Raw genomic sequence first — 288358 nt, 5'->3', positions numbered from 1 at the left:
CATCTGTGATCGTCAGATCGCGTTGGGCTCATATGAACATATGAGCTAGTAGGCTAATCCCATATATATATATATATATATATATATATATATATATATATATATATATATATATATATATATATATATATATATATATATATATATATATGTATATGTGTGTGCAGTTTGCATACATATGCATCCATAGGTGTAGTGGTGAGGTGCACCTTCATATTTTATTATGGTATATAATTTTGATGTAAAATGTTCTTAGGATTATCACAAAATCTATTTTTATATTTAATTATAAAATTTTAAATTTCAAAAATAGTTAAAATCAAGTAAATCCATAAACATATGAAAATCTTGAAAATTGACGGTATGGATAATATGTTGAAAAATGCAGTATTTCTGAAACTTAAAATCTTTTTATATTTCATGGTCATACATCTCCATGTCAAGATGATCAATCAAAGGGTTTTTCAACATTAAAACTACCTTTTCCGATTTATTTTTTAGGGGTATCTGTAGTTCTACATTATAAGGTACCATCCTTATATAAACATTTTCTTATATATATATACACACACACACACACACACGAGGCTCTAAACAATCAAAGTAAAGCGCACGTTCAAATAGTGTTGAGAAATGTGATTTTAATACTGAAAATCTTGGTGATAGCTTTAAAATTATAAAATTTAAAGCTTAAAAAATAGTGTAGATCAAATAGATCTATGAAAACTTGAAAATTGACGATCCAAAAATGCATTACAAGATGCACTATTTTCAAAACTTGAAATCTGTTTTTTTTTCTCTTGTCCATGCATCTTGACGACAAGATGATCAATTTGAGAATATTTCGGCATCAAAACAACCCCTTCTAGTGAAATTTTTGAGGTGCATCCTAATTTGATTATTTAGGAGCCTCACACTTATATGAAGTTTTTTCACATAGGTTAGCCCACTAGCTCACAAATGAAGTTTTTTCACATAGGTTAGCCCACTAGCTCACAAATAGATATGAACTCAATGGATCTGGGCTAATCTGATGGTCACGACCTCATTTCGTATTTTAATTTTAATTTTTTTCTATAAATCCAAATTACTAGAAAATTTGAGTGTATATTCGTTAAAAATATGTATAGAAGATATATACTCCTCTCCCTACCCCCACCCCAATCATATATATATATAAACTCCTCCCAACGCCTATAGACAAAAATGAACATTGATTTTTCCTACCTTCATCACCATCCAAACTTCATCGCATGGTCACAATTATCCGGTAGTGTTTCAATTTTCATTTTTTTGCTTACAAATCCAAATTACTTGAAATTTGGAGTGTGTGTATATCTTAATGAGAAGCACCTAATAAAAATATGTAAAAAATATTTCGTAAAATATAAATTGACCAAAGTACTTCCAAAATATAGGAAGATACTACAAAACACCTATAGGCAAAAATGAACAGTGATTTCGCTTACCCTCATCACCATCCAAACTTCATTGTACGGTCACAGTTGTCTGATAGTCTTTCAACTTTCATATTTTTTTTACTAATCAGAATGATCTGAAATATGGTGCATGTTTACATCTTAGTGAGGCTCACCTAATAAAAATATGAAAAAAATAATTATCGAAATATAAATAACTAAAATGCTCATATAAATTTTTAGGGTATTTTGATCAATTTATATTTTACGAATTATTTTTTTTATATTTTTATTAGGTGCGTCCCACTAAGATATACACACACTCCAAATTTCAAGTAATTTGGATTTGTAGAAAAAAAAATGAAAATTGAAATACTACGAGACAATTATGACCGTGCGATGAAGTTTGGATGGTGATGAGGGTAGGTAAAATCACTGTTTATTTTCGCCTATTGGCGTTGGGAAGAGTTTTCCATATATATATATATATATATATATATCCCCCACCAACTTCAGCTGTCCAATTTAGATTAAACGAGCTACTCACTATTTGATCTAGATCAGACGCCTCAAAGTATTCTATGTGAAATTATTTACTTTTGATACAAGGAGGTCACAATCATTGTTGACCGTTAGATTTAAAATCAGGTGGTTGAGGATGTGTTATTTTTTTGGCACAACATCCAAAATAAAATTTCTCGAATGTTGTGACATACTTTCATTTATTGGATTTCACATCTAATGACTTGATTATGACATCCTTGTACAAAAAATAAAATTATCGTTGAGGTGCACCTTAATTCTAGATTTTAAGATTGCAACCATGTATAAACTTTTTCCTTTTCTAAAACATTGCAATTTTCAAAAAATTTGTAAAATATGTGAATTAATAATTGATTCAAATTACACAACTTCCTAAATATTAAAATTTCAAAATTTTCGTAGGTAATTATTCGTGTGTTATCACATCTTTAAATATTTAAACTTTAATAAGAAACTTATAAACATTTCAAATTAGCATACACCTGTTTATATTCACAATTTTGATTCATAATTTTAATCTAAAGACTGTTTTTGTCTAAATTTTAATTTTTTATTATGCTTTTCAAATGTTTGAAAAGAATACTATTGTCATTGCCAACCAAAAAGGAAACTTGCATTATTTTTTGTAATAATTTATTATTTGAACTACAAAGTTTTATGCTTTGAAAAACACTTTGACTAATTTCCAAATTAAATTGCCACTTTCCAAATGTTTTAAAAAAATAATGTTGGTTTTTAGGTGATAAGATGAGAAAAAGTAGGCTTAAGTGGGCTAATTATGTGCACCACAGACCCAATATAACACGTGTTAAGAAGTGCAAGTTGGTTCAAGTAGAATGCTAAAAATGGACAAAAAAGAAAGCTCAAACGGACATAGTTGGAAGTGGTGAGAAAAAATATTAGGACTTATGGCTTCATTGAAGGTATGCTTCTATCGCAGGCGGACAAGGATTTGTATAGTCGTCCCCAGTAGTTAGGGAAAGGTTATATGATGATGTAATTTTTTAATTTTTTTTCTTAAATACCAAATCATTTAAGGGTTTTGAAATTACCTTCGTGATTGACTTAAAGTTTTTCAAATGTTATATATACTAAATGTTGCATGTTACAATGTATACGAAACTTCATTCGATTCGCATTATTCCATAGTTTGTCTCGTATAGTCCTGCCATATCTGACGTTTAAACTATAGTTTATACTTTTTAAGAAATTTATCCCTATTTTTTTTTGTCGTTATCCAAATTTTAAGCTTCCATTTTCAATTGGTTTTAAATAGAAAAATGAATTCAAAATGTTTTATATTTTACCTTCGAAATTCTTAGTATTTCGAAATTTCATTGATGACTCACTTCCATGCACTTTTAATAATAATGATATTTTTTTATTTTTTTGAAAGAGGTCATTTTTCAACATTATTTTCATGCTTTAGAAATAGTTTATGATTACTTTTAACTTTTAACAAATTTAAATTTTTTTAAAAAACAGATTTTTCTACAAATAGTTATTATGAAATTATCTTTCCCCTTTGCTTTTTTTTTTATTACTGACTGACTTTATTGTTTTTTATCTTTTTTTAATGCCCTTAACAAGTACTTACAACTAAAAATTTTCATTTAAAGCCTTAATGTAAACATGTTCTATTTACCATTTGAATTTGCACCAAAAACTAAATTATTTAGATTTTTCTCAAATTATCAATGTTAATGTTCTATTTATAATCATAAATTTCAAATTTAATTAGAAAAACCATTTGAAATATTTTTAATATTTTTTATTAAGTAAATAATAAATATTTTTAATATTTTTTATTAAGTAAATAATAAATATTTGGAACTACCCTACTACAATTTTTTATCTTCTCATTCTTTTTACTTATAATTTTTTGTACTTTAAAAATTAATATATCTAATTGACAATTTATTATTGTAAATTTTCAAATGTTTGAAGGCAATTATATTGTCCTTGCAACTAAAAAGGAATACTAGTTTTGTTTCATTTTTTTATTTTTGAAATATTTATAATTTTAAGTGCAAAATTTATGCTTTACAGCAGCTAGCTTTCAAATTAAATTATTAATTTTTCAAATATTGGTTTTAAGTTACATTTACGGTTTAAGTAAGAGGTTTTCATGCAATAAAAGCTTAGTGTGACATGCTACTAATGTATGCCATATTTTTACTCATGATGGCATTATCCAATGGTCACTACCAGATACTGCTTTTCAAGATTAGAACTTTTAATGTATCTAAAGTGAATTATGTTGTCTATGCTATAAAAAATAGAAAACTGGTTTAGATCTATCAAATATTTAAATTCAAAAATTTTATTGATTTAAACTTTCATTTGCGACTCATTTTCATCATCTTTTTTTTTGGGAAACAAAAAATTTATGAATTTTGATATTTTATTCATCAAATTTTATAGTACTCAAAAATAGTTTATGAGCAATTTTCAAATGTCAAACATCGAATACTTTGAATGCTTCACAACTCTGAAACTTTAACATTAACTTTTTTCTGATGTAAAAAGGGAAATAGATATTTTGATTTCTACCTAACATTAGACAAATACATTAAAATGTAGCATTGATTTCTTTGGTCTTAAAATATTTTGTTATCAGTTAGTTTGTCTTTATATTTGTGCGTGCAAAGCACATAAATCGACTATTACTAATGGAATTTGAAATTTACCAAAAAGTGAAACAGCCCAATGACTACTGGTCATATTACAAAATATCCATATCGGCAAAGGTGATATGAGAGAGAGAGAGAGAGAGAGAGAGAGAGAGAGAGAGAGAGAGAGAGAGAGAGAGAGAGAGAGAGAGAGAGAGAGAGGAACAATTATCAATGTTGCCTGGAATTTTCATAGTATTTTGCCACATTATAGTCCAAAAATAATATGACTTGAAGTTGAAGTAGGGTCCACAAAATGTTCCAATTAGGATTGCATGGATGATTTGTGGAATAATCAATAAGAAAATGTGTATAGGGAAAATGCTTTTATGCTAGCACTTGGCTTTTTTACAATTTCATGGCACCACACTAGTCCTAGCTGTATAATCTTTCAAAAAAAAGTTGACCAGTATATGTCTATCAGAAAAGATCGACAGGTTTTTTTTTTTCTTTTTTTGGTAGATAAGCAGGGAAGGGTACTACACATAGTAAGAATGGAACTTAAGATGTCATATTGTGGTAAGTTTTACTTTGGCCACCTATATCATGTGTTCAATTTTTTTTTGGTAGATATGTAGGGAAGGGTCCCTACACATAGTAAGAATAAAACTCAAGACGTCGGTATGCTCCACCTTGACCTCAAGACGTTTTTATGCTTTACCTTGACCACCTATACCATGAGTCCATTCCTAAGATCAACAGACCTTGAGCGAAGCAATGATGCACCCCAACCATCTGAATTGACACTGGGATACTAACCAACTGTAGGAAACTTAAGTGCCAGCCTCTTATACACACCCATGAGAATGTTTGGGACATTCACAACTTGGGTATGTATACTGATGTAGAAGGGATATCAGTTAGATGGGTAGTCTGGCTGATTGAGAAAAACTTCATAGTGGGTTCCCTTAAGCGTATTATACACATCAAGCCAGTTTTCCACTTGCTTTGAAATGGGCCTGGTGTGAATCTTAACTTGACGGCTTTGCAAATCCCTAAGAGGCACCCAAAGGAACTCCTGTACCTCCATCAACTTCTGCAAAACAGCCACAGGGTTAGCATGAGCCAGTTTGGGGTTGGCCTCTCTCTCCCTCACGCACACGCACACGCACACAGATCAATTAAACACGATGACAGTGTACCTTTTGGTTGTTAATGAGATCTTCGTAGTAGAGAATTATATGGCGAGTGCTATTGAAGTATTCCATGGCATCCACAGTCATGTCTTCAGCATCCTTCAGACTAGCAAGTAAGGATGCATGGTTTATAGTTGGCTTGTATTTCGCCAGAACCTCTGCCTAGAATTCAATACAAAATAAAATAAACAACTAATCCAAATGAGAGAGAGAGATTATTGCTCTAAAGAGTATGAGAGAGAATAGACGCTATTTTTAAAGAGTTGAGCCCCACCGGGTGAGTGGAGTGGGGGAGAGATAGATAGATAGACAGATAGAGTAACCTCTTCTATTGAATGCACGTGAGACCTGTGCTTGCCATTGAGTTGCTTTGCCTTGTGATCATAGGCATTTGCAAGTAAAGAAATCAACCGATGGAGGAGATTTCGCCGAAAGAGAAATATCACAGAAACACCTTTCTGGTTGAAGTACTTAACAATTTCTTCGTGATATTCCAGAAGACCCTATATTGCACACTCATTGTCAACATTGATCTTTGCTTACAGATACATCAAATTTAATCAAATGGCAACATAGTGGAAATCCAAAGCTGCAACCAAAATTTGCAGCAACAAGTGTTTATATTAAAAGGCTCTCATTAGAAAAACTAGTGATAGAGATTGATAGAATATAAATTATCATGCATACTACGAAATGTTCCAATACAGTCAAACCAACTTCATTAATAATATGATTATTGGTTATTTGGACAAGGGTCTCATGTAATGAACATAGGAGCTTTGCCCTCAGCACAAGCGCAAACTTTCGTCGTCACATGCCCAACCCCCAAGCTAATGTCTTTTCTTTTTTCTTTTGATAGTTCTACATTTTGTTCATTGATGCTTCTTTGCAGCAATCCACTACCCCTCATTAAAACCCTTCCAGTAATACTAAGTGATGCCTATCTATTTCTTTTGATAGTTCTACATTTTGTTCATTGATGCTTCTTTGCAGCAATCCACTACCCCTCATTAAAACCCTTCCAGTAATACTAAGTGATGCCTATCTATTTTCCACTAAATATGACACAGATACAAATTTATTGTCATGAAACTTGAGAATAAGATGGCCAAGCTCCCTAAGAATCAGTGCAAGAAAGGCACAATGCTGACAAGAGAAAACTTCAAAGGAAAAAAAGAAACGTTTAGGAGGAGTTTGCTGGCACAACTGGATTGTATGCTGTGTATGGAGAACAAGGCATCTGAAAGGTGAAAGGTTCCAAGATTTGAGACAATTATAAGGCAGAGGGAGGATGTTCAGATTCATTGCTTACTAAAAAATCACCTAGATTGTGCACTCGAAGATCAGCACTTCCATAGGCACAGTTCAGAATTTGGTGAGAAAGACATCAGTGCAGAACATACAAGGGACTGACATGGAAGTTAAGATAGTAAAAGCAGTTTCCAATTGTGACACTATTTATATTTAGCACTATAATTGCTGCGGGCAAATGTAAAATTTTGATGTCCAGAATAGCCCAAGTGTTTGGAAAGGGAAGAAGCACTCATAATTATGCTCTTTAAGTCGAAAATATTAATGCTAACATCAGAACAAAAACTCATAGGACAACATGAACAGAGCCTCAAACCCCAAAAAGAAAAAAAAGAAAGAAATATCATCTAAAAAAAATTAACTCAATGTTGAAACAGTATGTTTCTATTTTTTTTCTTGTTTTTGAGCATAAAAAAGAGCCTTTTTAATTTGCAACTAGAGAAAAGAATGACTTCTGCTAATTCAAATCAAAGCAAACATAGACAAGACTTGTACAATTGTTGTCTAGGCCAGCTAAGTGTATGTGACCAATTGACAATTGGATTTGAGATCTTGTGGTTTGAGGATGTGTCATTGTTTGGCCACAAATCCGATATAAAATGACATTTCTCTCTCTTCTCTCTCTGTCTGGCATGGCGGGGTACACGACATTTCTCTCTCTTTATCTGGCATAGCGGGGTATACCGTCATGCACGACATTTCTCTCTCTTCTCTCTCTCTATCTGGCATGGAGGGTACACCGTTGTGCACGTAATTTCTTTCTCTTATCTCTCTCTGTCTGGCATGGCAGGGTACACTGCTGTGCACGTCATGTATCTCTCATCTCTTCTCTCTTCTTTCTCTCTCCTGTTTGGCACAACAGGGTCACTGCCGTGCACAAACATTTCTCCCCTCTCTTTTCTCTTGTCTCCTTTCTCTTCTTCTTTTCATCTCTTCCCTTTCAAATGTTATGATACACTTTTATCTATTGGATTTCACATCCAATGGCTAAAAATAATTGTGTCATCCTTGTAACCAAAAGAAATGGTTTCATATTATACAATCCCTTACAATATAGCCAAACAAGTACAAGGCATTAAGTCATACAAATGAGGTAATTAAAGCAACCAGAATATGATAATGCCTAGAGATTATCATATTGTATCACACTATCACCCACCACACCAGAATGTCAACTACCTAATAAAGATCATGCCCATAAAAACGATCATCCATGTTGACAAGAACTTTCAAAAACTAAGATCTTGCAATCTCTGCCCTATTCATCAGAATTATGGAATCTCACAAAGAGTCAATCTGTAATGCAATAAATATAAATGCCCTCTCATTAATGAAGATCTTCTAGAAATCTTTAAGACAGTGGGATACATATAATTGAATGGATTAGACCACTATTTAATAGCAAATGGTGTGGTTCCAAGTCATAAAAATTGAAGACAATGTCATGAGCCCATAAAAATGTGATCAAATAGACCAGATTACACCTAATTATACAAGTGGCAACAGTGTTGCCACCAAATAGCATGACAAATGCATATGACAGTGCACCAAAAAATTATTTGCAGTTCATGATAAACTATGTCAGGTATAAGACGCAGAGCAGTGCAGTCACTACATTCCATAGTTCATAGATACACTTTGATTAAATTCTAGCAGGATAAGATTCAGATACTGACTATGATATAAAGTACCTGATTAAGCATCCACTTTAAGCCAACTGCACCTGTGCATTCATTTTTGGCAGCACTACTAGTCCATTCTAGATTGTAAATCTTATCTAATGTCTTGGAAATAGATGAAACATTATGCCGTCTCTCTTTAACAGAAAAAATTTCTCCATTTGAGCTAATGTTGGGGTGGCTATTGAGCAATGTTTCCAACCACCCACTGCCAGACCTTTGCATGGACACAATTGCGAAAAAACGAACGGGAGTACACTTGCATTCAGCCCTGAAGATTTGAGAGTCAGTAAATAGACAAAATAGGAAAGAGTACTGTGACGTGCAAAGTGAAATGATGAAAACCATACCTGCCATATGTTGTAGGTTGTGGGTAATGTACATATAAACTATCTTCAGGTTCAATACCATAAGCTTCACAAGGCTTTTCAATTGGAAGAATCTTTCGTCCCACATACTTGGGCGTCACATCTGTGCTCATTTGATTTAAGCATACAACACACATAGAAACTCCATACATCACAATAAAGCACAGCAAAAGAATCTTGAATACGAGGAGTGACTTCTTGGATTTCTCTATTGCAAACATGTCCTGCAAACAAAAGTAACATGTCCTTAAAACATGATAAGAACAACTTGAAAGATAGATCCACCAAAGAAATTATGAAACAATATGTTGCAGTACATGCTAGAAGTAACGCTTAACATGAGCAAGAAAATGGATGTGTCATTATGTGTAAGTGAAGTTCCTCCGGATGCATAAAACAAGCACCAAAATATTTTAATGAAAATGGATACATCAATATACATGGTTTTATCAAGTTTGTTTTGAATATGCTGACACCACTACTTCAAGACCAAAACTGGTTTTACTAATATCTTTGTCAGTGAGTAGATGCCAACAGCTCAATAAATGTGTATAATAAGCCAAAAGGATTGTATTGTGTATAAAACCATTTACTTCAGGCTTAAGGAGGTCACAATCCCCCTTAGCCATCAAATGTAGAATCAAACAGCTAGGGCATGTTGCAAAGTTCAAAAACTTCTTTTGGGCTTTGAGCCCGATCAATGGCACATCCCCTGCTGCCCGATTTCACAGCCAATGGCGAAGGTGATTGATTATGACCTCCTTGTACCAAAGATAATGGTCTTGTTGTGTACTTTGCCTAAACAAAAAGCAGGATCTAGGCAGTTGTATACTTTGTCTAAATAAAAAGCGAGATCTAGGCAATAATAGAAAGAAGTTTATGCCACTATTTTCAACTCCATTCCGAAGGACTTCGAAAAAGTACCTGACAAAGGATGCCAATTTGCAAGGTAAATACAATCACATTAGGAAAGATTTGTGTTCATAAATGAAAGACCACCATGTCAATGTGATAGGCATTATTATACTGCTAAGAAACAGTCTTCCATAAATTGCCTGATCAAATAATTCCAGTTGTCCACATGGTTTTCTTACCCATGCCTTGGGTCATACAAATTTTCTGAATTTGAAATTGAGGAAGTCACCTCCAAAGATTACAAATAAAATATCTTCCAAGCATAGTGAAGAAGAATGCAAGTCTTCATATTCATGGTTAGAATGTTAAAATAAGATTTGAATCAAAGCATTGATATTAACAATCAGTGGGCTAATTCCTCGAAATTCACGATATAATCCTGAAACCTGTGTGTCAAACCAAACTCATGCAATCCCAACACATCTCATGGTTTTGCTTATCAATTCATATGAGTAGCAGGCTTTTGTGGTGTGGATAAATAATAAATTTATCCATGTATGATTTATGTAAGAAAAATATGTTGCATATCAGGTCACAGTTTTTATGTAGGCTTAATCTCCACTATCCAAACAAGTTGGACGTTGGAGATTTTATGCGGGCTAGGGGGTTAGCCTGCAAAAAACAATTTGCCTTCATATTGAGGACTTCCAGAAGCTTGTTTCTATTCCAATTCATTTTAAAGTGCCTTAAGGAACCCTACATTTTGATGATACATCAAACCAATGGAGTGGTTGTTCCTAAAAATTATTCCTTATTCTCTTCAAGGCAACAGTCAATTTGGTGAGTCACCTTGAAGAACATAAGGCAACCTTCAAATGGTTGTATTTGTGAGTTTGTTTAAGCATGTGACCTAAAGCCCATAGCCAAGTAAGTCTTTTGGAGCTCTTAGTCACATACACACCTCATGGTATTGGGAAATCTAATAATTATTACATATAATATTCATTAATACATCATCTATAGCTTACCAAAGAAGAAATTCTCTATGAGTTTTTGTCAAAATAAATTATGTGTACTAAACCAACTAGTTCCTGCAATTATCTACATTCAAAAACAAAATACCCAAAAATAGTTGATAAATAAGAGAAAAACCTAACAATATAGTCCAAAGTCAAAAATAAAATACCTATAACATAACAAAAAATAAGAGAAAAGATTAAAGGAACGGTAAAAAAATTATAAAAATATATTAAATTATTATTCAAGACACCTTTTTTTTTTTGTCAGAATCAAATTTGAGATGTAGCATTGTCACTGTGTAGACCTTTACCATTCAAGGCCAAGCCCATATCCCACTTAACAAACTTTTTAAAATACCTACTTTGCAGTTTGGACCAATGGGCAAAAACTCTCTCTAACTGGTGTGCATCCAAGTGGGCACCCCTGAGTAATGTACGAGCCCAAAAAGGTTCAAGATTTACAAAATAAAATACAAAATTTTTTTTTTTAAATAAAAAAAAAGGAACGACAAAAAATAGGTAATAAACAACATTAAGTCTTCAAAAGACAGAAAAAACATATACATGATAGAATAGTGAAAATTTGTTATAGCTTGAAAGAATTCATAAAAATCTAAAAAACAAAAAAAGGAAATATAGCATATAACAAAAAAAAAATCCCAAATCACCATTAAAAATTTGAAATTATCAAAAAATATATTTATACATAATTTATTACTAACTAATAACAATATATATATATATATATATATATATATATATATATATATATATATATATATATATATATATATATATATATATATATACAGCATACCTTAGAATTTGTTAATGAGTTTCGTTTTTTTTGTTAATATATATATATATATATATATATATATATATATATATATATATATATATATATATATATATATATATTGCATACCTTAAAATTTGTTAATGAGTTTCGTTTTTTTTGTTAATATATATATATATATATATATATTGCATACCCTAGTAACGCGGCCGAGTCGAGTCCGAGTGGCCAAGTCTTCCCACACTAATTTGGATGCCACATTAAAATATTGAAGAAAGAAATAGTTACAAGGCAAAAAAAAGAAAAAGACATAGGAGCCATCTTCATTCATGAAATCAGTCTCAAAAACACCAGTTGGGAAGAATAGACACACAATCAAATATTCAAACATATAAGTAAAACAGACAAATAAGTGTACCTGCTTGAAACCAAGCTCCATGAATGGATCAAAATTAGTCCACATGTCACCATACCATCTATACAAAGAAAGTTTAATATAAACTGGATTTGGCAGAGAGAATCAACAGTAGGTTCTGGTTTTCTTGTTTAAACATAGGCTAAACAGATGATTAAAAAAAAAAAAGAGAGAGAATGGATAGGTTTTGGCTGCAAATACTGAGAGAGATCAAAAGCGTACATGAATTTTAAAGTGAAGAACTTGAGAGGGGATCCATGTGTTACAAAGGCATTGAATGATTTCAATTACAAAAAAAAATCCATGAGAATTAGGAGATAAGTTCTTCGTTTTTTTGGGTAAGTGATATGTTCTTAGTTGATAATCCACGAGAATTAGGATAAGTTGTTAAGTTTTTTTTCGGTAAGTGATAAAGCTTTTAGTTGGATTAGGATTGTCCCAGATAATCCGTTAGATTTAAATTTGAATGTCGGGTAGTAAACCCCTCAGAAAATCCAAATTCTTACTGGCTAAATGATTTGATGCTCGCGCGGGGGAATACTATGCATTTGCTTCCTCGGGTTAAAGCTCATACTAAGAATATTTTTCTTGGACCCAAAATTTGAGGATGCAACTCCAAATTAATAATAATAATAATAATAATAGATAAGTAATAATAATAAGGGAAAATGACCTCTACCCCTCTCCCCAAAACTTCCATCCTTATTAGCCCTTTGAGTTCACCAAATCTCTTATATTTGATTATTTGATTTTTTTGTTTGACAAAATACTATCTGCCCTTTTCCTTCGGTTGCCTAAAACTATGGATCTCACTCCATAAATTTAGGCATGAAAAGAAAATTATTATTTTTTAATATTATAACCTATTTTACAATTTCATCAATATAGTTTGAACTTGAAAAATGATTAATCAAGATCTTTGTTACTATTGTTAATGGATTATTATTATTTATTTATTCATTTATTAAAAAAAAAAAATAGCAACATACCTATAAGAGATGAATTATTTAACAATTAATCTATTATAGTTGTTATTATAATTATTAGTTAATAATAATAATAATAATAATTATTATTATTATTATCATCAATAAAATTTGTATATCAAGTCACAATAAAAAATAGGGAAAGGTTTCTATGCTTCCCTTACAGTATAGAAGTTCTATACTCCTCCTACCATCCAGCTGTCCAATTTTGATCAAGAAAGCCACTCACCTTTTGATCTTAGATCCGATGTCTCAAAGTATTTTAGTTTTAGTTTTTTTTATACAAATTGTATGAATATGAAATTTGGTACGTGCCATCTGCTAATTGGGGCACACCTATAAAAAATATTTAAAAATAATTTTTTGATAAAATATAATGACCAAAATACCCCTTGAATCTTTCAGGGGTATTTTGATCATTTTACTATTGAAAATATTTTTTAAAATATTTTTCACTAGTGCGAGTTTAATAGAGAAATGGACATCCAAAATTTGGTCTCAAAATAGTTTATAGAAAAAAAAATTAAAAATAAAATAGTGTAAAGACGTGACATTGTGATTGGGGCAATCTTAGCCCTCCATTCATAATGGAGGGTTGAATAGGAAGAGGATAGAAGTTGTATGTTGTAGGAGAAGTATAAAAAGCTTGCCCTAAAAAATATAAGTGACTAATGTATGGGTTTGTCATTTTGTAAAACCAAAAGATCAAATTTGTAAAAAGAACAATAAAAAACATAATTAGGGGCTAATGATTCCAAAGTTCTAAACTTTAAGAGGTGCAAGGGATTTTGGTGAACCCAAAGAGCTAATAAGGATGAAAATTCCAGGAAAAGAGATAGAGGTCATTTTCGCTAATAATAAAATAGAGGTCTTCGCTTTTAAAAAAAAAAAAAACCTCCATGACTGAACAAGAACCATAAAATTTCAATGCATGGGTGTTTAAGAACTCAAAGTCCAAAATTTTCTCATGGCCATAATCATATGATCATACTCATACAAATCCCAAATTTTCGATTAAAAAATTCTGTCAAGTAGGCCGATGGCTTGAAGAAGTAAAGGTACAGTTTACTCCTAGGGTAACTTGTATATATGCTCTTTTTATAAAATCGCTCCCAAACCAAGGTCAAACCAAATTCTAATTTTCCTTAATTTATAAATTCTTTCTCAACCCAAGGTCAAACCAAATCCAAATTTTCCTTAATAAATGTTTGATATGGTTTCTCTATAAAATTTTAATGGACTTTCTCTCCAAAAACATCAAATTTAAATTTGTTTCTCTAAAATTTTTGAGATAGTTTCTCTCTTTAAAATTTTCAGGTGAGTAAAGTTTCTCTCTTTAAAATTTTCAGGTGCTTTCTTACTCAAAAAAATTCAGATGCTCTCTCTCAAATTTAATGTAGTTTCTATCTCTAAAATTCGAAGATACTCTCTCTCTCAAATTTAAAACTTAAGATAGTTTCCTTCTTTAATAATTTTGAGATAGTTTCTTTATTTAAAATTGCCTAGGTAGTTTCTCTATTTAAAAATATAATATAGTTTTTTTCTCTAAAATTTTAAAATATTTCTCTCTCTAAAACTTAAAACTTGAGATAATTTCTCTTTAAAATTTTTGAGATAATTTCTCTCTAGAAATTTTTATTTACTTTCTCTCTCCAAAATTTGATGTAGTTACTATATCTTACATTTTTAAGATTCTTTTTCGCTCTAAAACTTAAAATTGGAGATAGTTTCTCTCTATGAAACTTTGAGATATTTATCTCTCTAAAATCTTTGGATAGTTTCTCTCTAAAATTTGATATGGTTTCTCTCTTTAAAATTTTACGATACTTTCTCTCTCTAAAACATAAAATTTGCGATAGTTTCTATCTAACAATTTTGAGATAGTTTCTCTCTCTGAAAAATAGGAAGTTTATCTCTCTAAAATTAGAGATAATTTCTATCTTTAAAATTTTAATATATTTTTCTCTAAAACTTAAAATTTGAGATAGTTTTTCTATTTGAAAACTTTGAGATATTTATCTATCTAAAATCTTCAGATAGTTTCTCTCTAAAATTTGATATAGTTTCCATCTTTTAAATTTTAATATATTTTCTCTATCTAAACCTTAAGATTTGAAATAGTTTTTCTCTCTAAAAAATTTGAGATAATTATTATCTCTAAAAAACATTTAGGAAGTTTCTCTCGAAAATTTGATATAGTTCCTATCTTTAAATTTTGAATATAGTTTTCTCTTTAAAACTTAAAATTTGAGATAGTTTTTCACTCTAAAATGATTGAGATAGTTTCTATCTCTACAAATTTTAGGTATTCTCTCTAAAATTTGATATAGTTTCTCTCTCTAAATTTTAAGATGCTCTATCTCACAAACTTTACATTTGAAATAGTCTCTCTCTTAAAATTTGAGATAGTTTCTCTCTCTAAAAAATTTCAAGTACTTTATCTCTCTAAAATTTTATAGTTTGATATAGTTTCTCTCTTTAAAATTTTATCATACTTTCTCTATCTGAAAGCTAAAATTTGAGATCATTTTTCCTTAAAAATTTTTGACAAAGTTTCTCTCTTTAATAATTTTTAACTATTTTCTCTCTCTAAAATTTTCATACTTACCAAATGTGCCCTATGTTTTGGGTCGAGGGGCCAACTAGCAGAATCGATAAAGCTTGGAAATTAAAAGAAAACCGCTTTTGGTGTAGAAATGAAATTGTGGTGATTTCCAAGATTTTTAATTTTCATGGTGCCCCAAAATTCATTGGCCCTTAATTTAATGTTAATCCAACAAAAATAGAGCCCAAAAAATATAAGGAAAAACAGGATGCACATTTGTTCGCAAATCACCCAAATCCCAGTTAACAAGATAAATTTTCCTCTCTCACCCCACAAATCCTGAATCCTAAACATATGTTTATAATATGTGAAGAAAACAAAAAAAAAAAGCAACTTGAGAAAGGTAAAGCATGGAAGAACCATTTTAATATGTAATTAGCACCCCTAATATATGTAACCACTATAATCATCACCCCGAAAAAAGACTACAAACTATTTAACAAAGATATGTGAGTAAGAGAAATCTTACCTCAATAGAAGAACTTTTAGAAAACCTCCCACCGAGCCCTCTCTCCTGTTGCTCTCGATGCTTAGAAGTTCACGTATAGATAAAAAGGTTTAAAAAAAACAATATTTATGGATTTAATGGAAGAAATAAAGATTTGCCACCTAAAACGTTGGGTAGAATGCCATAATTTAAAAGTAGTCTTCATCTTCCAAATCTACAAGCGGAATGGATACATGTGGCGAAAATAAAAAAAAATACCCTAATTCTATAGATACATTGCTGCTGCCAACTTTGATAACGGGAACAAGTTCATGAACTTTAAGTTGGACGTTCCTGAAAAATTGTAAATTAGAAGTTACTTAAGAAGTTTATAAGTTCATGAACTAGAATTTGGACGTTCTTGAAAAACTGTAAATTAGAAGTTACTTAAGAAGTTCATGGTTTCTATGTTTGATAACTTCCCTGGGAAGTTAAAAAGTTCATATTTTCTTTGTTTAATAACTCCTGGGATATATGGTAAATATCTTATATTTATATTTACATTGATAATAATTTAAATATAAATATGTAACATTTATAACATATTATGATATACTGTATTTTCATATTTATTTTTAATATATATATATATATATATATATATATGAAAATATCTTCTATTACATAAATATATAATATATAAATATATTTTTATATAATATATATAACATAGTATAATATATAATATAGTGTATTTTATATTTATTTTATTATGTATTATATAATAAAATATATTATATTACATAAATTTATAATATATATAACATAATATTGTACTTTTTATTTATTTTATTATTATATATTTACATAAAATAATATAGTATATTGTACATTGTATTTTATATTTATTCTATTGATATATTTTTTTATTATATAATATTATAAATATCTATTATATTTTATAATATTTATAACATACTATAATATATATATATATATATATATATATACATAAAGTATCTTATATTACATAAATATATAATATATAAATATATATATTAGATTATATATATAACATAGTATAATATATAATATTTTATACTTATTTTATTATATATTATATAATGAAATATATTATATTACATAAATCTATAATATATATATATAACATAATAATGTATTTTTTATTTATCTTATTATATAATATATATTTATATAAAATAATATAGTATATTATGCATTGTATTTTATATTTATTCTATTAATATATATTTTTATTATATAATATTATAAATATCTATTATATAAATAAAATATGATATATAATAAAATACATTATATATTATACAAAAAATTATATTATATATTATACAATAAAATATATACATATATCATATATAACGTAATGTAAAATATAATATAGTGTATTTTATATTTATTTTATTGATATTTTATTTGTATTATATAAGATATATTATATAGTGAATTATTTTATTAACATTTATTTTATTATATATATACATAAAATAACATTATTATATATATATATAACAAAATATTGTACTTTTTTTATTTATTTTATTGTATAATATATCTGTATAAATATATATTTATATAAAATAATACAATATATTTTACATCGTATATATTTTTATTATATATTATTATAAATATCTATTATATAAATAAAATATAAAATATATACATTTTATATAAAAGGGGGTTCATAAAAAAAAAGTTTCAAGTTTAAGTTGCGACCCATGGAACTATTTTTTTAAAGCAAGATTAGAATCAGTACTTTGAAGTATTGTTTGAAATTCAATTTTTTTATCAAACACGAAACTTCAACTGTATTAAGAAGTTCTAAACTTCCACGAAGACATCTACTGTTATCAAACCCGCCCTTAGATTTCTCTCTCTTGAATCCTTCATTCCGGAGGTTTCTCTCTCTTGGTCGAATTTATAACTGATCTCTCTATTGATAAGTCCCCATGACTATATTTATAATAATCTTATGAGAAATTATACCCTCCCACTTCTCAATCCCATGAACCTTATTTAACTTGGATTATTTTCTACCCCAAACCCTTATTATAACATGGGTGCGGTTTGTATATGTAGCTGCACAGTTAAAGTTGAAGCAATCGTCAGTGTTCAAGCATTTGAACGGTGCACTAAGACCAAGGGGAAGACTGACACTTACTTGTGCCCTGGTTTCTTTCCTTGTACCCAAGATGGTAGAATGGAACAAGAGGAAGAGGTAACTATAGAGAGAGAGGGGAAAGCAGTGGTTCAGTAGAGAGAGAAAATACATTTGCCTAAGGTGAGGTAACTGGCTGGAGCCACCGAAGAAGATGTGATCAAAGAGACGAGGAACTTATGTGAGTAGAGAGAGAAGAGGTGGAAAAGATCCCAATTTAGACTTTGGATGAGCTTGGGGTGCCATTCTTCTTCAAAACCATGCTATATTGGGCTGGTTATGAAACCATGTCCTTATGGTTTTCGCTAGAATTTTGTTTGGATGGTTTTCTCTGCTGCTATTTCTGTCTCAATCAATATTCTATGTTTTATGAATGGAAATAGGGCAAAATCTCATCTAGGATTTCATTCTTGAATTTCTAGAGAGAGAAAGTGATGATTGATCTCATCTTAGCTCTAAATCCATGACTCAGTGAAGTGAATTGAGGGTTTGTTTCATCTTGAATTGCATGTTATTTGCAATTGAAATCAGGGCAAATTTGAGTTGTTCAAATGCTTGCTTGATTTAATCTTGGGGTTTGGTTCTTTAATTCTAGAGAGAGAGAGAGAGAGAGAGAGATAAGTCATTTGATCTCAAATTCAGATGCAATGAACAAAAGGGAGGGTTTGGTTCATCTCGAGTTGCATATATCTACGGTTAAATTTAGGGAACTTTTGAGCTCTTCAACTGTGTATTTTTCAATATAAGGTTTTGGTTCATCAATTTTAGAGTGAGAAAGAGATAATCGATATGATTTCAACTTCAAATCCAGGTGTTAATGAAGCAAAAGTAGGGTTTGATGTTTTTAAAGTTGCATACTTGCAGAGGTGAAGTCTTCGTTCACTTCCAATTGGGTGGAGTAGGGAAAGTTACATACTTGCAGAGCTGAAGTCTTCGCTCTCATCCCAATTGAACGGAGCAGGAAAAGAAGTGTCAGATTTTGAATACAGAGGGAGAAGTATAGCACATATGCAAGCCCTAGCCACCACTTCTTAGGCAAGAACGCAGGCTGCTACCATACTCGGAGACAAAGGCCTCTGAGTATCGAATGGAAGTTGCAAGAATCAGAAATATTGTGAAGTGTTGGTTTGGCTCATGAAAATTTACCACAAACTGCTGTCACTTCCGCCCAAGTTGTTGCAAATGTTACAAATATGTTAAATAGAAGGGATACAGAATTGAGTACTTCTCTTTTGGCAATGGCTGATGTTTCTATGAAGTGGAGAAGTGGGAGAGAGAAAAAGAGAGAGGAGAGAGACACAGATACATCCAAGAAGACACAGTTTGAGCCCTCATAACAATATGTTTGTATGGGTGTCTTTTCCCATTTCTTTCATATTTCCCAAATTTCAAAGTAATTGTACACACAAAATTTGAGAGTTTTCATAATTGTTTATTACAATAAAATTTTAATACCAATTTTAAATTCTTTAGGAAAAAATCAATTTTTTATTTTTCCAAACAAAATATTTAAAGAACTAACTATAATTATTTGATATAATTTCAAAAGTTTAAAATTTTGTAATTGTAAGTAAAACAATTTTTTATTACCAACTTTAAATTCGTTTAACAAAATTCAAATTTTTACTTTTCAAAAAATATTGCTATATTCCTAATTAGATTTTAAAATTTGTGTTCGTATTTCATGCATTTTCAATTGATTTGTTAATTTTGTATTTTTTGATAAAATTTATACACATTTCAAAATAGCAAACTGGTTTTAAAAGATTTTGGACTATTTTTTAGTTTTTTATTACTTGGTTTCTTGAAACTCGATCGTACTCAAGCTCTTAGCACATATGTACTTTCTGCTGCCTGAATATGTATTTAGAATTATCCCTCTCATGAATCCAACCATTGTTTTGTGTATGATCATGTCCTCGGTAGCATAATACATGCAATCGCAATGCTTGTTTATCAGATACATGCACAATGTCTTTGACATTGTCCATTGGGTTGGGTTGGGTTCAGCGATGATGAGGCCCATCAGACTGAGAGAGAGGGGGGTACATTTATTTGCAAGGTTTGTGAGAGAAAAAAAAATAGATCTTTTGTTTAGTAAGTGCGTCCATTGGGTTGGGTTGGGTTCAGCGATGATGGGGCCTATTAGATAGAGAGAGAGAGGGGTACATTTATTTGCAAGGTTTGTGAGAGAAAAAAAAGAGATCTTTTGTTTAGTAAGTGCTGTATATGGTTTGTGGTACTTCTGATTATATATATATATATATATATATAGTATGATCTAAACTTCACAACCTTTCAAATTACAAAGGTTGATAGAGAGAGTTGTGAAGGGTGGATTTATTAATTTTGTAGTCTAATTTTTAAAAAAGTTGCTTTTGTTTGACAATTTTGTAAATATTCCTATAAGACAAAATATATTTTTGTCATCTACATAACGAGTAAAGTTGAAATTTTAACTAAGGCACTCTACAAATAAAGTTTCATGACACTAATTTTTAAAATGTCTTGTGAAAATTTCAAAATTACCCTTGTTTGATGGTAAAGTTACCTATTTAAATAGTTTTTAATAAAAAAGTAATAATTGTTTTGATAAATACATTCCATCACAATCCCTTCTAATTGTTTCGACAAACCATATATATATATATATATATATATATATATATATATATATATATATATATATATATATATATGAAGATGTTTCGGTGCGCTGATTTGTGTACTGCTGCAGTAAACGCCGAACGGCCCTCTGATCGAATATGGACCGATCTGATGATCACAGATATCTGATAGTGTTTTATTTTTCATTTGTTTTTTATCAATCGGAATGATCTGAAATTTGGAGCATGTATTCATAAAAAATTGACGAATCTATGAAAAATATCAAAACAATATTTTACATAAAATAGATTGATCATAATGCCCTCAAAAAGTTTTAAGGGTATTTTAATCAATATTGTTTTGTAAATTATTTTTATTTTTATTTTTATTAAGTGTGTCTCACTACGATTTATACATGCTCCAAATTTCAGATCATTCCGATTTGTTAAAAAAAAATTAAAATTCAAACACACTCGGACAACCGTGACTGTCAGATCGGCCCATATTTGATATGAGCTGTTGAGCATATACTGTACCGTACATGGGTGTACATGAACTTTATATATATATATATATATATATATATATATATATATATATATATATATATATATATATATATATATTCTAAACTTCACAACCTTTCAAATTACAAAGGTTCAAGATAAAAGAGAGTTGTGAAAAGTAGATTTATTAATTTTATTGTATATTTTTTAAAAAAAGTTACTTTTGTAAGGCAATTTCTAAATATTACTACAAGACAAAAAATACTTTTGTCATCTCCATAAAGGGTAAAATTGAAGTTTTAGTTAAAGGACAATAACACTTTACAAATAAAGTTCTAAGATACTAACTTCCAAAATGCCATTGTACTTTTGTGAAAATTTCAAATTTATCATTGCTTAATGGTAAAGCTACATATTAAATAATTTTTTAATAAAAAAATAATTATTGTTTTGATAAATACACACATCACAACCCCTTCTAACTTGAACCTTCGTATTTTGAGGGGTTGTTAACTCTAGACAAATATATATATATATATATATATATATATATATATATATATATGAAAAATCTTTCCAACGCCTATAGGTGAAAATGAATAGTGATTTTGCCTACCATCATCACCGTCCAAAGTTCATCACGTGGTTGCGATTGTCCGATAGTGTTTCATTTTTCATTTTTTTTTCTACAAGTCGGAATGACCTGAAATTTGGAGGGTATATACATTTTACTGAGGCGCATTTAATAAAAATAAAAAAAAAATTATCCACGAAAATATTTTGGTCAAATTTTTTTCATGTAAAATATTTTTTTTTTAATTTTCAAAGATTCCTCTATTTTTTATGAATACATGCTCCAAATTTCAGATCATTCCGATTTGTAGAAAAAAAATGAAAAATGAAATACTACCAGACAATCGTGACCGCACGATGAACTTTGGACGGTGATGAAGATAGGAGAAATCACTGTTTATTTTCGCTTATAAGCGTTGCGTAGTGTTTTCCATATATATATATATATATATATATATATATATATATATATATATATATATATATATATATATATATATATATATATGCTCATGTTTGTTGGATTTACGAGAGAGAGAGAGAGAAGCGCCTTTGTTGAACGCTGTTAGAAGTAGAGTGTGATCATGATTTTGAATACCATTATAAAAAAATTGGTCTCCAATTTTATCCATAGAGTGTGATCATGAATATTTAGTTATTCATGAATTTGATAATTCTTTTAAATTATCAAATTTTATCCATACGTATTATAAGTGTCCTTTTAATGGATGTTTTATGTTTGAAAAAAAGAAGGCAAGTTTTGTCGACGGTAGTTTAATTGTACTTTTGTTGTGTGTGAGAGAGAAGTATTTATATTTGTAGGGTTTGGAAGATTTATTTCATTATTTATGTGAATCGTCATTGTATTTCTATATACTCTCTATTGTAAATTTACATGATTATTTATACGATCGTTTATTTTATTCCTACGTTGCACGTAATCCACCTAGTATTATTAAAAATAATAGAAGATAGGTATTACGCACATCTCTCTTTTCTCTCTCTCCCCCCCTCTCTCTCTCTAAAGATGGAGGAATGTGTCTTACAATCTCATAGCATTAGAGTCTTTTTTTTATTTTCGTGACACGTGCCCACCCCTTAACTTTAGCTTAATAATGTAGTATAGATATGCTTCCTCCCATCGAGTTGTCTAATTTAGATTAAGTCAGCCACTGACCGTTTGATCTAAATCTAACGTCTCAGAGTATATTATTTTTAGTTTTCTATATAAATTATATGAATATGAAATTTGTTATGTGTCATCCTCTCATTAGGATGCACTTAACTTTAGCTTAATAATGTAGTATAGATATGCTTCCTCCCATCGAGTTGTCTAATTTAGATTAAGTCAGCCACTGACCGTTTGATCTAAATCTAATGTCTCAGAGTATATTATTTTTAGTTTTCTATATAAATTATATGAATATGAAATTTGTTATGTGTCATCCTCTCATTAGGATGCACTTAAAAAAGTATTAAAAAGATTTTTTAATAAAAAATAATGACTAAAATACCCCTTAAATATTTCAGGAGTATTTTGGTTATTATATTTATAAGAAAATATATAATGAGACTATTTATCTTTTATACAAGGTGGTCACAATAATCTTGACCATTGAATGTAAAGTTGGGCTGCTGCCATTATTTTATTAACCAAGCTCAAATTTCAAGAGAAATTTTCTCAAACTTTGTGAGACATCCAAGCTATCAAATTTCACATCACATGGTTGTAGGGAATTGTGACCATTTTATATTAAAGGTAAATACTCTCATTGTATACAATCCCTATATTTATTGAGAATATTTTTCTTACATTTTTTACAAGTGTGCCTTTAAGAGAGGAGTGAATGCTCAACATTTGGTGTCAAAATAATTTGTAAAAAAGATTAAAAATAAAATAGCATAGAGTCGTGACATTGTAATTGGAGTCCATTCAGAATGAACAGTTAGATAGCGGAAAACATATAATTTTACGCAATAGGGGAAGCATAAAAAATGTGCCCATAAATAAAATCTTTTAATGTCTTATTCCTATCGGATTGAGAGAGAGAGGGAGTGGGGTACATTTATTTGCAAGGTTTGTGAGAGAAAAAAAGATATCTTTTGTTTAGTAAGTGCTACAAATGGTTTGTGGTACTTCTGTTGAGAGAGAGAGAGGTGGTCATGTTTGTTGGATTTGCGAGAGAAGCGGTTTTGTTGAATGGTGTTACGAGTAGAGTGTGGTGCTTTTGTTCAATGAGAAAGAGAGAGAGAGATGGTTTTGCACGGAGAGAATCTGAGAAATTTGTTTAATGGATGTTTTATTTTTGAAATAAAGAAGGCAGTTTTTGTTGATGCTTGTTTAATTGTACTTTTGTTGTGTTCGTGTGTGAGAGAGAAGTGCTTATGTTTGTAGGGTTTGCAAGATTTATTTGATTATTTACGTGAATCCTCATTGGATTTCTATGTACTCTCCATTGCAAATTTACATTATTATTTTACGCAATCGTTTATTTTATTCCTACGTGCAACGCAATCCACCTAATATTACTAAAATCAATAGAAGATAGGTAGTATGCACATCTGTGTCTCCCTTCTCTCTCTAAAGATGGAGGAATGTGTCTTACAATCTCATAGCATTAGGGTTTTTTTTTTTTTTTCTCTACTTCTTAACTTTGGCTTAATAATGAAGTATAGATATGTTTTTCCCTATCGAGCCGTCTAATTTAGATTAAGTGAGCCATTGATTGTTTGATCTAGATTCGATACCTCATAGTGCATTATTTTTAGTTTTTTAAAATAAATTATATGAATATAAAATTTGTTATGTATCATCCTTTTACTAGGATGCACCTAAAAAACATATTAAAAATAATTTTTAATAACATATAATGACCAAAATACCCCCATAATATTTTGATTATTACATTTATTGAAAATACGTTTTTTACATTTTTTATAGGTGCGCCTTTAAGAGAGGAGTGAATGCTCAAAATGTGGTGTCCAAATAGTTTGTAAAAAATATTAAAAATAAAATACTATAAAAACGTGGCATTGTGATTAGGATCCATTCAGAATGGACAGTTGGATAGGGGTATACATATAATTTTATGCCATAAATGAAGCCTAAACCTCCCCCGTAAAATATTCAACGTCTCATTCCTTAAAAGAAAGTTCTTATAAGGCTTTTTTTTTAAACACACACCCGCCCCCCCTTCTTTTTTTTCAATGTTGATAAAAGCAAAACAAATCCAGAAAGAGAAATAGACAAATATAAAAAATGTGAAAGAGAAACAAAAACATGAGGAAAATAAAAACAATGAGGTATGGGAATAAGGACCTAGCTGTGTAGATATAGAGAAATGCAGTCGATGAAAACAGGAAGGAAGTTATATAAAAGGTCAATAGATCAGCAAAAGAGCTTGAAATACAAAATGGGGGAAAAGACTCGGAAAAATGATGAACATGACCACTAGAGTAAAGCCAACCCAATTCGTCCCAAGTTAGAGAAAGAAAGATGAAATACCTTATGAACCAAACATCTAAAAAATCAGAGAGAGAAGAAATGCCTTAGAAACTAAAAGAGCGAGAGAGTGGTTGTTCCTAGGATATATGCATTAGCCAAAAGCAAGCCTCCATCTCTGTTTGTTGACGGGTGTATCTGAAGTAAGAATAGGGCATCAGCAAAGCATTGATATTTAGGGTTTCAAGATCTCCCCAAAAGAGGCTTTTCCTTTTCTAAATCTGCCATGGTGTCATTCTTGATGACTGAAAGAGAGCTTCTTCCTTGCATTTTGGGTGGGGCAGAGTTACTGTGTAAGGAGAGGTTACGATTGGGGTAGAGAGACAAAGGGCAAACAGAAAACGTGTTCCCCTAATTAAAGGATTTCACACTTATCATGATGGACTGTTTAAAACTCACGCACACACTAACACTTAGTATCTAAAACATGCACGATCATTCTCAAGTAATTCTACCAAAATATTCTCACAGAGAGAATAAATACCTCAAATCCTCAGTTTTAGAGAAATAAAGTATCTTAAAATTCAGAAAGTCATACTGTATCAAATTTTATAGAGAGAGACTATTAAAAAATTTTAGAGATAAACTATCTCAAATTTTTAGAGAGAGAAGCTATACCAAGTTTCAAGGTTTAGAGAGAGGAAGTATATTAAAATTTTAGAGAGAGAAACTATATCAAATTTTGGAGAGAGAAATTAGTTGAAATTTTTTAGAGAGAGAAACATTCTCAAAAATTTAGAGAGAGGTTATATCAAATCTTAAGTTTTAAATAAATAAAGTATCTTAAAATTTTTGAGAGAAAAACTATATTAAATTTTAGAGAGAGAAACTACCTCAATAATTTTAGAGAGTGGAACTATTTCAAATTTCAAGTTTTAGAGAGGAATCGTAACTTAATATTTTATAGAGAGAAATATATGAAATTTTAGAGAGAGAAACTATTTCAAATTTCAAGTTTTAGAGAGGAACCGTAACTTAATATTTTATAAAGAAAAATATATCAAATTTTAGAGAGAAAAACTATCTCAAAATTTTTAGAGAGAGAAAGTATCTCAAATTTTAAATTTTAGATAGAGAAAGTATCTCAAATTTTAAATTTTAGATAGAAAAAGTATCTCAAATTTTAAATTTTAGATAGAGAAAGTAGCACTAATTTTAAATTTTAGATAAAAAAAGTATCTTAAAATTTTGCAATAAGAAACTATTCAAATTTTAGATAGAGAAATTTTTCAAAATTTTTAGAGAGATAAACTATCCCAAAATTTTTAGAGAGAGAGACTCTCAAATTTTCAAAGTGTTAAAGAGAAAGCGTATCTTAAAATTTTAGAAAGGAAAACTATATTAAATTTTAGATTAGAGAAAGTGACATCCTCATTATGGACAAAACATCCCACTTATAGATGTATAATATAGAAGATAGATAAAAATGACTCTCAAACCCATGATTGAAGGGATGAGATAACAACAAATAGTTGTAACTATAACAGGATCCCATTATGAATGGATCTTCTAACTTTGAATTTGAATCATATTCAACCTAGTGGGGTGGGAATCAAAACTTGAATTCGAAATCATCAATACTTTCCCTCAAGCTGGTACGTGAAGACACATACGGCCTAGCTTGGACAACAACAAGTGAAATTGCGCACATCCAATGGGCTTAGTGAATAAATCTGCAAGTTAATTGTGATGGCACATAAGAAGTGGAGATGAGGCCCGATTGTATCTATCCCCCGATAAGATAGTAGTCCAATTCAATGTGTTTCGTAAATTCATAGAAGAAAAGATTGGCCGCAATGTGAAGAGCAGTTTGGTTATCACAATAGAGATGCATAGGCCAAGAGTGAAAAACTCTAAGATCAACAAGGAGAAACTTAAATAAAGTCAATTCACAAGAAGAAGTGGCCATAGACCGATACTCAACCTCAGTTGAAGAACATGTCATAGTGTTTTTCTTCTTAGTACGCCAAGAAATTGGACTTGCGCCCAAAAAGTAATATACCTAGTATTAGAACGACGAGTCATGGGACAACTTGACCAATCTTAGTCAGAGTAAGCTGTGATATTTAAGTTTCTTGCATATGGAAGCAGAATTCCATGCCTTGGATTGGCCTTCAAATATCGTAGAACTCGTTGAGTTGCATCAAGATGAGGCTTGCGAGGTGTCTGCATGAATTGGCTGAGCATATGTACTGAGTAAGTGATATCAGGGCGGGTAATCGTCAAATAGATAAGTCTACCCCAAGACGTTTATAAGAACCATGGTCGTCTAAAACAACACCATCATCCACCTTTAACCAAAGATTTTGATCCATTGGGAATCGGATTGGTTTGGTTCCAAGAAAACCATTTTCTTTAAAAATGTCCAAGATATAATTTCATTAACCAATGAAGATGCCCTTGACTGAGTGGACAACCTCGATATCAATAAAATATTTGAACCACCCCAAATCCTTGATGTGAAATTTCGTATCTAGGTACGATTTTAAATGATTTATTGAGTGGGTGTCTATGCCAGTACCAATCACATCATTCACATCAACAAGTACTGCGATAAAGTAGTAACCATTTGAGCGTGTAAACAGAGAATAATAAGCAATGGATTGCTTGAAACCAGATGCCTTGAGAGTGATGGAGAACTTGTCAAACCATTGACGAGAGGCATGTTTGAGCCCATATAAAGATTTGTGAATTCGACAAACAAGTTTTTCCCCATTTTGGGAATAACTAGGTGAAGGAGTCATGTAGACTTCCTCATGTAATCTCCATGCAGGAAAGCGTTGTTGACATCAAATTGGTGTAAAAGCCAATTCCTTGCAGAGGCAATGGCAAACATCGTACGATAACTAGCTTGGCGATGGGTGCAAAAGTCTCGTGATAATCGAGTTCTGGGTTTGTGTATACCTTTTGGCAACCAAACGTGCTCATATCGTTCTATTGATCCATCAGTACAAAACTTAATTTTATAAACCTATTTGCAACCAATGGGGTGCTTACTAGGTGGTAAGGGCTATAGGGTCCAGGTTTTGATCTATTCAAGAGCTTGAAGTTCTGCGGCCATGGCATCTCTCCAATGAAGATGTTGGATGACCTATTTAAAATTGGAAGGTTCATTATGATACGAGATAGTAGTAAAAAAAAAGCTTAATGAGGAGTAAAATAAACATCATCGAAAAGGTAGGGGCAATAGAGTAGGGTTTATCTAAGGTAGCAAGCCTTGGAGAAGACTGTTTGGAAAGTGTGAGACGGAATAGTAGGCATGTTGTCCCGGGCTAAACTACAGACACTGTCATTAACATATATTGGTTTGTGAGAGGCCCATTCGGAGCATCATATGGAAGGCGGAGAGCTATTAGGTGATGATGGTGAGGGGGTAGGTAAGGAAACACCATATCGGTTGATTGTTGGTCATCAGAGGGAGAGGGGTTAGAGTGTATAGGGAGTGTAGTTTGTGTTGATGGAGATGGTTGTTGTTTAGGTAGAACGAGATCATCAATAGTTCCATCATATTGGGTTTCAGGAATAAAGGAGGGAGCGGTAGTGGTAGATGGCAAAGTGGTTTGAAAAGAGAAAGTACTTTCATGAAAGATCACCTTCCTACTACTGAATATTTTCTTAGAATTAAGATCATACACACAATAGCCTCATTGTCCAAGTGTATAACCAACAAAAATACAACGTTTTACTCGAGGGTCAAACTTGTGTCTTTGAATGTCATTGTTATGGGGATAACATAGACATCCGAAAATGCCAAGGTGGTCATATTTGGGTTTGCATCGAATGAGCATTTCATACGTAGTTTTTCCATAAAGAACATAGGCATTCAGTTTGTTAAGTATGCAGCTGTTAGAATACATTCTCCTTAAAAAGCAATTGATTAATTAGTTTGGAAACGTAATGCACGTGCTACCTCCAAAAGATGGCGGTGCTTACATTCCACAACACCATTTTGTTGTGAGGTGTGCACACAAGTCCGTTGGTGTAATATGCCTTGCTCATGAAAAAGAGTTTGCATGGAATTAGATAAGAATTAAGTGCCATTATCTATTCTAACTTGTTTGACATGGCAATGGAATTGAGTTCTTACCAAGGTAAGAAAATTCCTCATAAAAAAATATGTTTCATATTTGAATTTGATTAAGTATATCCAAGTACATTTAGAGAACTCATCCACAATGGTAAGAAAATAATGAACACATGATTGAGAAGGGGTCACAATGCATAAGTTAGAAAGAGAAGAACATTTATTCAAACTAGAAGTAAATGGGAAATGAGTCTGTTTAGCCAAAATGCATACATCACAAGGTGCAACAGAACATGAAAAAAATATCTAAATGAGATGAAGGTAAACTAGCCAAACTATGTCGAGATGGATGTCCTCATTTGTGATTCCAAAGTTCAGAATTGGAACCACGATATGTGGAAAGAGCAACTCGTTTATTTCTCGGTGACTAAACATAGTAATACAACCCATCTCTCATCTCACCCAATCCAATTAGCTTCTTCGTTTTCAAGTCCTAAAAGATACAAAATGTTAGAAAAAAATGGCAGTATGGTTCAATGAATCAGTTAACTTACTTATGGAAATAATATTAAAATTGAATGGCACACAAAGAACACCATCCAACATAATAATGGAAGAAAGGATGGACTTTTCAGTATGGGTAACATGCATGCTAGTAACATTTGCATTTTCACTAGCATAAGTAAGCAAGGATAAGTTGGGGTTAAAGTAGTTGGAAGCACCTAAATTAGTGACCCAAGAGGTAAGTGGAGAGTGGACTATAGAGTTATAGTGTTGTATACTTACAAAGTTTGTTGTAGAGAGTTGTCCATCGGTGTTCAAAAATGATAAAAGTTGCTGATATTGACTGGTGGCTAGTTGTGGAAGTGAAGGCACAGCCCCACTTGAAGAAGATGGAGCAAAATCAACAAAAGGTGTTATAACAATAGCTACTTTAGAGGCTCCAACACATGAAGCAATGACCATACAAGATTTTGGGTGTCATGCTGGGTACCCATTCAACTCAAAATATTTATCGTGGTCATGGCCTATTCCACCACAGCGAGTACAAGTACATGAGTTTTGAGGTGGACGAGTATGCGAAGCTGCTAGAGCAACAACTTCTCCAGTAGAAGTACTAGTAACTTGGAGGTTTCTTTGCTTTTCTTCTTGTTGGACTAAAGAATAAATCTTATTGATGTTTGGCATAGTTTCCATGGTCATGATCTGGGTTTTAGAGTTCCAAAAGTCTCATTTAGCCCCATGAGAAACTTATATACACGTTCAGATTGTAGATGGGCCTACACTTCTTCGCTTGCTCCACATGAACAAGATGACATCTTTGTATAAAAAGCCAACTCATCCTACAACGCATTTAAGGATGTACAGTAAGCACACACCAACAATTGTTCTTACCGAAATGTGGCTATATACCTCTTCAATTCATATATTCTCAGACCATTTCCTTGAGAGAACCTATCTTCAATGTCTAACCACATCTCACAAGCAGAATCAACGCAACTCATGTTGTTGCCAATGTTGATGGAAACACTGTTGAGCAGCCATAAAATCATCATGTCGCTATAACATTCCCAAGTCATAACTGTAGAAGGTGGAGAATCTGTTTTTTCCAAACTTCTATCAACGAAATATAGTTTATTCAATGTCTAACCACATCTCACAAGCAGAATCAATGCAACTCATGTTGTTGCCAATGTTGATGGAAACACTGTTGAGCAGCCATAAAATCATCATGTCGCTATAACATTCCCAAGTCATAACTGTAGAAGGTGGAGAATCTGTTTTTTCCAAACTTCTATCAACGAAATATAGTTTATTCAACGAAATATAGTTTATTCTTGGCTACAAGTGTCACTTTAATGGCATACTTCCAAGTGGGATAATTATCACCAGTAAGTCGTTGAGAGACTAAGACCATATCTAGATTATCAAAAGGATGCAGGTAGTATTGTGAGGAGTAATCGATGGCAAAGCTTCCTCCAATTCGTCTATTGTCAAGCCATTGTTCCTAGTAGAGATGGAGTTGTTGGGCGCCATGAGAGAAGTTCGAGCCTATGTTTCTTGTGCTGAAATTTGGGTTTGAGTCTGCTACTCTTCCTCACTCTAACTTTATACTACTATTTTTTTGTGGGCAAATTCCATTAGCCAAAGAGATAAGCAACCGGGTATGAGACCAGGTGGGATAGCTCTTCGGTTTAGAGAGAGATAAAGAGCTTTTGGATACATCATTTGTTGGAAAAAGTGGTTGGAATCTCTTAGTTTCTACTTAAATTGAACGAGAACAACTAAAGAAGTGGCCAAGAGGTGTTAAATTTAACTGCACAGTAATCATGACTGATCCTGCTATCTACACCCAAGATGGAACTATGGATTATAAAGGGAATCATGCAGTCAAGGCGAAAATGGGAAACCAGAAGGCTTGGCCATTCATTCTTGGCAATGAATATTGCGAAAGACTGGCTTATTATAGAATGGGTACCAATTTGGTGAATTACATGAAGTATTGTCTAAATCAACCAAGTGCTCTAGCTGCCTCTCTCTCTCTCTGACACCCAAAAGAATAAATAGAGTTCACAATAATGCACATAAGATGTTGGAGTGCTTATTTGTATGTGTTTTGGGATATGTTTTGAGAATAAAAAACATACGGATAGAAAGTCATTCATGGTCAATGGTGGGAATTCCTAGAGAGAGAGATAAGTGGATTGCAACATGAAGGGTGAGAGAGATGAGTGGGGCGCAACATGAAGGGCGAGAGAGATAAGTGGACTGCAACATGAAGGGCATTAGGTGAAATAGTAGTCATTTTGGAGGAGAGAGAATGTTGGCCAATGGTGAGAATTCTATCACATGTCAAGGAAGAGAAAGAGTAGAGAAGGGCAAAGGTTTGAAGTGGGAAAAATAAGTGTGACCCGACTCTCTCATTAACTTTGCTATGATACCATGGTAAACTGTGAAAGTCACATCTTTATTATGGACAAAACATCTCACTTATAGATGTACAAGATAGAAGATAAATATAAATAACTCTCAAACCCATAATTGAAGGGATGGGATAACAACAAATAGTTATAACAATAATAGGATCTCATTTTAAATGGGTCTTCTAAGTTTGAATTTGAATCACATCCAAGCTGATGTGGGTGCGATTCAAAACTTGAATTCGAAATCATCAATAGAAAGTATATCAAATTTTAGAGATAGAAACTAGCAAAATTTTTTTAGAGAGAAAATGTCTCAAAATTTTTAGAAAGAGAAACTCTTAAAATTTCAAGTTTTAGAGAGAAAGTATCCTAAAATTTCAGAGAGAGAAACTACATCAAATTTAAAAGAGAGACAATTTAAAATATTTTAGATAGAGAAACTATCTCGAATTTCAAGTTACAGAGAGAAAGTATCTTAAAATTTTAGAGAGACAAAATACTTGAATTTTAGAGAAAGAAACTATCTCAAAATTTTTGATGAGAGAAATTATCTCAAATTTTAAGCTTTAGAGGGATAAATTATCTTAAAATTTTAGAAAGATAAATTGTATCAAATTTTAGAGAGCTAAACTATATCAAATTTTAGAGAGAGAAATTACCTAAAATTTTTTAGAGAGAAACTATCTCAACTTTTTTAGAAAGAGAAACTATATCGAATTTTAATTTTTAAAGAGAAACAACCTGAAACTTTTAAAGAGAAAACTATCTCAAATTTTTAGAGAAAGAAATTATATCAAATTTCAAGTTATAGAAAGAGAAAGTATCTAAACATTTTAGATAGTGAAACGATATCAAATTTAGATAGAGAAATTACCTAAAAATTTTTAGAGAGAGAAACTATATCCAATTCTAAGTTTTCGAAAGAGAAAGTATCTTAAAATTTTAGTGAGATAAAATATATCAAATTTTAGAAAGAGAAACTATCTGAAATTTTTTTGAGATAAAAACTATCTCAAAAGTTTTGAAGAGAGAAATTGTTAACTTTTGAAATTTCAAATTTTTAGAGAGAGAAATTGTCTCCAAAATTTTTGGAGAGAGAAACTATATCAAATTTTAAATTTTTAGATAGAGAAACTATCTCAAAATCAAGTTTGATATGTTCTCTCTCACTGTGCAATAACAAACAAGGTTATTAAAAAAATGATCCCAACATGAGATTCGTATAACATTGGTACCATTCAAAGCCATCAAACAAGTCTTGTTTGACTAACCAGGTTTTAACATAACCAAGGTTTGACATAACAAGGTTTTGATTCATGGGTTTGTTGATCCATGGAGCCAAACGGGCCTTCTCTCTCTCTCTCTCTCTCTCTCTCTCTCTCTCGTTGAAAAAATGTGATTCGACATAAAAGTGTGCCGGTCTGACCTCTGGCTTCTGGAAACCTAGAAGCCTTGTGACCGATCACTAAAGCAAAAAAAAAAAAAAACGGTCTAGCACAAATCATATTGACTTTTGGCTTCTAGACGTCCAAAAACATCGCCGTCCGATACAGTTTTTTGTCGGACCAAATTTTTTTTGCTTTGGATTGGTATTAAAGTGTGTTAGACCCACAAGGCTTTGGAATTCAAGAAGCCAATTCGACACACTTTTGCGTTGGATCACCTCTTTTTTTGCTTCGGTCCGACACAAAAGTGTTCCAAACCGGTCATAAGGCTTCTCGATTTCCATAAGCCGGTTTGGCACACTTTTGTGTTAGACTGAATTTTTTGAACATGAGAGAGAGTGTGTGTGAGAGAGAGAGACTGATATTGGGTGGAGAGGGCGCGTCGAGGGAGAGAGGTTATGGGTCGTTTGGATTCTAGGGTATCCAAAACTATGTTTTTTATACCCTGGGTTTCTTGCATAAAAACATGTTTGGCAACGTTTTAGGATACATAACCATATTTTTTGTAACCAAGAAAGATGGCTAAAACGCGAGTACACAAAATCAAGAACAAAATTGGGTTATCCAAAATATGGTTTTGTGTAAGCATGAAAGAAGGAATACAATATAATACAATTGATGATAATATTATGTTTACCATCCCCACAAATTAGAGAGAGAAACTACCTTAAATTTTAAGTTTTAGAGAGAGAAAGTATTTTAAACTTTAAAAAAGAAAAACTATATCAAATCTTAGAGAGAGAAACAACTGAAATTTTTTAGAGAGATATTATCTCAAAGATTTTAGAGAGAAGAACAATATCAAATTTCAAGTTTTAGATAGAGAAAGTAACCTAAAATTTTTAGAGAGAGAAACTATATCAAATTTTAGAGACATAAATTACTTGAAAATTTTTAGATAGAAAAACCTTCTCAAAATTTTTAAAGAGAGAAACTATATCAAATGTTAAATTTTAGATAGATAAAATATCTTAAAATTTTAGAGAGAAAAATTACTAGACAATTTTTAGAGAGAGAAACCCATTCAATTTTTTTAGAGATTATTATTTCTAGTTTTACATAGAAAATGTATCTTAACGTTTTAGAGAGATAAATTATATCAAATTGGAGAGAGAAATTACTTGAAAAATTTTAGAGAGAGAAACTATCTGAAAGTTTTTAGAGTGAAAGTATCTCAAATTTTAAGTTTTAGACAGAGAAAGTAACTTAAACTTTTAGAGAAAAAACTATATCAAATTTTAGAGAGAGAAATTATCTCAAATTTCAAAATTTTATGGAGAAAACATATCTTAAAATTTATAGAGAGAAGTTGCATAAAAGTTTTTAGAGAAAGAAACTATCTCAAATTTCAAGTTTTAGAGTGTATTATAAAATTTTAGAAAGTTAAAGTATATCAAATTTTAGAGAGAGAAAACTGCTTAAATTTTTTTAGAAATACAATAACTCAAAATTTTTAGAGAGAGAAATTATTTCAAATTTTAGCAAAGAAAGTAACTTAAAATTTTAGAGAGAGACTATCCAAAAAAATTTAGAGAGAGAAACCATCTCAAAATTTTTAGAGAGTGAAACTATTTCAACTTTCAAGTTTTAAATAGAGAAAGTACTTTAAAGTTTTAGAGAGAAAATACCTTATTTTAGAGAGAGAAGCTATCTCAAAATTTTAGAGAGAGAAATTATCTCAAATTTTATGCTTTAGAGAGATAGATTATCTTAAATTTTTAGAGAGAGAAACTATATTAGATTTTAGAGAGAGAAACTACTTCAACTTTTTTAGCTATATCAAATTTTAAGTTTTAATGACATAAACTATATCAAAGTTTAGAGAGAGAAATAACTTGAAACTTTTTAGAGAGAGAACTAGATCAAAAAATTTAGAGAGATAAACTTTATAACATTTTATATTTTAGAGAGAGAGTTGACAATTTTAGAGAGTAAAACTATTCAAAATTTAGAGAGAAATTACCTAAAAAAATTTAAAGAGATAAATTGACTAAAAATTTCTAGAGAAACCATCTCAAATTTAAAGTTTTAGAGATTGTATATAAAAATTTTAGTGATATAAACTATATCAAAATTTCATAAAGAGAAACTACCAAAAAAAATTTAGAGATAGAAACTAGAGAAAATTACGCTAATATCCGTTATAATGTGTTATTACCGATCTACTTTTTAGTTTCCGTTATTACCAGGATGTCCATTTTTTCCCTTCCATAACGATTTTTTTTTAAAAAGACGACTTTACCTTTTTTCAGGTGTTGAACAAACGAATTCAAGAACATTTTGGTTGTTCAAAATTAGAGTTTTCGGGTGTTGAAAAACCAAAAACCTAATTTAGGTTGTTGAACATCCGAAATCGTAGATTTTCGATTTTGCAACACCCTAAAACGGGAGTTGCTCTCCAGCTATGGTTTCAGTTGTTCGACAACAGAAATTAGATTTTTCGGTTGTTCAAAAACCGAAAATTTGATTTCGGTTTTTCAACACTCGAAATTTTGTGGATTTCAGTTTTTTATTAACCGAAAATATGCGTGCCAATATTTTCCGCGTTTTAGCGTAAGAAATTTTTATATATATATAAAGTGGGGGGAAAACAAGCCAAATACAGTATCATACATGGATCATACCTTTTTTACTTTCCCCCAATAAAGTATCTCACGAGATTGGCTCACGATCGTAATTGGTACCGTTCTTACTCTTGCCTTATGTTGTTGATTATTTTTTGTTAATTTTGTTACAATTAATAGAATATTATATTTTTATATTCGTAATTTTTATGTATTGTTGATTAATAAATAATATTTGTTAAAATATTGTTGAAGTTGTTTGTTTGTATAGTTATTTGTTGTGTGTATAAATATTTGTTGTTTGTATTATGTTGATACATTGTATTTATTGTTTTGGCTAAATATTATTCAACTTGTTGGTTTGTGTTAATATTTGTTGTTTATTTGGTGTTTGTTTGAGTATTTGTTATTTTTTATCGATTATTTATCTTTTTATAGTAGTACACTATTTTAATTTGTTATGTAATACTCACATTTTATGAACCCTAAAGTAGTTAGAAATATCCAATTTTTTTGTATTAGTTATTGTATCAATTTATTGTAACACAAATGTTATTCATTTAATATAGTAGCACTGACGATGGTTACTGAGGGAATGCAATTGGTATTCCGATATGGGAGGTCATTTGAGACGAATGCAGATGACGGTTGTATCTTTTACAAAGGGGAATTGAAGGTTACAAAGTATAATGGAAATAGTTCTTTAAAGGAACTAAAAAGTCATTTTGGTAATTTAACAATGTGTGATCTAAACAAATTAGCTAATATGTATCATAACACAAGTCTTTCTAGTGGGCTTGATTTGATTGATGTAAGTGATGATGCAGATGTATCTTTTATGTTGGGAAGGGAATCTTTGAAAATTGTTGTATATATTGCCTCTATAATGAAGCCAAAACGGGAATCTATTGGTGATAGTCCATCTTCAAGAAATAGGTATATCTACAATTTACTTTTTCAGCTGTAATTTGCTTTATTTTATTCTTTTATGTATAGAAATTGTTGCTTCATCTTACACTCTATCTTTTGTCAAGAGTTGGTGTAACACTTTTCCTGATGAAGATCAAAACATTCAAGTGGCATTTGACCCTAAGCTTGTACCAGAGCGTGATATGGAGGATATTGAACCACTAGAGAGTCCATGTATAGGAGTTGGTAAAGAGGTTCAATTGAATATAAGGCAATATTTTGCAAGTGTTAATGAATGTCAACATCATCTTGTTGATTTTGCAATCCACAATAATTTTATTCTGAAGTTTGGCAAAAGTTAATTGGGATGGGTGTGGGCAAGTTGTAAGGCAGAGGGATGCATATGGCAAGTGCGGTGCTTACGAGTTGGCAGTACGTTATACTTCAAAGTGAAATCTATAGTTAAAGAGCACACATGTAGTGGTCCAATGGGGAGGGTCCATCAGCTACTAGCTCATAGTGATTGGGTGACAAAAAAAATTAAAACTAAAGACAACATAATGAATGTCCAACGTGATCACGGTGTCACGGGGAAAAGAGGCTGCTAGAGAGATGATAGATGGATCACATGAACAACAATACCATGACCTCCCCTTGTATGCGGAGAAGCTCTGAAGAACCAACATAGGAACCGAAATTCGCATTGACAAAGATGAAGGCAGGTTCAAACGACTATTCATTGTTTATCGTCCATGCATCATGGGTTTTGTTAATGGATACAGGCTACTAATTGGTATTGATGAGACATTTTTAAAAGAAAAGTATCAAGGCATATTATTATGCATTATTTCTATAGATGCAAATAATGGGCTCTTTTTATTGGCATTTGTGGTGGTTGAGAAGGAGCAATACCAGAGTTGGTATTGGTTCTTAACTATACTAAGTGAGTTATTAAATGAGTTTTCTAATCTGCCTACCATAACAATTATATCAGATCGATAGAAAAACCTGCCAGAAGCAATAGAAAAATGTTTTCCCATGTGTTTTCCAGCATTCTGCATGCGACATATGAGAGAGAACTTCAAGGGCTTTATGAAGAAGTCAGCAAACACTGACGTATTGCTGATGTTGTTTTGGAAGGCTGCCCGTAAAGCGACCATTAGTGGGTTTGAAAAAATTATGTTTGACATACAGTGTGCCGACCCCGAAGCATATGAGTGGATTAGGAATATCCCTCTCAAATATTGGGTAGATGCTTATTTTCCAAGGATAAGATACAATCATCTTACATAATGTCGACTCGAGAGAAGTCGATCATTACAATGTGTGAAGAAATAAGGAGACAGTTGATGACTAGATTTGAAGAGAAGAGGGAGTTAGGTAATAGTTGGAGCAGCCTGCTAATACCAAAAGCCTAAGAATTACTAGACTTGCCAAAGATGAAGGCTAGATTTTTGCACACAGTTATATCCTTCATGGATACACTACTTGATATCCACTATCTTGGGAAGAAGTACGCTGTCGATTTAACTCATTGGACATGCAGTTGTAGAAAATGGCAACTCAGTGGCATACCGTATACTTATGCAATTGCGGCTATTAACCATGCATTTGGATCCCACTGCGTACTGCCTTCAGTATTTCACAGTGGAGACATTTAAAAGAGCCTTTCAAACTCCCTTTGGGCCTGTCCCGGATTATATTGAGTTGACATGTATGTTCAACCGGACAGTGTTGCCATCAAGGACGACACGCCTTCCCATTGACCGAAAAAGCAACGAAAAAGATCCGAGACTGAACAACCCATCACCAGGCCTATGAAGTGCAAAGGATGCCGTGTCGTGGGTCATAATAGGATGATATGCAGAGAACAGATAGAGTAAATTATTTATTATCAATCATGTGTTTTTGTATGGAATTAACAATTTGAAGAATAAATAAAATGAGTGATTTAGGTGTCGTCAATCTTGTGTTGTACTTGGTGTTAGTATGAATTGAGTGATTTATCATGTGTTTTTGTATGGAATTAACAATTTTAAGAATAAATAAAATGAGTGATTTAGGTGTCGTCAATCTTGTGTTGTACTTGGTGTTAGTATGAATTGAGTGATTTAGGTGTTGATATGAATCTGATGTATAAAACTTAGTAGGAGATTCAATTTGCACTACACATTGTAGAGCATGGAAACACAAGCTATTATTCGACCTTTAATATGAAGGAAATCTCACTAGTATGATATTTAAAACTCATTAGAATGCTCTGAAAATTCAAGCAATTAACAACCGAAACTATCACTATTTCGGTTGTTCAACAACCGAAATAGTCTCTGGAACAACAGAAGGTCCCTGGATATTCACAGAGACCATTCGTCTCTGCCCTGGATTTTTGCAAAGACCATTTCGATTGTTCAACAACCGAAATGGTGAATGGTGACTTTTTCGGTTGTTCAATAACCGAAATCACAATTTCGGTTGTTCAATAACCGAAATCACAATTTCGGTTGTTCAATAACTGAAAATGTATAAGTTCGGTTGCTCAACAACCGAAATTGTTACGATTTCATTTGTGCTCAAGTAAAAGGCTTTCCATGATTTTTTTTTGAATCATACATGATTGCATTGTATTTCATCTCATTTTTGTATCTTTTGAGATCTAGTTTAAATTTTTTTGTTCTTCTTGTGGTTACTACGTCATGCACTTATTGGTTGCATTCAATACGTTAATTGGGTTGGTCATTACCAGCCATGTGCATAGGGCTGAAGCAGTTCATGGGCTTCTGAATGTTGTCTTCGTCGCATTCAGCTTGGCTGTAAATTTATTGATTTAGATTGTTCACGCAACATATGTAGAATGCTAAAATGTCAAAACCTATAAATGTCTTGGCTTTAGTTGGGGCACCCAAGTAATGAACTACATAAATTAATTTCAGCACAAGATGAAAGTCACATTGGAATGGAATTTTGAAGTATATTTAGCAATGCTGGTGCAAACTCATTCAATTACTTATGAATCTGATCATAAGGAACGATGAAGCAGTCCAAAGTGGATTACCAAATGTATTCAATGACCAATACATTATCCATTCATAACATTACAAATGTATTCAATGACCATTACATTGTCAAATAAAACATTTACACTGGTCGCCTTCTCTTCGGCTGATACTGCTTCTTTCGAGTGTTATGTCTTCTGAGCTCCTCAACTGCAGGTTGTGTGGATGGAGCCAAGTCTTCTACATGCCGACTACTTTCACCCACTACATCTCCTTTTTCTTGTACAGCTTCGTCATTAACTCAACGTTGTAAAATTTCTATCATGGCTTCTATATCAACCATGTTGACAGGCACAAACTTAGACAGCATTTCAAACGCATTGTTAACACGATTATAAACTTCAAGATACCATTTCTGTCTAAGTGTAAGTTCCTCTGCTAACATGGTTGTACTCGCCTGAACTGCACTAACCTGCAAAAACAATTTGTAGGTTAATATAAACATATCAACTGATAGGCAAGTACAAAACGAAAACAATTTCTAGGTTAATATAAACATACCAACTGATCCTCATATCCTCGAAGTCTCATTATATACTGTGGTTCATGTGCAGGAACCACCTCTTCTTCTTCCTGATCCTGAGGTTGCAATATGTCTTTTTGTGGATTAGAGACATTATGTATTATAGGATGGGACACTCGGTTGCACCGAGCCTTGTACTCCTCAAAGGGCAACCCATTGGCAGTATCAACTTCAATGTCTACTATCATGTGATCATGGCGAGAACCAATTATGGATTTTGTCTGAATTGGCATTTCACCAATCTCACTGCCCAACATGTCTGCTAGACCTCTTACAAACAGAAGTGAGATTTCTTGGAACGCACTGTTTAGCTCCAAATTGTTGGCAAACATGATCTGGCACATACAAATTGGCAATATCGTCAAAGATAAGCATCGTGATGCACATTGCAGTTTCGAACGCCTGATGTCTAATTTTTGAAATGGCCTCATCAGGCTTGAAATAGAGATTCCATATTACCTATTATATTATATGCAATCACACATACGGCAATCAGTCAACAATAAAAACCACAAATACTTTAACACAATTGAAAGTAATTAATATCAAAGTAGACACTAACCTTATTAAGTTGGAGGTTATTCAATTCTTGTCTAATGGGAGGCATCAGGTTATGTGGATTGCCATAATAGTTCTTTGGTGGCTCCCATCTTTTTGCCCTAGACATATTTGGAGAGATACTATGCGGTATGGACCTCATATGCATAGTATGCTCATAAGACCACCACTGTATTATATCAAGATATGATAAGTAGTAAATATTATTTCTAAGTAATCTAAACTATTATGCTTATGTCTAAACAAAAATTAAATTTACTTGCATAAGAGTGGCGGAACCACTAAAACGCCTTCGCTTGAATGTACAAGCTTTTCCAAGGAATCGCTAAAGAAATGCAAGGGCTGCAGCACCCCAATCATATCTCCCAGCTTCCTCAATATATTCAAAGAATTGCAAGTATCTCATTGGCACTGTTGCAACTGACACATCAGCGAAAATGGAAACGCTGATAAGAAAGAGCAGATAGGCTAGAGTATATCTGAGTACTTCCACAAGGGTTACATCAGGTGGCAATTGCCTAAAATTTTCCTTCAGCCATGAATGCTTAATGGTTGTCAGGTTGCCTCCAGTGGAGACTATACCCAAATTATTTTCTATGAACTCCCAGAGGTCACTAATAGGACGACATGTAACAAGCTCGCCATCCACAGCAAGTCCTAAAATCTCGTACACATCAAATAAAGTTGGTGTCATCTCACCAATTCGAATGTTGTAATAAAATGAATTTGTCTCGGAGTCTGCATTGGTTGCGACCAAAGGATGATTAATTCGACCTGGTGATAAATAAAGCACCCAACCCAGACGCGTTTACTAATTGAACTTGGTCATCGGTTAGATGTCAATCGTTCAATTGAAAAGTTTTCTCATCGATTCTAATTTACTGTTTTTCCTGGAGTACAACAAATAGAAAATATATAAGTCACAATAAATATACACATATTTTTTCCATATGATGTGAAACAAACTACAATTTATTAAAAAATAACAAACTAATGGAAAGAGCAGATGAATATATACATATACATGTCCTTTCCATATGAAATGTGATGAATGTTCTGGGTGAAGCTGTAGCAAACTAGGGTCCTGAGGACCTCCTGGGTATCTCCCCTCTAGATGGACACGACTCATATTCACTGAAATCGAGACAAAAATAACTCATCATGCATTTTAAAATTGCATCATGCATTTGCATATAGAATACTACTTTAACAAAAGAATATGATAAGAACTTTACATAGCAAATATGACTCATATTTACATATAGTATGCACAAAGTATTTATTACCTATGTACTCCTAAACCCACATGAATTTGCAAAATGTTCAAGGCAAATAGAAAGCCAAACTATAAATGGAGTAACTAATACATTTGTAACTCGTATGTAATCCATATATCAGTAAATCATATATCACTAACAATGGAATGGGCATGAAGTAATGACTACAAAAAATTTGTTCTTATATGATAACCAAAACAATGTTCTATACCATCTTTGTACCTATTCATCTCTGTACCATCTATGTACCTATTTAAAATATATGCTATAAGAAATTTCAACTTACAAAACCCGCACCCATTCATTATAAGCCCATACAACTATGAGAAATCAAAGAAATCAGCAACTAAGGCACCGTTTCAGACAACTAATATATTGGTTCAAAGGGGAAGAATCAAAGACAACTATTGTTTTTTGCATTTATTATAACCAAAATGTTAATTACAACAAAATACAGACAACAACATTCAACAACACAGAATAACATCGAACACGCTGTATTAAGCTACTCATTTCAAATTACAAGTCCAACATAGCATAACTCATACATTTCAAAGACAAATGCAACATCCAATATTGTAAGGCTAAAGATTTCAAAGTACAGATGGATTCATTTATATATAGTCACAAAACACAAATCCATTCAACTACAGATAAGCCCCAAAATTTTCAGTTATATACTAATCATTTCAAATTGCAAACCCAATATAGCATAAGTTATACATTTTCAAATACAAAGGCAACATACAACAACTCATTTAGCTATCTTAAGCTATTGATTTCAAATTGCAGGTTAATTCATTTCGAGTTATAATAAAACCCCCAAATTTGTAGTTCTCAGTAACCCCAAATTTAGAAATTCTTAAATAATAAATAAAAAATAAAGATAACTCAATAACTCATATATAACATTCAAGAACTAAAAATAACCACAAATTTACAGTTATTACAAACCCCAAATAATTGCACTTCTTAAAAATCCCAACTATCACTCAAACAAATTGTCATTAAAAAATATGTAAAATCCATCAAATAAACCCTAAATCGACCGCTTCTACTCAAGTATGAAACCCTAACTTCTAAAAATCGAACAAGAAATCAGATTATACATACCTTCACTACAAATTAGAAATCCATCAAATGCCCTCAAAATGAATCAAATGCAGTTATGATTCGTCCAAATACTTGTATCTAGATCTAAATATGTTGTTTTGATTGTCAGAAAGGTAAGAGACAATAAAAAATGGGGGGAATGAGAAATACCTGGACCGGTGACGCAAAAGAAACAGATCCAGGAATTTTAAACGAGCCCCGCACAATTTCTGTGGTTGAATAACTGAAAATTGTAAATTCTTTTGTTCAACAACCGAAAATTGAATTTCAGTTGTTGCATTCAAATATCTTTCGGTAAAACTATAGCGGGAAGTTTAAACGAGCTAATCCCTTTTTCGGTTGTTGAACAACCAAAATGTTTTTGAATTCGGTTGTTCAATACCTGAAAAAGGTTAAAATCGTTTTGTTAAAAAAATTATGCTATGAGATGAAAAAAAACGGAAAGGGATGTAATCACGGAAACTATTTGGTGTAACCGTAATAACGGAAACTGTAACGGATATTAGCGTAATTTTCTCTAGAAACTATCTCAAAATATTTGGAGAGAGAAATTATCAACTATTTGAAATTTCAAATTTTTAGAGAGAGAAATTGTTTCAAATTTTTTTTGGAGAGAAACTATATCAAATTTTAGTTTTTTAGATAGAGAAACTATTTCAACTTTTTTAGAGAGAGAAACTATCTCAAATTTCAAGTTTGATATATTCTCTCTATGTGCAATAGCAAACTATGTTACACAAAACATGATCCAAATATGAGATTTGCATAACGTGGGTATCATTCAAAACCATCCAAACAAGTTCTGTTTGAGTGACCAGGTTTTAACATAACCAAGTTTTGACATAATAAGATTTTGAGTGAAAACCTAGGTTTGCTAACCTATGGAGCCAAACAAGCCTTTAATGGGTATGGCACGGGAGATGAATCGTAGTTTAGTCTTTAAAACATTTAGGATTGAATATTATGAGCTTACTTTTGGTACACGGAGGTCAATTTACTTATAATCATCTGATGTGAAATTTGATGGTTTGGGTATATCAGAAAGTTCGAAAAAATTACTTTTAAACTTTGAGCTTGGTCGATGAAATAAAAGCAACCACCCAATTTCTTATATAATTATCAAAATTAATTGTGACCACATTGTATCAAAGGTAAATAGTTTCATGATATACTTTCTTTAAACATTTTATTTTTTGACTTGAGGTTAAAAGCAAGGAAAAATAGTAATCGGGTTATGAGTGTCATACTAAAAGTATCGAGAGTAGAATGCCTACAAAGTTCATTTTGGATATTCATTATTTTTTCAAAACTATACATTAAAAAAACAAAGTGAAGAAAATTTGGATACTCGTTATAAAGATATCTAAAATTGGTCATAAATTATTTTTAATGCACACCGGTTTTAGCAATAAAAATTACTTTAATCTTTACAATTTCAAATCTCTTAAAAACAACCGAATGAGTCCGGAATGAAATTGCAAGGCGATTCTTTTAGTATTATTAAGTGGTGCAACAAAAAGCAGGGGGCAGCATGGGAGTTGAGATCTTTTTGGTTACAAATATTTTCGCTTTCAGAAAATTTGACGATTATGTTCGAGCACGGAAGCAAATGTCGAGGCTGATTCTCTTGCCACTCTCCCTGTAAATTTTTTTAAAATCAATAAATCTCATAATATTTGCATAAAAAAAGAACAAGTGAGAAGTCATTTTTTTGAGGTAGAACTGTTTGTTTAGAGAGAGAAATAGGGGAGAGAGAGGGATGGCAGTTGGCCTGCCACGCGCAAACGGTTGACCAAGCTACGACTACCGATAATTTGTTTCTCATGAAACTGGGAGACCGGCTTCTTCGTCTTTCACCTGAAAAATAAGGGTGTGTCTGAGGCTTTAATCCAACAGTATTAAAATAATTGTTTTATTAAAGAAGAGGAAGTTTCAGTCATGTCAGAAAAGTTTGAGCACCTTGAGGTGGTCCTCGCCTCCAGAAAATTTAAGTAAATTTCAGATGAAAGTTAAGGGCCATTATTGTCATTTTCATCCTTCTGGTAGGCAGGAATTCCCAATTTGCAAGCCATCTCTCTCTCTCTCTCTAAAATTGGTGCAGAGGAATATGCCGTGTGAGCTTCTCTTCAAATTCTCAGATGCTATGTCGGCTTTAAAAGCCATTCATTTCTTGTTCTTTCTTCTTCACCCGGTAATGCTCTCTCCCTCTCTTCCTCTCTCTCTATACACCTCTTTCAGGTAACGAGAGTCCTCTGCCTTTTCCCATTTTGTTTGTCTTTTTCTTTTCTTTTTGTCCCATTGTCCATGTTTCCTTCTTTATAGGCTTCAATCCGTTCCTTCTGCTGGTTTATATGGAAAGCATCTGCATGCAAATGGGAAAGCTTGTTCTTTGTGCATCAGTTTGGTTCTACTGAAATGGGTTCTTGTACAATAACTCTGCTGCTAAAAATCTTTACTTTAGTGATTCTTTTGACGTGCTTGGTCCCATTTTTTTCAGTCCTGTTAATATCTGTTAAATATTCATTATCCAATTTGTTTCGAGTGAATAAAATTATTGAAGAAAATTCTCTGTTAAATATTTCTGAAAATTTGGGTCTGCAGGATTGTTGTTTTCCCTGTTTAGTTGCGATTGGAAATATTTCCGTGTGTTTTTATTCTTTTTTATTTTTCTGTTGTTTTCCTCATCTGTCAATCTTCTGTGAGAAGTGTTTGCAATTTTATCGCACATCATCTTTAGGCCGAATTCTTTTGTCTCTCGTTTTGTGAACTGTAATTTTTTATTACTTAATTCTCAAGGATTGAATGGACTCTGAGAGGAACGATGTAGTATTCGTTCAGGCTGATTTGTTTTTACCATGATCGTTGATGGCCGTGGCTATGTAGTTTCACTGGCTGTTCCCTTAGTTCATCACATCAAGGATTCACATGAACTCTTTATTTTTTGCCCATGTTATCGGTTTTAATGGGTGCTTTTTATGTATTGGTTGAATTAATTAATCATTGTTATAATCAGCGGATGAGGGATGTTAGTGTTTACACAACTTAAAATTTCCTTTTTGATAAGTTATTTGCATGACTTTGATTAGAGTTAATGACCTGATTTCTACTCGTCTTTTGGTTAACCAGATTATTTCTCCATAAATTATAGAGATAAAGCTTGTATGCATGCTTGAGTGTGCTTCAACTGCCGATGAACTTTGCTAGTGTCTTTATACTTTTTGGTTGCAATTTTTGTACCATGAGGATGATACATTGATTTTTTGTTTTGGTAGTCAGAAAGTTACATTTTATTGGGTCAAATGTCAATGTCTTGTTTGGAGACATATACTCGTTGTTGAGATTTGGAGCCAAACCTCGAAGTCCATATAATTGCATCTTGCTTTTCAATACTGAACTGATGACAATAATCATGAAGTCTGAAAATGTGGGTGCTCGCAATTCGTGCTTTTATCTAATCTGGAAGATACAAGGATTTCAACTCTTTTGAATTTCACTGCTAATTCGTAGGTTAATCTGAAACCTGGAAAATAGAATAAGCCTTTGTTTATTGGTATGAATAACTGGTAAGAACTAGAAGACATTATGTTTTGCCAACTCTAGTCATAGCTGAACCCGGAACTTACTTATGTTGAAAAGGTTGGTTCTTTTTTAAAATGTTTGTCAGCTCCAGCGAACTGCTGTTGGTTTATAAGGTAAATGGCAACACTTTTTGAAAAGCCACGTCGAAGCTTTATGCACGTTAACTTGTGTTTTGTTTACCATTTTCTAATCAAAATTAACTTATAAACATCGTTAAGTGTCTTTTTTTTTTCTCTGAGATACATTGTTAAGTCTGCACCTTAGAAAGTATGTTTTAGTGGAGGCATTATCAAGTATGTTTATATGCTAGTTAGTCATGGACATAATATTAGATTCTATCTTTCCATATAAATTTCTGGGGTGATATTTTATTTGTAGGTCTATTGGCTTGACAGAAACTGTATGACTTGTTTCATTTCTTTGGTCGTCTAAATATTTAACGTTTGATACTGTAATATTGCAGATTTGCAGTTTCTAAAAGTAGCCAAGTAGCAAGCTTTCTATCAACTGGACATTTTTGCTAGAAAGAGGCTTAGGATCATTAAAACCTTTTTAGGAGATCATCTTTGAGATTGCTATGCAAACTCACTAAGGATGCTTCTTAGTTTATCACTTTTGGAGCATTCAGCTAGCCTATGAAAAGGTGAGTAACCTAATTAGTTTCCATATCTCCAAACATATTATTTATCGAGATGGGAAAGTGCACCAGTAATCAATGGATTATGGAATACCATAGTCCATGAGGGCTGCAACTAAAATGAAGTATGGTGATGAAGAGAGAATAGGGCTTACCAGAACAGGAGACAATCCAATGATGGTCCATCCTTATCTCCTTCACTGTCCAGGTGATTAGGCCAATGGATGATGGAAACCATGTCCCTTTGGATTATAGTATACTTATCCTATTTAGATTCAAGCTTTGATGTTTTAGAGCTTTGTTTAGTGCTGGTACATTGCACCTTAATTACGTTTTTGTTCAGGACATCACTTGTGGCTTGAGTTACATAAGCCAAGGTGGAGGTAAAATGCTTACAAGGAAGAATTCCCGGGGTCCCTTATTAGAGAACCTCGGAATGGAGAGGGTCAGAACTATTTTGACATACAAATATCCTTACCCACATGAACACTCTCGACATGCCATGACTGCAGTGATTGTCGCTTGTCTTTTCTTCATCTCATCCGATAATCTGCACACACTCATACAAAAGTTAGACAGCAATGTCAAGTGGTGGTCGATGTATATCGGCTTGGTGGGCTTCTTCTATTTCTTCTCGTCACCTTTTATTCGGAAGACTATTAAGCCAAGCTATTCGAACTTCAGTCGTTGGTATGCACATTCTCTCTTGCCGTCTTAAAGCAGTACCAACTACCTGTTAATTTAGCAAATTCCTATACTGATCCAGATAATTTGGTTTCTGAAGTAAATCAAATTGGTCTAAGGAAATGGTTCCATGTTTCTATAGAAATTTTATTGAAATTCCAATAAATCAGATTATATTAGTTAACTGGGATGATTGTTGGCCGGAAATGATGCTTAAGTTATAGATCATTTCTTTTTGGATGGGCCAAATTGACCTATACAATCTGATTGTGGCAGCATTCCTCATAATATGTTCTCATGTGTATTCCATTTTTACATTGGCCAAGATAGAGACAGTTTACAATTTGCTTATCTTTTTTTTTTTTTTGTTTCAAATTTTGCAGGTATATTGCATGGATTTTTATTGCTGCATTATATCATCTCCCAAGTTTTCAGTCAATGGGAGTGGACATGAGGATGAACCTTTCTTTATTTCTTACGCTATACCTCTCATCTGTACTCTTTCTCATTGTTTTCCATGTCATATTTCTTGGCCTTTGGTATGTGGGGTTGGTAGCTCGTGTGGCTGGTAAAAGACCTGAGATTTTGACCATCATTCAGAACTGTGCTGTAAGTGCTGTCAACGCATTTAAGCTTTCAAATTCAAATTTCAGTGTTGGGGAACATATAAATAAATAAACAAATTAATGTTTGTGTGTGTATGTATATATGCTCTTAGATTGATTCCAAGTTTATTTGTTCCTATCAATGCAGGTTCTGAGTATCGCATGCTGTGTATTCTATAGTCATTGTGGAAATCGTGCTGTCTCAAAAGAGAAATTACTAGAAAGGAGAAATTCTGGCTTGTTCTCTTTCCCATTTTGGAAGAAGGAAGAGAGAAGCAAATGGTTATCACATTTCATTCATGTGCACGAGTTGAAGGAACAAGTGTGTTCATCTTGGTTTGCCCCTGTTGGGTCAGCCAGTGATTATCCCCTTTTCTCAAAGTGGGTTATTTATGGAGAGGTGTGGTTGCCCTGAAACTTGTAGTAGGGAGCATAGTGTGCATTTATTCTGTAGTTTTTTGGAGTGTTATCCTTTTTCCTACGTTCATTCATAATTCTATCATTATCTATTTCAGATAGCTTGTAGTGGATCATGTGCTGGCCAATCAGATGAAATATCCCCCATTTATTCATTGTGGGCCACATTTATAGGACTTTACATGGCCAATTATGTCGTGGAGCGCTCCACTGGGTAAGTCTTGGTCTTATTTGATATTTAGTACTTGGGAGAATGCCCTATGCTAATATATTAAAAAATTCATGTATATTTATCACGTGGAGTGGATGTGCAATTGCACTAGAGAGCCATCTTTGCTGTTGTTTTTAAATTCATGCAATCTATTGTATGCTCTTCCTTTTATTCATTGCGAGAACTCAGTTTTCTCAATGAGATGAATAAAATTTTGCTGAATTTCTTCAATGGAAGGCTTTCTAAGATTCAACTCATTCTATCAAATGAAAAGAAGGTAACCATAGGACAACTCATGTGCTCCTTTTGATGATAAATCAACAGATGGGCATTAACTCACCCACTCTCACTCTCAGAATGTGAGAAGCTGAAGAAACAAATGAAGCCCGATTTCTTGGATATGGTTCCCTGGTATTCAGGGTACGTGTGTGGTCTTTTTTGGTTTTGGAAATTGCAGAAATCTGGATTGGATTCTTATCTTACTGAATGAATGGTGCAGGACATCTGCTGACCTGTTTAAGACAGTTTTTGATCTTCTTGTCTCTGTAACTCTTTTTGTTGGTCGGTTTGACATGCGCATGATGCAGGTATACCTCCATAATCCTATAATGGTTGTATGGTGCTTTGCTAATTCTTCTTGGATTGTTATATAAACCAGTGTGAATAATGTGTTCAGAATTATCATTTGGTGCTTACATCCTTTGCCATTCTTTGACCAATACCTGATATTGTATTAATTCCAAAAGTGAGCTCCCTATACTGTTTAGTCTTCGTAAATGTATATGTGGCAGTTTCATATATCCACATGCTTGTATATGTAAGTTTATGTATAACTCATCTAGCTAAATTTAGCTTGTTATTTCCTTTTTGATTTGTATTTTTGGCTTGTTGACTAAAGGATCATAATCAACATTATTGGAATGAATGAGAAAAATCTTTCTAACGATGCACCTTTCTCTTAAAATTTCCCAATCTTTATACACTTGCTCAATTTATCATATCAATGTTTATATATATTTTGCTATATGTTCCCTATGTTCAGGCTGCAATGAGCAGGACCCCAGATGAAGCTCATAGCCATGATCTTTTCTATGATCATTTAAGTGAAAGAGAAGAACTATGGTTTGACTTCATGGCAGATACTGGGGATGGTGGAAACTCTTCCTATGCTGTGGCTCGATTGCTTGCTCAGCCTTCCATTCAACTTAAAGATGGGAGTTCCTTGTGCAGCTTACCACGTGGAGACTTGTTTCTTATTGGTGGTGATCTTGCGTAAGTTGTTTGTCTTATTCTGAGCTTCATAATTTGATTGATAGTGGAATAAGAAGCATGTTAGGGAAGATGGGCTGACATTTGGGTCACATATCTTAATGTTTATTGTGAGGCATTAGACGTAATCTACCTCTTAATCCAAAATTTTACACTTGTTGCTCCAATTAAGGTGGACTATTATCAGACGGTCAGGCAGAAATAGTGTTATGCAGAACACACACTGAGTTATTTTTACAAATCTGCTAGGAAGCCTCCTGAGTTAATCTTTATAGGACCTCCCTTATGGTAGACTTACTGTTTCTTGATATGACAAAGCATTTTAAACCGGCCTATACTTGCACTGTGCTGTTTGTGTCATTTAATGGGTATACATCCTTGATATGCAACAGGCAACATGGCTGTCGCCTTTCTGAGAGCATCAGGTGGGATTGGCATCAATTGTTTCCTTGGAAGTCACTTGGTGATCAAATTATTTGCGTCTTTGGATCTGATCACTGTACTTTTTCTTTTCTTCTTTCATTGTCAAAGAAATAAATCTAGCCGTAAAGTTGCATCTGGAATTTGATAGAGGGGTTGGCACCTCAGAAAATAGATTTAGTGAATCGCTTTCAGAAATAAAATGGCCTCAGAATAAATGGAAGAAACCTTTGGAACCTACTGGACACTGGATAGGTAATCTATCAAACTGGTAATGATTTGTTACCATCAAACCGGTAATGATTTGTTACAGTGCTTGTTTTTATGAACAAGTGGCACGCAACAAGTCCACAGTCGAGGATATCAGGATGACATGATAATTCAACTGGATGTATTGTGAGTGAGCGAAACTCTTAAGAAATGATAGATACTACCTTAATTGAGCAGACAGCTGTGGGAGGATTCCAGTCTAGCGGCCACGACCGTCTCGTCTCCCACCTTCAGAATGCAGAGGACACACTTGACTTCTACGATTCCTCGCCGAGACATGTGGATACTCTTTGGACCTTTCTTAAATGCTTCGAAATGGCTATTGGGTTTAAAGCTAGACAAATCCAAAACGATGGGGGTTTGCAGCAGTCCATCTTTGATCCAACTGCTTGCCAATTCATGGGGTTACTCAGTGGATCACTTACCTTCTAGCTACCTAGGCCTCCCTCTCTCCTCCAAAATGATGGGGGTTCGCACCAGCCCATCTTTGGTCCAACTGCTTGCCAATTCATGGGGTTGCTCAGTGGATCACTTGCCTTCTAGCTACTTAGGCCTCCCTCTCTCCTCGGATTACCTAGAATTTCTCATTGGAGTAATGTACTAGATAAGTTTAATAGGAGGTTTTCAGGTTGGAAGGGCAGGTTCTTGTCCAAGGCTGGCAGGCTTACGCTGATCAAAGCCACCCTTGCGAATACTCCGGTATTTCAGATGTCCCTTTTCCCCATCCCAGCCTCTGTGGCTGACCCTCTAGAGTGGTTGATGAGGAATTTCTGTTGGGCTGGGGAGCAAGGACACAAGTTTCATCTCATCGCTTGGGACAAGCTGCCTTCCTAAAACTTTGGGGGGCTTGGGCATATGCAGCCTTAAAAACCATAACATGCCCTTCTTGGCCAAATGGTGGTGGAGGTTTGCCACCCAACTGGATCACCGTTGGAGGGAGGTTATCAAGCACAAATACTGTTTTAGTGTCGACCCTTGGACGCCCTAATGCAAATCCAGTGGCAACATCTCTGGCTTCCGGAGGTCAATCCTTCGAAGCCATGACTTTTTCCTTCAAAATGTTCGGCTCCAACCAAGGGAGGGGACCAAGGTGAAATTTTGGACGGATATTTGGTGTGGGCCTCTTCTCTTAGGGAGCAATACCCCATCCTTGTCCTTTTAGCATGTAATCCTCTTTTCTCGGTTGCGGATAACTTTAGTGCTTCTGGATCAGCGAGAACTTCGACGCCAAATTTTAGGAGACCTCTCTTCGACCATGAGGTCGAGGAAATCAGTTCTGTGGCTGGAAGAATTGACTCTGTTTTACTACCGCCCTCTAGAGCCAATAGGATTGTCTGGGCCCCTTCTCCCTCAGGTCTATTGTTGGTCTCCTCCTATTTTTGAACCTTCACCTCCTCCTCCAACCCCACTGCCCCCTTTTATACCATAGCTTCTAAAGCTTGGAACCCCCTCATACGTCCTAGGATCCAGGTGTTTTGTTGGATAGCACTGCATGAGAGACTGTTAACAATTGACCGGCTTCAAAGGAAAGGCGTGCAAACCCCCAACAAATGCCCATTGTGTATGGAGGATGAAGAATCAAGTGAACATCTCCTCCTTCACTGCGACTGCTCGAGAGCAGTTTGCAGTTGCATTCTGACTTTGTTTGATTGGGCTTGGGTCACCCCGAGATCAATTTCCCACCTTTTTCGATTTCTGCCACTGTTTGGGTTCTACGGAGTGAAAGACATCATAGGATTTTTAGGGGAGAGAGATCCACTGCCAAGCAATTGGCAGAGAAAGTCAGGAACCTTGTGGTTTTTGGGCCACCAACCAACCGATTTTCAAGAACTTATCCTTCACTGATTTCCACAGTGACTGGTCCAATTTACTGTGCCTTACCTCTCCTAATATTTCGAGGGCCTCCCTATGGAGCCACCGGAAAGTGGAGCTTTTAGGCTCAACTTCGATGGCTGTTCCCTTGGCAACCCGGGACCGCCAGGCATAGGGAGGCTCCTACGAGCTAGTGATGGAAGTATTTTGATGTCTTTCTCTTGCCCTATTGGTATCACAGACTCCACCCTTTCTGGGGCCCTTGCCCTCTTCGTGGGCCTTCGCGAGTGTGACTTATCATGGAGTCACAACCTGATAGTGGAAGGAGATGCCAAGAATATTATCACCTGGGTCTCTAATTGTTCAGCTTTGGTCATGGCATCTTGATGAAATTTTTGAAGAAATTTTGTATATCACCAGAGATTTCAGCACCGCTTGGCAACACGTGTATAGAAAAGCTAACTCAGATGTTGATAGCCTGGCTAAGGAGGGGGCATCCAGTTCCACCTTGGGGACCTAAAGCCCCTCTCCTTGTCTCTCTTTCTAATGAAATACAGTGAACTTTACTCAAAAAAGATGATAGATACTTAAATGGTCAAGTAATAGTGGAGAGGTCCTTCTTGATCTCCAACTGATTCCCATGAAATTGGTTTGCTAAATAGCAAGGGTTCACCAGTGAAGATAATGTGATCTAGGTATATGTATATGAGAAGAATAGGTCCCCAAATGGATGAGCACTTTTTAGTCAGGGGAATAAGATTTCCTTATAGTTGTGCTTGAATGGGGGGCATGCCAGCTTGGCATACCACTATTCAGGGGCACAATTTCAGGAATGTAGCTGGCAGACCACACTTAGATGGCACAAATTCAAGGAGTGTACCCTGCTTACAGCAAAATGCTGCAAATAGTAGGGCTTTGCCACTAGGCACATAAGGAAAACAAATCTTTTCCTTCTGTTTCTCTGTCTGCCAAAACTTGTATTTTCTTACATGTCATTATGACCATTTGAGAATTCCTATTTTCACGGCTGCCCATAAAGGGAGGTAATGATAAGGCTCTGCTATGGTGACCAAGACATCCAAATGAGGCCAAGTGTATGAGTTGCCGATTGCTGATCAAGCATAGGAGGATCAACCACCATTTGTGCAGAGTGTTATTCATACGTCTCTAACCATTCAATAGACATTTGTAGCTTAGGAAGAAAAGACAGATGGCATGGATACTAAGATGGCTCGTGAACATTGGTTATTAGGTGACAACCATAAAGGTTACTCTGATGAGGAACCGCTCCCACATTGCACGAAGTCAGCATGGAAGGGTTAAAAGAGGCATCACTTGGTATAAATGGTGGTAAAACTAGAGCTGAGGCAGTGGCTGGTGCCTCAGTCTGAAAGATGTCTTCAGTATCATGTTGATACTGTTGAGGCTGAACTGTTTTGAGTTGAATGGAAGTGGCCAGGTAAGGTGCAATATTAATAAATTGGACTGCAAGGGCCTCCACTAAGTGGGGGTGCTGATTGTAGTTAGGTAAAATTAGCATAATCAAATTTTCATTGTGTGGGATATGAGCATGTCCTGGGGGAGTGATCTAGTTAGTGATAACCACGTATGCATTATATCTCATAATGCATTGATATAACCACCTATCTTCATAGAAAACTTGTTGGCTGAATTGATATTGAGGTAATGCTTATACTCAAACATTTGTTGCAAACTATAAACCAACTTTTCACCGAATAAAATGTAATAAGGGCAGCATGGTCTAGTTCTGGTTGGATGGCTGTTTTCTTCATTTGAATATTGTGGTCAAGGGCTTGAGAGTTGAAACTTTCTCTGTGAGTTGATTATAGTTGTTTTTAAAAGCCCTGTTTTCCATTGCTTTTGGTTTACAAAATAATCAAACAGAAATTATGTTTGTATGATCAAATGACCTCGAGTGTTCTCATCACATTTGTAGTTGCTGATGGTTTTTTGTGTCTTTATTTATATATTTATTTTTATTAATTGAAACTCTTTTCTGTTGTATAAAGTAAAGTTGTACAAGGTATCGAAAAATAGTCTGCCCAAAGTCGGGAGCTTTATACAAAAACCACCAAGGGGGTGGTAAGGGTGAAAAGATTTTGTACATCTATGTGATTACAAAACATAAAGACCAACAACCCAAAAACCGGAGATCTCTACGCTCTTGTCATAGCTGTTCCTCCCCTAGTGAGAGCGTCAATCGTGTGGTTTGCCTCTCGCCAAGTATGTGTCCATGAGGTGGGAATAAGCCTGCAAATGTCAAAGATTTCATCAAATACATGAGTGAGTCTCCAAGGGGGTGTGGCCTCCCCCCGAGGCCGAAAGGATGAAATTTATAGTTACCCGAATCGCCTATGACGGTAGCGATTCCGTTTCGAAATCTTGATTCGGCATGTCCTCTGGCGAAAGTCGATTCTAAAAGAAAGTAATCACGTATCCATTTTTTGCGAAACGTGATTCCACCTAGTTTAGGAATCCCGATTACTGGATTGCCGGAATCAAGATTCCATATCGAGGACTTTATGATTCTTAGCTACACAATAATGCGATTCTGCTTGTGAGAAACGTTTATTCCAAATTTTTTGGAATTGCGAATCCATGTTGTTTGGAATCAAGTTTCTATATTGCAGATATCGTGATTCCTTGCTACACAACGATGCGATTCTACTTATGCTAAACACTGATTCAAAGTACTAAAGAATTGCGAATCCATGTTGTCAGGAAGCAATGTGAGCATAGGGAGAGCAGAAACCCTTTGATGTGTTCTCAATCATGAGTGAGCGCGACATGTATGAGAGCGTGAGATGTATGAGCGCGTGAGAGAATTTGAAGTTGTTGCACACGGCAATAAAATCAAAATTTAAAATATGAGTAATATGTGAGCATAGGGAGAGCAGAAACCCTTCGATGTGTGCTCAATCATGAGTGAGCGCGGCATGTATGAGAGCGAGAGTGAATTTGAAGTTGTTGCACACGGCAATAAAATCAAAATTTAAAATATAAGTAATATGTTAAATTTTTTATTTTCTTATTTACTAATTTCCATCCTCATTCCATGTTACTTTTTAAGAACTCTCACCAAGAATAAATAATACTAAAAAAATATGTTACTTCAAATTTAATAATGTTTGGTAAATGGGGTGGGTACTAAAATACTAATGTAATAATGTTTAATATGTGATCGGCACCGTCATTTCTTCAAATTGAATAAGAGGATAAAAATGTTTTTCTTTTAGTAAAATAAGAAGATAATAAGGATATGAGTGAAGTGCCCTGTGTGGTGTTTTAAATTAAATTGATCTTTAAATATTAGAGAAAGTAACTAAAAATTGAATAACTCAATTTTCAAATGTCAAAAGACTCAAAATTACATTTAACAAAGAAGAATTACTATGTCATGTGCTTATTTTATAATTCAAGGAAAGGAGATAGAGGGAGCTTGCCCTTGTTCTCACTCCTTGTATTCTGTAGACTAGCTTCAGACCTTGTAGGCATAATAGGGTTATCGGTAGACCAAGTCCATTGTATGGGATTGTCCAAAAAGATATCATAAAGGTTGACATTAGTACTTGGAGTCTTGGACTGCGTATATAGATCAAAATTCAATCTTATAGTAATGGGTAAATTTATATATTTTCTTAATACTTCTCTCATATACCGGAGGGAATTATTTCACAATTCTAGTAAGGGGAGAATCTCAATTCCAATATGGGGAGAATCACGATTCCAAAATGGTGAAAATGTTGATTCCAAGTTGATGGGGACAACGATTCTAGAATTTTAAGAATCATGATTCCTTATTTTTAAGAATCATGATTCTATATTTTTAGGAAACACGATTCCAGCAACCACCGAAATAAGTGGGGTCATGTGTGATTCCATATAGGTATGAAACGCGATTCCAACATGAAGGGACATTGATTCTTGCAAATAGGAAACACGATTCCTAATTTTTTGAATCGCGATTCTGAAATAGTGAGAATCATTTTTCTCAAATCCGAATCGTACAGACAACGATTCCTAGATTCTGAAACTTTTGATACACGCGATTCCGTGATTCCGATTCCAGAAACGATTCGGAATCACAGACGTTTCCAACAACTATAATGAAATTTCTAGAGTCTGCTTCCACAACCAGTTCAGTGCTCCAAAGAGGATTGAAGTTTTTGAGACCTTCGAAGAGGGCAAGTGCTTCTGCCATTGTGGAATAGGCTTGACCAATAGGTTTGGCGAAGGAGAATAGGGAGATCGACGTGGTTTTTGAAGATTACCCCAATGCCAGCTGGTTCTGGGTTGCCAAGCAAGCAACTGTCGAAATTAAGTTTGGTTTTTCCTGTTTCTGGACGTCGCCAAAGGGACACTCGAGGGATGCCGTTTGGCCTAAGAGGGAAGTGCCTGCCAGTTAAGATGGAAGTCCGAGGCTGCTAAGTGTTTGAAGCAACTATGGTTTAACCCCCAAAAAATAACCGTGGATTTGATGTTGTCCCTCAGGGCATGAAGAGGGGTAATTCGACCTCGAAAGATGCCGTTGTTGTGCTCTATCCATATAGCCCACAAAGAAGCTGCTACTGAGGCTTTCTAGAGCAGAATGCATGATTTGGCCCATGGCAGCAACTTCATATATTCAAACAAGTGGGGTACTGACTTGGAGGTAACCCGAGGCCAATTGAATAGTAGTAGGTCTTCCCACGGTTTGCTGGCTAAGCTGCAGTGGATGAAGCTGTAAATTTGTTTTCTCATCAGCAGTGCATATCATGCAGTGGTTGGGAATGATCAGTCCCCTTCTTTGCAATTGATCGATTGTCAAGACCTGCTCCGACAAGGCAATCCAGTTGAAATCTTGGATTTTTATCAGATGAAAGAAAGCGAAGCTTTCACAACAATGAAAGGGGGGAGGTGGGGGAAGTATGGAGAGCATGGAGTTTGCGATAAAAGGAGACTGAGAATGTGCCAGATGCAGTTAAGTTCCGTATGAATTTTTCCTTGCTATAGGGAGAGAGGTAGACAGAGTGGAGAAGGGGAGTTCAAGGAATGCTTAGGTGTCTTCTGAAATTTGGATTCTACGAGCGAGCAGAGCTCATCGCTTGGAATAGATCTGCAATTGAGGCATTGTTGTCTTTGGCTAGGCAGAAGAGATTAGGAAAGCGGTTTCTCAGGGGGGTAAGGCCAATCCAAAGGTCGGAACAAAAGTTAATTTTGTTGCCCACCCTTGCGTGGAAGAAGATGTTGGCTCGGAAGGGATGTACGCAATGCTATATTGATCTGCAAGCTCCTGAGGTCAGTTGTGGGCAGTTGTGGTCAGTCGGGTGTAATCAATGCTATATTTGTGGCGGATCACAAGTTGCCCCAGTTGCCCTCCTGAGTGGTCAGATTCCACCACCATTTGCCCAACAAGGCCAAATTGTTCTTTTTGAGTGTGTGAATCCCCAAGCTTCCTTGGGATAGGGCTTGCATACTGTGGTCCATGAGATAAGGTGGTACTTTCTGGATTCCCCATCTCCAGACTACAAAAAGTTGCCCGTGAGCTGCTCTAAGCGTGCGGCTACTGAGGTGGGCATATGGAAGAGGACATTTGGAAGATGGGGACGTTGGAGAGGGTGGGCTTAATAAGGGTGACTACCTGCTGGGGATAGGAATCCCCTTTCCTATTTGCCAATTTGTGATCAAATTTGTCAATAATGTTCCCCCATTGCTTGTATTTAGGCTTGCCGAGGTAGATGACATGTGTCCACAGCACAGCCCCGCATATCGGCCGGGTTCCAGGTGGCCTGCGAATCAAGGGCAATGCCAATCATTTTGGATGTGGCCATGTTCACCCTAAAGCCAGTGGCTAACTCAAAGCACTTGTGGAAAAGGAGTGAGTCGATCTGCTGCTCCGAGGCCCCAAAAAGAGTAGAGTGTTGTCTGTGTATTGCAGGTGTGAGATCACGGAGCCTCCATTTCTGATCTTGAATTTCTCCAAGAGTCTATGGTGGCACATTCTAGCCACTGATTTGCTGAAAACCTCGGCCACGATGGCGAAGAGGAAGGGAAACAGGGGATCCCCTTGGTGGAGGCCTCTATTGGAAGGGAAGAAGCCCTTGGGAGTTCCATTAATGAGGATGGAAAAGAAACAACTGGGAATTCAATTTTGCTAGTGATTACCATAGGCGATGCGGTAAAGGGTTTCATCCAAGACTGCCCAATCGATGTGGTCATAGGCCTTCTCCCATCCCAATCTTATTAGTAGGCCCAGGATTTTGAAGTTGGTTCTAGGGCGTATACACTCATGTGCAACAAGGGCTTCGTCGAGTATTTGGCCATCTTTAACAAAGGCGTTGATGCAGTGAAATCACCCCACCTTAGCACCTCCTTGAGTCTAGAGGCCAGGACCTTGGCCAGTAGTTTATAAGAATTGTTAATCAGACTTATAGGTTTAAAGTCCTTGATCCCTTCCACTTTGGGGATGAGGGTGATGAAGGTGGCGTTCATGCCTTTGTTGATTACTCCTCTCTCATTGAACTCCTCAAAGAAGGAGAGTATGTCGGAGCGAAGGGGTTCCCAAAAGTTTATGAAAAGTGCTATGGGGAAACCGTTAGGTTCTAAGGCTTGGTCTTGTTCGAGCTCAGAGAGCTTTGAGGATTTCTTTTTCGGAAAATGGGCACTCCAGCCAGAGGGCTTTGTCTGGAGGGATGGAGTAGAAGGAGAGATCAACCGTCTTGGGGCTGGGTTAAGTTGGGGACTTGAAAACCTATGTAAAGAAGTCGGTGAGCTTTTTCCACCTTGGGAGGTCGGTCAAGGACTACACCTTCAACTGCCATCTACGTGATGGTATTGTGTCTACTCCTGCAAGTGGCCATTTTATGAAAGAAGCCCATGTTGAGAACACCACATTTGAGCCACTTAACCCTCGAATGTTGAGCTCAGTTAATTACTTCCTTCTTGAGGGTATTATGGTAGTCCAATTTGAGCTGAGTCCTGAGAATCATTCGGGTTGAGGGGCTGGGACTCTTCGATATGATCCTGATTGTTGATAGTCATAATAAGGGATTCTTTTTAAGACTGGAAGTTTCCTGATAGCTGCCTATTCCAAGATCTTAGGAAACTCAAGGAGCTGACGTTTCCTTTGTAGCCGATAGCTGGCCCACCCATCACATAGTTACACGAGGATATTAGAGAGGGTGGGCCTTTCTCTTCTGGCCATGCCATCTCGAGACGGAAGGGTCTAGGCCCTCCCCAGGCCGGCTAGGTACTAAGGACTATGGGCTTGTGATTTGAGGTAGGTTTGAGGAGGGCGGTGGAGTGGGTTCCAGGAAAGGAAGCGTCCCAATCGAAGCTAATAAGGTAACAGTCCAGTTTGGAGAGGGAGGGAGAGGATGAGTGGTTGGACAAGGTGAAAATTGCTTCTTGGAATGTTAACGAGTTCATGTCTGGAAATGAAGTAACAAAAGTCGAGCATGGATTGAGTGATTCTTGAGCTCGAATTCCTTTCAAATGACCACGTCGTTACATTAAAGTGTCTGCTTACACAGCAGCGAGTGGGAGGATTAGAGGCGACCGTATCAAGCTCATTTCCAGAGAAGACATTTGGAAGAGTCAGAGTTCGGGCCGTGAAGTTCCTAACGAACTTACCCAGAGTGGGGAGAGGTTGTTTAGTTTCTAGAAGAGTGAGAACTGAAGGAGAATGCTTTGAACAGAAGGCATGCGGTTGAGGGGCTCTCCCGATACCCTGATATTTCATGTTAATAATTTCATGGGGAGGCTTGGACGCGTCTTGATGAGCATCGGGCGGTTTTTTGGCCCAAGAAGGCCATTGATGAAGAAGGAGCACAAGATGATGAAGGAGCCCCAATGTAGTAGTTTACATCGAATTGAAAATTGGAAACCTCTGATTTAACTTTCTTTCTTTGAATCTGGTTTGAGCGACATTTGAGAATGGCTTCAATGTCCTCTTGCGAGCTGTTGAGTTTGAAGCCCATGACCCTTAGGTTCTCTTGGATGTTGCCCTGAGTTGTATCCATTTTGTTGACGAAGTTGGAGTTGACAATAAGGAGGGGAGGTCGAGTGGGACGCAGTTGTTGAACTGGCTGGATGGGAGGGGAGTGAGGGTAGGGCAGGGCAGCATCAGTATTGGGAGAAGAGAGTTTTGTTGTGAGAAGGGGTGGGCAGATGGGAGAAGAGGAAAAGGCTTGGGACATGGCACCTGCGTTGGGGGAGGCAGTGTAAGAGATATAGTGGGTGTGGGCTGAGGTGGGGGGGAGAAATGGGGGGATCGGGATGGCAGCCAAGGTGGTTGCGTGGTAGAAGCGAGGCAAGGGTTGTGAATGAAGGCTACCGGGGGAAGGATACTGAGTGTGAGGGGTTGTGGGGGGTAGGAGTATGATCTAGAGGACAGGTGGGTGCTGTACCAAGGGAGAAGGGGTTTGGGATGGTTGGGGCGGGGGGTGCGCGACGTGCCATGGGTGATGGGTGAGAGGGGGTGGGAGGTTTAGAGGGAGGTGGGTGGTGAAGGGCGAGATAGAGGCAGATGAGGGGGGAGAGAAGGTGCAGGGCGAAGTGGATGTTGTGGAGACCACTGGCCAAGGTGGTGGCAAGGGAGTCTTCAGGGGATGGGTTATCGAGAAGGAAATGGGAGGGGCTGTAATGCTGCCTGGAAGAAGGAGAAAAGGTGAGCCATGAGAGAGTGGTCAGCCGTGGCTGACAAAAGGGGCGGGGAGGGGCATTGGACGGATGGTGGGCTGTGATGGTTGGGTTGCCATTGGGGGGTGGAATCATCGGGATCCCCTAAATTGGGGGCTGGGGGAGGGGCCTTGGGATGGAGGAGGGGCGAAGTTGGGTCGTCGATTATTGATAAGAGGTTGAGTGGGGTGCCGCGAGGCAGGTCAGCGTGCAGGGATTGTAGTTGGAAGGGGGAAACTGGTGATGCTATCACGTGGGGCAAAGGTGGGAGGGAGATAGGTGTCTCATCTATGAGGGAGAATCCTAGTGGGGGTGTCAACAGATGAGAGCTCGAGGTGAGGGGTGGCTGGGAGCAGTGTTTTAGAATGCGGGATGCGATTCTAATGCGGTCGGGGGGGCCATGCGACAATGTGGCTCTATGCGGTCTACATGCGAGCGCATCACCTGCATGTCATCAATAAATACAAGTTTTTTTAAAAAATCTCAAAAAATAGTTAATGCCTGAAAAAATATGTAGGTGATTTATGTGATAATAGGTATTTAATTTATTCATTAACTCTATTATTATCAGTTGTTCGGAGACTCTGAATCCCTTGTTAGAAGACATTAGAAACTAGAAACTTGAAAGTAACTTTATAGAAGATAATAGAATACATCATATTATCATAATTCATAAACATCCAAAAATCATAATCACAATTGCAAACTCAGCCCTTGAAACTCGATATGTTGACGAATCTATGCTCAAACGTCTTCAAAACAAAGCCCAAGCTATAAAAAAAATCCGCCTAATTCTTTCTCTTTGTATGAGCCAAAAAGGGGCACAAATGTGGTTGTTTTCGTATTTGGAAGGGGTTTAAACCCTTCCGCCCTCCTTCAAGGGGGGAAATGACCAAAATACCCATGCCGGGGGCACTATTATTTTTGCCCATGAGCTCTGCGATGCATATGCGCCACGCACTACGCGGCCGAATATGCGGTGGGACGCAGTGTGGTGGGATGCGCCGCCGCATCCCACCAAGGTGCATATATGCCTCTATCCGATGCGCTCTGGGGCGCATAGCGATGCATTATGCGGCTGAATATGTGGCGATGCGGCCGCATTTTAAAACAATGGCTGGGAGCGTGCAGAGTATGGGGGTACATGTAGGCTAGGGGAGAGTAAGGGCGACAGGAACTGGCAAGGGGAAGAGGTGAGGGCAGAGCACACAGCTGGGGGAGGGACGGGTGGTGAATGGTCATCGGGAAAGAGGGAGGGGGAAGACTGAGGGGTTGAGTTGCTGACATCAGCCGGAGAGAGACTGTGGGTATTGCTGCCACAGCCGTATGATGGTAGGGGGAGGTCTCGTGATGAGGATTAGCGTGGGCTCTCAGATGGTGGGATCTGCACTTGTGCTTGGCATTTCTTGGATGACACCTAGAGACTGTGGTCCACCCATTGTGGAACGCAGGAGGTTCAGGGCAGCCCTTTGGCTGGACATGGTGGTCGGAGGGAGGAGAGGCGGCCATCCAGGAGATGTGGACACAGTATTACTCCCATTTGATGTGTAGCCACAGTTTGGAAGGGATTGAATGAGGGTCTAAGACATCAATCAGCAATGAATGGAGTCCATGGGGAGGAATTCACAAGATCCCCAATGGATCGAAACGAAATCACTACAGAGGTTGCCAGTGAGCTTGAAGGTGATGGGGTTGACGTGGCCCACCAAGCATGAGAGAAGTTTCTTCTTTTGGAGCGAGATGTGTTGTTCTACCAAAGGGATAAGGTCTTGAGAGATGTTGTCCTTGAAGAGACGGTGGATGCAGAAATGGGTCTGTGTGCTTGAGGGAGGGGCGGGGAGCAGAGGAGACTGGGGATTGAGGGAGGAGGACTTAGGCAAATGGATGTTGTTCTGATAGAGAGAGGGGAGAGGGAGGGAGGGGCCTCCGTTAGACGGGGCCATTGGTCACCTTGGTTCGTACTCAATCTCTCACTAAGTTTCCCTGAAGGCTATGACTAATTAACCATGACGCATCTAATAAGTTATAATTTGGGCCCACTGTGCTACAAAAGAGGATTAGGTCTACAAAACACAATGCAAAAAGTCTGAAATCCGATGAACAGTTTGCTGCTCAACTAATTACAGCTGAAGAGTGTCGGCGTAAATGGATAGATTTCATCTTTCAACTCATCCATAGCTGTGCCATTCCACTTGAATTGCCAGTTAGATTTCCTTCTTCTATGGCCATTATCATATAAAGAGAGCTCAACTCTGCTGTTATTAACTCGAGTAGCATACGAGAATGACAATGTGGGATGATCGACTCATTATCAGCTCGAGATTGAAATCTCCTATTGATAGGCACTCCGATAGCTTTCTTCCACCACTCATCCTTTTGTCGCTACGTTTTGTTTCTTATGCTGTTATGATGATTGAAGTATACGGTCTGGCTCATCAAAATGAAAGCTGAAATATGGCAACCGCTTTTACCCTTCTACTCTTGACATTATTAAGGTATTGTTGTTATCGCATCTCAAACGAGTATTTGTCCTTGTTTACCTTGTGATGAACGATGGATAAGTATTTTTTGATAAAGTTAACCTTGAATTAATGAAAGGAGAAGTGGGCTATCCACAGGGTGGATGCTCCAAAAAAAAAGAAATAAAAACGAAGAAGTTGTCTTACGAAGAGGTTACAACCAAGCAACCCAAATAAGCCAACACAACCAAAAGGAGCTAAGAACCAGCCATGTGCATTAGCCAGGGTATCAGCATCCTGATTGCCTTCCCTCCAACTGTGCAACCAAGAGATGCTCTTATCCCTACATAAGTGTTTTATTCCGCAAAGATGTTAGCCAAATACCATGGGGGAGGGGTGGGGGTGGATGCCCGTAAGATCACATTCTTGGAGTCACTTTCTATCGTAAGCGTCCCAAGAGGCTGGATTAGTTTTAGGCCTTCCAATAAGGCAATGGATTCTACTGCTGTAGGGTCGGTATGGCCAAGAGACTTAGAGAGAGAGGTGATAGTAATGCTGAGGTGGTCTCTGAGGAGCCCACCAGCTCTCGAAGGACCTGGGTTGCCCAGGGAGCAACCATCGAAGTTGAGCTTGGAAGTTACCTGGGCAGGAGGCCTCCACAACACTGCCTTCGAATGACGCTTGCGGTTGTGTTGGAGGGAAGCCTCCCAATTCTTTGCAAAGTCAGTGGCAGAGAGTCCTTTGAAGCTCTTGTGGGTAGTTGCCCAAAAAACCACGACTTATTTAAGTTTGATGAAAGTATTGTACCACGAAGAGTACTCCCCCCAGAAAATCCGGTTGTTTTGTTCAATCCTAATGGCCCACAATGTGGCTGCCACCGCAGACTTCCATAGCAGAATGCCTGCCTTTGCCCAAGGGAAGGGTTGGACAGCATTGGCAATGTGAGTTACTGAGGCCCGTAGCACCCACTGGACATTAAAGAGGCGTAGCAGCTCTCCCCACAGATTGAAGGTGTAGGGACAGTGCAAAAACAGATGAGGGTTGGATTCCTCGTTGGCCAAGCACATAACACAGCGGTTAGGTAAAGAAATACCTCTTCTTTGTAGCTGGTCCATTGTGAGAACTCTCTGAGAGAGCAATCCACATGAAAATCTTGATCTTAGGAGGAGCAAAAGATGACCAGGCTTGTGCAATTACCGAAGTGGGAGGGGGAGGGATTATACCAATCTCCGATACACAAAATTGACTGAGAAAATTCCAGAGGCTGCCGGAGTCCAAATAATGTGGTCCTCTCCAAGAGTGGCCAAGAAGCACAATTGAACCTCCACCGTTAGCTCAGCAAAAAGGCTGAATTCATCGTCGTTTATGGCTCATCTGAAATTGGGGTTCTAAGAGCGCCTCAAGCCAGTGGCTGTCATGTCGTTGACCACGGTATAGCCAAAGAGAATAGGGCTGGAAATCACTCTGAGATAGGGGAAAGACCAAGCCAAAGGTCTTTCCAAAAGAGAATGCGAGTACCTCGTTTAGGAAGGTATCTGATGAACTGTTTAACGAAAGAGAGTTGTGCAAATGGATCTTCATATCCCCGAAGATCTGGAGTTTGTGGTGCAGTTGGGTAACCAAGGGGTTAAAGGCGACGATATTTATGCCTTAAAATGTCGATCCACTGATGACCGCTGAGAGTCACCAGCCTCCAACACTACTTTCCCAAAAGGGCAAGATTGTGCAGCCTCAGGTTTCTAATACCTAGCCCTCCCCACTTCTTCGGTTGGAAAGGATGTCCTAAGAAAGGAGGTGAAACTTCTGGTTCACAGTCTCTCCTGACCAAAAGAACCTACGCATCAACCATGTGATGCGAGAACGGATGGCAACAAGCATGAGGAAGATGGACATTTGAAACGCAGGGATGTTGGCCAAAGTGGCCTTGATTAAAGTAAGTTTGCCTCCCGGAGACAGGAAACGTCCCTTCCAACTTGCGAGCTTCCTGTCCACCTTGTCAATGATGTGGGACCAGTCTCGCTTCTTAGGTTTGCCAATGCAGAGGGGTAGACCGAGGTACTTGGAGGGGAACTTCTCAGCCCCACAACCCCAACTGTCTGCAAAGGACTTGAGAGTTTCAAAGTCCGAGGCCACTCCCATCATTTTAGTTTTTTCAAAGTTAACTTTGAACCCAGTGACAAATTCAAAGTATCGAAGGAACAGGAAAAGATTTGCACTCTCTTCTTCGGTGGCATTGTAGAAAACTAGGGTGTCGTCCCATATTGAAGGTGGGTTGACTGTGGGGCCCTGGTTGGCAAGAGAGAAGCCATTTAAAAGACCAGCAGAAAACACCCTACAAATCGACTGGCTAAACGCCTCTGCGGATATGGCGAAAAGGAAGGAGGAGAGGGGGTGACCTTGTCTCAACACCCTGGTGGAGGGAAAGTAGCCTTTCGAGGTTCCATTAATGAGGATGGAGAAGAAAGGTTGGGAGTAGCAAGCCTTCATCCAGCTGCTCCACCTCGACCCTAATCCCATTCAAAGTTGGGTTTCTTCCAAAAAATCCCAATCCACATGGTCGTAGGCTTTTTCCCAGTCCAATTTGACAATGAGACCCGGTGCTTTAGTGAGATGTCTAGAGTGGACAACTTCATGCGCAACCAAAGCTCCATCGTGAATTTGTCTATCAGTGATGAAAGCACTTTGGTTGGGGGAGATAACTAGAGGTTGGACAGCTTTGAGACGGGTTGCAAGCACTTTGGATAAAATTTTGTAAGAGTTAACCAGACTAATGGGTCGGTAATCCTTGAGCACTTTGGCGCCCTCAATCTTAGGAATAAGAGTGATAAAGGAGGCATTCATGGCCTTGTGTCTGACTCCCTTAGAGTGAATTTCTTCAAAAAGAGAAAGGAAATCATCTCGAAAGGATTCCCAGAAGACTTTAAAAGGGGCCAGGGGGTTACCTGTCTGGGCCAGGGTGCCCTATCGGAGCCCAATTGAGAGATGGCCTCGAGGATCTCCGCCTCGTCAAAAGGTCTCTCCAGCCAGATCGCTTGATCACTAAGGACAGAGAGGAAAGAGAGGTCCCCTATAACCTGCCTAAGACCTTGGGGGGCTGAAAACATATTTATGAAATAGGAGAGGATAGCCTGTTCTATGCCCTGGGGTTCATCTAGAAGGTTGTCTCCCATCAAAAGATGAGAGATGGTGTTGTCTCTTCGCCTGCAATTTACTTATTTGTGGAGAAAACCAGTGTTCAAGTCACATGCCTTTAGTCACTTGATTCTAGACCTTTGGTACCAAAAAATCTCTTTCTTGAGAATAGAATGGTAGTTGAATTCCAATTGCTCTCTGGACTGGGTTTCCGAGACCGACAGAGGTCATGATTCTTCAAGAGTGTCGAGGGACTTGATGGCCTGAAGCATAGAAAGTTTCTATGGTCTAAAAGAGCGAGGTAGTTGATGACTCCAGGCTTTGAGATTACTTTTCAAAAGCTGCAGTCTCCGTTGGATTCTGAAGCCATCCCAACCCTGAACAGAGTAAACCAAGATTGCCACCAAGTGGGAAAGAGATCCAAAGAGTAGGCTCTTCCAACCATGTGAGCTCAAATCTGAAAGGTTTGGCTCCCCTTGCTATAGGATTAGTGTTGAGCAAAATGGGACAGGGGTCTGATGTCGGTTTAGGAAGGGCAACTACATGGGTTCCCAAAAAATACGAATCCCACTTCGTACTAACAAGGAAGCGGTCAAGTTTGGAGAGAGAGGGGGAGGAGGAATAGTTGGACCAGGTGAACTAGGTTTCCTAAATAGGTAAGTCGAGCAGGTTATTGAGGGCTACGAAATCAGAGAAGAGTTCCATAGCAGGAGTAATTCTGTTGGAGTTGTTTCTTTCGAAAGACCATCTGGTTACATTGAAATATCCCCCTATGCAGCAAATGGAATGAGGTAGGGAAGCTACAGAGTTAAGATCTTCCCAAAGCAATGGTCTAAGATTGTCTTGATTGGGCCCATAAATAGCAGAAAATTTCTAGTTCAAACCATCGGGAATCCTTGTGAGAAGTAGGGAGACAGAGTACCTTGCCACAAGGGAAGAGGAGAGCGAGTGCATTGTGGGATCCCAGATTACCCAAATACCACCTGAGGCCCCCTCCGAAGGGGGAGCCAGCCACTGGCAACGACGTCTACCCCATACTTGCCTAATCTGAGCCAAAGTTGGTGAGGGGAGTTTGGTCTCTGTAAGAGCTAGAATGGTGGGTCGATGCTTAAAACAAAAATCCTTTACCGCTTGCTTTTTTTGGGGCAAGCTTAGCCCATGAATGTTTCATGAGAGGATTTACATCAGACACAGTTGGGGGGAAGGGGAATCCTGGGGGACCGTTTCAGAGAAGTCCCATAAGAGGTCACAGGAAGAGGTAGAGGAGTGAGGGAACTGCTAGCAAGGTTGGAGACCTCACAACTGATCTGCTTGCTGACCCGTGGTCTAGGTAAAATACCTGCTTTGAAAAATTCAAGGAAAGGCCCATCAGGCCCAGTAAGAGGGAAGCCCATGACGTTCATCACGTTGAGGATGTTCCCTTGCTTAGTAACCACTCCGTCTGCATAATTGGAGCTTACAGACGGAGGAGAAAGAGGGTCGCCGAAGGAGTTGACCTCTACTGAGGAAACTTGATCTTTAGACGATGAGGCTACAACGGCAACCGTAAAAGGCGTTGGAGTGGTCGAGGACGAGAGCGTCAGAGAAGGTAGTGCCGACGAGGCCACAGGAGGCAGGCCATCCGCTGAAGAGGGTCGTAGAAGGGCCGAAACAAAACCGAAAGGGTCATTAGAGACCGCAAAACTAGATACTTGAAGCCGAGGCGAAAAAGGCCCTTCAACCCCAGCAGGGGAAGCGATAGGGGTATCAAAAGTTGGGAGAGGGGGGGGGCGGAGCAAGTAAGGAGATAGGGCTCAAGGAAATAGAGCTTGAGCCATGGTCAAGAAGGCGGAGAGGGGCAGGATTAGGTTCAGGGGAGGGTCGGGGAGAAGAAGGGAGAACAAGAAAAACAGTCAGCCCGAGCAAGGATCCGAGAGGAGGGGGAGGAGAGAGGACCGGAAGAGGGGGATCCAAATCGATGAGAGGCGGAGGCAAGCAGAGCACAGTCAGTGGGATGGGAGACAGGAAAGGTGAGGAAGGTGGGGTGAGGGGTAAAGGTGAGAGAGCTTGGTGGGTTGGACGAAAGGTGGGAGGAGAAGGGATAGAAAGAGTTTGGAGGCCGTCTACTGACAACGACAAAGGTGAAGGAGACACGTTGCGAGGGAGTATCAAGGGAGAGGGGTTAGGTGAGGGCAGGGACGTGGCAATCGAGGATGACTGGGGAGGAGGTGTTGGCATCGCCGCAATCGGGGGAGGCTAGGAGCCCTGACTGAGAAAGAAGGAAAGGGAAACAGAAGAGACTCGAAAAAGAAAAGGCTGGCAGAGGGATGAGAAGACACCGGGGCATGAGGTGGGCACACATTCTTAGTAAGGGGGGCAAAAGGAAGGTAGGAGAGAATAGGGGTGTTAGTACAGTGAGCAGCCGAAAAGGAGCCCTCCGAACGAGGTAGAGACGATGCTGCAGTCAAGGAGGGTACGAAGGTCGACGCGTCAGCAGGGGTAATAAAGGAAGGTGGCTGCGTGGTGCCAACAGCTAGAGAGGGTAAGGCTAGGGCAAGAGTGCTCGAGTGACGCGTGTCCTCAATGGATTGACTGGACAGTGCCACGATCTCAGTCGACGAATGAGGGTGGCAATCGTGAGCAACAGGAACACGGGGACGTGTGTCCGAGGATGACGAACCATGAATCGTGGTCAAACCAGAAAGGTGACGGGAAGTTGTGAGCAGAGGTGGCGCAAGTGTTGGAGGCGGTGGAGGAGGTGGAATAGGTAGAGGAGGATGGGCCCGATGCGTCAGTGATGATGGAGCGAAGGGCTGAGGCCACTGACGGTGCTGGACAGACGGATTGCGGCATTTTCGGGATACCAAGTCCACTGATTGGAAGCGTCGAGGTCCAGATGGGAACCGATAGCGGGAGGAGGAACAAGGGTGTGGTGGCCACCTGAAACGGACCCACCCGGAGAAACGAAGCGAGGTGAAGGGGGAGAAGCCATGGACCAAGATTGGTAGAAGGCCCCTGCAACCTCTACCCATATGAAAGCAAGGATAGTATGAGGTTCCAAGAACTCAACGTCATGAGTAGTGACCCAAGGGGGAGACTCTCCAGAGATTTCAAGTGCACAGCTACAAAGGTGTCGGATGCGTCACCAGTGGCCTTGAAGGTGTCAGCGCACCATGAGTGTAAAGGAATGGCGGAGGCCGTGAGCCAGACTTTCTGGCGGCGAAAAGCACCCACGTTCTTGGACCATCTGGAGAGGTGGAGAGAAGCCCTGCGGAAAGAAGATTTGGAAGAAGACTTGAGGGTTCTAGAGGCGCTCTCTGCCGATGAGAAGGAGAAGAGATAAGAGCCACATGATAGTTTCCTACAAACCAGACCAGGTTCCTGCCAGCAACTCTTTGCCCATTTTTCAATGCCGAAGGAATCATCTCTTTGAGGCTGGAACAACGAGAGAGGACCGAAACTGTTGAGCGAGAATGGAAGAAGGTGGTGGAGGGATGGAAATGAGGCGAAGAGGAACAAGGGAAGGGGGAGACAATGGAGAGATGGAGGATTCCATTTTGAATGGTTCTTTATTTAATCTATTAGTAGCTTTTTGTTTCTTTTTCCTTTCTACCTTTGCCTGTGTTAAACATATTTTTCGATTTTAATAAGAATTTGAAGTTCCTATTGTTGAAAGTCCCTGAAAAGAAAAGAGAAAGCCATATGATGGATAAGTTTCAGGCAAAAAAATTATTCCTGTCCTTAAACATGTGTTCCTGTAATTGTAAGGTGAAAGAATGCTACTGCATTGTATCATCTGCATATTGTTGGCATACTGTGTGGTCCTATTATGTGTTGATTATTTTATTGCATTCAGGTACCCAAATCCTTCTCCATTTACATATGAGAGGCGTCTCTTTTGCCCTTTTGAATATGCTTTACAACCGCCATCTTGGTATAGGCCCGAGCATATAGCAGTGAATAAACCAGAGCTTCCCTTGGAGATATCAACGCTAAAGCAATATAAGGGACCTCAATGCTTTATAATTCCTGGCAATCATGGTAATGTGGTCATAAACCAAGCTAAGTAGCGGTTATTTTTGCCCTTATCAAACTTTTTCTAATAGTATAATATGCTTTTGATGTACTTACACAGTATTTCATACTGTCCAGCATGATTATTAAATATTATTTTATCATAAGTTCCAGGGATTTCCCTTTAGACACTAAGTTGCATGATTAGACTCTTCAGTTTCAAACGTGGCTGAAAGTTTCATACTTCATACTTCATAGCAGATGAATGCATACTGTACTATTCATTTTTTACTATTCTATTATGGTCTAAGGATGTTTGTGATACTTGGTAGTTGTGCAATTGTCAAGATGATTGTGCGTTTGCTGCAGATTGGTTTGATGGGCTTCATACTTTCATGAGGTATATATGTCATAAAAGTTGGTTGGGTGGGTGGTTTCTACCTCAGAAAAAGAGTTATTTTGCATTGCAACTTCCTCAAGGATGGTGGATATTTGGTCTTGATCAAGCACTCCACGGGGATATTGATGTCTATCAATTTAAATTTTTTGCAGAATTGACAAAAAACAAGGTCTGGCATGGAATTCCTACCCCCACATGTAATGCTTCTCATTTTTATTTTTCTTTAATTAATTTTTGGTTGGATTTTGTTTGATTTATGGAAACTAAGCTGATCAGCATATGTTAAAGATGCTTCTCAGTTCCAAGAGTACTCATTGCCACTTCAAGTTGGCCTTGCACTGAAACCATAACACTGCAGATACTTACGCAATGAAAATGTGTGAAAACACCTTGTTCTTAACATACTAAAATCTTCTTAGTCTACTTTTTGCTTATGCTGGTGATTTTGAATGCCTTGGGATACACTGTGAATTGGAACATATGGAGGTGTGGTTATTTGATATTTTGAGATACTGATTCCTCTGGTATATACTATATGGGCTAGTTGCATTCACAAATATGCTATCTTACTGTTACTTTTTCCCATGGGTGAAAATATTAGAAATTATTCTTGAACATGTGGACTTTCAATACGTATATGGAATTTGTGCTCAAGTATTTACAGAAGCTAATTTTTCTTACCAAGAAGTTCATGATAAAGCAATAGGAAATATAACATGATCATCATCAATGAACAATTTTGTGGAACCAGTGATACTTAAGGAGGCAAAAGTTGGTGTTGTTTAATCAGTTGTATTCTTTGCATGAAAAATGGATATGGAGGGTTTTCTTATTGTTGGGCTCATCAGGTGGTTTAACTTTAAACATAATCTACAAATACAAACAATCTTGTGGTGTGCACGAGAAATTTTCTATGTTGGTATCTATCTCATCTATTGAGAGGGTGTTGCAACTGTTAACCTTGCCGGTGTATGGCTTGAAAGTCTATGTGGTTATTAAGGGAACTTCAATGCTAACTGGTTTTCCATTGAGATGCAAGGTGAGTCAAACAACCATGAGTATGAGCGGAGATTTTCTCAATGTACGAATTGGAAAGGGCATATTGATCTATCCCTTTGTGTGGCTTCTTAAACTTGATTTCATAGCCAATTGGTCTAGTACTTTAGTTATCACCATGTTGTATATGTTTCCTTTTTCTATCCCAGGACATCTTGAGTTGCACTTTCCAGAGATATCATAAAGACTTCTCTTGAGGCTGGTGCTGTCCATTTCTTGTTGGACAGACAATTTGCAGTGGGAAGGCATAAACCTTTTAGATTTGAGATTTGTAATTCGAATTTCAGGCTTAAAGGCTATTGTGACCAGTTGGTGATAGATTTTCAGGTGGGTGGATGGGTGGTATATGAAAAATTGACTTGGGTATAGGTACAAAGCCCATGCTCATTACTCGTCTCGTTGTCTTTGCTCTGGGCCCATCCACATGTACTTGGTATATGTCACACTTGCATGTAAAAAGACTCCCATTCTTTCAAAGATGTGCTTGAGTCCCCAAGTTTCGCTCAAGTCTCTGACAGTGTCATACATTCTTTTACCTTTTTTATTAGGAAACTTTTGAGCAATATAACCGGGGATAGATATGAGAAAATTTTCAGAGATACCCTCTAGAGAGGAAAGGCCTGGAAGATTAACTATCCGCAAGAGCATCTACTGAGGCAAATGAACCAAGTCAAGCTGCTGAATAAATAATGGATCAAAATATTTCATTGTCTTCCAAGAGATGATTTACATGATCGTAAGAGAGGTCCATGTTGCAGGTGATTAAATGTTATTCTTCTTGAACATCAAAATGTGGGTGGTGTTGGGATCTTCAAAGCAGAAAACCATGGTACCAAACAAAGGTGTCTAAGAAGAGTACTGCATCAGACACAGACGACATTGAGAATCCCTGTAACATTCCCATGGCCAAATCCGACTAATTTAATCTATAAAGTTCCTCTACCCAAAACAGAAGACATTTCTCTCTGGCTTTTGTCATCTCTTAAATCCCTTCTGAATATTGGGGACCGCATCTTATCCCTGGCTTTCTCAAAGGAACCACAATCTCTAATGTGGGGATGAACAATCATCTTAGTGACTCATGAGCCTTGAAGTTAACATAATGTTCCATTCTTCTTGTTCCAGGACCCAACTTTCTAACCACCCCCAAGCAAAACCTAATGCCTTCCTTAAAATCACCCACTCCTTGCCAGATCTACTCACATATACCTACACTTTCCACCAACTTAATCCAAAGCCCTTTCTGATCCTCCCCAAATCATCAATACCTCTTTCGGAGTTTTTAATTTGTCCAACATGTTCGTAGAGAACCAACCAATGAAGACACTTCATCCCACAGTGAATTGGAGACTTCCCACCTTGGTGTGATTCAATTCAAAAAAATATACTCCATAATCATTGAAAGTTGCTTATCATAACAATAATAATAAATAATTCTGGTGGTGACTATCATTTAAGGATCAATTCTGATTGCGTATTGCTTAATATTGTCTAACAATGATTCTACTGATTCATGGAAGCATGAGATCTTTGTTTTCAATTGGTAAAACTGCTATTGATATTGATGGCCTGGTTCAACTTTGTGACACCCCAAGCTTTATGTCAAATTTGCAGGTCGGAGAAAATGACTCTGTGATTGTTATGACACATGAGCCCAATTGGCTCCTCGATTGGTACTGGAGTGACACCAGTGGCAAGAACGTGTCCCACTTGATATGCGATTACCTGAAGGGAAGATGTAAGCTTCGTATGGCAGGGGATTTGCACCATTATATGCGTCATTCTGCTGTTCCATCGAATAATAAACCAGTTTATGTGGAGCATTTACTTGTTAATGGTTGCGGTGGGGCATTTTTGCATCCTACTCATGTCTTTTCCAACTTCAAGAAATTTTGTGGAAATGTTTATGAGAACAAGGTGGCGTATCCTTCATATGAAGACTCAAGTAGGGTATGTAGTGAAACTCTGCTGCATATGTGGACATTCTGTTCTTTCTTAATCAGCTCAAGTCAAGAGCATGTATAACTTAATGATGAGGGGATACCTTAACACAATGGGCTGAGGTATATGCTATTCCCAACTCTCAACTCAACACTCACCATTTGTTCCTGCCTGACGGTTGAAGATTATCTTAACTGTCAAGAGGGGCATTCACCAAATACAGTTGATCTCCAACCATCCGGCTAATATTGATGGTGGATCTTTCTTTTGACTCCAACTTGTCCCTAAACACAAATGTTATAACATGTGCTCAAAAACATAATTGATGGTAGATCTCGGTTGGAGTGGATATACCATCATACATTGTACTGTGGTGTTTGTTCCCTATATATTCTGCTGTGGTGGTGGGATTCTGACATTGAGGAGCGTTTCATTTGTTAAAAGAGATTTCAAATTATTCTCCTAACTGGGTTTGTGATTTTGCTTGTTGATACCCAGATTTGCTTTGTGTTGCCTATGAGCAAGATAGACACATTGTACAATCTTATTCAGGCTTATTGTTTTATTCCAGATTGCCTTGGGGAATATTTTAAAGTTTCGAAAGAAGAATTGGCAATTTGACTTCATCGGAGGCATCATATACTTTATACTGGTGGTTTCCATGTTTCCACAGGTGATATGTTCTTATGATTATTATTTCTTTTGTAGTTTCTCATGTTCAACTTGATAAACCCAGTTGACCTATGTTAGGAATATTGTAAAAAAAGCTTCCTTAAGCATTTCATATGCTTGTTAGAGACAGCTCTTTTTAAGGGGCAGCAACTTGCATTTCTTTGATTTTTGTGGAGTGATAAACATCTAAAATGGGAAAATACAAAAGTAAGCAAAAAAACCCTCTATTAGAAAGGGGACATGCATGGCAGTTCTAAGGGACAAAATTTTATGTTTGGGTCCCTGGGAAAAACACCTTCGAAAGGGGAATTTATGACCAAAAATGTTTCAAATCATCTGTGACTCATCTTGTGGTCAATTTCGAAGGGGAAGAAAGAGTTGTTGAAACTAGATTGGATTGTCCATGAAAGGACATGGAAACATTCTAAAAACAACTCTAACATCGGAACCGAAATTGATTTAAAGCCGCCTTTGAGCTCCAGTTCACATTTTTCTTTTCTAAAATTTCATCTTAGAGATGAACAAAGATAATTTGAGAGTTTTCTGGTCGAACAGATCCCCCTAACGTGGTGCTTTGGCTGCAAGCCTCAGGGTGCAATTTGGTCCTATTAGACCACCTAAACAAAAAGCACTGGTTACAATTAAAATGTTTGCGCTGTATCTCTGATAGTGTCTTACCCAGCAGTCTGGATATACTCCAGTGTCAACTGGATCATATATTGCAGGATGATACATGGTCGGGTCACCTGAAAAGTTTCTTCCTTATAATGTGGCGTGCATTTACATCCATGTTGGAACATTCCTACGTGTCTTTTTGGGGGATCATAGGTCTGTTGGTGGCTTCTTTTCTTTTTGTTCCTTCCAAAGTTTCTAGAAAGAGAAGGGCCATCATAGGCATCCTTCACGTTTCTGCCCATATGACTGCAGCCATCATACTCATGATGCTTTTGGAACTTGGCATTGAGACATGTATTCGCCACAAGCTACTAGCAACTTCAGGTATGCACTTTCAATAAGTTTGTTTTCTCTCATTTTAATTTGCGGTGTTGGATAAAAAAGCTAAGTTCCAACCAAAGACCACGGCTAATTGACTTTAGCCCTAAAAGACTTTGGATTCTGTGTATATGTGTGTGTGTGTGTGCACGTGCATGTGCATGTGTGTGTGCACGTGTCTGTGTGCATGCATGTGTGGGCACGTGTCTGTATCTGTGTGTGAGCGTGCATGTGCGCGTGTGTGGATGCATGTGCATATATGTGCGTTTGTGTGCGTGCGTGCGTGTGTGCGCGTGTGTGTATCTGTGTCTGTGTGATTTCAACTTTCAATGGCACAAATTTTACCACTTTCATACTTTTTTGGCTCATTCACTCGTGTACTTCTGAGCTTATGATCATCTAGAAATAGTTAGATAAGAAGCTAAGTTCCAACCAAAGACCACGGCAGATCGACTTTAGCGCTAAAAGACTTTGGATTCTGTGTGTGTGTGTGTGCGTGTGTGGCATGTGTGGATGTGTGCATGTCTGTGTGTCCGTGCGCGTGCATGTGCGCATGCATGTGTGCGCTTGTTTGCGTTTGTCTGTGTGTGTGTGCACACGTGTGTGGATGCGTGTGCGTGCACGTGTGTAGATGCTTGTGCGTATGCATCCGTGTGTGTGTCTGTGTCATTTCAACTTTCAATAGCATAAATTTTACCACTTCATTCTTTTTTGGCTCGGTCACTCATGAACTATTGAGTATATGCTCATCTAGAAATTGAACAGTGTAGACTTTTATATAACATATCCCTGCTTGGGTTTATCAATGGGAAGAAAACTGGAAACTTAATTTCTCATGCAATGAATTGTATTTTAGGCTATCATACTCTATATGAATGGTACCGCTCGGTGGAAAGTGAGCATTTTCCGGACCCCACAGAACTACGAGCTCGGCTAGAACAGTGGACCTTTGGTCTTTATCCGGCCTGCATAAAGTATCTAATGTCTGCCTTCGATGTTCCAGAGGTAATAGACTTGATTGGAATCTCTTGTATCATGAATATTCCAACCTTTTCTGGGAGATTTAGATAAAGATTGGTTATGCCTGTTTTGAATCTCAGAAGTTACAAAAATATGAATCTGATTCCACAATTTGTTCTAGAATCATTTAAGAATTCTTATGACAGTTTTGCCCTTCCATTTTTCTGAGAGATTAGAAACATGGTAATAAGCACGTTAATTTCTATGCAATTACTTGTCCCATTTTAAATTTTCAGTTTTGGGGAGTTAGGTTCGGTTTCATCAGATATTTAACAAAGAATATGATCTTCTCTACATTTTAAAAAAGGATTATGATCTATTCTGGTTTTCCCCCTCAATTAACAAATTTGCATTGTTTTTCAGGTCATGGCTGTAACCAGAAGTAACATATGCAAGAGAGGGTTGGAATCTCTTTCTCGTGGGCATGCAATCATCTATTATGCTTCAGTCTTTTTGTACTTTTGGGTCTTTTCCACCCCAGTGGTCTCACTGGTCTTTGGATGCTACTTGTATCTATGCATCAACTGGCTCCACGTCCACTTTGATGAAGCCTTCTCGTCCCTGCGTATTGCAAACTACAAGTCCTTCACCAGATTCCATATCAGTCCCAAGGGTGACCTTGAAGTCTATACCCTTGCCGTTGATAAGGTAATTCACAATTATTCAATTAAATGAAGACCAAAAGATCCACAAATGCAATCATGCGTCTGCACACACGTGGAATCTCTTATATTGCATATTTCTTGTGGTAAACATTGAAAATGATGTTCCACATTTCTTGAACAGTGGCCTTATGCAAATTGTTTTTGGGTTAAGATATTTACCATTATTTGTTTGGCGCGAAGTGATGAAATGATCATATATGGTGACTGTTGATAATTAGAAGCAAAATCCATGGCTTCTTACACATGGTACTTCATCTTGACTTGCTAAAAGTACCATGAAGTGTTATGCAGTATTTGACGAAGATCATTTCTTTAACAGACATACAACACCCTTCTTTAGAACTACATACTCTTTTTTTATTGAAATTTTGGATTGCAATAATTTTAGATATGTGTTTACAGCTACATTTAATTGTCCATCATACTTGATGGATGGAGACTAAACATGCCTAACTTGGATTTACGTATCCAACAAGTACAAGAGAATGGTTAGTGGCTGATGCACACCTTGTGCATATGTTTTCTTGAAATACCGTACGGTTTCTTAATCATTTTAAATTTTGCAGGCTTTTGTTGTCCCCTAGTTGGGGTGAGGACCCTTATCAATATCAATATTAATATCATCATCATCATCTTTATTATTATCTAGAGTTCCACTTTCTAAAGTATGAATTCCCTATTTGAATTCTGTTGTTTTTATCTGTTGACCATTGGATGTATTGACATGGGGATATCAGAATGGTCACTCATAGTTGGTTTTGAGGTTAATTTCAATTTGTGATGAACAGGTTCCGAAAGATTGGAAGTTAGATCCAGATTGGGACGGTGAGCTCAAGCAGCAGCAAAAGTTCAGCCATCTGAGGAGATACCCAAGTAAGTGGAGTGCAGCCGTGTCTAATCACGACCCATTAAGCACTGTCCGGATTGTGGACCAATTTGTCATTCATCGGACCTATTCTTGTACTGACAATACAAAAGATTAATGTAGCATCATCAGTCACGCACCTTTCTGTGGATGTAAATATGTATAACCAACACGATTCAGGGGAGAGAGAGAGAGAGAGAGAGTTTGTGTGTTCTAGGTCCGGTCGAGTCGTAACTCATCTCATTGCAGTTTAATCTAACATCACGCCGAGAAAGCAATTCCCATTTTCTAGAGAGTTGCGAAAGCCATGCCATATAGTCTCAGATTTAACATATTGCAACCAAAACACAACCCATGAATATTAATTTTGGCTCTTCTGAGAACGGTGTTGGAAAACACAAATGGGGTCAACCACTAATCGTGGTCGAACCAGCCATGTCAGATGCCAAAGTTATAAAAATAACACAGAAAAGATAAAGAGTGGCACAAAAAGAAAGAACGACCATAAAGAATCGAATTTTTTTTTTTGATTTATATTAGTTTAAAATTTTAGGAATTAAAACTATTCAAAAAAAAAAGGGGGATCGATTCAAAACGCCTCAAATCCAAGGTTTTGGAGAGAACTGAGAAATAAAAACAGATTAAAACTATTTGGTTTATTAAAAAAAGTTATTCAATTTATTAAAAAATTGGGTGCTTCGGTCGAAAATTTTTAATATGGATCCTGTAGATAAGTAAGAGAAAATCAAGAAGTAAGACCAATAAGAACAAAAGGAGACAAATTTTCAAAGACTTCTGATTGAAAACTAGAGAGGAATCTCGAAATAAGCAACTTGCGTCTCAAAAACAGCCAAAAAAAGAAATCCTAATTTGATATTAAAAAATCTAGATTTTTGGTATTCGTTGGAAAATTTTCTTTTGAATATCAATGGAAAAAGAACAAATTTGTTCCAAATAGCTGAAAAAAGAAATCCAAGTTTGATCTTAAAAAAATCTACATTTCGGGTATTGATTGGAAAGTTCTCTTTTGAATATCAATGGAAAAGGAACAAATTTGAGAGATCTTAATCGAGAACTAACCTCAGATTTCATTGAAATCTTGCAACATATTACAACCATAAGGCAGCCTGCTAGTGATTTAACTTAGGCTTCAGTGAGAGCAAAAACACGTGATGCTGGTGCATTAGTCAAAATTCTCATGTGCATCAGACAAATTACAGATGAGGTGGGGTAAGCGGTCTGATGGTCCCTCGGGTTAAGAATAAAGAATGAGAACGGGCATATTTACAACATCCAGAGCTTTAACTTGTGTTTCCTATGAAGAAACATATCAATTAGATGCGTAGTCTGATTGATTGAGAAAGATTTCATACTGGGTGCCCTTCAGTGTATTGTAGACATCATCCCAATTCTCCACTTGCTCCGAAATGGGCCTGGTGTGAATCTTAACTTGATGGCTCTGCAAATCCCTACGAGGCACTCTAAGGAACTCTTGAACATCCATTAACTTCTGCAAAACAATGACAGCCAGAAGTTCAGCATCTCTCTCTCTCTCTTCTCTCTCTCTCTCTCTCTCTAACAGGTTACCTTTTGGTTGTTGATGAGATCTTCATAGTAGAGTATTATAAGGCGAGTGCTCTTGAAAAATTTCAGGGCATCAGCAGTAATGTCTTCTATGTGTTTTAGGTTTGTTATTAATAATGTGCTATCAATCGTTGGCTTGTATTTTGCTAGCACCTCTGCCTGAAATCCAGGATACAAACTAAATTCTGAATAATGTAAAATGGAGAGAGAGAGAGAGAGAGAGAGAGAGAGAATGAGAGAGAGAGACCTCTTGCTTTGAGTGTACATGGGATTTGTGTGTGCCATTTAATTGCTTTGCATCACGATCATAGGCATTTGCAAGTACTGAAACCAACCGGTGGAGGAGATTCCGTCGAAATAGAAATATTGCAGAAATACCCCTCCGGTTGAAGTAATCAACAATGTCCTTGTGATATTCCATAAGACCCTGAATTGCAGATTCGTTCAAATAATCAAATGAATCAGGAATACTGTCATCATTTCGATTTATTATTTATAGCTACATTTCACCAACCAAAGACCGTGAAAACATGATTTGGGCAGAGTTTTGCAATGGTATGAATTTCTTGGAAGGTTATCAATAAAGAACAAGTATCAGAACTCAACTGCTACAATAATCATACAGCAAAAGAAAAGCTTCCAATATAGTTGAGACCACTTCACCAATAATCTGATCAAGGTTTCAGCCTTTGTTCCACCTGATGGACCAGTCGCTGGAAGATTTTCCCTAGAAACACAAATGCAAAATATTGTAGTTGCATACTGACCTCATGCTAATTTCTTTCTTATTTGTTTTGATATACCTATTTGTAGCAAACGAGCTTTCACATAAATCCCCATTCCATTTGTATTTGTTAATTTTATTAATGCTCATTGTCGTCGAACTTGTCAAACTCTTCTATCAACACTCAATGAGTGCAAGATGCTGGCTCACATGTAATGAGTGCAAAAAGGCATGGTACTGATACGAGAGATGTTCATAAGAACTAAAAAGTTCAATAGTAATTTTCTTGAGGGAAAAAAAATAAATGACTGGTGCAAGAACTAAAAAGTTGAAAGCAGTTGAAAGATGGAGAGTTGCAAGAACTAAAAAAAAATGAGTGCAAGAACTAAAAAGTTCAATAGTCATTGCTGGTGCACCTAGATGAAGTGCAGTCCAGAGGAGAAGGCAGTTGAAAGATGGAGAGTTGCAATGTTTAGAACAGCTCCAATGCATAATGACTGAAGGAGCTACTCATCAGTGGAAGTATATAATTATAAATTTGATGAATAATTTAGGTAGAAAACTCGAAGATTTTCATTAAGAACTTAGTTTGGAAGTACTTACCCAAAAAAACTTAGTTTGGAAGTGATCAGACGTTTGGCTACACACATAATGTAACAATGAGAGTTAACAAGATGTCATGATTCATTTTTTCACTAGCAAGAAGACAAAATCAGATGATTTGTTACACTCAGTGACTAGCATTTGGTAGCATATATATATATATATAGAGAGAGAGAGAGGGAGGGAGGGAAGGAGGGAGGGAGAGAGGGACATTCACAATTCATAAATTGCTCCAATTTATGGTGAATCACACGCATCAGGAAAATTTGGTCTATAAAATTGTAATAGGCTTCCATTTAGAGGTAAAGAGTACTGACAACACATGGAAATGAGCAAGGATTAGGTTTAGATCTATCAGCACATGTGCAAATACGATCAAGAACATTCCAATGCAGGAGTCAAAAGTCACATAGACAAACACATGAGCTGCTTGAGCAGGCAAGTGGTTGATTCAAATTTGTGGTAAGAAAGGCTGCAAGGTACATAGAGACATAGAAGTTAAGATACTAGGAGGGATTTCCACGTTTTGATAATTTATTAAACTTCCAACTTTGTTGATGTAACCCATAAAGCTAACTCCTTCCCAACCTACCTTCAATTGTATTCATTTCATTTCAGATTTGTTCTGCACTACCACTTCATGTATGCTAAGCTTTTTCACTGAGTCTTTACTTGTCAAGTATACAATGGTTAAAGATCCCATAAGGGGGAATGGGGTTGCGGTTGTTGTGGTAGCACCCCTGAGTCTCAGCTACCTGTCTAGGTTTTCATTCCCACTAGTCTAAAAATGGGTAGGGGCCTGTATTCCCCATTGATCTACCCAAAAAAAAGCACTTCTAAGGACCCAAGAGCCAGGCTGACTGTCTTGTGCAAGTAATACCACCACTAAAAGGGCATAAAAGCATCCATAGAAGGCATTCTTTTTCCATGACTCACAGGAATTTATGAGAACATGATTGATTCAGATGGTATAATATACGAATACAAAATATCAAGAAAATCAAGGAGAATCCTTCAATGGCATCTTCAGACAGACATCCTCTCCCTGCTTTCCCTCCTCTCTACCACAACTATGCTCATCTCTTCAAGCCTCCGAGACCTCTAGCTCAAAACTCCTCATCTCTTCCTTTCTCATCTCCCTTGGTAGCCCATGCCTTGTCCCAGCTCCCCAACCCTTTGGCTTCACCTGAACTGTGCTCCACCTCCTACTCAACAGGTCTCTGCCAATTCACCCATTCCAAAGTCTTCATCGTCTAACTTCATCCCCCTCCAGGGCAATCACATACCTATTCTCAAAGGAAGGTTGGAGTCGTCCTTGGTGGGCCAGTGTCATCCTCGGAGGGATGACATGAGAGGGATTGAAAGATGAGTTCAGAGCTTATGGAATGAACCTAACCTGGTGGAAGGTTTTCTTTTCACATTCTCATCAGCTTCCAGCACCCAAAAAGCTCTCCAGGGCAGCAAACCTACTTTTAAAGGTGCTTCTCTTACCTTGACTACTTGGATCCAAAGCCTGGGAGCCACACCCAAACGGAATATTTGGCTGCGTGCCTTCGGCATCCTCTTCACGCTTGGCACACAGAAACCTTCAAGACGATAAGAGAGGCCTACAGCTCCTTTATTTCAGTGCACTAGAAATCATCTGAGTTCTTGCCTCTGGGAGCCATTCAGATGCTCATTGAGTCCATCAAACCTCACTTCATATCCCCAATTATGGTTAGAAGCTGTGGGCCTTCTTTCTGCATATGGACAGCCTGGTTCAATGCTACCGTCCAACCCTCCTCTGGCCATGCTCATGACCACCGTCGAGAGTGCATGGAGTACAATCCAAAGACCACAGTAAGGCCCCCTTTGTAGACCAAGATGATTGGACTACCGTGGTCCGTAAGAAGGGGGATCATACCTGTCATCGCCATCATTGTAGGGGACAGCGCCACCCTCCTGGGACTGGATGCACAAACGAGATGGCTAGCCCGCCCAAGTTTGGCCCACAATCCATAACCCCCTATCTTGACCATAGAAAATCAACCCAGCCCCAATACCCCAACTGTCCAGTCTACACCTTTGGTCTCCCCTACCCTCTTGCCCCCAACTCCCTCTCTTTCCCACCCAGCTGACTCAACTTCCACATGCCCGACATGTCAATCCCCTTCACATGCCTACTCGAGATTACCCTTTCTCCTCTGCTCGACACATACCTTCAGATAAACCCAGCCCGTGCACACACGAGAAAAGCTTCCCACCCTTGAGCTTTTCACACGAGCCTGAACTGCTGACCGATCCCCCCACAATATTGACACCTGGCAAGAACAGTCGCCCTATCAAACACAAGCGGGATCTTGAGGCATCCCCGAGCCTATCAAGGGCTCACCGATTACCCTTCCATCTTCCACTTCCCAAGACTTGTCGGCGGCCTCTACTGCCCTCTGCCGACCCCCTCCAGAGCTCCATTCCACCTTTGGATAGCCCATCCCTTTCTTCCTGACCTCCCCCTTTCTGAGCTTCATCCCACGAAGAAGGTCGGCCCCTCCCTTATCCCAAAGCTTCAGCATTCCCACGCTCCCACGGACATTCTTAACTTATCCTCCTTGTCTCCATGGCATCCTAAGGACGCCTCAACAGCAGATAACCTACCTCCCACCTCCTCTTTGGCTAAAGGATAAGCCCCCACTTTCCCCTCGTTTGCTAGCCCGTCTAGCAACCCTCCTACAACAACTTCCTCCCACCTGCCCCCTCGACTTTCGGCCTCTCTTCTCCCTCTTTCTCCTCCCCAAAACGGAGCAACCCTGGCACCCGCAAACCCTGACCACCATCTCCTTATCACTACCCTTATCTTTCCCTACTCCTTTTCATAGTCCTAACTCTACAAAGCCGATGGAACCAACCCCTTCCCTGCCTCAGAATAGCCCTCCCCTCTCTTTGGAATCCCCTTGCAATCCCACCTTGGACCCTTGCTTCACCAACGTTTGTCCGCCCTTCCCTCACCCCACTCCCCTTCCAACTCCCTCCCTCTGCTTCTTTGTCCCACTCTTTCAGCCCTACCCCTCCTTCCATTTCTGATCACCCTTCGGGCCTCTCGAATAGCAGCTTACCACATCCTCCCCCTAATCCCGGTCCTCCTCTTCCCAACCCTACCATTCACCTTCTCCTACCCAAGCATTCGGCACTATTACCTACACTCTCTTGGTGGACTCCCTCTCATACCCCCACTCGATTTGTCACCTGCCTTTCCCACATCTTATCCCAACCCAACCCTCTCTATCCTCGTCCATTAGCTTCTATCCCACTCGAGCCTTCTCCTCATCTAGAATGCCAACTGCCTTGGAATGAGGAGCAGCCCAATGTCTTTAGCCCTCTCCCCCTGGCCACCATCCCCATCCCCATGCCCCCCCTTCTACTCTCTCGGCCCACTCTCATCTCCCACCACCTAGCATGCCCCCATTACCCTATGTGAGGACCTCATCATGGCAGGACGGAAATGCATATTCCCCCTCCCACAGTTTCACCAGTGACCCGGCCACTCCAGCAAGTTCCCAATCTTCTTCACTCCTCTTAGTTGACTCTAACATTGTGGAAGGGATGGACAACTCACAGGGAGACATCCAAGAACTTCTCAAGGTCATGGGCTTCAAGTATGACAGGTCAGACAAGGAAGTCCGAGATTTCTTTAACTCCAATACACAGACTAGGTTTAGAAAAAGTGGGAAGGGCTCTAGAGAACTCTCAAACCTCCAATCCAGTATTTCCTATGACAGAGCAGGACCTACAATTCCTCCCTTGTTGGGATCGTCGTACCCATCTCAACGGTCCACAAGGCGCTTCCCCAGAAGAGCACCCTCCTCAAACCCCACTCTCTCCAATGAAAATCCTAGTGTGAAATATCCAGGGCCTTGGCCAACCCCTTAAACACAACTCGGTCAAAGCCTTCAGCCTTCAATTCTTGCCCCCTCGGTGCTGGCCATCATTGAGCCAACAACTTCCAAGCAATTTTAGGGCCCAAAAAACAGAGCTACTCCAAGCGATCCAAAATTGGGATCAAGTCGAGGAAAGTACTTTCCACAATGGAAAGCTTCCTCAGATCTCAAGCCGTGATTGAATTCCAAACTATCCTCCAAAACGAAGAGGTTTTTTTGTTCCAGTACTCAAGAGTAACATGGCTCAGATGCGGCAACAACAATCCCGCATTTTTTCATAAGATTGCTAACTATTACAAAAGGGATAATGCTATCTCCCATGTCAAAGTAGGAGACCACATCTTCGACAACCCACCTCTCATTCAAAATGAGATATTAGACCTTTTTAGATCATTGTTCTGAGCCCCTTCTGGCGTAAAGCCTAGAATGGATGATTGGTCAAACAACACTAGCCCCCCGGATGCAGTAGTTGATGCCTGGAACACCCTTTCTCAGAGGACGAAATTCTTAGGGCCATCAAATCCCTTGCTCAGGATAGGGCTCTAGGACCTAATGGCTTCCTGGTGGCTCTCTTCAACAATTTTTGGGATACACTTAAACCTAACATCCTGGCTTTCTTCGAAGAGTTCCATGAGAGGGGCATCATTCACAAGGAAACGAAAGCGACATTTGTTGCCCTGATTCCCAAAGTGGAAGGAACCAAAGAGCTTAAAGATTTCCGCCCTATCAACCTTATCAACAGCTCATACAAGATACCATCCAAGGGTCTTGCCCTTCGTTTGCTTGAGGTTTTGAGCTGGTCATCTCTTAAAACCAGGATTTTGTAAAGATCGACAGATCCTCGACGGTGCCCTAATTGCTCACGAGGGTGTACACTCTAGACACCTGATCAGAGACCCAGTATGGTCATCAAACTCGATTGGAAGAAGGCCTTTGACCATGTGGACTGGGCCATCCTCGATGAAACCCTCCTTAGAATGGGTGGCACAAGGTGGAGGAAATGGTTTGGTAATTGCATACCCAATCCTATGTTTTCTGCCTTATCAATGAATCCCATGCCGGCTTTTGCAACTCTTCCAAAGGCCTCAGGAAGGGCAACCCCCTGTCCCCCTTCTTGTTTGCCATAGTGGCAGAAGTATTTAGCGGGTCCATCGCTAGGCTGTACGAGGCGGGAAAGCAATCGGGTTTCAAGTATAGTAGACATGGACTTGTAGTGTCCCACCTTCAGTATGCCGACGATACTCTGTTGTTCTATGATGCCCAAGTACAACATACAAACACTCTCCTACTCTTCCTCAAAACTATTCAAGATGGCTATTGGTTTTCAAATACATATGGCCAAATCAAAGATGATGGGAGTTTGCATTGAGTCTCACAGTATCCGGTATCTGGCCGACAGGTGGGGATGTCAGGTCAATGTCCTCCCATCCACCTACTCGAGCTTACCATTATGCATTGGCAAGCCCAAAAAGCGCCTCTGAAGTCACATTGTCGACAAGTTTGACAGAAGGCTTGCAAGCTGGAAAGCAAGATTTCACTCATCAAGAGGGAGAGTTAAGTTGATCAAAGCCACCTCTAAAATATCCCAATTTTCCAGATGTCACTCTTCCACACGTCGTCCTTAGTACTGCTCAACTCGAACAACTTATGAGGAATTTCCTCTAGACAAGTGAGCAAGGGGTGGTTGGGGGGGGAGGGGGCAAGAAGTTTCATCTGGTTTCTTGGGATAGAGTCTCCTGTCCCAAACATGTGGGTGGTCTTGGAATTCACAGCCTCAAGCCAAACAACCTTGCTCTTCTTGGCACGTGGCGGTGGAGATTTGCCACTTTGAACAACCATCTCTGATAGACAATTCTTTGCACAAGTACCGGTGCGATATTTCAGTTGGATTCCTAGATTCCCAACCCCTAGCAAACCTTCGGGTACTTGGAGATCCATTACACGAAGTTATGACGATTTCACTGCCAATATTAGATTTCAACCTACGGATGGGAATTGAATCCTATTTTGGTCCGACTGCTAGATAGGTGACACCCCCTTAATGGACCTCTACTCCAGGCTGTAACTTTTAACTAGGGATTCTTAGACCATAGTGGCCGAGCAGTTGGAGACCATGGGTTCCTCCAAAGCTTGGAACCCCAATTTCAGAAGGTCCTCACAGATGATGAGATAGAAGACTTTTTAGCCCTATCTGCACTTGTCCACTCTTCTCCCTTCTCTTGTACCAGCAGTGAAACCATCATCTGGTCTCCCAACCTTTCCGACCTTTTTTTGGTCTCTTCTTTCTACCGTATTCTCCTATCGCGAATCAATCCCTCTTGAGAGAGCCCATGCTATTTGCTCCAAAGAGTGTCTTACCTTTATCCCACCTAAGATTCAGGTCTTTACCTGGATAGCCTTGCCCCGAAGGGCACTCACTATCGACCGACTTCCGAGGAAGGGCATCCCATAACCCAACAGATGCGTCATGTGTTTAGAAGAGAAAGAAACCAATGACTATCTCTTCCTCCACTGCTATAGCTCATGCCCTACGAGGTGCCTTGCTTACACGTTCTAAGTGGGCATGGGTAACTCCACAATCAACACCACAGATTTTCGCATCCCTCTACCACGACTCTAGTCGAAGTTGGGGATCCTCCTATGGAAACCTTCAGTGGCAGTAACTTTGCGGGGAATACGGGCTGAGAAACAATCAAATCTTCGAGAAACCAAATTCACCTTAGCAAAACATGAATGAAAGGGTCCTATCCATGTTCATATTCTGGGCCTCCAATCATAGTTATTTCAAACACTTCTCCTCTGTTGATTTCCTCCAAAAGTGGCTTGCTATGCTTAACTTACGGCCCACAAGGTCGCAAGGGCTTCACTATGGAGACCACACAAGTTAGGGCAATCCAAACTCAATTTTGACAGTAGTTCCTTGGGCAAACCAGGCCCAACCGGAATAGGAGGCATCTTCAGAGACCACAACGGCAACATTTTTTTCTCTTTCTCCCAATCAATTGGACAGGCAGACCCTACAATGACCGAAGCTCTAGCTCTCCACGATGGACTCAAGAACTACAACCCGGATTGGGGCTCTCTCTTGGTCATAGAAGGGAACTCTAAGAATGTCTCTCCCCATATCCACGAAGACTGCACCACATTTTTTATTAAATCCCCCATTCTTTCTGGGACATACATGTCTCTTGGAGAGCGGAAGGAAAACATGGAAACTGACCATCTCGCTAGAGAAGGAGCCTATATGAATGGAATGACGGGAATCACGTAAGCGCAAATCTGATCCTATGTGATCTCCAACCTTTTGCTACCTGATATTCATACATGTATAGTATTTCTTGAATAGCCTTCTCCCCCCCTCTTTTTTTTTCTACGTTAGGTGGCTTGATTGTTTATTATGTATCAAGTGTTGTAGATATCTCAGGAAATGTTGCACAGGTTCTCATTCTAAATTCAAATGTAATATTTTGGTATTTAAAGGAACCCTGGAAGGAAATGTTCGACAAATGGGAAACTACTCAAATCTTTTTGTAACAAAGGAAACCATGTGTACCATGAATAATAATCAATGCAAAATATAAAGGAAAAAGTTTACACAAAGTTACAACCTTATACTATAAAAGTAAGGTGCACCTCAAACATCCAGTATAAAAGAGTGTTCTTGAAGTTGGAAAAAGGGCACGGTTAGAGTGAAAGGCCATGGTTAGAATGAAAGGACTTACAGAGAGAAAGGGAACATTCAAATAGAGAATGGAGTCAAGAGAGATACAGCACAATTAGTGAGAGAGCTTAGAGAGAGAAGCCATGGTTAGAGAGACATCAGTTAGAGAGAGAAAGGGCACTGTTTGATAAAGCAGTTAGTGACAGAAAAGGAATGACTAGAGAGAATTTAGTGGAGAAGGCGCATGGGTAGAGAGAGAAAGGGAATGATTAGCAAGAGTGAGATTGAGAAAGGGCATGGCTAGAGGGTGGGCAAGAAGTTAGAGAGAGAAAGGCATTAGACAAAGAAAGGGTGATATTTAGGAAATGAGCTAGAAAGAGACATGGCACAGTTAGAGAGAGAGAGAGAGAGAGAGGTTAAGAGATAGGGAACGCATGGTTAGAGAGAAGATTTAGAGAGAGGACATGGTTACAGAAAGAAAGGAGTTAAAGAGAGTTGGAGAAAAAGAGAAAGGACAGGTTAAGTGAAAAAGAAGGTGAGAGGCAAACTTCCTGCAAACAGGATAAACAAATTTTCAAGGTGGGTATGGCAGCTGCAGGTTCTCATTTTTGAGAACCCAGAACTTCCTAAGGCCTGATTCCTGCAGCACTTCCTGTTATCAAACAAGAAAACTCTACAGTAAACTGGAACTTCAAGACTCTTCAGCTGTTACTTCCAGTTATCCTACGTGCCCTTAAAGACCTAGGTAAAAGATACAAGACAAAGCATTCACTAATGATGTTGACACTTCTTGTTTTTATTTTTGAACAGTGAAGCAATAGATTTCTGCTGAGCCGCTAGAGCAAACATGAGATGATTTCTATTCATTCTAATCAAAGATGATTTTGATAAGACTTACGCACTAATTTTGTAAGTAAGCCAAGCGTATGCTCCATGAGCACAAGAAATCTTTAATAATGAATGCGCTGGATTCAAAACCGCTGACCAGTGGTTTAAAAAAAGAATCGGGCACCTCAAAAACACATCCGGATCGGTGAATCGGCGATCCGGATCGGGAATCGAACGAATCGGTCCTATCAAGCCATAAAAAAAATCCAAAACAATAAGGAAAATTCATTATAAATGTTAATTTTTAAGAATCCAATAAAAAATACGGGTATTACACTATTATCTTTCATTTTTAATCAATTTGATAATGATTAAGACGTTTTTTTTTTGTATGAACTTATGTTAACCATTAAATTTGCATCACATAAAACAAAAACATAGAATTACCATGGATAAAGTATATAATCATACATAGACTACAATAAATAATTGATTAAATCGATAAAAAATGACCATTAAAATCTCCAATAGGCGGAAAAACCTAATCCACCAAAAAAAAAAAAAAACCATATTATTACAACCTAACTAACTATAATCCAAAATTATTACAACCTATCTAACTATAATACTATATATTGCAACGAAAATTGTTGGTTTATATTTTATTATATAAATAATAGCAAATTTAAAATATTTTATAATATCATTTAATTTAAAATCTATTATTGACAACTGTAAGAAAAATAATACATTACAAGATTTATAATGCAAATAAATACATAAATAAAATACTATTATCAATATATAAATTATTCGAATGCGCATCAATTTTCGAAATAACACTTCAAATTTTTAAAAATATAATTTTTTAGAATTCTAGAATAAATTTAATGGAAGAGATTGTTAGAGACAGAGAAATATTTCAAATGTGTATGAATCATATCTTAAAATTAATATTCCTAATTTATGTTAAAGCTTACCATATTATAGAAATAAAAATTATAATTAGATCAGTTATTCCTAGTTTGTATTAAAAAATATTTGTCGTATTAAGAAATATCTTTTATTTTTTTTGACAAGAAATACTTGTATTTTTTTTTTACGAGAAAATATGATATTTGTTGTATTACTTTTTTTTTTTTTTTGACAAGAAAAAAAAGAAGATGTTATATTACCTTTTTTTTTTGGCTTATTGTACTACTTTTTATTTTTTTTATTTCTTTTATCATATTATTTTCTTCATTTTAGGTTTTTTTTAAAGACAAAAGTAAAAACCTATTTTTTTTTTTTAGAAGACAAATTTTAGTTTTTTTTTTTAAGACAAAAGTGAAAAGCTATCTTCTTCTTTTTTTTATGATATTATTTTTTTGATATTATTTTTTTATCTTCTTTTTTTATGATATTATTTTTTAAAAAAAAAAATTTATGAAGACAAAAAAAAAAATTTTGCACTATAGCGTCCCAACTTGGGACGTCACGCATAAAACCTCTGCTGCTAACCACGACAGCCCTTCGCGCGCTGCTGAAGAGTTTTGTACAATATTTAACTATATTGTATGAATTTGCAATATACTATCGCTTAGCGCAAATCCCACATCGAATAATTGGAGAAAGTCTATAAGATATAAATACCTTTACAAAAGCCTTTATGCCAGCGCGATAAAGAGAAAAAGTAACCTGAATTGATATTTAGAAAAAAATTACCAAAATGTCCTCAAGTAAGTACTTGCTTTGTGACATCACTAAGCGGCCCAGTGAAGTCACTAAGAGGCTGGAATCGCGATTTATGACGTAATAGGGGCGATTCACGATTCAAAATCACCGATTCTCCTCTAGGATCGGGCGATTCTCGGTTTTGCAGAAGAATCGACACGAGGTGCCAGATTCCCGTGTCGACTCGGGCGAGTCCGTTGCGACTCGCCGATTTTTAAAACCCTGCTGCTGACAATCTCAAAATCACGGCACTTTTCAACAAGAAACTTCAATTAATGTAGGACCTTTAATTTCTGAACCTCCAACAGAAAGTGTGAATTTTGCAGGCAGAATTGCAACAATAATTAAAGAATGTATTTTGGTGTCTTATTCAAATTGATAAGGTCATGAATGGAGTCATGGATCTCTAGAGTACAACTTTTGTACATGGTGCAACTGGATATGTACTACAGAAAAACTTTGCTACTCATGAATGAAGATATTCTAAAAATCCTTTTGGTCACTCATGAATACATATTCTACAAATATTTTTATTTTTAATATTTCAATAATCTTTTTATTTTTAAATTTTCAATTTAAATATTTTTACCTTTAATTTCTCATTACTCTTCTACAAATCTTTGAGACAATAAAATTTACAAAATTCAATTGCTTAGATTACTCTATAACTATAGATTTCTTGGTTTAGAATCATTAGTTAATTGTGATCAAACAAGCCTCCATGTAACTATTTGCTACTATCAATAGTGTAGTCATTAAATAGCATGAAACATGCATATGATAATGCAAGAAAAAGAAACCATATAACCTAAAAAAAGATAATGCAACAAAAAGCTGCCTACAGATAATGATGGAAAAAACACAGGCATAAAATACAGAGAAGCAGGGTGCATAAAGGCTGGGACTCTCACACATGCGAACTAAATTCTAGAAGATCAGATTCAGAAATTAAATATGATGTCACACCTGGTTAAGCATCCACTTAAAACCAACTGCAGCTGTGCATTCATTTTTGGCAGCACTACTAGTCCATTCTAAATTGTAAACCTTATCCAAAGTCCTCAAAACAGATGAAATGTTACTTCGTCTCTCTTTAACAGAAAAAATTTCTCCGTTGGAGCTAATGTTGGGGTGGCTGTTGAGTAATGTTTCAAACCACCCACTTCCAGACCTTTGCATGGACAAGATTGAAAAATGACGAACAGGAGTACACCTGCATTCACCCCTGCAGATTAAAAAGTCAGTAAATTACATTGAAAGAAAAAAGAAGAAAAAGTAATGCATGCTACATAAACTGCAACTATGAATCTAGTATACCTTCCATAAGTCGTAGGTTGCGGGTAGTGCAAATACAAACTATCTGCTGGTTCAATACTATTATCAGGACAAGGAGTTCCGACCATAATAATGTTTGGCACAACGTACATGGGCTGCACATGTGTGCTTATCTGCTTTAAACAGACAAAGCAAATGAAAACTCCACAGATCATCGCAAAGATCAACAGAAGCATCTGCAATAAAAGAGGTGACTTCTTAGATGCCTTTATGGAAAATATATCCTGCAAACAAGAGCTAGCTTCCACTAATAAAACATGATATCATAGGGGACTTCAGATCGTCCGAAACATTTGACAAATTATGATGCAATATATATAACAAATATAAGTAAGATGAGCAATAAAAAGATATGATGTTTACTAATCATTTGTTTGTAAGTGGACTAGTCGAGCTGCCCAGAATCCATTAAGGAGCACCAAAAATATTTGAATGGAAATCGACATATGCATATATTTACGATGTTTGGTTCAGAGGTTTATTATAAAACATAGACCCTATGTTTCTGCCAGTTTGAGATAGTGTTGTTATCAACCTTTCAAGATCTTGCATTTGGATGGCACGTTATGCATAGTTGTAACTATCAGACTTACAAGGAGGGTGCCACATAGCAGCAGGTAACACAGAAGATATACATGTCACTCATAAACAAAAGACTGGAGCAAGGTAGATCTGATACGAGTCCTGTGCTCTTTCTTTTGACTTGTGAAGCATGCCACAGAGACTGATCATTTTAGAGCTAAATCTAGCTTATAAAAATGACGTAAATGGATAGGCTGTTTTTTTTTGGAAATATACTTGGATAGGTTTATTCAAAAGCTATTACTTTGTTTTATTGATAAACGAAAGTGTATTACATCAATACAATAGGTATTAGAAAACTCTTGAAAGAAATCGTCTTTCATAACTAGCCTTATTGAACAATAACGAAAACAGCACCAATTTCTTATGCTACCTGGTTTATGCCCATAGGTGATAAGATACAACATACCTGTATTTGAATTGAAAATTAGCTAAAAAAGATCTCCAGAAATACGGTAATGAAGAATGCAAAGATTTCACTCGTCCAAGGCTGAATAAGCTAATCTATGCAGTGATGTATAACACTGCCCAGCACAATATGCATCATTCTGCAATTTCCTGAAGACTTACCATGTATATAGGTAAGCCTGGAATCTACATGTATCAGCCAAGTTTTGCTCTATTATAACATATTTCATGGCTTTGCTATTCAATTCAAATGAGCTTCAATTATCTGCATGAATGACTCACAACTTCCATCAGTATTCATTCATATATTATGTAACAGAAAACACATTGCACAAAGAGATGGACTTCTAATTCTACCAATGCAGAGATTTTATTGGTAGTTTTGGAATATGTATAAATATTTGAGGGTAGTTTGGGCATGATATTATAAGTCATTAATTATGTATGGAAAAGTAGTGTGAACTTGTTGAAATTGGTGTCAATGTTCTAGTAAGCTCGTCACAATTTCTTGGGGCCTAAGTAAGGACAACGAAACTCACTAGAATGTACTAGATTTGGTCTAGAAGTTACCCCATGGTCCTATATATACACGTGTACTTGTAAATTTTGAAGCAAGACAGAAGAAAGAGCTCATTAGCGTTGATTTCTCTACACTCTTAGTTGTTGTTGTTCTGCATTCTACTTTCTTGACTCCATTCCATTTTTCGTCCTTCTCAAATTTCTATTTGCCAATTTGTTCTCCAAAAATTGAAGTCGAGCCTAATAACCCCAAGTTAAATGTTATCGACATGGAAAGATGGTGGATATAAAGAAAAATTGTAGAGTTAAACTAAAAGAAAGCAATGACGGGTGAAGTAAAAATGACTCGAGAGATCGGAATGTTTCACTTGTATCAGGATCAAAGAATTCATCCAATGTTCAAGCTTTGACTTCAATTGATTATAAGAAAGATTGGATTGATGAGTCTAGTTGTTCACATCATCTAACCAGGGACAAATCAAAGTTCTCGGATCTTCATAATCATGAATGAAATGATACTATTCATTATGGCGGATAATACCATACACCCGGTGGAAAGTGAAGGAATCATGAAGATTCAAACGAGTGGAGAAAAAGGTGGGGTGCTCCTCAAAAATGTTTACGATGTTCTTGGAATGACAAAGAACCTTGTATGCATCTCAAAAATTTCAGAACAGGAAGGTATGTTCTTTTTGGCCCAAATGATGTGAAAGTTTAGAAAATATGAAATCTTTTGATGCAGATGTTATCTTCCAAGGGAAGAAGGTAAAGTCACTTTATACACTTTCTGCAAGTGATTCATATGTCAGTAAAACAAGTCGAAATGATAATGCTAGTCTATGGCATGCACTAGGACATGTTGGCTATGATAAATTGAAGCAAATTCTATCAAAAAATTTACTAAGACGAATTCCTTGTTCAGTGAAATCTGATGTTAATGGTCTTTGTGAAGGATGTCACTATGGGAAGTCACATCAACTACCATTTGATAATTCCTTAATTAAAATTACCAGACGAATACAGTTGAGTCATTCAGATGTGCTAGGTTCATGTCCAACGCCTAGCATTTCGGGCTCAAAATATATGCTTGCTCTTGTTAATGATTTTTCTCGATATTAATGGGTATACTTTCAAAAGGAGAAATCTGAAGTGTGAGCTAAATTCAAAATGTTTAAAATCATGGTGGAAGGGGACTTTCAAAACAAGATATAGTGTTTAAGATTAGATAATGGGGGAGAGTATGTGTCCAAGGAATTCCATGATTTTTGTCACGAAAATAAAATTAAGAGACAATTAACTTGTGCCTACACACCACAACAAAATGGTGGTGTAGAAGTTGGACCATCATCATCATCATCATCATCATTATAGCCTTTTCCCAATTAATTGGGGTTGGCTACATGAATCCTGGTTCTCCATTCTACTCTATTAAAGGTCATATCCTTAGTGAGGCCACAAGTCCCCATATCTTTTCGGACTACATTCAACCACGTTTTTTTGGGCCTACCCCTTGCCCTTTTCAGTTCTTCCACTTGAAATAACTCGTACCTCTTAAGGTATTGTGCTTGGTCGGTTCCACACATGACCAGCCCACCCTAATCTACTCTCTCATTTTATCTCCTATTGGTGCCACGCCTAAATTCTCTTGAATAAATTCATTTTGAATTCTATCCCTTTTTGTCTTGCCACTTATCCATCACAACATCCTCATCTCCGCTACACTCATTCTATGGGTATATTGTCTTTTGTCTGCCCAACATTCCACTCCATAGAGCAAAGTTGATCTCACTGTTGTCCTATAAAACTTACCTTTCAGCCTCATTGGTATGCGACGATCACATAAAATTCCAATTGCACATCTCCATTTTGCCCACCCAACTTTAATTATGTGTGCGACATCTTCCTCGATCTCTCCATTTTCCTAGATTATAGACCCAAGATATCAAAAATGCGGTCTTTTTTTTACTTCTTGGCCATCAATCTTAACTACTTCCTTGTCTCTACTCTTATTATTACTAAACTTGCACTCCATATACTTTGTCTTAGTCCGGCTAGTTTTTAAACCTTTGGATTCTAGAGCATCCCTCCAAAGTTCTAACTTTGTGTTGACGTCGCTTCAAGTCTTATCAATCAAAACTATGTCATCTGCAGATGCTTAGTTAAGTCGTCCATAACTAAGACAAACAGATACCGGATCAATGCTGACCCTTGATGTAGACCTATTATCATTGAAAACTCACTCGTACACTAGTTATCGCTCCATCGTACATATCTCTCACCGAGTTGATGTAGTGTCTAGAGACGCCTTTCTTCCTAACACTTGTGTAGACCTATTGTCATTGAAAACTCACTCGTTTCTCCACTTGTTGTTCGTACACTAGTTATCGTCCCATCATACATATCTCTCACCAAGTCGATGTAGTGTCTAGAGACGTCTTTCTTTTCTAACACCTGCCAAATCAAATCTCAAGGTACTATATCATAAGCTTTCTATAGATCAATAAAGACCATGTGGAGGACTTTTCTCTTCGCCCTAAACTTTTCAATCAGTTGCCTAAGTAGGAAAATAACCTCAGTTATTGACCTTCCTGACATAAAACCAAATTGATTTTAAATATGCTCGTTTCATTCCTTAGTCATTGCTCAATGACTCTCTCCCAGAGCTTCATAGTATGACTCATAAGCTTGATCCCTCGATAGTTTGCACAATTTTGTATGTCTCATTTGTTCTTGTAAATAGGCACGACAATACCTTTCCTCCATTCATCTGCCATTTTCATTGTTCTCAACACCTTGTTGAACAGCTTCGTCAGCCAGTTAATACCAATTTCCCCCATGCACTTCCAAACCTCTATCGGGACACCATCTAGTCCTAGAGCCTTTCTTATCTTCATCCTTTTCAAGGCCTCTTTCACTTCTGACATCTTAATCCTATGAATGTATCTATGACCTCCGCCGTCACTTGTATCAACAGTCCCTTCTACCACTATGTTCCCATTTTGTTTGTCATTTAATAATTTTTTAAAATAGGCTCTCTACCTTTTATTGACCTCATCATCCTTCACCAAGGTCCTTTGATCCTCACTCTTAATGCATTTCCTATGGTATTGATCCCTACACTTTTTCTCTCCTATCTTTGCTAATTTGAAGATATCTTTTTCACCTTCTCTTGTTCCCAATTTATTGCATAGAGTATAATATGTCTTAAGTTTAGCTAAAAATTTACCTAAAGAGTGGAATATATGCTAAAAATTTACTAAGGAGTTCTGAGCAGAAGCCATGAGTTGTGAAGCTATGTTTTGAACAGACTTCCATCAAGTAGTGTGTCTATGAAATCCCCATATGAGAAATTGTATGGAGTTAACCTTCGGTTTCTAATTTTAGAATATTTGGTTCTACTTGTTATATTCATGTGCCAAAAGTCCAAAGAACTAAGTTGGATAAGAAAGCTATCATATGTGTATTTGTTGGGTATGATCCGCAAAGAAAAGGTTGGAGGTATTTTGATCCAAAAATACAAAGATGTACAACTTCTAAAGATGTTTTTGATGAAATTTTTTCCTATTATATACATCCATCTCTAATCCCAAATGCAGGATATTCAAACTTTAAAAATGAAGAGGAAGCTGAAATCCAGTTTCATCTGTGACTATGTCTTCTAATGCACCAAGTGACTTGGAGTGTTCATCAGTTTGAGACTTGACTCCAAGGGAAAGTACCCAAAGTATGGAATCAACAACTCAAAATGATGTCTCAAGAAGTGCAAATAAATAAAAATTCAACCTACTTTGAGAAGACCATGAGTCCATGAGTGAAATGACGTTACTGGCAAGATATAGAGAAGTTGATTACTCTAATCTTGTAGATGTTGTATCATGTTTCCTTTGCAGGTCCTTTTAATGATGATAAGCCAACTTGATATGAAGATGCAAAAGCGAACACACAATGGGAAACTGTCATGAAAGACGAGAGTGATGCCCCTAATAGACATGAAACTTGGGACTTAGTCCCAAAACCAAAATGGGTGGAACCTGTTGCTTGTAAATGGATATTCAAGTCGAAGAGCAAGGCAGATGGATCCATTGAAAGGTATAAAGTGCGACTTATTGCACGTGGTTTAGTCAAAAGAGGGGAATGGATTTTGACGAAACCTTCAGTCCTTTCACAAAAATGACTTCAGTTCGGGCCATTATCTCACTAGCTCCTAATACATGCTAGAGGTTGTGGCGGCTTGACTTAAAGAATGCACTCTTATATAGAGAGATTGTCCAAGAAATTTACATGAAGCAGCTACCCAAATTTATCTCAAAGAAGTTCAAAGACCATGTATGTCGCCTAAAGAAGGCTTTATATGGTCTTTAAGCAAGCCACGGGCTTGGTATGGTAAGATTTTTTTAATACCTTTTGTTTTGTGGTTATGTTGTCTCAAGTTCGAATTCTAGTTTAGGGCCAATTTGGATGTCAAATAAAAAAACCTTCACATTAAAAAAATCATAAGTTGCTTCATCCTTAATTAATAAACATTGCCATCTTTGATTATTATTATGCTGGACTGTTTGGATGGAGTTCACATACTAAAAGCAAAGTTGCATTCTACCCTTCCAAAATTCTCTTGCCAATCCAAAAGATTTTCCTGTATCTCTCGCAACAGTAAACAGTTTGCTTCTATACAATAAGCAAACCAGCAACCCGAGCTTCTCCTTAGTCATGAAGAGAAGGGGTTTCCTATGGGTGTGGTATGAGAGAAAAGGCTCGCCTTTTGTAGAGAGAGAAAGGGCCTTGGCCTTACAAAAATGCCGCCATGGATGGGGCTTGAGCTTCTTTGGTTTTTTGCAACCCGAGCTTCTCGTTATTCATGAAGAGAAGGGGCTTCCCATGGGTGTGGTATGAGAGAAAAAACTTGCTTTTTGTAGAGAGAGAAAGGGCCTTGACTTTACAAAGACGCCGCCTAGGGCTGCCATGGATGGTGCTTTTGAGCTTCTTTGGTTTTTTTTCAACCCGAGACCATGGGTGTGATATGAGAGAAAAGGCTTGCCTTTTGTAGAGAGAGAAAGGGCCTTGGCCTTACAAAGACACCGCCTAGGGCTGCCATAGATGGGGCTTGAACTTCTTTGGTTTTTTGCAACCCGAGCTTCTCCTTATTCATGAAGAGAAGGGGCTTCCCATGGGTGTCGTATGAGAGAAAAGGCTCGCCTTTTGTAGAGAGAGAGAAAGGGACTTGCCTTTACAATGATGCCACCTAGGGCTACCATGGATGGGGCTTGGGCTTCTTTGGTTTTTTTAGAGAGAGAAAATTAAAATGCTATGTTTATTCAGAGAGAGAGAGAGAAGATTTGGGGTTTCTAAGCTTTCACGAAATTGTTGGGTCATGGGTTGAGGTTTGCACGGGGGTGAAAGAACTGCACTTTTATCAAAAACAATTCAAGTCTGACTTGAATTTTTTTTTACGACAACTTTTGCCTTGACACTGCAGTATTTTTTATTTCAATCTAAAAATCTAACAAAATCTTGAGGTTGTCCAAACGGTTCAAATCTGTTCCACAAGATTTTTGAATTACAATCCAAAAATATTGCAATTTCGGGTACATCCAAACTAGCACTTATTTGTCAAAAGACATGGAGACTTGATTTCCATAGTATTACTATATGTTAATGATATGATTTTAACCGGGAACAATGAGATTGAAATAACAAGACCTGCAAGACTGAGAGAGGAATTGGCCATTAGATATGAAATGAAGAATTTGGGTGAGCTAAGCCATTTCTTGGATTGGAGGTTGAAGAATGTAATAATGGAATATTTCTTTTTCCAAAGACAATATGCAAGAAAGCTGGTTACTGAGTTTGGAGTCAGGGAGAGTACACATATTTCAACTCCTATGGAAAGGATGACGGCAATGATTTAGAAGATGTTAATTTTTATTGGATTCTACTTGGAAGTCTTTTGTACTTAACCATCACCAAACCCAATATATGTTATGTTGTTAGTGTCGTCAGTCGGTTCATGCAAACTCCTAGAAAGCCACATCTTGATGCAACTAAAAGAATTATGAAGTATGTGAATTCTGATCTTGATTTTGGATTATTGTATAAAGCATAATGGAAATTTCAGTTTCATGGTTTCCTAACACAAGACAATCTACTTCTGGTTTTTGTTTTAACACCAATTCGACAGCTATTAGTTGGTGCAGTAAGAAACAATCAAGAGTGGCTCTTTCATCTACTAAGGTGGAAGACATGGCAGCCCTCTAGCTACAAAAGAATGTTTATGGCTGAAGAGGCTTATTGGAGAGATATCTTCAAGGAAGACCAAAATCCAGTACATATATTTGTGACAATAAAAAGACCATTAGGTTGGCATCTAATCCAGTTTTTCATGCTTGAACCAAGCATATAGAAAGCCAATATCATTTCATTCGAGAGAAGGTTGAGATCAAGTTGGGGAAAGATGAATGCCCATCACCAAGTAGCAGATATCTCTACAAAGGCATTGCCAAAAACCAAGTTCGAAGCCTTCCAAGCAAATCTTGGATTGTTTGATCTCAAGCACACCCTAAGGTTGGATGTTAAAATATTAGTATGTGCTTGAGTGAGTTTTGTAATTTTACTAGTGTAAAGATTTTATAGGTAGTATTGGAATATGTATAAATATTTGAAGGTAGTATAAACATGATGTTAATAGTCATTAATTATGTATAGAAAATTAGTGTGAACTTGTTGAAATTGCTGTGAGTGTTCTAGTAAATTCGTCACAATTTCTTGGGGCTTAAGCAAGGACCATGAAACTCACTAGAATGTGCTAAATTCGGTCTAGAAGTTACCACATGGTTCTATAAATACATATGTTCTTGTAAATTTTGAAGTATGAGTAAAGAAGGAGCTCATTAGAGTTGATTTCCCTATACTCTTAATTATTGTTGTTTTGCATTCTACTTTCTTGACTCCATTCCATTTCATTTTTTATTCTTCTTGAATTTATATTTGCCAATTCATTCTCCAAAAATTGAAGACGGGCCTCATTCTTCTTAGAGAAGAGCTTTTCAAGAGTATCCCATACTTCCTTCGGGGGTTCAAGATCTTTTATATGATCCATAAGCTCCTTTGAAACAAAAGCACGCAAGGCAAATAATGCCCCCCCACATCTAGTCTTCCACTATCTTCTGAACTCAGTATTTTCTAGTGTATCTGTTGGCTCATCTCCGCCAAAAAGTTCCCATACATCTAGCCCTTGGAGAAATGCCTTCATGCATAACCTCCAATATTGATAATTCAAGTTAGTCAACTTCTCAATTTCAAATTGATTTGCTCCACCATTTGTCTCCAATGAAGAAAATAAGGAGTGAACCCACTCTATTGACTCCTCAAGGGATATCTACAGTGAATAGACTCTAACTCCCTTATAGCTCTGATACCATGTAAAAATTCAAGAAGAATGAAAAATGGAATGAAATGGAGTCAAGAAAATAAAACGTAAAAAAAAAACAACTAAGAGTGTAGAAAAATCAACTTTAAGGAGCTCTTTCTTCTCTTTTACTTCAAAATTTACAAGTACACATATATTTATAGGACCATGGGGTAACTTCTAGACCAAATTTGGCATATATTAGCGAGTTTCATGGTCTTTAATTAAGACTCAAAAAATTCTGACGAATTTACTAGAACATTCACACCAATTGCAACAAATTCACACTACTTTTCTATACATAATCAATGACCATAACATCATCCCTAAACTACCCTCAAATATTTATACATATTTCAAAACCACCCATAAAATCTATGCACTCGTAAAACTACGAAACTCACTCAAGCACACACTAATATTTAACATTCCTCTAAAAAAATTCACATAACTAAAAAACCTTCGAAAAAATCCTTCAAATATGGCATTGATGATGCCCATCATATAACAATATAGGTTGCGGATTAGGGCGTAAAGAAAAGTCTAAAACACCCTCATACCCTTAAAGCAAGGTTAAGGTCTACCAGAAACTGAAAATGGGCTTCTTGGCTTCTCTTGTACCAAACTCCCAGAATACCAACATGACGAGTCTTCAACAAGAACCAGAAACTCAACCAAGTCTTATCTGCTTTTCCTACCTTTCCAGCCAATGAAACTCAGGTCATGGCCAAATCGAGTTGACTTGGGCAAGTCCCACATCACTGCAGTGAGTATTTAAAGTCTCAAACTTTGGTTTACATGAATAATAATGGGTACACTTGGAATTCAAGTAATTCCTCTTCAATATGCCTCCTCAAACCCAAACATGCAGTTCAAAGTTCAAACAGACCGAACTCAAGGCATTAAAACTTCTCCAGGAAGATTCAAAGCACAAACTTCTCCATGAAGATTCAAAGCACAAATATTTTCTCCATGAACCCAATGAAGCTAAAACTAGATGCTTAACAATCAATTGAATGGAGCTTTTTTGGTTCCAGATTACATCCTTATTTCTGAATCTTGCATGAATCACATAATCAGTTTGCTACTAAGCTCGAATATTAATTAGACAATCCTCCTTGAAAATAATTATACACACACACACACACACACATACACACATGCATATGAGCAAGAGAACTGTGGGAAGGATGGTGAAGAAATAGGGAAGAGGAGGGAAAGGGATGCAAGCAAACTCTATGCAACGTAGCAGTTACATGTGCCAACTATGCAGGTGGCGATGGTTGGATTCACAATCATAAGCCTGGAATATTACTACAGGTTAAATCCTCCTAACCCACTTTGAATGATTAAAACATTGTTGCATATGTTTACTTAATATCAGGCAAAGTTCAAATACCATGGACTTGAGTTTGGACTCCCAAGGATCCTGACCCGAGCCACCTGCTTCAACTCAGATTTTGATCCGGATCAGTCATTTTTCATCGTAAACATTAGGATCAGGGGGGAGACTCTAGGACGATTCCAATTTTTTTACCTCAGGAATTGACAGCCAACTAAGGTGAGTCCCAACCTCGCCGTCACTTTTTTAAACACTGCTTAGTGCTTGTTACATGCAACAGAATGATTACATCATATATGAGTCCTCAAGTCACGGTTCTAATTTATCTTTTGGCAATGCCACTGGATCATCTGTAATCAAGAACACATCAAAAGTATTCTAAATCCACCTACCTTGCAACATCTAAACACCAAATTACTCACAAATGATCGACAATAACACAGTTTACTCATATAATATAGAATTGAGACTGGAAATTAAAACATTAATGGAAGATATCAAATCAAGAGTAAGGAACCAATCTCAGCTATCAAATCACATGAAGAAAAGTGAAGGATCAAATGATAACGGCAAATGCTGATTTTTATCATTCAAAACAAAAAACAGGTGAGGGATAAAAGCATTAACAGATTACAGTAGCAAAGAGGAATCTAAACCAGAAGGAATTCATATTAAACACCCAAAAAAAGGGATTAGCAATTGCACGTTCCTGTTCAAACATGAAAATCTTTATCCTAATACTTTCATGCAAGAGAAGAACTAGAACAAACAGAAGGTAACCCTAACCAGAAACATCAGAGGAGAAACAAAGAAAATAAAAAAGGAGAAATGCAGAAACGAGAGAGAGAGAGAGAGGGGGTAGAGGGAATGAGACCTTATTAAGGATCCAGCAATCGTCAGCCATTTCAGCAACTCCTTAGAGCTACTGAACAGCTCCAGAGATTAAAGCTTCTTCGTGCATTGCATAGAAAAACAAAGACAAAGGAACAGAAAAAAGCAAAGTAGAGAGAGAAAATGAGGAGAGAAATATAGAGACACAAAAGAAAGAAAAAGAGAGAGAGAGAGAGAAGCGATGATGGCGGAGAATTGAACAGGCAAGGTAGGAGGGATAGGGAGAGAGAAGCGATAATGGCGGAGAATTGAACAGGCAAAGAGGGGGCTTATGATTTTGTTGGTTTTTTTGGATATCCCCCCTTTTGTTGAAATTTTCATTATTGTAGTTGTAATTTTGTTCGAGAGAGAGAGATTTTTTTGATTTTATAAGAGAGAAAGGGGAGGGAGGGTGTGTTTTATTCTCGTGCCTTCCTTCGCTAGAGAGAGAGATTTTGTTTGAGATTTTATGAAAGAGAAAGAGGAGAGAGAGATTTTGTTTGAGATTTTATGAAAGAGAAAGAGGAGAGAGAGATTTTGTTTGAGATTTTATGAAAGAGAAAGAGGAGAGAGAGATTTTGTTTAGGACTTCACGAGAGAGAAAGAGGGAAGAGAGAGAGGGTGTTTTTTTTCTCGTGCTCCGACCGCTTCGCTCCAAACATCCTTCTTCTCGACAGATTTTTCTAAATCTACGCGCATGCCTTTCATTATTGGAAAATTATTCATGCGGGCTGGACCGCATGACTACATACGTGGTCAAACAGTGTAAAGCCTTCCATCTTAAAAATGGATGCAAGTAGGTGTTCCATCTCAAAACAATGGAAACTAACGGTCTTAATGTTCTTTTAGTTTTTAAAATTTAGTTATTTTTTTATATTCATGATCTCCATGTTAGAGATTACATGTCCCCAAAAATTAAATCTTAAAATCTATCTCACTAATAAATTTATTAAGAGCCCCCCATTTCTTCATATGAGGGGATTTGCTGCTTAGAAACCAGGCCCTTCATTTTATAGTTTATTGTTTCAACAAACTACTACCTAAACCTACTTGGTTTTTAAAATATCAAAATTACCATTTAGATGCCAAGGTCAAATTTTTATGCGATGGGGCTCTACCCGTTGTATGAATGGAACTCAAGGCCTCATGTTATAGTGAACCACCATCCTGACTGGTTAGCCTTGAGTCTATTTCTAAGCTACAGTATTTTTTAATAGTATTGTTGATTTCATCGTCAAAAATACATCTCACATTTTAGTATTTTCTAAGACAAATAGCCCATAATATTAAATGAAATGTTATTCTCGATATAGTTTTGGTGATGTAATTTTTTCAACATATTTTTGAAAGTTTGGATTTTAGAAACTAAATAAAAGGAAAAAAAACCAAATAATTCTAAACACTGAATGAAAAAAAAAAAAAAAGAGTAATTATTCTAACTTCTTTCTAACAAACAATACCATACAACACTCATATTCTTAATTAATATCTATTTAATGAATTTTGACAGCTTTTATTTATATTGGAGAATCCTATTTGGCATAAAAGAGAACCAATATTGCAAACCGTTTTCTGGGTTAAAAATAAATAAATAAAAAAGAATTGGGTGGACTAGAAACCAGGGTTAGTCCCTTAAAAAATGGAAAAATTCTTTTACCAGATAAAAATGGGGATGAACAGAAAATAGATAGAAGCTTGAAGTGTAACCAAATGTGGGAATTGCTACAAAGTTTAATTACTTTTTAAGCATTTCCTCTATTTATTTTCATTAATGATCAAAATAGCAAATGAGTTGCAATAATCATTACACCCCTTTGGAAAATCTAGATATCACTTTCATAAAAATAAGCAACTATTAATTCCTAGTTGTTAAAAAATAAATATTATAATTTCTGGAAAGCAAATGGTGCAGCCCCAGCCTCACCAAAACCCCATGCCACCGCACCCCTTTCCCTTCTCAAAAGTCTGAACCCATGTCTTTGGTAGGTAGGTCTGTGTTTCAGCTCTTCATTTTGAGCTCTTCAAATGGTGCAAATCTGATGGACCTAGTATCCATTGAAATAGACGGTTCATATCCTCTGTCGGGATGGCAATACAGTAAAGGGGCACCGGTGACGATGCTGCTCTCGGCCCAAACCAGACCCATTTTATATGGTCCAATCTAGTAATATAAGAAAAACTTTACATGTGACCGCACCCATATATAAAATATATTGATGTAACTCTAGAGGTGTATAAGATTTTGTTTCAAAGTGCTCTTAGAAATGAGAATTTACTTGGATTTTCAATCATAGTGTCATTGAAAATATGGGATTTCCTAGTTAAATGCCCTTTCTTAATGATCTCAATAATTACAGGTTAGACACATAAATGTATATGACGTTTAAATGTTCAATTTTTTTGAAAATTACGTACCACTCAAATTTCTTGAATTTATGCCAAGTATTTTATTTACAAATGGAAAGTAAAACATGTGATTGGGTCTGGGAGGTCATATTGGTAATTAGTCTCCTATCCCCTTGCGCCGAATATTTGAATTTCTTAGAAGATCGAGAGAAATTGTTTGGGAATTTGCCTCGTTTTCTTCACCCAATTTATATACTTTTCAATTACTTTATTTATTATACATTCCTCAATGATCCGGAACGTGAGCCTCTTATATAAGAATGAGAACAAGTATAAAATCTTAGGAACAACAAAAAACAAATAACAAATACTACTAAAAAAAACGGCAAAATGTTACGATTCAAATAAATATGGAAAAAGTTTATATAAGGTTGCAATCTAAAAATGTCACCTTAAAAATTTATTAGAAAATATTGTTTTAATGTTGAAAAACCCTCTAATTGATCATCTCAGCATCGAGATGTTTGAATATGAAAAATAAAAACATAAATTAAGTCCCATAAATAGTCCATTTTGCAACACATTATCTAGACCATTTATTTTCAAGATTTTCATATGTATATAGATCTATTTGATTTTAACTATTTTTGGAATTTAAAATTTTATATTTGGATATGAAAATAGATTTTTAGATAATCGTAAGAATTTTTTACATGAAAATTACATGTTACAGTAAAATGTGGAGGTGGGCCTTAAACCAATAAATAAATAAATAAATATATATATATATATATATATATATATATATATATATTCTTCGTGGACTTAGGGGCTAGTAGCCTAGCAATGGCCCGCACCCCAAAAAACATAGGGTTTGGGCTACAAACCGTGCCCTGAGGGTGGCTAGGGCCAGTGTCGGCCCAGCCCATACCACTTTGTTTTTCTTGTGTCCTTTTTTTTTTTTGTCTTCATTTATTTTTGGCCCAGCCAAGCCCGCCCCGCCCCTGCCCCTATGAGGGCTGGCCAAGCTAGGCCCGGCCATTTGCCACCCGTAACCACCTAATTCTAGATTTAACGCTTGGGATAGCATGTATCATGCTCCTTCGGGAGCATGGTATGGCAATACTCCATATGGCAATAGGCCATGGTGTGTTCTTGAATATGAAAAAAAAAAAAGGACAAAAATTGAATTTTTTTGCACAGTTTATTTGGGTGCCCTCGTCTTAACTTCCACTTTAAAGATGGACATGCGGTACAGGGGACGCATGCATCTCCTGACTTCAGATCACACTCCCCTAAATTAAAATTTGACAAGTCATTTTGTGCAGGATTGCAAAAAAGAGGCATCTGCTTAATTAATGTGAATTTCCACTTAAGCTCCTATAATTTGGTTTATTTTGTACTCGTGTGAACTTTTTTTTTCATCTAATTGTTCATTTTATTGGTGAATTTCAGTTTTAAATTCCGCGATTCAAATGTGAGAGTATCAATTGTCTTGGTCCAAATGAGAAAAGTGTTCCCCACTTTTGTTTGCCTTGGGAATATGTAGGGGCTAAATCCCTTTCTATTACCACAAAACCCCATATGCCACAGCTCAAGGTACTCCCATTTAGGGCTGACAGTGGGCAGGGCGGCCCATTCAAGCCCGGTTGGCCCATTCTGGCCTGGTCGGACTATTCTCGCCTAGTCGGCTGGGTCCTAAAAAAATAACGCCTGGAGCACAAATTGTGGCTCGAGAGCTGGGCTATGGCCAGTGCGGCCTGGTTCAGCCCTCTTTTTTTCTTTTTCTCTTCTATTGTTTTTTCATTTGTCTTTAACCGCCGAGGCTGGCCTGCCCCGTTGCCACACCCTTACTCCCATCGTATGGTGGCCCATTAACCATCCCCACCGTCTCAGAAGAAAGCATTTAAACCGAAAAGGAAATTGTTTATATAGAGCCATGGCTCTAAACAATCAAATTAAAGCCAAGGCTCTAAACAATCAAATTAAAGCCCACCTCAAAAATTGCACAAGAAGAGATTGTTTTGACGCCCAAATATCCTCAAATTAATTACCTCAACATCAAGATGCATGGACATCAGAAAAAATGGATTTCAAGTTTTGGAAATAGTACAACTTGTATTGCATTTTTGGACCGTCAATTTTCAAGATTTTCAAGCTTTCATAGATCTTCTTGATCTACACTATTTTTTAAGCTTAAATTTTATAATTAAAGATGAAAATATATTTTAAGTCTATCACAAAGATTTCTGGTATTTAAAATTACATTTCTTGACAATATTTGAGGGTGCGCTTTACTTTGATTGTTTAGGGCTTTAGCTCTATACAAACCACATTCTTTTAAAAGAAAGAAAGAAAAGTAGGCCACATATTTTCTATTATGGTAATAGGGGCATTACCCATCAAATATCGCTAGAAGAATTTTGAATTAATAGCCGAAGTGCGGACCAAGGCCTCCAAGTAAGGATGGAATATGGGAAGAGATTAGCATTTTAAGAGCAAACCCCTTAATTGCTTGAGGTATGTTTAATCATGGTAAACACTTCATATTATCCCTAAAAATACTTTTGGCATAGAGCTATGTTTGGAGAGGTTTACTACGAAGTATAATAGGGTTGAAAAAAGCAGAAGAAGGAAAAGTCGCAAAAGGATAACTTTTGGAAGATTGGATGGCCCCTCGGGAATTAATGGCTCGGATTGCCTTTGGAGTGTTAAAAAGCGGGAGGGATTTCTATGTGACCCCACCAACATATATGATATATGTGACTTTTGGTCTCAGCCCTGATCCCACCTACATATATGGTATATGTGACCTTTAGTCTCAGTCTTTAGATCTGAGTAGATGGTTGAGATGGTTTGAGTCACAATGTCAAAATCTAGTTTTTAACCATCAAATCTTGATTAGACAACTTATATTTTTTATTTTTTATTTTTATTCTATAAATAATTTTGAAGCAAAATTTAGGGCATACATAGATCTGACAAAAGCGCACATGGTAAAAATAATTAAAAAAAATTTCGGTGATAACAAATTATCAGAATACCCCTAAAAATTGTAGTTTGGTCATTTATATTTATATAAAATATTTTTACTTTATTTTTTCTAGGTTTGCCCTAATTTTATTATGGTACAACCCAAAATTTCATCAAAAAATGTTTTGTAGAAAACCATGAAAAATAAAACAATGTGTAGCATGACAATGTGGTATGAACAATCGTAGCCGTTCGATTCAAATCGAATGGCTAATAAAGGGGGTCACATATAACTTATATGTTGTTGGGGTCACGTAGAAATATTCCCCATTAAAAACACTCAACTTGAAATCTAATATGCAGAAAATAATAACTCTAGGATACGACTAACCAATGAAATACTGAAAGGAAAAATATACATTGAGACATTTTGTATTTAGTACAAGATGGTCACAATTAATTTTGACCATTAGATGTGAAATTAGATGGTTGCATTTATTCCTTTGACCATGCTATGAATTCAAAATAAATTTTCTCGAAAGCTATTAGAGTTCACATCGGATGGTTATAAATAAATGTGACCTCCTTGTACCAAAAAGTGAATGATCTCATTATATTCAATCATATACTAAAATCATCTCAAATTTACATCCCAAAAGAACAATAATTGTACCAATTTTCCCTTGACAAGGACTTGGGCTTGGTTTTTATTCAAAATCAAATGGTAGAACTTTGTTGGAGAAATGGAGAGTGTTTAGTTAGCTTTGGCCAAAAGTTGCCATTCTTAGGTAACCAAGGTCAAAACGAGTCGTGAGAACGAATAAGTTTCAGTCTCAATGGGTTATTTATATTATACAGTTAGGGGATGTGATTATACATGGTTTTTTTCCGGATGTTGAATATGTGGGGGATGTGTAGCAAAAATGTGTAAAGAGCATAGTTATTAAGTCTCTTTTTAAATGATAAGGTTTGTATAAGATGTTTAAGTAACGTGCACCTCAAATCTATACGGAAAATACAGTTTTGGTGCCACAAAGCCTTGCGGTAATGTGAAAATCTATTGTTGCCCCTCAATTATGAAATTTAAAATTTCAAAAATAGTAATGATCAAGTAGATCTATAATAACTTAAAATTTTTGATAATGGACGGTCCCGATAATATGTTAGAAGATGAAAAACTTTTAAGAATAGAATTTCCTTTTTTTTTTTATGTATATGAATCTCCAGGTCGAGATAATCGATTTGAGTGTTTTTCAATGCGGAACAAACTTCTTTAGCTGATTGTTTAGGTGTATCTTACCAGAACAGTATAAGGTTGACACCTTATATAAACTTTTTCCTTTATTAAACACAATTGTTTTAAAACTGTTTCTGATATTTTGAAATATGTTAAAAACTTTAAGTTTTTCAAAAGATCTTCAGAAATCACCTGTTTTTTTTATGGAGCCGATATAAAGGTGTCTTTTAAAAAAACTTAAAAGAAAACTTCTGCAATATATCTTCGGACATGGTTTTGGTGAGTCAGCAGACTCGCCTATTATGTGTGGTCCCTTGTCTATCTCTAAGATGGATGTCAAAACATGTTGCATCCACTGAAAGTTAAAATGGACGGGAAGAAAGGTATTCAAAAAATCATTTTTATATTTTTTAAAAAAGGAAAATTTCGAATATAGATCATTGTCATGATTGAGATTATTGAACTCTAAAATTTTGATTGAAAATAAATCATTGAGATTTTTTGTAGTAAGACCGTACAAGAATAGCGTACGTCGGCTGACACACCAAACAGTTTACCTATAACTTTACTTATCTGCTTATATCTTTGTAATATTGTTCTTGAGATATGCGCATTAAAATTGGGACTAAATTAAGAATCTTCATGTAAAAAATAAATTTCATAACAATTTCACCAATAAATTCCCTAAAAAATTGTTTCAAAAAACACAACCAACGTGTTGTGTTATTTGCTCTCTTTATACTGAAGTTTATTGCTCTCTGTATGCAAAAGTTTGAATACTTTCACTATTTTAAAACTTTTGGACATTTCATTGATGTATACAAACAAAACAATTTAGATTTAACAATTTAGGTTTACCATCGTTTCACATTTAATGGGTTTAATATTTATTTGTCGGTTGCAATCCTCTACTAAGGGTCTTTTTTCCTTACAAGAGTCCTACACCTTGGGTTACAATTTTTCTATTTGTTAATATAATTGTTGTATTTTAGTATTGTTGTTATTATTTCCTTGTATACTCCCAATGAAATCATTGTATATTTTGGGTCACGACGGTGGAGGTGGCATTGTTGTCGAATTAAAATACTTTAGACAATTAATTTGCCGAGTAGGATCTTAAATAATATCACGTAAGAACGTATATTTTTCAATAACTTTTTTTGGGTGAATATTTTAATGTATCTTTACAATAATTGCAAATCATAATTCTATGGCACGTCATCTTTGCATTTCCGATTTTTCCATTCCATTTTTTTTAACGAACTCCGAAGGGTTTACGATAATTTAATTTTTGGCAACCCATACTTTTGCCATGATTGTTTCCCTAAAGACTTGTTTTATTGAAATTACTAATACTCATCGCGCATCGGCTCATCGCCTCCTTACACGAAGCTCTTTTCTGTCCAAGAATCTGATATTGTTATACCTCGACTTGCTAATTACAGTTAGGAGAGTATGATACATTGATGAGAATTTAGATAACCGAGAAAGAAAGTACCCTTAATCATAGTCAAAACCCTTAACCTTAACCAAGACTGAATTGCGGCCACAGGCAAAAACCGTAGCCAAAAGTCCTACTATGACCAAAAGTTCCACCCAACGATCGATTTTGGGCTTTTCTCTTTTTCTTTTTTTTTTCTTTTTGTTTCTCAATCAAAATTTGGGTCTTTTGTAAATCAGAGAGTTGCTCCCAAGATTCCAGTCCTATTTTAGTTGAAAAGTGCAATTTTGGTGCTCGATGTTTAGAGGTTAAGGCTGCGACTCAGTTTTTCATTCATGAGTTGAAAAATCTCTGCCTAACAATCAATTTCGGGCTCTTTTTTTTTATATATATTTCTCAGTCAAAATTTGGGCCTTTTGTAGATCAGAGAGTTCATCACAAGCTTCCACTCGTAATTTGGTTGAAAAGAGCAATTTTGGTGGTCCATTTTTAGAGTTTAGGGCTACGGCTCAGTGTTTCATTTATGAGGTGAAAAAATTCTGCCCAAAGATCGATTTTGGGCACATTTTTTATTAATTCTCAACATAAAAAGTGGGCCTTTAGGAGTTCAGAGAGTGCATGACAAGATTGCAGTTTTAATTTGATCGAAAAGAGCAATTTTCGTGCTTGATTTTTAGGGTTTAGGGTTTAGGATTTGGGTTCGTTTTTTTTATTTTTTTATTTTTCGGTAAAAAAATTGGGCATATTGATTAGAGAGTGCGTCACAAGATTGCAGTCCTAATTTGGTCGAATAGAGCAATTGTGGTGCTCTCTTTTGGCCGGAAATAAGATATTGAGAAGAAAAATGGTGAAAAAAAATCAGGTATGAATTTCTTGTGACTTTTCATTTCGTTTTTTTTTTTTTAATATGAATTTTTAGTTGCTCGAGTAATTTTTTGAAAATATAATTATGCAAAAAAGTATTTTTTAAATTGAAATAATTATCTTCAATTTTATCTCATTAATTTGTAATTTTATGGAAAAGGACTTAGATTTTTTAAATTTATCTCCAATTCTGTATTAATGCTATAAAATCTAAACTGTGGCATGTTTTTTTTTTTTTGTCTTTAATAACTTAACATAATATTATGGTGGTATTTTTTATTTTCCTTTTTGTTTATCATATTGTTTTTGCAATACTATTGAGAAGTTTTTTAAAATATTAGAAAATATATTTGTTGATTTACTTAGATGCATTAATGTGCAATCGAGTATCGTTGTGTTCTTGCAGACATTGTAAAAAATTGTGTTGCATGTATTGGTATTGACATGATCATAATGTTCTGAATCTGAAGGATGAAATCTTTGTTTATTTTACTTTATTTATTTTAGTTCTCTCACGGCCATGGCCTGTTGAATATTCATCTCTGCTACTTTCTTACATGAGGCTCATGATTATTATATATAGATTTTAGATGATATTTTGTGACTTAGAGCAAGTAGTGCGATTCCATTGAATAATTACAGTGACATGAGTGCACCACAACGAATTTGAAAAATTATATGTAGCCACAATCTGAAATTCGTTTCAAGTATTGACAAAGAAAATTCAAATTTACTTGCAATTCCCACTAGTGGGAAGTAAAACCACTAAGGTGCTTCAGTTCATTTGAGAGAAGTCTCTAGGATTTAAAAGTTAAATTCTAGAATCTAACATATATTTGCCAAAAATGATTGAAAATACTAAAAAATAGATTTAAAAAATATTTTAAAAGTAGTATTTGCCAAAAATGATAAAAAATAGTTAAAGTAGTAAATAAAATCTACTTTTTGAAAAATCTACTTGTGATTAGGGTATTTTAAAAAAAATCTAGAAAAATGTGAGACCTAGTATTTAAGCCAAAATACTTCCCAATAGTTGCCAAAAACCATAGAAATATTTTACAAAAATTTATCCCAAATTACAAAACATATCCCAAACAAATTTCTGATTTTTCAATTTTTTTAAATTTTATTATTTTTAGGAAACATCAAATAATATTCAAAATTTGTATAAAATATTTATCACGGTTAAAATATCAATTAATGAAAGTTTTTATGTAAATATGATAATTTTATCATGGTAAAAACTATAAGTTTTCTAGGATATTTAATTTTTCAATAAGTTCTAATGAAAATTTATTTTCAGGAAATTTTTCAAGAAAACTAAAGAATGAGGAGGGAAGATATGGCATGGCAATATGGCATAAAAGTGAAATGACAAGGGAAGAATTAGATATAATTTTTGTAACAAAGAAATTGATAGCGGTATTTTTCACCTAAAAGTGCATCTTGCTAAAATACGGGGTAATGTTGTTCCTTGTAATGATGAGTCAAAGCCAGTAAAAGAACAAATGTTAAAATTACTGGCGGATGGAGAAGGAAAAAAACTGCAGTGACAAAAGGGATGCAAAGGAGGTAGGGACGAGTTACGAAAGCCATAGATGAGGTGCAGAACCAAGAAGCAGAGTTCAATGCGCAAATAAAATGAACTAAGATTGCCAGACTCCTCATCTAGTATACTTAAGCCAGACGAACATCTCGTCGTGTGGGGTATGGGAGGATGCAGGCCTTCACTACTTAAATCCACATCTAATACACTTAAGCGTAGTTTCTCTAGTCGTCCATGCTCTTATAGCCAGCCATTTATTAGTCACCGACCTGAACCCATAGATATGTCACCAATGCCCGCAAACCCTATGGACTTTACCCCCACAGGCCATAATACCGTAAAAAAAATAAAAATTTTGTCAGCAGGGAAATTTGTGGAAATAACTCGAAAGATTATTAGCATGTTTTGGTATGCTAATGCCTTACCATTTAATTCTACAAACTCGAACTACTACCCGCGGATAGTATCTGTTATAGTTGATGCAGGCCTAAGTTTTAAAGCCCCAACTACGAAGGACCTTGTACGGCTATGTTTAGAAGATATTGTCGATGATGTAGATAAATATATTATGTAGTTCAAGGTCTATTGGCCAGGTACTAGATTGTTCATCATGATAGACGATTGAAAGGATAAAGCCCATAAGCATTTTGTTAATTTTTAATAAGTTCCCCTAAGGGCATTGTTTACTACTTTAGCATTGGCTTGTCAAATAAATACATAAATAAATAACTATAAAATTGTTATGTATGCACATGGACAAGATTATATATGAGGTTGACACTGAAAATGTAGTCCAAATAGTGACTGACAATGCTACAAATTATCGAAAAGCAAAGATGTTGCTAATGGAGAGAAGATCCAATCTTTGTTGGACTCCTTATGTTGTCCACTGTATTAATTTGATGCTTAAGAATATAGGGAAGCTGAAGATGATTAGAAATTGTAATTTGAAGTGCAAGACCATTGCAAGATTCATATATAATCACATGTACCTCCACATTTTGATGAGAAAGTATTATAGGAGAGAAATTGTCATGGAATCCACTATTATGGCATTCCTTATGATATAATCAATGTTAGACAACAAGGCAAGATTGAGGTCTATGATATGCTTCGATGAGTGGCAATCTGATGGGGAAGCAATGAGTTAACGTGGAAGGGAGATTGAAAGCGTACTTATCGATCGGAGGTTCTAAGCTTGATACAACCATATTGTTTTCGTAATTAAACCTCTACTGTAAGTGTTGATGTTAATTGATTTTGATAATAGGTCAACAATGAATTTTCTGTCCGACACAATGAAACATGAAAGGGAAGCCATAAAATCTAGATAGATAAGATGTTGGCGATCGTCAATCGTAGGTGGAGACAACAACTGCATCATGATATCTATACGGCAGGTAATTTATGATTCATCGTCACGAATTGTGTTTCTATCTCAACTATGAGTAAATTTTACGTAATTAATAATGTAAGGGTTCTCTTGTACTCCAATGTCACTTTAGATGATGCGGATATGATGGAGAGGGTCAAAAACTGCATCTATAGGCTTAAGCCTGGTCATGATACTCAGATGGCTTATATGACGCATGTAAACCTTAAGCAATACATGTCTATAATTCGTTAATTCAAAAATAACGAATTGCATTATTATGTTGTATTAATTTCTTGTATGCCTCTTGTTCTTTGTAGATTATTATGTACATAAAAAAAAGTGGTGAATTTTCATACAACAATGCTAAAACAATAGCTGCAAAATTGCACTCAGGTTAATTATCATAGTTTAGCACACTACTATTTATGGGTTTTAAAAATTTATTTTTTTTCTACTGTTACATATTTTTATGTTTGTCCATGTAAACAAAATGATAGACGCTACACAGAATTCAAATGGAGCAAATACAAAGATTGCAGTTAAAGTTCTGAGTTAAACCTGTGCTTCCTCAAGGTATGAGAGAAACTGAAGTACATTCCAGTGGGTACATGACTCTAGGTGAAATAGGTTAAAGACTCAGACGTTGCACAACCTAATGTACATCCACTACAGTTTGAAATTGAGAGAAAGACAAATGAAGACAACACATGCAAACTACATGTCGATCAACCTTGATTGTGTTTCTGAGAAGGACCTTGCCAATGAGTGGGTATCACAATTGATTACAATTTTACACCAGGATTTTCTTAGGGGATCAGTTGCCGATATGGATAATAATGAGGACAGCGACACCCAATGAAGGAGACATAACAGAGGACATGAATACCGACTATGAGGAGTATACAGAGGATGAAGATGAGGAGTATGATGACAAGGAGATAGATAAGGCAATGAAAAACAATTGGCAAGATCTGTCATGGAGGAATATGAGGGGGCACAACATGATACGGTGCCCGATGTACTGAGATTGGCTCAGGAAGAAGTCTAGACATCGAGGTGTAACAATTACTCAGCAATGGGAGAGACGAAGCCATAGCCGACACTGTAACCAATTTGTTTCTGATGACGACAATGTGGAAGCTGCTGAGGGTCATAGTATAGACCAAGGTGGGGGAGACCACAAAGGCTGGACAAGTCTAGGAGACTTTGGCTAAGGGGATACCACAGGAAATATTCCTGAGAGGGCACAACTGGCAGCACTACAAACTCCACCAGGGCTTACTCAGATTTTTCGCCTAGTGAACTTGATAATGAGATACAACAATACCCTAAGCCCCCTTGTCACTCTCATTACTACTAGCCATTATTAGTTGGACCTTGTAACTCCCTCCATTGAAGTAATGTCAAATTCTAAATTGTCTTACATGTCTCTGAATTAATATATAAAGTAGCTTTAATTTTTTTTTAAGATAAATGTAGGTAATAAAATACTATACACTTAATCTATATTTTTCCATGTTTTCTGGAAAAAAAATTTGAGATTTTTGACCAACTTTTTTTTAAAAATTCTACCGGACCAAACCAGCCTAGTTCCATAACTAATCGAAATCGGCCCATGTTCGGATGATCAGGCTGGTCGATCTTTCGAACATTGAGCCAAAGGCTGTGTGGTCGCTTAACAATTAAGAAATGGTTTGACCATCAAAAAATAAAAGACTTTGACAAAAACCTAAACCTCAAACCTATTGGTAAAAAGACTTTTTTATGATTAAAATACCCCTAGCCTTATTATAATGTATTTTGTACGCATCCTTTTTTGCCAAGTGTTATGGGTTGGTAGAGAAAGCTATGGTGCTCCAATCTCTCTCTTATTACGCATAATTCTTCTTATCTTTCTATAAATTTAAGATGTATTGGTTGCAAGGGAGCATCCAAAAGCCTTGCAAGTTGCTTTAAGATAAGCAATTGTTGAGCCCAAACTATGTTGCTATTAATCCCTTCATGCTCATGAATTTCCAACAATGCATTGACATGCTTTTGATGCTCTAAATGTATTGACGTATTTATTCTCTACAAGCCCTTGTTGGAGCATATTGATGAGTTCATTTCATACTTCATATTTTTTCATTTTGTTATGATTTATGATTAAGGCAAAACATGAAATAGATGATGATAGATTAGACATTTGATTCTAGGTTTTAAGGAGCCATTAGTTGTAGATATCAGCTATTACTTCTTATGTGATTTGATTATAAGCATGTGAAGTGTTTGATTTATTTTCTAGTAAGGTTTAAAAAGAGATTTTGATCCAAATATGTTTTTATATTAATTCATATCAGTAGCCACTTTAAATTGATCCTTACATTTGGTATCAAAGCTTTGGACTTTGAATGGCTACTACAAAAATTATTCGTTCCAATTTGGTGACGATAGAGAAATTAGATGGCTTCAACTTTTCGATTTGGAAAAGTAAACTGTTTTTGTTGCTCTATACTATAGAATTGCTATATGTAATTAATGAAAAAAAACCAGCTGAACATGATGATGATACAACTCTTAGAGATAGACAAATGTTCATTAAGTAGGAAAATGATGATTTCACATATAGATGTATTATTCTAAATTGCCTTAATGATAGACTACATAAAGTATTAAATATTATAATAATTCTAAAGACTTGTGGGCTACTATTAAAAAAGACACACCCATGATAACTATGTAGCTAAGTGTGAATTGTGATATAATATGTATAAGATGAAGGAAAATCAATTGGTATTTGAATATTTTGACAATAAATACATAATGACTTTGGTGAATCTATAAGTGAACATCAACAACTTATGAAGATTATAGAAATCTCTTTAACTCATAAAAGTATTTAAGCAAAATTTGCGTCATAATGAGACTGTCCATACTTTAGATAATTTAAGAGAAGACTTAAGGATGAAAGAAAATGGTAGAGTTAGGGAGAAGAATGAAAAGGGATAGAAACCAAGCCTATTTAGCAATGACTAACAAGAAGGCAAAATCTAAAATGATATTTAAAAAGCCTCATTAAGGACAAACTTCTTTGAAATTTAAAAAATATGGTAATTATTATAAAAATGGTCATATTGCCAAATATTGCAAGGAACCCAAGAAGAAGAATGCTGGACATACGAGTGACTAATGATTTTACGTTTATGGTAGAAGAATCCATGATGGTGAGTTCCTTCGAAGAGTGGTGGGTTGACTCGGAAGCTACTCGGCACGTTGCCAACACCAAAACCAATATAGTAGACTTTAATGAAAAGAGTGACGATGCGGAAAACTTTACATTGGCAACTCGTCTAAAAATTGAGTGGTTTATTCATATTGTGCTTGTGTTTTGGCTTGTGTTTGGTTTGCTAATTTTACTATTTTTTCAAATTTCTCTATATGAGTTTCTCAATTAGTTGTCCAACAAAAGGTCTGGCAGCGTAGGGAGATAAATTGTTGCAGTAAATACGTGTTTATGCTTGACACATGCATGACTTGGATATGAACAATTATGTATGTAAAACCACCTCTACCGTCATACGACATCGTGTCGCGGGCGCACAAGAGAGAGAGATGGAGATTTGATCAAATGAAACCAAGAAAAGTTGTTTGTAAGTGGGGCACAAGTTAAATGTGTTAAAAAAATACATTTTAAAAATATTTTTGTAAAAATAAGGGTTTAATTTTCTTTTTTTTTTCTACCTTATTTAGAATGTATTTTAAAAAAAAACTAATATTTTTAGCAGAAAAAAAAAAAGAGTCAAATAAAGAGGAACAAGTGTCCATTGAGAGACACCACTTGGTCATTCTCTCTACAAATGTCTCTCTCATTTTTCTTTCAATGGCTACATATGGAAAAGGGTTTTGAGAAAGTTCAATACACATGAGAAAGAATTTTGGAGAGGCTAAGGCACCTTGCACAAGTTTCTCTCTCTAAAACTCCTTTCTCTCTCTTAAGCTTTCTCATTTTTCTTTCAATGGCTACATATGGAAAAGGGTTTTGAGGAGGTTCAATACACACAAGAGAATTTTGGAGAGGCTAAGGCACCTTACACAAGTTTCTCTCTTTAAAACTCCTTTCTCTCTCTTAAGCTTCCTTTAGTGTCACAATATAAATTACAACACCGTATTGCCTCCCATTCTCTCCGCAGTATTTGCTAACCATTGTTTTGTAGCAAACATATCTTCCCTATTATGCTATGTGTTCATGGAGAATACATTCAAGTCCCTCTCTAAAAAAAGCTACAAAATTGGGCTTGCAAATCTTCATGCATTTGTTGAGTTTGGTCCAAATTTTTATTAATACTTTGCATGAAAAATAGTACTTAAAAGTTTGATAAGATTTGTATGAGCAAAGCTTTTTATGATTCCCCTAATGCGTAAACTTTATATATTTCTCTATATCCAAATGTCTATTTTGAATGGACAGTGGCTCTAATCACAATGTCACATCTCTACACTATTTTATTTTTAATAACCAAAATACCCCTAAAAGTATTGGAAACAAAATATTGGAAATCTACATCTCGAATATTGTTTAAGACTCCTCTCTTAATCCAACACCTGTAAAAAAAATATTGGAAACATACTCCCAATAAAATATAATGACCAAAATGCCCCTAAAAGTTTCAAAGGTGTTTTGGTTATTATATTTTATTTAAAATATTTTTTTATTTCTTATTTAGAAGAGCCCCATTGAGATGATAGTATGTACCAAATTTCATATTTATATAATTTATATAAAAAAACTAAAAATCGAATACTATGAGGTGTCAAATTATCAAACGGTCAATAGCTTACTTGATCTTAGATTAGACGGCTGGACGGAAAGAGGAAGTATATATTTTTTATAAAGTAGGAGAAGTATAGAAACATTTCCCTTATTTTTAGTTTGTTGGAGTGATTTATATTGGATCTTAATGGGTACATACTTGGTGGAGATTACATTGGAGGTTATTTAGATGAAGTTTACAATGGTTGCAATCGATTTTGGGCTTTGATTTTTTTGTGGATGGCAAAATTGGTGATCTTTGTGCATCTTTTTGAGTTCTAAAATTTAGAGCAAACTTTTATGACTGTTTTGATAGAGTTGCATGTCATATATTTGTTGATTTTGTGATCGTGTTCAAAACCCATTTCGCATATCAGCTAACTCATAGGAACCTCATCCAACTTATAATATAGGCAGAAACATTCAAATTGTTCTTTGTTGTTTTCAAATCAGAAAGCGTGGGTTTCTGCTTCAGAAAAATAAGCAACTCACAAAGAAAAATATAAAGATACAAATGACACCCATAAATTGAATAATAGGCACACCCAAGGAAAAGAAATCAAGCAAACAGATGATGGAAACACAGAACCTTTCACCATTCACTTCTTCAAAACACTGCAGCAAAGGGGGTGGAACAGTCGGAATAAGTCCCCCAAGCAATAACCAAAAATTGTAAATAAAAACAAAACATAGGAAAAAGCAAATGATCGAGCACAAAATTTTACAGTAATTAGAAATTTCGAACACCAAAACAACTGAGAAAGAGTCGGAAACAATATGCAGGTAGTAGTAGTATGCAACCACAACCAGCTCAGAACTCAAGACAACTATGGTAAGTATATTCCCTATATAGATGAAAGGATAGAATTATCAGTAAGAGAACACTATATAGAAATTCCGTCTACTCCGAAGAATGCCAAGCATAGAATACCACTAGCAAATCCTAGGCCCTGTTAAGACCGCCCAAACACTCCACCAAAGATTCGAGCTATTTCAAGCGTGGAAAAACATGCTCATTTCTATATAGTTGTGTTTTGGTGCCATTTTCTTTATAAGTAGGGTATAGAAAGGCCTGCACTGCTGAAAAGGGAAGTGGAACATATGGGTGGCTGGGGAAGCAGGCAAGATTTGTTTTTTAATAAATGGTCCACAAAATGGGGACCTAATTTTTCTTTATATCTACAAAGAAAGAGTCTATTATATACGTTATTTGTATAATCATAACACAGAAACAGGCCATGCATCATCTGTGACCTTTGGTCAAACGTATGCAATGGACTCTAGGAATAGCTTACCGACCTATATGTGAGTGTAGACACATACACAATCCAGTTCCAGATATAAAAAAACTCCAACTGTTAATTTCTCAATTCTTACACTCAAGGGACAAAGAAGGGGAAACCTTATATGCAAGAAAAAATGCTGTATCTTACTAGAAACACGTGTGGCTATCTTATGGAAATAGAACTGGAAATGTTAATTGAGAGTATAGTTCTATATTCATTGTATCGTTCACTTTATTTGTATAATTTGCCTCGTGGGTTTCGGTTGAAAAGATTAATGTCTAGACCACCAGGAAACTGGTGTCTCATCTATGTTACAAATGTGTCCATGACACTAGCATGAAAGCTATATCATTATCAACTCGAGCAATAGCAGGTGTTTTAACATAATTGCATCTATGTATTCAATCAAAAATATGAAAAATAATAATATATGTTTACGTGCCTCAAATCTTTTTTTGCCTAAAATATTTGTACTTGCCCATATTATATGAGTAAATAAGGCATTTCAAAGATGAGACTATTAGTTTCTTTGGTAGTTAATAGTAGTAGGAAGGAACTCACTTGTACAAGTATGCAGCTATCCCCAGAATTATACACAGCAAAATAATATCAATGCAGAAGTTCCGACTGGACCGTAGCTGAAAAAAAACACATAATCAACCCTCTGAAACTTCTTTTGATAATAGCAGAAACCTCAACCACATACGAATCGATCATGTCTGGCATAGATGAAACTTTACCTTAGTGACTGTGTCCTTTAGTCTCACATTTGTATTCTTAAGGTCAGATGTTGCCCTGTCAACCTGTAACAAGACAAACAGGAAGTTAATTATGCAATATGAAGGATGTTGACAAGGTATGAATACAATGTAAAGAAAGCATCAGATAATGTTCAGCATCTTTGGTGTCTTTCGTGATTAATCACTAGCTATTCAAAATCTACCAAGGAAAAAGGAAGATCTTACCTTGGTGTCAATCTCATCAATTAAAGGCACTTGCCTGTCCAGCTCCTGAACAGAAATAAATAGAACTGCAGTCAACACTAGTGTTAATCATTATATACCAGAGCCGAGCTACATAGGGCAAGAATGACACCGACCTCATTCATGTCATGGGCCATATTCTTCAGTGTATCAAGTCCATCTGCAATAGCATCCAAACCTTGATCCTGCAATTATTTTATACACTTGTTTTCTTTAATCATTCGATAAATAAACTTCAGTCATGCTTAGGGCAATACATGTTGCCATTATGCTCATAAATTTCTTTTATTAGTTAAAAGAAGGCCTCCTCATGTCAGTTGGCCATATTCTTGTGAGCATGCATTGATTTGCTGAAAAAATAATCAAATCAGCAAAACAAGGTATGAAGGCAGAAGGAAACCATGTGCTTCAAAGTACAAAAGTATCTATGTAAAGGTTCATAACTTTTGTTTTTTAAACAAGTGATGTACTACAAAAGAATCAAATCATACTGCAATGAAAAGTTAAAAAAAAAAAAAGGTCCAAGACATTGGAAGGAGTGCCATAACAAGGCCTTCTCAATTCTCAGAGGTGATAAAATTCCAGAACATTGTTAAAGATCAGATTTGAGACTGATATTTCTTGGGCTTCATAGGATTAATGCTCTGGTCCTCCTTAGATATTGGAGAACAGTGGAGTGCTCAAATCAGAGGCCATGCGTTTGTTGGATGCTTCACCCACTGATCTACTGCAATTGCATTTCATGACAGTTCATCAGAAACATACATGGGTCCTACAAAGACACGCAGCTTGACTACAATAGAAGCTCCAATACTCTCTAACTTGCCCCAGAGAGTGTTCTGCACTATTCCTCATATATAAAGACGCATTCACATATAGGATAACTGGTTGTGTAGAAGAGATTTCTCAGCCTTAGTAACATGATGGATTTTACCATTCACCATGTCTTCAGTGAATCGAACAGTGAAACTAGGAATGGGCCCTAGGTCTACGTGGTCAGGGTGGAGGAAACACAATGCAACATCAAGGGTTCCATTCCTACCCCGTTAAAAAGACAAGAAAAAAAAACAGGAAAAGAAAAGGAAACTGATCAGTTGGCCAGGGGAGTGGCGAAAGATGCACCCATGCATGGGGAGTCAAAAGAAAAAGAATCTGATCAGTTGGCCAAAAGAGTTAGAGAAGATGAACCCATGCATTTGGGAGTCTTTCTCACTAATCTAGTCTGGTATTTGTCATATTCTATAGTCTTTGTTGTTGATTTTATGCCTCTATTTATTTGTATTTTAAAAAACAAAATGTTGGAAGATAAGCTCGTACATTGGAATACAACTTGTTAATATTTCTCATTTGTTCCACAAAAGACTAATTATTATTAAACCTTTGAGGCAACAATGAAGTGATATGCACACATCAACATCAATTCTGCCAATTATGGGACGAACAAAGAGTCCAGTGAATATAAATATTTGAATTTAAATGTAAGGTTTTCACTACATGGATAATATGACTTTCCCCCACTGCATTTCATATAATTTAGATATATATCATTATTTCACCCAAATTGCATTCCTTTCACCTGAAAAGCTGCTACCAAATTATAAGAGTCATCCCTAAAGGTTGGGATGGACCAACTTAACAAAAATAAGTATAATAATGTGTTGTATCTGTGCGTATGGATGTATGTGTGCAAACACACAAGAGGAAAGATACCTCAATCTTAACAACTACATCTTAACCCAAAAAAAAGAAGAATGGCTTCCAACATATGAGCCCTAGATCAGACTTTCCTACTCTTATATTTTAAAGAGATTTTCATACTAACAGATTGTGATTTCTATACCTATGAGACAATCCAGTGTGTTGTCATACCAGGAATCAATTCTGTTGCTGAAGCAGGCTTGTCCAAGGAGAGTCCCCAGAGGAAAAGTACATGTAAACACTGATGTGATTATCTCCAAGAGAGTTCAGTCAATAGAGAGACAATGTTGCACAATTACTTACATTACATTAAAAAAAAATAGAGTTGAAGTGAGGAGAAATGCTTGACTTTCAACCTATTAACTTGGTGGTTTGGCATGTATAAAGTTCTAGCTAAGGTTCTCGCCATATAGACAATTGAGTTCCTTTCCCAATAATATCCGTCTCAATGGTGCTTAGTGGAAGGGAAATGAGATCATGTACGCAGCACCGGTAGAACATGGATGCAGGAACTATGTGTTGGCTTTAGGGTCCTATAAAGCCATTATTACAGAGATTAGGGTCTTACGTCACCTAAAACATTATTATCCATGGCCAAAGGTCACTCAAACAGATTCACTGCAGCCAAAGGTAGTGGGTTCGTACTTACTGCACTCAAAATGCGAAAGGCCTGAAAATGCGGTGAAATTAGCATCCCACAGCCAAAGAGTTAAACCATGGCCAAAGATCGAGACAGTCTGCTTGACCACCACCAATAATTGGGTTTCTGTTAATCGCAGTCAAAGGAAACAAAACCCTTTTTATGGGTCATTTGGAGCCCAGAGTATACACACATGTTTTGCATACCCCCAGGAATGGGACGCTGAATCAAGTTTGGCACATTCCCCGCCCCTCCCATTGAAAAGCAATTTACCTGTATATAAGAAAAGGTCATAAATAGTTTGTGAAATTAAAAAACTGTCATTTGCATATCACATTTTTGGATATGCAACGCAAAGTACATTGGCACTCGCCCGTTCTTCCTTCACCCTCTCTCTTAAAACCCATCTGTCTTTCCATCTCTCTCCTCCATTGAAGCACCGAACCTCTATCTCGCTCCACCATTGAAGCACTGAACAACCTTCTTACTATGCAAAGACAAAAAGAATTTCCTCAATTGTTGATCAAGCTCGAACCTCATGATTTTCTTCCATATTTGACATAACTTTTGCAGGTATATAAAAAGCCTTCCTTTCTATTTCTTGTTTTCACTATTTTCCTTTTTTTTTGTTATTATCCGCTCTCTTACAGATGTAAAAACCCCATATTTACTTCTTTTTGCTATTACTCTCCTTTTCCTATAAAACCCTTATAGGTTTCTTTTTATTTTTATTTTAAAACATTTATTTCCTTCTTTGTTAGGGTTTGGATTTTGTTTGGAATATGTTTTTTTTCTTTTTTTGCATTTCCCAGTACTCGTAACTGATTCTGAATCAATCATCTCCATTCAGTTCTTTCTGCTCGCAAAAAACATGCATGTTTAAAACAATAAACATGTCTTTTTCTTCACTAGAAAAAAAACAAGGAGAAAAAAAAAAAAAGAGAGTTGTACTAGAACCCAATCCAATTTTTTTTCTTGTCTAATAGAACCTCCAATCAGACATCAATTTTCTTTTTGTTTAAAAAACAGAAGTCCATTTTTTTCTTTCATTAATCTTTCTTTTTGCAGTATACCCATATGTCTTGATTGTAATTGGATGGTTCGCTATTATGATAAAAATGAATATTGGTTGCTTTTTAGTTATTAAAATTTGATAATGAAATCAGTGTTTAAGGCTTTCGAGTGGCTGGCAAATGGGGAAGGGACGCGGGCTTTCTCTACTCTTTGGCTCTAAGCGCTTGGCTTTTGAAGGTTGCCGAATCCTTACGATGGCTTAATTTCCCTATTTCAGTTGGTTCCTTGGGGGAGACAGATGAGTTTAGTGAATGACCGTTGTTCTAAATGACCATATATGAATATGACACGGGAAGACGAGACTAAAGAGGAATCGAGCATAGACCAAAGGAGAGGCGGTGGAGTGAAAGCCTATAGTTGGGATTGATTATAATCCTCTGATTCTATTGTAATATCTTTTTTCTTTTTTTGATTTTCTTTTTTATTTTTTTTGGGGGAGGGGGGGGTGGGGTGGGGTGGGGGGAGGTTGGTTGGTGCTCTGTCCATCTGGAAATGATGTTACTAAATTCGAACAATTTTGATGGATTCATTGGCTATTGCCTTGGTAGAGTTTAGATGCCGGATTTCATGTATGTGATCCAATAGCTGATTTGGTTGTTTTGTTTTTATCTTTAATATGGTAGTGATTATAAAAATTTAATGCCTTCATTTTAAAAATTGTAAAATTGTTGGCCACTAACATGAGAAATGATTACCCTTCCAAATCAAGGCAGAAATTCTAGAATATATGTAAATAAAAGAAAAAAGGCCAAATTAAGCAACATTTTTTTTTATTAAAAAATATTACCTAGAAGAGTATATTTTGAATCCAAAAAAAGGTAAACATAAAAAACATGTTTCAACCTGAAATTAGAATGAGACTACAAACCCAGGTTTTACAAGCAAATGACCCACATTAAAATTGAGTAATTTCGAAATCACTTTCTCGATTACAGTTATAGCAACAGCTCTAGGAAGGAAGACCTTGCAGCAAAGTGAAAATCACTAAGTGCAAACATCACTCTATGTGCTTCATGAACGTGGTAATCACCGGATCTTCGAACTCGAGCATCTTTGCAAAACACAGTAGCACCAAAAAGGGCTTTCAAACTCTCATTTTTTTTAAACAGTTATGAATGTGCTTCAACTGTGACCCCAGACATAAGATGCTCTTGTTGCCTTCAAGGTATTGATCGCCCTCGAACAAGTAACTTTATGGTGCAATGGAGCCCAAACAAGTATACCTCCAGGATACAATTGAACTAAGTGAAGCACTAGTTAGAGCCTCCTCAGAGTTGCACTCTCTGAGATGCTTCTGAAGAATAAAGCGGGCCTGATTTTCCTCTTTTGGCTGGGTTTGGACTGGGACTTGATTTCAAACTCAAGGAAACAAATTTCATGAGAAATGGTTCAGAAACCAGCTTTCTCAGATAATGGGGGTAAAAAATCATAGAGATGGAGTTTCGCTCTAAAGGCTTCAAAAGATCCCTTTTCAACTTGAAATTTGGGGTATTTATAGAGACCTCAAAACGACAGTGGATCTAATGAGGTAGTGAAGCACGTCAAAGTGGTTGAAGGAAGGAGACATTTTCAAATGTCACGAACTAAAGCTATAAAAGTTAGGTGGCAGTCAATGAGCTTAACCACGGTCAAAACTCGAACTCACTCTGTTAAAGACGATCAAAAGGTGTAAACAGAGTTTGTGCTTTTAACTGCTTGAGTAAGTTTGTGTGGGAAAGTTTGAATAAACCAAATTGGAAATAGGCCCAAATTTAGTCACTAACATTGTAGGCTCGTACTAAACTTATGTGTTGATCAGACACAAAAGTTGAAGACCTTCGAGGTTTGCTTCTCAAATTCCTAAAACACGATTAAGTTGGCTTGAAACACCAATCAAAACTAACACTCTAGGAACTGGGTGAGCATGTGCCTTGATTAAGAAATGTCTATTATGTAATTGATTTATTTTTCTTTATGTTTACAACTTTGACTTTTAATCAGGTACAAAAGATAGCTGATGTAGGGATTTGACGAATAAAATAGAAAATTAACAAATTTCAAGTAAAACACAAGCACAAATTTGAACAACCTTGGGTTTTCCTCCCCAAACCCTAACTAGGGCTTCAAAGCTAAAAGATTCCTTATTTTTTAATGGGAAAAGTTTATATAAGGTTGCAACCTTAAAGTGCAGAATTAAAGATGCACCTCAAAAGTCCATTGGAAAAGGTTGTCCTAATATTGAAAAACCCTCTAATTGATCATCTCCAAATCGAGATGTATGAATATGAAAAAAAAGAAGGGATTTTGAGTCCCAGAAATAGTGCAGCTTGCAATACATTATCTAGACCGTCCATTTTCAAGTTTTTCATGTGTTTATAGATATACTTGATATTAACCATTTTTTTTAGTTTAAAACTTTAAAATTAGATATGAAAATAGATTTTGAGATAATCCTAAGATATTTTTACTCCAAAATTACATGTTATGATAAAATTTGGAGGTGCGCCTTAATTGGATTATTTAAGGTTGCAACCTTATAGAAACCACACCCTTTTTTTATTTCGAAATCGTGTGCATCCCCCTTAGACCTCCACACCTCTTTTATAACTTAATTGGAGAATAAAGGTTCATAACAGCCTTCAACCAATGTTTGAAAAGTCGCCCAATCGACTGCCTAGGCAGGAAATTTGGAAAAATGACTAGGCGATGACTAGGGGGGACTGTACAACATCCTGTGTCTAGGTGCCCGCCTAAGGGGCCAAGGCAACGCCTAAGCAATACAGCCTGGGCGCCGCCTCGTGACAACTTGCAAAAAGGCAAAAAAGGGTCTCGGCAAGGGTAAAAACAACTCATTTTTCCCCCCTAAAAAGGGAAGAAGAGAGTTTAGGGGGTTATTTCAAACCTCCAAAACCAAAACCATGCCTTTTAGGAAGAGAAAAACTCCGCAAAAACCACTCTTTTGTGATCTTCACAAACAAAGGCAATAGTTTGTGGGTGGATTAAGAGCTTCTAGTAGTTGATTTTGAGGACTTTTGGCAACACAATAGACGACGTTTGCACTGACATCAATTTGATTTTGATCAAAGTATTATCATATTTGAAAAAGGGTTTTGATTTGATTTTGCTACAACGTATTGTGCTGTGAATCATTTGTTTTTTCTTTTACTTTTTTTTCTTTTACGATATATTTACATGTTTGTAGTTGAAAGATGGATTTTTTTTTGTGATTAATGGAATTTTTCCTCATTCGAACGATGAAATCAGGCACATATCGTATTCTTTTATGAATAGTTGGATTCCTTTTTTCTACAATGTGTCATGCTTTGATATTCTATTATTTTTGTTTTACTTTATTTGATAAATTATTGATTAGGTGATATTTTAATGAGTTAAGTCTCATGTGAAAGTGAATCTAAGATCTTATATATTCATTTAAGTCTTACTGGTTTAAAACTAACATCTTAATGATATCATATAGATATTAAATTCTTAATTATATGATATCTTATTGAGTTAAGACTTACTGTAAAACTAACATAGAATCATCTGAATCTTATACATTCAACCAAAACGCCTAGGCAGATACCTACGCTTTCTTGAACACTGCCTTCAATAAAATAAGATTGACCCTTACTTAAAATAAAATTCATAATGTCATTTTTACTCTTGATAAAACAAAATATTCTATAAGCACTCTAACTACTTTTCTAAATAACTCGTAAAATCCTAGAATACAAAAACCCTAGAATCCCTAAAAATGTTACCTGTTTTATTTTTAGGGACTCTAAAAATAAACCCTAAAATTAAAAGTAAAATATACATCCTTTGAAGTTAAATAAAAGTAAAAAATAAGAATAATTTTGTCCCGCGTCACCAGCAATGGCTGGAAGTGTTAGTTATAGACCATGAAGCCCAAAGAAAAGTAATAAATGCATTGGAAAATCACAATGGATTGCATTATCCACCAATACTACACTAAATGCTTGCAACGAAAATGACAAACAAAGAATATGAATGAGAAAATAAAAATTTGTGTATAAGCAAAAGTGTTACCTGGATCTAATGGTCTCATATTACAGCCACCATTTAGTAAGATGTGCAGGTGTCCAATGAAATGTAGCCCATTTTAAAGAAATACATAATACCAAGAGAAGAATGGGAACTGATGAAGCAATTGTTTCTCAAATGAGTAGTCCTCGGTATACAAATTCATATCCTTTTTATGAAGAATTGTTCTGATCCATGGCATGTAAAATTATTCATTTGTAGAAACAGGTATCTAATTCATTCAAACTATGATCGAGTGCAAGGAAATATTGCAAATGAATCCAGTCAAGCAAGAAATTCAAACCTAATTACCAAATAAAAGCCAACAGATCAGGCTGGTAACTGGGAAGCAGAGTTGTATAATTTATAGTTTCATCAGTTTATATTACAAAAAATTGCTACTATAATCCAGTCTCAAATACGATGCTTTGTTCATGAAAATATCATTTATTGTTCAATTTTAAACTATGGACAAACGTAAAATTATAAACCATTAAAAAATCTACTCTTACCAAAATATTCATGAAATGTTACCTGTTTTATTTTTCGCATTTCAAACTCCTGCCTAAATTGGTTAGACTCTTCAGTTTGCTGAAAGTATTCACTCTCAAATCTCCCATCTAAGGAGACGTCCAAAAGGTCAAAAAAAAAAAAAAAAGGAGCAAAAGAGTCAAATTGATTAAGGAAACATCACACATAGGAAAAGTAGAAGCAACCGAGAGCAATGAAATAACACAATATCAATTGAATTTAGAATTTTTTTGCTAAGCACACCTGACGAATCAATTTTTATTTCCGTGAGAGAAACTGAAGTTCCCCAACTGCCAGTTTTTTTTGCTCCAGCTGCTGTTCCATCAGGTATTGCTTCAATCCTTTCTGACAGTGCAATGACAAGATCACCCCGAGTAGCAAGTTCTTCTCTGGAGAGCCCTTTAACCTGTTAAGTTAACAAGTTCGATTAATAACATAGGCACACCCGAAAGAAGGTTTGTGCCAAGGAAAGACCAGCATGTTGGTCAAATAACAACATGAAGAATACAATGCCTACTGCAAAATTTAGTGGAGTTAAGTTTTGGGAAAAACTTGCAGCATTTGGAAAAAGTAAACTTGATGAAACAAATTGCAAGCCAACCAAAGAACACAAAAGGATTTTTTTTTTTTTGGCCTACAGTGAACCATGAAAAAGAGAAGCAAACTAATTAAATATTATAACAACAAGGCAATCGCCAACCATATAGCTGCAGGACACAAGTGTCTAAATGTCAATTAAAGGGATTATTGTGACAGAAAGCAGAATGCTGTACTAAATTTGCAGACAATTTGAAGAAAACACTTTGCAGTAAAATGATACTCTCTCAGATACTAGGAATATCGCATCCACCAAATAGGAACAGGAGCAAACAGCTCTCTAAGTAAATCTCCGTGCACTTTAGAAGCACTTAAAATGTTTTACAAAAGGCACATAACAACATAGTGCACACTTCCACACATGTGCAAATGTGTGTGTGTTGCACATGCATTTGTGCATGCATGCATTCATGTGCTCTGTGCGTAAATGTGATGCAATGATTAAGTTGAAAACCTCTGACATCTATTTCCATTATCTATTCAGCTGCACAGTGCATGGAGGAAAATAATAGCACGATATCTACAGTGCCCTTCTATGCAACAAACTAGCTAATAATTTGTATACAACAAGATTTATGTTTAATTTCATGTTACAGAATTCGTAGAGGCAATTCAGTATTAAAGAAGAACAGGCTTACTAACTAGATCAACTGAGGATTCATTATCCATATGGATGGCAGAATCGGGTCTGGTCAATGGTGGTTCGCATGGATGTCGAAACGTATAATTTCAACAACCAAGGATTAGTTGTCCAGGCACTAAAAAGGATTGAATGAAGTCACACAGTGACCTCATGAATGCAGAAACATGATGTCAGATTCTTTATTCAATTGTAGTCAACAGGATGATCAGAAAGTACTTCAGTCATAACTTTTGAGTAAAGGTGCCCTTTATGGCACCGGATGATGGACTTTGTCCCGTTAAATGATGAAAACTTTAGGCAGCTTCCGATTGTAAAAGGTGGACAAGAGGTGACTCATCGCATTCATTATGCAAAATTAATTTGTTGATTGGTGAAGTATGTGTTTAAAATGCGGGGCAGTAGGGTACTGCTAAATATCTCAGAGAAAATATTAACGTGTTAAGAGAAATCTTAGGGCTGCCTTAGGTCTTTGTTAAGAATAATTTGAAATGTGGGTTGGGGAGCTTGGGGGCAGGTCAGTTTGCGTTTGTAATCACCAATAAAATACACCTAAGGATAGTTGGTTTTGACAATTCGAAGATAACAAAATCTAATTTCTGAGAACTAAGATTTACATCAAGTGGAGCTGAATTGATAGGCAATAATGATTATCTTCAAAATAGGCTTTAAAATATAAATTAGTGATATGGTCCTAGAACCTAGGTTAATATAGTCACCCCAAAATTGAATTGTCAAATGAGCTTGAAAATGTAAGACATGAGTGATTTCAAGAATATGACGATGTTTGCATTCAACAACACCGTTTTGTTACGGAGTAGCAACACAATTGTGTTGTCAAGGGATACCATTTTCTTGAAAAAAATTCCTCATGTCTTTAGAGAAAAATTCAGAACCGCCATCAGTGCGGATTTGTTTGACTTTGCAATTGAATTGTGTGTTGACTAGAGCAAAAAAATAATTTAAAAAATTTATAGTTTCTGATTTAAAACGCATTAGGAACACCCATCCATGTACATCGAGACAAGTCATCGACAATAGTCAAAACATAATAAGCTCCAGAATGAGAAGGTGTGGAGTATCCACCCCAAATATCACAACGTATTAATTCAAACGGTGCAGTGGAGGTAATGGTACTAGAATGAAGTCATCGACAGATATCACAATGATTTGAAGATAAACTAGAAATTTCAGAAACAATCTTCTTCTCTCTTTTTCTTTTTGAGAAGTTCACTGCAATTTCAAAAAGAGTCTTAGATAAAGAGTTTATTCTTCCAGAAGAGACAAGGCCTAGTCGCCAATGCCAGACATCAAAACTAGCCAAGTTGGTTGACATAGCAATTCTCGGAATGTCATAAACATGAAAATAATAGAGACCACCATGCTGTTTAGCCACTCCAATCGTAATCTTCTTGTATTGGTCTTGAAAAACACAAGAATCATGAGAACATGTAACAAAGCAAGGTTGAGAAGATGTGAGTTGCTAATAGAGAGAAGGTTAAAGGAAAATGAAGGAACTCATCAAACATCATGGATATGGATATGTGGACTAAGATAAACAGTACCAACATGAATGACTAGTGCAAATGTACCATTTGGTTACTTAATAGGTGAGAGATGAATTTTTGATATAGGAATGAAACAAATTAAAATAAAAAATCATGTGATTTAATGCACCAATATCCACAATCCAAGAATGTTTAGAGATAAGAAAGTTGCAATAGAAGGTGTTACCTGCAAACTTCAAAGATGGTTGTGCACTACCTTCTTTTAGCATGGATAAAAGTTAATGAAATTGGTTCGAGGTGAACTGAGCAGTAGGATTTGGTGCCGAACTGTGCTGAGGTGGGTTTCGACCGGGCTGGTATAATGGCTAGGGGGATAGCCATGAAAGACATAACATTTGTCATTGACACGTCGGGTGGGGGTGGCGTCGGCCGCAATTCTTTCCAAAGCTGCTGGCTTCACGTGTAGGGTTAGAGACCCCAATGGTTGCAACAAGTGCGCAGTAGAATCAAGAGGAGGGGCTGCAACAATGTGTTGTTTTTCTTCCTGAAGCAAGAGTGCAAATGCTTTGTTCATGGAAGGGAGGGGTTTCATAAGAAGAAGTTGCCCTTGGATATGGTTTTAGGAGTCATGAAGACCCATAAGAATTGGATTGGTCTCTCTTGTTGTTGGTACTCTTGCAAGAACCACAAGAACAAGGTGGTAGAGTCATATAAGACGAGTTCATCCCTTAAGGTTTTCAATTTTGTGAAATATGCGTACCACAGACATGAAATCTTGAACACAAAGAGCAATATCCCGACGAAGTTGGTATATCTGAGGAACATTGTTTTGAGCAACATGCTCATTCAAATTTCTTGGCCAGTTGAGGCATAAATGACACTGCCGGAAATGTCACAGGAAAGAGAGTTGAGAAGCCATGACTTAACCCATGTCGTTACATCTCTTCTGAGTGGAAAAGCTCGCAGAGGTAGGAGATGGAACAACCATGGAACCATCAATAAAACAGATTTTATTTTTGGCACTGAGAACAGTCCTCATGGCGCGATTCCAAGTTCGATAATTGTTCCCAATCAAACGCTAGGGAACTAAAGCAATTCCTAGATTATCCGAATGATGCAAATAAAAGGGACTAGAAGCATCAATAACAACATCAATGCCTTGGGATGAGTCATTGATGTTGGACTTCGTTTGATTGTCGTTACTCATGGTGCCAGTAAAGAGAGGTGGCAAACTTTAGTAGACACAAAAAAAAAGAAAAAAGAAGCAAGGTGTACCTAATGTAGGGAAGCAAGAGAGGCTGCTGAGAAGGCTATGCGAGGCAAAAGAAGTTTTTCCTTTTGTAAAGATATAGTTGCAGATGAGTGCAACAAGAATCCTCCAATTAGCAGTAAGAGGACCTTGCTTTCCTTGAAATTCAACAAACTAAAGCCAAGCCTGGCCTCTACGAAACATAAAAAAGAGAAAGAGCATAAAAATTATGGGGATTGTCAATGGTGTTCTAATACCATGTTAAACAGGAAAAACTTTGTTTGTATTTCATTACTTTGAGAGGAGATATATAGAGGTTTTAAATGGTTGTTATCCCAACATCATAGGGATGTGTACAACTTTTGACTTTGGTGTACATTTAACATGACTTGGTGTACATAACGTTTGACTTGGTATGCATAACTTTTGACTTTGGTGTACAATTAGCATGATTTGGTATACAAATTTTGACTTGGTGTACATAACTTTTTACTTGGTGTATATAACCTTTGAAGCCGATCTGTCAGGGACTGAGCTTCTAGGTGTTGTGTACACCAAGTCAAAAGTTTGTTATGTACACCAAGTCAAAAATTGAATACCAAGTCATGCTAGTTGCACACCAAAGTCAAAAGTCATATACACCAAGTCAAAAGTTATGTACCACAAGTCAAAAGTCGTATACCAAGTTATGTCAGATGCATACCAATTCTAAAGTTGTAGATACATCAAAGTCAAAAGTTGTATATATCCCTATGATGTTGGGATTATAACCATGTAAAATCTTTATATCTATCTCCTCTCAATGTAATGAAATACATACAACGTTTCCCTATTTAACATAGTATCAGAGCACTGCCAACGATCCCCATAATTTTTATTCCCTTTCTCTCTCTTATGTTTCGTAGAGGCCAGGTTTGGCTTTAGTTCGTTGAATATCAAGGAAAGCAAGGCCCTCTTACTGCAAATTGGAGGATTCTTGTTGCACCCATCTACAATTCTTTGCAAAACGAAAAACTTCGTTTGCCTCACATAGCCATCTCAACAACCTCTTTTGCTTCCTTACATTAGGTACACCTTACATAAGGTCTACTAAAGTTTGCCACCTCTTTTCGACATCATGAGTAACAATCATCAAACAAAGTCCAACACCAATGACTCGTCTCAAGGAATTGAAGTTGTTATTGATGCTTCTAGTCCCTTTTATTTGCATCATTCGGATTATCCAAGAACTGCTTTAGTTTCTTAGCGTTTGACTACTGACAATTATCGAACTTGGAATCACGCCATGAGCATTGCTCTCAGTGCCAAAAATAAAATTTGTTTTATTGATGGTTCCATGGTTGTTCCATCTCCCATCTCGCAACCTTTTCCACCTGGAAGAGAGGCAACGACATGGTTAAGTCATGGCTTCTCAACTCTCTTTCTTGTGACATTTCTGATAGTGTCATTTATGCCTCACCTGCCTAAGAAATTTGAGCTGATTTGAATGAGCATTTTGCTCAAAGCAATGCTCCCTGAATATACCAACTTCGTCAAGATATTGCTCTGTGTTCAAGATTCCATGTATGTGGCAACATATTTCACAAAACTGAAAACCTTCTGGGATGAACTCTCCTCTTATATGATTCTGCCAACTTGTTCTGTGGTTCTTCCAAAGCCTTGCAAGAGTACAAACAACAAGAGCAACTCATCCAATTTCTTATGGGTCTTCAAGACTCCTACAGCCATATCCGAGGGCAACTTCTTCTTATGAACCTATTGGGTCTTGCTGACTCCAACAGCCATATTCGAGGGCAACTTCTTTCTTATGAAACCCCTCGCTTCTATGAACAAAGCCTATGCACTCTTGCTTGAGGAAGAAAAACAACGCATTGTTGCAACCCCTCCTCCTAACCTTGTTGATTCTGTTGCACTGGCTGCAACCACAGGGGTCTCTAACCCCTCACGGCAGCCTGCATGTGATGCCAGCAGCTCTGGAAAGCATGGCGGCTCATGCCCGCAGTGTGAATATTGTGGCTGGGTTAAGTCAAAGACAAATGTTATGTTTTACATGGCTATCCCCCCAGCCATTGGTTATACCAGCCCGGTTGAAACCTACCTGCAATCAGAGAGCAGCACATTTCAGCACCAAATCCTACTAGTCAGTCGTGCAACCCCGACCAATTTCGTCAACTTCTATTCATGCTAAAAGAAGGTAGTGCACAACCATCTGTGAAGTTTGAAAGTAACACCTTCTATTGCAACTTTCTTATCTCTAAACATTCTTGGATTGTGGATATTGGTGCATCAGGCCACATGATTTTTTATCTTAATTTGTTTCATTCCTATACCAAAAATTCACCTATCACACCTGTTAAGTTATCAAATGGCACATTTACACCAGTCATTCATGTTGGTATTGTTTATCTCAGCCTACATATCCATCTACATTACGTTTTATGTGTTCCTACAATTGCCTTTAACCTTCTCTGTTGGCAAACTCAAATCTTCTCAACCTTGCTAAGTTACATTTCTCGTGATTCTTGTGCTTTTCAAGACCAGTCCAAGAAGATGACGATTGGAGTGACTAAACAACATGTTGGTCTTTATTATTTTCATGCTTATGATATTCCGAGTACTGCCTCTCAACCAACTTGGCTAGTTTTAATGTCTGGCACTAGCGATTAGGCCATGTCTCTTCAGGAAGAATAACCACTTTATCGAAGTCTTTCTGAAATTTCTAGTTTATCTTTAAATCATTGCGATATATGTCTACTTGCCAAACAAACACGATTGCCATTTCATTCTAGGACCATTACCTGCACTACACCATTTGAATTAATACACTATGATATTTGGGGTGGATACTTCACACCTTCTCATTATGGAGCTCATTATTATTTGACTATTATCGATGACTTCTCTAGATGTGGTGTTTTTATGCGTTTTTAATAAAAAACTATAAAAATTTTGAAATATTTTTTTTGCTCTAGTCAACACACAATTCAATTGCAAAATCAAACAAATCCGCATTGATAACGGTTTCGGTTTTTTTTTAAAGACACGAGGATTCTTTTCAAGAACAATGGCATCCTTCAACAACACAGTTGTGTTGTTACTCCGCAATAAAACCGTGTTGTTAAATGCAAACATCATCATATTCTTGAAATCGCTCACGCCTTACGTTTTCAAGCTCATCTGCCAATTCAATTTTGGGGTGACTGCATATTTAACGATTGCATATCTTATAGACCGTATCCAAACACCTATATTATCCAACAAAACCCCTTATCAACTATTTCTTCGCAAGCCTCCAACCTATTCACATTACAATTTCTTCGCAAGCCTCCAACCTATTCACACTCTTGCACACAAGTGCAACAAATTTGACCCCCATGCTTGTAAATGTATCTTGTTGGCTACCATATGGACAAAAAGGCAACCGTCTGTTTGATCTTCAGAACCAGTATTTTTACTGATCGTGATGTACACTTCCATGAAACAGTCTTCCCCTTCAAATTTGATGATTCCTCACTCTACCCCACCTACTCCACCATCTTCCATTTTGCCTCTACCTGTTTCTGATTTTTCGGGTACACACCTTCCACCTACCTCACCAAACCATGTTCCCTTCCCGATAGTTTACCATCCTACACTACTACTCAAATTAATAGCGAGCAACCTTCCATTCCCACCGACCATGCATCTTCACATAGCTCACCTACTCCCCACAAAATACTTATTTCCCACACAGATACTAACCAGTCTTCCTCTGATGTCTCATCCCATGATGTCCTTATGTCAATTCCTCGTCGGTCCCAACAAATTCATCAACCACTCTCACAAGCCATTTACATTGTTCACAAGCCATGGTGCCATGTCACTCCACGCCACTTTCTATGCAATTTTTTCTACTTCTCACCAAAACTTTGTCCTAGTTGTATCTTCCATACCCCAACCCACCTCATTTTCACAAGTTGTGCGTGATCCCAAATGGTGTAAAGAAATGATGAATGAATTTTGGGCCCTCAAGCTAAACAAGACTTGGTCTCTTACTTGCCACTTGACAAGAAGCCCATTGGATGTAAATAGGTATACAAAGTCAAATACCGCTCTGATGGCTCAGTTGAGTGTTATAAGGCTCAAAATGTGGCTAAAGGTTATAATAAGAAAGGTCTTGACTACCATGAAACTTTGGCTCCAGTTGCAAAGTTAGCCATTGTACGCTGCTTAATCACTATTGCTTCTATACGACACTGGCCTTTACATCAGTTGGATGTCTAAAACGGCTTCTCACATGGGGACTTAAATAAAAAAGTATACATAACTGTCCCTGCAGGATTTCAAGACAGGGGGAGACGCATGTTTGTCGTTTTCACAAAGTTTCTTTACGGTTTGCTAAGTTTTCAACTGCACTTCTGGACGCTAGTTTTACACAATCTAAGGCTGACTATTCTCTTTTTAATCGTCAAGCTCCAAATGAGTTTACTGTGGTCCTTGTATTTGTGGATGACACTCTTGTTACCAGGAATAATCCAAATGCGATTAAATAAACTCAAAGAATTTATATTAAAGGTTTATATTAAATAAATTCAAATGCTATTAAAGGTTTCATATTAAAGACCTTGGTCCTCTAAAATACTTCTGGGCATTGAGGTCGCTTCCTCTTGCCACGGTATTTGCTTATCCTAGCACAAGTATACACGAGATCTTAGAAGCCATGAGGCTGCTTGGGGCCAAACTTGCAGATTTTCCAATGGAGCAGAATTTGAACCTCAATTCTAACAATGGCGATCTCCTCTCTGATCCCACGCAATATCTACGTTTAGTTGATCAGCTCATCTATCTAACTATCACCAGACCCGATATTGTTTATTCAGTTCATCTCCTAAGTCAGTTTATGAGCAACCGTAGAAGCCCCACTTAGCTGCTGCACATAGAGTTCTTCGTTATCTCAAGAAATCACCTAGCCAAGGTCTATTCATGCCTACAGATAGCTCCCCACACCTTCGCATGTTTCGTGACACAAACTAGGCCAGTTGCCCAGACACATGATGATCGACTATTGGCTACTATGCCATGCTTGGGACCTCACCTATTTCTTAGAAAACCAATAAACAAATTACTATTTCTCGGCATTCAGCTGAAGCCGAGTACAGAGCCATGACATCAGCAACATGTGAACTCACCAGGCTACATTATCTACTTCATGACCTAAGTGTGCCTTATTCCCAGTCAACACTACTTTCCTCTGACCTTCAAACATTCCTACATCTCCTCAAGTTGCAGACATTTTCACCAAGCCAAGACCTTCATTTCCTGGTATTTCAATGGTTATTGCACAGTTGGAACTTCAATCCTATGTAAGCACTCTCAAAGATAAAACATGCTTTTGTACTGATGTTCTTAGGGAGGCCAAGAAGCATATCTATTGCCTAAAGGAGGAATACAAAAGAATGAAGCAGTCAGGATGTTTCATGAAAGCTAAATGATTGTCTTCACCAATCTCACAAATTTTGTGGCTTATAATTTTTAATCTTTTCACTCTTGAGGGAGCAAGGAATAGGGCTTAGATTAAGACACAAGCAGCTGGGTTTTCATAGCACTACGTTTTGTATTTAAAATGTAATGGCTCCATCACAGGGAGCTCTGTATCTCGCCTCGCCTTCCCCCTTCTCCCCTTAGCACCCTCATGCCCCCCATCTGTTAAAGCTCCATGTCGCCCCTCCGTCACCTCCGCCACTCCCCTTAACTCTCCTTGTTTCCCTTTACGAAATCTATGCTCATCTCATCCACAAATCCAAGCCTATTTCTCACCAGCAGCCATCTACTCCACCCCAAATTGCCAACCTCTTACCCCATCATAACCCCCATCCCACGCTTCCTCTCCCCCCTTCCCACTCGCGCCTGCTTGGCCCCTTCTCCATTCTTGTAGGGGGCAGGCACTCTGCTTTCATCGAGAAGTCCATGTGGTTAACCCTAGTGGGCCATTTCAAAGCACATAGAGGCGATACTTCTTGCATCGAAAAATGGTGCAAAGATCTTTGGGCCATTCTGGACCTCTCATGCAGGAGGCTATCTTCAGGTGACATCCTCTTCTCATTCCCCTTGGAACAAAAATCCTTCTCAAAGTCCTTAACAGTTCAAGCCATGACCTTCGGTTCATAGGGGCTATTCTGTCTCTGCAGTAATGAACAAGGAAATGGGCTCTGCTAAACCTCAGAAAAGATGGTTGAGAGCCTCCCGTATTACCCTCCAAGCTTGGCATGTCGATACATTTCAAAAAATCGGAAACTCTTGTTGGGCTTTCATAGCGGTTCATTGGAAATCCTTAGCCTCTCTTCCCCTTGGTTCCATTCAACTTCTAGTTGAAACTCTCATTTCATCCTTAAACTATAGCTTTCTTTGGGTTGAAATTGACGGCATGTTCTTTCGAATCTCGCTGGCCTGGTCCCCCCCGTCTCCTCCATCCCCTCGCCATGTCCAGGACTACATGAAATTTTGCACCATACTCCTAAGGCTTACTATCCTCATGTGGATAGGGATGGTTAGACCACAGTTCGCCACAAAAGAAACAATTGTGGATGTAAACTCAATTGTGGAAGGCATCTAAACCATCCACCACTCAACAATAGGGCCCTCTCAAAGGACCACAACATCAAGAGGGGAGAGGAGCACCCCCATCCATCATGCACTTTGGGACACGTGTCACCCTTCCTTGCCCTGGCCATCCTATTGACGCCACATCATGCTTGGCTTGTGCATGAACCATCCTTCTTCAAATCACCTGTTGACACGTGCCCCTCCCCATCTGACTAAAGATACAAGATCTCCATCACACGCTTCGTCACTTCCTTTTTTTACTTCCTTGGACATCACTCAACCTCTACCTATAACCAACTATCATGTGTGCTTGGCCCATGTGTATGAACTATCCTCCTCAAATCACCTGCTGACTAAAGATGAAAGCACACCATCACACACTAACCCACTTCCTTTATCTACTTCCTTGGAAACCACTCAACCTTTGCCTACCCCGGCTGTCACGCTTCCCCAACTCCTTTTTCTACTTCCTTGGACATCACTCAACCTATACCCAACTATCACGAATGCCCCTTGCCAACTCCCCCCATGTGACCTTGCCCCCACATTCCCTGGCATCACATAAGCACCACCTCTAGGGCTGCCCAACAGCTTTTCGCAACGGACTGTCTCTGCTTCCCCTCTCTTCTCGTCCCCTCCGCCCTCAACCTCCAACCCAATCTCTCTTTTGTCCCTCCCTTTTACTCCCTCTCAGAACCTCATCTTTCCTCTATAGCTCGTCACCCTTCTTCATCTACCTCCCTTAATCCCATGCTACCCCCAATCCCCTATGTTCATCTCTCCCATTTGCTCTTGTCTCCCTCTTCAATGACCTCACCTCCCCATCTCCCTACACTTCACCTCAATCTACACATTGGCCTTTCCTCCCCTGTTCTTTCTATTCCAGGCAGCCCCTCCAACCCTTCTTCAATGACCCCGCTTTCTCCATCCTTCACCTTGGATCATCTTTTGGAGCTGCAAAGCTACCACCAAACCCTCAATTACCTTTCATGATCAGATGAAGATGGCCATAAATTCCACCTTATTTCTTGGGCCAAGGAGTGCCTTCCCAACTCGTGCGGTGGTCTTGGCATTCGCAGTTTAAGAGCCACCAATCTGGCCATGTTAGGCAAATGGTGGTGGCATTATGCCACGCAACCTAATCACTTGTGGAGAGAGGTTATCTTTTGTAAATATTGTCGTCAAGACCATAAGTAGCTACCCTCTATCTGATCTATAGGCAACATTTCAGGATTTTGAAGGTCTATCCAACTTTGCCGCAGCCTTTTTCTACAAGGGATCCGGTAACGTCCAAGGTAAGGCAATATTATCTCTTCCTGGCAAGATATTTCGATTGGTGACAGCCCTCTTAAAGAATCCTTCTTTCCCACTCCAGCTTACACTTAATCCCAATTCAATTGTGACTAACTGCTTTGCCACCCATGGGAACAGTAGAACTTGGAACCCCAATTTCAAACGAGCGCTTAATGATCAAGAGCTAGCACATTTATCGGAAGTCTTTGCCCTTTAACACTGTTTTTCTTCCGTTGCAATGGAAAGATAAAATCATTTGGTCCCCTGCCCCGTCAAGGATTTTCTCAGTCGCCTCCCTCTACCGAACCATCTGCACAATTTCTCCTAAACTTAATGCTGCCCCGCCCATAATGGCCAAAGCCTGGATCCCCTCCATCCTTCCTAAGACCCAAGTATTATGCGGGATTACTCTTTATGAAAGGGCCCTAACCCCTGACCAGTCACAAAGGAGAGGCCTATCCCTTCCTAATAGATGTGTTATGTGCCTCTTGGCCTAGGAGATTAATGCCCATCTTATCATCCATTGCGAGGTCGCAGCTGCCCTTTGGACCTATGTACTCAACTTTTTCAAGTGGCAGTGGATCACCCCTGAGTCCATTCCTCAGCTCTTTTCCACCTATTTGTGTACTCCCTGGAACAATTCTGGATACTTCCTATGGAGGGCCTCCATTGCTGCCATTTTATGGACTATTTGGCTAGAAAGAAATAGCAGAATCTTTACGGGAAAGCTGCTGCTATTCCCTCCGTAAGTGATAAATACCGCTCCTAAAATCTCATTCTGGGCAAGCAACCACAAGCTCATAAAAAATTACTCCTTTGTTCACCAATTTCACAACTGCTATGAACTATTACATCTGCATGCTCCTTTTTGTGTACTCCCTGGAACAATTCTGGATACTTCCTATGGAGGGCCTCCATTGCTGCCATTTTATGGACTATTTGGCTAGAAAGAAATAGCAGAATCTTTAGGGGGAAGCTGCTTCTATTCCCTCCGTAATTGACAAATACCGCTCCTTAAATCTCATTCTGGGCAAGCAACCACAAGCTCATAAAAAATTACTCCTTTGCTCACCAATTTCACAACTGTTATGAACTATTACATCTGCATGCTCCTAGGATCTCATTATTGTGGAGACCAGCCGACTCTGGGCAAACCAAACTAAACTTCTATGGTTGCTTTATTGGCAACCCGGGCCCCTTTGGGATAGGGGGCATCTTCCTTAACTCAGAGGGCTCCTCCCTCTTTTCTTGCTCCTTGCATGTTGGAACCACGAACTCACCCACTATGAAGGCCAAGGCCTTGGTCGAAGGGCTCCAAAGATTTGACCCTACATGGAACACTGAACGGCTAGTAGAAAGTGACTCCAGCAACATTATTTCTTGCACCTTTGGGGCTGCTTCTTGGCCCTAGAGGCTAGAACCCATCTTCAACGAAATTTCTCAGATTTCAAGCACGGTGAGGGTACCCTTGAACCATGTTTTTTGGGAAGCTAATGAGACAGTGGACTCTCTAGCTAGGGAAGGAGCTAACCTAAACTCTACTACTGGATCGGTGGGCTTTCTTTAAGCCTGCACTCCCCTCCTTTATCCTCTTGTGAATCTGATGTAGAGCTTTTTGTACCCTTTGGGGTTTTGTTACAAGGCACCCATCTCTTGGGTTACCTATTTTTTGCATACACCCTTAACTGTACCCTCTTCTTGATATCAATACAATTGTCAACTTATTCAAAAAATGCAAGGAATCATGATAAAAATGCCAACCACATCCATACATGCTCCTATGTTGCCCCGATCATGACGTGTACGAGCCAGCAAAAAGAATACGCCACAGTGTCAACTTGGAAGAGACTGAATACGTAGCTTCTTCCAAGGCTGCCAAGATAATATTACCTATCGAAGCATGTTATTTAGAACTTGTGGTTGGACAATTGGATCCTTAACTGATAAATAGGCAGCAATTTTCAATCATAACACAAAGAAATCTTTTCAATCTGAAGTGCAAGGAAGCAGATACAATTCAATTATGAATGTTACTCATAAGGGTAAACTCGAGTTATTCATGTACTCCCTCCAAAGGTGGTCACTGATCCTCTCAAAAAGCTTTGGCATCTAGCTTTGATTAGACATTCTCATGAGAGGCTTCATCCAGTTATTAGTTCTACGTAGGTTTTCTCCCTAGTATGTGATAAAGCCCTGTGACAAAATCATTTATCAGAACTTCCTTAAGGTAGGCTTCTAAGTTAACCTATCCTTATCCATCATTGAATTAACCTTGAGGAACTAGGAAGGGTACATAGCAACAACTAGAAACCCGTCCATTTATTGAATCTCTCCAAAATGCTAGCCTTAGTTGGGAAGGAAGTAATCCTTCTCAACAAAAAGTACCCAAGTTGAATATGTAGCTGAACATAAGATAATACACGGTTCAACAAGAACAAGTGTGAAAGGTCCTCCATCTGAATGAGCTTAATGTTCCAGGGGTACTAATGAGTTATAAATTATTGGTTCATCAACGCATTGCACGAGAATTTTTCTCAGGGAGACTATTATTTTACGTGGAGAATTTTTGTGGAAGTTGGATAATGAATGCTTTTGCACACCTTTACGTGATTTGCATTCACCTACTCAATGCACCCTTAAATGATTTATCAACAGTTATAACTACTCATGATGAAAGAAAACGTCCGAACCCTATCTCTTCATCAACTTCTGGAATATTTCCCATAAGACTGGTTAATTGAAGCATGGTACACAATATTGCAGTCTGATTCAGGAGATGCGATAACATGAACTTGTGAATTCTAATTGCTAATTAAGGGTAAACAAACAGGAATTAACTATAATAAGTATCACAAATCCTTTTCTCTTCCTCTTGCTTTCAATCAGAAAAGTACTATAAATTCTGCTAGGGCTACTAGACCAAAAATCGAGCAACGAACAGACATCCATAGACTCCACAAGAAAAGCCCTTGAGCGCTAGACCATCTCCGTATACACCCGACAAGGCCACAATTTCCAATGGAAGGAAGAATTAGCATAAAAGGAGGAGCAATTCAACAATTCAATAGGCAGACACATCCATGGAAAACATTCTTGCTTGGGATTCATCCATCGACAAATATCCACTAAAAACTTATACAAGCATTCAAGATAAGACAGCTTGATCTCATAAAAAACACAGCACAAACATAGAAGAAAAATGCAACTTATAAAAAAGAAAACTAGAAAAAATAAGTACCTTCTTCTGGGATAATCGCTGCAGCTTGGGGATTTCCTCAAGCAATCGGGCTTTGGTGCGCCGGATCTCCGCATTTATCGCCACAACAGCCGCTCTGTTCTTCTCATTTGAGGCATTCTCCGATTTCTAGAGATACAGACCCGAAAACCAGCCAACAGAGAGATAAATTTTGAAATCAGAAAACCCTCGTCAGACCTAAATTCAAATGAAAACAACGGAACTTGAGGATGAAGAGCACCTCAATTGCAGCGTCAATGTCCGCCTCGATGCTTGAGTAGAGGCGAGCAAATGCATCGTCTCCAGAGACATTGGACTCCTTATGCTTATCAACATCATATTTGTCGTATTTTTTGCAGATTGCATCAACACGAGTGAGAATGTCGATCACGCTCATCGTGCCTGATGACCGGTAGACAGAGATAAGACACAGTTCATAGAGAGAAAGAGGTGTTGAGAATCAACAAGAATTGCAGAAAAAAAGGACAGCGATGCGTGTAAATACCTCTAATATGAAACAAAACCTAGAAAGCCAGATTCCAGTAATGGCGATTCTTGGGCCTACAAGACCTTAAATTGGGAATTAGAGGGCAATGACTGTCTCAAATTTTGGTAGCGTCCGCGCTTGTGTTCTCTCTCTTAAACATTTACCTTTTTTATTTGACCGGCCTTTGCCAATAAACTAGAGAGAGATAGAATGTTGTTTTCTACTGTCGAGAGACAAAGATGTTTTGAGCGGACAGCCTGGCTTAACGCGGAAGAGGGTAGCGGAATTAAAAAAAAGGAAAAAGTTTGCATGGAGCCAAGCTCTAAACAAATTAGAGGGTACCTAAAATATTTGAGGTTGTTTTGACGCTGATCATCTCAACGCTACGATAAAAAAAAAAAAAAAGGAGTTTAAGTTTTGAAAATAGTGGATCTTATAACACCGTCAATTTTTTAGATTTTTACGTTTTCATAAATCATTTTTATCTATGTTATTTTTTAATCTTTAAATATTATAATTAAAAATAAAAATATATTTTAAAGCTGTAATTTCTATTATTGAAATCACATTTTTCAATACTAGTTGAAGGTGAATTTTATTTTGATTGTTTAGAGCGTCGGCTCTATACAAACCGCACCCTTATAAAAAAAAAGGGATGATGATTAACTTAGGGGTTGTTTAGTTCGAGTGAAATTGTTTCAGGAAAATGCTTATGGAAAAAACATTTATATATGTAAATAATTATAAGAACTATTCAAATCCATTCTTTAATGGGAAAAGTTTGTATAGAGCCGATGCTCTACACAATCAAATTCGAGCCTACCTCGAAACTTTCATTAGAAGAGATTGTTTTGATGCCCAAATATCCTCAAATTCATCATTTCGACATCAAGATGCATGGATATGAGAAGAAATGGATTTTAAGTTTTGGAAATAGTATATATTGTAACACACTTTTGGACCGTCAATTTCAAGATTTTTAAGTTTTAAACTTTATAAATAAAGTAGTTTAAACTTTTAAACTATTTTTAAAGCTTTAAACTTTATAAATAAAGATAAAAATATATTTTAAGGCTATCAAAAAGATTTCCAATATTGAAACCATATTTCTCGATACTATTTGAAGGTAGGCTCTAATTTGATTGATTAGAGCGTAGGCTCTATACAAACTGCACCATTCTTTTATAATCAGTAAATACACTTAAAAATAGGTAGAGAGAGGCACCGGTCCAGTTGGACAGCCAAATTGGACCAGCTCGATAAATTAAATAATTATAAAATAAGAAAGAAAGGAAAAAAAAAATGATATTATAGAATAATAGGAAAATTTAAAAAAAAAATCATAAAATTACGCTCTTTAACAGTATTATAATTCAAGTGAAATAATAACTCAAGTACCTATTGTAAATATTCTTTACTATGTAGCCCGAATATGTAGAAATGCGGGTCTATTAATAAATTTATTTTGAGATGGATTTTTGGACTTAATTTTTAAAGACATGTAATCTCTAACATGAAGATCATGAATATAAAAAAAATAAGTAAATTTTAAAAACTAGAAATAATAATTCTAGTAAGTAAACATTTGGACCGTTAATTTCTATTGTTTTTTAGATGGAACACCTACTTGCATCCATCTTTAAGAGGGATGCTTTACACTTTTTTGATCGCATATGTAGTCCCACATGAAACAATTTTCCTTTTCTCTATCTGTTATACTCTTATTTTTGGTTGGGCCATAGGTGTTTCTCTTTCTTTTTTAACATTTTTTCCATTTGTGCATTCGACTTGGGGTATGTTTGACAAAATAGGATTTGAATATTCAAATTTAACAATGAGCAAGATTTTACCAGCCTACGTGCTCCATGTTTTAATAGTGTGAAGTTCAAAATGATGTATTAATATAAAAAGGGTATCGTTTGTATAGAACCGAGGCTCTAAACAATCAAATTAAAGCGCATCTTCAAATAATATTGAGAAATGTGGTTTCAGTAATGGAAATCTTTGTAATCGACTTAAAATATATTGTCACCTCTAGTTATAAAATTTTGAACTTCAAAAATAGTATAGAACAAGAGGATCTATGACAATTTGAAAATCTTGAAAATTGATGGCCCAAAAATACATTACAAGATGCACTATTTACAAAACGTGTAATCCTTTTTTTCTCATGTACATGCATCTTGAGGCCGAGATAATCAATTTGAGGATATTTAAGCATCTAACCAACCTCTTCTAGTGAAAATTTTTAGGTACGCTCTAATTTGATTGTTTAGAGCCTCACCCTTATATAATTTTTTTTATATAACAAAGAAAAAGTTTATATAAAGCTGAGGCTCTAAACAATCAAATTGGAGCCCACCTCAAAATTTTCAGTAGAAGAAATTGTTTTGATGCACAAATATCCTCAAATTGATCATCTCGGCATCAAGGTGAGAAAAAAAATAGATTTCAAGTTTTGGAAATAGTGCATCTTGTGAAGCATTTTTGGACCGTCAAGATTTTCAAATTTTCATAGATATGCTCGATCCACGTTATTTTTTAAGCTTCAAATTTTAATATTAAAGATGAAAATATATTTTAAAGCTATCACAAAGATTTCCAATATTGAAACCATATTTCTCAACAATATTTAAAGATGTGCTTTACTTTGATTGTTTCAAGCTTCGGCTCTATACAAACCGCACCCTACAAAACAATTCCCAAGAGAACATAAATAATGCAGTATTGAATTATTAATAAATAAATAAAATTCCAAGACATTGTAATGCAAAGAAAATATAAATAAATGAAAATTTTACTTTAAAGTTCAAAATAAGTAAATAACCAATAAAACAAAAAATATACATTTGGTTTTCTATTTTTTTAATTTTTAAGTTATATTTTGAGGTTTTTTTTTTTAGGCGACCCCTGATTGTTAGAATAAGGATTTGATGATGATGAATCTGAGGACCTTTTACAAATTGTAGAATCACTCCAAAATAACAAAAAAATAAAAGTGAAAAGGGTAAAAAAACCAAAATATAAACCTTGATTTCCTAAACTAACGAGGCAAAACAAAATCTTTTTTTATTTATTTTTGCATTTTCCATAGTAAATATTGAAGGGTGTTGTTTGTATAGAACCTAGGCTCTAAACAATCAAATTAGATCCTACATTTAAATAGTGTCGAGAAATGTGGTTTCAATACTGGAAATCTTTGTCATATCTTTGAAAAAAAATTTCATCGTTATTTATAAAGTTTAAAGCTTCAAAAATAGTGCAGATCGACATATCTATGAAAACTTGAAAATCTTAAAAATTGATGGTCAAAAAATGCATTACAAAATATATAATTTTTAAAATTTGAAATCCATTTTTTTCTCATGTCCATGCATCTTGATGTCGAGATTATCAAATTGATGTTATGGTCTTAGGATATGGATATATCAAGTTCATATTGATATACATCATTATGGATGTATGTGTATATATCTCTTGATAAGATTAGGTATCTAGAAGATAAGAAGAGACCAAGTCAAAGTTACCTGATCATCAAGTTAGTTTGGTGATAAGGCCTTCTACTATTTAGCTCTATCTCCAATAATCATATTATATTTATCTCCTGTAATTGTATGATTGTCCTCTATATATAGAGGTACTTATTGATGTAATATTCATCTAAAATAGTGAAAAATGTAGCCTGTTGGGCTTTAGATCCGTAGACGTAAGGCTTCGACCCGAACCACATAAATGTTGTGTTCTCTCTTATTCTCACTCCATTGTCGATTCAATATCTGTGCATGTATGCTCTAACGATTCTAACATATGTGGTCATCAAAACAACATCTTCTATTGAAAATTTTGAGGTAGGCTCTAATTTGATTGTTGACAGCCTCTGCTCTATATAAACTTTTCTCAATATTGAAATAAATAAGTAAAAACTGACCTGCCATTGTATCTTGATAGGAGTCTTGCCAGAATCTGGCTAAAAATCTCATTGTAAACTCGCCGGTGGAGCCTAGAGAGAGACGATCTAACAACCTTCTCTCTCTTGAGAATATAGAATGCATTTACTCCCTCCAATATAATACATGCTAGAAATACCTTTTAGATATCGCATTTTAAGGATGTAATCTTTACAAACTATAAGCTAATCTCAATTAAAAAAATAAAAAAAATAAATTGAATTAAATTCTATGTTTTAAAAATAAATAATAGTGCCCCAATATTGAAAGAGGCCCTCCAATTTTTGAAGACCTAAATCTAAGTGTCACAAAACTTAAAACTCAATTTATTATTTTTGGAAAAATTACGTACATATCCATTTATAGTTTCCGTTATTACAAAACTACCGAATACTTTCCGTTATTACCTGGATGTCCGCTTTTTGGACTTCATAACGGAATTTTTTTAAAAAAAGATAGTTTTACTCATTATCGATTGTTGAACAACCAAATTTTATTTGTTTTCGGTTGTTCAACAACCGAAAATTGCCCGATAATTTAACATTCATATTCCCATTTTCGATTGTTGAATAGCCTAAAATCAATCAAATTTGGTTTTTCAACAACCGAAATTGTCCCCGATAGCTTTATTACACAAAATGACCTTGATAGTTCATCTTCTATGTGCTCTACTTCTTTGCTCTGTGAGTGATATACATATGCTCTGTTAGTGCAAAAGAAAGCTAGGTAGTTTTCAAATTTCTTGGATTTTTAATAGTGTGCATCTTTGACAACATTTCTCGGATTTTGAAGGCATTTCACAAAGTGAAGGTATGAGGGTTGATTTTATAGATTTAGATTGTATAAGATTTTGATTTAGGGTTTATACTCAAGTACACTAATTCTTTATCATGAAATTGATTTAGTTTCAATTAATTTGTGGGTCTATTTTGATTGTATAAGATTTTTATAATTTGGGGGTTTTGAGACCTAAGAATTGTATGGTCTCTGTAGAACTCGAAATTTTTACAAGATATTGTATTATGTGTTAACTTTGATACTCTTAGATAGTTTTAAGTACAAATTTGTAATAGATTTAGTGATATCTTAGAAAAGGGTTGATTTTTGTTGTTGATAGATTGAGTAGCCTAACAATGAAAATTTGTATGTGATTTATGATTCAAGTACATATTTATTTTGAACATTTTGCAAGGTATTTCGTGACTAGATTTATTTGAATATGATTTGTGATTTATGATTTATGATTCAAGTAACAATGACTAGATTTTGCAAAGTAATTCGTGACTAGATTTATGATTCAAGTACATATTTACTTTGAACATTTGAACATTTGAACATTGTATGTGATTTCTATGGGTCAAGTTTAGAGATTTAGATTGTATAAGATTTTGATTTAGGGTTTATACTCAAGTACACTACTTCTTTCGCATAAAATTGATTTAGTTTCAATTAATTTGTGGCTCTATTTTGATTGAATAAGATTTTTATAATTTGGGGGTTTTGAGAACTACGAATTTTGTGATCTCTGTCGAACTCGAAATGTTTAAAATTTGGGGGTTTATACTCTTAGATAGTTTTAAGTACAGATTTGTGATAGACTTAGTAATTTCTAAGGAAAGGGTTGATTTTTGTTGTTGATAGATTGAGTAGCTTAACAATGAAAATTTTTATGTGATTTGTGATTCAAGTACATATTTACTTTGAACATTTTGAAAAGTAATTCGTGAGTAGATTTATTTGAATTATATTTTATGATTTATGATTTATGATTCAATTAACAATGACTAGATTTTGCAAAGTAATTCGTGACTAGATTTATGATTCAAGTACATATTTACTTTGAACATTTGAACATTGTATATGATTTATGTGATTTAGAGTAGTACCGGTTTGTTTAGGTCCATAACACTGGCTTATGGTCTAAAATTGATCAATTTTCTATTCAATAATAATATGTCATTATTGTTTTTTTGTTATTCAGTTAAGTTTTACATATGTAACTTTATAATTAATATGGTGACCATATGGAGTTTCAGTGAATATGAATCGTCTACATCTTAATGGGAGATACTTAGGAGGTCCTCATGACCATAGCTTGCTACAGCTTCATCTAGAACATGCATCATATTTCATATGGGAAAGGATATGTATATGCATATATTCATCTGCCTTTTCTATGAGTTTGTTATTTTTCAATAAATTGTAATCTGGTTTAAACATCATACGTGAAGTACATGTATATATATTGGGACTCATATGTTGTCTATTTATTGTATTCAAGGAGAAACAATAAATTAGAATTGATTAAAAGACTTTCTAATTAAACGATTTGCATCTAACAAACGAGCAAGTTCAATTAGTGAACGTGTCTGGGTTGAGTGCGCTATCTATTATTCGACCAAACCGATTTGATCATCCTTTGGTCTCAGCCAATATAGAGAGGTGTTGTTCTGAGACCAATACATTCCATTACAATATTCAAATTTGTGAGATGACACCAACTTTATTTGAGGTGTATGAGATATTATGACTGGCTGTGGATGGCGAGCCTGTTACATGTCGTCTTATTAGTGAGTTGCAACAATATATAGAAACAATTTGGGTATAGTTCCTAAAGGCAACCTGACAGTCCTGAAGCATTCATGGTTGAAGGCCAATTTTAGAGAATTGCCACCTGATCCAACTCCTGTCGAAGTTGTTAGATATACTAATGCTCTTCCTCATCAGCGTCATCATTTTCGTTGATGTGTCAGTTTCAACAGTGATAACAAGGTACTTGCAATTCTTTGAAGATATGGAGGAAGCCGACATATATGCTTGGGGTGCTGCAGCCGTTGTATATCTTTATCGTTCCCTTGAAAAAGCTTGTACTTTCAAGCAAAGACATTTTAGTGGTTCAGCCATTCTTATGCAGATAAATTATTTTGTATAAGACATAAGCGTAACATGTTAGACTGCTTTCCAAAAATATTTATTACTTATCATATCTTGATATAATGCAGTGTTGGGCGTATGAGCATATTATGCATATGAGGCCCATACCACATAGTATCTCTCCAAATATATATAGGGCAAAAAGATGGGAGCCACCGAAGAATTATTATAGCAATCTACATAACTTGATGCCTCCCATTAGACAAGAATTGGATAACCTCCAACTTCATGAGGTTAGTGTGTACTTTGATATTGATTAGTTTCAATTGTATTTAAGTATTTGTAATTTTTTTATTGACTGATTTGTTGTATGTGTGATTGCAACAGGTAATATGGAATCCCTATTTCAAGCCTGATGAGGTCATTTCAGATGATAGGCTACAGGCAATTGAAACTACAATGTGCATAACAACGCTCATATTTGACGATATTGCCGAGCCGTACATGTCAGATCGTGTTCATCAGTAGTTTGAAGCTACCCAGGGTGTTCCAAGAAATCTCTCATCTCTTGGTAAGAGGTCTAGCAGACAAGGTGGACAGCGAGATCGACGAACTGTAAATGCAGATAAAATCTATCACTAGTTAACTCGCCATGATCGCATGATGCCAGATATTAAAGTTGATACTACCAATAGGTTGCCCTCATAGGAGTACAAGGCTTGGTACAACCTAGTACCTCATCCTATAATACATAATATTGCTAACCCACCCAAAGTCTTATTGCAACCTCATAACCAGGAAGAAGAATAGGTGGTTCCTGTACACGAACCACAATATATAATAAGACCTTGAGGTTATGAAGATTAGTTGATATGTTTATATTGACCTACAATTCTTTTAGTCTTGTACTTAGCTATTAGTTCCATGACATTGTGTTAATATATTAATTACCTATCTTGTTTTTGCAGGTTAGTGTAGTTCAATCTATTGCAATTATGTTAGTAGAGGCACTTACACTTAGACAAAAGTAGTATCCTGAAGTTTATAACCGCATTAACAACGCATTTGAAACACTGACTAAGTTTGTGCCTGTAGATATAGATGATATAGAAGTCAGGATGGAAAATTTATGACGTGAAATTAATGCTGAAAGTGTACTTGATGAGGCCGGACATTATGTCGTGGGTGAAAGTAGTCCGGCTGCAGAAGACTTGGCTCCATCCACACGACCTGGAGTTGAGAAGCCCAGAAGATATAACATACGAAAGAAGAAGTCTCAAGAGAAGGCGGCCAGTGTAATGGTCTTTTTTGCCAATGTATTGTAAATTTTGACCCTTGTAATATATTGGTCATTCTGACTCACCCAATGTATTCGTTCAATGAATTTTGTTAAAAGTACGATGAAATCTTTTGTTGGTATCATATGACTTTTTATATCATATCCTTTGTAGTGTCAAATGTGTTTGTATATGCTCTCTGCTATCTATCAATGTGAAATTTTGTATATGGCAATTGTCTTCAATATCTGGTTAACAAGCATATGTGTGATATGACAAATTTGAGGATTAGGTTGATTGTAGTCCTAATAAGGAAACATTACATTGCATTCTGAAAGGATTTGGTCGATTTGATGATCTAATGTCACCTTGAAGCTTATCTTTGGTGGTAACTCTAGAAGCCAATCGGGGCCAATTTTGTGCTTGGGGGTTGATCTGAATGTGATCAAATACTGAACAGGTCATACATGGTTGATAGCTTTAGCTTGTCACAGTGAACATAATCCTACCTGTGGGACTCATCTCTCCATCAGGTTGCTTCACATTTAGATTCAAACTACCTAAGATCAAGGCTTATTCAGTTGTTTGGCATTTTCGGATGCCAATGCCCCCTAACTCAGTAAAAAAACATTTAGATTGGCTTCTAGAGTGAAAATACAACATGCTTATTTCACATGAGATATAAAATAATATTGTTTGCTTTGAAACTATCATAGAATAAGATTGCTTAGAATAAGATTGCTTAGCTATGTTTTGAGTGGGACTTTTAACTATTGTGAATGTGAATGTGAATGGTTTACATCTCATTGTTTACAGTGAATGTGGCCTTGTATCGATGGAAAATAATCTTATACCATTCAAACCCATTGAAGGCCACTATCATGACTTTATGAGCAAGACCATATGGTCATTTCCTGATTGCATAACTATGCTTGAGTTCGTTACAAAACGTTTGGGAATCATATTGATGTCAAGATGATCAACTTGAAGATTTTTTACAACACCGAATTCTAATTACATTAACATCAAGTACAACAACACAAGATTGACAACACCGAATTCACTCCATTCATTAATTCATCAAATCGATAATTCGATACAAAAACGCAAGATTGACAACACGTAATTCACTATATCGGTTCTCTGCTTGTCCTCCTATCATGACCCACTGCGCCGCATCGTTTGCACTTCAAAGGCTTGGTGATGGGTTGTTCGGTCTCGGATATTTTTCTTGCTTTTTCGGCCTACTGGGAAGGCGTGTAGTCCTTGGTGGCAACATTGCCTAGTTGAACATACATGTCAACTCAATATCATCCGGGACAAGCTCAAAGGGAGTTTGAAAGGTTGTTTTGAAGTATTCTATTGTGAAATACTGAAGGCAGTACGCAGTGGGATCCAAATGTATATGGTTAATAGCCGCAATGGCATGACTACACGGTATGCCACTGAGTTGCCATTTTCTATAATTGCACGTCCAATGAGTTAAATTAACAACATACTTCTTCCCAATATAGTGGATCTCAAACTGGGTGTTTGTGGTGGATATAAATGTGTGCAAGAATCTAGTCTTCATCTTTTGCAAGTCGAATAATTCTTGCTCTCCTTAACCATATAGTTCACTTTGAATTATGCCGTATTGCCAACTCGTAAGCACCGCACTTGCCATGTGCATCCCTCTGCCTGACAACTTGCCTACACCCATCTCAATTCACTTTTGTCAAACTTCAAAACAAAATAATTATGGATTGCAAAATCAACTAGATGATGGCGACATTCATTGACATTTTCAAAAAATTGTCCAATTGAATTGAACTTCGTTACCAACTCCTCTACATGAGCTCTCTAGTGGTTCAAAAAGTTTATATAAGGATGCAACCTTATAATGTAGAACTACGGATGCATCTCAAAAATCCATCAGAAAAGGTAGTTTTAATATTGAAAAACCCTTTGATTGATCATCTCGACATCAAGATGTATGACCATAAAAAATAAAAAGATTTTAAGTGTCAGAAATAGTACATTTTACAACATATTATCTACACCGTCCATTTTAAGATTTTCATATGTTTATAGATTTTCTTGATTTTATCCATTTTTAAAATTTAAAATTTTATAATTAGATATAAAAATAGATTTTAAGATAATTCTAAGAACATTTTACATCAAAATTATATACCATGATAAAATTTGAAGGTGCACCTTACCTCTACTCCTACGGATGCTTCCGTATGCCAACTGCACCCTAATTTATATGATCTTAACTTTATGAACTTTTTTTTTACTTTAACCTTTTACTTGAATATGTGCTCATTAAAATAAAATATAATTTGTATGATCTTAATTTTTTTAAAAATAGTTGTTTCATATAAAAATCACATTTGACTGTGTTCATTTTAATAGTAAAATTTATGAAATGTACTTTAAATGAGTATATTATCTTTTAGTACAAAAAAAAATTGGTTATTTTGGAAGAAGTAGAAAGTAAAACTTTGTGGTTACGATTTAAGCATTAATTAGCTTTTTATGATCTTATATGGTGTTTCACCTTGCTCCCTTAGGAGCACGTTGTATTTATGATCCGTAATGAAGTAGATGTGATAGCATTTATGGATTTAAAAGAAAATTTAGGTATGTATGATAGTATATGTGTTTGAAAATAAAAATATTAAAAATTATTTTAAAAAAAATTGATACAGTTTTTAGTTGAGGGCTCATATAACATGTGAGGGAACATAAACATTTTATTATATGGTGACGCATGTGAGCTAAACAAAGAGTCTTGTGCACGGAATTTTATTAATTCGAACCAACATCTAAGCCAAACTGCAAACCTCATATGGAACCTCCTCGTGTTTTATATATAGGGAATTTTTAGTTGTCTACATGTATTTTTCATTTATAGATTTGATTATCAAGACTAGCTTTTGCACCATCCTACTAGGTGCAGTGCGTGTTTGTCCTTTATTTTGCTACCTGTGCTATGTGGTAAACAATCTCCAAATTCGATCATGTTTTATTTCTTTTATGGAATTTTATAGTATAAGATCATTCACTTTTAGTATAAGATGATATAAACATTCTTAGCCATATGATATGAAAACTAATGGATTGATATGTACAACGACAATCAAAAAATTTTATTTTGACTTCATGCCTAATCAATAACAAATCCAACCAATGGATTTTACATTCAACAGTCAATAATGATTGTAATATTTTAATACCAAAAGTAAATGATCTTCTTGTATATATTCGTCAGTTTCCATAACTTAATGCTACCCATTCTTATAACAGGGTCATTCACAAGGTCACAATTGCTGGTAGCTTGAGGATGGAAAATTCGGTGAATAGAGTGTGCTTTTATAGGGCATAAAGTCCCAGCAAAATTCTCAAACATCATAACTACTTCACGCAGTCATGTTTAGCATGTTACAGCTAAAAGTGATTGCGATATCTAACCAAGATCTATAACATACTAAAGTTCAAGCCAATTCAGAATCTGTGCCTATTCAATACCTATACGATACTTGGCCAGTTCTTGCCTAGACTCAAGCAAGTCACTTGATACTCTTTTTCTATGTGGAAAAAAAACAAAACAAAAAACTAATTAAGTTTTTCATCATCTTATCTATCGGAAGTTGATCCCCCTAATATTATAGACCCCAATTCGATTGATATTAACGCCAGTCAATGTCTACTAGCACACAATGCATTGCCTCTCGTTCCCCCTCCCTTTTTAATCTCGCATTGTGATAGTGTTAAGTGCCAACTCCTCCTTTGTTCTTGGTCGATGCTGATTTTGTGCAATCTACCTCTATCTTTCTTTCTCTCTCTCCCCCTCCCTTTTTAGTCTCAATGAAACCATAGTCAACAATTTAGAAAATAACAATATATCAGGGAACCAAAATATCGGTAATGAATTTATTTTACTCTAAAAATCAAGTAAAAAAAAATACAAATCACTAAAAATAAGGTAAATTAGAGGACCGTGAATGTTTCAAATTGCACTAAAAAAATCAGAATAAAAAAATCGAATATGTAAAAGATAATACAACATAAGAACATGAACTACAGTTATTGTATGAAAACACTAAAACTATTGAACTAAATTTTGATGCAGTTACCTAGTACCATTAGCGTCATACTTGATAAATTTATCTAAATTTTTAATAAATAAAACAATGTTTATTATATTGTCATGATACAAAACATATAATAGATTTATTGGGAATATATAATAAAACAATAACAATACTAAACACAGAAACTAACAAGAACGATAATCAAGATATGGGACTATTATTCAAAGAAAAAAAACACAAATAATCCTTCGCATAATGTAATGTATTGCCCATCCAAATTACTATGTTTTTTACTTAAAACAATAACAACAAATAAATATAAAAAGGTCAAACTAATCAAAACTTCTTTATGCAGAAATAAAACAACAAAATACTTAACCAAATCTAAATATTCAAAGCTTACCCCAAGTTAATGATATTGTGTTTAGAGGAAAAAAAACGAATATTTTTCTTTTGGTTACTCTTCTTCTCACTCTTTTAAGTATTATTTCGAGATATATGATGGTTTTAATAGATTGTCTTTTGCAGAATAAGGGGAACATGTTGGTGAAAATTTTTTATGAAATTTTTTGTTAAATCTAACATTTTTCCACTTTTAATGCACTTATCTCTAAACCAAAATACGAATATATTAAATAAATGAAGCGATAAAGTTATAAAGAAGAAGCTTATTTTGAATTTTTTTTTAGCAAAAGATAAAATACAGATTTATATTAGTTCCAATAAAAAAACGTGATTTTTTAATATCTTTTGAAAAACTCAAAACTCTTTGGAATATATATATATATATATATATATATATATATATTTCACTCCTTTCTTTTGGCAAAAGATCACTTACAGGTGGTCTTTATTATAAAAAGATAAATTTCAAAATAAAATCAACATAACAATAAAACCAAGATCTTAACAACTTGATGCCATTGAAACAACCATGCACTATACTTGAGAATAAAAGATAAGATTGCAAGAAACAAAAAGGAAGAGTGCCGGAGATTACCTCAACCGGGCTTATTACACCCCACACCGAGTCACCACCATCCGATGGTACGGGATCAACGGTCTAGCTTCAATCTCGAACCGATAAAGCAAATCTAGTACGTGGATTAAGGTCCTCCTCTAAAGACGAGTCAATGTCACCACGACCTGATGCGACCACAGCATTATGGCACATAGGGTTATCTCTCGCACATGCATACGCTTTACCCAAAGGTGGATATCTGGCTTTCTCGAATGATCTATCAATATACATACCGTATGATGGAACATGGATGAGGTTTTGACCCCATCTCAGTAAGCCACCATCACACAAGGGTCACACAGTCCCTCGGCTCACTCATCCGGGCATGTTCTCCGACCTTATAAAGGGCTAACCCATAAACCCTCATCAGTTTGTTCTTCATGCCCAGGTAACATGGGTTGTTTCCAACCGACTGGCCTAGATCGTTAAGCACAGATCGGTATCAGCAAAACCATCGTTTGCTTAGTATAGTCCACGAGGGATCACACTATCACTGAGTTCACGTTCTACTATATCATTTCATTTTACAAGCACTCATAAGGCCTTTAAAGGCCACATACACCTAACATCTCCCACTTGGCTTTTGAAGGCCTTACGTTCTCTCTTTCTCACTTTCTCTCATTCCCATCTCTCTCTCCCAATTACAATCTCTCTCAAGCATTTTTACTTATTCTCTCAATAAATTAATGATGACTTTTGCCATTAATCCTTTCACAAAAGGATTTATAAAGGCAACATATTTTTCTCTTTGTTGCTCGGATCTCATCCAAAAAATGGTCGTAGCTCATCTTTCACATTGTATCGTGAATCATTGACCTGTTGTCACAAAAGACGATCACGTACCCTCATCTCATGGGGTAGTATGTTCATGGGCTCAAAGGAGTTATTCAAATAAGCTGCTCCCTTTTGTAGCCATACGATCAGTACCAAACATTTGGGTTCCATGGGTGAACAACATTATAGTTTGTTGTTCCATTTGGCATGTCAAATACTAGTAGATACTCCCACTGGAATATTAAATTTATTTGGATCTCGATCTTTCTCAATCTCACCTCATTCATCAGGTGATAAAAACATGGTTTTATATGCTTAGAGTTCTTCTGGAATCGTGGCTCCTTTGACACACATATCGTCACCGTGCTATCACAGAAAATTCTTACTGCCGCACAACGCACGAGGTGAAAGTCAAGTCAATTAAGAAATTTTTTAATCCATACGGCCTCCTTGATCACCAAACAACATGCCACATATTCTGCCTTCATGTTGAACGATTTTGTCACATCCTATTTATTTGATTTCCAAAAAACTGCACCCCCTCCAACTCATATCCAGATGTAGACTTCACATCATCTGGATTTGTGAGATAGCTTGCACATATATATCTGAATATCCAAGCAGCTAAAAAAAATGTGGGACTGTAGCAGCTCCCACTCAATTATTACACATACAACATATACATACTCAACATTCTTATGCATATATCATGAGGTAGCATATCAAGTCTCATGCAATATGTAATTCAATACCCGCTGGTTTCATAATATGCAAAAACTTTCATGAACCACAAATGTTCAACCACACTAGATATCTTGGTAGTAAATTTATACAAACCAAGTTATCTAATCAACACAACATGTGTTAGGGAAGCCGACTATGATGACATTCCTACAAGATAATGTTTTTCTTTTTATAAATACCTTCAAGACACAATGTTTTTCCTTTTAATAAAAAAATAATTGACTTGGTGTATATATATATATATATATATATATATATATATATATATATATATATATATATATATATATATATATATATATATATATATATATATATATATATATAATTTTGAAATACATGCTTAGCCTTCATAAATCATTTTACCGTATTCTCCTTTAATTTCCTACCAAGTCAAGTTCATGGCCACAAAAACAAATCATATATACCATCTTATAATTTTATCCAAAATAAAGCATGACTAAATAATGTCTATTAAAGCTTTGACAAAATACTTCATTTTTGGCAATTATGGAGAATTTATTAAGAGATCATTATCACATGTAACACATCATATTATAGACATTATTGAGATGATGGTCACCAAGACCAAGTTCCATCAGAACACTCCTTTTGTGCTTACATATTTGAATGAGCTACACCCATCTCTCGTGTTTCATCCTTAGGGCTCAAAGCCCTTGATCAAATCACATCTCCATGTGTATCACTACCTTAAGTAGTTCATACTCAAGCACAAGCCGGCACAAAAATACAAGGTATTACCGATACTTTCAAATTTATTAACACTTATCACTTAATGTCCATACACTCCATACTTATTCATAAAACAATTAGCCAAAATATAACTAAAGTACATTAAATAAAGTTATTGAATCCTTTTTCCCTATGTGACCTTACCATATAATGTGGGATAGATTTCATACCTCAAAACCATGTAGTGTAGTACTTGGGCTTTTTTGATTCATCGCTTTTACTTGTTTGACAAGATTTTGTGATCTTGGAAGTGCACACAACTGATGGATGATATATTAGTCATCGGTTTCATATGTCACGAAGTGTCCATCTCTTCGGCACTTGGATTCTCCTGTCTTACACCATGAAGAAAATATCTTCTTCATCTCATTATTTCAAATGTCACAATTTCGATTCTTCCACTAATCTTTAGCGATTCTATACTACCACCAAGTCTCTCTATATATCCCTTCATTTCGAATAAACAAAGATGCTTTTATAGGTATTGTATTTCTTCGTCTTTCTGCTATTTCCAGATCGAATACTTTTTGCATAGAGTCTCTTATCTTGCTAACTCTGCATTACATCTCTTTGAAGTTGTACTATAATAAATCATACTCATGGCACACTATAAAGCCTTTCAAAATGAGTCTTAAAGGTCTTTATAATTGGGAATTCAAGGATGTGCCTTAACATGCAACATCTTCTAATTTACTGCAGCATAGAACATGAGCATCTCATGATAAACATATGATATCTGTTAACTCAAAAAACGTTTATCTTTGAATCTTTTTGAGTATTGAAATAGACTCAAAAATATAAAATAACGATCAGTTCCATTCCTAAATCATACCATATAGTGAGTCTTCGTTTCAGTGACATTTAGGTCACAACGCAATTTTCTCAGTAGAAAATCAGATTGAGCACCTCTCAATTAAAAACTTGTTTCTCTCAATTCTCAAAGAATTTCTTCTTGAAATCTTTTGTGTTGAAAACTAGACTCAAAACAAATAATAACATCATAATTTGAATCCCAAATAATACTTTCCTTCAGAGAAATAAATAAGTGACATTGACGTCACAAAATAAATCATACTGCAGAATTCTAAGGTGAACACTTCCTAATAAAATTGTCTTTTCTCTCTATCATCATGGAGTTTCTCTTGCAAACTAATTTTATTTGAAATTAGACATATAATAGTAACATATATATTTTCACAAGCCTTATATCACTCGGTTAAGTAGGCTTGATAAATATATATATTCATGTCTTCAATGAATGAATACCAAATTGCAGAAAATTCCGATGACCTCTCTTCAATCCAAAATTTTTATTCTTCTCTTTCCATGGATATTTCTCTTTCAAATGAATTTTATTACAAAAATCGACTCAGAATGGAAGTTTAAAAATTTAGTGTGGACCATAAAACATTCTGTTAAGTATAGAAATAAAATCATGACTTCCAAGTCATGGAAATAGTTTTCATTGTAGAAAACAACACTTGCGCATCCTTCAATAAATTGATCATATCTTTTAAATCACAAGAGATTTCTTAATGAAACTTTTTTTTACTTAAAAGTATACTTAATTTTGTGAGTTACAGTAAAAGTAGACTTAATTTTGTGAGTTACAGTAAAATTTTAGCGAGAAATAAAATCATATGATTGGTGGAAAAAATTACGGAACTCAATGGACAGTTTCTGGATTTTGCAGGGTCAGAACTGACACCCTTCATTGATGATTCCATAACTCTCAATTCCCTTAGGATATCCCAATGAAATTTTTCAGGTAGATCCTACTCTTAAAGACACAAATATCACTGTAGTATGTAATATAAAAATACCTCATATTCATATCACTCCTATTCATATCACTCTAAAAATACCTAGAATACTTATTCTGCAGAGTGCCTTTACGATGTTGGAGTATTTCAATAATTATTATCCGTGGGTGTATTTCTTGACCACAAAGGTCATTAGCTTTCTTATATCTCACTCCCAAGCTTGATCTAAAATCAATAGAGAGAAAATACAACTAATGACATTAAGTATCAATAGCTCTGATACCAATAAAAGAAAGACCTATGTGATCTATAAGATAAATTTCAAAATAAAATCAACATAACAATAAAACCAAGATCTTAACAACTTGATGCCATTGAAACAACTATGCATTATACTTGAGAATAAAAGATAAGATTGCAAGAAATAAAAAAGAAGAGTGCCGGAGATTACCTGAACCGGACTTATTACACCCCACACTGAGTCACCACCATCGAATGACATTGGATCAACGGTCTAGCTTCAATCTCGAACCGGGAAAGCAAATTTCAACCAAGCCACACCAATGGAACATGAAACCCTTTTGATCACAAACTCAAACCCTAAGTGAATTCTCTTAGCAACCTAGTTTCGGAAAGATGGATTCTCTTTTTGCTAAACCCTAAAACCCTTAGCCATAAATCCATATTTGAGAGATAGGAGAGAAGAACTCCATGACCTACACCCTTAGGTTCTTTCACAATGTGGGAGAGAGATATCAAATATGAGAGAATGACATGTGCCCTCTTTTTGGGATATGAGAGAGAAAGATGAGAATGAGGTATAAGAGATAAGAAGTAGAGATTTTTGGGTAGAGACAATCCATTTTATAAGCTTTGAATAAGATTAGGGTTTCTTCTGGTTTTCCTTAGCTTGTCTCTTCTTGTGAGATTGAACATAGACCGTTGATCAAGGGTGACTTGTGGGGTGAGAGATCTGAGCCATCCATTCCATAGATGGGCCATCAACATTATGGAAGTTGCATGAACCACTATCCCCCTTTTCTAAACCATTTTCCTATCAATATATTTAAATAAAATAAATATCATGCATTATATAAAATTGCACGATCCATGTCACATATTCCATAAGGATATGTCAAATAATATCAGGTAGATAAATACTACCAAATATAAATAATATAAGATCCATATCAATTCAAATTGACCATATCTCTTTAAAACAAACTTGCTACAAAAAAGATAGAGCCATGGTCAATATATCTCTTCCAAGATTTGACCGCATGGTACAAATCAAACTAACCTTATCTTAAAAGCAAACAAGAGAATCCAAAGAAGGTGGGGCGTGTCACCCTTTTGTAGCACATGAGGGCCCCCACCCACATGCCACATGCTGGGCCCATGTGCACTATGAGCCCCAATGGAATATTATAAAAAAAATATTACTTTTAAAATTAAATAAAACAATTTAAAATATATATTTGAATTTTTATAACTTTGTAAGAACAATATCTGTATTTTTATATGTCCAAAAATCACAAATAAAATATTGAGAGATTCGTAAAATTCAAATAATAAAACTAAAATCATTTCAATAATAAAATGAACACAATTAAATTAATATGATGGGAAAAGGATCCATATGGTTTTAGGAACCCAATCTATAATAGCGGGGTACCGTACCTTCAACTGTGGACTACAGACCACACTAGCTTTATCGAACCGACCCAATGTTTTCCATGACCCACAGTTCAAGCAGGGGCTCATTAGCGCGTCACCAAAGTCAGGTCGATGAATCAAGGAGTCGCAATCCCAGTCTGTGGATTATAGGTCCTCCCCTAGAGACGACTCAAGGTCACCACGACCTGATGTGACCACAGCTTTTTGGTGTATACGGGTATCTCTCGCACAGGCATACGATTCACCCAAAGGTGGATATCTGGCTTTTCCGAACGATATATCAATATGCATGCCGTAGGATGGAATATGGATGAGGTTTTGGCCCCTGTCTCAGTAGGCCACCATCACACACAAGGGTCACACAGTCCCTCGGCTCATTTATCCGAGCATGTTATCCGACCTCATCAAGGGCTAACTCATAAACCCTCATCGGTTTGTTCTTCATGCCCAGGTAACATGGGTTTTTCCCAATTGACTAGCCTAGATTGTTAAGTACAGATCGGTATCAACAAAACCATCGTTTGCTTAGTATAGTCCACGAGGGACCACACTCCCACTGAATTCATGTTCCACTATATCATTTCATTTTACAAGCACCCATAAGGCTTTTAAAGGCCACATAAACCCAACACTGATGTGATCAGGTTCTTCCAAAACCTGTACCAATAATCCGAAATAAAGAGATGGCTGAAATCCCCAATGAACACAAAAATGCTTGAATGTTAAGGAAATGTCTCTCGAAACTTTTATACCTTAATATCTCAGTTTACTTAGACAATGACTTTGCTATCAAATTAAAAAAAAGAGCGCTAAGTTGCACATCATTCAAAATAGAAAATTTTCATTGCGTTCTCCACATAATTCACAGACAAGCAAAAACACTGATGACTTTAGAGCTATGGATGGGATTTCCTGGAACAACCAACTCGTAGTTGGCAGGGCTCATTGTTTTCAAGATCTAAGGTAAAGGCCGTACGTTCCAAATCCTCCTTTAGTGAGATTTCAAGTACACAGCCTATTTATTCTAGGTCAGCAGTTCTTCAAAAATTTCTCTCTCTCTCCCCATATGAATAACTCCTTTCGTTGATGGTGTGAAATTGTACAATTTGATGTATAGAGCAAAAATACCCTAACTCCGTATGGCTTCAGTACAAAATAGAGATGCAAAAAATAACTATGTATGAGCAGGAAACCACAAATGTCGATGACTCACAGTGGTGAATGAGGCTGGGTAATGAATGTGTGGTGGTTCACCCCTTCTCTTCTGGGGCATCAGCAATTGAGTCTGCTCTTTCCATGAGTTTCTGAGAGAGACCAGAAGGCCATGGCACAATTAGAAAATTTGCCCGAGAAGGTTCTCAGGCCTCCACAGGAAGGAACTTATTGACCCAGGGAATGACATTTTCAGAGCTGACCTCAATATGAGGGTCGAGCCCCAACTCCTGTCAAAAGATTGAATGCCAACAAATGGGGCTTTAGCTTCAGCGAAGAAGACATCTATAGAACAAATGGGTCTAGAGTAGCTATGTAGGATCTCGCCAGAGTGGGTCCTGGTGATGCCCTCAATGCCAGATGGGCCAGGGTTCCTGATAGAGCTGCCATCAAAGTCTAATTTGATGGTGCCTTGTTCTGGTGGTGATCACAAGGAGGACCTCAGGTCCGAGAATGCAATGGATCGAATTATATGTTGTCACTGAGTCATGAAATCTGCTGCCAAAAGGTTCTTGACTTATGCCAGAGCTCCCAGGATATGACTATCTTATGCAGTTGATGAGGGTGCTGATCTGGAGATGCAAGCTCGAAGCTCTCGTGATTAAGGCGATGTCAGATGAACCAAAAAGTGGCTCATACGGTCAATCACCAGAGCCTAAGACCTGACTTTGGTCGGACAGGGAGAAGTGGTGTTTGAAAAAGCTTACAATAGATAGAGTGACACAACTGTAGTCCAACAGTTAGAGCAAGAAATAGCCAGATATATTGATAAAAGCATTGAGGAATAGATTCCTCTTCTGTGCTGCAGCTTGAGGTTTTGTGGCCTCCAAAGGCCTTGCCAGTTTGACACTTGGTTCTATAGATAAAAGCTCCTTTTTTAATCCCCATGTATTTGAACTCACATTTCGAACATTCTTGGCATGAGTGAGGGTGCTAAACTCACAACGTGCGTTGCACGTAAAAGTAATTACTAGAAAAATAACCAAATACTCAATGATCAAAAGATGTATTAGGCAATGGTTTGATATTAGAGATCCATTGGGTAAGAGTTGATGTTACATAGTAAAAGGCACAAAAATCACTTTTCTTAATTTTTATTGGTTACAAACTTTTTAACCTTCTATTTTTGTGTTAAAAAAATACTTTAATACGATACTGATTTTTATTTTGTTTATTAGATAAAAAATACCTACCAAAAAGGGTAAAAAAAGAGAGTTACCAAATCACAAAAAATAAAGAGTTACCAAATCACACTCTTTCTTGATGAAACATTAGTATTTTTACAATTTCTTCAAAATTATATTAATTTATGAGATTATTACATGCGATAACAACATTAAGCATCAAATTAAAAGCATAAATTTTTCATTCAAAAATAACAAATAAAACTTTTGGAACATGAAATTTATTAGCAATTATGACTTGTTATATCATGTTCTCTAAAGAAAATCTTCTCACAGTAAGATTGTGAACCAAAAATAAAAATAAATTAGGCGATTGTGAAATTCAAATACAATAACTAAACACCTTCCCGTGGCAAGTTTTTTAGCACAATTTCACATTAAATCTTTGACTGAAAAATACAACTTATCTCAGAAGATGAATATGATTGTTGAGCTTCATAGACATGCAAGAGTACCTTCACAAACTAATATAATTATAAAAATGTGAACATAGAGAATAATAACAAATTGATAAAAAAAGAAAAGAAAATAAAAAATAATACAAAAACTTACAGGTAACTATATTCAAATAATATAAAATAATAAACTAATAAAATGAGTAAAAAATATTAACCAAGGATGTAAAAGGCAATAGTTAAACTGAATGTAAATCGCAATCGTTAAACTATATTCACAAAACCGGACCATAACAGTTAACTGCAGTTAACTAAACATGGAGCCGGAAGCGATTTAACCGGCCTAACCGGTAAATCGGTTGATTCAACCGTTCTAACCGGGCAAGTCCCGAGTGGTCAAAAAATTGTTAAAAAAAAAAAAAGATGCAAAAAAAATCTACTAAAATATTAAAAACATATAATGAATGATTAAAACAAAACACATTCAAATGAAGTTGAAAATTAATGAAAAAAATGGATTTCAAAAGTGCCTAAGTGTATTTTAAATTTTTTTTTAAAAAGATAGAAAAAATATAAAAATGCGTATTAATGACCAAAACAATTTTTTTTATCATAATGTAAAAATATATTACAAACCAAATTCCTTATTTTTGAGATTTTACATACTTTTTTTTTTAAAAAATATCGGTCGATCACCAAAACCACCCAAAATCAGAATCTAACTGGGCGGTTACCGGTTAGATCGCTCGATTTTTCCAATATGGCTACATATATGGGTGATGGGGGACATGAAAGGCGAAACTACTTAAGCCATGAGTTTCATATATTATCAAAAAAAAAAAAAAGTTATTTCCTTGATGACACAATTGGAAAATTTTCAGAAGATTTTCTTTAAAAATCACACAAAAATTAATCAATGACATAGAGAATACAGAACTACTAAACATTTTCCAACTTCGGCCATATAATAGAACATTGAATTAAAAAAAAAGAAAAAAAGAATCACAATAGAACCAACCTCTAGTTTAAGAAAATTGATATATTTGAGTCAAGGATGTTAAAGGCAATAGCTAAATTGTATGTAACTCTTCTGTACGTATATGGGTGATGGGGAACATGAAAGGCGAAGCTACTTGCCCCATGAGTTTTATATATTGTAAAAAAAAATTTATTTATTGCCTTGGAGACAATTGGAAATTTTTACGAAGATTTTCTTTAAAAATCACACTAAAACTAATAAATAATATAAAGAATACAGAGAAAACCCTAATAACTAAACTATTAAAAATTTTCCAACCTTGACCATATAACATAACATTAAATTAAAAAAATAAAAAAGAATGAACCAACCTCTAGTTGAAAAAAATAACATATTTGAGTCATATAAGAATGAAGAACTATAATTTTACCCTTTACCTTTTACATTAGAGAATAGAGAGGCTGCTTTTGAGAGATTCTGTAGGATATGAGAGAAATATTTATTTCTATATTTGAAGATCCAAAAGATATTATGAATCTCATTTCATTTATATCAAATTAATGTAGTCATAGTTATCCCTAGAATCTTGAGATTTTTCTTTAGATATGGAAAATAAAAATATTATGAATCTTATTTCATTTATATCAAATTAATGTAGTCATAGTTATCCCTAGAATCTTAAGATTTTTCTTTAGATATGGAAAATAAAAATATTAGAAATTTCATTTCATTTATATCAAATTAATGTAGTCATAGTTATCCCTAGAATCTTGGGATTTTTCTTTAGATATGGAAAATAATTAGTTTGGAGTATTCACTATATCTAATTATGTATATAAAATAAAGCAAGAGGTCCTCTCTCTTTCTCTCCCACATCCCTCTCTCCCTTAAAAATAGGGATTTGGCACGTTTTTCTCTTTCTTAATTTCTTAGTGCATACTCCCACTCTCTAAATTAGAAAGACTCCCAAGATATTTAGCTATACAAATATTCAATAATCATTCTCTTTGATTTTCTTTCCATTTGTTTCTCACATGAAGTAAGAAGGAACCCCTAGATATTCGCCTATACAAATCTTCAATGATCACTCTCTTTTGATTTTCTCCCCATTTGCTTCTCACACGAAGTGAATGATCAAAATAAAGTAGAGTTGTGGGTGTAACCCTTTTCAATTTTCCAACAACTGAAATTGATAAATTTTTTATTTTTGAAAAACTAAAAATATCTCAATTTAGATTTTTGAAACCCTGAAAAAGTGATTATTTTCCTCTAAAATACCACATATTTTTCAGTTTTCCAATTACCAAAGTTGAGACATTTTCGATTTTTCAAAAACTAAAAATTTATCGACAAAACTGAAAAGATAATCATGTAAAAAACCAAACCTTTCTCACTCTTCTTGGTTACTCTCTTCCTTAGTTTTGTTCATTTGGGTTTCTTTCTCCTATTTGTTTTCCTTCCTTAAGGGCCTTGCTGCTCTCTTCTAGCAGATGCCTTTGGGATTCAGAGCTAGGCCGAGTGACTCCAAGTCAAAGTTAAAAGATGCACTATTTCCAAAACTTGAAATTCATTTTTTATCTCATGTGCATGTATCTTGATGCCAAGATGATCAATTTGAGGATATTTTGGCATCAAAACAACCTTTTTTAGTGAATTTTTGAGGTGGGATCTAATTTGATTGTTTAGATTCTCAGCTCTACATAAACTTTTAGGATTATATACAATAAGCCCATTTATCTTTAGTACAAAGAGTTGAAAATTATTTATAGCCATCTGATGTAAAATTTGATGGCTTGGATATGTTACAAAGTGCGAAAAAAATTCGTTTAAATTTTGAGCTTGATCAATGAAATAAATGCAGCCACCCGATTTCCATACGATATTCAAGATTAATTGTACCAAAGATAAAACTCAAGATTAATTGTACCAAAGATAAAAGATAAGGGAATGCTTTTTATGTTCCCCCTACAACATAGAAGTTCTATCCTCCCCTTATCCAACTGTTCATTTCAGAATGGAGGGCTAAGATTGCCTCAATCACAATGTCACGTCTCTACACTATTTTATTTTTAATTTTTTTTATAAACTGTTTTGACACCAAATTTTGGACATCCATTCTTCTATTAAACTCGCACTAAAAAAAATATATAAAAAAAATATTTTCAATAAAATAAAATGACCAAAATACCATTAAATTTTTAAGGGGTATTTTGGTCATTATTTTTTGTCAAAACATTATTGTTAATCCTTTTTATAGGTGCGCCCCAATGAGAAGATGGGACATACCTAATTTCATATTCAGAAAAATTGTATTAAAAAAATTAAAAATAAAATACTTTGAGATGTTGGATCTAAGATCAAATAATGAGTGGCTCTCTTGATAAAAAAATGGACAGCTAGATGGTAAGGGGAGTGCCTGCAACTCACGGTGTAACACGGTTTAATATGGTCATCAACTCATCACCTACTTTTTAGCGACCATCTCCCCTCTTCCACATGGTATTAAAGCTAATTTCAACCGATCCTTCTTCTTTGTAAAGTTTAATACTCTTTTCTTCCTGCTTATGCACCAAAAAGCTGATATCCTTGCTCTTTATAAAAGCGTCCTCTTGTAGTTTCATCCACCATTCTACTTAACTTTATTTTGATCATTCACTTCATAATTCTTCTTTCTTACATCAACAATGGCATCGCCTGCAAATCCCAAAGGAATCCTCCACGAATTCCCCCCCTTTATCCGAATCTACAAAGACGGCACCGTCGAGCTCCTCATCGGTACACAAACAATCCCCCCGATGTCCCTCTCCGATGCTAGCATCTCGTCGAAAGACGTTGCAATCTCGCCAGACGTCTCTGCTGACTCTACTGCCTGGAATCTGCAGCTGCTAATGGAGAAAAACTCACTACCCTCCTCTACTTCCAAGGCGGTGCCTTTGTCATTGAATCTGCCTTCTCCCCCTTCTACCACCGCTACCTCGACGCACTCTCGGCAAAAGCGAACGCCCTCATCATCTCTGTGGATTACTGTCTCGCCCCCGATCACCCACTCTCAACTGCCTACGATGATGCATGGGCTGCATTCCAATGGATCATGGATCTCTCTGATCCGTGGCTCAGGGACCACGCCGATCTCGACCACCTTTTCCTAGCCAGAGATAGTGCAGGGGCCAATATCGCCCACCGCACAACTATGCGTGCAGGCAAGAGTACGGGGGCGAGGGTGCGCAGACTAGTAACGATTCACCCATTCTTCTGGGGTACCGATTTGAAGGAGACAGCGAGAGAGAGGAGCGAGTCAGTAGAGAAGATGTCGAGATTTGTGTGTCCGAAGACCAATGGGCTCGACGACCCCCAGGTGAATCCCGGTGCCGAGGCATTGGAGAGGTTGGGGTGCCGGAATATGTTGGTCTGCGTGGCTGGGAAGGACATGTTGAGAGAGAGGGGGCGGGCGTATTATGAGGATGTAAGGAGGAGTGGGTGGGAGGGGGTGGCGGAGGTGATGGAGATAGAGGAGGAGGACCATATTTTTCATTTGTTCCGGCCGGATTGTGATAACGCTTCGCTCATGATGGAGCAGATTCTGATGTTCCTTAACAATGACTAGATAAGTGCCTCCATCACTCTCTATCTTTCCTTCTCGAAATCCTCTCTTAAATTGTAAATTAAATGATTTTACACTTTGTTTCTGTTTTTGGGGCATTCATTTTAATTTTCGTGAATAATATATTTTAATACTCGCTTCTTCTTTTTTTCTGACTGATTCATGAATTATAGTTGAGGTAATCACTTTGTGAATTATAGTTGAGGTAATCACTTTGTGATATTTGGGATTGCATAACATCGTCAAACTAGAATTTCTTGCAATCTTTGGGAATATAAGGGCCCAGTTTGAAAACACGACTAGGGAACATAAGCCGCCCATGGATCGGGTCCACGTAATCCGGAGCCTGTCCGAGTAGGTCCCGACCAATGCCAAAAAAGGTTAAAAAATAAAAAAATATTAAAAATATGAAAAATATGTTTAAAACATGATTAAACAAAATACATCAAATGAGAATAAAAAAGTAGTGAAAAATATTAAGTTTGAAAAATCAATTTGTGCTTAAGGGTATTTTAGAATTAATCTAAAAAAAACGAGAAAAATGTAAAAATATAGACCTATGCCCAAATATTTCCCAATCTTTCTCAAGACAATTAGAAAACATAATAAAAACCTATTATGAACGAATTCTTTAATTTTTGGACTTTATAAGTTTTTTTATTTTTTCTAGGTTCCTGGTTCGACCACCCTAACGGTCAATATCAGCCACATCCAATGGTTGGGTCCAGGTCGATCTGGCTGGTTGTGCGAACAACAACCTACCTTATACTAAACAAGTGCAACACACCTCTAAATTTTGTTGGGAGATGTAGTTCTATGTCAAAAACCTTAAAATAGAAAGCTTGTTTTCAATGCTGCATCATTATCATCACCATCATTTTAGCCTTCTTCCAATTAATTGGGGTTGGTTACATGAATCCTGGTTCTCCATTTTTCTCTATTAGAGGCTATGTCCTCAGTGAGATCATACCCCTTGCCCTTTTCAATCCTTCAACTTAAACTAACTCGTACCCCCTATCAGGTATTGTACTTTGTCAGTGCCACACATGACCAATCCACTTAAATTTGCTCTCTCTCATTTTATCGCCTCCTGGTGCCACACTTAAATTGTCTCGAATAGATTCATTTCAAATTCTATCTTTTCTTATCTTACCACTAATAAATCTCAACATCCTCCTCTCCGCTACACTAATTATACGGGGTATATTTGTTGGGTTTATGTGGCATTTAAGGACCCTATAAGTGCTTGTAAAATAAAATGATATAGTGGAACATGAACTCAGTAGGATACTAAACAAACGATGGTTTGCTGATACCGATCTGTGCTTAATGATCTAGGCCAGTCGGTTGGGAAAAGCCCATGTTACTTGGGCATGAAGAACAAACCGATGAGGGTTTATGGGTTAGCCTTTGATGAGGTTGGAGAATATGCCCGGATGAGTGTGCCGAGGGACTGTGTGACCCTTGTGTGTGATGGTGGCCTATAGAGATAGGGGCAAAAACCTCATCCATGTACCATCACACGGCATGCATATCGATAGATCGTTCGGGAAAGCCAGAAATCCACCTTTTAGGGTGACGTGTATGCATGTACGAGATATACCCCTATGCGCCATAGAGCTATGGTCGCATAAGGTCTTGGTGACATTGACTTGTCTTTAAGGGAGGACCTGTAATCCACAGACTGGAATTGGGACCCCTTGGCTCATCCGCCAGACTTTGGTGACCTTTTAATGAGCCCTTGCTTGGACTGTGAGTAATGGGAAACACTAGGTCGGTTCGATAAGGCAAGTGCGGTCTGTAGTCCACAGTTGAAGGTGGAGTGCTCAATGATTGCAGATTAAATTCCTTAACCATATGGATCCATTTCCCATCAAGTTAATTTAATTATATTTTTTTTATTATAGAAATTATTTTAGAATTATTATTTGAATTTTTATGAGTCATTTGATATTTGATTTATAATTTTTTTGGACTTATAAAAATGAAGATATTAATTTTACAAAATTATAAAATTCAAATAATGTTTTAGATTTTTTTTTTTAATAATTTAAAATTATATAAAATATCATGGAGCACCCCTTAGTGCACATGGGCCCAACATGTGTCAAGTAGGTTGGGCCAACATGTGGCACACATGGGTGGCACGCGCCACCCATTGGATTCTTTCTTGGAGTTTAAGTTATTTCATGTTTTGGTAATATTATATTATGACATGTGGTCAAATAAGATATGGAATATTTTGATCATATATTGATTAAATATTGAAAGTGTATATTGAATTGATATATCTTCAGAATATTTTGTGAATGATTATAGAATGCATAATATTTTAATTAGATTTAATTTATTTAATTTCTATTGATGGGAAAATGGTTAAGGAAAGGGGGACAATGATCCATGCACCTTTCATAATGTTGATGGCCCATCTATGGAATGGATGACTCAGATCTCTCACCCCACAAGTCACTTTTGATCGACGGTCTATGTTCAATCTCACAATAAGAGGCAAACCAAGAAAAACCCTAAGAAACCCTAATCTTGTTCAAGCCTATAAAAAATGGATTGTCTCTATCCAAAATCTCTACACCTTATTTTTCTATCTCTCTCTTAAGAAAGTATCTCTCCCTCATGTTTGATCTCTCTCTCCTATATTGTGAAAGAACTTAATGGTTTAGGTTATGGAGTTCTTCTCTCTCCTATCTCTCAAATATGGATTTATGGCTAAAGGTTTTAGGGTTTTGCAAAAAGAGAATCCATCTCTCTCAAACTAGGTTGCTAAGAGAATTCACCTAGGGTTTAAGTTTGTGATCAAAGGGGTTCATGTTTCATTGGTGTGACTTGAACAAAATTTGCTTTCTCGGTGCGAGATTAAAGCTAGACCGTTGATCCTGGGCCATCGGATGGTGGTGACTCGGTGTGAGGTATAATAAGCCCGATTGAGGTAATCTCCGATACCCTTGCTTTTGTTTCTTGCAATCTTATCTTTTATTCTCAAGCATAGTGCATAGTTGTTTCAATGAAATCAAGTTGTTAAGATCTTGGTTTTATTGTTATGTTGATTTTATTTTGAAATTTATCTTCTTATAATAAAGACCACATGTAAGTGATCTTTTGCTAAAAGAAAGGGGTGAAGAAAAAAAAAAAATGTATTCTCCGTTAAAAGATCACATAGGTCTTTCTTTCATTAGTATCAGAGCTATTGATACATGATGCCATTAGTTATCTTTTCTCTTGATTGAGTTTAGATCAAGCTTGGGAATGAGATATAAGAAAGCTAATGACCTTTGTGGTCAAAAAATACACACACGGTTAATAATTATTGAAATATTCCAACACCGAAAAGGCACTATGTATAATGAGTATTGTAAGCTATTTTAGAGTAGTGATATGAAGAATATAATGAGGTATTTTTCTGTTACATACTCAATGATATTTTGTATCTTTAGGAGTAGGATTTACCTATAAAATTTCAATGGGAGATCCTATAGGAATTGAGAGTTATGAACTCAACAATGAAGGATATCAGTTCTGACCATGCAAAATTCAGGAACTGTCCATTGAGTTTCGTGATTTTTCTTACCAATCATATGATTTTATTTCTAGCTCAAATTAGACTGTAACTCATAAAATGGAGTCTACTTTCAAATAAAAAAGGTTTCATCAAGAAATTCCTTGTGGTTTGAAAGATATGATCAATTTATTGAAGGATGCGCAAGTGCTGTTTTCTGCAACGAAAATTATTTTCATGCTTGGAAGTTAAGATTTAATTTCTATTCTTAACAGAATGTTTTATGATTCACATTGAGTTTTTAGAATTCCATTATGAGTCTAATTTATAATAAAAAATTTTTGAGAGAGAAATATCTATAGGAAAAGAGGAATAACAATTTTGGTTTAAAAAGAGGTCATCCTGAATTTTCTCTAATTTGGTATGTCCTTCATTGAAGACATGAATAGCTATATTTATCAAGCCTACTTAACAGAGTGATATAAGGCTTGTAAAAATATATGTATTACTATTATGTGTCTAATTTTAGACAAAATTGGTTTGAAAGGGAAACTCCATGATGGTAGAGAGAAAAGACAATTTTATTACATAATGTTCATTCTGGAATTCTGCAGTATGATTTATTTTGTGACGTGAATGTCACTTATTTATTTCTCTGAAAAAAAGTATTATTTGGGATTCAAACTATGATGTTATGATTTGGGTTTAAGTCTAGTTTTCAACACAAAAGATTTCAAGAAGAAATTCTTTGAGGATTGAGAGAAGCAAATTTTTTATTAAGAGGTGCTCAACCTGATTTTCAATTGAAAAGATTGCATTGTGACGTAAATGTCACTAAATTGAATATTCATTAGATGATATGATTTAGGGATGGAACTGAACACTATTTTATATTCTTTTGAGTCTATTTCAATACTCAAAAGGATTCAAAGATTAAATTTTTATGAGTTAAGAGATATCATATTTTTGTCATGGGATGCTCAAGTTCTATTCTGTAGTAAATTAAAAAGATGTGGCATGTTAAGACACATTTTTGGTTTTTTAGTTCTGAAGACCTTTTTTTTTTTTTTTTGAGCTCATTTAAAAAGTTTTTATAGCGTGCTATGAGTATGATTTATTATAATAAAACTTTAGAGAGAGATAATACATAGTTGACAAGATATGACACTCTATATGAAGAATATTCGATCTGGGAATAGCAGAAATAAGAAAAAACACAAAACCTATAAAAACATCTTGGTTTCTTCGAAATGAAGGGATATATAGAGAGACTTGGTGGTAGCATAGAAATGCTAAAGATAAGTGGGAGAATCGAAATTGTGATATTTGAAACAATGAGATGAAGAAGATATTTTCTTCATGGTGTAAGACATGAGAATCCATGTGTTGAAGAGACGGACACTTCGTGACATATAAAACCAATGACCAATACATTATCCATCAGTTGCGTGCACTACATGGTTTTGAAGTATGAAATCTATCCCACATTATATGGCAAGGTCATATAGAGAAATGGCATATAGGGAAAGAGGATTCAATAACTTTGTTTAATGTGTCTTGGTTATATTTTGGCTAATTGTTTTATGAATGTGTATGAAGTGTATGGACATTAAGTGATAAGTACTAACAAATTTGAAAGTATCGGTTTTGAAAACCTTGTGTTTTGCCTCCTTGTGCTTGAGTATGAACTACTTAAAGTAGTGATACACATGGAGATATGATTTGATCAAGGGCTTTGAGCCCTAAGGATAAAACACGAGAGATGTGTGTGGCTCATTCAAATATGTAAGCACAAAGAAAGTGTTCTGATGGAACTTGGTCTTGGTGACTATCCTCTCAATAATGTCTATAATATGATGTGTTACATATGATGATGATCTTTTGATAAATTCTCCATAATTGCCGAAAGGGAAGTATTTTGTCAAGGCTTTAATCGACATTATTTAGTCGTGCTTTATTTTGGATAAAATTATAAGATGGTATATCTGATTTATTTTTGTAGCCATGAACTTGACTTGCTAGGACATTAAATCTGAATGTGGTAAAATGTTTTACGAAGGCTAAGCATATATTTTATAATTAAATTGGATGATTTGAGAAAAGCATATGTCTATGAATATGGTTTTGAGAAAACTACATAGTCTTGCAAGGTCCATTAAGTCTTTATGAAAATCATTTTAAACTATCATACTATTATATAACTATTGTTTGTGAATGCATATATATATACCAAGTCAATTTTTTTTTTATTAAAGAGAAAAAATTATGTCATGAATGTATTGATAAAAGTGGGAGAAAAATATCATGCACTGTTTGTTTTTAAAATACCTATATGCCTTGACCCATGTTTCTAGGTATTTAGAATCCTTGATTACCTAAGACTTTGAACCACATGGAATGTTGTAGGAATGCCATCATGCTGGACTTCCCTGACACATATTGTGTTGATTAGATAACTTAGTTTGTATGAATTTACTATTAAGATGTCTACTGTGGTTGAACCTTTGTGGCTCATGAAGGTTTTTGCATATTGTGAAACCAACGGGTATTGAATTACATACTGCATGAGACTTGATATGTTATCTCATGATATATGCATAAGAATATTGAGAATGCATAGTTGTATGTACAATAATTGAGTGGGAGCTGCTACAGTCCCATGTTTTTTTTAGTTACTTAGATATTCAGATATACAGGTGCAAGCTATCTCACAGATCCAGATGATGTGAAGTCTACATCTGGATATGTGTTCATGCTTGGAGGGGGTGCAGTTTCTTGGAAATTAAAGAAACAGAATGTGACGAAATTTTTCACCATAAAAGCAGAGTACGTGGCGTGCTGTTTAGAGATCGAGGATTCCGTATGGATTAAGAAATTTCTTAATCGACTTGACTTTTATCTCGTGCGTTGTTAGGCAGTAAGCATTTTCTGCGACAACACGTTGACGATATGCGTATCAAAGGAGCCACAATTTCATAAGAACTCCGAGCATATAAAGCAATGTTTTTATCCCCTAAGGAATGAGGTGAGTTTGGAAAAGATCGAGATCCAGATAAACTAAATATTCCAGTGGGAGTACATGCTAATATTTGACATACCAAATGGAACAACATACTAAAATGTTGTTCACTTATGGAACCCAAATGTTTGGTACTGGTTGTATGGCTACAAAAGGGAGCAGCTTATTTGAAGAACTCTTTTGAGCCCATGAACATACGACTCCATGCGATGAGGGTACGTGATAGTCTTTTGTAACAACAGGTCCATAATTCGCGATGTAATGTGAAAGATGAGCTACGACCATTTTTTAGATGAGATCTGAGCAGCAAAGAGAAAAATGTGTTGCGTCTATAAATCCTTTTGTGAAAGGATTGATGGCAAAAGCCACGATTAATGTAGTGAGAGAATAAGTAAAAATGCTTGAGAGACATTGTAATTGGGAGAGAGAAATGAGAATAAGAGAAAGTGAGAAAGAGAGAATGTAAGGGATTCAAGTGCCAAGTGGGAGGTGATGGGGTTTATGTGGCTTTTAAAGGCCTTATGAGTGCTTGTAAAATGAAATGATATAGTGGAACATAAACTCAGTGGGAGTGTGGTCCCTCATGGACCATATTATGCAAACGATGGTTTGTTGATACCGATCTGTGCTTAACGATCTAGGCCAGTCGGTTGGAAAAAACCCATGTTACCTGGGCATGAAGAACAAACAGATGAGGGTTTATGGGTTAGCCCTTGATGAGGTTGGAGAACATGCCCGAATGAGTGAGCCGAGGGACTGTGTGACCCTTGTATGTGATGGTGGCCTACAGAGACAGGGAGCAAAACCTCATCCATCTACCATCACACGACATGCATATCTATAGATCATTCGAAAAAGTCATAAATCTACCTTTTAGGGTGAAGCGTATGCATGTGCGATAGATACCCATATGCGCCATAGAGCTGTGGTCGCATAAAGTCTTAGTGACCTTGACTTGTCTCTAAGGGATGACCTGTAATCCACAGACTGGGATTGCGATCCCTTGGCTCATCCGTCAGACTTTGGTGACCCGCTAATGACCCCTTGCTTAGATTGTGGGTCATGAAAAATACTGGGTCGGTTCGATAAGGCAAGTGAGGTCTGTAGTCCACAGTTGAAGGTGGAGTGCCCCAAGATTGCAGATTAAAATCCTTAACTATATGGATCCATTTCCCATCAAGTTAATTTAATTATGTTTGTTTTATGATATAAATTATTTTAGAATTATTATTTGAATTTTTATGAGTCATTTGATATTTTATTTATAATTTTTTTGGACTTATAAAAATGAAGATCTTGATTTTATAAAATTCAAATAATGTTTTAGATTTTTTTTTTGATAAATTAAAATCATATAAAATATCATGGAGGGGCCTATAGTACACATGGGCCTAACATGTGTCAAGTGGGTGGGGCCCACATGTGCCACACATGGGTGGCACGCCCCACCCATTGGATTCTTTCTTGGAGTTTAAGTTATTTCATGTTTTGGTAATATTATGTTATGTCATGTGGTCAAATAACATATGGAATATTTTGACCATATATTGACCAAATATTGAAAGTGTATATTGACTTGATATATTTTTGGAATATTTGGTGAAAGATTATGGAATGCATAATATTTTAATTAGATTTAATTTATCTTATTTCTATTGATGGGAAAATGGTTAATTAAAGGGGGATAATGGTCCATGCATCTTCCATAATGTTAATGGCCCATCTATGGAATGGATGGCTCAGATCTCTCACCCCACAAGTCACCTTTAATCGACTGTCTATATTCAATCTCACAAGAAGAGGCAAGCCAAGGAAAACCCTAAAAACTAATGTTGTTCAAGCCTACAAAAAATAGATTGTCTCTACCCAAAATATCTATACCTTATCTTTCTATCTCTTTATCTTGAAAAAATTTCTCTCTCTCTTGTTTAATCTCTCTCTCCTACATTGTGAAAGAACCTAAGAGTTTAGGTTACGAAGTTATTCTCTCTCCTATATCTCAAATATGGATTTATGGCTAAAGGTTTTAGGGTTTAGTAAAGAGAATTCACCTAGGGTTTGAGTTTGTGATCAAAGGGGTTCATGTTTCATTGGTGTGGCTTGGCCAAAATTTGCTTTCTCGATTTGAGATTGAAGCTAGACCGTTGATCCCATGCCATTGGATGGTGGTGACTCGGTATGGGGTGTAATAAGCCCGATTGAGGTAATCTCCGACACTCTTCCTTTTGTTTCTTGCAATCTTATCTTTTATTCTCAAGCATAGTGCATAGTTGTTTCAATGACATCAAGTTGTTAAGATCTTGGTTTTATTGTTATGTTGATTTTATTTTGAAATTTATCTTATTATAATAAAGACCGCATGTAAGTGATCTTTTGCTAAAAGAAAAGGGTGAAGAAAAAAAAAAAAATGTATTCCCGGGTAAAAGATCATATAGGTCTTTCTTTCAATATTGTTTTTTGTTTGCCAAATATTCTGCTCTATAGAGCAAAGATGGTCACATCGGTATTCTATACAACTTGCCCTTCAGCCTCATTGGTACGTGGTGATCACATAAAATTCCAGTTACACATCTCCACTTCGTTCACTCAGCTCTAATTTTGTGTGCGACATCTTCCTTGATCTCTCCATTTTTCTGGTTTATCGACCCAACATATCGAAAGTGTGGTCTTTTTTTGTACTTCCTGATTGTTAATCTTAACTACTTCCTTGTCTCTATTCCTATTATTACTAAACTTGCATTCCATATACTATGTCTTAGTCCGACTAAGATAGAGTATATGTTCAACATTACTTATTAAATATAAAATTTCAAAAAGGAAAATGTTTATATAAGGTTGCCAATGGTCCGAGCCGGGTCAGAATTTTAGGCCCTTTCCTGGCTTGTTTCGAGCCACGAAGGGGATTCGGCCTGCCAAGAAAGAACATTCATTTATCGGGCCAGGCCAGTCCGAAGTGGTCCAAAAGCCCAAAAATTTTATCCTCTCTCTCTCTCTCTCTCTCTCTCTCTCTCTTTGTGGGAACCAGTGTTTGAAAAATCAGCTGGTTCAAACCATAATCGGCTGGTTAGCTTGGAACCGGGACCGTCCTGGTTCCGGTTAGCACCGGTTGTAATGTACAAGCTATAGGACAAACCTCCCCAAAAAACCTCTAGGCCAAAACCGGCCGAAACCGGCCTGAACAGCTCGATTTTCATTCTAGCCGGCCGGGTTTTTACCTAGCTAAACCGGTTTGTTCAAAAAATTGTTTTAACGTTATAATGGTACATATAACGGTGTTACGTAACAGTTCCGTTATTTGATACATGGCCCTTTATTTTTTACAGAAACCACGGGTTTTCTTTGGGTTCAGGATTGATTTGAATTTGCGAACTTTATCAGCCTTTTAAGGATTTTAAAGAGATTAATTTGAACGAAATTATTAATGTTATTCTATAAAATAGTTGATTTGAGATAAAAAACCATCGAATTTCAAGTTTTGTTGACCGTTATTTATTTGTTCTTCATTAGTTTGATGAAAATTCGCCAATCTACAGTTATTGGCGTTGTTGATTTTTTTTTTAATCCAAAGGAAGGGCTTTTGTAGATGAGAGAGATGATCAGACATTACATTCATGGTTTCAACGAAAGCCATAGATTTTGGGCTCGAAATTACATTCATGGTTTCAACGAAATCCATAGATTTTGGGCTCGAAATTGCAATTTCTGGGTCGTTATTTTGGTATTTTTCAAATTTCCATGAAAAGTATGTCAATCTAAGGGTTTTGGCTTGGTTTTTTATTTGTTTTTGATAAAAATAGGGGGCTTTTAATGATCATAGAGATCCAGTTTCTAGACTCCTGATTTCATTGAATTCGAGAGATTTCGTGCTCGATTTTGAGATTGAAGCGTTATTTGAGTAGGAACAAAATAAGGTAAGCTCCAACCCGATTTTTTTTATAATTTGTTTCCTAATTTTTCAGCCTTTTTTAGGATTTTCAGACAGTGTTTGATTGAACTTATTGGTTGCATTCAATAAAAAAAATGGATTTGAGAACAAAAAACAGACATTTTGAGCTCGATTTTAGGATTTTATGGGATATCGATATTCTAAAAAAAAATATTTCGCTTAATAAAATAATGTTTTATGAGGAATATGTGAAATGTTTTTCTATTTTTCTTAATAAAATTGTGTTTTGGATAAAATTACATTTGATGAATATGACAAAAAAATCGATTATTCTATTTTTAATGTTATATTTTTTTAACAAAACATAAATAAGTTCATGTTAATGTTGCTCGATCTTTTGCTTCGTTTTTTTTTTTGCTCGATATTTTTAATATTATATTAGTAGTTTTTAAGTCTTGAAAATAGTGCATAGTGTAATGTATTATAGAAATAGTACATTTTGTAACGCATTTTCTCGATGGTCAATTTTCAAGACTATTTAATGTTTATAGATATGTCCGATCTATACTAATTTTGAAGCTCTAAATTTTAAAATTATTGAATTACAGATAAGAATAGATTTTGAGAATGTCATTAAGATTTTCAATACCAAAACGAACACCATTTGAATTTTGATACTATTTGAATGTGTATTTTACTTTGATTGTTTAAGCCCTTAATTATGTACCTTAAAACATCAAAATAATGTGCACCACCAAATTTTATAATAAGCTTAAAATCTATTTTTATGTTTAATTATAAAATTTTAGGCTTCAAAAATGGTTCAAATCAAGTAGATTTATAATCACATACTAATAGTCATGCTCATTACTATTAGCCATTGTTAGTTGGACTTTGTAACTGCATCAATTGAATTTATGTCAAATTATAAATTGTCTCGTATATCTCCATAGTATTCAAAATTAATTTATATAAAAAGTTGTTTCAAATTCTTTTTTGTAAGATAAATGTATGTAATTTGATAGTATACACTTAATATAAATTTTTCTAATTTTTTTAAAAAATTAATTTTTTTGGGGTTTTTTGACCCATTTCTTCTTTAAAAAATCTTTTGACCCATGTTTTTTTAAAAAAAATCTACTTGACCGGTTGGTCCAATTAACAGTTCCGATTAGTCTAGTTCCGGTTCGAACCACTCCCAACCCCATATCCGATCCACGGTTCTGGTTTGATTTTACAAACATGAGAACAGGAGTAGAGGGTCTCTCTCTTTCTCCTGCCATCTCTCTCACACTATAAAAACCCAGCATCTTTCTATACTATCGCTATCCATCATTGTACACTACTCACTTTCTGTCTCTCTCTCATTAAACATAACGTACTCTCCTTAATGTGCTTCCTCTTTCTCTTCTTCTTGGGCTTTAACACCCGTTATTGGGGTCTTTTGATTATGGCCTCTAAGGCTAATTTCTACTTGACATAACTTGGGAAAAAGATAGGGTTAAGATATTAAACAATAGAGAGCTCTTTCAACTCTCACTGGATCAGTATTCTGGTTTTGGTTTTCAGTTTAAGAATGAATACCTCTTTGGTAATATTCATATGCGCTTAAAGCTCATTCCAGAGAACTATGCAGGTACTGTAATTTCTGTAAGTTCTCCCCTTACCCTCTCTCTCTCTAAATCAAGTAGAGAATTCTAAATATAACTTTCATTTCTCTAAAGAGGTTTTTTTTTTAATAAGGAGAGAATGGTTCTTAAAGAGAGAGAGGGGGGATGGATTTATTGAGAGAAGGGGAGAAGTAATGGATTTTTAGAGAGAGAGGAGATGGTGGGGGTGGGGAATGAGGTGGGTGAGTGGCCTAGTTCCCCCCTTTGAGAATTTTTTATTTCCCAATGACTTTTAAATTTCACTCAAAAATATAAAAATACTTTAATATATATATATTTTAAATTTTTTTTGGCTTACAAACAAAAAAATTTGAAGAGAGATTTTTTTAAAAAAAAGAAAGAAAGAAAAAAGACGCTTCTCATTGGGCCAGGTTGGGCTTGTATTTGGGCTAGTCTAGACCCAGCCCAAAACACACTTTTTCGGGCCGGTGGATGGGGCCAAGCCTTAATAGAGCAATATCTAGGCTGGGCCAAAATTTTTGGGCTTTTTATAGACTCGGCCCAGTGGTAGCCCTAGTTGTAACCTTAAAATGTAGAATTTATAGACCTTCTAAATGTTTGTCTTGACATTGAGATTTATAAATATGAAAATAAATTAGATGTTGAGTCTAAAAATAGTGCATCTTGCAACCATAGTTAGCAAGTCGGGGAAGATCAATATATCGGCTCACCATAAAATCGGAAATAAATCGTTTTTATTTTAAAAAGTCGGATGAAAAAATAGGGTAAAAAATATGTATCGGCAAAAATACTTTATATAAAAATATCGCAAATATATCAAACTAGGCTCAAAAAATCGGAGTGAAAAAACGGACATGCTTAAAATAAAATTAAGTAGAAATTAAAGTAGAATTAAGTTGAAACAAAAAATAAAATAATAAGATGCTGATAAATATACGATATGAATTTTCTCATTAAATGTTTTAACAAATATCACACATACTTAGTACATAACGCAAAAAAAAAAAAAAAGAAAAAAAAAAGAAAGGCAATGTGAGATAAGTAGAATTGAGTTGGATATATTCATTTCTCTCTCCGTATGGTGACCGTCCCTTTATAACCATAGTTAAGCAATGGGAAGATGTACACCTTTTTTGGTTCGATGAGCAACAACTGCAGTAGACCAAGAAGAAACACAGAACAAGAAGACAAGCATTACACAAACACAAAATTTCCATAAAGAAACGTAGAGTGAGAGAAAGAGAGCATGCATAGGCACAAAGAAACAAGATGGACATAAAATCTCAGAGAAGATGAAGAACACGGTGGACATAAACCCTAATCTTGTTTTTTTTTTTTAAAAGCTTTTGTTTTAGGGATTTACTAATCCAAGATTTCCAGTCATGAATTTGGTTTGGAGATTGAGCTCTAATATGATTTTTTTTTTTTTTTTAAGCTTTTGTTTTAGAGGTTTAAGATGTTGTACAAATTGTGATAATCTGGGTCTTTGAGGCCTAATTTGGATGGATTCTTGGTGGAATTTTGCCAAGTCAAAATTTGTGGATTTTTTATTCAATGGTTATTATGGTATTTTATTCTAATTTGATTCAATGGATTTGAGCATAAACCCTAAGATAATAAACCCTAACAATATATTTGGGGATAAAAACTTATTTTTTAGGAAAGTTTTTGTTTTTGGAAATAATATACTTTTTAGAAAGCATGGAAATAATAATTACATAAAATAGGAAAAAAGTTTTCATCTTTTAGAAGAAAAAAAATACAAGTAAAACAAGCAAAGTTTTTTTGGATCGATTTTTGCATAAAGACCAATAAGGCGCGTTTTAAACGTTTATGTGAAAACAACACATATTTTGCCGATCTTTTCAAAATGTCGCAGTTTTAAACTTTTTTGAAAAAAATGTGTATTTTTGAAAAAGCATGTTTTAAACGCCTACTTGCTAACTATGCTTGCAAGGACTGTCAAATTTCAAGATTTTTCATATATTTATAGATCCGCTTGATTTGAACAATTTTTGGAGTTTAAAATTTTATAATTAAAGATAAAAATAAATTTACACACCATCCTAGGCCTTTTCGACACCAAAATTGCATCTCATGATAAAATTTGAGTGTGTACCTTAAGTTGATTGTTTAAATTTGATTGTTTAAGGCTGTATTCTCATGCAAATCACACGTTTTAAAAAAGGGAAAAGTTTATATAAGGATGCAACCTTGTAATGTAGAACTACGGTTGCACCTAAAAAATCCATCGGAACAGGTAGATTTAATGTTGAAAAACCCTTTGATTGATCATCTCGACATCGAGATGTATGCCCATGAAAAATTAAAACATTTTCAGTCTCATAAATATTGCATTTTATAACATATTATCTACACCGTCCATTTTCAAGATTTTCATATGTTTATAGATCTATTTGATTTTAACCATTTTTGAAATTTAAATTTTATAATTAGATATAAAAATAGATTTTGAGATAATCCTAAGAACATTTTCGATCAAAATTATATACCATGATAAAATTTGAAGGTGCACCTTACCTCTACACCTACAGATGCATCCGTATGCCAACTGCAACCTTTCAAAAATAGTGCAAAATCACCATATCATTAAGCTATTGAAAATCTTGAAAGTAGAAGATCCAAATAACTTGTAATTTTTTAGGAATTAAAATTATTTTTTCTCCTTTATATCAATGCATCTCGAGGTTTTCGACTTTAAAACACTCTTTTCTATTGGATTTTTTGAGGTTCGGTTGATCAATTATAAGGTTTTCCACTTCAAAACACTCTTTTCTATTGGAATTTTTGAGGTGCTATAGCTACCTTATATAAACTTTTTCTATTGACATGTGTCGTGGCAGAAGGATGCATGTGTGATTGTTAAGAATTCGATATGTGAGCTCAAAGTTTGTCTCATTTTATATTTTTTATGCTTTTTTTATTTTCTTTTATTATTATTTTTTGGGAAATTTATGATAATAGTCTTGCTGCATTTTTTTTATTTAAAAAAAAGGTTATTTTTTCAATCGTGGTCTGATCCGGATCGAGTATCGGCAAGATTATTATGGATCTATCCATAAAACATGATCCGACCGTTATATCTTTTTTCAAAGTCAGGAGGGCATATTTATAATTTTTTAAGTCGGAGGGAATTTTTGTAATTTCTTTAAAAATTGGGTCAAGTGCTTGTCTTACATGCCCAGCTTGGGCTACGTTCCTACAAGTGGCTTCTTGTCCTCACAACACGTGCCCCTATCCCACAAGTGGCTTCTTGTCCTAACATGCCTTGCTTGGGTCACGTGTCCCTCTATTCCACAAGTGCTTCTCTTCTTGTCCTACATGCCTTGCAGTACAAGGGCTATTTGTCCTACAAGCCTTGGCCACGTGCCCCTATCTTCTTGTTGAGAGAACCTATTCTACAAGTGCCCCTATTCCACAAGAATTGGACCACATGCCCCTATCTTCTCGTTGAGAGCCCCTATTCCACAAGTGCTTCTCTTCTTGTCGTACAAGCCTTGGGCCACGTGGCCCTATCTTCTCGTTGGCTTGGGCCAAGTGCCCCAAGAACACGAGCCCCTATCTTCTAGTTGAGAGCCCCTATTCCACAAGTGATTCTCTGCTTGTCCTCTCGTTGAGAGCCCCCAAGAACACGAGCCCCTATCTTCTAGTTGAGAGCCCCTATTCCACAAGTGATTCTCTGCTTGTCCTACATGCCTTGTAGTACAAAGGCTTCTTGTCCTACAAGCGTTGGGCCATATGCTCCTATCTTCTCGTTGAGAGCCCCTACTCCACAAGTGCTTCTCTTCTTGTCCTACATGCCTTGTAGTCCTATCTTCTCGTTGAGAGCCCCTATTCCATAAGTGCTTCTCTTCTTGTCTTGCATGCCTTGTAGTATAAGGGCTTCTTGTCCTACAGGCCTTGGGCCATGTGCCCCTATCTTCTCGTTGAGAGTCCCTATCAACCATTCATGCTTTTCCTATCTTCTCGTTGAGAACCCCTATCAACCATTCATGCTTTTCAGACTATCCCAAGCCCCTATCAACCATTCATGCTTTTCAGACTATCCCACAAGTGGCTTCTTTTCCTATCAACCATTCATGGTTTTCAGACTATCCCACAAGTGGCTTCTTGTCCTAACATGCCTTGCTTCCATTCATATTTTTCATACTATCCCAAGCCCTTATTAACCATTCATGCCCCTATCAACCATTCATGCTTTTCAGACTATCCCACAAGTAGCTTCTTGTCTTATCAAATATTCATGGTTTTCAGACTATCCCACAAGTGGCTTCTTGTCCTAACATGCCTTCCTTGGGTCACGTGTGGCTTCTCCTTGTTGACTTGGGCTAAGTGCCCCTATCTTCTCGTTGAGAGCCCCTTCAGACTATCCCACAAGTGCTTCTCTTCTTGTTCTACATACCTTGTAGTACAAGGGCTTCTTGTCCTATCCTCGTTGACTTGGGCCAAGTGCCCCTATCTTCTTGTTGAGAGCCGCTTCAGACTATTCCACAAGTGCTTTGCTTCTTGTCCTACATGCCTTGTAGTACAAGGGCTTCTTGTCCTACAGCCCCTATCAACCATTCATGCTTTTCCTATCTTCTCGCTGAGAACCCATATCAACCATTCATGCTTTTTAGACTATCCCAAGCCCCTATCAACCATTCATGCTTTTCAGACTATCCCACAAGTGGCTTCTTGTCCTATCAACCATTCATGGTTTTCAAACTATCCCACAAGTGGTTTCTTGTCCTAACATGCCTTACTTCCATTCATGTTTTCATACTATCCCAAGCCCCTATTAACCATGCATGCCCCTATCAACCATTCATGCTTTTCATACTATCCGACAAGTAGCTTCTTGTCCTATCAACCATTCATGGTTTTTAGACTATATCCCACAAGTGGCTTCTTGTCCTAACATGCCTTCCTTGGGTTACGTGTGGCTTCTCCTCATTGACTTGGGTCAAGTGCCCCTATCTTCTTGTGGCTTCTCCTCATTGACTAGGGCCAACTGCCCCTATCTTCTCGTTGAGAACCCCTTCAGACTATCCCAAAAGTGGCTTCTTGTCCTAATATGCCTTGCTTACTATCCCAAGCCCCTATCAACCATTCATGCTTTTCCTATCTTCTCGTTGAGAACCCATATCAACCATTCATGCTTTTTAGACTATCCCAAGCCCCTATCAACCATTCATGCTTTTTAGACTATCCCACAAGGGGCTTCTTGTCCTATCAGCCATTCATGGTTTTCAGACTATCCCACAAGTGGCTTCTTGTCCTAACATGCCTTGCTTCCATTCATGTTTTCATACTATCCCAAGCCCCTATTAACCATTCATGCCCCTATCAACCATTCATGCTTTTCAGACTATCCCACAAGTAGCTTCTTGTCCTATCAAATATTCATGGTTTTCAGACTATTCCCACAAGTGGCTTCTTGTTCTAACATGCCTTCCTTGGGTCACGTGTGGCTTCTCCTTTTTGACTTGGGCCAAGTGCCCCTATCTTCTTTTGGCTTCTCCTCGTTGACTTGGGCCAAGTGCCCCTATCTTCTCGATGAGAGCCCCTTCAGACTATCCCACAAGTGGCTTCTTGTCCTAACATGCCTTGCTTACTATCCCAAGCCCCTATCAACCATTCATGCTTTTCAGACTATCCCACAAGTGGCTTCTTGTCTTATCAACCATTCATGGTTTTCAGACTATATCCACAAGTGGCTTCTTGTCCTAACATGCCTTCCTTGGGGCACGTGTGGCTTCTCCTCATTGACTTGGGCTCAGTGCCCCTATCTTCTCGTTGAGAGGCCCCAAGAACATGAGCCCCTATCTTCTTGTTGAGAGCCCCTATTCCACAAGTGCTTCTCTTCTTGTCCTACATGCCTTGGGCCACGTGCCACTATCTTTTCGTTGAGAGCCCCTATTCCACAAGTGCTTCTCTTCTTTCCCTACATGCCTTGTAGTACAAGGGCTTCTTATCCTACAGGCCTTGGGCCACGTGCCCCTATCTTCTCGCTGAGTGTCCCTATCAACCATTTATGCTTTTCCTATCTTCTCATTGAGAACCCCTATCAACCGTTCATGCTTTTCAGACAATCCCAAGCCCCTATCAACCATTCATGTTTTCAGACTATCCCACAAATGGCTTCTTGTCCGATCAACCATTCATGGTTTTCAGACTATCCCACAAATGACTTCTTGTCCTAACATGCAATGGCTCTTGTCCTAACATGCCTTGCTTGGGTCACTGTCCCTCTATTCCACAAGTGCTTTTCTTCTTGTCTTGCATGCCTTATAGTACAAGGGCTGCTTGTCCTACAAGCCTTGGGCCACTTGCCCCTATCTTCTCGTTGAGAGCCCCCAAGAACACGAACCCCTATCAACCATTCATGCTTTTCAGACGCATGCATGAGAATGCTAATGAGGAGGTTTTTATATATGTCAAACTTATTCTACATGTTCGATGTGGGACATTTCATCCGATTCATAGAGGCTAGGAGCGTTAGCGCTCTCTCTCTCTCTCTCATATATCAATACCTATATACATATATTTATATATATAACCAAGAAATAATGACATAATGATATTAATTTCTTTTATAACATGGATGCCTTTAACATAAATTTAGGAATATTAATTTAAAGAGGAGAAAAATTATTAAAAATAAGAATTCGTTGATTGGGCCCACCACCCCTATCCTTCACCAATAAAATTTAAATTTACTTATCCAAAATAATAATAATAAGATTAATAGTATTAGGTTATTAGCTGACTGGGATTAAAAAAATTAACACTAGCTCATAGGATATTTAAAAAAACAAAAAATAATACGAACACTCATTTATTGAACATTTAAAAAAATTACTAGTTTATGGGATATTTTAAGGAGAAAAATAACACTACCTCATACCACTTTAGAATTTATTTCAAGTTGTTTTAACAATTAACCCATATTACAAATATAAATTTATTTATTTATTTTCTTAATTTTATTAAAATAGGATTACAAATTTATGTTACTAAATTCTATATTTCTATCAACATTAATTATTATATATTAGATTTATTTATTTGTGAGGGTCATACCCTTATTTTTTGAATCATGTTTATTATAATATTATATTTAATAATTATAATGATTGTAATGATAATCAAATATTATATTTTATTTATTAATTTATTTGCATTATAAATTATGCCATGTATTTTTTGTTATAGATGTAAATTAAAATTTTAAATTAGATGATATTATAAGATAAATTTCAAATTTTTTCTTATTTGTATAGTAAAATGATGATAAATTCTTAATCCAGATTGCCGATCGACCTCAATTTTTCGGACAGACGATCCTGGCCACCGTTCCGTTTATTAAAACATTGAAAAATAAAACTAAAAGGAATGGGTAAAAACTGCTTCAAGAAATCCAACATTCGCACCCTTTAACTCCGAAAATGGGGCAACCACATAAAGAAAAAAAAAAGAGTACAAAATTGGTACTTGGGACCAGTGGTTTAAAAAACGGACCGGTGCTCCAAATCGGGTATCCCAAAAACCCATCTGGATCAGTAAATGGGCGTTTTGGATTGGGAATCGGTCGAATCGATCGAATTCGGCCTTAAAAAAAAAAATCAAAAAATTATTAAAAATCATTATAAATGTTGTTTTTCAGGAATCTAATAAGAAATGAGTGTACTACATTAATAACTTTTATTTTTTTGCATCAATATGTGAATATTGAGATGTTCTTTCTCTCTATGAAGATTGTCATCAAACATTATTAAAACATAACTAAATACAATATTATACATTGAAATTAGAATTATTGGTGAATTTATCGAATCCAGCCTTAAATTTTTTCAAAAATTCACTGAAAATCATTCAAAATATTGTTTTTTGAATTTTTTAAAAATGAAATTGTATTATGGTATTTCATTATTTTATCAAAAATATATAAATTCTGAGAACCAGTCTCATGTCTGAGTGTTTGTTATCCATTACATAGTATAAAATTTATCTTACCTATCTAAGTTATCCAAATGAATAAAGTAATATGTGTCAATAAAAACTCAATTAGACATTAAAATTATTTCTTGTGGCATTTGAATAAATACAAAATATATAAATATTACATCCTTGTCACATTTTGAATTTAATAGTGATTGTTCCAGATAATAATCCCCAACCAAAAAATAAAAATAAAATAAATAAATAAAAAGAATCCAACATGAAGGTATTCCTAACAAAAATAAAAAAGTACAAAAAGAATCTAGCACTTCCAACAAGTAAAAAGTAAGTGCACAAGCCAAAATATTTATGGGAAAGTATAGAATGAGACCACTTACTTTTGGTACAAGGTGAGACATTAATCTTGACCATTGGAAGTGAAATTAAGAGGCCACAATCATTCCATTGACCACTCAAACTTCAAAAGAAATTTTCTCGAAATTTGTGATACATCCAAGCTATCAAACTTCACATCCGATGGTTGTAAGTAATTGTGACCACCATGTATCAAAGGTAAATGGTCTTATTGTATACCATCCCAATATTTATTGAAGCATTAAACACAAGCAAGGTAGATAGAGAGAGAAATTGGAGTTGTTCAAAATGGTTGTTATGGGGAAATACACTATCTGACCTTCTGCTTAGAGGTAGAAGCGGTTGTGGTAATCATTTAAAAAATATTAAAATAAAAGGCTTTTTTTTTTTCCACGAAAGAAATAACTTATTTTACAAAAATAAGATAATGTAGTGTATAAATAATTCATAGTGAATCCTTTTATTTTTGGAAAAATATCTCCCTACCCCCTATTTTTGGCTTCCATTTCTCAAGAGACCAAGAATTTAAATTATTTATTATGGCTTAAAGTCTCTATATTTTCTATATTCCTATCCCCTAGACCCCTTTGACCATATATTATTGACCTAAACATTTTATAAAATGTCACCATGTCTATCTCCCTCAAAACTCCATATTTCTCCCCTCTCTCTCTCTTTGAAAACACTGTCTCTCACCTCTCTCATCCTCTCTTTCTCTCTGTTATTTGGGCAAGAGGAGCAAGTAATCTTCTTCAATACAAAACTAACCAGCACCAAACTTTACTTCCAATTCAATCCATTCTTGCTCTCCTGACCCACAACTTCTTTTTTTTCTCTGTTTCTCTGCAACATCCATAAACCCGCTTTGAGGTGGATGGTGGGCAAGAGGAGCAAGTAATCTTCTTCAATATAAAACTAACCAACACCAAACCTTACTTCCAATTCAATCCATTCTCTTTCCTGACCCACTACCTTTTTTCTCACTTTCTCTGTAACATCCATAAGCCCACTCCACTACTTTTTTTTTCTCTCCCTTTCTCTGCAACATCCATAAGCCCACTTTGAGGTGGATGGCACTTGAAATTTAGGTCACGGCCTCTGATATATCAAAGAGAAATTTCAGAGGTGGTGAGCTGTTCCCTTCATACATTTTTTTTCCTCTCACTTTCTTAGCAACATCCATAAGCCCACTTTGAATGACTTTATAACTAATAGACCATATATGAGAAGCCGTGACCTGTTACCTCCTTTTAAAAATTTCAGGTGCCATCCACCTCAAAGTGGGCTTATGGATGTTACAGAGATAGATAGAGAAAAATGATTGTACAACATGAAAAGCCATGACCTGTTCCTTCTTTTTAAAAATTTCAGGCGCCATCCACCTCCAAGTGGGCTTATGGATTTACAAAGATAGAGAGAGAAAAGCGACTGTACAACAAGAGAAGCCATGACTTGTTCCCTCCTTTTAAAAATTTCAGGCACCATCCACCTCAAAGTGGGCTTAGGGATATTGCAGAGAGAGAAAAAAAAGAAGTAGTGGGTCAAGAAAGAGAGATAATGGATTGAATTGGAAATAAAGTTTGATGTTGGTTAGTTTTGTGTTGAAGAAGATGACTTGCTCCTCTTGCCCAAATAATAGAGAGAAAGAGAGGATGAGATTGGTGAGAGACATAGTTTTCGAAGTGAGAGGGGAGAGATACGGAGTTTTGAGAGATGGAGATGGAGTCATTTTACAAAATATTTAGATCAATAATGTATGGTCAAAGGGGTCTAGGGATAGAAAGATAAAAAAGATAGATACTTTATGCCACAATAAATAGTTTAAATTCTTGCTCTCAAGAAATTGAAGCCAAAAATAAGGGGTAGGGAGATATTTTCCCTTTATTTTTTTCCATTAAATTTTCTTATGTTATTTTTTCTTTTTAATATTTTCTCCCATTTTCTGGGTTGAATATTAATAAGCCATGCCCATTTTGTTTTTGTTTTGAGATTGTAGACAATAAGACCATTTACCTATTGGACAAGGAAGTCACAATTTCTTATATCCATCCGATGTGAAATTTGATAGCATGAGTGTGTCACAGAGTTCTAAAAATTTCCTTTTGGACTTTGTGCTTGGCCAATGGAATAAATACAACCACCTAGTTTCACATCCGAAGGTCAAGATTAATTATCACCACATTGTACAAAAGATAAAGGAAAAATTTATATAAGGTTGAAGCTCTAAACAATCAAATTAAGGTGGATATAAAAAATTTATCTAAGAGGTTATTTCGTTGCCCAAAAATCATCAAATGGATTATCTCAACCGTATGATGCATGGACATGAGAAAAAATGGATTTCAAGTATTGGAAAAAGTGCATCTTGTAGTGCATTTTCAGAATGTCAATTTCAAGATGTTTAGGTGTTCATAGATCTTCTCAATCTATATTATTTTTTAAGCTTTAAATTTTATAATTAGATATGAAATTAAATTTTTAAGCCACCACAAAGATTTCTAGTGTTGAAACATCTTTCGACACAATGTGAAGATGTGCCTTACTTTGATTGTTTAGAGGGCCTTATACAAACCACACTCAAAGATACATAGTCACTTTTCCTTTTTGTTTTACCCCTTACTTTCATAATTATCTAATACCTTTTTAAAAAATATGTTTAACAAATAGTTTTTAGGCTTTTAGGAAAAATCATGTAAGATATGGTTTTTTAACATCTTCTATATAATTTACTTAGGCTATTTTCAAGGCCATTTATTTCGAGCAGGATTTAAATAGCCTAAAAATAAAAGGCATCAACTAATTATGAAAGTTAAAAAGGTATTACATAAAGAAAAGTTTATATAAGGTTGCAACCTTAGAATGTAGAATTAAAAATCCATCGGAAAAGGTTGTTTTAATATTGAAAAACCCTCTAATTGATCATCTTGACATCGAGATGTATATATATATATATATATATATATATATATATGTATATATAAAGATTTTAAGTCCCATAAATAGTGCATCTTGCAATACATTATCTAGACTGTCCATTTTCAATATTTTCATATGGTTATAGATCTATTTGATTTTAAACATTTTTGGAGTTTAAAATTTTATAAGTAGATATGAAAATAGATTTTCAGATAATCCTAAAAATTTGTTACCCCAAAATTACATGTTATGATAAAATTTGGAGGTGTGCCTTAATTTGATTGTTTAAGGTTGCAACCTTATAGAAACCACACCGATTAAATAATTATGAAAGTCATTTGATATTCCATTTCGGTAACGAGCAATTGTATTTGGAGAAAAAATGAATGGAGGTTATCTCCAAATGAAACATTTATAAGAGTGAGTCTCTCATATATTTTTTTTAATGAATCACCCAAAGCAAAGTTTTCTTTAATGCACATGCAAACTTTAGTGCCACATCGGACTTAAAGCTAGGAAGGGGATGGTGGCTATATAAGAGGTGACGAGGTTGAAGGATTTATTTATTTATTATTATTATTTGAGTAATTCAGTGGGCCCCTACTTGATTTTTCAAATAGTTTAAGAGTTAGTTGTTTTGAAGGTGATAGTGGGGTGATTTCAGTAGGAATAAAAATCACAACATGGTGACTAGGATGTGGGGATCTACCACTACAACGCCAACCACTTTCCAAAGGTGAGGGATTTGAGAAAGTGCGCAGCTTGATCAAGTGTCATTGTGGAGAAAGTGCGCAGCTTGATCAAGTGTCATTGTGGCGTCACGTCACTAACTAGAGTGGGCTATACACCTGAAAAAAAGTGGGTCAAACACCGTAAAAGGGGGTTAGTCATGTATTGAATAAAAAAAAGAGAAAAATGATTTGATAGGGCTGCAGCCCTATCAAAATAAGTAAATCCTCACCTCATAATTCGTGGAAAATTGCAAGTCAAGCAATGGAAGAACTTTGCATTGATCATATCGACTTGAACATTATGGTTGTGAAAAAAAAAAGGATTCTACGCTCTAAAATAGTGTATAATATAACAAATTTTCTAGACCATCTATTTTGCTTTAAAAATAAGTGTTTATAGACTAAGATCTGTATCATTTTTTGAGTCTCAAATTTTATTGTTGGTGTTGGAAATTGATATTAGAGCTGTCATAGAGATTTTCATCGCCGAGAGTACTTTCCAGGCAAAGATTTAAGGTGACGCTTTATTTTGTTTTCATAAAACCTAGGCCTTATAAAAACCTCATCCCCAAAAAAAGAAAAGAGTATGAACCTAATAAGTAATTTGAATTGAAAAAATAAAAATTTAAAAGACAATTATTTGATAGAATAATTGGTTCTCTAGGCCGGTAACTGTTCCATGCCGACCGATTCAAAGGGGGTTGGAGCTGCTAGATCCCGATATTTAGCAGGACTCAAATTGGCTTGACCGATTTCTAATCCAAATCGACTGGCTCCGATTTGGATCTTCGATTTTTTAAAACCTTGATTCTTTTCAAGGATGGGATAGGTTTTGATGCCCTGCGCGCACACACTAAAAAATAAAAAAAAACAAAAAGAGACAAGTGGGAAAAACCTACTCGTGGTTTTTATGAGTGAATCACTATTTGGACATTGGACGTCCAAATTGGTCTTTCACCCAAGAAAATAGGCAAGATCTTCATGCCGACTACTTGTCTTTTTTTTTTGAAAGACATTGAATGTCTAAGTTCGTTAATTTAGGAAAAGAGAGGGGCCTCTCCTCACTGACTCACCAAAAAAAGAATTTATAAATTTTTTTTTATCCTAATTAATCTCTCTCACAAAAAAAAAAAAAAAAACAAAAACAAACTAACATGATTAGTACATTGGCGACCAAACCTGGGTAATTTAAGAATAAAATGAATACAAAAAAAATGGGACTTCAACATGAAATAAAACCTACATAATCCTTTTGGTATAGGAGGTACATAATCCTCTTGATACAAAATATAAGTTGATTTCTTTTTTGTGAACCTCATGTTATAAATTGTTGTGTAAAACTAAAAGCTTTTGTCGTGTAAGTAATTAGGAACTTCAATCCCTTCAAGGCACGAACGAAATGCAATCATAAGACTGATATTTACCCCTTATTGATATAAATTATTGTGCCTTTGAGCTCTTTAGGCAAATTTGTCCATGGGATATAGGGATGTAGAGGGTTGAGAAAAAATTATATCTCCAATATAAATAGGGAAAGTGTTCTATGTTCCTCCTACAATATAGAAATTCTATCCTCCCCCTTATCCAATTGTCCATTTTTTAATGGAGGGCTAAGATTGCCCCAATCACAATGTCACGTCTCTATACTATTTTATTTTTAATTTTTTTTATAAACTATTTTGATACCAAATTTTAGACATCCATTCCTCTATTAAACTCTCACTAACAGAAAATATAAAAAAAATATCTTCAATGAAATAAAATGACCAAAATACCCTTGAAAGTTTCAAGGGGTATTTTGGTCATTATGTTTTTATCGAAAAATTAATGTTAATATTTTTTATAGGTGCGCCCCAATGAAAAGAAGGTACGTACCAAATTTCATATTCAGAAAATTTTAATTAAAAAAACTAAAAATAAAATACTTTGAGACATCGGATCTAAGATCAAACGGTGAGTGGCTCTCTTGAAAAAAAATGGAAGGCTAGATGGTAGGGGGAGGATAGAAGTTCTATATTGTAGGGGGAACATAAAAAGCTTTCCCATATAAATATACAAGTACTACAAGATCTAGAGACTGGTTTAGTCTCTTTTCTAGAGAAAGTTCTTAGAATACTTTCTAATAGTAGGAAAACTTGGTACTTAAGGGGAGAAAACAATTTCTATTTATAAAAAGAGAAAGTGCTTTTTCATCTCCACCCAATTTGACCGTTCAATGCACATGTACGATGAAGGGTTGTGACTCTTTGAGTCGTAACCACAATTGTTGAAATGGTTAACAATTGCAATCGACATGCAATTGGATAACTAACAATCACACGGTTCATAGACTTTCTTGGAGTTCATTACACTTCATTAAACCCATCTTGAGGAACACACCAATTAGCCGGGTGCGCTAAGTCACTAGAGCCAAATAGCACCAAGCCTTTGGGGCACACTAAGTCACCGGAGCCAAATAACCAGAAACGCCCCTTATTCCATTGGGCAGATTTCCTCATAACTGTAAAAATATAACGAGCCACAAGCCTCACCTGTACACATGCATGGGCTAAGGGTGCCTCTTGTGAAATATAAAGTGCACACTCAAGGGCTAAGAGCACTTCTTATGAAGTATAAGTGTGCACTCAAGTCTCTTGTACCCTCTCATACACATTTACAAATTCGCATGCTTCGTGTGCTGCATATAGACATTGTCTTATCTTACGTCTTAAAATACAAGTAAAGAGGATATCTCAATATTTAAACATGATTTCCTTCACTCCATTCTTTAAGGTGGGATAAATAAACTTTTATTTCTCTTTCTACAAATAAGATAATGCACAATATAAAAAAACCTAGTATTCCATACTATATTACAAGAACCATATCACTTAGAAATAGCACCTAGTATTTCCACTGCAAAAGACAACATTTTCCTCTACTATTTTCAAATAATATGAAAAAAATTAAGCAGTATATGTGATTCGCATACCAGGTATCATTTGATTTGAACCTTTACTTTGTATATGCACTACAAAGTACATTAAGCTCTATGGTGGCATATAGCTTTGAATCAATAATCTTATCCAACATATTGATAACACAACATACAAATGACATACAAACTCTAGTGTCTTTATACTGCCAGCTCTTTTTGGGTCCTAAATTATATCCCAATTTCATGAGTGCTTTAGAAACGGGTCTAATCTCTTACGAAGTGGCCTCACTTTAACACTCATATATGTGAGTTTATCAAAGGTGTCCTTGTATATAAAACACCCAAACTAATACTAGTTACTAGAAATCATAAAGAGCATAGTGTAACCCCCTCTCATACAAGTCATTGCTAGAGGTATCCACCACATGGATCTTTCAAGAATGGGTATTTGAAAATTATTTTATCATATATAATGATCCACTAACTACATGAATAACTTGTTTTACCACATTGCATCTAGGCCTCTTAAGGTAAGAAAAGGCTAGATTGAGTTCCCAATATTGATGATTACTATATAGACTCTAGCTCCATTTTAATTGACTCCCTCTAATATATTCCTTTGTAAGGCTTTTTGTCAAAGGATTGGCTAAATTCTCATTTAAATTTCACAAATCCTATACTTTTCAAATACGTATAACTCACAAAAATCTAAATTAAAGGATTTTAAACCAGAGAGAAAATTTTTATCGAGAAGTACTTTGAGTCCATGCTTGCTCATATGACCCAAACGTGCATGCCATGTCATGATGGAGTCCACCTCTGCAATATTGGCCTATCCCAAAACTGTTTTTTCAACAAGTCTGTACAAATTGCTTACTAATTCTCTTTTTGCAGCCATTAGTGCTCCTTTTGAATTTTCAGACATCTATTTTTACATCTAAATCTGACAAGAGACTCTTTCTGAGACCTGGAACATGTCTGACACTCGGGATTGTGCATATAACTCAATTGAACTTTTTGATTCTTACATCTCTAACTCCCACTATTTTATGTGAGTCATTATTTCTCATGTAAACAATACCTCTATCACATGGTTGGTACCTATAGAACAATCCCTATGTAGAATCATGTGAAAGGATGTACTTAAATCAAGTTGTCAATATTGCAAAACTTCCTCCCTATCCACAGATAAACTTCTCCATTTTCAAAAAGCTCAATTCCTTATACTAGATTTTCTTGATATCCACTTGAACTAGGCTTCTTATTAGAACCAGATTTAGGGGCTTCCTATATTGCTTTTTGTGGTTTATAGTCTTTCTTCACATGGCCAAATTTTTCATAGCGCAAACACTTTACTTTCTTATACCCTCATGATTTGGATCTTGACTGATCTCTTCTTGTAGTTCTGTCCATTGATCTTCCTTGTGCTACAAACACTTTTCCATAAGAATGTTAACTAGATTTTCGTCTAGACTCTTACGTCAAAAGTGTTGAAACAATGAAATCAAATTCAAGATTCCAGCTTATAACAAAGTAAAATAGTTGTTTTGTCTACTTCATCAATTTTTGCATCTCTTGACATCAACTTGCTAATCAAGGCATTAAACTTATTTAAGTGCCATTGCAAAGATGCAATATTACTCATCTTGAGAATGTAAAGTTTCTAACAAATAAATTTTTTTTTAGGAAGAGACTTACCTTCATACATATTTTTTGCTTGTCCCATAAATATTTCACTGTAGTTTTTGAGGAGACATTGAATAAACTCATCAAGCGCCAAAAAACTATCTGCCCTGACCAATTCATCATTCTCATCAAATTCCTCATTTTTCATTTTTTCAGTTTTTGTTTTTTGTTTTTTTTTGGTTTTTTGTTTTTTTTTTTTTTAAAAAAAAAAAACCCTCTACACAATCATCTTTCACCAACACAGCATGCATCTTTAATTTTAAGGTTGAGAAATTCGAATCGTCAAATTTTTTAATATCATATCTATTTGAACTTCCTCCAGCCATCTTCAAATATTCGTGATCTACCACAAACCGTGTGCCCAGCAAGGATCTTAAACCCTAAGGCTCAGATACCAATTGTACAGGTTTAAAACCCAATATTTAGGAACAATAAGAGAGAAAAATAGTGCAGAAAAATAAAAGAAGAGAGACAAATATTTATGTAGTTCGGCTAGTTGCTTATGTCCACGGAGCAACAAAGATCTCTTTCACTAATCAGATAAACACCATACAAGCATGAAGAATACAAGGGATCACAAGCCCTCTCACGCTCTCTTAAGCTCTAAAACATAGTCTTTCTCTCTCTAGAATACCTACCCAAGGACTAAAGAACTAACCTTCTCTTTATTTTTGCATCTCTATTTTTATGTGTATTTTTCTCTCTCACTATACAAAACTCAACTTATAATGAAGAGTCCCAAGACCCACATGACCATCTTTTCTATTCTTAGTTTAGCTAGGATATCTTTCCTGTAAAATAAAAACTGCAAAATACATGGAAAGCTCATCTTGTAGAACCTCTTTCCTCTTTCATATAACTACGTAGTTTCAAATCCTACTAGGATTTTGCATCTATATGGGAAACCAAAAGATATCCTAAGATTTGTTAGGCTAAATGAAATCTCTAGGATTTTGTATGTATATAGGAAACCAAAAGATATCCTAAGGTTTGTTAAGCTAAATGAAATCTCTTGAGGCAAGGAAAAGGATGCTTGAGTCCAAGGAAACATGGACTTCACTCTTATCCAATATTTTAAAGGTTTCCTTTTCATTTTTTTCAAGGCCGAATCATTGGATTGGACGAGCAGAAAAAGCCCAGTTAATGGCCGAGTCTAGAACTGATTCTTGCTTTTAAAAAAGGGGTGAGTTCTATGTCAAAAGAGAATGTACTTCGAGGATATTTACAATTTTTGGAGCGAGATTTCTCATGTTGCCCAAGATTGGTGTTTGGAAATGTCTTTATATTAGTTGTATTCTTAGGGGCCGTTTGGGTATTTTAAAATCTATTACGTGACCATAGATTACAAGGAAATACGACATTTCCACTCTTTCGGTACACTTTAATAATAAAGAGGTGGAAAGAGATTAACTGAGATTTCCCAAAAATATTACTAAATCCATTACCGCGGTGAGGGATGAAAAATCAATTACGCGCCTGACGGGTAATCTGTAAAAATCTTTTGCGGGTAATCTGTAAAAATCTTTTGGATGCGTTTCTCTGCCCTATCCCGCTCAAAAAAATATTTTCCTAGTCTATGTTGTTTTGTATAATTGTATTGTATAATTATTAAGGTAAGTAGAAAGTGAAAGTAGGGAATATGAAAAGGGTAATCTAAATTGATTTAAACAGGTGTACAAACTTAATGAAGAACAATTTTTTACTACAATCATAATAACAAAATTTGTACATCCCTCTATCCCTAATTTGGATTATAGCCATCACCTTACTCTTATACAAAAACAAAAAATTCTACATCCCTCTATCCCCAATTTGTCTATTCTCAATTTGGATTGTAACCCTCATCTTACTCTCATATAAAAACAAAAAAATTTACTCTCATATAAAAACAATTTTTTAAATAATTGGTAAGTGAAGGTAGGAGAAATCTAAATTGATTTGAAGAACTTGATGATGGCAATTTTCTACTGTAATGATAATACAAATTTTTCTACATCCTTTTATCCCCAATTTGGGTTCTAGCACTCATTTGAAACCATCAGCTCATATAAAAATAAAAATAATAATTGGTAATCGATGAGAAATTACACAATACAATTATAATAAAAAATTTTACACAATATAATCCTCATAAGATATTAGTAAAACCTTAATTGAAATAAGATAGCTCTTTAGTCTCCTCCAATGCTTCAAATTTTTTTACTGCAATTACCAAACCTTCTAGTTTACTAATCAAACTTCTTCTCATGTTTTAACTTGTACCATAAAGATTTTGATTTTGGTATCATAAATTTATTGTTTATTTGAAATTATATATAAAGAGACATTTAAAATACTTCTATAATAAATAAATAAAAATAAGGCTTATCACAATATAATCATGTTATTCTGATCATATTATTCCAATGACTTATTATGTTAAAAGTAAAGTCTAATCATGTTAGCCAAACATAACCATATTTTTCATATTTGGTTGGTAATGCATTTCCCATATTTCTTTGAGACATATTTCTTTGAGACATAGCCAAACATTAGAAATATATTTTCCCAATTGCATCTAAATACTACCCAAATAGTGACAATCCATTTGCAGGTAATGTATTACGCCAATGATATATTTCACTGATAATATATTTCCAAGTATACAAACCCCTAATACATTGTCTGTGAGGTAATACATTACTTGCCAATGGATTGTCACTGTTTGGGTAATATTTAGATGCAACCTGGGAAATATATTACGCTTACTTGACACGGTTTAATATAGAATTGTCTACATTGCACCTTAAATTTGCTCTTACATTGTTCTTACTAAACATAACGATTTAATATAGAATTGTTACACACAATTATTCTTGTCGTTTGAATTTCAAAACAGATGGTTGTATCAGTATCATTGAATAAATACATAATTTCAAAAAAAAATTACTTCATGACTCACCTCAAGCCATCCAATTTGACATCTAATATTTGAGAACGATTGTGACCTCTATTCACAAAAGATAAATGGCCTCTTTGTAGGCATTCATATTTAATACTGAAATGGATATGTATAGATAGCATGACTATACCATGCTTGTCATGCCTCAAATAATAATAACTTAATAGTGTAAATTAATATTGGTCATAAACATTAAGTCAACTATTTTAGTCACAACCTTTAAATATCGTTAACTTGTAGTTTGAATAATAAATGGTGATGTATTTTAAAAAAAATTATTGTGAAATGGTAAAGTATTTTAAAAAATAGATTGAGTTATTGGAGGAGGCCAATGTGTAAGTAATTTATCACACTTCTTTATCTGTATCTAAACCCTAATCTCAAAATATCTTTTTTTTTTTCTAAAGAGTAATCATTATAATTTAAAATAAAATATAATTTATCTATGTTGACATAAACACAAATCCAAACAAATTCTTTTTTTTTTTTTTCAAAAGATTAAGTATTATTATAATTTACCTACAAGGCTTGTTGTAAGGAGATAGCACAGAGAAGAGAGGCTCGAAGAGGGACATAGAAAGGAGGCTCAAAGAGGGACAGAGAACAGAGACTGACTAAAGAGGACTCTCGAAGAGGGACAGAGAAAAGAGGCTAAGTAAAGAGGACTGACCATATCAGAAGGGCAAATATAAAACATTTGTTTTCCATGAAAGCAATGATGGGGAGCTTGAGAGAGAGGGAAGTGGTAGGCTTACCAGGTTGAAAGGGAAACGGGGACGTACGCAAGAGAGAGGGAAAATGGTTTTTTAAGATGCACGCAGTAGCACGTAAAAAGTTTTGTTTATTTAGACATACGCCGTAGATTAACGCTCGTAAAAAATTTCCCAGCCCTGGCGTGTAATAGATTTCAGGATATGTGAGGAAATATTGTATACTCTATTTTAATTTCCTTATTAATAAATGTATCCAAACAGTATAAATGTTGTATTTCGTAGTAATTATTTTTTGTAATATATTTTCAGGTACCCAAACGGCTACTTAATAATCTCGCAATTAGAAATACTTCATGCATATAGGGCTAGTACAGGTGGGCCTGAGATGGGCTTAGCTTGGCCTGTCCCATAGGGCGGCCCAAACCTGGTTTGGGCAATAGAGGTCGTGGCCCAATCGGGGTTGGGTTAGGCAAGGCCTAATAGACTTAAAGAAAAATAAATAAAAAAAACAAAATTGAGTAGGACCGGCGTAGCCATGAACCTAGGCCGGTCGGATGGCTTGGCGTTTGACTAAGATTTTGTGGCTTAGGCCCCTAATTTTTCATGGCTGGGGTTCTCTTAACAACCGAGCTGCATGCACTTTTAGACCCCAAAATTTGGGACCTTAACCTACTCAAAATAGCTCTAGCGGTAAAAAAGAACCATAACCCACACTTGAGGTGTACTCAAAACTTATAAGAACCATAACCCACACTTGAGGTGTACTCAAAACTTATTATTTTGAGAAATTACTTCAAGCCTACTTTGGTATAAAAATGTTTTTTTTTCTTTGGGGAAAATTTTTAAAAGAAAGTTTTTTGATGCAATATAACTTATTTTCTTCCGAGGCGAGTTGCTTGGACGAGTTTGAATAACTCGCACGAATTTAATCGTATTTTTAAGAAAAAAAAAGACAAAATATATATAATTTAGCTTGCCTCTTTTGAACATTAATTGTTGAATGGTGTAGTTGCTAGACTAATCCATTTTCGGTGCATCCATAACCAAGGATCTTGGCTTTGATTTTCATGAACTTATTTTTTTAACTCCTGTATTTTCCTTTATTATATTTTAACACTTCAAAACAAAAAAGTCTATTTTTGTAATGATCCTTTGAATCTCTCACATCCATGTGTGTACGACTCTAAAAGATCACCATTAAATTTGGTACAAATATCTATAAAAGTTATCATATATGTGTGGAACTTGACTTTTTTAGAGATCTGTGCCAAATTTAACGGTGATCTTTTAAAGTCCGACATACATGGGTGTGGGAAAGTCTCACATCCATGTGTATACAACTTCAAAAGATCACCATTAAATTTGGTACAGATATCTAAAAAAATTATCACATAAGTGTGGAACTTGACTTTTCTAAAGCTCTTTGCCAAATTTAATGGTGATCTTTAAAGATCCTACACACATGGGTGTAGACGGGTCTCAAAAGGTCATTTCCCTTATTATATATTAAAAAAAAGTACATAAATATCGTCATATTTTACATTATTACAAATTTATCAAATAGTTTTCATTATTTCATGTATGTCTATTTTTTACTTTTTATAACGCAATTTTTTATACATGGCAACTTTACCCTTTTTCGGACGTTGAAAAACCGAGTTAGAAAGTTTTTCGGATGTTCAATATCTAAAAATAAGCCGAAAGTTTAACTTTCACATTCCCATTTTCGAATGTTGAACATCCGAATTGGAGCGCTATGTCGATACATTGTATTCCTTATGAAAATGGTTTTGGATGTTGGACGTCCGAAAATATCACATTTTTGGATGTTGAACATCCGAAAATGATTTTGGATATTAGACATGCGAAAATATCATATTTTTGGATGTTCATCATCCGAAAATGACTGTAAAATTCTAGTGACTTTTTGGAAATTCAAAGTTATATTTTCGGATGTTGAATATCCAAAAAACCTTTCAATTCGGATATTCAACACCCGAAAATGGAAATGTGAATGTTAAAGCCTATTTTTAGATATTGAACATCCAAAAAACCCTTTAATTCGATTATTCAATATCTAAACATAAGTAAAGTCATCTTTTTTAAAAAATTACGTTACAAAAGAAGAAAACGGATATACATGTAATAACAAAAACTATTTGATACATCTATAATAACGCAAAATATAACAGGTGTATGCAATTTGTCCTATATTTTTAAGCTTCAAAAAAAAAAAACTCATGAACTAATTTTCTTAACTCGTGTATTTTCCTTTAATATATTTTAACACTTCCAAACAAAAAAATCTAAGAGTTTGATCCAAAATTTTAAAAATTCATCATCCAAGACAAGCTAATCATAAATATGGAAAAACAAATTTCACTTCGTACCTATTGAGCTACGGAAAAAATTTTCAAATTGTTGAAAAGATCTTCCTGGAAATAAAATCGCCAATGGCCCAGGAAAGGCCTTTACGTCGAGACAAATGTGTCTATCGGACCAAATTAATTGAGACCATTCTTTGTCGCGTCATTCATAGTTGCAGTAGGAACTGATGATCACTCGGGAACTGAAGCGTGATTCATCACCAATTGATGGTGGATGAAACACCTTTTCACATAAGGACGTGGTTAGCCGAGCATCCGGCTAGCCGGCGGGCTTGGCAATAAATATATTTTTTAAATATAATTTTATCTTGATTTTTAAAGCATATATAATTGAGCTTTAACACGAAGATCATGAATATGGAAAAAAATGAAATTGAAAATTAAAAATAATAATTGTATTAAAAAAACATTTGGATCTTTAATTACAGTTATTTTTAGATGGCTGCTTTATACTTCTGGTGTGCATAATGGAGAAATGCGGTAGAGCCCGCATGAAACAATTGTTCTTCAAATAATAAATCAGAGCTTTTAAGCGCATCATGTAAGACTAGAAAATTATAGAGTGCATCGCTTCACAGCATAACACGATCAATTTACAGGAGGGGGAAAGAAGGCAAACTTGGAAAAGAAACAAACTCAGTACAGATCTAATTCAGAAGGGGGGGGGGGGGGGGGGGGGGAAGAGGCAGATTGAAACCTTGAAAAGAAACAAACCCAGTAAAGAGAGAGCAAGATGGCTCACAACTAGCCCTGATTAAGGAACGAGGCGACCTGCTCCATGAACACCCTGGCCTTCTCACAGTCTGGCTTAAACAAGTGAAACACATGATCCTCCCCTTCAGTCTCCACAAGCTCTACCATCCCCTCCCACCCGCTCTCCTTCAATGCCTCATAATACTCTTTTCCCTTTTTGTTCAAAAAATCCAGCTCTGCAACGCACAACATCACCCTTTGACATCCAAGCTTCGTCAATGGCGTTGCCCTCTCCGCCTCCCAATTGACCCAGTGACTCTGCATAATACCAACATCTGGGCTAACTAGCCTCCAGACCATGTCCACAAACCCAATCTGTTCTTTTTCTGTATCACTCAAATTTGGTCCCCAGAAAAATGGATGGACTAATACTACCCCGCGCAATCTTATCTCTGACGGTGAGGTCCTCATCGCCATCTGATGTACGATATTGCCCCCGGCGCTGTCCCCGGCAAAGAACAAGCGGTCGAGGTCGGCATGGTCCCTCAGCCACTCGTCGGACAGACCAACGGTCCACTTGATAGCCTCCCATGAGTCGTCGTAGGAAGTTGGGAGCCGGTGCTCGGGGGCAAGACGATAATTCACGGAGACGATGATCACGCCTGCCTTCGCCGCCAGGGAATCCTGGTAAGGGTGGTAGTGAGGGGAGAAGGGGGACTCTATGATGAAACCTCCTCCATGGAAGTAGACAAGGGTGGGGAGTTTTTTGGTGGAGGAAAGGGCGGAGTGAGGGATGTAGAGACGGGCGGAGACATTGGGAGAGATGACGACGTCTTTGGAGGAGATTCCGGCATCGGATAGGGGAGACGGCGGCACGGTTTGGGTGCCGACGAGGCGCTCGATGGTGCCGTCGTTGTGGATGCGGAGGAAGGGAGGGTATTCTTCGAAGGTTTGGTCCACGGTTTCCATTGTTGATGAAAGAGGGAGGGCCAATTCCTATGGCTATGGTTATGGAGGTGTTTGCAGAGCAATGGACTTGGGACTTTTTTTTACTTTTAATGAAGAGAAAGTATACAGTAAATAAGAATTGTCGTCCTTGTAACACATTTATGATTATTTAACAATTAATTGGTAAATGCACCATAAAATATTATAGGGATAAGCTTTGTGTCGGGACGCAGCTCAGTGTTGACTCCTCCAAGGTTACTTTTTTAAAGTTTTTTTGCCAAGAAAGCTTGTATGGGAGAAATTTTGTTAAAAATTAATTATATAATAATATTATTAAAAGTCTTTGCTTAGGACATATTAGGTCATAATCATGTTAAAAAGGTAATGAGTTAATCTGATTCTTAGGCTCAAAATCCAATATCAAAATTTCCAACTTTCTAATGCATCCCAACCCTTAGATTTCACTTGTAATGACTATTGTAACATTTCCTTAATACCAGAGATTAATTATTTAAGGTCTGAGGAATACAACTGGTCTACAAAAGGAGAAAACCTATTAAATGGTGTACAATTTAAATGTAGTTTTATGCAGAAAACAGAGAAATTGAAGAAGTTTTTTGGGTCGAAATTGAGGCAGATTATGGCTATTGAAAAGTCATTGTCAGGTTCACCTATTTGGATAGTCGATTCATGAGTTTTCTGAATAGATGATATGGTTACCAATCTTTTTTTTTCTTTTTTTAAATTGCTTAAAAGAAAATTGTTTCATACGGGCTTGACCGCAGGACTACATATGCGATTAAAAAATGTGAAGCATCCATTTTAAAGATGAATACAAAAAAGGTATTCCATCTAAAAATATTAGAAAGTATCAATCTAAATGTTTTTTTTTTTTTTTATAATTATAATTTTAAATTTTTAAAATTTATTTGTTCTTTGATATTCATGATCTCCATATTAAAAATTATGTCTTTAAAAATCAAGTCCAAAACTCTATCTCAAACATAGATTTATTAATAGATCCACATTTCTACATATGCAGGCTTGGCTGCTAATAATCGGGTCCTTGTCTAAAATCCCTATTTGACCGAGCAATGGAGATTGTAGATTTTCCTTTTATTTTTTTCTTCTTCTGTGGGTATGCCCCTTTGTGGTGGAAGGGCAAATATAGGATATTCTACTTTGGTTATGGCATGCTAATGATATTGGAATCCTAATTGAATTGATAGTGACAATTTGTTTTTGACAGTCAAACAAATGTTTAAAAATATCCCTCGATGGAGTTAACTGAATCTATAAACAAGGGAAAAGTTTATAGAGAGGCTCTAAACCATCAAATTGAGGCCTAGCTCGAAAATTTCATTGGGAGAAGTTATTTTGATTCCTGAATATCTTCAAATTGATCATCTCGATATAAAAATGTTTGGACATAAAAAAAAATAGATTTCAAGTTTTGAAAATAGTGTATTTTGTAATGCATTTTTTTACCATCAATTTTCAAAATTTTCAAGTTTTCATAAATCTATTGATCTACATTATTTATGAAGCTTTACACTTTATAAATAAAGTTGAAAATGTATTTTAATGCTATCACAATGACTTTCAATATTGAAACTATATTTCTGGATACTATTTGAAAGTAGGTTTTAATTTGATTGTTTAGAGCCTAGATACTGTTTGGAGGTAGCCTACTCACTATATAATGGAGTTTTTGAAATTTTAGAAGGGCCCCATCCATATAAAAATAAGATTTATAGGTTGAGAAGGATATCTTTTTGATGAAGTATAAAATCCATTTATTTTTTATATAAAGTGGTTACAATTAATCTTGTTCATGAGATGTGAAATTGGTTGTTGCATTTATTTATTTTATTAAATTTAAAATTTTAAAAAAATATTTATAAATTTTAAAACAGCTATCAAATTTTACATTAGATAGATTTAAATAATTATGATTACCGTATAAAAAATAAATGATCTCATTATATATAATGCCATATCTTTTATACAAGACTGCATCAAATTCCACCATTTTTCTCTCGCCAGTTTACTTTTGTTTTATTTCGTTTCCTCAGCCCAAGTAAATTCGTAGTACAAAGCATTATAGTGCACGCAGGCGCGCTTGCATGTCCAAAGGCACGCAATACACTTTCTAGTCACATCAGCGCATAGGCATCCGTAGCCCATGGCAGATCGCGTTTACGACTGACCGTCTTTTTGCTAGCCAAGTTGAGTTCCCGACTCATTTTCGTGAGTCACATCAGACGACGTGTTAATGACAGTCACATGGCAGATCGTGTTCACGACTGACGACCTTTTTTCGAGTCAAGTTGAGTTACTGACTAATTTTTGTGAGTCACATCAGACGACGTGTTTATGGCAGTCACTCTTATTAATTGTTGGTGGTTTTGAACTGATTTATGGCACTTGGGGGAGTTTATGGCTCATTGTCAGGTTCTTTGGTGGCTGGTGATTGTTACGTACGTAGAGTATCATTTAACACTCATATTGACTGGTGCATAATTATCTGCTATATTTCTTACGCAATCATTTCTCCAATGCGAATAATAGAGCAGCGCCGTGCACAAATAAGTCTTGTTTTGAAGGTTTAGGATAATGGTGTCCTCTTGGCCGCGAAAGAAGCATATGAGCCCTTCCATGATGTTCTATGGTCGACCTTCAAGTTTCGTCCAATTCAAAGTGCAAATATGGGAAACATATGCAAAATCAGTTTTGTGCCCAACTCACAAATTTGTATAGCTAAAACTTTACTCTAGTGACCTCTAGGGATCATGACACCACCGCATATAGATTCAGAAAGCTAGAACTAGTCCGCCTATCAAATTTCAGTTTAAAAAGACCTTTTTAGATCCTGCTTTTCTAAAAAGATAAAGATTTTATTATACACATGAGCCATCAAGAACAAGTTACTATTTATAATAACTGTATTTTTAAAAAATGGGAGTTCTTGTGATGCTTGTTTTCTTTTTGTCTTAAAGTGGATCGAGACCAAACTTTAGTATATTTTTTCCTTCATTAAGACGAACGTTTTGGTAGGTGGCACATATGGTGGGGATCCCAGGGCTAAGAGAAATTTGAGAGAGAAGTTTGGCCGGAATGCACAAATTGTAGAATTTTTCTATGCAGGATATCTCGTGGCTCCGACGACCAAATCTCAAAATTTCAAGCTTGGATAAGTCCAAGGTCAAACTCATTGCGACTGTGACTCAGAGGGCTTCGCTTTGAGGTATTATTTGCTAAATATAAAGGCCGGGAAGACACCTTACCAATACAATCAAGAAGGTATAGTTTTCAAGTAGCTAGAAACTCATTATCTGGCGATGTCCATAAATCAAGAAGTGACTAAACGGGATCCAACTCGATGGATTTTCATTGCAAAACGATCACAATGACTTGTCCTTTAATTTGTGATAAAAATGAAGACAAAAAACATGACAAGGTAAGCTAAATCGAAGATCCAAATTCTCAAGTTTGTGGGTTTGGCTAGAAGTTTGGACCATAGACAAAACTCTGCCCCAAGTCACAAATTTTACATCAAAACGATCTCCTCGAGTCGATCTACATTTCTACGATGTTAATTCACTCGAAACGTCCCCCAAAAGCATCGAAAGACTCATATAGTATCGACAATGCTCCCGCATGAGAACAATACGATACACTTACTCATATATTATCGACTATGCTCCCACGTGAGAACAATCCTACCACGTGGGAGGATTGTTTTCAGTCTGAAAACTTTGGATCCATATAAGAATCACTAGATGATTATTTCAAAAAAAATGAAAATAAAGAAGGAAATTGGATTTTGAGTTCTTTATGACTTGGATCTCTCACCATCCAAGATTTGGAGACTCTGGTCACTCTTAGGGTGGTACCTTTTATACGCGCACGCTTTGAAATTATTTTTTTGACTAAATTGACAGCATGTTCCCATGGTTATAAAAAATCTCTTAACTAAAAATGCATTATATATGTGTGTTAAGCTACAATTAAGGATAGGCCACCTAACTAGATGAGGATCTTATAGAGTTTGGTGGAGGTGGCCGAGATCTCAATTTGGACGTAGTGAGTGATATATAGGTTTTAGGTTATTTGGGTAAATTTGATTGGAGAGAAGGTTTAAGTATTTCTTAGAGTTTCGAAAGGTATTAAGGTAACGTGAGATCTAACGTGTCACGAGAAAGCTTTTTATGTACAGTTTGGGGACTCTAGAGATTTTCTAGGATAATAATTTCATGATCAATTTTTAGTGTTAGCTTGCACGACCAGAGCTGGTCAACCGCCCATGGGCAGTAGTTGTGAGTAACGTGGATCTCGGCCGGTTAACCAGCCTAACTTGGGAAAGTAAAAAAATAAAATCAAAAAATGGGGGAAATGCCCAAAAAAAAAAACGAAAAACTATGGAAAAATATAAATTTTATGTATATTTTGTTATTACATATAATTATCTAGGAAAAATAATTAATAAAAAACGACTATTCAAACATATTTTGTATAAGTTCATTTATGAAGACTAAAGAAATGTACAACACAATTTAGAATTTAACATACATTAATTCGATGTAAGGAGTTACAAAGTGTAACTAATACTGACTAGTAGTAATAATAGTTTAGATGGGGCTCAGGCTAATCTTGTGTCTTGCTGTTAGGGTCGACTCTACAAAAAATTTGGGTGAACCCTGATGGAGTTTATAGTGCTGCAGCAGGTGTCCCTTTGCCAATATGCATTATTTCTCGAGTTATACTTAAGGCCAAAGTCTCCTACACTAGTTCATCCTTCGTGCTCCCCAAACCTGACCTGTACTCATTGTAGGGCTCCCCTTTACTTTTAAAGAAACGTAAAATTTAAGTAGAACTCCTTATGTAGGTCAAAAAAATTAATGTCCTAATATTGAACATGAACCATCCAATTTTCAAGGGAAAGATATATGTGCTCATGAAATCAAAATCTAAATTTCTTTCCAAGAAAATTATCTGATACTTAGTCCCAACCTTTTGGATTAAAAAGATCCTCCTAAGTAGGCGTACTGCCTATGCTCCCGTAGGGTCGTAGTATATGCACTCCGATCTTTTTTTATCTTAGAGGCGTGTATCACTATTGACACCTCCAAGTGCAAAACTGTCCAAAGAAAAAAAAAAAATTTTAAAAATATTTGCAAAACAAAAGCAAGGTTTTCTCAATTTTTTTTAAGGTTTACGGTTACCAAGCTAGTTTCTTTACAACTCGGCCGGTTCGGAAAATAACCGGTTGGTGTATTGTTATCTGTCTAAGGATTTTTTTTTTTTAACAACTCATCCTGTTCAAAAAATAAATCGTTTGGTTTTAGATTGGTCAAATTGGGGGGGTCCATCCCTGATGGGTGAACCCCAAGAACTAGTTAGAATCGGGCTCGACTGACTCGGAGTGAACCAGTCAGTTCCGATTCAACACGGCCAGGTTGAATGGGGGAATCATATGATTATGAGGAAATACCATATAGGTTTCAATGTGGGGAATTGCATATGAGGATGATCGTGACATTTGAAAAATAGTTTTTCTTTTCTAACGGACTGTATATCATGAGATTATGTAGTTTTTATTGAAGGTTATCTTTAGCTAAAGGAATTGAAATTTGACAATTCAAAGTATTTTACATAATTCAAAAAATTTTATTTTAGACTTTATACTTAATCAATGACTCATCCTTAACCACCCGATTTCACATCCAATGATTGACGTTCTTATTTAAAGATAAATGCTCGTACTATATACATTTCCTTTTTCTAAGGTGTTAACGGTGAAAATGACAGTGGGACGCTATAGTGAGGCATCCGCCCCCTAACCACCATACCCCAATCCTATTCTCACTTGCCGATGCTCATATTGATGGATACTGAGTTTTGACTTTTGCTCTTAGATAGTTTGTGGCTTCATTTTCAAAACGTGAAAGAATATTAGTTAATTCATTTTTCATGTAAATACAGCTAAGCTCTATGATTAAAAAAGTCATTTGAGCTCTCCTGTTTTATTTTTAGAGTCTCTTGATAAATCATGTTGATGTATTTATGAGACATTCAAATCAGGTCTAAGTGAAGTCAACGTTGCTTCTTAAATATCACTATTAGTTCTAGTCAGTGTTGGACCGTCGTTTCTAAAGTATCAAGATGAATTTTAACAGTGGTAAAATTCATAATATTGGATCTCCATATGGTATGTTAATTTGATAAATATTTTTTCTGATGTGTTGACAGTAGGAATGGACGGTGGGACATTATGTCGAGGCATCTGCCCACTGAACACTAATGCCATAAACTGTTCTCCTCAAATAGTTTGTGGCACCATTTTCCTGATTTTTCTATGTCCATAAATGAAAACGTGAAAGAATGTTAGTTAATTCATTTTTCATGTAATTACAAATTTACAACTAAGCTCTTAAGGATTCAAAAAGTCATTTCAACTCTCCTTTTCTATTTTTAAAGTCTCTTCAAAGATCATGTTGATGTATTTCGGGGACATTCATTACTGATCATGCGAGAGAACATTGTTTCTGAAATATTATTGAGTTGTAGAGGATGAAAAACTCAGTAAGTTGGGGAGGGAATCACCCGACCCACTTGGAACATGGCCTTGGTGGGTTTGAAAGGATCCCAACTTGGCCAAATTAAGACATTCGGCAAAAGATGGCAGTTCACTGTAGTGAATTGACCGATTTTCTAGGCTATATTGAGCAAAAGCAAGTCCTGGAATGGTTTGCTTTTATTTTGCTGACCAATAGCTAGATCATGTGTCGTTTCTTTTATTTTGAATTTTAGCTTCGAACTTCATCAATACACTCAACATTTTATGACTTCTTTTCATTCCCCAATATTAATAAATGAAAAAAGTGTATATTTCAAAAGTTGGATCAAACAAATAGCCATAACATAATTTTTTAATATTGTTGCATCATATTACTATACAACCGTTGCATGAAATCATTGCCCATTAATTTTTTTTGTATCATTTCAAAAGTTTCTTTTTTATTTTTTTAAACCTGATTATTCTGGATTGGCTGAGCAGACTAGGCCCATCCAATGGCCGGGTCTAGAGCTGATTCTTGCTTTTTAAAAAGTGATGAGTTATATGTGAAAAGAATGTAGTTCTAGGATGTTGTCTTGAGTTCTATATGAAGGGCTGGATGCTACAATTTTTGGCGCAAGATTACTGGTGTTGCCAACGGCTAGTATTTGCCAACCTGTCTTTGTATCGGTTGTACTCTTAATTATCTTGCAATCAGAAAGACTATATGATTCTAGGGCTAGCACAAGTCAGGCCAGATATGGGCTTAGCCTGGGCGTCCCATAGGGGCGGCCGGAGCCTGGTTAGGGCAATAGAGGTCATGGCCCAGTCCGTGTTGGGCTGGGCAAGGCCTAATAGACTTACAGAAAAAATAAATAAAATAAATAAATAAATAAAAAATTGAGTAGGGCCGGCCCAACCATGAGCTAGATCGGTCGGATTGTAGGGCTGTGCTGGCTTGGTGTTTGACTAACATTTTGTGGCTGAGGCCCTAATTTTTATGGCTGGGTTCTCTTAACAACCTAGGAACATGCACTTTTTAGACCCCAAAAGTGTAAGAAGGAACTTTAACCCACACTTGCTTATTCTTTGGAGAAATTACTTGATACCTACTTTGGTATGAAAATGTTTTTTTTTCTTTCGTAAGAATTTATCGAAAAAGTTTTTTCAGATAATTTATTTGCAGTATTGTAAAACATGTACCTTGGCCGAGGCGAGTTGCTCTGACAGTGTTATAAAATATGGACCTTGGCCGAAAGGCAAAAAGCATTCAAGCAACATTTGATTTGAAATAGAAATAATGATTTATATTAACTATAAACTCCCCCCTTTCTAGAACCGAGTTACTAGGTTGATTCCGAGAGATCTTTGCTGAGTCTCAAAATACTTATTATTTGCCATATTTATTAAAGGGCGCAGTTGGCATACAGATGCATCCATAGCTGTAGAGGTAAGGTACACCTTCAAATTTTACCATGATAAATACTTTTGATATAAAATGTTCTTAAGATTATCTCAAAATCTATTTTATATCTAATTATAAAATTTTAAATTTCAAAAATGGTTACAATCAAATAGATCTATAAACATATGAAAATCTTGAAAATAGACGGTGTAATATGTTGTGAATTGCACTATTTCTGATACTTAAAATCTTTTTATTTTTCATGGTCATACATCTCAATGTCGAGATGATCAATCAAAGGGTTTTTCAACATTAAAACTAAAGGTTTTTCAACATTAAAACTACTTTTTTCGATAGATTTTTGTAGTGCATCCGTAGTTCTGCATTCTAAGGTTGCATCCTTATATAAACTTTTTCCTTTATTAAATGGAAAAGTGGTAGACACTGGTTCTGAAAGTGTGTTTGCTGCCTTCTCAAAAAATCGAATGTATTTTTTAGGGGTGGCAATGGACCTAGACCCAACCTAGGACCTATCGGGTACACCTGTTACGGGTCTGGCTATGGGTCCAGCATTTGGACTTGTTGGGTAGTGTCTGGGTCCACCTCTAAGACCTGAAATAAACATCCAATGGATCCGACCCGAAATTATTACAAAAATATATATAAATTAATTTTATATTTCTCTTCTCTCTCCTCTGCAAAAGTCCTATTTCTATTTTTTCTCTACCCCTGTCAAAGCCCAACTCTCTCTTCCTCTGCAAAAGTCCTATTTCTACTTTCTCTCTATCCCTGTGAAAGCCCAACTCTCTCTTCTCTATCTTCTCCTATGCAACTGCAAAACCCAACTCTGTCTCTTTCTCTCGCTCTCTCCCCCTACTTCTCTTTGCCTGGCAAACCCTATTTTCCTTCCAAGCTCGCGGAAGATCAACAAAAATGGCAAAGTTCTTTTCGCATCTTGATGCTTGATGGAAGATATACAAAAATGGCAAGTTTTATTTTGATTGTCGTACTTTCGTTTTTTTGCATCTTGATGCTCCTTGGAATATCAACAAAAATGACAAGTTTCTATTTGATTTTTGTTCGTTATTTTTTTTTTGCATCTTAATGCTTGGTGGAAGATCAACAAAAATGATAAGTTTTTATTTGATTTTTGTGCTTTCTTTTATTGCATATTGATGATTAGTGGAAGATCAACAATAATGACAAGTTTTTATTTGATATTCATGCTTTCTATTTTTGCATTGTAATGCAGTTCTTTTAGGAACTTTTTCTCTATGAAAGAAGCATTAATGAAAATGGGATGTGTGCATTTTATCCCGAGTACCAAATAATACATCAAAAGATCAAATTTATAAAAAAATTATAGAAAAACACAATTAGGGGGTTAAAAGTCCCAAAATTTTAATTTTTTTAATAAATTATGTATCGCATCAAAAGGGTATGTGTGCATTTTATCCCGGATACAGATTGAGGGCCCTAATCCATCCCCAGTATGGGTGCGGGTCTAGGGCTCTTTGGATCCACTGGGTACGGATTCAGGTGCATGTCCATCAAGTGATATTTCAAATCCGAGTCCTTTGACCTGTACCCTATCCATTGCCGCCCCTAATTTTTTTTTGGATGGGATTTCTATGAGTCATCCCACGCATATGTACACTTGCAGCCCCTCTCAAATTCACTGTAAGGATGGATGTTTGATCCAAAATTTTAGAATTCCTTAGCTGATCATAAATATGAAAAAAATAATAATTAAACTCTAAAATATGCATTCTATTTTTGGGATATTTTTGGTACGATCAATACTTGAATTGACGTGTGTCATGGAACAATTTTCTTTTTCGTTTTTTTTTTTCTTTTTAGAGAAAATGACCTTTATTCCCTCCCCGAAACATCCATCATAAATATGAAAAAAATAATAATTAAACTCTAAAATATGCATTCTATTTTTGGGATATTTTTGGTACGATCAATACTTGAATTGACGTGTGTCATGGAACAATTTTCTTTTTCGTTTTTTTTTTTCTTTTTAGAGAAAATGACCTTTATTCCCTCCCCGAAACATCCATCTCTATTAGGCCCTGGCCCTTGTTCACCAAAATCCTTTAGCTTCCCTCAAATTTAAAATTTTGGGCTGTTGACCCCTTTATTGTGTTTTTTTTAAATTTTTTTACAAATTCGATCTTTTTATTTTATAAAATTTCCCTTTCCTTTCTCTTCGGTTGCCTAAGACCAATCTTACCTTCGTGGATCCCACTCTATAAATTTAGACATGAAAAAAAAATGAATTTTTTTTTAACATTATGACCTATTTTACAATTATATCAATCATTTGAACTAGAAAAATGATTGATCAAGATATTTATTGCTATTGTTAATGGTTATTATCATTTATTTATTAAAAAACTTTATCAAAATACTTATAAGAGACGAAATATTTAACAATTAATATATTATTATTGTTATTATTATAATTAATTATAATAACTATAAATTATTATCATCAATAAAATTTATATATCAAATCACAAAAAAAAATATGGATGACTAATGTATGAGTTTGGCATTTTGTATAATAAAGAAATCAAATTTGTAAAAAAAAACAAAGAAAAATATAATTAAGAGGCTAATGGTTTCAAAGTTTAAAACTTGAAGGGTATAAGAGTTTTTGGTTAACCAGGAGTTAATAGGAACGGAAATTTCAGGGAGGGATTTAGAGGTCAAGTTCTTTTTTTAAAAAAAAATTTATTTTCTAGATCACTTCGTACCTACTGAGGTACGAAAAAACTTTCCAAGTTGATGAAAAGATCTTCCTGGAAACAAACTAGCCAATGGCCCAGGAAAGGGCTTTCGGACAAGACAAAGGTTTTGCCGTCGTGGAGACCAAATTAATTGGTCGACTCTGAAAGTGAAGCGCGATTCATAACCAAATGATGGTGGATGGAATTAATGGAAAGTGTATCTAGATAATCATAGTGCGCATCGCTTCGCTGCATCATACGATCAATTTACAGGAGAAGAGAAGGCAAACGTGGAAAAGTAACAAACTCAGTGTAGATCCTATTTAAACAGAGAGAGAGAGGCAGATGGAAATCTTGAAAAGAAACAAACCCAGTAAAGCAGATGGAAATCTTGAAAGGAAACAAACCAAGTAGAGAGAGACAGCAAGATTGCTTACAGCTAGACCCGATTAAGGAACGAGGCGACCTGCTCCATGAACACCCTGGCCTTCTCACAGTCGGGGTTAAGCAAGTGAAACACATGACCCTCCCCTTCAGTCTCCACAAACTCCACTTTCCCCTCCCACCCGCTCTCCTTTAATGCCTCATAATAGTCCTTTCCCTTCTTTATAAAATCCAGCTCTGCAACGCACACCATCACCCTCCGACATCCGAGCTTCGTCAACGGCGTCGCCCCCTCTGCCTCCCAATTGACCCAGTGACTCTGCATAGCACCAACATCTGGGCTAACCAGCCTCCAGAACATGTCCACAAACCCGTTCTGTTCTTTCTCTGTATCACTCAAATTTGGTCCCCAGAAAAATGGATGGACTAATACTGCCCCGCGCAATCTTACCTCTGATGATGCGGTCTCACCTGCCCTCAGCGCCATCTGATGCACGATATTGCCCCCGACGCTGTCCCCGGCAAAGAACAAGCGGTCGAGGTCGGCATGGTCCCTCAGCCACTCGTCGGACAGACCAACGGTCCACTTGATAGCTTCCCATGAGTCGTCGTAGGCAGCTGGGAGCTGGTGCTCGGGGGCGAGACGGTAGTTTACCGAGACGATGATCACGCTTGCCTTTGCCGCGAGGGCATCCTGGTAAGAATGGTAGTGAGGCGAGGAGGGGGACTCTATGATGAAACCTCCTCCATGGAAGTAGACAAGGGTGGGGAGTTTTTTGGTGGAAGAAAGGGCGGAGTGAGGGATGTAGAGACGGGCGGAGACATTGGGAGAGATGACGACGTCTTTGGAGGAGACTCCAACGTCGGAGAGGGGAGACGCCGGCAGGGTTTGGGTGCCCATGAGGCGCTCGACGGTGCCGTCGTTGTGGATGCGGACGAAGGGAGGGTATTCTTTGAAAGGTTGGTCCGCGGTCTCCATTGTTGATGATACAAGAAGTGCCAATTCCTATGCCACTGCTACTGCTAAGGAGGAGTTTGCAGACTTGGGACGTTTTGGTCTTTAATTGACAAGAAAATGTACAGTAAATAAGAATTGACTTTCTCTTAACCCACTTCGATCATTTTATGGGCGCGCTTTCTACGAAGCCGAGAAAGGCAGCGTAAAAAATAAAAATCCGGGAGGGAAAAACGAGAAGAAAGAACAAAACGCGGATAGCGAGGATCCAAAGACAATGCTATAAACAAAAACAAAAGAGAAGAAATAAGAAAAAATTATAAAAAAGAAAAATTTTAAGTTGATTTTTTTTATGCAATTTATTTTTAATTAAATTTTTTTTTTTAAAACAAACTTTTTATTCAAATATTTAAAAAGAAGAAGTTTATTTTTTAAACGAAAATACCTTTTTCAATCACAAATATCATTTTAATCAGATTTGACATTGACTTTAGGACCCAATAGCTGGCCAGATTTGATATTGACTTTTGAACCCAATAGCACATTGCGAGAGCGCACAAGTCTCGAACCTTTCTAATACAATTACCAGATCGACATTGACTATTGTCGGATCGCCCATTGTAACTACTAGATCACTCTTTTCAATTGTTGGACTGCAATTTATATTTGCACAGTGCCGGAGCCTCTATTTTGGTAGGATAGAGGAGAGAGAGGATGGGTAAAGTAAAAGTAAAGAAACATAGTTTAGGCATTTTTTTTGTTTGGGGTATTTGCATAGAAAGTATGTTTTGGAGAAAAAAGTGAGAAAAAAAATTAGGTTGGAGGTAAGTTGTATAGATAGTATAGTTTTGGTTTTGCTTTTTTAAATTTTCCCCAAAAAAAAAAATACCCCAAAAGAGCCTCTCTCCCTAAGAAAATACTTTATTTATTAATCAAAATTCAAACGGAAAAGTTTATATAAAGTTACAACCTTAAAATGTAGAATTACATATGCACCTTAAAATCTATCGGAAAGGCTGTTTTAATGTTGAAAAACCCTCTATTTGATCATCTCGACATCGAGATGTATGAATATACAAAAAAAAAAAAAAAATTGAATATCATAAAAAGTGTATCTTGCAACACATTATCTAGGACGTCATTTTTCAAGATTTTTATATCTTTATAGATCTCCTTGGTTTTAACTATTTTTGGAGTTCAAATTTTTCTAATTAGATATAAAAATATATTTTAAGATAATCTTAAGAATTTTTTACAACAATACTACATGTTACAATAAAATTTGGAGGTGCGATTTAATTGGATTGTTTAAAGTTGCAACCTTATAGAAACTGCACCCAAATTCAAATCTTCAATTATAATTCACGTATTCTTTACCCAAATTCAAATCTTCAATTATAATTCATGTATTCTTTATGGGAGTTTACATTCACCACCATAAACATAACTACTAAAATAAGATAACTAACAAAATACTATTTAGTTAAGGGAAAAGTTCATATAGAGCCTAGGCTCTAAACAATCAAATTAGAGCCTACATCAAACATTTCATTAAAAGTGGTTGTTTTGATGCCCAAATATCATCCAATTGATTATCTCGACATCAAGATGGATGAACATGAGAAAAAAAATGGATTTCAAGTTTTGGAAATAGTGCATATTGTCACACATTTTTTTACCATCAATTTTCAAGATTTTCGAGTTTTCATAGATCTGCTCGATCTACAATATTTTTTAATCTTTAAATTTTATAATTAAAGATAAAAAAATATTTCAAGGCTATTACAAAAATGTCTACTATTGAAACCATATTTCTCGACACTATTTGAAGGTGTGTTCAAATTTGATTGCTTACTTAATTCCTACCCACGCCCTCCTATTCCACAAGACATCATAAAACCTTCCTACTCTAATTTTATCTTTTATTAACAACCTAATCTACTCTGGTGAGCTAAAGAAATAACAACTACCAATTAATACCCCCAACACATTTATAACCAAAATACTCTTATCTTTTTTAGGAAAAATGTCTCCCCACTCCTTTAGAATACCTGAAAAAGGAACTATTAATTAATACCCTAACATTTGTAACCAAAATACTTTACCTTTTTAGGAAAGATGTCTCCCCAGTCCTATTAGAATACCTAACTCCAATTGCAAAAAGTTATCTAAATAAACTACTCCTATTGCACAAAGTTATCTAAATAAACTACTCCTATTGCAAAAAGTTATCTAAATAAACAATCCTATCCCTAATAGGTAACTCCACCTCCATCCTAAAGAAATAATCCTAAACATGTATTACCAATTCAAAAAAGTAAATCTTTTTTCTAAGAGATCTGTCTCTAAAACAAAGAGATTATTTCAAATTAAAGATGGACTCTAACGAGTTTATCAAACTAAACCTAAAAAGCCTAATTTTAATAATTAATAAAAATAAAATATTCTACCCGAATTCTAAAAATAAAATTAACAAAAATGTGTAACCACCATATTTTGAACTGCATCACCAAGGCTCTAAACAATAAAAAATAAAAGCTCACTTTTAAATAGTGTCGAAAAATGTAGTTTTATTAATAGAAACATTTGTGATAGCCTTAAAATACATTTTCATCTTTAATTATAAAATTTAAAGATTCAAAAAATAGTATAGATCAAGCCGATTTATGAAAACTTGAAAATTTTGAAAATTGACAATAAAAGAATGAATTACAAGATGGACTATTTCTAAAACTTGAATCCAATTTTTTCTCATGTTTATACATCTTGATGTCGCGTTTATCAATTTGAAGATATTTGAACATTAAAACAAATTTTTTTTGCGAAATTTTTGATGTGAGCTTTAATTTGACCGTTTAGTGCCTCGATTCTATATTTAAAAAAAAAAGTTTATTTTATAAATAAAAAATAATTTGATTGGACTAAATTGTCTCTCTTTTGACCAATTATTGGGAAATGCGCCATAAAATATCATAGGATAAGCTTTTGTGTCGGCATTTAAATTTTTATATCAACGAACTTTTAAAATTCATTTTGACAAGGAAGCTTGTATGGGAGAAATAAGTGTACATAATAAAAGCCTTCGCATAGGTTACAAGAGGTCACAATCAATGTTAAATAGGCAAGGAGGTCACGCCCGTTGGCGCGCTTCTATTTGTTGGGTACAAAATCCAAAATGAAAATTCTTTTATAGTGCATCCCAACCCCAACCCTTTGTTTTCATGTGTAATGACTAATTTGACATCTTTACTTTATGAAGCAGGGCTTGATTTGGCCCGCACGTGGCATCTGGTAATGTGGGCATCTCTTAACGTCAGCCACGTGGTTATTTTTTAGAAAAAATTTCGTGAAGTTCTAATTTTTTATCTTAATTCATGGTAGATTTCTTTTTTTTTTTTTTTCAAACAACATAAAAATATCTTTTTTAAGTATTTCACCGAACCTTTTTATCTTTTATCTTTCTCACTTATTCACTTTTGACTATAAAAATTAACTTCAATAAATTTTTTTATACCATTTCAACTCAATATGAGAGAAAGATAAGTGAGCCCTCAACGTGACATTGAAAGGTTGAAAAGGCAAAAAATATAATTAAAAAAAAAATTTGAAACGTTTTTGGGTTAAAAGATATAATGGGGTGGGCTAAAAAAAAATTGAAACGTTTTTGAAATGTTTTTGGGTTGAAATGCTATAAAATGGTTTGTTGGAGCTAATTTTTATGATCAAAAGTGAATAAATGAGGGTGATAAGAGATGAAGTACAATGAAATCTTCAGAGATTTTTTCATGCCGCTTGAAAGAAAAATGGAATATGGTTCTACCATGAAATGAGATGATGAATTAGAGTTCTGAACGAAATTTTCCCTATTTTTTATGTATCCAATAACATGATAGTTATAAGTACAATGATGGTTGGTATTGCACTGCTTCCTTTCTTATTCTGTTTTCCATTGATTTACCCAAAAAGTATTGTACCCCTTGGAAGGGGTGCGCCCCCAACTAAAAATCACTACATGCGTTTATCTACTTTTCAAATGGATATACGACTTAAGTAAAATAACACTACTGTGTAAGATCTCTCTCACACACTACCATGCAAGATTTCTTATTTCTCTCTTTTTTTTGTTTTTTTTTAGTAAGTCGGTGGGGGAGAAAGACTCCTACCCGTTTTTCATTAATAAGTTAAAAATAAAAAGTTTACAGCTCATTGCCATAAAACCCTAAAATAGGGAACCTGTGCCAAATCATGAGTTAAGGCAAGGCAAATAAAATCTGGTTTGAGAACACCAAACAATAGCTCATTGAAAAGATGGAGCATTCTTTGCAAGAATATCAGTCGCTTTATTGGTTTCATGAAAGATGTGGGAAATGGACCACCCACACTTAGAGAGATGTTGTCGATAATTGCCACCGTATGTAACTTCCATGGAGGTCGGCAACGTTCATGAATAACATTAATGAACAATGCTGAGTCACTTTTAATCTAAATGGGGTAGCACTGTAGCTGATCATCTAGGATTAAACTTTTTTCCAAGGCGCAAAATTATGCATAATATTAGAGGCGATCCAAAAGGTTTAGCAATTGTTGTGATAAAAGCACCATCAAAATTCCCAATAACACCACCCCCCATGCTTGGCCTGGGTTATGCAGGGAAGCCCCATCAAATGTTTATCTTGAAGTGATTAGGACAAGGAAATTACCATATCACTGGAATAGTAATTTTATCCCTCTGTTGTTACCATTTGAACGGTAAGTTATCAATGATCGCCTTCTCAGACAAATGAAATGTCCATGATTTAGCACCAGCTAACTCCCGAACTTGAGAAATGATATGTTTGACTAATTGTTACCTTCTGGTCAACATATCCTGGAAAACTCTCCAATTGCGTTCCGCCCATAAGAACCATATAGTTGTGAAGAATAAAGAGGTTCAGATATTGAAGAAACCATTTGATTTGAATCTAAATGATAACCATCTTCTCAACATCATAGGAATATAAATGCCAGAGAAGAAGCGTTTACCGCATTGCCAGGCAACCGACCTCCATAAAGCTTGCAAAAATTCACAAATAAATAATATATGACATGAACTAGCATCATTATTTTTGCAAAAAGGGCATACAGGAGGAGCCATAAAATCACACGCTATTACAAGAGAGAAGTAGTAGGTAACCAATGATGGAGGGCCAACCAAGAAAACCATTTTACTCAGGGGTAACATTTTACTAACCACAAGGTTATGAATATCGGCTGAGAAGTTCCCTTGTTATGAATATACTCCCATGCTTCTTTAGTTGAGAACAAACTACTCGTAAAATTAATCCACACTAGAAAATCCCTCTGTCGCTGTAGTAGAAGGATAATGCTCTAAACCTCCTTCCATATCTGTGTCAAAGAACTTGACTTGGGCAGGGGTAAAGCCAAAGATTGATGAACACCCCCAATATGATCAGCGACCTTTGGCATAGTAACCTCAAGGTCCTGATGAACTGTCGTACCGTAAGAGTTCCATATTGACTTTTTTTGATAACCACGGGTCTGCCTAGAAGTCCACAAGCCATTGGACATTATCTTTCAAATGAGATAACCTGAGCCGAATACCCTTTCAAGCATAAGATAAATATCTTTTGTATTTAGTCTCCCATATAAAAAAATTCCTGAAATAAGGATGCTTAAAAAATTAAGCAAATAATGATGAAGGATCTGCCAATATTCTCATTTCTCTCTCTAACATTATGATATAAGATTTCCCTCTCACATTACTTTATAAGATTTCTCTTTCCCAAACTGTGTGAATAGCCTAAATTAATTGTAAATTTAAGAAAAAAACAAGTCAATGTTTGTTTTATTCCATATTATGTAAAATTTATTCACAATTTATTGTTATTATATTTATACTAAGTTTTTTCTGGTGGTTCCAAAATTGCCTGGATCTTCAAGATCCCTATTTTATTTGTAGATTTTCAAATAGTGAAGGATAGTCAAGACCTTTTTTTAAAAAAAAATATTTTCCCTCACATGATTTTTGGATTTTCAATATCCGAATTTAACAAAAATCATGATCCGGCGGGAAAATGATATTTTTTGGATTAGAAAATTAAAATTTAATTTAAAATTATATTTTGGATTTTTGAAATTTGGAAATGTTCAGGCATGCTAAAATGAAAAATTTGGATTATTTTGAAATTGTTGGGACACTAAGTAGAATTTTTAGATGTTTAAAATCTAAAATTTTTATTTCAAATAAATTTTGGATTTTCAAGATCCAGAATTGTTGGGGCGCACCTTCTTTTTGGATTAATATAGATGTTGGGATAATTTTTTATTTATTTTTTTTTATTTTTAAAATAAAAAAATTAAATTTTAAATAAATTTTAGATTTTAAAAATCTGAAATTGTTGAGGGACTTCTGAAATTGTTGAGAGACTTTCTTTTGGGTAAATAAAATTGTTGGGAGGCTAATTTTTTTTGTAGTGTTTTGGATTTTTAAAATCTTGAAATTGAATTATTAGATAAATTTTGGATTTTTGAATTGTTGGGGGACACTAAATCATGAACAACAAAAAAGGAAGGATGACCACATATAAATGATTACAAATCATGTTTTCTTGCTCATAATTTATTTTATTTTATTTATTTTTACAGTACTTTTTTTCATTTTTTCCTTTTTTTTGTGTCTTTTAATTTATTTTATTTCGATTATTATTGTATTTACAAGTTAAAACAAAAAAATAACCGAAGATTTAATTGCTCTATCTCAATAGTATCCTATTTTACATTCTATGAGGTTGGTGAAATTTTACATTATTGATTCTTTTCTTAAATGAAGAAATTCCTTTGAAAAATTTCATCCGAATGCTAAGTAGCAAAGCATACAATTTGTTCTTAAAAAAAAATTTCGATTCATTCATAGTAAAGTAAAGCATTTACATACACAACGAAAGTTTTATGGATTACACTCTAACTTTGCGTTTTCAATTTTTTTGGAAACTTTTTGATATTAAGCTCTTCGTTTTTTTAATTCTTTCTTAGGGGTTTCTTTCTTCTTTTCCCTCTTCTTTTTTTTTTGTTTAAGATATTCAATTTTTTCTCTAAATTTCAGGGTTTCACTTTGTTCTTTTTTTTTAACATTAAATGTCTACATCCACCACCCTTTGATTGTGTGCAATGATTTCAATTGCAATCACATATTATATGTCTATTTAATTCATAGTTATACTTTAATTATTATTTTTGTAATTGTTTGGCTATTTGTAGTAAAGAGTGAACTACTTGATTGGGTATAGAGGCTTTTTCAAATTGATATATTTAATATCTTTGTGGTTTCTTTAAATTGTATCATTTATTCTATTGGTGCTTATGTGTGTAATGCTGATAATACTTGTTTACTAATGATCATCAATGAAAAATCATTTGTTAGAATGATTTTTCGTTACCAATTATGACATACAATAAGTAAATTAGTAATCATCAACCTAATAATGATGATAATATTAATTGTAATAGCGCTATAATTAATACTATGAATAAATTTTAAAAATTAACATTATTCTAGGTGTACAAAATAATATATCTATACCAATATTATATTATCTTAAATAAAAATTCATTTTAAAAACTAAAAGTTTTACCTAATTTAAGGATATTGAAAATTTGAATTGAATATTATATTTTTACTAATTTTTTATAAATATGAACTTCTTGAATATTATATTTTTACTAATTTTGCATAAACATGAACTTAAGAAATATGTTATTTTTGAGAAATTAGATTAATTATTCATTTCTTAATTTTAATTTTAAAAAATAAGTCATTAAGATTTTTTAAAATTTGTTTGGAAATTGAATTCTAAAATTAAGAGAATTTATTCCTAAAAATAGCATTGTTCTTACTTTTAGATTTTTGAATAAAATTAACATAGTTCTTATTTTTAGTAATAACATAGTGTTGATTTTTGGAGGCATGACATTCGAATTTTTACATTTTTTTTGTAGTTTAGTTTGTAATACTAATATTTTAATATCTCATTTTGGAAAGCATAATATTTGATTTTTTACACGCTTTTAAAAAAATTTAGTCATCTATACTACATTATTAAGCCATATTTTAGAATGAAATCTAGTGAAAGAGAGAGAAGAAATGGGAGGTAATTAAATGTAAAGTTCCAAAAATTGGTGCGTGGATATCGAAGGAGAGATCATTTTAAATTTTGATCTTAGCTTTTCTATTATTTAAGCTTTCTAATTTTTGAAGTGTTGAGAGAGAGAGAGCGAGATAAATGGACAAATTCCTAAAATTGATGCTTGTATAAGAGATATCATTTTAAAGTTTGTACTCTATTTTAGAGATGGGAGAGAATGAAATCTAAAGTTCCTAAAATGGTGGAGAGAGAGAATTCCTAAAATATTATTAAACTAGAGTTAAAGGGTGGACATATGTCATGAAAATAAGAAGGGTCTAACTCTATGAAGATGGTAAGAGATATTTCCATCTTTAGGATAAGAGGGAAATTTTAGAGATTGGAGAGAACGAAATCTAGTGGAAGAGAGAGAAATTGAGTAGGTACCTAGAGATGGGAGGGAATGAACTCTACAGTTCCTAAAATACATAAGTAGATATAGAAGGAGAGATCATTTTAAATTTCCATCCTACTTTTTATCATTTAGGCTTTCTAATGTTTTGAAGTGTTAGAGAGAGAGACAACGAGATAAATAAAAAGATTCTTAAAATTGGTGCATGCAAAAGAGAGTTCATTTTAAATTTTGTAGTCTATTTTAGAAATGGCAAAGAATGAAATCTAAGATTTCTAAATGGTAGAGAGAGAGAGAGTTCCTTTTTTTTTTTTTTTATGAACATTATCAAATTTTATTAAAAGCTTCTAGAATAATATTACATCATTAGACACCAAAGGCTCATATACAGATGCACGCCATTTGACTAGACAATTAGCCACACCATTAGCTTTCCTATAAACATGAAAAAATGAAATAGAAAGGGAATTGGCTAAATCCAAAACCTATAAAAGCATCCATCTAAACTCTCGTGAAACCTTCGTATCCCTTTTGCACCACTTGATTATATTTAGAGAGCACCCTTCTACCAAATATGGACATGAACCTAGATTCCTTATAGGAAAGGACTTCAAACCATGGAGAAAAGCAGGTCTTAAAATATTATTAGGCCAAATTTAAGAGGTGGACACGTCAAGACAATAAGAAGGGGCCTAACTCTATAAAGATTGTAGGACACATTCCTATCTTGAAGAGAAGAGAGAGAAAATTTAAAAATTGGAGAGAATGAAATCTAGTGGAAGAGAGAGAAATTCAGTATGTACCTATTTTAGAGATGGGAGGAAATGAAATCTAACATTCTTAAAATTGGTGCAGAATATAGAATGAGAGATCATTTTAACTTTCTTTCTTAACTTTTCTAATATTTAGGCTTTCTAATTTTTTGAAGTGATGAGAGAGATAGAGCTAGATAAATGGACAGATTCTTAAAATTGGTGCATACACAAGAGAGATCATTTTAAATTTTGTATTCTATTTTAGAGAATGGAGAGAATGAAATATATGATTCCTACAATGGTGAGAGAGAGAGAATTCCCAATGTTGATGGGTTCAGGGAGAGACCATTTTAAATTTATTACTCTATTTTAGAGATTGGAGAGTATAAAATCTAAAGTTCCTAAAATTGGTGTGGGGATAAAGAAGGAGATATCATTTTAAATTTGGATCTTAACTTTTCTATTATTTGAGTGTTGAGAGAGAAACAAAAATAAATTGAAGGTTTCCCAAAATTGGTGCGTGTAGTAGAGAGATATCTTTTTAAATTTTTATCTTAACTTCTTATTATTTTGCCTTTCTTAATTTTTGGAGTGGTGAGAGAGAAAATATAATGTTACTAAAATTGGTGCGTGCAGTAGAAGGATCATTTTAAAATGAGATTGTACACAATACGGCCTTTTTACCTTTGATACAAGGTTGTTACAATTCCTTAAAACCATTTGAAGCGAAATTTGATAGCTTGAATGTGTTACAAAGTTTGAAATTTTTTTTTTTTAAGTTTGAGCTTGGTCAATAAAATAATTGCAACCCCCCAATTTCACATCTAATGGTTAAGATTAATGTGACCACCTTATATTAAAAGTAAATGGTCTCCTTCTATAATTTCCCTTTTTAAAATTGGTGTGTACACCACTCTTCTTTGGTGGTTACATCTTCTCTTAGTCTATACCATCTACTTTTAATCTTGCTCAGTCAATGAATCTTGTGGTTATCATTCAGAAAGAAAGAATTTGGAAAAAGAAAAACATTGCCGTAGATGGATAGGTAAAAAATGAAAGACAAAATATACGCGGATTCCGAAATTGAAGGAACAACCTTCTACGTTCCCTAAATAAAAACAGCAAATAAGAATTGTCTTTCTTGTAACACATTTATGATTATTTATAAATTGTCACATGTTTGACTATTGATTGGTAAATTCACAAGAAAATATCACAGGGATAAGCTTTTGTGTCAGTGTTTAAATTTTTATATCAACCGAACCCTCCAAGGATTACTTTCAAAGTATTTTGCCTAGAAAGCTGCTATGAGAGAAAGTTTGTTAAAAAATAAGTGTATATAATAAAAGGGTGAGATCTGTATAAAGTGTCAACCTAATACTATTGAAATAAGGTGTACCTCAAAATCAAAATTATGTCATAATGTAATTTTGGTGCTGTAAAGCCTTGCAATGATATAAAAATTTATTAATTCCCCCAATTAAAAAAATTTAAAATTCCAAAAATGGTAACGATCAAGCCTATCTATTAACACTTGAAAATTTTGAAAATGGACGGTCAACAAAATATATTAGAAGATAAACTATTTTTAGGACTAAAAATCCCATTTTTTTTTATGTTTATGAATCTCGAGGTCGAGATGACCGATTTGAAAGTTTTTAAGGATAACCTTCTCTAATTGGTTTTCTAGGTGCACTTTACTTATACAATATAAAGTTGATACCGTATATAACCCTTTTTTCCATGATAAAAGACTTTGATTAGGACATAAGAAGTCACAATCATGTTTAGTAGTTAAAGCCCGTAGGAACCTCTAATTGTTAGGCACAAAGTCAAAAATGAAAACTTTCGACTTTGTAATGTACCTCTTAGATTTCACATGTAATCCCTATAGTGACATATCCTTGTACCATAGATTAATTGTTTTAAAAAATCAACTCTATCAAGGTACTCGACCATGGCCAAAGCAAGTTATTTGGCCGAGTTTTATATATGGAAAAAGATGGGATTAGCTTATTTACTCATATGAACATATGAGTCCAACGGCTCAAATTGAATCTAGGCCGATCTGACGATCACAGATGTCTGGTAGTACTTGAATTTTATTTTATTTTTTATAAATCCAAATCACTTGAAATTTTAGGTGCATGTTCTTCTCATCAAGGTGCACCTAATAAAAATAAAACACAAATTATTTGTAAAATAAAAATAACCAAAATACCCCCGAAACTTTTCGGAGGTATTTTGGTCAATTTATTTCATGTAAATTTTTTTTTGATATTTTTTGAAGATTCAAGTGCTTTGTATTTGTGGAAAAAAAACAAAAATTCAAACACTACCAGATATCTGTGATCGTCAAATCGGCCCAAATTCAAACTGGGACGTTGGGCTCATATGTTCATATGAGCTAGTTGGCTAATCCCATCTTATATATATATATATATATATATATATATATATATATAAGAAAAGTCTTCCCAATGGCTATAGGTGAAAATAAATAGTGATTTCGTCTATGCTCATCACCGTTCAAACTTCATCACACGATCAAATTGTTTGGTAGTGTTTTAATTTTCATTTTTTTGCTATAAATTGGAAAGATCTGAAATTTGAAGTGTGTATACATCTTAGTGAGACGCACCTAATAAAAATATGAAAAAAATATTACGTAAAATATAAATTGATCAAAATACCTCCATAAATTTTCCAAGGTATTTTGGTCAATTTATATTTTTTGAATTTTTTTTTTAACATTTTTAATATTTTTATTAGATTCTCCTATTTCTTATGAATAGAAGCTCCAAATTTTAGATCATTCTGATCTATAGAAAATAAATGAAAATTGAAGAACTATCCCACAATTGTGACCGTGAGATGAACTTTAAACGGTGATGAGCATCGGTGAAATCACTATTCATTTTTTCCTATAAACGATGCGTAGTGTTATATATATATATATATATATATATATATATGGAAAATATGGGATTAGCCCACTAGCTCATATGAACATATGAACCCAACGGCCCAGTTTGAATCCAGCTAAATCTAACGATCACGGATGTTCAGAAGTGCTTGAATTTTATTGTTTTTTTTATAAATCCAAATCAATTGAAATTTTAGATGTGTATTTTTCTCATCAAGGCGCACCATAAAAATATTAAAAAAATTATTTATGAAAAAGACCAAAATACCCTCCAAAACTTTTAGGGGTATTTTGGTCAATTTATTTCATGTGAAATATTTTGTTTGATATTTTTCAAAGATTTACTTATTTTTGATGAACACATGCCTATCAAGTGATTTGGATTTGTAGAAAAAAAAAACTAAAACTAAAACACTACCGGACATCCGTGTTCGTCAGATCGGGCTCATATGTTCATAAGAGCTAGTAGACTAATCCCATCTTTTCGTATATATATATATATATATATATATATATATATATATATATATATATATATATATATATACGGGTGCAGTTTATATAGAGACTCTAAACAATCAATGTAAAGTGCACTTAGTGTCGAGAAATATGGTTTCAATACTGGAAATCTTTGTGATAGCCTTAAAATGTATTTTCATATTTAATTATAAAATTTAAAGATTAAAAAATAATGTAGATCGAACAGATCTATGAAAATCTTGAAAATTGATGGTCCAAAAAAGCATTACAAGATGCACTATTTTCAAAACTTGAAATCCATTTTCTTTTCATGTCCATGCATCTTGATGTCGAGATTATCAATATGAGTACATTTGCGTGTCAAAACAACCTCTTCTAGTGAAAATTTTGAGGTGGGCTCTAATTTGATTGCTTAGAGCTTCGGGCTCTATATAAACTTTTTTCTATGTATAATAGGGCAAGGTTTCTATGCTTCCCTTTATCCAACCATCCATTATGAATGGACGGATGAGATAGGCCCTAATCACAATGTCACGTTTCTGCACTATTTTATTTTTAATTGTTTTATATAAATCATTTTGACCTCAAATTTTGGTCGTCCACTCCTCTCTTAAACTCACACTTATAAAAAATATTATCAATAAAATAAAAGAACTAAAATACCCCCGAAAGATTCAAGGGGTATTTTGGTCATTATATTTTGTCAAAAAATTCTTGATCATATTTTTTAGGTACCCCCATTGAGAGGATAGCAGGTACCAAGCTTCATATTCATACAATTTGTTGAAGAAAAAAAACTAAAAATAAAACAATATGACGTGCCGGATTTAGATCAAACGGTGAGTGACTCACTTGATCTAAATTGGACGACTGGAAAAGGGGGAAGCATATATCTTATATATTGTAAGGGCAGTATAGAAGCCCTTCCCTATATAATAAGTTATTTATATCAATAGCAATCAAATAGGGCACTCCTAAATGGATACGGGGCCTCTTTAAGAGGTTTGAGCTATTCTTATATTTTTTAATAAAGTAAGATTTATGAGAATATGATTGGGCATACATAATATACTGATTTATATAATACTCGGCCTCACCCATAAGTCAAGGCCGAGTAACTCGCCCGAGTCCAAGTCTCCTCGGCCTAGTCCAAAACCAGCGATCGACTCAATAACCCCAAAAACTAGGCCTTAAAAAACCCTAAGGAACTAAAATCAAAATAACTACATAATAAGAAGACTGAGGAAGCACACTATCTAATTCACAAGAGAGAGAGGGAGAGAGAGAGGGGAAAACTTAGAAAAGAAACAAACTCAATATAGATCTTATTTAGAGGAAGGGAAATAGAGGCAGTAGGCAAACTTGAAAAGAAACAAACCCAGTAAAAAGAGAGACGTGGAAGTGATTTGGATAAATAAAAATAAAAAAACAGATGTCAAACTGCTTACACGCGTATTTTTATTTATGGCTTTAGAGACCGCCATTATTTTGGGTTAAAAGACAAGTTGCACTCCAAACCTTTTACAGTTGTTTATGTTTTATTTAGAGTAGTTCGAGATTTATTAAATTTTCAATTGTGAAATGACTACATGAACCAATCTTTGAATATTCATATTCCTTTGATAATAGGGAGTTTAATTAGGGGCTTCTCCTGAGCTTGTAATATCCACCGGTTAAATGATTCAGAGATATTCGATGTCAGATGATTGTATCTACACCTCTTAAAATGTGTGTTTGCCCAATATTTCGGATATTGTAACATGATCCAGTCATAGGCCTCAGCATTTGCACTCTTAATCTTTGCTATGTACTTATCGAAATCCGATATATACAATAGATGTGCAACTTTCTAATAAAGCTTTGTGAGTGCCGAATTTCTATAGGCATTTTTCAAGTTATCGGCAAGATGTTTCATACGATAGTCTTGTTCACTGGTTGGAATACTGTTTCAATTGCGACTTGCAACCCTTTCTGACGATCTAAGACAATAGTAAATGTTGGAAAATCAGGCCTTTGGCAAAACTGCTCATTCAGAAGGTCTAGGAACCAAGTCCAACTAAATGTATTTTCACTTTTAACCACTGCATATGCTATAGGAAAAATATTTTCATTCGCATCTACATCGACTGCAGCCAATAATATCCCTTTGTATATTCCCTTCAAAAATGTCTCATCTAGTCCTATTAAGGGCCTACAACCAAACAAAAATCCATACAAACATAGACGATTACCTATAAATACACGCTCAAACCTATTATGATCAACTGTTTGAATGATGGGTAAGGTTCCAAGATTGGTGACGTGGATCTTTTGAAGATATTTAGCAAGATCATCATATGACTTCGCATGGGAACCTTCATTTATCTATTGTGCAACCTCTTTGCCCAGCCATACTTGTTGGTACGATAACATGACATCGTGATCATGTTGTATATCATAAACCATATCCCTAGGTGTAAGATTGGGCATATCACTCAACCGGTCTTTGATCTTGCTTGCCACCCAGTCGCTCCGAGCAAGTGGTTGATGAACCCTACCTATTCCCCCAGTACATGAGTGCACGTTTATCAATTTCTTCACCCTGAAGAAGTTTGTTGTATTAACCCTCAAACAACACACTTGCCATGAACAACCATCAGCAGCACATTTGCCCATATATATTTTCCCTCGCTTTTTATGAACTTCATATTGAATTTTTGTGATATGACATAATTAATAAGATGATTACAGCATGCCTGTACGTCATCAAAATTCTGACCATCTTGAAGTATAACTTTGTAACGGTTAATCCTCATGGGTATTTCTATCGGATCAATGTCATCCATATGCCGCTCGATTTCTAATTCATGCTCATCTTGTACGCCTATGCCATCAGCACATTCACTGTGACCTACTTGCTCTGGTCGAGATGTGCTGTAGAAAAAAAAAAATAAGACAAGTCTGAATTATCTTAACTCATAACAAAAAATTGACAAACAAGAAATTTTTTTATTTCCATTGCAAACTTCTTACATGACCAATCTTGATGGATCATTATCGGGCATTGCTGGTGGTTGATATTCAGTGCAGTCAGACAGACCAATATCAGGTATTGCTAGTGGTTGATATTCAACATAGTTAGACTCAATAGATCTGTTTGATATGTATATAGCAATGGGAGAAGCCCCTTCCATCATATTGGCAATGTCATCATCATCATCAATATGTATCATATTACTTGATAACCCTGGGTCAATATACCTAATAGTCATGGTACTTGGGACATAAGTTGATACTTTTGACAAGTGATCCTTGACTTGTTCAAATGTCGGGATCCCCTTAAAAAATATGACCTTTACATCCCAACCGTCATAAAAAATACTTCCACTAGGTTTCCTTCTGAAAAATCCACCAAAGTATAAAATGATTTTTACTTTGTTCTCACTTATTATTGACGTGTACAAGTTGAATTACTGCATAGGAATTTCAGATGGAAACAAAAACAAAAATACTTATAAGAAGTTCAAAATACTTGCACAAAGTGAGGAGGTTGCATGAAGGACATTACATTGCAATACAATTGTCATAATATAAAAAAAAAATTACAATGGCCATCCAAACTACATCAAGTATTTTTTTTAAGGCCAAACTACAATTGTCATAATATAAAAATACAATTGGAAAACATTATTTTGATGGTCAACTATTAAATAAAGCTAAAATTTATTTATGTAACAATATAAATAAATCTCAAACTTATTTATGCAACATGATATATTTTTTTATGCTAAAAACAACATAATTTTTTATTGACATATCTAAAAATCAATTGGTCTGTAAATTTGATCCTCTGATGGACCTCCTTCAAAGATTATTAAATAGTGATGATATGATAGAAAATAGATGAGAGAATGGATGAGAGATAAAAAAAAAAAGCTAAAAGTGCTTAACAATTTGTCAAAATACAATTTTATGAAAAATATGGGAAAAATAAAAAGTGAGAAACAATTACGGTACTAAGAGTACTGTAATTTCTTTAGTAAAATACCCTACCCTTATTACGGTACCCGTAGTACCATAAAAAGCTTTTGAAGAATTACGGTACTAGTGGTACCGTAATATATTGTAAGAACAATACGATACTCATAGTACCGTATATTAAACATTACGGTGTTTTTAATACCGTAATTCTTATTACGGTATAAAGACTACCGTAAGGGTTAGTTTGGTCCAAAATTTCACAAAAATAGACAAAAAAAAAAAAAAAAGGTGCGGGTGAGGTTTTGGGAAGTTAGGAGTTTTTTTTCTAATTTCCTAAAAATATAGGTATATTAGCGATAATTTTCCTTGATAATATCATCCAAATATGTACATACGGTCAACTTTTTACAAATCAATCTATTTTTTCAAAAATATTATTTCAATATTTTTAAATTTTTTACGAGCTCATTTTGAGAACCAATCGAATCAATATGCGTGGGCCAGTTCATCTCGGCGACTTGGATCTTGCAGGTGACAGGGTTAGCCACTCAAAATGTTTTTTTAATCCTTGGTCCGAAGAATTTACATTAATTTTTCTTTAGCCAAAATGTGCGGTTCCAAATCTCCATTTTACAAATTTTTGGCAAATGCATAATATTTATATTTAAAACAATAAAAAATGCATAAGATTTAATTATTGATTAACCAAAAAATTGGAATAAGAAAAGAAATGTAATCAATACATTTTTTTGATAAATCAAGCGTTTTCTAAAGAAAAATAATAAAAGTGATAAAAAAAAGGATTTGTTAGAAATTAGAGGAAAACCAATAAAAAAAATCTAAATTATCTAAAACAATCCAGGATAAATATATCAAGATAATTACACAATATTCACAAAAATAATTTTTTTTAAAAAGTCCTAAGCATATTTTCAGAAATCCAGATAATCGAACAAGAAATATCAATTCTATAAGAAATCAAGGGGAATATGAATAGAAATTCATCTAAATCAATTTATCACAAACTAGAGCAGAACCCTAACAAACTGATGATAAGTCACAGTAAACTAAAACTTATTCATCATTTCAGGGTTTTGTTTTTTCAAAAAAAAATGTACTTAGGTCTCTTCAAATTTTATAATTGATCCACCAAATTTATATAGTGCTTTGCTAGAGAACTTAATCACAAACAGATTGAAACAAATGTTATATTGTTTGGCTAGATATGAGGGAGAACAACAAAGAAGGATTAGGGATTTGGGGCTAAAGATAACCCATAATTTGGATGCCAATTCACTGAAATCATTATGTTTTGGACCAATTTCCCTAGGGTTGTGCCAGTGGCAGTTGCGATTTTGAAAAAGCAAGGAAATGACAGAATAGGGTTATGGGTCGTAAAAAACAAGAAATTTGATGTGAAAGCCACATCGAAACAAAAAAAATAAAAAATAAAAAATAAAAAAGAAGAAGAAAACTAAGCTTATTTCAACCATAAAAAGTCCCAAGAATTGTTTTCCTTGCAGTTATTTTGCATTGAATGACCTACGAGGTACGAGTCGACTTACGAGGTTTTGAAAACCCTGGTTTGAGCAATGCATGTTTGAACTTTGAACCTTTAAGAGCAATTCTGTTTTATGAGCAATTCAAACATTAGAAGTCTGATACGATGTTTTACTTGAAGAAAATAAGTCACCCTTTGACACACAACATGAGATACTCCACTTCAAACGTTGAATGTCCAATGGGGAGTAAAATGGAGAAAACAATCCCCCAAAAGTAGAACTTGAACGAAACATAAAGGCAACTCTCTATTTTTCTATGGCTTTATTGTTACACTTAAATTTACAGATACCCCCAAAGCAGAAGGACAATCTCTCACAACCACTTTTTATCCAATTTGTACCTTAAAACTAACTTGTATAGCAAATACTCCCAAGTCAAAAATCATAATTCCTTGGACAAAGGAGTGTGGATATACAATGGAGAGAATGGACTCCATTAGATAATGTAGCATTGGAGATGGGTAGTTGATGGTTTTTGTTGATTTTGGTGACGCAGAGGTGGTAAGGGTTGTAGAAAGGCGGTGGAATGTGGTGTGCCTGACTCTTCTAGTATGGGTGCGATGCTCTTGCTTTCTTTACCTTTGTTGGTTATTGATTATAAGAGTTGGCGTCAACTCAATATCAATACGGGATTCTCTTTTACTTTTACTGGGTCTTTTTCACTATCGGTCTCTGACCTTTTTGGACTTTCTGAGTGGGCTCAAAGAGGGTGGAGTTTGTCGTACTCACCAGGTGTGATTGGGCTAAATAAGGTTGTTTTTTAAATTACATTATGCTGAAGAGGATTCCAGGGCTTTGAAAAATAGGATTTGTAGGGTGAGTGGAAGCTTGTTGTCATTAGATTCTTGGAAAGCTTCAGATCATTCTTCCTTTATCCCTATGGAGAATGTATGGCTGAAGTTGGTGGGCCTACCCCTTTTGGGTTGGAATCTTTATGTCATCAAAAGGGTGGTAGGGCTTTTTGGTGTTTTCCTTCACTTGGATTGGGATTCCTTCCTGAGTCCGATCTGTAAGTTCGTCTGGGTTAAGGTTGGGAAATACCCTGGTTTGTTGTTCCCAAGGACGATCTCTGTTTGTCTTGACTCAAGTTTTCTCACTATTTCCATTACTGATGATGATGAGAATAGACCAGAGAATTGGTTTGTGAGTAAGTTGTCACCACAGGAACCCACGACCGAAAATGTTAAAACTTTGCCGGATTGCCGTTCGTGCTTTAATGGCATTAAGAGTAATAAGAGGCGTAAAAATTGGAATTTTAAAAATCAGGGGAATCGAAAGTTTTGACATGTTGGGTTGAGGTAGGGCGTTTCCTGGTTTGGATGGAGGGCTTTAGAGAAGTGTTTTATGCCAGGGTGGGCTGTTTTCTACTCGATTTTCCAAGGCTGGAATTCCTAACGGTTGTATCAAGGATGTGCAGGTTCTTGACGGTTGTTGTGATCATGCAGGTGCATCTTTGCTGAAGGCTCCAAAATCTGCTCAGGACTTTTCGTTGGCAGCTATGGCTTCTCCCAAGGTAGATCATTATGATATCTCGAGGATAGGTGGGTTACCCGGAATACAGGTGTTTCGGTTGTGGCGGGTGCAAAAAGCAACTTGGTTTTTCTTGTTGCTTCGTCTTCAAAGAAAATATTTCCTAAGGTCTCTGCGAGAGTGGCTTTCCTTTTTCTGTTTCTTTACTATGCCAAGCAATGTGGTGGGGGTGTTCCTTTGGTCCATAACTTCCTTTTGGTGGTGTGGCACTCTCCAACGAAGCTAGTGTTCAGGGAGGCCTTCGTGGACCAGGTTCCTCCTCCTCTTTTTTTAACTCCTATTTTAATGAATTTTGTATCCTGGAATGTTAGGGGTTTAGGACATCCTAATACGAAGAGGGATGTCAATTTTTTTATTTCCAAATATTTCTTATTTTACAAAAGACAAACCTCCCCAATCCTAGTGTTTCAAGGGCTAGGCAAGTTTGGGGTAATTCTGTTGTTGCTTTTTGTGGTGTTGATGCTATGGGAGCTTCTGGCAGATTGCGGGTTATGTGGGACCCTCTGGTTTTGGTTAAATTTTATATCATTGTAAGGGATCACTTTATTTTGCTAGGTTTCAGGGACCTATACCGAGATTTTCTTAGGGGTTGTTGAATGTTTATGGTCCTTGTTTGGCTGCTTTGAAAGAACCTTTTAATAACAACCTGCATGATGTTATTCGTTCTTTTTCTCTTCCTGTGGTTATTGGAGTAGATTTTAACCTTATTCGTTGGCTAGATGAAAGTTTATCAGTCCCTCTATCAATTCTATTATGAGATTGTTTAATGGTTTCATTGTAGATAACTCCTTCGTGGACCTGCCTGTTTTACGTGCCAAATTTACATGGTCAAATAACAATCTCTCTAATTTAGCTATGTCCATACTAGACAGGTTTTTTATTTCACCGGAGTGGTTGGAAGTCTACCCTTTGGTCTCTGTCAAAACTCTGCCTAGGGTATCTTGATACCATTGCCCAATTTTGTTGACCTCAGGACGACTAGAAGGTGGTCCGAGGCCTTTTCGGATGGAGGCTAGTTGGTTCCTTGAAAAGGATGTGGTGGAGTTAATATAGACCACATAGGTTCATACTATTGAGGAAGGCACTGTTGATTAGCAACTGCACAAAAAACTCTTAAATGTCAAACACAAATTGCTGGTTTGGAAGAAGGAAAATAGGTTTGACATTAAGAGAAATATTGATATTGCTCTCACTGATTTAGAGATGTTTGATCTTAATGTTCATGACAATGGGGTGTTGTCAGAGCAGATTGTGGCTCTAAGGTGTCAAAAGGTTAAAGAATTTGAGGAACTTCGGAGGTCAGATGAGGTCTATTGGCGACAGGTCTCGTTCGAAGTGGCTGAAAGAACATGACCTCAACACGAAGTATTTCCATGTTATTGCTAGTGAATGATATCTCGGGATTATCTATCCCTGGGATAGATGTGGATGATGATAATGCAATGAAAGGAGTTGTCCTCAACCATTTCAAGCGGGCTTTCTCTAAAGAAGTTAAATTCACCCCTTCCTTTAATAGAGTGCCTTTCAAAACTCTTACAAGTGATTTAAGAATTTCTTTGGAGCGAGACATTTCGTTGGAAGAGTTAAAAAATGTGGTTTTTGCTATACCAGGAGATAAAGCCCCAAGTTCAGATGGCTTCCCTCTAGCGTTTTTCATAAGTTCTGGGATTTGGTAAAGATGGAGCTTTTGGAGTTTCTCCGAGGTTTTATGATTAGGGGTGACTTATTCAAAGGGGTGAACTCCACTTTTTTGGCGCCAATCCCTAAGAAGGTCGTCATTTCATGTCTTTCGGATATTCGCCCTATTAGTCTTCTTACCAGTCTCTATAAGATTTTGGCGAAAGTGTTAGCTAAGCAACTAAAAACTTTCTTATCTGTGGTGATATCGACAAGCCAATTGGCCTTTATCAAAGAGAAACAGATCACTGATAGTGTTCTTATTGCTCAAGAATGCATCCATTCCAGAGTGCTTAGTCGAAAGCCTAGTATTTTATTGAAGTTGGATATAGAGAAAGTCTATGATCGTGTAGAATGACGGGTTTTGTTGGATATTTTAAAACGCATGGGGTTTGGAGAGAGGTGACCTAGTTGGATTTTTGGATGCTTGTCTTCTGTGCGTTTTTCTGTGCTGTTTAAGGGTAGTCCTATCAGTTTCTTCCAGGCATCAAGAAGGCTTTGTCAGGGGGACCTCTATCCCCTTTCTTTTTTAATATTTAATACGAGTGTTTCAGCTTAATGTTAAATAACGTAGAAGGGGCTGGCCATTTGTCTAAGTTTGCGGTGGCTAATTCTAATCTTATTATTACCCATTTGCAATATGCAGATGATATCCTTATTTTCTGCTATGCAGATCCTTTATAGGTGGAGAAGGTGGCTTTGTTTCTGGATATATGTGAGGTGGCTATTGGCTTTAAAGTGAATTTCCATAAGTCATTGATTGTAGGGATAAATTGTAGAGAAATGGTAGTGGATGATCTGGCAAGGGTGTTGGGATGCAAAGTGGATACTTTCCCCATTCTTTATTTGGGTTTACTGATCTCTGATAAGATTCCCAATGGTAATTTGGAATAGAGTACTGGAGAGAGTTCAAGCTAAGTTAGACTTATGGAAACCAAAGTATATCTCGTTGGGGGGTAGGATGACTCTTTTAAAAGCATGTCTTGCTAACCTCCCTAATGTCTATTATCCATATGCCGGCAACAATAGCAGGTAAGATTGAGAAGATGATGAGAAACATTTTGTTGGGATCTAGTAATGAGCAGCGAAAGTTTCACTTGTTAAGGTGGGATAGGGTTTGCATACTAAAAAAGGATTGAGGTTTGGGTATTAGGAAAGTCAAACTGGCAAATCAAGCACTTTTGTGCAAATAGTGGTGGCACAGTCTTCATTTTAGAGACCAACTATGGTATTAGGTTCTTATAGCGAAATATGGTATTGATCGGATGGGTCTTTGGCTTGGGAAAGGGGAACGTGGTAAAACTTCGAATCTATGGAGGAACATGCCAGTTGTAGACCTATTGTATCTGGCTCCTGTAGATGGTCTACGGGAAGTGTGGTTTCAATTTCTTTTTGGCATCATATTTGGGCTGCGGAATATCCTCTTAAATCTATCTTTATGGAGTTATTTGAAGTGGTTATGATGCAAGATGTTAAGGTCTGTGATGTGATTGAGAGAAGAGGAGCTGCCTGGTCCTGGAACATTCTTTTGATTTATCACAAGATTAACAATAGTCGGTTTGAGCAGTGGTGCAATTTGATGAAATTGCTCGATGAGGTGTATGTCTCTCCAGGGGCTGTAGATGAGATGGTCTAGGTACTGAAAAGTGATGGCCTCTTTAATGTAAAGTCGTGTTATAATCTCCTTTTTAATGATCTATGGTGGTGGTCGTTCCCCTAAGTGACCAAAGTTGGGAAGTGGCCCATACCTCATAAGGTTCAGGTCTTTATTTGGTTGGCCTCAATGAAAAAAACCTTAACAACCAATAATCTGATAAAAAAAGGTAGGATTCTCCCCAATGTCTGCCTACTATGTAAAGTTGATGGTGAGTCCGTTGCTCATTTGGTCAGTCACTAGGGGGGGGGGGGAGGGGTGACTAAGATCGATGTTTTTTCAAATCGTCGCAATCTTTTTTTTCTTGAAGGAAGGAATTGTCGTCCCAAATCATTCTGAACACCACCAGGGGGCGGCACGGCTACCCTATTTGATTATTTCTAATTCTGTAATTTTTTTCTAGAGTTTAATATAAGTTTGAATATTTGTAAAAAAATAACCAAAAGTGGTTCGGCACATATTCCTGTCAGACCTGTACCCATATCATAAGAACAATCTGTCACACAACCCATTCCAGTTGGCTCACTACAGGGCCGTGGCAAAGAAGTGCTGGACCGACAATACATATTGCCGAAGTGCAATTTCATGTACCAGACCAAGATCAATATATTGGATTTGGCGTTATCCAAAATCACTTACATAAAGAAATTTCAGGAGTGAGATATTATCATATTATGTAGGATTGAGATATTTCCCTATCATGTGGGATTTCTATTAACCAATTAGATATTCTTTGGGAGTTGGTCGTTCGGATAAGTTTTATTTTGATTAGGATGAACTTGAGGGCCCATATTTAAAGAGATAAATATTAGTTTCCCATATAAGAAGGAATAGAAGGGGCCATCACGTGAGCTTTTTGGGTGAGTCTCTTTTCTATATAATAGGCTATTTTTAGAGAGAGAATATGTACCTTATTTGGGTTACCATATGAGAATGGTGGTTTCTCTAGAGAGAGAGGGAGGCATAGCCTCTCGTTCATAAGATGCAATTTTCTCTTGGAGAAGAGAGCTTGGTATGGATAGAAACATTGTGATAGTGTCTCCTGAAGATTGAGAGGTTTGTTTCTTGTAGAAAAGCGGTTCCCATAGAGATTTTGGGCTATTTTAGAGGTTTGTTTCTTGTAGAGAAGGGGATCCCATAGAAATTTTAAGTTGTTCCTTTTTAGTTAGAGAGAAAGTCGGTTTCTTGTTGCTCTCGCGTCTCTATCTGGTGTTGTCGGTAATGATTGTCAGAAGTAACGCATCTCTATTTGGTGTTGTCGGTAATGATTGTCATAACTAAATAGAAGGAAAGAATAGTGGTTTAAAAGGGTTTGCTCGACTGTGTTTTGTCAAGGTTTGTTCCAAATCTTTGATATAATTTTCATTAGTATAATGGAATTCAGTTTGTCATGCCCGTAGATGTAGCCCTTCTGGGTGAACCACGTAAATCTTTGTGTTCATGTTGTATATGTTTCAAGCTTTATTTCTCATATTTTATTTGCCAAAAATCAACTCATCGGGTTTAAAGCTTCCATGTACAACACAAGACACCTACTTTTGGACGACCATACAACCTTGTCGGACCAAAGATACCTTCTGCCGGACCGAGTGCACCTCTTGTCGGATCGCTATTTAAATTGTCGAACCTACGGTAATGCTCGACCAACAGCTGGACTACAAAACACAATCGCTGAACTGAGAGTTGGAAGTGTTGGACCGTGTTTACCGTTGCCAGACCTTAGAGAGAGAAAGAACTTGGTGCTTTGGAGGGAGAGAGAGAGTTGTGTTGAAAAAATAGGGCGATGGGGAAAGAAAGAGAGAGAGAGGTGAGGTTTTGAACAAAAAAAAAAGAAGCTTGTGGGTGCAAGGTGAGAGAGAGGCTGACATTATAGTTTTTAATTGACTCTTTTTTTATGGGATTTTATAGAGTCGAACCGGACTCTCCCTGTTCGACCCGGGAATCGGCACCCTCGTGTCAATTTCTGCAACAAAGCGTTGACTCACCCGTGTCTAGAGAGAACCGGGCTATTTGAAACAGTGAATCGCTGCATGACATCATGAATCGCCCGGTTCTGAATTGCTGAATGATGTCATGAATCGCTGCATGACATCATGAATCGCCCGGTTTTGAATTGCTGCATGACATCATGAATCGCCTAGTTCTGAATCGATGCATGATGTCATGAATCGCCTGATTCAGAATCGTTGCATGACGTCATGAATCGCCCGGTTCTATACTGCATGAATCGCCCAGTTCTGAATCATTGCATGCAATCATGAATCACCCGATTTTGTACTGCATGACTTCATGAATCGTCCAGTTTGGGCATTCTTATAATTAGTTTGGGCATTCTTGTAATTTTTTTGGTTAAAATGGGTCAAAGGTCGTGGAATCTAGGGTCCACAATCTGAATCGGTGCATGATGTCCTGAATCGCCCAGTTCTGTACGACGTCATGAATCATCCAACATAGTTTGGGCATTCTTGCAATTAGTTTGGGCCCCAGTTCTGTCATGAATCGTCCAGTTTGGGCATTCTTGTAATTTTTTGGGTTAAAATGAGTCAAAAGTCATATAATCTTTTTTGGGTTAAAATGGGTCAAAGGTCATGGAATTGTAATTTTTTGGGCTAAAATGGGTCAAAAGTCATAGAATATTTTTTGGGTTAAAATGGGTCAAAGGTCATGGAATTTAGGATGTTTGGGCATTCTTGTAATTAGTTTGGGCACTTGTAATTTTTTTGGTTAAAATGGGTCAAAGGTCATGGAATCTAGGGTCAGCAACCTCTAGGCCACATGTTCAAAACCACAAAGCCTTACACTTCCTCATGTGTTTCACAAATAATATAAATTAGTACCAAGGTAGTATTTATACCTGTCAAATCTTCTTCCATGTTTTTGATGTGGGATTATTTTGAGTAAATAATAGCTTCAAATGGTAATATAATATAATATTTTTTTTGGTGACTAACATCACAATTGGGGCTGTGGTGAAGTGGTTATAACATAAGTCCCTCACATTGGAGGTTGCAGGTTTGAATCTTGTGGCAAGGTTATCATGTCTTTCCTTTTATAATGACAAAAAATAAAAGTTTCTTGTCAAAAGAAGAAGGTAATACAACAATTTTTTTTTTTTTTCTTATCAAAAAAATAAAAGTTTCTTGTAAAAAAAATATTTTCTTGTTAAAAAAATAAAAATTTCTTGTAAATTTTTCTTATCAAAAAAATAAAAGTTTCTTGTAAAAAAAATATTTTCTTGTTAAAAAAAATAAAAATTTCTTGTAAAAAACAATATAAGGTTCTTGTCAAAAAAAAAAGGAGAAAGAGGTAATACAACAAAAAAAAATTTCTTGTCAAAAAAATAAAAGTTTCTTATAAAAATAAATATAAGGTTATTGTCAAAAAAAAAAAGGTAAAATAACAAGTATTTCTTGTCAAATATTTTATTTTGTTTATTAATTTATTTGCATTATAAATTATGTAATGTACTATATTTTCTTACAGTTGTCACTAGTATATTTTAAATTAGATGATATTATAAGATATTTTAGATTTATTATTATTTATATAATAAAATAATTATAAAATGTAAACCAATAATTTCAATTTAAGTATATAATATTATAGTTAATTAGGTTGTAACAATTTTGGATATGGTTAGTTAGGTTGTAATAATTTGGGTTTCTTTTTTTTTCTTTTTTAAAAAAAAAAAAAAAAAAACAGATTTAGGTTCTTCATTGTTGTCCATGTATGGTTATATGCTTCATCTATGATAATTCTATGATTTTTCTTTTGTGTTATGTAAATTTAATAGTTAAAATAAGTTCATACAGAGAAAAAACATCTCAATATTATCATATTGATGGAAAAAATGAAAGTTAATAATGTGGTACCCCGAATTCGTATTGGATTCCTAAAAAACAACATTTATAATGAATTTTAATAATTTTTTTGGATTTTTTTTAATATTTAATCTATAGATTTCCGATTCGGATCACCGATTCACCGATCTGGATGGGTTTTTGGGATGCCCTATCCTAAGCACCGATCCATTTTTTAAACCATGGCTTATAACCATCTAATGTGATATCTGATAGTTTGGATGTGTCATGCAATTCAAGAAAATGTCTTTTGAAATTTGAGCTTACTTAATAGTATAAATGCAGCCACTCAATGTTACTTTTAATGCTCAATATTAGCCTTGTACTAAAGGTAAATGGTCACAATGTATACATTTCGGTTTTTTATTTGTAGATAATTGCTATAAAAGTTAGTTTTGAAGTAAAAGTTGTTAATAAAAAAATGGGGGGGAAATTGTCTAGTAAGTCTACTCTCAAGATATCGGTAATTTTCCTTTATAAGATTTTTCTATAATTTGCAGCCTATAACACAGTTAGAAAAAGGATAAAACACGCGGAACAATTTTAATGGCCCCAGAATAGTCTAATTCTATCTACCGGACCACCCCTCTTTTGGATACGTGAAGCCTATATGTTGGAAGTTTCATAGGATGCGATGTACCATGGGCTTTTTGAACTCATGAATTTCTCATGTTTTATGAGAACTAAAACTTATAATTTTAGTAAGATATCAAAATAAGAGAAGGATAGAGATCGGTCTCATATTGATGATCCGGGGGCTTTACTCTTTATAAAAGAGGTGTTTTGGAGAGAGAGCATATGAAAAAAAAGAAAAAAGAAAAAGAATTTTCCTCGTGATTTCTGCTGCTCCGCTTTTCGTTATCCCACTTTTACCAAATAGATGGTACAGTTTTAATTTCATATATCATCTTTCCTGAGAATACCAGAACCAGAAAAATGAGCAGTGGCTTCTCCAATCCTCCTTTCCCATCCATAAATTTTGTGCTCAGTAAAGTATCAGAGGCCTGGTTTCAAAACCCTTATGGATAAATTAACACATATGGCGAAAACTTTGATAGAGGAACTGAGGTATCAAGTAGCTTTCCTGAAGATTTTGGAGAGATTGATCCAATCTTACAAATATAAAGGTAAGAAATTGATCCAATCTTACGAATATAAAGGTAAGAATCTTGGTTAGTTTTGTGAAATTGTAAAGTGGGTTTTGTGGCCGTTACATTGTTTACACGGGCTTTGATTCTTTTGGTTAAATTCCCTATGATTTTTTTTGTATGACTCGTAACATTGATTTTTTGGTTGGGTCTCCGGTTTATGGGGAAATATGGAGATTCTTATTTAGTTTATGGGGAAAAATGGAGATTTTTATTCTTAACATAGGGACTTGAGATTATGGCGATACTTGTTCCTCATATTTCTAAGTTTTTGGAAACCATAACTGTACTCAAATGTTACTACAACCCATAGTTGGCGGATAGTTTTGGTGTTTCAAACCTGCCCCTATTTACTTTTTATCTCTGCCTTGTGGTGTGAAAGTAATAAGGTTTGAATGGTCCTATTTTTGTATAACTGGTATGAACTTGGCCATTCTAGTCAAGTTATGGTTCTAGTTATCTGCTTGTATTGCAGTTTTTAAGAGTGTTGATCCCACTTATCATTCCTTAGTTTGTTAACTGTGACCAACGCACCCTTGGATTTCGATGGGACTGACTTAACAGTTACTTGCATCCTGCACTTAGCTTTTCCTTAATATTTATTCAATGGCTTAACTGGATCATTCTTATATCTAAGGTGCAGGTGGCATACTGACGCCTCCGTAGGTGTAAAGGTAAAGTGACCTTCAAATTTTATTATGGTATATAATTTTGATGTAAAATGTTTTTAGGATTATCTCAAAAATTATTTTTATATCTAATTATAAAATTTTAAATTTAAAAAATGGTTAAAATCAAGTAGATCTATAAACATATGAAAATCTTGAAAATGGACAGTGTAGATAATATGTTGTAAAATGCACTATTTCTGAGACTTAAAATCTTTTTATTTTTCATAGTCGTACATCTCGATGTCGAGATGATCAATTAAAGGGTTTTTCAACATTAAAACTATCTTTTCAGATGGATTTTTGAGGGGCATCCGTAGTTCTACATTATAAGGTTACATCCTTATATAAACTTTTTCCTATGTTTAAATACCATATGGAAATATAAAGGTTGGAAGAAAAACTTCTTCTTTTTTAAAATATTAAATTTTTATTGATTTGATGAATGTATTAAGTTTTAATGGATATTTTATTCTAAACATAGAATAAAAAAAAATTTATAAAAAAAACCACATTACTATAGATAAAATTAATGCAGTGTTTCCCAGTCAAAAGGTTAGTAAAGTATTTTTTAAATTTCTTCCATACATAGCCAAACGGTAGCAATGTATTCTCCAGTGCAATCTAGATGCTACCCAAATTGTAACAATCTATCACGGCAGTAATATATTTTCAAGACTATATTTAGTGGCATCTAAATGCTACCCAAATAGTAACAATCTATTATGGCAGTAATATATTTCCAAGACTATATTTCTAAGACAATATATTTCCCGGTACCTAAACAACCCCTATGTGATCAATGGAAAATAAAAACAAAATAAAAATATATTAATCCTTTTTCCTTTTATGACAATTGATAGCCTTTTATAACAAGCTGGATCCCGGGGGACCACCTAAAATTTCCCCGTCGTCGATAACAATGTCTTCTACCAGTTTAGTCGTTCGTCCCATAGTCCCTCACCTCACACACTACCCTACCCATTTATTGGTTCATACTTTCATTGTGCCTTTCACAATTTTGCCCTAACCACATGATGCCTTCAACATGTTTCCTAAACTAAAAGAACATGAATATTGTTCACAAAATGATAAGATAATAAGTCACCATCGAATAAAAAGCTTAGCCAGGCCAACAAGTAGTCCAATTATCTTCATTCCCAAATAATTGATGGACAGAGTATTCTATCACATTTTTTTGCACAATGCGGTGGATAATTGATGGACAAAGTATTCTATCACATTTTTTTGTACAATGCGGTGGATCAGTGTTCATAAAATCGAACCAAAACGGTTAACAGGATAAAAGGATGGAAGCAATTTAATCGGATTAACCGGTAAATCGGTTGATTCAACTATTGTAATCGGACAAGTATTGGGTGGTCCAAAAATTGTTAAAAGAATACAAAACAAATCTACATCAATTCACCTCTCTCTCTCTCTTTAATTTTACCTCTGTCCATCTAGAAATTGACTTCCCCTTGTCTCTCTAACCAAAATGGGTTTTGGGGTGTGAAGAACACAATGAATTTGCAGGTAACCCATCACCCACCATCGCTGAAAAAGAAGGTGTGGTATCAAAAGAACCCTTACCTCACCCCAAAAAAACCTTATCAGATCGCTCGAGTGGAGAATTTATTCAAAGGAGTCTCAGATATAAGCCCAGGACCCATTACCCTGGTCACTTCCTTGGAGAATGATGCTGAAACTGAACAGTGAAGACTATGAGGGAGAGGGAGACCACCAGGTTTATGAGAGAAAGTGTGCGCTCACCTCCTCTCTTTCTCTCTAGTGAGAGATTTCGGGATAGAGATTATGGGTTCGCAAAAATAGCCCCCATTTGATTGTGCAGTGTGCATATCACTTATTTTACGCGGAAGCTCTAAACCCGATGGGTTGATTTTTGACAAATAAGGTATGAGAAAAAAAATCGACAAAAAAACAAGCAACAACCAACAAAAATAAAGTATAAACTAAATAACAAAAAAAAAACTCCAGGATTTATTTGGTTCGTCATAGATGTGACTCATCCGCGGGTGAAGACGAACGATATTTTTCACTAAATCAAATAAAGAAAATTATAAATCAACTTACTTGATAGGACCAGAAACTCAATCTCCCACAAAGCCTTCAGCCTTAAGTTCACAAGTAGATAGAGATAAAATTAAGTTTATTAACTTTATCGGAAAAGATAGAGCCTCACGTACCACCTCTTTGGCTTTTTATTTAGAGATAGAAAAAGGTTTAAAAAAATAGATGAAACCTTTTGGGGAGTTTTTGCTTGTATAGAAGAAGGTTCTATGGGAGATTGAGTATCTGGTTCTCTTAAATAAGCTGTCTTGTAATTTTTGTTATTTGATTTAGTGAAAAACATCTATCGTCTTCTACCGTGGATGTAGTCATCATATCTATGATAAACCACGTAAATCCTAGTGTTCTTTTTCTGTTATTTATTTTTTGTTTTATTTTTGTTGCTTGTTGCTTGTTTTTTAGTCTTTATTTGCCAAAAATCAACTCATCGGATTTAAAGCTTCCGCGTACAATACTTTCTAAGGGGAGCATCTACTCTGATTTCCGTGGAGTTTCCATTCCTTCTTTCAATGACGAAATTGGGGATTCTAGATAGAGAACGGTTTAGAGAAAGTGTTTGTAGGTGGTGAGAACGGTGGTGACCATGGATTTCAAAAGCAAGTCGAAATTGGGACCGAGAATGTTACATGTGTGAAAATAAATCACACATGCGGGAGTTTTATTTAAGTTTTCTTTCTTTTATTTTGAGCCATTGGATTGCATCCAATCTAATGGTTGTGGTATTATAGGAACATTAATCTTTTAAAGGGATTAAAATTATTTTGTTCAAAGAAAGAAAGAGTGAAAAAAAAATAGTGAGATTGGGCTGCAATTGAGTTTTCTCTTTAAAGCTTAGTATGCTCTATTTTAAAGAGAAAAAGTAAACAAAAGGTTTGAACTCCATTGTGGATTTGTTGTGTGCCTTGTTTTAGTGAGAGAGTGTCTAAGAGAACCTATTTTTTTACGTTCTTGGTGCCTTGTTTTGAGGATCTATTTAGAGTGAAAAATGATTGTTGGCAATTGATATTTTGAGCTTGATTTCACCTTGTAATCTTTTCAAATTAATGAGTAAAGTCCCGAACCACATTAAATCTTTGTGCTATATTGATTGAATATTGCTGGATTTTTTATTTTATATTCTTGCTTTGATATTGTGTAGTTTTCATTATTTGTTTATATTGATATGAATGCACAATAGCTGTGAATGTTATAAACCCTTGTTGATTTTTTATCAATCGATCCCAAAAGAGAGAGAGTGTGTGAACAAAGGGTTAGGGGAGGAGAAAGAGAAGAGATCGTTGATGTCACATAACAAAGAGTTTTTCATGTGAAACTCGAAAAGTTCAAGAGCTTGGACAATAATGGGGAATTAGAGAGAGATAGTGGGCAATAGGGTACTAAAGAGAGAAAGAGAGATAGAGAGGTTGGTAGGAGGTAGAAGGTTGAGAGAGAGAGGGTAGAGAGTGAGAGAGAGAGTAGAGAGAGGAGGGTAGAGAGAAAGAAAGAGAGGGCGAGTAGAGAGAGAAAACTAGAAAGAGCATAGGTAAAGAGAGAAGAGAAAGAGAAAGATATTTTAGTTGTAATTATTTTGATCGGCACAAATATAAGAAAAAATATACTTAAGTTTTAAGGTGGGATATTTAAATATTAGGGAGAGGATGTCTACAAGGTATTCATAATTTTCCCCTATCTCAAGAAATTTTGATCTTGAAATCTAGGGTCTCTCTAACAACCTTTTCTTTTATGGGAAATACGACTAGCCAACAAAAGGAGAAAACCAACTAAATTGTGTACAATTAAAATCTAGTAGTTTTATGCAGAAAACAGAGAAATGGAAGAAGTATTTTGGCTCGAAATGGAATCCACATGGTTTGAAATGATTGAAAAAAAATGAAGGTAACAAAAAAATATTGAATATATAATTTTTCAAAGTATCTCGTTAAAAAAAACAAAAAACAAAAGAGAGGGAGAAGATTTTTCTTACAATCCCATCCAAAATCCCTTCAGTGTAGGGATAATTATTTTCAAATTTGTTTTTTGAAGTTTTTCAAAAAAATCAACCATCTCTATTCAATCTTGAGGTATTATTTTATTCTAGAACACAGTTTATTTTGGATTTGGTTTTTTATTGAGATTAGTTTACAAGTTGTAGATCTTACCTCCCCAAAATATGAGATCTAAAAGGTATTCCTATCCTTTGTTATACTTCAGGGAACTCCTATGGGAGTAATAAATCTTTTGGCTTTTTGAATTACACTATTAAACCAACGTTGGTTATTCATGCTCCTCCCCAAAGCAACAAGGTTATTAAAGAAATTTTTTTGACTAAAATACTCCAGTTTTCTCTCCCAAAATGTGATGCCCAAATATGCCAGCATATAAATGTGTTGAACTAGCTTTTGATTTTCAAAATATGCCGGATTGGGTTCCAATAAAATGTGTCGTTCGACACAAAATGTGCCGAACTTGCTTCTAATATTAAAATTGTGATGACTGGTGTATTGAAATTGTACCCCACCTACTTATATCATAATTGTGCAGGTCAGCACAAAATGTGCCGGATTGGCTTAATTAGAGAGTAAAAGTGTGATATGAAAAAGAGAAATGTGGGTTAAAATGAGGATATGTTGGTAAAAAAAAAGTAACTTTTTTTAATTCGGAATGGGTACTTGAATAAACCAATGTTTTAAAAACCATCTGAGTCAGTTCGGACTCGGCCGATTGCTCGGGCTTGGGCAGTTACTTAACCTAAGTTGTAACATATTTATTTATGTGATATATCATTCTGGCAAAGACAAGAAAATATTTTGGCAATGAGTACTTACTTTTATATTTGGGAAAATTGTAAAAAACCCCACGATCACACTTTCTATACAACTTATCCCCAAGTTAACTTTTTTTCTCACTTTTTCCCAAAAATACATTTTTTATGCAAATACCCTCCAACCAAATGAAAAATAAAAAAAATACCTAAACTATCCTCCCTTACTTTTACTTTACCCACGCCTCTCTCTCCTCTGTGTAAGTGCACAGTGCAACACTCTAGAGTCACAGCGCTCCGGCACTATCTATGTGCGCTCTAGCAGTAGATCATGCGCTCCGACACTGTGTAAGTGCGCTCCAGTAGTGGAATCTAGAGTCACAATGCTCCGGCACTGTGTATGTGGGCTCCGACAGTAGATGTGCATTCCAGCATTGCGTAAGTGCGCTCCGACAGTTCAACACTCTGGAGTCACTGTGCTCCGACACTGTCTATGAGTGCTTTGGCAGTGGATCATGTGCTCCGGCACTGTGTAAGTGCCCACCGGCAGTGGATCATGCGCTTCGGTACTGTGTAAGTGCGCTTCGACACTGTGTAAGTGCACTTCGACAGTATAATTTGGAGTCACATCGCTCCAGCATTGTGTATGTGCCCTCCTGCAGTGCATCATGTGCTCCGACATTGTAGTGGTTCGCTCCGGCAATGAGCTCCGAAAGTCAACGTTAATGTCAAATCTGGCCAAATTGATTTGTGTACGGGAAGGGCATTTGTGTCTAAAAAAAATAAAATTTTTTCCTTGAGGGCGTATTTACATAGAAAGTGTGTTTTTTTGGAAAAAAGTGAGACAAAAACTTATATTGGGGTAAAGTTGCATAGAAAGTATGGTCTTGAGGTTTGTAATTTTTCCTTCATATTATCCCATCTTTTTTAGATTATTTGAAAAATACCCCTGGTTACAAATTGATTTTTAATATTTTTTTTTTACTACTTTGTTTAATCTTAATTTGAATATTATTTTCTTTTTCTTTTGGTTTTTTAACACTTTTTTTGTTGCTACAATACTTGGCCCAACTTGGGCCAAGTACTTGGTTAGGGCATGGGCCGAGTACTTGGCCTGAGTTGTTAGTTCGGACACTAGAATAAACAATTTTGGATTTAATTTAATTGTATGATTTAAAAAATATTGGGGGATGCCTAGAAAGTAAGATAAAGTGGGCACATAAAATTATTTTTCCTTTTCTTATTTCCCATAAGATTACGCACTCCTCACGGAGCCAACTCTTAATTTCCAATGTTCGTTTTGATATGTCAAGGCTGCCATCTCTTGTTTTCCAATACATAAGATACTTATATTTGTTGGGTATTGTGTGCTTGTGATTTCTACATTGAACATGAGCAGGAATTTGGAGAAAGAAGTGCATCCCCTCAGATGGATAGGTCCAAATGACGACGAAATATACTTGGATTCCGAAGTTTAATGAACCTTGTTCATTCCCTAAAGATTGATTTATGTAAGGATTTTAAAATTTAGGTAAAATACATAGAAGGTCGATCAACCCACTTTCTTTTTTTTCAAAATTGCCTCTTGATTAACCCAAATTTTGATTATAGTTTTTTAGTTTTTTTGTTAGTAGGGCAGTGCCTTAAAGCTTGGGGCACGGCCTTACTAAAAAAAAAAAGCAAAATTAAGGTTGGCCGAGAGGTAATTTTGAAAATAAAAATAAAGATGGTTGACCGACCTTCTTTGTAGTATCCGCCTATAAATAGAGCATTTTATATTTTATCTAAAATTTTAGGGTCCATACGTAAATCACTCTCCCCTAGATAAAAACAGTAGATAATAATTGTCACTCTTGTAATTTATGATTATTTATAAATTGTATTTCTTGTGTCACGTTTCGAGCTTGAAATGTAGGGTACTCGGCGACGTTGATCGTTGCCAAACAATTAAATTATTAAAAAAAATTCATTAAAAAGGCAGTGGAGTTTCCTGTAACTTTGTTTAATTAACTACTTTTTTAATTAGGGTGCAGTTTGTATGTAGCCTAGGCTCTAAACAATCAAATTAAAGCCTACCTCCAAATAGTATCGAGAAATATGGTTTCAATACCAGAAATCTTTTTGATAGCCTTAAAATATATTTTTATCTTTATTTATAAAATTTAAAGCTTCAAAAATAATGTAGATCAAGAGATCTATGAAACTTGAAATCTTTAAATTTGACGGTACAAAAGTGCGTTATAAAATACACTATTTCCAAAACTTGAAATCTATTTTTTTTATCATGTTCATGCATCTTGATATCGAGATGGTAAATTTGAGGATATTTGAGCATAAAACAATCTCTTTTAGTAAATTTTTTTATGTAGGCTCAAATTTGATTGTTTAGAGCCTCTCTATATAAAGTTTGCCCTTTTAATTAAACGGAGCGTTGGAGTTCCTGTTTGAAATTTTCTTCGCCAAAACAGGAACGGAGGCCCACACCCCTTTAAAAATGGGCAGCATCCTACTGGTGCGCTTGATTTCATGCACATAATCTCTTCAATGTGACACAATTCAGACTGCCTTTTTTTATTTTTCCTTTTTTTTTTGCTATGTAGGAATTCTATATGAGCTCAATAACCCCAAAAACCTAGCCCCAAAAAACCCAATGGACTATATAAAAATACCCACAAAATATGAAGACCAAGGAAGTACACCAACCCTAGATGGCAGACGCCACGAAGAAAGAATATCAAATACTCACTATTTAACTCTTTTTAATTTTAAAATATTCTAAGGAAAATTAAATCAAACACCCTCCCTTTGTCATACATTATTTTGACACTGTAAAAACCCATAATAGAAAAATAGAAAATGAAGAAGTTATCACTACTTGACAATGATAAAAAAAATAGAAATTAAAAAGTCTTCAATGAAATCTTCGAGGAATCTATAGAGGATATTTAATAAAATAAAATTGTAATTGAAAATTTTAAACCCCTTATTTTATAGCAGCCTAAATATTTTGATTATGAAAAATTTTAATTGATAATTTAAAATATAAAATAAAGTTTATCATTCTTTGATTTACTTGAAAATAGAAAATCAATCAAATTGAAAAATAGGGAACTATGTTCTCCCTCGACGCAAGGATACCTTCTTTATAGATTGCCATTGTTCCCTGGCGAGAGGAGCAGAGCCGTTTCAATTGCTAAATCTCATTTTTTAAAGTGGAAGTAATCTTCAATATAAATTTGGAAAAATGACCTCTACCTCCCTCTCCAAAACTTTTATCCCTTTTAGCCCATTGGATTCACCAAAATCCCTTATATCCTTTCAAATTCAAAAATTTGGGATTGTTAGTCTCTTAATTATGTTTTCCTTTTTCTATTTTTATATATTTGATTTTTTTTGTTTTACAAAATGCTACCTTCTCTTTTTCTTAAGTTGCCTAAAACCAATTTTACTTTCACGAATCCCATTCCATAAATTTAGACATGAAAAGAAAATAATTTTTTTAATATTATGACCTATTTTACAATTGCATCAATATCTTTTGAACTTGAAAAATGATTAATCAAGATCTTTGTTAATATTGTTAATGGATTATTATTATTTATTTATTCATTTATTAAAAAATTATCAAAAGACCTATAAGAGGTGAATTATTTAACAATTATCATAATATAGTTGTTACTATAATGATTAATTAATTATAATAATAATTATTATTATCATCAATAAAATTTGTATATCAAGTCACAAAAAAAAATATAGATGACGAAGGTATGGGAATGCTATTTTGCAAAACGAAGTGATCAAATTTATAAAAAAAACAATAAAAAACATAATTAGGGGGCTAATGGTCCCAAAGTTTTAAACTTGAAGAGCTGCAAGGGATTTTGGTGAACCCAAAAGGCTAATAGGGATGAAAATTTCAAAGAGAGGGTAGAGATCATTTGCCCTATAAATTTTAGAGTTTGAAAATCTTAATGGTCAATAGATATTCAAACAAAAAATGATATCCCAATCTCACATATTTTTGTAAGACATAATGCACTACCATCATTTCTTATTGAAAAACCCCCAAAAATCATCATTTATAACGATTTTACATAATGCACTACCATCATTTTTTGTCAGGGTCACCTTCTTTTTTTTTTATTTTTTTATTTTTATTTTTATTTTTATTTTAAACACTGACTAAAAGTCTTAATTGACCAAACAGTGGAGATTGTTTCTTTTTTTCTTTGTATTTTTGTGGGTAGACCCCTATGCGGGGAAGAGCAAATATAGGATGTGAGGCTTTCTTTATGGCATACGGATGAGATTGGAATCCTAAATGAATTGATAGAGTTACTTTTTTAGACAAATCTTACAAGGGACCCATACATATAAAAAAGAGATTCGTAGATTGAGAAGGATATATCTTTTCCTAAGAGTGCATCAAGTGCCACCCTCTTTCTCTCTCTGGTCCTACTTTTGTTTTATTTCCTTCCCAACCTAAGTTTCTCTCTCTAGAAAACTAATTTCGAAGTGCAAAATATGAAGCCTTGTGCCCAGCACTGTAGGGCTATGTACAAGGGACAAACTGTGCACATTGTACGCTCACATCAGCATATGGACATCTTTAGTTATATACAAATTGAGCTCAAGACACATTATCTTATTGTGAGTAAAAAAAAAGTGATTTTGGTTTTTTGGCGGCTAACCGAGTGAGGCAGTTATAATATCAATTAACAGTCAGAATGCCTAGTGCATAATTCTTTATTTGAAAGGAAAAGTTTCTATATTTCCTCTACATCATTTATGCTTCACTACCATCCAGCCATCTAATTTTGATCAAGAGAGTCACTCACCGTTTGATATTAGATCTGATATCTCAAAATATTTTATTTTCAGTTTTTTATACAAGTATGAATATGAAATTTAGTATGTGCCATCGTCTCATTGGGACGTACCTATAAAAAATAGTAAAAATAATTTTTTAATAAAATATAATGACCAAAATACTCTTGAAACTTTCAAAGGTATTTTGATCATTTTATTTTATTTAAAATATTTTTTTAATATTTTTTACTAGTGCGAGTTTACTAGAGGATTGGACATCCAAAATTTGGTGTCAAAATAGTTTATATAAAAAAAATTAAAAATAAAATAGTATAAAGATATGATATTGTGATTGAAAAATCTTAGCCCTCCCTTCAAAATCAATAGTTGGATAAAAGGAAGTATATAACTTTTATATTGTAGGAAAAGCATTTATATGCTTGTCTTACTTAAAAACCTAGTGCATAACTCTCTACTTAAAAAGTCACTTACCTACTCTATAAACAGGAGCTTGAGTTGTCCGTTGATATGCACTTTTCTTACCTATTTTCTCTTCTCCGTGAAATTAAAGGCTACTTTGGTGCTTTACAGTCTTGCTATTCTAGTGTATTGAATAGGTGAGATTTATACAGAGACCTTTGGTATTATTTCACAACGTATATACTCTTGCACATTAAGTTCAATCAATAGAGGGCAAATATAATCTTGAGATAGTGGCTTTGAGTGCCATCCTTCACTATTGTGTTACAAGCCAACATCTGATTTTATTGCCCCCATTTCAACCACGACTTTTTTTCTTCATCAATTCAAGACCAAATTGGGTGAAACAATGGATGCGTTTGCATTTTCCATTAACGTGGTGACTCAAGATTTTATCAAACTTGATCGATTCAATGGAACAAACAATAAAAGGTAATTTTAATGTTCTTGTTAGTATATTCAAGATGGCTTATGGTATGAATGATCAAATTGTTGGATTTACCACCACTGAATGAAGATGAGTCACTAAAAAATTCGGACGATTATATCTTAATGCTCTCACCATCTTGATCTATCATATATGGAGTGAGACCATTTACTTTTAGTCAAATTAATCTTGACCATTGGATGTGAAATTGGATGGCTACAATTATTCCATTAACCAAACTTAAACTTCAAAAAGAATTTTCTTGAACTTTATGACACATCTAAACCATCAAATTTCACATCAAATAGTTGTAAGGAATGGTTTCATTGTATACAATCCCATTATATATACCCATCCATTTTATTGGCGAGGGATCTTGAGAGTCTGTTAGAATCATAATACTAACTAGAGAAATTGAGAAGCCAAAGTTTTTTATTGAAGTTTTTGTAATATAAGTTCATTGAGAATAAGCTAATACTCAACCAAGTGCACAAGTTACAACTTATCGTAAATGAACTTTAAAAGTTGGGGAATCAATTTAGATGAATCATTTAAAGTAACTACTGTTATACACGAGTCAACACCATCATGGAAAGAGTATCAAAAGAAAATAAAGTGTAAAACAGTTGACATTGGCTTAGTTCAACTACAACGTTCTCTTTGAATTGAGGAACGGAATATATTTCCGAAAAAGAAAGAGGTGTTGCGGTTGGACACCAAAATCATGAACCCATAAAAGATTGTCTCGAACAAAAGAAGGATGTACACGATTATGCTTGCTCTTATCATATAGAGACTTGATTGATATTGTTTCTCATTTAGTGGGGATGTAAATCCTAATATTTTAAAAAATCATATTATCCTATTACTGAATTGCCAAAAAGTAGGATTTTATGGGTTGCTTGAGGATCAAGTTGGGAGTTTAAGAAAGCATAAATAAGCCCTTATATATATGTTGGTTTTGTACGTTCTAGTTAGGTTACAATATAGGACCCCAAGAGGAAAAGTGCAACTTGATGAAGGAAGCCAAAAGTGAGAAAATCCTCCAATCTATGAAGACAAAAGAGATAAATCGTCGGAGAGAATCTCTTGAAAACAGAAAGAAGCCAAGAGAGAGATCCATTTGAAAAGGGAAGACAGGAGAAAGTAAGCCCCATGGACATAAGATCTCATTTTGGTGTTACTCTTCAGTGTAGAAAGAGAAAGAGAAAGAGAAGAAAGGGATCAAAGATCTTGATCCATTGGTATGTTCAGAAAGATTAGGTTTGTTCTAAATCTTGTTCTCCTCATTATGTAGTGAATTTCTTCGCCTCCTTTGCTGTGGGTATAGCGCCTTTGGGTGAACCTATAAAAATTGTGTGCTCTTGTAGTGCCTATGTTCTTATACTTTATTTTTTATGCTTGTAAAATGATTTATACTAGCCGATTTTGTTTCTACCCGTTAAGCACATGATATGAAGGAGTATAGATACCAAGTCCAAGTGACATAACATAACTTTTTTCTTCAGTCCAATACAACATAACTCAATTACGTCAAATTTCACATTATTATATTATTAGGTGAGTGTAGTCATTAAAGGCCTTATGATGGCTTGTAATAAACATTTTGATATAGTGGAACATGAACTTAGTGGGAGTGTGGCCTTTCGTGGACCATACTAAGCAAATAACATTTGCTGATACTGAACTGAGCTTTACGAACTAAGCTAGTTGATTGGAAAAAACCTATGGTACCTGGGCATAGAAAATTATCCGATAAGGGTTTTAATAGGTCAACCCTTGATGAGGTCAGAGTATGCTCGGATGAGTGAGCCAAGGGACGGGTGGCCCTTGTATGTGATAGTGGCCTTCAGAGATGGAGCAAAAGCCTCATCCACGTGCCATTACACGGCATGCATATATGATAGTCATTTCAGGAAAGCGAACAATCTTTCAGGGTTAGCATGTACGAGAGATACCCCATATGCGTTATATGAGCTGCAGTCGCATCAGGTCTAGGGGATCTTGGTACGCCTTCAGGGGAGAACCTGAAATCCACAAATTAAGATTACAAGCCCTTGTCTATTGGCTAGACTTTGGTGACTCACTAATGAGCACCCACATGGATTGTGGGTCATGGGCAACACTAGGTCGATTTAAGAAAGCAATTGTAAACCATAATCCACAGTTGAAGGTGGAGTGCTTCAATGTTTATTTATTTAATTTTTAGACCATATGGATCATTTTCTCTTCTAATGAATTTAATCATGTTTTTTTTAATGATACATGATTTTTAAAATTATTATTTAAATTTTTCTAGATATATGGATATTTTATTTATCAAATTTGAATTTATAAAAATAGAGATACTGATTTTAGATTGATTTAATTATTTAAATCGAGTTTTATGAAATTTTAAAAATTATATAATATTTTAATTAATTTGATTATTGCATGGGAGGCCCAATAAGCAATATATGGGCCCACCATTGCAATGTGGGTGGGGCCCATGAATCCCACCTAGGGTAGCACGCCCCACTCCAAGGACTTTCCTTATTTTGTTGGATCAAGCTTGAAGAAAAAGCTTTGTGATGTCTTAACAAGCTTTTGCCTTGAATTTGAATGGATTTTTGGAAAATATGAGGAGGCTTGTGCATTATTTTGGTAAGTACAATATTGTGATAGAAATTGTTTTATTTAATTTCTAATAATGCGAAAATGGTTTAAAAAATAGGGGATAAAAGTTATAGCACCTTCCATATGATGTTGATAGACAATCTATAGACTGGAGGGGCTCAAATCTCTCACCCCATAAGTCACTCAAGATCAATGGTTCATATTCAATCTCATAAGAAGATGCAGGCCATAAAAAACCCTAAGAAACCCTAATCCTATTTTTGCGCTATAAATAAAAGACCCCATGCCTATAAATCTCTACACCAAAATATCTCTCTTCTCTTTCTAATATTTCTCTCTCTCTCTCTCTCTCTAGAATACTAAAATAGGGGGCACGCGCCACTTAAGGAAAAAAGCGCTCTCTCTCACACACTTTCTCTTATGGAAAATTAAGGGGCACGTTTCACTTAGATAGAACTCTCTCTCTCATCTTGCTTTGTGATGATCTAAAGGTTGGATAGTAGTGAGTAGATGTTATATCTTTTAAACTAAGTTTTATGGGTTACACCTAAGTTTGAGATTTGTGATCAAGAGGAGTTCAAAGTTCTATTGGAGGGTTTGACTTAAATTTGCTTTTCTGGTTGAAATTAAAGGTTGATCATTGATCCCGTACTATCAGATTATAGTGACTCGGTGTAAAGTGTAATAAGTCCGATTGAAATAATATCCGGCAGTATCTTTTTGCTTCTTGACATATTTGATGATATTATCTTTATATTCCCAAGCATAAGAATTGTGGTTATTTTTTTTGTTTAAAAAACATTAGTTCAGTGGCATCAAGGTTTCAAGATCTTAAATTTTCTAGTTTTATTTTCTTTGTATTAAGATTACTTGTAGCTGATCTTTTCCAAAAGAAAAGAAAAGAAAAAAGGAAAAGAAAATGGGTGAAAAAGAAGAAAAAAAAAAATAAATAAAAAAAAAAATAAAAAAAAAAAAAAATATATATATATATATATATATATACCCCGGCAAGATCACATTATTCTTTCTTTCACATATATCATTCCAGCCACTAAACATGGTCTCATACACTTTTAAAACAAAATAAGACTCTAATTGGTCCATTGCCTGTGTCCATTTCACAATATACATCAAGAAGATTAATTAAGCACTTAAAAATACACATGATCTAAAAAATACAGCAATATACAAATACATTGCCCAATTGAACATAACCTTGGAATTATATCATATACTTTAAATTCAAACTCATTTATGCATATATAAGTATTGTGTTTGTGCAAAGAATTTGATCATGGGAAGTCGATTATAGGGCTCATTTAACCCGATATATGGCCTTGGGTCTTAGCTATATATCATGGGAGGACTTTTGATAGCATATTTACATAAACCAATAGTAACATCAAATAAAAAAGCCTTTAAGCATCATATCATCTATACTTTCATGATTCATTCTAATATATAAGAGGGTTTAACAAATTGAATTCAAAATCAGGAGAAAAGTGGGAGAAAAGAATGAACAAATCACTTTTAATTTAGTAAAAAATTTAATAGCATGAGCATGAAGATCAAGACATAAATTTTTATTTCAAAATATCATCAAAATAATCAACTGGAAAGTTAATCAATTGGCTGATTAAAATTAAAATTTGTAGGAAAAGCTCGGCCAATAAAATCCAATGAAAACACTATAGATAATTTCTTGTAACTTGGATCAATCACTTGGGAATTGAATCATCATTAAGGCACTATGTAAGCTCAAGGTCTCATAAATCACAATGAAATTAAATAATCATTTTTTGTTGTAATTATGGATTTACAGCCATCAAAAGATTTCAAGAAAAAACTTGAAGATGATCTCTTCAAATAATTAAACTTTCATAGAGGTAGGGTTTCATCTAGGCTTGCGATGAAGCTCCAATGGATCTTCAATGGAGGATTCTCTCACTACGTTATCACATCTCTCTTACTCTCTCACTAGGAAGTTTCTTTCATGAATAAGAGGAAGAGGGAACCAAAAGGGGGGGCGTGCTCCTCTCTAAGAAAGAGATTCTCTCACTAGACATAAGGATGAGACCAAAAGTGAGAAACGATGGGCGTACCTCACACTTTTTAAGTGAGAGAGAAGAGTAACCTCACACTTTTTAAGTGAGAGAGAGAGAGTAATCGAATATGATGGCATGCTGCACCTTTTATGAAGACTCTTCTCTCTAAAAGACTAATAGGGAAGAGAGAGTATGGGTTTGATGAGCGGTATGAATTTAAATATTTTTTATTTTTTTATTTTTTTAATAATTATAATTCACTTTAATTTCTTTAGTATGAAAATATTATTGTTTTTATTATAAAATTAAACTAAAAATCAAATTGGAGGCCATACACTTAATGCAATTTGAAAAACATTCCAATAAAAATCAAATTTGAAATTTCCATCTATTTTATAAGAGCATATGAGGCTAATCAAATTATACAAATGAAGCTAGTTGTTAAATGTGTAATAATTACATAACCTTGGGGTTTTCATTTTAATTTTAAACTCTATATCCTTTTTAGAATGGCTCACATATGTGCACATACAACTCACTTTACATATTTAACATATGCCAAAATTAATTTTTTCCATTTCTAAAATTACGGCAAAAACCAATATTACAAAATGCCCCCATCATAAGTAATTATACAATGACCAAAAAGGCAACCATGGGGAATGACGTTATCCCCACGTCATCACCTAAAAGCAAAACTCTAAAGCTAGACTAAGAAAACTAGAAATAAATAGGAAATAAAAAAACAAATAAAAGAGAAGTAAAAGATCACTTACCTCAAAAACATGCAACTGGAGCATGTATTTGGACCGCATGTTGATTTACACTTTTCGTGCTTTATCTTGCTTTTTTGAAAAATCGGCTTTAAAGGTTTGGGGTTTAGAAAATCGTTATTCAACTGTTTTTTATTTCCCAGAGATATTTTTTTGGAAAATTTTTGAAAGAATTTTGGCTTACAGTTTCTAGCTTAAGGTTTTTTTAGATCCATGATTTCCTTTAGCCTAAAGGGACTTTTTTATGATTTTCTAGGGATTTTCCTAATTTTTTAAGGATTTATCTTTTATATTGTAGGGAATTTGGGTTTTCTAGGATTTTTGAAGGATATTTTGATATTTTTTTTATTCGGGGTTAGAAGGGTGTATATTGGTTTGGATCCTAGATATCTTCTAAAGAATATTCTTTTGATTTCATAGGGTTTCACACATTTCATTTCATCAAAGAATTGACTAAAAACACCACAAAGACTTATAGAAGGCTATGTCATATTCTGGATATTTTTTTGGCTTAAAAAGTTATGCAAGTCTGCACGTCTCGCACTGCCTAACATGAACCGTGTCGCTCAGGGACCAAATTGAAATATTTATAAACAAATTTGTTTCAGTCATGACTTTCAATCGTTAGAAAAAATTGAGTGATTCACATACTGCTGGAAAGCTTATAACCTCCTCTACAATTTACAATTTTGATTTGAACGTGGTCTAATTTGTATGAGTTTTAAAGGGTCTACCAAGGCTAAGAAGTCAAGGTCTCAATTTTTAGCTTCTTTGGTGTCAGATAGGTTTTCAGGTTAGTTTTTTATGTTTATTAAGCTCAGAGTATAACTAATTTGGGGTATCAGGTCTAGTTCTATGAAAGTGACTAGGGTACACGGCTATAGGTTTGGGGGAATTCCCTTGGCAAAAATTTCAGGGGTGGGTCATCAACATAAACAGTAATTTCAATAAGTTATAAAACAATTATTAATAAAGAAAGTTAATCATAATGTAATTTAGCACAATAAAACTTAAAATTTGAAATAATTTAAAGTTATTATTCTCTTAAAGACAAATTACTTTATTTTAAATATTCAAACTACTGCACTAAAAGTTTGTGACATTAGTAATTTCATGCAATTGGATATATATATATATATATATATATATATATAAGCATATCAAAAAAAAAAGTTGGGCTGATTTTGTAATAAATAAGTATTTTATAATGCGACCATAAAATAACAATATTAAATAACTATACGAATTTGAGTGATTCATGTACTGTTGGAAAGTTTATAACCTCCTCTACAATTTTGAATTGAACGTGGTCCAATTTGCATGAGTTTTAAGGGGTCTACGAGGTTAGGATGTCAGGGTCTCAATTTTTAGCTTCAAAGGTGTCAGATAGGTTTTCGGGTTAGTTTTCTATGTTTATTAGGCTCAGGGTATCTAAACTAACTAATTTGGGGTATGAGGTTTAGTTCTATTAAAGTGACTAGGGTACACGGCCATAGGTTTTGGGGAATTCCCTTGGCCAAAATTTCAGGGGTGTGTCATCAACATAAACATTAATTTCAATAAGTTATTAAAAAAATATTAATAAAAAAAGTTATTTATAATGTAATTTACCTCAATGAAATAATTTAAAGTTATTATTATCTTAAAGACAAATTACTTTATTTTAAATATTCAAACTACTGCACTAAAAATTTGTGACATTAGTAATTTCATGCAATTGGATATCTTTCTCTCTCTCTCTCTCTCTCTCTCTCTCTATATATATATATATATATAAAAGCATATAAAAAAAAAAAACCTGCACTGATTTTCTAATAAATAAGTATTTTATAATGTGACAATAAAATAACAATATTAAATAACTATACAAATTTGAGTGATTCTTGTACTGTTGGAAAGCTTATAACCTCCTCTACAATTTTGAATTGAGCGCGGTCCAATTTGTATGAGTTTTAAGGGGTCTACGAGACTAGGATGTCAGGGTCTCAATTTTTTGCTTCCTTGATGTCAGATAGGTTTTTGGGTTAGTTTTCTATGTTTCTTTGGCTCAAGGTTTATAAACTAACTAATTTGGGGTATTAGGTCTAGTTCTATGAAAGTGACTAGGGTACACGGTTATAGGTTTTGGGGAATTCTCTTGGCCAAAACTTCAGGGGTGTATCAGTAACACAAACATTAATTTCAAACTACTGTACTAAAAATTTGTGACATTAGTAATTTCATGCAATTGGATATATATATAGGAAAAAGATAGGATTAGCCCACTAGCTCATATGAACATATGAGCCCAACGGCCCAGATTGAATCTGGGCTGATCTGGCGATTACAGATGTCCGGTAGCGTTTGAATTTTATTTTATTTTTCTACCGATCCAAATCACTTGAAATTATATATATATATATATATATATATATATATATATATATATATATATATGGATATGAAAAATATTATGCAACGCTTATAGACGAAAATGAACAGTGATTTCTCCTACCCCCATCACCATCCAAAGTTCATCGTGCAGCCACGATTATCTGGTAGTCTTTTATTTTTTATTATTTTTCTACAGATCGAAATGACTTGAAATTTGGAACATGTATTCATCAAAAATAGGGAAATCTTTGAAAATTATAAAAACAAATATTTTACATGAAAAAAATTGACCAAAATACCCCCAAAATGTTTTGGAGGTATTTTTGGTAAATTTATTTTTTGTGGATAATTTATTTTATATTTTTATTAGATGCGTCTCAGTAAGATGTACATACCTTCCAATTTTCAGGTCATTCTAATTTATAGAAAAAAAATAAAAAATAAAAACTTATTAAACAATCGTGACCGCGCAATGAATTTTGGATGGTGATGAGGGTAAGATGGGATTAGCCGACTAGCTCATATGAACATATGAGCCTAATATTTTAGATTAATTTTGGGCCGATCTGACAATCACGAATGTCCAATAGTATTTGAATTTTAGCTTTTTTTTTCTACAAATTCAAATCACTTAAAATTTTAAGCATGTGTTCATAAAAAATAGGTTAATCTTCGAAAAATATCAAAAAACTATTTTACATTAAATAAATTGACTAAAATACCCCCCAAAATGTTTCAGGGGATATTTTGGTCATTTTATTTCTCACAACTAACTTTTGTTATATTTTTATTAGATGCACCTTGATGAGATGAATACGCAGCTAAACTTTCAAGTGATTCGGATCTATAGAAAAAAAAGAAAGATTCAAGTACTACCGGACATCCTTGATCGTCAGATCGGCCCAAATTCAATCTGGATTGTTGGGCTCATAAGTTCATATGAGCTAGTGGGATAATCTCATTTTTTCCTTATACATATATATAGGGAAAAGATGTCGTGCACCATACTGACCTAGATTGAATTTGGGCCATTCATTTCGAGATCTGACCGGCATGGCTACCCTATAATGTTTGAAATTTAATTTTTCTCTACAACTCCAAATTACTTAAAATTTTAGTCGTGTGTTTTTCAAAAATAGGAGAATTTATGAAAAATATAAAAAAAAAAATTTAAATGAAATAAATTGACCAAAATACTTCCAAAACATTTTGGAGGTATTTTGGTTATTTTTTGAAAATTATTTTTTTGATATTTTTATTAAGTGAGTTTTGTTGAGAAGAACACATGTCTAAATTTTTAAGTGATTTAGGTTTGTAGAAAAAACTTAAAATTAAAATACTATCGAACCTCCGTGAGCATCAAATCGGCCCTGATTTGATCTGGACTATTGGCGTTTACTATAGCAGTACGCACCTGGGCGCACAACATCTTTTCCCATATAAATATAAATAAATAAATAAATAAATAAATATATATATATATATATATATATATATATATATATATATATATATATATATATATATATATATATATATATATGTATATATATATATATATATATATGTATATATATATATATACTATGATAATTATGAGAGATACAGGAGTGATATCAATAGTAATCCATGTATTATAAGTAGTTTGATATATTTTTATGCTACATACAACATGTATTATCATAACAACTGTAAACTGTTACAGACTGAAGCAAACTTGAAAATAACAAACTGTTACAAACTGAAGCAAACTTGAAAATAACAAGCTGTTACAGACTCAAACTTAACTAACTGTTACCAACTCAAATTTAACTAATTGTTACAAACTCAAATTTAACAACTATAAAAATCAAAACGACTCATAAAACAAAACTTACAGAGTGCAGATACAGTAACTGCAAAATAGTTTCCACTCGTCTGGATAATATTCTGGTAAGGCTTTGACGTTACAGTCACACATAGATAGTTTTTCAGAAGAGAAGAAGAGACATGGGAAGAGATGAGAAGCGAGGTTGTTCTCTGAGAGGAGAAGCTGATCTCTGAATTTTTTTCTTCCTTTGTCTGCCTTGCTTTCTTGCTGTATGTCTGCCTTGCTTTATGTCACCTCTATTTTGCTTTTTGTTATATCACAAATATTAAAGATATGTTGCTTTTGTCATATTGCTTTTGTCACATCACTTCCGCTTGCTTTTTGTCATATCACAAATATTATTGTAGATATGTACATCTTGGTTTGATTGGTTAATATAAGGTATGTTTCTGGGACATTCCATGTCCTGATGGGTCTGGTGTATCAAGTGGTATTTCTATTTAGGGAGTACTTGATGTGCTGGATTCATCATGAATTTGGGCAGTTTCGGCCTCTTCTTTAAATATTTTCATTAGTTGTTTTTCTAGCTCCTCTTTGGTGGTTCTGGGATTTTGCTTTTTCATTATGGTAATATATTCTGCTAGACTATTTGGGTTGGAGTATGGATGAGAGCCATATGCTAATGGGATTCGTTTGAGTTGTATATTTTCTGGTTCAATATTATGGTAGACAAAACGTCCCACCATTTTATGGCAATTTGTTTGCCTAAACATGGCATATATTCAAAATTATTTGTATTATTTGGGGATATCACAAAATTCCATTTAATGATCCATGGTACTTGATACATAGCAATAAAATATAAGTGGTAATCTATATTGAGATCACTCCCATTGAATTCAATAAAACGGTTTTGAGAGAGTTGCAGAGGTTCAGGAAGTATTTGGGTTAAAGATCCGCATGTTGCAAACCAGTTACGAAACTAATTTAGAAATGGAGTGTTTACAAGCATTTTAAACTGTAAGAACCAAGTGTGAGAATTATATGGGTTTTGAAGTGTCAGTATCTTATGCCAAGCATCTATGTAATCAGTATGTCTGTAATATTTATTTGGAAAATCTGGGGAATATAATCTCTTGGCTTTGGAAGGGTCTGATCCCCAATCTTCAAAAGATAATACTTTCCTTATTTGTAATTTTGAATATGCTACTATTTTCGAATTCTTTTGATTATAATGTACCAAGGAAATAGAATCTATTTCTAGCAGAATCATTTCGTACCATTCTCTTGTTTTGGTACCTACAGATGGACAAAGATTATTGCATAAGTAATACTTAGCAACATTATTTGGGTTGTCATGCACATGTCTGGATTCTATGATTGCATCTGCAATAAAATAGGTTTCAAGATATGGACATTTGCTCGGTAAAGTTGGTTTCTTTGGTGTAGAGGTTTGGAAAACTGGAGCTGGAGGATAAGCTGAAGGTTGGCTTGAATAAGCTGGATAATTGATATTTGGGGAATAGGAAATAGGACTATTACTAGGTGATAAAGCAGGTTCCATTCTTATTGGTGACTGGGCAATATTTACTGGAATGATATCCAGTGAGGTTTCCCCTTTGTTCAGGAGTGGAAGTATTATTATTCTTATTCATATTTGCATAAAACAAAGTTAGTGGAAAAGATAAAGCTGGTGGATCAAAATGATCAGTGTTGCCCTCCCTGCAAAAATTCACGAGTAAGAAAATCAGGGAGATGGTTAGTAGTACCTTTTAAGTGTTCGATAGAAAAATCAAAAGATGATAATATCACCTGCCATCGAGCAAAGATTTGCTTAGAGACAAGGTTTTGCACATCCTTAGTAAGAATATCAATGACGGCTTTGCAATATGTTCTAATAAGAAAATGTGTATTAAGTATATCACTCTGAAATTTAGTAACACAATGAACTATGGAATGTATTTCTTTTTTCACGGTAGAATAATTTTGTTGAGTAGAATTTCAAGCTTTCGAAGTATAGCGGACTAATTGCTCATTAGAGTTTATTCGTTGTTTTAAAATACCTCTTAAACCTAATTCAGAAGCATCACATTCTATTATTTTGAAAGCATTAGGATTAGCTAGATTTAAACAAGGTAATTCTTTAGCTTTAATTTTTATTTTCTTTATAGCTTGAGTATGTTCCTCTGTCCATTTGGAAGGATTCTTTTTAAGCCGTTCATATAATGGTTTAGCATCTATAGCCAAATTTTCATAAAAGTCTACTATATAATTTAAACATCCTAAAAATTTTTGTAATTCGGTTTTGTCTAAAATAATATCAGGAAATTTATCAGCAAATTGAATAGATCTTTCGATTGGTATAATTGTACCATAATGAATATAATAGCCTAAAAGTCTTATTCTTGTTTGAAAAGATTTATCTTTTTAGCAGATACTACTAAACTTGCATGTTTGATTGCTTGTACAAATGTATGAATATGTTTAAAATGTTGTTCTATAGTATCCGAGAAGACTAAAACACCATCAATGTATACTATCATAAATTTATAATATGGATTAAATACTTCATTCATTATTCTTTGAAATTTTGATGGAGCATTTTTTAATCCGAATGGCATTACGTTCTATTCATATTGTCCAAATGGAACATTAAATGCAGTTTTATATTTATCTTCTTCTTTTATTTGTATTTGTCAATAACCAGATTTTAAATCAAATTTAGAAAAGATTGTAGCAGTAGCAAGTCTATCAAGTAAGTCTTTTTTATTAGGTATTGGATACCTAATCCATTGTAAAACTTTATTCAAGGGTTTATAATTTATTACTAATCTTGGTACGCCTCTTTCTTTTTCCGTATTTTTATATATATAAAAAGCAGCACAGCTCCAAGGAGATGCACTTATTCTTATCAGATTTTTTCGTTGTAATTCATCGATTTTTTTTTTACAAAATTCTAGTAAGGTTGTATTCATTTGTACTGGTCTAGCTTTAGTAGGAATTTTTGTTTCATCAAATCCTTTTTCGTAAGGTAATCCTACTATATGTTTCTTTCTTGTCCAAAAGGCATTGGGAAGGTCACTACAAATTTCTGTTTCTATTTGAGTCCGAAGATTATTAATTTTTGGTATTATCTCAGGGTTTTCTAAGTCTTCTTCTATTTGTTTATATTTTATTTCTATTTTAAGGGAACATAGAAACTTTTCTTTATTATCTATTTTGTCTTTGACTTTATTTATTTCTTTAAGTTTTGGTTTTTCTAAAAATTCAAACTTAGTTGTTTGTCCTACTCTAAATGTTTCTATTCCTGTATTATTAATTGTTATGGGATGCAGTATGGTTAGGAATGGAATTCCAAGTATGACTGCTTGACTTAAATTTTTTACCATAATAAAAAGTGTTGAAAAACAGTGTCCATTATTACATACCATGGCATTTGATAATTTGTATTTAATAAATAATCTACTACCATCAGCAGTATTAAGTATTTGAGTAGTTTTATCAAAATATTTTGATGGAACTAAACCTTCATTAATACAATTTAAATCTGCACCTGAATCTACTAAAGCTAATGTTTGAAAATTATATTCTTCTTCAATGACAATTTTTACTAATATAAACCATTTTTGAGAAATAATTTTATTTACTAAGTTTACAGATATATTTTCTTCAATTTCTTTGGTTCCAGAAGTTTCTGGTTCTTTATCACTAGGATCTGCTAGTTGATCGAATTCGATTTCATCTGTATCAGTTACAGTTCCTGATATGTCATTTTGTAATTCTAATATTTTGATTCTAGTTTTTAATTGTCCTACTTCTGTTTTTATTTCATTTACTTCTTTTTTTTAATTCAGATATTGTGGGTTCTCTTTGAAGTATATCTTTTTTATTAATTCGTTTGAGTATTTCAGCAAAATTGTAATCCTCTGGTGGTTTGAGTAATGAAAGTGGTTTATTTTTTGCTTTTGTTAATGTGATAAATTGGGTAATAATTTCTCTCTTTTCTTCTGGATCATTTATTTTTTCTATAAGGTCTAATATTAATGTATCTTCTTTAGATAGCATATTACAGGAACATTCTTCTATATTCTGTTCAGATCCAGATTGTTCTGTTGAGGACATGAAATAATCTTCATCTTCTATTTGTCCTACCATTGTAGTATCAGTGGGAGATTCAGAAGAATCATCATCATATATTTGTATTATATCATATAGTTTATTTCTAATAGATTCTTTTAAGATTATAATATCTATTTTCTTTTTTATTTTACATTGGCTTTTATAATGGCCAATTTTTCCTCATTTATAATATACAGGTAATTTCTTTTTACTTTTATGGTACTTGTATTTTGGAGAGAATCTTTTTATGAATTTTTCTTTTTTATGTTTTTTATAAGATTTCTTTTCTTTTCTCTCTATCTTATATCTTTTCTTTTTATGAAATTTATCTTTAGATTTCTCTATATGATATCCGAATTGTTCACAGAAGTCTCCTAATTCTTTCTTACAAGTCATTTTTTGTTTATCTAATTGTTTTTTTAATTTCATGTCTGTACATAGGGCTAATCCTTCTGCACATATTTCTGTAGATAATTCTCCTAATGTATAAACAGAATATGGTATTATTCCTTCATTTTTATTTTTTAATCTAGTTTTTACTTTTTCTGCAAATAAATATGGTAATCCAGCAATAAATTTTTCTTTCCAATGATCCTGCTGGTTATCTTCTCTACTTAATAGTCCGGAAAAGAAAACATCTTTGTACCATTTGTAATGGGATAGGGTTGGACATCTTAAATTAGATAACAAATCTTCAGATCGGGCTTCAAGTAAGGCTGTACTCCCCACAAAATGAAGTGTGATGGTGTAAATGAGAGTATTAACAGCATCACTTTCGGAATATAGGACGTCTTGATTATTTTCATTTTTAACAGTCCATTGGCGAGTATTATTCAAAATTTGTTGTTTTGTATTTTCAGGTAAGTGGAAATCCCACCAACCTTGAAGCTATCGTGTGAAACCACAAACAATGGCTTTGGCGACCTCTTGATCATGGTTGCCTACCATTTTACACGCAGAGGCGTACATGGTCATATGTTTCATAGTGTGTAATATTTGTTGTTCAGATAATCCACCTATATTCCAATTTACTATTGATCTTCCTGAATAGGAAATATTATGGGCTACCAAATCTTCTTCGAATTGTATATCAACAGGGGTAGGTCTATGATGATAGAGCCTAGCGGTTAAAAGTTTCCATGATTTTCCATATACTATTCTTTGAATATTATTATTATGTTGTTCATGACTATTTTCCGTAAAGGCTTCTTCCATATTTTCTATTGTGTTAGCAATTATGGGTATCTCTTCTTGTAAGGTTAATGTAGATGATTCAGGGATTTCTGTAGAAATTTTCTCTTTTTCTTTGTCCTAAATTTTTAAAGTTTTTACTTTAATTTATAATTTAGATAATTTTGATATTAATTGATCCATTAGGGTTTTATTATCTTCTCCAAAATTAAATTTTTCTTTATCAAGTAATGGAGGTGGTTTAAATAAAACATTTTTGGTTTCTTTTATAGGTACCGGTCTTAACATATTTTCAATTCTGGATGCTTGCCTTCCTAAAGATTGAATATATAAATTTGTATAGTTATTTTGTTCTATTACATGTGGAATTAATTCAGCTTTATGTATTATTTCTCCTGTGGTCATTTTATATGGTGTAGCCTTTGTTTCTAATTTTAATTCTGGTTTTAATCCTTTTATAATAATACTTTTTTCAGGAGGGTGAATACTTGTCATTGTATTTCCGTCAGTTGTTTCATATGAAGCATATTGGCTTTGTATTGTATTTATTTCAAAATTAGGAATATGTAATTTTCTTTCTCTACATATTTCTTTTAACCATACAAAAAATCCTTTGTTATATCGTTCTCTTTTCCGTGCCTTATTGTACTTTATATGAAATAATTCTACTAATCTAGGTTGAAAAAATTTTTTATACCAAGTTCTTATCTCCTTATTTTCTACAGATAAGTAATCTTGTTCTATAAATTGTTTGCTAAGTCTTTTTTCTTCTGTAAGAGTTAAGACTTGAAAATCCATTTATGACTCAGTTATTTTTGGTTCAGATTTTTGTATAGACCTATATTGTGGGATGATAATATTTTCTCTTGTCCTATATAGACTTTCTAATTTTGGATTCATAGAAGAAGTAGAACTTCTTGGTAATTCTATTATAGGTCTTGTAGATGATTTTATTTCAGAATCATCTTTACTGTTATTTCTTCTATTGTTGGTAAATTGAATTTCTATTTTACCATTAGGATTTTTTAGTATTCTTTCTGGAATATTGTTTATTATTGGAGCTTGGTATTGATGATTTTCATTGTAGATCGACCATGATTCGGGTAGAGTAATTTCTGACCATTCTATGGTTTTTATAGCATAACCTACTTTGAAGTTGAAAGATCCTTTCTTATATATATCACTTATAGGGACTTTAGGTATATTCCAGTTCTGTATTTGTTTTTCGATACTATCTATCACTATCTCTTCTTTATTTTTTATCCTTAGAGTATTACTACTTTGGGGTAATGCTTTATTTGATAGATTCTTAAGGAAATTCTCCATTATTAGGTTGCGGATGAGTGCTCTTAGCTATCTTTTACGTCTTTTTGACCTCAGCGGCTCTCCTGGCCTTAACGGTCTTTTGACTGGATGCTTTCTAGCCTCAACTCTCAGACCAACTTTCTCTAATGAAGGAATTTAATTAGGTTTCTCTCTCCTAAAGTATTACTCTTAGTAGCAATATTCTTTGGATACTATTTAAAGAAGACTATGGTGTGGCTCTGATACCAATTCTAACCAAGATCTAATAAACAATAGAAACCTAATACTTCTAATTATACTAATCAAGATCTAATAAAGATCTAATAAAGATTCTATACTATCAATCTTAGATAACCGAAATAAAGACTTAATACTATGATAATTATGAGAGATACAGGAGTGATATCAATAATAATCCATGTATTATAAGTAGTTTGATATATTTTTATGCTACATACAACACGTATTATCATAACAACTGTAAACTGTTACAGACTGAAGCAAACTTGAAAATAACAAACTGTTACAAACTGAAGCAAACTTGATAATAACAAACTGTTACAGACTGAAGCAAACTTGAAACTAACAAACTGTTACAAACTGAAGCAAACTTAAAAATAACAAACTGTTACAGACTCAAACTTAACTAACTGTTACCAACTCAAATTTAACTAACTGTTACAAACTCAAATTTAACAACTATAAAAATCAAAACGACTCATAAAACAAAACTTACAGAGTGCAGATACAGTAACTGCAAAATAGTTTCCACTCGTCTGGGTAATATTCTGATAAGGCTTTGACGTTACAGTCACACATAGATAGTTTTTGAGAAGAGAGGAAGAAAAAAATTCAGAGATCAGCTTCTCCTCTCAGAGAACAATCTCGCTTCTCATCTCTTCCCATTGTAGATGATTCAGGGATTTCTGTAGAAATTTTCTGTTTTTCTTTGTCCTGAATTTTTAAAGTTTTTTCTTTAATTTCTAATTTAGATAATTTTGATATTAATTGATCCATTAGGGTTTTATTATCTTCTCCAAAATTAAATTTTTCTTTATCAAGTGATGGAGGTGGTTTAAATAAAACATTTATGGTTTCTTTTATAGGTACCGGTCTTAACATATTTTCAATTCTGGATGCTTGCTTTCCTAAATATTGCATATATAAATTTGTATAGTTATTTTGTTCTATTACATGTGGAATTAATTCAGCTTTATGTATTATTTCTCCTGTGGTCATTTTATATGGTGTAGTCTTTTGTTTCTAATTTTAATTCTGGTTTTGATCCTTTTATAATAATACTTTTTTTAGGAGGGTGAATACTTGTCATTGTATTTCCGTCAGTTGTTTCACATGAAGCATATTGGCTTTGTATTGTATTTATTTCAAAATTAGGAATATGTATTTTTCTTTCTCTACATATTTCTTTTAACCATACAAAAAATCCTTTGTTATATCGTTCTCTTTTCCGTGCCTTATTGTACTTTATATGAAATAATTCTACTAATCTAGGTTGAAAATGTTTTTTATACCAAGTTCTTATCTCCTTATTTTCTTCAGATAAGTAATCTTATTCTATAAATTGTTTGCTACGTCTTTTTTCTTTTGTAAGAGTTAAGACTTGAAAATCCATTTATGTGTCAGTTATTCCTGGTTCAGATTTTTGTATGGACCTATATTGTGGGATGATAATATTTTCTCTTGTCCTATATAGACTTTCTAATTTTGGATTTATAAAAGAAGTAGAACTTTTTGGTAATTCTATTATAGGTCTTGTAGATGATTTTATTTCAGAATCATCTTTACTGTTATTTCTTCTATTGTTGGTAAATTGAATTTCTATTTTACCATTAGAATTTTCTAGTATTCTTTCTGGAATATTGTTTATTATTGGGACTTGGTATTGATGATTTTCATTGTAGATCGACCATGATTCGGGTAGAGTAATTTCTGACCATTCTATGGCTTTTGGTATAATAGTACTAGATTTTTCAATATTGGTTTGAAAAAATATTGTTTTTCCCCTTGTATCATGTTGTAAAACATTAGGGCATAATGTGGTCATAGCTTTGTAATATATTCGATATACTATAGCTAAATTCTGAGATCCTGGGATCATATCGAATCCTTGGGTTTTCGGGTTTAGGGTTAATACCTTAAAGATATTTGGATCTTTTAATGATATAGAATAATTTGGGAAGCAATTAAAGTATACTGGACCATTACATAGACTAGATTCACCATGCTTAATAAGGAATCATTAAACTTATTATGTCTAGTATATATATATATATATATATATATATATATATATATATATATATATGAAGGGATTAGCCTACAAGCTGATATGAACATATGAGCTAACGGCCCAAATTGAATCTGGGTTGATCTGACGATCGCGGATGTCTGGTAATACTTGAATCTTCTTCTTTTTTTCTACAGATCCAAATCACTTGAAATTTTAAGTGTGTGTCCTTCTCATCAAGACACACCTAATAAAAATATAACAAAACTTATTTGTAAAAAAAAAATGATCAAAATATCTCTTGAAACATTTCGGGGGTATTTTGGTCAATTTATTTAATGTAACATATTTTTTTGATATTTTTCAAAGATTCGCCTATTTTTTATGAACACACGCCTAAAATTTTTAATGATTTGGATTTGTAGAAAAAAAACTAAAATTCAAACACTATCGAAAATCCGTGATCGTCAGATTGGCCCAGAATCAATCTAGAACATTGGGCTCTTATGTTCATATGAGCTAGTGGGCTAATCCCATCTTTTCCCATGTATATGTTACAATAAAGATAATCTTTTTTTTTTCTTTGTTGCCACTTGAGAAAGACAATCCTATTTACGGTTTTTATTATGTACTGGGTTGGGTTGTTAATTTAATTTTAGAATCCAAGTTATTTTTTTCCTCATTTGAGTCTAACCGGGTGATCCTCTTCTTTTTCCAAAATTTCCACTCAAATTCTAAGTAAAAATTGGAAGCTCGTCTATGGAAAATATAATCTTATAGCAAGAAATGGAGACATAAAATAATTAGACAAACAAGTTAAAAAAAATTCACCCATAAAAATAGTAATGATTTGATAAGACCCTCCCACACTCATGTGTGGAAGATTTAAAAGGATCACCATTAAATTTGACATAAATCTCTAGAAAAGTCAAGTCTCATGCCTGTGATAACTTTACAAGATACGTGTGTTAAATTTAATGATGATCATTTAGGATCCTGTAGACATAAATGTGAGAGCGTGTTTTAGGATCATTATTAAAAAAATCCTTTCTTTAATGAAAAATTTTAAATAAATTTATTTTAGTAATAATGTAGGGACGACAAGCCTCTACCGGCCACAGCTTTGTAAAAACACCCTAACGATTAGTCAAATTGGAGGGGCCATGATCCCCACCAATCCACCCAGAAAAGGTCAAAGACAAAAAGAAAAAAGCACCCAGGAAAATATCTGTAAGTTGAATTCCTTTGTTGAAGTGGAATTCGATGTCTTTTTTTTTGACCAATTAAGTGGAATTCCATTATTAAGTCCCTTGTGAGACCTCTGCAAATTCCATAGGATAGGAATTGGAACTTATTGTATCATCAACAATGGAGACCACGGACCAACCTTTCAAAGAATACCCTCCCTTCGTCCGCATCCACAACGATGGCACCGTCGAGCGCCACACAGGCACCCAAACCCTGCCGCCGTCTCCCCTCTCCGACGCTGGAGTGTCCTCCAAAGACGTCGTCATCTCTCCCAATGTCTCCGCCCGTCTCTACATCCCTCACTCCGCCCTCTCCTCCACCAAAAAACTCCCCACCCTTGTCTACTTCCATGGAGGAGGTTTCATCATAGAGTCCCCCTTCTCGCCTCACTACCATCCTTACCAGGATGCCCTCGCGGCAAAGGCAGGCCCGAGCACCAGCTCCCAACTGCCTACGACGACTCATGGGAATCTATCAAGTGGACCGTTGGTCTATCCGACGAGTGGCTGAGGGATCACGCCGACCTCGACCGCTTGTTCTTAGCTGGGGACAGCTCCGACGGCAATATTGTGCATCAGATGGCGATGAGGGCAGGTGAGACCGCATCATCAGAGGTAAGATTGCGCGGGGTAGTATTAGTCCATCCATTTTTCTGGGGACCAAATTTGAGTGATACAGAGAACGAACAGAGCGGGTTTGTGGAGAAGTTGTGGAAGCTGTTTAGCCCAGATGTTGGTGCTATGCAGAGTCACTGGGTCAATTGGGAGGCAGAGGGGGCGACGCCGTTGACGAAGCTCGGTTGTCGAAGGGTGATGGTGTGCGTTGCAGAGCTGGATTTTATAAAGAAGAAGGGAAGGGAGTATTATGAGGCATTAAAGGAGAACGGGTGGGAGGGGAAGGTGGAGCTTGTGGAGACTGAAGGGGAGAATCAAGTGTTTCATTTGTTTAAGCCGGACTGTGAGAAAGCCAGGGTGTTCATGGAGCAGGTCGTCTCGTTCCTTAATCAGGTCTAGTTGTGAGCCATCTTGCTCTCTCTCTCTCTACTGGGTTTCTTTCTTTTCAAGTTTGCCTACTGCCTCTGTTTCTCTCTCTAAATAAGATATCTACTGAGTTTGTTTCTTTTTCTCTCTCTTCTGTAAATTATACCATTTGACGCAGTGAAGAGAGGCACCCCTCTGGCCCACTATGATTTTCTGGATACACTTTCCATTCCCAGATGTCTGATTCATTTGAAAAAGTAATGCATCCATCATCTATTGGTGATGAATCGCGTTCATTTTCAGTCATCTTCAGTTCCTACTGCAATTATAAATGGCGAGACAAAAAATGTCCTCTCAGATAAAACCGCGACACCTTTGTCTTTTCGGAAAGCCCTTTCCTGGGCCATTGGCGAGTTTGTTTCCAGGAAGATCATTTCATCACCTTGGAAATCTTTTTCGTAGCTCGGTTGGTATGAATGATTTCTTAAAAAAAAACAAAATACATTCGGTTTGTGGGGAAGTCAGCGAACACGCTTTCTGAAGGTCTACGATTTTTCATGAAATAAATATAGTATGGCAATTAAGCAATGTTTTGAGCCTCGGCCAAAACTTGGCCTCCTCCTAAGGGCAAGGCGAGTCCGGCCGAGTAAGTTTACGTCAAATTTTTGTAGTTTATATGAAAGGGAAATGCCTCGTGAGACCTTCACACACGTATGGGTGTAGGACTTCAAAAGATCACTATTAAATTTGAGACAGATCTCAAGAAAAATTATCACATGCTAAATTTAATAACGATCTTTTGAGATCTTACACATAGATGTGGGAGGGTCTCATAGGATCATTACTATTATATAAATCATTGCGTAGGTTTCAAGTTAAATGTTAGACCAATGCTTTTTGGATAATGATCACACACATTGCATGTCACAGCTCGAATTTGAATCCCGACTTAATGTGGCCTCATTATCATCATCTTTTTTTAAAGTGTTAATGTAAACTGGGTGTGGTTTCTATAAGGTTGCAACATTAAACAATCCAATTAAGGTTCACTTTCAAATTTTATCATAACATATAATTTTATTGTAAAAAAATGTTAGGATTATCTTAAAATCTATTTTCATATCTAATTAGAAAATTTTAAGCTCTAAAAATGGTTAAAATCAATGAGATCTATAAACATATGAAAATCTTGAATACGGACGGTCTAGATAATGTGTTGCAAGATGCACTATTTCTGAGACTAAAAAGCTTTTTTTTCATATATATTCATGCATCTTAATGTTGAGATGATCAAATACAGGGTTTTCCAACATTAAAACAACCTTTCTGATAGATTTTTTTAGATACATTTGTAATTCTACACTTTAAGGATGCAACCTTACATAAACTTTTCCCATCTAAAAAAGGGGCAGGTTATATTACATGTATTTGACCTTTTTTTGTTTTTTGTTTTAAAATTTGGATTGAACTCGCCTCGGTCAAGGTCTGAGTACCTTGGCTTGGTCAAGGTCTGAGTACCTTTGCTAAGTCGTATTCCAAAACACTGCAAATAAGTTATTTGACATGAAAAAACTCTCAAAAAATTCTTCCCAAAGAAATTTTTTCATACCAAAGTTATTATGAATTAATTTCTCAACGGAATAAGTTTTGAGTATACCTCAAGTGTGGGTTGAAGTCATTTTTTACTCTCTTAGGGCTAGAGCTATGTTGAGTAGGTTACCATTCAAAATTTGGGGGTCTAAAAAGTGCATGTAGCTTGATTGTTGCCCCAAGTTCACCCTGGCCATGGAAAATTTGCGCCTGAGCCACAAATTGTTAGTCAAACGCCAAGCCGCTTCTCCCTAACTCTTACAAGTTGTTCCGCAATTAAAACAGGGGTAATTATATAAGAGTGCGGTTTGTATAGAGCTGGAAACAATCAAAGTAAAGCATACCTTCAACTAATGTTGAGAAATTTGATTTTAATAAGGGAAACTATATTTTTATCCATAATTATAAAATCTAAAGCTTCAAAAATAGTGTAATTCAAACAAATCTATAAAAACTTGAAAACCATGAAAATTGATGGTTTAAAAATGCATTACAAAATATATTATTTGAAAAATGAAATCAATTTTTTTTTCTCATGTTCATGTTTCTTGATGCCGAGATGATCAAGTTGAGGATGTTTGAGCATCAAAACAACCTCTTCCAATGAAATTTTTGAGGTGGGCTAAAATTTGATTGTTTAGAGAGCGTCGGCTCTAAATAAACTTTTTCTATTATATAATGAGACCAAAACTTTTAATCTCACATTGCACTAAGGGGATGAGTAAGGCTACATAAATAAGAACGACTAGAACAAGAGAGCATCCTTTTACTTGATCAATATATAACTATAAATTTAAAATATATATTTAATACAATACAATAGAATTTTTTTATATAACACACACAAACACATTAACCTTCTCTCACCTTCTTTGGTCCACGTAAAAAGATGGAGATACTCTATACAAACTTCACTTCCCACTCTTAATTGTAAACGTGGGACAAAAACGAACTTTATCCCTCTAACATACTAAGAATAGCTTCTAAAAAATCATACTCATTACTTATCTATACTATATTATATATGATATAGATGAGAGATTTTAGAATAGGTGTAAGAGATGTACGTGAGAGATTTTCGGATAGGTGTGTGAGAGAGATAGGTGAGGGATAAAGATAGACATGCAAGAGGGAGGGAGAGGAGAACGTGTCCAGGATAGATTTTGGAGGAGAGAGGTACAGCATAGAAGTTTTATCGTTGCTCTTATCCAACCGTTCATTTTGAATGGAAGGTTAAGATTGCTTCAATCATAGTGTCACATCTCTAAATTATTTTATTTTTAATTTTTTTCTATAAACTATTTTGACACCAAATTTTATATGTCTATTCTTCTATTAAACTCACACTAGCAAAAAATATAAAAAACATATTTTCAATAAAATAAAATAACCAAAATACCCTTGAAAGTTTCAAGGGGTATTTTGATCATTATATTTTATTTTTTATAAGTGCGCCACAATGAAAAGATGGCACATACCAAATTTTATATTCATACAATTGGTATAAAAAAACTAAAAATAAAATACTGTGAGACGTCAGATCTAAAATCAAACGGTGAGTGACTCTCTTGATCAAAATTAGACAGCTGGATGGTAGGGAGAGGATAGAACTTCTATGCTATAGGGCAAGCATAGAAACCTTTCCGGATGGAGATATAGTGGAGAGATCCTAGAATAGGATGAAGTTTTTATAAGGCCTAGAAAATAAAATAAAGCTTCACCTCAAATCTTAATATGAAACGCACTTCCGGCAATAGGAATCTTCAAGATGGCTCTAAAATCAATTTCTAACACCGACAATAAATTTTGAAACTAAAAAAATATTATAAACCTTGCGGATCTATGGATACTTATTTTTAGGAAAAGATGGACGGTCTAGATTATTTATTATAATATACACCATTTTTACAGTTTAAAATTCTATGTTTTTTTTTATAATCATATATAATATTCAGGGCGAGATGATTGATATAAAGGTTTTTCAATGTTTGAATTACAATTTTCGATTAGCTATGAGATGAGGGTTTACTTATGTGATAGGCTACAGCGATATTTTCCTTTAGAATAAATGTGAGAGACACGTGTAAAAAAGAGAGACATGAGGGAGAGAGGAGATGAAAAGATGCGTAGGAAAAGATATGTAGGATAAAGGAAGGAAAAAGTTTGCATATGGCAACGTATAACGTATAACTACAGTTGCAGCTTAAAAATCTATCGGAAAAGGTTGTTTTAAGGTTGAAAAACACTTTGATTGATCATCTTGACATCGAGATGTATGATCATGAAAAATAAAAAGATTTTAAGTCGAAAAAATAGTACATTTTACAACATATTACCTGCATCATTCATTTTCAAGATTTTCATATGCTTATAGATCTACTTGATTTAAACCATTTTTAAAATTAAAAATTTTATAATTAGATATAAAAATAGATTTTGAAATAATCCCAAAAACATCTTACAACAAAATTATATAGCATGATAGAATTTGAAGGTGCACCTCACCTCTACAGCAACGGATGCATCCATATGTCAACTGCACGCTTTTAGGAAAGTTCAGAGATAATGCCGAAGGAAAATAAGGGAGGAAAATCTTAAAATAATTAATAAAAAAGAAAGAGTAAAAATTGGATAAAAGTGAAATTTTTTTGATAAAATATATAATGAGAATGTTTACCTTTGGTATATCTGGCCATAATTAATTGTGACTATTAGAGGACAAAACTCATAACACAAAAAAAAACGCATACACGCTATTAGATTTGACATCAAAAAGTTACAAGTAATTGTGGTGACCTTTTTGTAGAGCCTAGGCTCAACAATCAAATTAGAGCCTACCTCAAAACTTTTACTAGGCGGGGGTTGTTTTGACGCTCAAATATCATCAACTTGATCATCTTGACATCAAAATGCTTGGACATGAGAAAAAAAATAGATTTTAAGTTTTGGAAATAGTACATCTTGTAATGCAATTTTTGGACCATCAATTTTCAAGATTTTCAAACTTTCATAGATCTGTTCCATCTACACTATTTTTTAAGCTTTAAATTTTATAAATAAAAAATATATAATTTAAGGTCATCACAAAACTTTCGACGTATTGAAACTATATTTCTCAACACTATTTGAATGTGGACTCCAATTTGATTGTTTTAAAGCGTGTGTTCTATATAAACCACACCCTTCTTTCTTATATCCTCTCTTTCTCTCTCTATGGTCACATCATTTCTCCATTTGTCTGTCTTTTTCTTTGCCTATATGTCGTATTCCTTTCTCTTTCTGTCTTTTTTTCTCATGTCTATATGTACAATTCTTTTTATATATTATCTTAAGGTCAATTCTTTTTATATATTATCTTAAATTTTTTATCAATTATAAAAAAATATTGAGATTGACTACCACCGCAATCCCAATAATTTTTGTATACTTGATAGAGATTGTGCATAAGACCAAAATCCCTATAATTTTTTTATAATTGATAGAAAATTTAGGATATCAAGTGAAAAATTTTAAATTTTTTAGGATAGGTGTGAGAGATACAAATAGACATGAGAGAGGGTGAGAGGAAATGAAATACAAGACATAGGCAGAGAGAGACGGACAAGTGGAGAACTTATGTGTTTGTCAAAAAAACTGAAGAAAGGGGAGAAATGATGTACCATGGAGAAAGAGGATACGAGAGAGAGATGCGGGAGAGAGGAAAAGTATCCGATGAAAATCCTTCAATTTATAAACGATGCGGATTGTATAGAGCCTACGCTCCAAACAATCAAATTAAAGTCCACTTTCAAATAGTATCGACAAATGTAGTTTCAACATTGAAAATATTTGTGATAGCTTTAAAATATATTTTCATTTTTATTTATAAAATTTAAAATTTCAAAAATAGTTTAAATCAATAGATCTATGAAAACTTGAAAGTCTTGAAAATTGACGGTCCAAAAATGCGTTACAAGAGAGACTATTCCCAAAACTTGAAATCTTTTTTTTTTTTTTTCTCATGTTCATAGATCTTGATGTCGAGATGATCAATTGAAAGATATTTGGGCATCAAAACAACCTCTTTTAGTAAAATTTTTGAGGTAGGCTCAAATTTGATTGTTTAGAGCATTCGACTCTATACATACTTTTCTCATGGAAAAGTTTATATAGAGCTCGGGCTCTAAACAATCAAATTGGAGCCTACCATAAAAATTTCATTAGAAGAGGTTGTTTTGATGCCTAAATATCTTCAAATTAAACATCTTGACATCAAGATGCATGGACATGAGAAAAAAATGGATTTCAAGTTTTGAGAATAGTGTATTTTGTAATACATTTTTGGACTGTCAATTTTCAATATTTTCAAGTTTTCATAGATATGTTGATCTACACTATTTTTGAAGCTTTAAACTTTATAAATAAAGATAAAAATATATTTTAAAGCTATCAAAAATATTTCCAGTATTGAAACCACATTTT

The 288358-nt window shown here is 35.1% G+C and overlaps 4 protein-coding genes, 2 long non-coding RNA genes, 1 other non-coding gene and 4 pseudogenes across 15 annotated transcripts; 5 read left to right on the top strand and 6 right to left on the bottom strand.

The window, feature by feature from the left end:
• Nucleotides 1-4810: 4810 nt before the first annotated feature.
• LOC18446477 (uncharacterized) lies at nucleotides 4811-12577 on the bottom strand. Its single transcript, XM_006856597.4, has 6 exons — nucleotides 12219-12577; nucleotides 9110-9351; nucleotides 8772-9030; nucleotides 6093-6272; nucleotides 5776-5931; nucleotides 4811-5669 (listed from the first exon to the last, which is right to left on the bottom strand). Exons 1-6 carry the CDS (start codon nucleotides 12261-12263, stop codon nucleotides 5490-5492), a joined length of 1062 nt encoding a protein of 353 aa, XP_006856659.4. The 5' UTR covers nucleotides 12264-12577; the 3' UTR covers nucleotides 4811-5489.
• A 5748-nt stretch (nucleotides 12578-18325) lies between these two features.
• On the top strand, nucleotides 18326-19672 carry LOC148782466 (uncharacterized). Its single transcript, XR_016053589.1, has 2 exons — nucleotides 18326-18672; nucleotides 19298-19672. It is a non-coding gene; the product is annotated as an uncharacterized LOC148782466 (long non-coding RNA).
• Nucleotides 19673-45724: 26052 nt separating this feature from the next.
• On the top strand, nucleotides 45725-79941 carry LOC18446479 (uncharacterized). The gene is made up of 17 exons (XR_016054527.1): nucleotides 45725-46202; nucleotides 48054-48233; nucleotides 48571-48917; nucleotides 49295-49520; nucleotides 49665-49916; nucleotides 50032-50147; nucleotides 50469-50564; nucleotides 50644-50731; nucleotides 51187-51416; nucleotides 72021-72205; nucleotides 72548-72747; nucleotides 75249-75584; nucleotides 76147-76248; nucleotides 76949-77246; nucleotides 78097-78245; nucleotides 78624-78908; nucleotides 79714-79941. It is a non-coding gene; the product is annotated as an uncharacterized LOC18446479 (transcript).
• Nucleotides 79942-80854: 913 nt separating this feature from the next.
• On the bottom strand, nucleotides 80855-105717 carry LOC18446480 (uncharacterized). 5 transcript variants are annotated; one of them, XR_016054529.1, is made up of 6 exons: nucleotides 105280-105717; nucleotides 94135-94328; nucleotides 93784-94042; nucleotides 81622-82101; nucleotides 81378-81533; nucleotides 80855-81300 (listed from the first exon to the last, which is right to left on the bottom strand). XR_016054529.1 is itself a non-coding variant. In XM_006856600.4 (6 exons), exons 1-6 carry the CDS (start codon nucleotides 105307-105309, stop codon nucleotides 81121-81123), a joined length of 999 nt encoding a protein of 332 aa, XP_006856662.2. In that variant the 5' UTR covers nucleotides 105310-105717; the 3' UTR covers nucleotides 80855-81120. The 5 variants fall into 5 exon arrangements, 3 of the variants coding, with proteins under 3 accessions (XP_006856662.2, XP_020530670.1, XP_088721416.1); XR_016054528.1 differs by having other exon boundaries at nucleotides 81710-81801; XM_006856600.4 differs by having other exon boundaries at nucleotides 81622-81801.
• A 16502-nt stretch (nucleotides 105718-122219) lies between these two features.
• LOC18446486 (syntaxin-71) lies at nucleotides 122220-147851 on the bottom strand. 3 transcript variants are annotated; one of them, XM_006856603.4, is made up of 10 exons: nucleotides 147694-147851; nucleotides 147430-147590; nucleotides 147192-147317; nucleotides 132328-132490; nucleotides 132088-132173; nucleotides 124232-124300; nucleotides 124098-124142; nucleotides 123873-123935; nucleotides 123694-123770; nucleotides 122220-122461 (listed from the first exon to the last, which is right to left on the bottom strand). In XM_006856603.4, the coding sequence occupies exons 2-10, from the start codon at nucleotides 147583-147585 to the stop codon at nucleotides 122446-122448; spliced, it is 801 nt and encodes a 266-aa protein (XP_006856665.2). In that variant the 5' UTR covers nucleotides 147586-147590; nucleotides 147694-147851; the 3' UTR covers nucleotides 122220-122445. The 3 variants fall into 3 exon arrangements, with proteins under 3 accessions (XP_006856665.2, XP_011627912.1, XP_088721415.1); XM_011629610.3 differs by having other exon boundaries at nucleotides 147430-147732; XM_088865289.1 differs by lacking the exon at nucleotides 122220-122461 and having other exon boundaries at nucleotides 123690-123770.
• An 8863-nt stretch (nucleotides 147852-156714) lies between these two features.
• LOC148782465 (uncharacterized) lies at nucleotides 156715-168691 on the bottom strand. Its single transcript, XR_016054526.1, has 2 exons — nucleotides 167801-168691; nucleotides 156715-157465 (listed from the first exon to the last, which is right to left on the bottom strand). It is a non-coding gene; the product is annotated as an uncharacterized LOC148782465 (long non-coding RNA).
• A 4350-nt stretch (nucleotides 168692-173041) lies between these two features.
• Nucleotides 173042-173961, top strand: LOC105421613 (putative carboxylesterase 2 pseudogene; annotated as a pseudogene).
• A 35180-nt stretch (nucleotides 173962-209141) lies between these two features.
• Nucleotides 209142-210673, bottom strand: LOC105421606 (putative carboxylesterase 2 pseudogene; annotated as a pseudogene). Its single transcript, XR_016054525.1, has one exon. The product of XR_016054525.1 is annotated as a putative carboxylesterase 2 pseudogene (transcript).
• A 10578-nt stretch (nucleotides 210674-221251) lies between these two features.
• Nucleotides 221252-222364, bottom strand: LOC105421607 (putative carboxylesterase 2 pseudogene; annotated as a pseudogene). Its single transcript, XR_016054524.1, has one exon. The product of XR_016054524.1 is annotated as a putative carboxylesterase 2 pseudogene (transcript).
• Nucleotides 222365-243415: 21051 nt separating this feature from the next.
• Nucleotides 243416-245355, top strand: LOC148782464 (uncharacterized). Its single transcript, XM_088864639.1, has 4 exons — nucleotides 243416-243714; nucleotides 243864-244008; nucleotides 244404-244599; nucleotides 245174-245355. The coding sequence occupies exons 1-4, from the start codon at nucleotides 243416-243418 to the stop codon at nucleotides 245353-245355; spliced, it is 822 nt and encodes a 273-aa protein (XP_088720765.1).
• Nucleotides 245356-281264: 35909 nt separating this feature from the next.
• Nucleotides 281265-282525, top strand: LOC148782463 (putative carboxylesterase 2 pseudogene; annotated as a pseudogene).
• The last annotated feature ends 5833 nt before the right edge of the window (nucleotides 282526-288358 follow it).

This window comes from Amborella trichopoda, chromosome 4 (assembly GCF_054954075.1).
Source record: "Amborella trichopoda isolate Santa Cruz 75 chromosome 4, AtrichopodaSantaCruz75HAP2 v2.0, whole genome shotgun sequence".
Classification (NCBI taxonomy): Eukaryota; Viridiplantae; Streptophyta; class Magnoliopsida; order Amborellales; family Amborellaceae; genus Amborella; species Amborella trichopoda.
Note: the sequence above shows the minus strand (reverse complement) of the source record. Positions and strands in the feature narration are given on the sequence as shown.

Excerpts from the sequence above, each read along its gene's own strand:
- LOC18446486 (XM_006856603.4), bottom strand. The coding sequence starts at position 147,585 with ATGAGCGTGATCGACATTCTCACTCGTGTTGATGCAATCTGCAAAAAA. Across the intron at positions 132,174-132,327 it reads AATAAAAATTGATTCGTCAG|ATGGGAGATTTGAGAGTGAA; the intron begins GTGTGCTTAGCA and ends ACGTCTCCTTAG. Across the intron at positions 124,301-132,087 it reads AAATGCGAAAAATAAAACAG|GATCAAGGTTTGGATGCTAT; the intron begins GTAACATTTCAT and ends AAATAATTGCAG.
- LOC148782464 (XM_088864639.1), top strand. The coding sequence starts at position 243,416 with ATGTTATTGCTAGTGAATGATATCTCGGGATTATCTATCCCTGGGATA. Across the intron at positions 244,009-244,403 it reads AAGAATGCATCCATTCCAGA|GTGGAGAAGGTGGCTTTGTT; the intron begins GTGCTTAGTCGA and ends GATCCTTTATAG. Across the intron at positions 244,600-245,173 it reads CTCTGATAAGATTCCCAATG|TGGTTATGATGCAAGATGTT; the intron begins GTAATTTGGAAT and ends AGTTATTTGAAG.
- LOC18446480 (XM_006856600.4), bottom strand. The coding sequence starts at position 105,309 with ATGGCTGACGATTGCTGGATCCTTAATAAG. Across the intron at positions 94,329-105,279 it reads ATTGCTGGATCCTTAATAAG|ATGCTTCTGTTGATCTTTGC; the intron begins GTCTCATTCCCT and ends CTTTTATTGCAG. Across the intron at positions 81,802-93,783 it reads TTAAGTGGATGCTTAACCAG|GGTCTTATGGAATATCACAA; the intron begins GTGTGACATCAT and ends TCTGCAATTCAG.
- LOC18446477 (XM_006856597.4), bottom strand. The coding sequence starts at position 12,263 with ATGTGGACTAATTTTGATCCATTCATGGAGCTTGGTTTCAAGCAG. Across the intron at positions 9,352-12,218 it reads TGGAGCTTGGTTTCAAGCAG|GACATGTTTGCAATAGAGAA; the intron begins GTACACTTATTT and ends TTTTGTTTGCAG. Across the intron at positions 5,932-6,092 it reads ACGTGCATTCAATAGAAGAG|GCAGAGGTTCTGGCGAAATA; the intron begins GTTACTCTATCT and ends ATTGAATTCTAG.